The following is a 267,891-nucleotide window of genomic DNA, read 5'->3' as shown; positions in this document are numbered from 1 at the left end:
CCCTCTGGGGGTGATGTAGAGATCCCATTTACGGTTGAGCTATCCAATCATCGCTTCCTCTCAGCATTTGGCCAGTTGTGAGTCTCTAAGTCGACTGCCGCACACTATAAATAGAAGCTTCTCTGGCTAACCATGAACGGCAATGATCTATGGGGATAAACCTAAATATTTAGAAGGCCGTTTGAGGCCATGCCCATTTAGCAGAGTAGCAGTGCTAAGATCCCTGTTAAGGTTTATGTCCTCTCCAGCTCTGGGTTTGTGAGGGGTTTACAATACCAGAAATAGATTCCTCTTTTGGAGCAGGCCTCAAATTGAACCAGAGAGTGACAGTCACACCTCTCTTGTACCAGTGGACACATCTTACCTGGCAGTTGGTATTGTAGTTCATAGGGCTCACAGGTATGTAAGACCCTCGACTTCCCTTCTGGCCCTCACCAATGGCACCATCCTAGCTCCTTTGCCTCTACGGGCACTCCAAGTTAAACACAGACCTAAAAACTCGAAGTTAGGCTCCTCATAGAAAAGAGAACATATAGTCTCTGTCTTTCCAGGCCTGGGTGAGCTCACACCCAGCACAGTATTTTCCAGTTCCATCCATTTTCCTGTGAATTTCATTTTCCCTTACAGCTGAGTAAAATTCATTGCGTATGTAGCACAATTTCATTATCATCCATGGGTTGATAGACAGGTTGGCTGATTCCAATTCCTAGCTATCATGAGTAGAGCAGCAACGAACACTGTATTCAAGAGTCTCTGTCCTAGGATACGAGTCCTTAGGTAAATGCCAAGGAGTGGCAAAGCTGGACTATACGGCAGTTCTGTTTACTTTCTGAGCAAGCTCCGCGATGATTTCCGTAGTGGCTGCACCAGCTGACATGTCTACCAACAGCAAATAAGGGTTGCCTTTTCCTGCCTCTTCACCAGCGTTCGTTGTCCTTGTTTTCTTTTCTTTTTTTTTTTTTTTTTTTTTTTTTTTTGGTTTTTCGAGACAGGGTTTCTCTGTGTAGCTTTGCGCCTTTCCTGGATCTCGCTCTGTAGCCCAGGCTGGTCTCGAACTCACAAAGATCCGCCTGCCTCTGCCTCCTGAGTGCTGGGATTAAAGGTGTGCGCCACCACCACCAGGCATTGTCCTTGTTTTCTTGACAATAGCCTTTCTGGCTGAGGTGAGACAGAACCTCAAAGTACTTTTAATTTTCATCCCCTTGACTATTGGGCCCTTTAACCTACTTGCTGGAGACCCAGCATAGGTCCTCATGCTTGTGTGGCAAGGGCTTCACCAACTTAGCTATGTCCCAGTCCTCTCAAAATATATTTAACTGTTTTCCATTCTCCTACAAGGCACTCTCTGCAGGCCAACTTGTGACCATTGCCCTGTGTCAGTTGGAGCCTCTGATGCCCCAGAGCAACCAGGGCTGAACCGTGTCAAGGGGACAGGTGACTGTTGAGTTGGTATAATTGTTTTTCAATCCATTTCCTCCTTTGGAAAAGCCACTCCCCTCATTCATAGTCTCATTCAGTTAGCACTCAGCCATTCACTTACTCATTTTCTTGTCTAAGGTTTTTATTTGTTTGTTTGTTTATTTGGAGACAGGGTCTCCTCTGTAGCCTAAGCTGGCCTGGTTCATGCTATGCAGACCACAATGGCCTCTAGTCAGGGCAATCCTCCCACCCTTTGTGAGTGCTGGAATTGCAGGTGCATGCCACTGTGCTTGCTTGCCTTCATCTAAGTTCTAAGTAAGATTTTAAACAAAATTGCATGTGTGGTGTGTATTTGCTGTGTGTGTGTGTGTGTGTGTGTGTGTGTGTGTGTGTGTGTGTGTGTGTGTAGGTCAGAGGATAACCTTGGGTGTTGTTCCCCACCCTCCATCTTGTTTGAGACAGAGTCTCTCTCTTGTCCACTTACGACAGGCTCTCTGGCTCATGAGCTTCCAGCAAGTCTCCTGTCTCTGCCTTTGATCTCCCAGTGGAGGTGCATTGTGCACTGTTGCACCTGCCTTTGCGTAAGTTTGGGAGACTCATACTGAAATCATCAGGCATGCACAGCAAGTATTTTACCCAAAGAGCCCTTAAATAGAATGTTTTCACCACTGCTCCTGTGTCATGTTTATTTATCTGGCTTGTTATTTATTGTTTGCATTGCTTCAGAATCTACTGTTTGAACATCCTGCAGTGCATACATTTATTGTGTTTATTTTATTCTATTTTTGCAGTGCTGGGAATTGAATCTAAGGTCTTGTTCCTGTTGTTCCTGTAGACAAATGCTCTTCTACTGAGCTACACCCCCAGCAACAGAGGATGTGTTTAGGCTTGGCTACCAGTGAGAGTTCCCGTGAAGAAAAACACCAACATGATTACAGTCTGTGATGAATGGCAAACAGATGAAAAGAAAACCAGAAAGAATAAATATACTTCACCTCAGAGTCTGGGAGAGCTACATGCTCAGGAGAAAAGGCTTAAAAATTACAAGAAAGGGCTGGAATGATGGTTTAGCAGGTAAGGGTTCTAGCTGTGCACGCATCGCACACACACATACACACCACGCACACACGCGAGCGCCCCCCCACACACGTGTTCTCTATGGTACAGAGAATGATCTGTGATACCCATGCTTTCAGTTTTGAGTGAGTGAGTTTATTAGGTAGATAGCAAGGAGCAGATAGAAAGAGAAAGAAACACTGTCGAGTCAGGAGTTACAGCATCCACATGGACAACAGGAGTAGACCAATTGAGAGAGCAAACAAAAGGTAACACCATCAAATGGGGCTCCAGCATCTACTGGGGAAGCCTGCTGAGGCAGCAGCTGAGTTTTGGGTTGAGTTTGGGCAGAGCAGAGTTCTCTTTCCATGGTAGAGTTCCCCATAGCTGGACTTCTGAGTTCTCTTTTCTACTGCAGTATTTTCATATGATGGGGTAAATAAATACAGTTTCAAAAATATTACAAGCTAAGCCAATCATGATGGCACAGGCCTTTAAACCTAGCAATTGGGGGCAAACCCAGGAGGATCTCTGTGAGTTCAAGGCCAGCCTAGTCTACACAGAGAGTTCTAGGATAGCCTGGTCTACACAGAGAAGTCTAGGCTAGCAAGGTCTATACAGTTAAGAGCCTGTCTCAGAAAAAAAAAATTAGAAAGAAGGTCTTGCTAGACAGAAAAGACAAGGAAGGGTCCTCCAAGCAGAGGCATGACCTGTGCAAAAGCCTTGAGGTTCAGGAGGTTCGAAGGACCTGCTTGAAGAAAGACAATGGGCAATGATAGCCTCCACATATTTAGACTTGTTATGTGTCAAGCATTATATTGGCATGTGTACGGACTTTGGGTGGCTTCTTGAACACACAAAACCATCCACGTGGCTTGAGATCACTGCTCATCTTCCCACTGTGGAGTCCTGAAGTCCAAGACTATGTTAGATAAGGCTGAAGCCAAGGTGCTGGCAGACTGGAGCCTGTCTGAGCCTCTAGGACACATCTGTCACCATGTCCTTGGTTCACAACCACTTCTTCCATGTGAAAACCAGATACATGGCTACTTGGACTTTTCTATTGCCTGTATCAGACCACTCTACCCTACACAACCTTCCTTGCCTTGACCCTCCTTTGTCCCTCCTCTCTCTCTCTCCCTCTCTCTCTCTCTCTCTCTCTCTCTCTCTCTCTCTCTCTCTCTCTCTCTCTCTCTCTTTCTCTCTCTCTCTGTGTGGCTGTGTATTGGAAGTCAGAGATTGATACTGGGTATCTTCCTAATTGCTCTCCATATTGTTTTTTGAGACAGGGTCTTTCATTGAACCTAGAGCTCACCAACTCTAGTAGAAATGGGCTGGCCAGCAAGCTCTAAAGATCCCCTATCTTTGTCTCCATAGTGCTGGATTACAGGTGTGTGCTACAGGATTGTGACGTTCAGGACAGGAATGACATACTGCAGAGTCAGCTACAGTTCACCTGGTCCATGCACATGGCCTTCCCTTGGCCACTAAGTGTCCCATAATTGCCTTCAGCGTCTGTTCTGCAGCCTAGGGCATGAAAAACCTGCCCGGTGCTGACATTAGCTTCTTGGTACCTGCCCCTCAGATGAATGTGTGTGATACACATGCATGTTCATGTGTGTCCACAGTGCACATACACACAGGATACATGTTTGGGCATGTGTGTGTAGGCTAAAGGACAACCTTGAATTTTGTTCTTCAGGCATCACAGCCCCATATTTGAAGACAGGCTTTCTCAGTGCCTGGTACTTGCTATAGTACACAAGGTTAGCTGGTCTGGGAGACCCAGGGAGATATGTGTTTTTACTTTCCTAGTGCTCATAACACAAGTATGCCACTGCATTCTGTCTTCCCCTACCCCCACCCCATGCATTCCAACGCCTTCTGAATGTGTGTTCTAGACACTCAATTCAGGTCTTCAGGCTTACAAGGCATGCTTTACTCAGTCACCTCCCAGCCCTGACATCACCTTGTAAGAAAGTACTCACCTGGATAATCATGATTCATCTCCCCATACCTCAAGACACTGAAAGGTACCACATCTCCCACACAAGGTACTGTAGTCATGGGTGTGGGGGTCGGAGTGGACTTTTCTGTGGAGCCTCAGTTATCAGTGCTAGGAACCATCACAAGCTTTACAGCCACACACGCTTCCTTTTTACAGAGGCAGAAACCAGGGTGGGGGAAGCAGAATGTGGTAGTTCAAATGTAATTGCCCCCATAAGCTCATGGGGAGTGGCACTATTAGGTGGTGTGGCTTTGTTGGAGTAGGCATGGCCTTCTTGGAGGAAGCGTGTCACTGTAGGGGCAGGCTTTGAGGTCTCCTATGCTCAAGATATTCCCAGTGCCTTAGTCCACTTCCTGTTGCCTTTGGATCAAGATGTAGACTTCTTAGCTCCTTCTCCAGCACCATGCCTGCCTGCATGCCACCACGTCTTGCCATGATGACAATGGACTAAACTTCTGAACTGTAAGCCATTCCAATTAAATGTTTCCCTTTTTAAGAGTTGTTGTGGTCATGGTGTCTCTTTACAGCCATAGAAATCCTAGCTAAGACAAATATTGGTACCAGGGACTGGGATATTGCTGTGATAGGCCTGACCATACTTTTATGTGAAGGAATATAGACCTTGGGACTGTGGATTAGAAAAGCAGTTGAATGCTTTAAGTGCTGCTTAATGGGACAAATTAGTAGGAGCATGGAAAACAGTTGTGTTAAGGGTGATTTGAACTGTGGGGACTCGGCCCAAGAGGTTTCAGAGAAGAAAAGTATCAATATGTGGCCTAGAGATTATTCTTGTGATATTTTGGTGAGCTGTTTTTTGCCCTTGTCCAAAGAGTCTGCCAGGGGCTAAAGTGAAGAGTTTTGAGTTAATTCCATTGACAGAGGAAATCTCAAAACAGCCTAGGATAGACTCTGTGATTATTAGTGTTAATACTAATAAAGATTTATAGTGAAAAGGAGCAAGCTGAGCAAGAAAAAACACAAAATGTACAATTTGAGGAGAAAAGGAGCACTAGAAAATGGAATGGAGTCCTGTGTTCAAGGAGATAAACAGAATAAGAAGTGGAATAAAGGGAGTGGTGACCTCAGGGTGAGATCCCACCCAGCTAAGTTTCCAACCTGTGAAAAGGAATTAAAGAAAAGCTTAGAGTTGGATGTGGTGGTATACACCTTTAACCTCAGCAATTGGAAGGCAGAGGCTGGCAGATCTATGAGTTTGAGGACAGCCTGGTCTACAGAGTGAGTTCCAGAACAGCCAAGCTTAGGCAGTGAAGGGAACCATCAAAAACAGAAGGATGGTGAAGATTGAACAAGGGGGGCATGCTCCAGCCTCAGCAAGCAACAAAATTTGGCAGCATCAGCCACATAGTTCTGGCTTTAGAGTCTAGGATAGAATAAAAGCATTATGGAACCTTCTGCCATGACTAAGGAAAGCCACTGAGGTCATGCATGTGTGTGTCAGGGGTGTCCTTGAATGGAGGCCTAGAGAGACCATTTCATGAAGCTATGAAGAAAAAGTCTGGATTGCCTTGGAAACCCCAAGATGTTGGAGATGCCAGAGTCATAGATACCTGCTGAGGAAAGCTGCTAACAGGGAGTGGAACCAGCCCAAGAAAAAGAAGTATGTTGCAGTCAACAACTTTTGAAAGGAGTTGGAGATCTGAAGAGTGCTTTGACATCAGACATGAAGATGCAGCGTCTAGAGTTTGCCCTGCTAGTCTTTCTTTGGTCCAGTATTTCCTCACTCTGCCCCCTTCCCTGTGTTTTGGAATGGTAATGTATATGTTGTGCCATTATATGTTGGAAGTATGTGATCTGTTTTTTTATTTAGATTTTATAGGGGATTACAATTAAGAGATTATATGAATCTCAGAAGAGACTTTGAACTTTGGACTTTTAAACATTGTTGAGACTGTGATAGACTATGGGGACTTTTGAAGTTGGACTAAAGGCATTTTGCATTATGATATTGTTACAAGTTTATGGTGGCCAGGGAGTGAAATGTGGTAGTTTGAAAGTAATTGGCCCCATAAGTTCACGGGGAGTGGCACTATTAAGAGATGTGGCTTTATTGGAGTAGGTGTAGCCTTGTTAGAGGAAGTGTGTCACTGTAGGGGCAGGCTTTGAGGTGTGCTATGCTCAAGATATTCCCAGTGTCTCAGTCCACTTCCTGTTGCCTTCAAATCAAGATGTAGACTTCTTAGCTCCTTCTCCAGCACCATGACTGCCTGCATGCCACTGTGTCCCACCATGATGATAATGAACTAAACTTCTGAACTGTAAGCCTGCCTAAATTCAATGTTTTCCTTTATAAGAGTTGCTGTGGTCATGGTATCTCTTCGCAACAATAGAAACCCTCACTCCCAGAGTGGGAGTGACTTGAGTGTTGAGGAAGCTAAGGATGTATGTGTGGAGTGTCCTTTGGGTGAGATGGAACACAAAGAGTTTTGTGCTCCCATTCTACTCTTGCAGTACAGCAGATGAGGAGGCCCAGATGCTAAGAAGGGCAGCCCAATAGGTCTGGGAATGAAGGCTCCTGTTACACCACAGGGTACAGTGTATTTTAATCTTGAAGATTTGACCTTCCCTCCCCCTCACCCCTTTTCTCTTTCCTGTTCTTTCCTTTTCCTCTCTCTTTTGATGTGTGATTATGATGATGATCAAACCCAGGGCCTCTTGGATGCTGAACATAATCCCACCATTGAGCTACAGTCCAGGCCTACCCAGTATTTGTGTGCTGATAAGCAACAGATTGATGGATAAACAGACAGACATATGTGTCTGGGGAGGTGGCTCAGCCAAGGAAGTGCTTCCTATGCAAACGAGAGGAGCTAAGTTTGTTCCCCAAACCCATGTAAAGAAGCCTGGCATGATGATGTATGCTTGTAATCTCAGAGCTGGGGGATAGAGACAGGGGGATCCCTGGCCAGACAGTCTAGCCTAAGAGATGAGGTGCCAGTAAAATGCCCTGTCTAAACATCAAGGTAGGTGGACCCCGAGGTTGTTCTCTGGCCTCCACACCCACATGTACCATGTGCACACATACCAACACATCTGCATACAGATACCTTTTTCAAGTAATAACCTGTCCCCACCCTGCTTAGCTTCCAAGGTCAGTTGAGAATGGGTACCTGTGAGGTGATGGGGCCACAAAGTCATCCCTGGGTTTTCTATTCTCTTATACACCTTGCCCTGAATGTACAGCATAGGCTCCTTCCTCCTGTTTCTCAGTTTGCTTCTCTGGGCAGAGGGTGAAGCGTCACTTGACCCCAGGTACCTTCCTTTCTCTTTGGCTGTCTTCTCTTTCTGATCAGTTTCCTGTAATGGGTTCAGACGGCTTTCTGTATTCCTGGCATGTTCTATGTGCTAATGGGCATATGAGTTTTCTTGGCAAGAATCTAGTTGTTAACTTGCTAGTTTACAGTCATGTGGACTCTGAGGCTGGGCAACATAGCAGAAGCTCCCAGTTTTGACCCTGTGTGATGGTTTTTCTGTTGTTTATTTTAGCCCCCCATCTGCAGCATAGATAGAGGTTTGTACCCCAACAAACAGTGGGTGGATGGAGGAGTGAGGGCAGAAATGAAGGAATGGGACTAGCCAGTGAGAGCATTTAGAACACAAACAAGAGGACTTGAGTTCAGATCTTGATGCCCACACAAAAGGCTGAGCATGACCTACAGTGCTCAGTTGTAAACCTCACTGGGGCTTGCTGGCTGCTGGCCCAGCTCCAGGTTCAGTGAGAGGCCCTATCTCAAGGGAATGAGGAAGAGGCAATGAGTGACAGAGCAAGCCACCCAATATCATCCTCTGACATCTGTAAGCACATGTGTGAGCACATATATAACACACACACACACACACACACACACACACACACACACACACACACACACTGGAGGAATGAAGGAGAGATAAAGATTTACAGTCCCTGTGTCTGTGCCCTTCCCCCATCACACATACAACAATAATAAATAAAACTTAAGAAGATTCTGGGCCCTGGGGTTGAAGTCTGAGGACAAACTTGTGCACAGTATTTGCTAGAACCTCAAAGACCTAGAATTGTGGAACAAGCCTAGATGGGCTTTGGGGTGATCACAGCCAGATGCTTCATAAACTCTCAAAAAAGGGGTGCAGCCACATGAACCACTCTTTCTACAGGAGAGGAGGCCCCTTCAGACCTGGGCAGGAGGGCCTTGAAAGGGCTTCTCCTCAGTGGAGGGTGTTGATGGCCTAGGTGACCTAGGCAGCTGTCCAGAAGTTTGGGGCTCTCTGTCTCTGGAAGGAAGCTTTTCCCTTGGTCCAGGTTTCTTGGACCCTTACTGCTGGCCGAGAGAGAAAGCAGAGTCAGAGTTCTGGGCTGCACCTCCATGCTTTGCACATAAAAGGTGTTCAATAAATGTTTGATGAATGAACGAAATAATGTAATTAAGAATCAGAGAGGGTGGGGTGGAGGGAGGGAGTCTTTCAATCCTTAGAATTTGTCCCAAGTACCCAGAAGGCCACATTTGCATACAAATAATTGATATTCTAATTACAAATCATTCCTATTGATTTATTAAGCAGATCCCCAAAGACTCTCCAGATGATAATTAGATTCTCTCTCCTTAGGGGTGAGGGTGGTATGTTTACCTCTGCGGTTCTCCCCACCCCCGAGCAGTACCGCAGAACTGCATGATAAATGCTCTGAGCAGCCAGCAGCAAGCGTGGGCATCATTGTGGAGAGAGGTCTCAGGACCCCAGAGATTGCTATTGTGTTGGGGAACAGAGGATTCGCCCACTCGTGCATCTGTGTGGGGTAAACCCTGGTGACCTTACACACAGTGTTGGTGCTCTCACAGGATAGAAAGGCACCTGAGTGGTCCCTCCCAGTGGCTGGGAGCAGAACCTAGACCTGTCCCTATTGTCTGTGTGTCCTCCCTGTGCCACACTAAAGGCAAGACACTAATGCATAAGGGCTTTACAACAGGATTATGTAACCAGCGAGGGAATGAACGCTGAGGAAAGCCTCCTAGACACGTAGGTCAGGGAACTGAGGTACAAGCAGGTCCAGGAACTTGCCCAAGGAGAATGAGAGTCATTGATCCCACTGAAGACTGTCATTCATGTCCTACTTACATATGTTTTACACCCCTCACCTTCTCTGTTCTGACTAGATGACCACCCCCATGACCTCTGATAACTGCTGTAGTGGACTCTGACCTTCAGCCTTTGAAGGGTAGCTAGAGTCTTGGAACCCTAGACAAACACACAGATGTAGACACAGGAGGAAGAGTGACTATGGTAGACACAAGCCCTGTGATGTGGTGAGTCACAGAACTTTAAAATTTGCTTTCTCCATGCCAGTCTTTATGTTCCTAGGAATGCTTAGATCGTTGCTCAGTGGCTGCTACCACTCTACTTTCTATCTAGGGGACATCCAAGAGCCCAGAGATGGCATAATTAATACCAATGCCAGACTTCGGCAGCAGGAGACCCTGTCACATATGTCCTGGAAGAGCAAGAGTGGGTGCTAGCTGCCTTCAGCCCCATCGTTCCCTGGGACTAATACCAGTTACCCCTAGACGGGCTGCTTAGGCTACTGTACTGTCTCGCAGACGGGGGGCCCACTGACATACCTGCAGATGTGTGGGCTGGTGTGTAACGCTGGGCATCCCTTGGGGAGATGGCAATGAGGGGACACTAGAAATGGAGAGCAGTGATTAGAGGTAACTAACTGCAGAAAGGCTAGGGATGCAGAACTCTGTTCAGGTGTAGACCCTGTGGGGATGTGGACCAACACTCTGCGTGGACCACTGAGGGCAGGTAAGAACTCTGTTCAGGTGTAGACCCTGTGGGGATGTGGACCAACACTCTGCGTGGACCACTGAGGGCAGGTAAGAGTGAGCTGGTAGAGAAAGGTGGATCTCTATGAACTCAAGGCCATCCTGTGAGACCTTGTCTAAGAAAGAAAACTAGAGTGAGCTGATGGCTAGCGTTAAGACGGTGGCATCACTCTGTTGAGCTGTGTGGTTGTGCTGGTGTTTAGACCGTGCTTTTTCTGAACTTAGGGGTGATTATTGAGGGGTTTTGTGTTTATCTTGGCTGTCTGTCAAGCAGAGTGTCCTTCTGTGATGTGTGTTCTGTGTATGTTCTGTGGGTCAGAGCATACCACTGGCAGCTGGGGGCATCAGGGGAAGTTTGTCTCTTAGTTTTACCACTTGTGTGGAGGGGAACACAGGAATTCTTGTGTGAGAGACCCAGGGCCACTCAAGGACCAGAGGCCATGGTTGGCTGATAAAACAGAGACAGTACATATAGGAGATTGCACATCTCCTGTCCACATGGGGTGGGGGGTGGAGCAGGCGGAGCTTCAAGGTGTAAGCCTGGGGTGTGTTGTACTCCTGGGGACAGGCGTTGCTGCATGGTGAGTGAGTTAGTCATTTGTCACTACATGAAGGTCGTAAGTTCACCCCTGCTGGTGGGTACCTCCCTGGGTCCCAAATACACCATCTGTATCCAGGCACCAAGGCATTAAGGCGTCACCTTTGCTCTGAAGACAGTCCTCCCTCCTCAACCTTTAAACGCCATTAAACAGAAGCAGATGATTCTTAACTGGTAGCAGCAGGAACCACAAAGTAGTAAATATCTTGTTATTTTCTTCTAGGGGAAAGGGCCCACAAAAGAGCTGTCTTTCTTTTCTTTATTTCTCAGAAGCTTAATTCCCTAGGGGGCCCTGATTTGTTTGTGCTCTGATAATGCATGGTGTCTGTCTGGACTCATGAAGCCCTGTCCTGATTTCTCATTTATTTATTCCTCTGAGCCCAAGATGTAGGACTTTGCAGCGGCAGGGATGTTCTAACGTTTGACAAACCAAATAATAAACGATGATGGATCAGCGCAGCAGAGATGGTACCAGGGAGGGGAGGGAGGCGACCTTCGGCTCTCAGCAGCTCTCAGCCGCTGTGCCATCTGCACCGCTCACAGGGCTCCCGCCTCTTCAGCTGTTCTGTCCCCGCTCTGAGCCCCAGGTCCCCAATGACACCCTTCCCCTGATCCGGTTACTCTCTTACAAAAAAGTCTTTTGTCTTTTCTGTCATTTTTCTCTGCAATTTAAACATTTATCTTTTCTTCATTTTGTGTTTGTGTGTATACACAGGCCTATGTGAGTGTATCTCTCAAAAAAAAAAAAGAGAGACAGCATTATGAAAAATGAGGACAAGCTTTCATATTGTTTAGGCTCATATAGAACCAATAAAAAAGTCCCCCACGGATCCACGATGGAAGAGGCAGGTGCCCACTGTCCACAGCTCAGTTACAAGCAATTGCATGCTAGGGCTGAGAACAGAATTTGTGTGTGTGTGTGTGTGTGTATGTGTGTGTGTGTGTGTGTGTGTGTGTGTGTATACACGTGTGTACATGTGTATGTGTGTGTATATGTGTGTACGTGTGTATGTGTGTACGTACGTACGTATTGGTGCAGGGGATGGTGCTGATTGGCAGAAGCTTGGCTTCTTGTCATAAAGTTTGCATCCTTCTCATTTAGCAAATAAAACCATCCACCAAAATTAGATGTAGTGGCTCATACCTATAACCTCTAGCTCTTAGGCGGCTCAGACAAAAGGATTGCCACAGTTCAAAGTGAGCCTGGGTGACAGAGTGAGTTCCAGAATAGCTTGAACTAGAGTGTGATGTACTGTCCCAAAAATCCAAAAGGGAAGGAAAAAACAAAACAAAACCCCACATACCAAGTCCCAGAAGAGGAATACAAAAGGCCAGGTGTGGTGGTATGATCCCAGTTCCAATACTCAGGGAGCAGGGGCAGAAGGAGCAGGACTTTGAGGCTATCATGAACCATGCCTCAAAAACAGAAGAGGGACCTGTCTGTATTAACTGCTCCAAAATGATGCACATGCTTTAGGTGATTCCCAGCCTGGAAGCCAACGGGAAAAGTCACTTGTCCTTGGGGTAGTCTCTGAGATGAGTGACTTGGGTCATTTTCCCATGGGGACTTTGCAGCCAGCTAGCTGAAGGACATCGCTTGGTGTTGGGTTGAGTCCATAGGTATACTTGGTTTCCGAGACAGGGCTTCATTACGGTGTCCAGGCTGGCCTGGAATTCACTCTGGAGCTTAGATTGCTGGCCTTTAACCCTTGGTCATCCTCCTGCCTCAGCCTCCCAATGCTGGGATTACAGACATACACCCCATGCCTGCTTACCTCTCAGGAGGATCCTTTTGTTGGCTCTGGTTGGTTCTTCCTTGTCTCCAGGTGGCTGTCTTTTGGGGGAGAAGCAGATGGACTTCATGGCATCCTCATAGAGACATCCAGCCACCAGTTCACTCCCAGCTCTCAGCCACCCACACCTCCATTGCCTGTTACTTTCAGAAAGAACTCAAGAACAGGAAGGGAAGTCCATTTGGATCCTGATTCCCTTAGTTGGGGTTCATTAGAGTGGCAATAAGATGTATGAAAATCAATTCAGGTGAAACAATCTGGTGGGCTATTTCATGACTGGGCAGTCTTGCTATTGAGCTGTTCCAACAGCAACCCACCCGGTTGCTAGCATTCTGGTTGTTCCTACCACCAGGCTACTTACTATACAGGCTAAAAACAAATAAAAAACAAAACAACTCTGAAGTTGAGATGTGTTCTCATTTATATGCAAACAAGCCGTGGCCTGACCCCCTCATCTGGGCGTGGTGGGGTCTCCAATGTGGATGATAGTATACCATAGGGCCACACTGTCACGGCAAGGTACATTAACCTCGAATTAACATTCTCAACTCCTCAATTTTCTCCTTAAAAAAAAAAAGTCCCTTTCCAATGTAGTGGAGCCTTGGTAGCTTTTCCATTTTCTTTTTCCTGTATTTGATTTCACGGAGGCCTGAAGCTCTGTTCTACACTAACCATTAATAAAGAGAAAAGTGACCCCCTGCTCCTCTTCCTACCCCATTAGCAGTGGTGTTAGGGATTGCTGCACCTCCGTGCATACTTCTCGAAAGGTGGTCTCCGAGTTCCTACCTTGTTTCCTAGGAGACGCTGAAAATAAATCTAAAGTGACTGGAGGTCTGATTAAAATCATAATTAACCAAGTGATTCATCTTGACAGGATGTTGGCTGTAAAGCCTCCCCCCCCCCCCCCCTTCTTCTAGGTTCGACCAGCACTATACAGAAAAATGGTAACTTAATACTCCTGGAGAGTAAATTCTAGAAGCCTGAAGATGCCTGGTTTCCCAGTCAACAGCAGTTATTTTCAGTGGGGAATCATGACGTTGACCATTATTATTAAAAGAGCACACCCCCGCCCCCCAAACTTAAAAGATGTGTGTTTTGTAATTTATCATTTCAAAGGAGATACATTTAAGTTCCAATGTAAGAAAAGATCTATCCAGAAGCAACTCTGCGGTTGCTGAGAAACCAGGACTGGTAACCTAGCTGCTGTGTGCTTTGGGGCCAGCTGCTTGTGAAGACACCGAGCCATTGTTTTGTGCATTTAAAACATCCGGCTTGTTTGGCATGGTGGTAATCTGTTCCTTCCTTTTTGGCTTGGGCTCCCTCTATTTCTCTTGGCATCTATAAAGGATGCTGGCTCTTGCATAGTGCAGCTTTGATGGACCAGAGGCTAATTTGCCCTCTTAGTATGTATTTACACTTCCCTACCCCTTCCTTCCATGAGGATTTAAGGTAGCTTAAAAAGATCTATGGTAAATACAGAATTGAAAATAAATGTGCGCTGTAGAGTTTCACACACTTGTTCCAAAGCCAGCTCTAAGCTTTATAGTGGAACAACAAAACACTTTCAGTGTGTGTGTGTGTGTGTGTGTGTGTGTGTGTGTGTGTGTGTGTGTGTACACGTATGTGTGCATGCGTGAGTGCATGCGTGGAGGTCCAAGAATGACCTTGGGTGTCTGGGGTGTTTTTTTTTTGGACAGGTTTTCTCACTGGCCTAGACTGTAGGCTACACTGGCAGGGATCCACCTGTCTTTGCCTCCCTAGTGCTGGGATTACAAACATAAAACACCACACCAGACTTTTTAAAGTGAGTTCTGGGGATTAAACTCAGGTCCTTGTATTTACCTGAGCTGTCTTCCCAGCTCCATGCCTTTTGTCTGTTTGCACTTTGAGACTGCAATTCTTTAGGAAGACCAGGCTGGCCCGGAACTCAGAGGTCTGCCTGTTTCTGCCTTCCAGGTGCTGGGATTAAAGGAACATGTCACCAGCCAAGTAGCTGTGGAAAACCCTGAACTCCCCATCTTCCTGATTCCAACTCCTAAGTGATGAGGTTCCAGGTGTGTGGCACCAGGTCTAGTGCACGCCGTGCTGTGTGTGAAACCCAGGGCTTCATGCATGCAAGGGGAAGCCAGGCAACCACACTTGTGTATCTATTGATTTTCGTTAAACTTCTGAAGGCAGGAGAGAGGTGCATGGGTTTTTTAAAATTCTGTTTTCTCTGTGTTTTTAGAGGCTGCGTAAGCTCTTTGAAGCCTGCAAAGTGTGGTGAGGATTTGGCCAGCCAGTGAAAGCATTTGCCCCTTAGACCAGGGCAGAAAGAAAACGAGTTTGTTGAGTACACTGCGCAGAGAGCAGTGAGCAGTGACACAAATGACAGCCCTTACAACGTTGTTACGTGTGTAAGATGTGAGTGTGGGCACATCTGCAGAGTCAGAGACCAACTTTTAGGAATGGGTTCTCTCCTTCCACTGGTTTTGTTTGGAAATAAGGAAGATTATGCATACAGTAGGAGCTTGAACAAGTATAGAATTATCTACAAAGTAGCAGGTGTCTATCACCAACCTCTCTCCTCGGAAATGATTACTGCTGGCAGCTGGGTATGGGCTTTGAGACTGTAACCAGGGAGACCAAGCAGTGGAAAATCATGTGATGCTAGTGAGTTCTATGAAGGGGCCACCTTAGAAACATGCATCTCATAAAATAAAGGGCAAAAACTGTGTACAAATGCCACATGCCTCCTGGGAGACAGGAATGCTACTCTCAGGATTTGCCCAAGAGAAATGTTATGTGTATACCACAGAATGCTTATCACAGCTGGGTTGGGGCTCACACCCATCATCCCAGCATGCAGAGGTAGGTGGCTCTCTGTGAGCTCCAAGTCAGCCAGAGTGAGTTCCAAGATACCCAGGGCTAGAGTGACAGCCTGTCTTAAATCAAAAACAAAACAAGCACCAACAAACCAACCAGACAGCCAGGAATGTTTGTCAAGGTATATTTCTAATAGCAAAAATCTGGGAGCAACCCAATGCCTGTGGATACAGAGTGGACACATGACAGGAATCTGTGGGCAGGTAGAGTACTCTACAGGGATATAGGCAGGAGTGAACGAAAGTACTTTGTGTTGTTATGACTCAAGGCCAGATCCAATAGTACACCCACATGGCTGCACGGAGTTCACATTAAAAATGTAAAAGCAGACAAAAAAATTCCATGGCCAGAAAACAAGGGCTGGGAGATGCCCAGCCAGTGAGGTGCTTGCTCTGCAGGCATGAGCACGAAAGGTTTGTCCCTGGCACCCATGGAAAGGACAGGGGTGGCAGAACATGCCTGTAATCTCAATGCTGGAGAGGTGGAAACAATAGGAACTGTGTGATTTGCTGGCCAACCACTTGGACCAATTGGTGAGCTGCAGGTTTGGTAAGAGACCCAGTCTCAAAAACTAAACTAGAGAGCAATCTAGGAAAACATTGAATGCAGATCTCTGGCCACCATGTGTACCTGTGCAAGCAAACACAGACAGGCAGACACACACAGAGAAACAGATAAAAGCACACACACACACACACACACACACACACACACACACACACACAAACATGGCAGAAATGTTTCTGAGATGTACACAGCACAGTTTGGGCTGGATACATTTTATGTCGTCTTCTGAAGATGTTTATATTTTACAAATGAAAACAAAGCCAGTCACCCAATCTGAAGTCACATGGGGCTCTCAACACAATGATTTGTAAGGATAGATATATTTCCTGTGTGTTTACTCCTGGTTAATACATCAACCTTCCACCAGACACCACACAGATATGCCAGCATACTACCAGATACTAAAGATACAGCAATGTTCCACAAGACAGCACAGACAACCAACTATCCACCAGATACCACATGGATACACCAACATACTACCAGACAAAACAGACACACCACCCTTACACCAGAAGCCACAGAAACACCAACCCTCCACCTGACAAACACAGATACACCAACCGTATACCAGAAACCACAGATACACCAAACTTCCACCAGATACCACAGATACACCACCCTTCCACCAGATACCACACAGACATACCAATCTTCCACAACACACCACAGATACACCAGCTTTTCACCTGACACAACAGAGATAAATCAATAGATTACCAGACAGCACAAATACACCAATCTTCCACAACATACCCCAGATATACCAACTTTCCACCAGACACTACACAGACATACCAACACACTACCACACGCCACAGATACACCAACATTCTACCAGATACCATCACAGATACATCAACTTTGACCAGACACTATACAGATACACCAACCTTCCACCAGGCACTACCACAGAAACACCAACCTTCCATTAGACATCACAGATACACCAACATACTACCATAAAGCAGAAATATGTCAAAATACTACCAGACACATAGATACATCAATTATATACCACAAACCACAGATACACCAACTTTCCACCAGACACCATAGATATACCAAAGATCCAGCAGACATCACACAGATACACCAACACACTACCAGATACCACAGATACAACAGTCTTCCACAACACACCACAAATATATCAACTTTCCACCAACACCACAAGATGCACCAAAAAATTACCAGACACCACACAGATAAACCAATACACTACCAGACACTACCACAGACACACCAACCTTCCACCAGACACCACAGATAGACAAAAAAATCCATTAATACCACAGATACACAATCCTTCCACTACACAGATATACCAACTTCCACCAACTACTACCACAGACACACCAACCTTCCACCAGAAACCACAGATACATCAACCTTCAACAAGACATCAGAGATACACCAACCTTCCACCAGATAGAAGATACACCAACATACTACCAGACACCACAAAGATACACCAACCTTACATTAGACACCACACATACACCAATTCTGCACCAGACACTACACAGATACACCACACCAACCTTCCCCTAGAAATCACAGGCACACCAACTTTCTACCCAATACCACAGATACACTAACCTTCCACCAGACACCACAAATACACCAAACTTTTACCAGAAAGCACAGATACAATAACATACTACCATAAACCAGATGCATCAACATACTATAAGATACCACAGCTACACCAGCCTTATGCCAGACACCAGACAGGTACACCAACAAACTACCAGACACCACTGATACACCAACCATACACCAGAAACCACAGATACATCAAACTTCCACCAGATTACACAGATACACCATCCTTCCACCAGATACCACAACTGACACACCAACATGCTACCAGTCACCAGAGATACACCAACCTTCTACCACACACCACAGATACACCAACATTCTACTGGATACCACCACAGATACACCAACACATTTCCACATACCATAGATGCACCAACATTCTACAGTTTTCTGTAATTAGGATAGAAAGTAAATTAGTTACAAAACTTTTGACTCAACAAGATAGGATAGATAATGGAATATTTTCTCAGAATTTGCCAAATACAGATAGACTAGACATTTTGAATGAAATCCTTACTTGACAATTGTTCTTATTGTATATAGTTTTACTATATTAGAGTTAAAACCTTTCATTTTTATTTAGACAAAAAGGGGGAAAATATTGTGGGATATTTGTATACTGTGTGAAAATGTATTGCTGTGATTGGTGTAATAAAAAGCTGAATGACCAATAGGTAGGCAGGAGGTATAAGTGGTTTCTGGGGAGAGAAAGGAATAGGAGTTGGAATCTAGATGTGTGGGCAATGTGAGGAGACACAGAGAACAAACAGGAGGTACAAGATACAAGAGGGGTAACCCCACATGATAGAACATAGATTAATGTAAACAGATTAATTAAGCTATAAGAGCCAGTTAGGAATAAGCCTAAGCTAAGGCAGAGCTTTCATAATTAATAATAAGTCTCCATGTCATTATTTGGGAGCTGGTGGGACAGAGAAAGACTCGCTACATCTCCTCATCTAAAGAAAGCCATTGAGGCCAGGCATGTGTCAGGGGTGTCCCTGAATGGAGGCCTAGTAGGGAGTTCATTGAGTAAAGCTGTGAAGTTGAAACCTGGATTGCCTTGGAGAACCCAAGATGTTAGAGATGCCAGAGTCATGGGATACCTGCTGAGGAAAGCTGCTAACAGGAAGTGGAACCAGCCCAAGAGAAAGAAGTGTGTGGCAGTCCACAAAGCTGAGCAGAGTTGGAGATCTGAAGAGCGTTTTGACATCAGCCATGGAGATGCACAGTTTGGAGTTTTCCCAGCTGGTTTTTGGTCTTGCTTTTTGTCCAGTGTTTGCTCACTTTGCTTCCTTCCCTGTGTTTTGGAATGATTATGTATATCCTGTGCCATTATATGCTGGAAGCATGTGGTCTGCTTTTTGATTTTGATTTTATAGGGAATTACAATTAAGAGATTGCCATGCATCTCAGAAGAGATTTTGGACTTTGAAACAAGTTTAAGATTGTTATAGACTATGGGGACTTTGGAAGTTGGACAGAATGCATTGTTTTGCATTATAATATGGCTATAAGCCTTTGGGGGCCAGGAAATGGAATGTGGTGGTTTGAAAGAAAGTGATCCCTCAAAGGGAGTGGCACTATTAGGAGGTGTGGCCTTGTTGGAGGAAGTGTGTCACTGTGGTGTTGGGCTTTGAGATCTGTTTTGCTCAAGCTTCCCTCAGTGTGACGTTCAGTTGGCTTCCTGTTGCCTGCCTATCAAGATGTAAGGACTCTCAGGCCCAGCCCCACATCTGCCTGCATGCCACCATGGTCTCTGTCATAAGGACTGAACCTCTGAAAATGTAAGTGAGCCACCCTTCAATGAAATGTTTTCCTTATAAGGGTTTCTGTGGTCACCATGGCAATAGAAATCCTAACTAAGACAGACTTACTACCAGATACCACAGAAACACCAACCTTACACCAGACACCACACAGAAACACCAACCTTCAACCAGACACCATACAGGTACACCAGCCTTCCACCAGACACAACACAGGTACACCAACCTTCTACCAGACAGCACACAGATACACCAACATACTACCAAAACACACAGATACACCAACAAACTACCAAAACACACAGACACACCAACAAACTACCAAAACACACAGACACACCAACAAACTACCAAAACACACAGACACACCAACATACTACCAAAACACACAGACACACCAACAAACTACCAAAACACACAGACACACCAACATACTACCAAAACACACAGATACACCAACATACTACCAAAACACATAGATACACCAACAAACTACCAAAACACACAGACACACCAACAAACTACCAAAACACACAGACATACCAACATACTACCAAAACACACAGATACACCAACAAACTACCAAAACACACAGACACACCAACATACTACCAAAACACACAGATACACAAACATACTATCAGACACCACACAGATACACCAACATACTACCAAAACACACAGATACACCAACCTTTCACCAGATACCACACAGATACACCAATATACTATCAGACATCACAGATAAACTAACCTTCCACCAGACACCACAGATACACCAACCTTCCACCTGAAACCAAAGATACACCAACCTTCCACCAGACATCACAGATTCACCAACCCTCCACCAGACACAACCAGTTAAACCAGGCTTCTATGAGACACAACAGATACATCAACCTTCCACCAGAGACCACAAATACACCAATCATTCCACCAGACACCACGAAGATATATCAACCTTCTACTAGACACCACCATACTACCATATACATCAAATATACCCACATGCTACCAGATACAACAGATATATCACACAATTATATCAACCTTCTACCAGACACCACCAGAGATACACCAACATACTATCATACAGAACAGATACATCAACCTTTCATCAGAAACCAGATAAACTCACCTTCCATTAGACACCAAAGATATACCAACATTCTACCAGAAACCATAGAGATATACCATCGTACTATCAGACACCACACAAATACACCAATATACCACCAGATACCACAGCTACATCAACCTTCCACCAGAAACCACAAATACACCAACTTTCTACCCAATACCACAGATACACCAACCTTCCACCAGATAGCACACAGATAAACCAACATACTACCATAAAACCACAGATACATCAGTATACTACCAGATACCACAGCTATAACACCAACCTTCCACCAGAAACCACAAATACACCAACTTTCTACCCAACACCACAGATACACTAATCTTCCACCAGAAACTAGAGATACACCATTATACTACCAGAAACCACACAGAAACATCATTCTTCTACCAGACACCACCAGAGATACACCAACATACTAACATGACTACAGATATACCAACACATTACCAGATACCACTGATACACCAACCTTCAACCAGACATGACAGATACTCCAGTCTTCCACCAGAAACCACAGACACAAGAACCTTCTATTAGATACTACAGATAGACCAATGATCCACAAAACAACACACAGATACAACAAATTTCTACCAGATACCACCACAGATACACCAACATACCACCGGACACCACAGATACACCAACCATCCACCAAATATAACAGATACACCGAAGTTCCAATAGACATTGCACAGATACATCAATATAGTACCAAATGTAACACAGAGTCAACAAACTTCTACTAGACACCACTACAGGTACACCAGCATGCTACTAGACACCAATCATACACCAACATACTACCAGATACCACAGACACACCAACCTTCCACCAGACACCACAGATAGAAAAAAAAATCCATTAATACCACAGATACACAATCCTTCCACTACACACTACACAGATATACCAACCTCCACCAACTACTACAACAGATACAACCTTCCACCAGAAACCAGATACATCAACCTTCAACAAGACATCAGAGATACACCAACCTTCCACCAGACACCACACATATACCATTACACTAGAAACCACTGATATAACAACCTTCAACCAACACCACATAGATACACCAAACTTCCACCAGATACTCCCACAGATACACAAAGCTTCCAGCAGACACCACCGTTCCACCAGACACCACAGAAATACCACATGTGCATCAGAAACCAGAAATATATCATTATATTACCAGATACCACATAGATCATCTACCTTCTACAAGACACCACCAGAGATACACCAACACACTTCCACACACCACAAATATACTATCCTTCAACCAGACTTCACAGATACTCCAACCTTCCACCAGAAACCACAGAAACACCAACCTCCCATTAGACACCACACATAGACCAACGTTCCAAAATATACCATATGGACATACTAAACTTCTACCAGATACCACCACAGATAACACCAACATACAACCAGACACAACAGATACACCAACCTTCCACCTGACGTCACAGATACACCAACACACTACCAGACATCACAGATAAACCAGTCTTCCACTACACACCACAGATACACCAACCTTCTACCAGAAACCACAGATACACATTCATACTACCAGATACCGCACAGATACACCAACCTCCAATGAGATACCACATACACAGTTCCACCAGACACTACACAGATACATCAGCCTTCTACCAGACACTAGCAGAGATACACCAACATATGACCAGATACAACAGATACACCAACCTTACACCAGACAGATACATTAACATACTTACCAGATACCACAAATACTTTCCACCAGAAAACTACAGATATGTCAATCTTCCATTAGACACCACAGACAAACCAACCTTTCATCAGACACCACTACAGATATACAAACCTTCAAGACACCACACCAACCTTCTATCAGACACCAAAGATACACCAATATTCCACCCACCACCACATATATACACCAACATTCCACCAGATACCAACTTTCCCCTAAACATCACTCAGATACACCAACCTTCCATTAGATACTAGAGATAGACCAATCTTCCACCAGATACCACACAGGTACAACAACACACTACCAGACAGACACCACAGATACACCAACCTTCCATCAGAAACCACATAGATCCCAGTGGGAAGAGAAGCCCTCCCCTGACCATCAACGTATGAGGCAGGTTCCTCACCTGGGCAGCACAGTAGAGCTGACCCTGTTGGTGGAGGTGTGGGTGAGCCAGCCCCAATGTTGTGAGCATGAGAGAGCTGTCCTCACTACTCATTTGTCTTATGGCGGCATGGGCAGGAGAGAGATCCCCCCTCCCTGGCCATCAACAACCATGGCAGGTGGGAGAGCAGTCTCCTCCCCTCATCAACTGCAGTACTCGGAAGAGTGAACCCTACATCTCTCCTGGACAATATAGTAGAGCTGACCTTGAAGGTGTAGGTGTGGGAGAACTGGAGAACGGGCCCCGGCCCCTGCTTATTACTACAAGGGGTAAACTAGCCAGGACAATGCTGGAGAGCTTACCCTGGTGGCAAAACAGGGGAGAGCTGGTGGGCCAACCAACTGTGTAACTACCCAGTTCCAGAACTAGGGTTATATATTGGCCCACCCCAACATCTACCCCATCTGTGATCTGCTGGAGCATGGGGCAGGGTAGGCGAGGTCATCAGTCCTTGGACGCAGGACTGCAGGATCTCCACAACATAGGGCACCAACCAGATATCCAGGAAGTCTCAGTGAGGGCCCAGTGTCAATGGTGCTGCAGAGACCAGGGGTCTTGAACCAAATCAATGATTCTTTTCTATAAATGCCTGCACGTAAAAATATATGGATAAAGGGATTTACTGTGGCTCACTGTGTCACGCTGCAGCTTCCATGATGAGATTTTCCCTTCCTCCTCCCCCGCCCTTTCTCTTAAATTTTATTTTGTTTTATTCTGGGGTGGGAAGGGAGAGGGTTGGGATTGGAGGCATAATGTGAAAAGACACAAAGAATAAAAAACTTAAAAAAAGAAACACACACACAGATACACCGATACACTACCAGACAACACACTGACACACCCATACCACCAGACACCACAGATACACCTATCTCCCATAATACACCAGTCTTCCAACAGACAGTACACAGATACACTAACCTCCCACCACACACCACAGATACACCTATCTCCCATAATACACCAGTCTTCCAACAGACAGTACACGGATACACTAACCTCCCACCAGACACCACAGATACACCAAACTTGCACCTGACAACACACAGGTAAAACAAAACACCACCAGACACCACAGATACATCAGACTCACCAACTTTGCACAAGAAACCACACAGATACACCAATATACTATCAGACACAACAGATACATCAACCTTCCACCAGAAACCAGATACACCAACTTCCTACCAGATGCCACAGATATACCAGCCTTCCATCATACACTATGGATATACCAATCTTCTACCAAACACCACCACAGACACACCACCAGACACCACACAGATATACCAACATACTAGCAGACACCAGTTACAGCAACCTTCCACTAGAAACCACAGATACACCAGCCTTCAACAAATACCACACTGATACATCAACCTTCCATGAGACAGCACAGAGACACCAACCTTGTACCTGACAACAGATACACCAACATACTACCAGAAACCAGATACACCAATCTTCCACAACACACCAGCCTTCCACCAGACACCACACAGATACACTAGCTTTCGACCAGACACTACAGATATACCGACCACCACCACAGACCCTTCAATAGACCAACCTTCAACAACAATCCACAGACACACCAACCTTTTACCAGACACTACACAGTTACAAAACACTACCACACACCACAGATACACCAGCATTCCACCAGACACCTCACAGATAAACCAACATACTACCAGACATCACACAGATACATCAAAAACCTTCTACCAGACACCACAGATACATCAACTGTACACTTGAAACCACACAGATACCTAAACCTTCCACTTGACACCAGATGCACCAACACACTACCAGACACCACAGATATACCAATCTTCCACAACATATCACAGACATACTAGCCTTCTACCAGTCACTACACAGATACACCAACCTTACACCCGACACCACACAATTAAACCAACACACTACCAGACATTAAAAATGTACCAATCTTTCACAATACACCATAGGTACAGCAACCTTGCACTAGACACTACACATACACCAATATGCTACATATACCAGACAACACAGATATACCAACCGTCCACCAGACACCACACAGATACACCAACATTCCACTAGAGACCACAGATATACTAACCTCCAACCAACACTACACAGATACACCAACCTTCCACCAGACACCAAACTTCTAGAAACCATACAGACATACCACCCTTCCTTCCATCAGATACCACATAGACATACCAACCTTCCACATGACACCACAGATACACCAAAGTTCCACCAGACACCACACAGATACATCAACTATCTACCAAACTGCCAGCAGTTACATCAACATAATATCATACACCACAGATAAACCAAACATACTTCCAATCTTCCACAACACACCACAGATACACCAACCTTTCATCTAAACCACAGATACACCAGATACTCCAATCAGATACTCTGATATTCCATCAGATACCACATGATATATCAACATACCACCAGACACCACATAGATACACCAAACTTCTACTAGACACCACCACGGATACACCGACATACTACCAGACACCACAGATACACTAACCTTTCACTAGACACTGCAGATACACCAGTGTTCCTCCAGACAGCACAAAGACAAATCAACACACTACCAAACACCACACAGATACACTAATCTTCTACCAGACCACACAGATGTACCAACCTTCCACCAGATACCACAGATACCTCAGCCTTCTGCCAGCCAATACAGATACACTAATCTTCTACCAGACCACACAGATGTACCAACCTTCCACCAGATACCACAGATACCTCAGCCTTCTGCCAGACACTACAGATATACCAGCGTTCAGCAGACACCACACACACAGATATACCAACCTTTCACTAGACACGACCTAGTTACCCCAATCTTTTGGAACTCTATACTCCCAACCTGTTTGAAATGTCTTTGGAATATGTGGCTAGAATGGTGTGAAGGGCGATGGGTGTGGTATGTATAACTGGAAATCACAGTACTTGGCAGAGCTGAATTCATGATGTTTGGGTTAAACTTGAAGAATACATCTCAACCAAAATAAAAGAATTGTGATGAATACTTAAAAATACTTAGAAAGAACTGGAGTCTGAATCATGCATCTGTAAACATAGCATTTTATTAACAAAATGTTTACACCTCTCTTGACACAAATTTTATAGTGATGGAGCATGCCATACTCTAGAAAAGCATACATAGAAGTCAAGCTGAAGAAACACTGTTTCAAAGTATTCCAGATTTACCATCTGCAAACCGAAGTACACAAAAGAAAAATCTTACAACAAAAAGCAAAAGGCGGAGTGTCCTTTTTTCAGTGTTTACAAACAAAACAGACATCATACAGTTTACATAGACTTAGGTCCAGCCCAAGGTCAGACTGCAAAAATGGTCATCAAACACCCATACAGGCTTGGCAAACCCTCATTCCAGTATTGTGTTCCAGGTAACCAGGCAGTCCATCATCGGCTTTCAGTTCAGGTTGTTTAGAGTGCTACCAGGCTTGGGAAACCAGGAACAACTCAATTTTCATACAGATGCTATTTAAAAAAAGGCACAAGGCGCTTACTCCTTGCACTGGATCTTGATAAAGTGATGGCACTCTCAGGAGTAAAAAGGATTGCTGGTACTAGGGCTTAGGTTTTCTTTCCTGTTTAGACGTTTTGTTTGGACTTTGAAACTCAACAAGTGCTCTCCTCCCCACTTCGTGGGGTTCTGATACATCAGCCCACTGTCCTATCCCCTGGGACAGAACACTTTCTGTCACTCAGTTGTGTCTGCCTTGTGGGCTCATGCTGCCTGCTGCCCTTCTGGAAGTCCTGGGGGGGGGGTCTTTATCCCCCAGGGAAGGGCAGGTCATGTGTGCTGAGATGGCTGGGGCAGGGTGCCTGAGGGAGAGCCCACAGAAAATCAAGAGTAAGGCAAGAATTCAGTGTCAACCATATAAAAGGCAGGCCATAATTTCTGAAGGTCAGAGCAGTGATTGATGATGGTGTGAGTGACTCATGATGTAAAATGATGGAAAGACTGAGTGGGGCGTTTAAAAAAAAAAATAAAAAAGATCCTCCTCGGGGTAATAAAGCTCTGTCTACAGAACACAACAAATGGTTTAAAAATAGAGCCCAGATCAACTGCCATTCATCCTCCCCCACCAATCTGACTGGTCCCTCTGACATCATGACCCAAGTTGAGAAAGTGTCATGCACCACATAGTAACTTCAAACAGGGATGGGAAGAAAAAAGTTCCAGCCTTGCTTCCAAGCTTTTCCAAGGGGTGAATGGATAATTTAAATAGAAATGCCAAGTGATAAAGATGGTCAAACAATGTGAGGACTAGTCCTCAAAGCAAACAGTACTGTGGGCAGGGTCTCCCAATGGTCTGGAGCAGGTGAGCATGGGGTGGTCTCCAGCCTGGCTGAGCAAGTGACTCAAGACCTGCTTTGTGGAGTGGCAGATGAAACACACAACTTGGTTTTAGATGCTCTGGAGCCTCCTTGACAATGTCAGTTCTGTGTAAAGATGATTCACTCCAATGGACTGTCTACACAACCTGCCTTTAAACACTGCCAAGTTCCTGAATCAAGAAGTGGCCTGAGGAAAGCAGCAGGCTGTCTCTACAGTGCCATTAAGGAGGACATGAAGACCCATGTTTGAAGACTGTCAATTAAAGGAGGCTCTTTAAAAAAAAATCATGACTGTCTTAGGACTCCCCATTAATTGGCAGACAGAGCTTAGCACTTAAGTCCTGTCTGTGGAGAGCTACCCGGGTTTTTGCTTGTAATTATGCAGCATTTTGATGAGGCACTGGACACTGTAAAATGAACTCACAGCAAATTAAAACATTTTTTTCCTGCAAGTTTTTTAGACATTATGGTTTTAATCTCACCATCTACTATTTATATATTCTAATCTTGCTATCTGAAATGTTCAACATAATGAAAGGAATCGATGGAAGGTCTGAGTTTTTTTTTTATTAAATTTCTGAATCCTTTTGTTTTGAAGCCAGAAATATTCTAGCACATCTCTAATTGATTACCCTCTGAGAGGAAAGAACACAGATATTAGTTATTTCTGATGGTACAGAGCATCAAATTAAACTTGATCTATGCTGGTAGAAGTCCTAGCTCCAGAGAGTAAATCACTCCTCCAGGCTCAGAGCATCCTGAAGGACGAGCTGAGAAATACGACGATTCCAAGCTCTATTCATCTGCCCTTCTCAGCACATCTGATGAAGTTCATCAGGGTAGGTCCCTCACTCATCACCCTCTGAGATGTGTAAGGAAGGCTCCTGAGAAGGGCAATACCCTTCTAATATTTTTTAGAGTTTCATTTGCACATAAAACAGGACAAATGCCCTGGCATTCCATTAACATTTCTCACAGATCAGATAATCAAACTGCCTGGTTTTCTATTACTGAAGTCGAGACAAGCCTCTCTGCTGTCACAGGAAATCCACCGAGGCCATTCTTCTAAGTCTCAGGCTAAACTCTACCTGATCCTCCTCTTCTAAAACTGCACTGTGTTCTGGTTGTCTTCTAAATAATTGGCTGCTCAGAATATTTTTTTTTTTAAATTATGACATTTATGGTGTATCTGTGTGTGCGGTGTGGGAGGACACGTGGAGATCAGAAAACAACTTGTGAAACTCTTCTCCTTCCACTATGTGGGTTCTAGGGATTGACCTTGTGTCATCAGTCTAGGCAGCAAGCGCCTTTACCTGCTGAGCCATCTCACCAACCCCATTAAAAAAAAAAATCATTCATGGGCTATCTTAAACCATCACCTTTTATCATCAAAGCCCCCCCACCCCCGCCGTAAGGAAGGCATAGTTAACAGCTTGAATCTTGAAAGTACATCCGATTTCTTCCTTAAAAACTGATGAAACCAAACAATCAAAAATTGTTTTGCTTGTCTCTTCAAAACAAATTTAAAAAAGGACTTCCAAGGAATTCCATGACCTAGCTTCCACTGTCATTCTGTGCTCACCAAAATCAGGCTAAAGAGCCTGCTAAGTTCTGTGATACAAGCCACCTGTCCGGCTGCCATGCTCTGAAGCAGGGTTGGAGGTTAGGGGAGAACTAAGGGTTCCCAGCTACCTTTGCCCAGGAGGGTTCTCTCCTGACCCCTGCAGGGTCTTGCAGACACATGGGTGTCCAAGGGCCAGTTACAGAGATCACATAGTGTAAGGGCCCACATGTCACAGTCTCTGTGGGTTCTGAAAGAATGAGTGAGGAATGCTGAGCTGAACCCCATCAGCCTCTTCTGCAATAGAAAAGACAGAAGGCAGTGAACTATTGCCTTTTGGGATGCAGAGGCCCACATGCTGGCATGCAGTGTACCCCAAACTGAACCCACCCATTCAAACACGGTACCCTTGAAAATACCGCAGCAGACCCTCTGGTTTGGTAGCCCTTTGGGTGCCAGGTGACAGCCACCTACAGGACACTTGGAGCTGTGTCTCTTAAGAGCTTTAGAAAGCCCCCATACCCACTTTCCTCCTGGAGACAAGGAACAAATGTTAAGACTTACAGAGAAGTTCTAAAATTAAATGTGGGCCACCCCCACTCCCCTGTCATATTTAAAAATCCAGAGGACAGCTAATCTCAACAAGAACACTGGCCTCTTCAAGTAGCAATGACTCTCATAAGAAAATTTCGGTCCTTTGACCTGGGTAGGCGTCCAAGGAATGGGAGCACAATGAGAGGAGGCGGGTACTTCAAACATCATCATAAACGGGAACAAGGACCCAGGTTAATTTACAATAAATCTTTCGGTTGCCGTGCACAGTGCTTGTCTTGGGTGCAGCTGACAAGCAGGCGATGGCGCTTCACTGGGAACCAGAAGGGCTTGCAGTAGGTATTTCTCTCCAATCACTTCTCACAGCGTTTACACTGAAGGACACTTAATCAGACTCTCACTTTATGTTCTTTTAATCATCAAATGATAGCTAATTAGTTATCACAGAATCAGAAAAACACTTATGTAAAAGAAGAGAAGGAGAGACCAGTGGTTGCTAGGACTGGACACCTGCAAGGAGCTGATGTCAATTTCTCTGAAAGAAATCAATACACACTGGCAGTTAATTCAAGATCTTTCCCTTTCTGGCCAGTCTTCAAAATTTTTAAAACTGGCCCTGCATCATAGGGAACTAGATTTTTATGGAGGGGCTATGTCTTAATGCCCTTGGAGTCTGGCTATTTCTCTTAAGAAAAAAGCCCAGGAAAATAAGAAATATGTATTAGATTCCTATTTAATCTAAAATGTGGTCAAAATAAAGCACTAAGTCTGACTACATTTTACTGCGCACTTCCTAAGACAGTCAATGGAGACCTCCCTGTGTTCACCGAGCTTGAACCTGCTGTCTGTCATTAAGCAGTACAGGACACCACAAGCAGGGCAGCCCCCTTCTTGGACAGACTGGTGACAGAGGGCAAGAAAGACACGAACAGAGGGTTCATGCTGCTCATCCTGTTGGTAAGACATGCAGCCGTGGCCAGAGTCACTCCCTACATGTGGCACGAGAGGGAATTAGTGAGAGAAGCTACCACGTGCCACAGAGGAGAGCAGCCACTGGATGTGCCACGACTTCCAGAATTTACTAGGCTGTTCAGATCATAAATTTATACCATCTTTAGGTGAAACAAGTCAGAAAGGGTCTCACATGGGCAGCCCTGTCCACATGAGCCAAGCAGCTTTGTTTTGTGTCCTGGAGATGGAGGTTTGGCATGGGACTGTTGGAGACATACCTTCCTGCAGGTGTACGTCAAGTCCTATCAAGCCACCACAGGTGGAAGGAGCCAGTCTCGGGAAATCACAGGGTTTTCTCTACATGCGTGTGAACTGGACACTGTGCAGGAGGCTCAGTACACAAGGTGCTGGAAGCCTGACCTCAGTGAGGGTGAACAACTGATGCTTACATGGCCTCGCTCAGTCTGGGTCACCTGGGTCACCCTCTGTTAACACCTCTCCATTTTAAGCATATAGGGGAGTGGCACAAAGTAGTAACAATTGTTTTGAAAAGTTTTGACTGTTCAGTTAAGGACAGCTCTGAAAACACATTTGGTTTGAAATTCAAGCTGTTTCATTTCCTATTTAATCTTGTAAATTTCCTTCCCTTACAATACTCGGGCTGGAAGGGCGCCAAATCAGGCCAGGAACAAATTTCCAGCAGTTTCACTTGGGGGCTTTATTTTTAGATTATATTAAGAACCTCATTAGGTTCCTGAGGGAAAAGAGTGCAAAGCACTAACAGAGGCAAGAGAAAATAAAGGAGGATGAGGTGAGCCGGCTGTTAACAAGCAAAGCACTCTGAACACAGTTGGTCTGAGCTTACTACTGTCAAAGCCAGGTGAGTGACCGGTGCTGGGCTCTCACTCGCCCCAGGCTACGAAGGACTGGTCAGGCTTGTCAAGGAGGCATATGTCTTTATTACCATTTCCAGATGGGATGCAGAGGGGCGCGGGAGGAGGAAGGAAGCTGTGAGCTAAGTGCTCTATGCTTCTGCACAAGGTGAATGTGCTTCAAAATTTTCTGTGGACCGGCTGAAAAATGGGGGGTGGCGGGGGGGGGCACACGTGAGACGGGGTACAGGACTAAATGGAGTACTGAACAGAATTCAGAAGTTATTAATGTATTTACATAATTTATAATTTTAAAGCAACGGTCTCATAAATATAGACTACAAATATACATTTGCTAGGCAGCACACATTTTTTTTTCCCCATCAAAATACCTGGGCCAAAAACCAAAAAACCATTTCCTTTGTTCTTTCTCTCTTCCTTTTAAACCACTGTTCACCAGTGTAGACACATGTAACTCAACTGGCTCCAAGGAGTGTCTCTACACCATCCCCTGGGCCACGGGAACTTATTTAGAAAGGTAATGATAAAACTAATACGTGGTGACATAAACAGGGTCAGAAGTAAACCCAAGGTGAGTCAGGCTGCTGCTGCCACAGTTGCGTGTTAATTTACTGTGTAGGAAAGTGCATTAGAGATGGTGGAGACTGTCCCAGGAACAACTGTCCCTCCACTGTGATCACTTTCTATATCTTAAATGACACAACTCTGACACTAGAGACAAGGATCAAGGAGATGACCATCTCTGCAGCCTTTTCCCTTAAGATCCATGAAAGTGCTCACTTCCCTTTACAAATGATACATGACATCCTGATTACAAAAGCACCAGCAATTCAATCCTACCATCCATATATCAGATGTTCCTTTCAGCTAGGTCAATAGCCAAGGATATGGTCCCTTTGTAAGCCAGAGTCCGCACCAGAAGTCTGCAGATGGAAACACCTGCTGCAGTTTTCCAAGAGAACCCAACAGCCAGTTCCTCTGAGTCCTTTTTGCATGAAGAAGACTCCAGGGCACGAGGCGGCTGCCAATGGCAGGGACTGGTCCTCCTGCACCGTCCAGGACCACCTGCTTCTTCATCAGTGTGGGGCCTGGGTCATCAGCAGCAGCTTCGCTTTGGCTCTGACGGCTGTCTTCGGAGTTTGAAGCCCTTGCCGCCAGACGGCGGGTTGGCATCCGTGGATGGAATTCTTCGGCCTGCACCAAAGGGAGAGGACAGGAGAGGAGGCATAAGCTTTGATTTCCTAATCTGTTCCTTCTCAGACACAATTTTGGCAATGCAACGTGGCAGTTTCACTGAGGTTAGGACAAGTAAGATGATCAAGAAGACAGGGACAGTGTGCCTGTTCACTCTGACCTAGCATCACCTAATGCCCGACCTACAGGACACCTGCTACAGTGAAGACCATAACATTGCCATGGCACCAGTCTTTCAGATGTCACTAGTTCTTCAACTAACATACTTCTTCTATTAGAGGATCCAAATAAGGATACCAAACAGCATTTAGTAAACTTTATAAACACAAAAATTAGACTAAAAACACTTTCTCTTGAGCCAGTAAACACAAACACATTTAGGGGAAAAAACAAAAACAAAACAACCACCAACATGCTTGGTTCCATGTCTCATGGCAGAGACCATCACAGGTATGTGGCTACTCCCAGATGTGCCCAGCTCCTCTGCCCCTTAGGATGGTCCCTCACAGTACACAGGGGGCTGCTGCTTCTCTCAATAGTTGAGCATGTGCATTGCGCCTCTTAGACTCATCATTCCTCTACTGATGGGCACCAAAATCCCCAGTACTTCAGTGTTTTGAGCAACTGTGTGTGTGGGGGGGATTAAAGAACTGGAAGAGAGGAGCCAGGGCACTGTTCTATTCCTGGGCGTTTACCTGACATGGGCACCAAATTCCCAGTGACTACCCACTGCAATTTAACTTTTGACAGATGCCACCACGTTGCTCTCTGACAAACAACGTAGGAGAGAGGGACAGGCTTCACTTTACTGCTCTGAGAGGCTAATGTCAATTTCAAGAAGAACCTTCAATCACTGTCCACCCACCTGGCTGACATGGCTCAAGGCTGCTTCTTGTACAAAGGCTTTCATGCCCTCCCCCTTCTGTGCTATTCTAACCCTCACACACCATAAAGCACCAGGACATCAGCAACATGCTGGACTTGTTTTCTGTGTGACTGGCATCCTCAACTAGACCGGGCCCTCCAGTCTTTCCTGTTTTCCACTGTGGCACTCCCAGATCTCTGTGGCACAGCACCAGGCAGAGAGAGGCTTTCTGTCTGTCTGTTTAAAGAGAGAATGAACAGACAGGAATATCTGACATCAGCAAGGCTGAGAGGAAATCCCTGACAAGCCTCTGGGTGTGGCTGCAAAGCCTTGAGGGATCCCCACTGTGGGCGGTAACCTGTGTAGACAGCACACAGCATGACTTCTACAAGGAGAGAAGGTGCTCTACAACTCTCCAAATGTGTCACGGCACTGCTGTGAATAAATCACAGGTGTAGTTAAGTCTCTCGAAGGTTCTTGTCATTATGATCCTCTCAATAAACAGAAACTGAAATACAGCTGGTACCACAGAGGCAGCTGTGAAATGTGACAAAGTGCTTTAGAAGAAAGCAGAAGACAGCCTGATGGCGGGGCACAGCCAGTGGTTCCTTAAGCGGGAACTACACTGACCATAAAGGAGAGCGAGGACAAAGTGAACTCAGATAAGGTTAAGAAGCTCAGTTCCTTGAAGAATTGATTCGGAAATCCAAGTCAAACCAAAGGGGAAGGTGTTTCCAACACACACAGTCAACCAGGGACTGACAGCCAAGTAAGGCACAAGTCGTTAGGAGGGGATGGGGACCCGGCAGAAGGCAGGCAAGAGGGAAAGAATTCTGGAGAAGAGGACACCAGCTACCATCCAGGTGGAGATCTGGATGCGGACAGGCGCTCAGTTTCAAGGCAGAAACGGAGATGTAGGTCCTGCCTCTCCCACAGACTGACAGGGAAGACATCGTATACACCACTGCTGTGGGCAGCAGCTGGTACAACTACCACTTTGCAAACTGTTTGGCAGTAAAGTCACAGAAAACACATGCAAACCTAATGACCCAGCAATTTTTCTCTTGGGCACAGAGATACTGAGCAAAAATGCATCCAGATGTTCCCCAGAGGACACAGGATGTTCAACAGAGCAGCCTGCAATTGCCCTGAGTTAGAAACAACTGCCCAATGTCTGTCAACAACAGAAGGGACAATTATACTGTAAACAGTCCCCATTTCTTCCTTTTCAACTCTTGAGTTCTGACATTAACGTACACTAGCCACGTGAATGCATCTTCTGCAGCTGTATGGGATATACAGACAATTTAAACATGTAACATAGAATAAAAGCTGGACACAGAAGGGTAAATATGGCTGGTAATGTAGTTCAGTTTCCAGCACCAAACAGGCATGGTGTTGTCAGTCTAGTCTAGGAGTCAGGAGACAGAGAAAGGAGGCTATCAAAGTTTTCCTCATCCTCAGTCACAGAGTGAGTGTGAGGCCAGGCCGGGCTATAGAAGAAGGAGACAACAGAGGACAATGGAGGAAATATAGCAATAAAGTGCTGGCACAGTATTTAATCCCAGCATTTGGGATGCAGAAACAGGCAGATCTCTGAGTTCAAGGCCAGCCTGGTCTACAAATGGAGTTCCAGGCCAGCCTGGGCTACGTAGTGAGATCTTATCTCAAAAAAAATAAAACAAAAACTAAAATAAAACCAACTGGAGTTGGCTATCAGGATGGTGTAGTGGGTAGCCATTCCAGCTTTGATCTGGAAGTTCCAACCCCCATTGAGGCTTTGGTAACTATCACGCCTACAAGGCAGGGCCAAGAGAGCGCCCTGAAGACCCGAGATCCAGATGTGCTGCCCTCTCTTGGTTTCCGGACCCTGGATGCTGGAGGTTGACTGAACAGAGTTCTCCAGAGAACACCGCTAGACTGTGCTACGTCTTTCCCAGACCCTGCAACCTACCTATCCCTCCATTTGTAAGTTACGCCACTAAATAAACCTCCCTTTTTGGCCGGGCGGTGGTGGCGCACGCCTTTAATCCCAGCACTCGGGAGGCAGAGCCAGGCAGATCGCTGTGAGTTCGAGGCCAGCCTGGGCTACCAAGTGAGTTCCAGGAAAGGCGCAAAGCTACACAGAGAAACCCTGTCTCGAAAAATCAAAAAAAAAAAAAAAACAACAACAAAAAAAAAACACCTCCCTTTTAACTCCGTGGAGTGGCCTTAATAATTTCACCAATATCTGGCGTCCAAGATGTAGTGGGTAGCCATTCCAGCTTTGATGTGGAGGTTCCAACCCCCATTGAGGCTTCGGTAACTATCACGCCTACAAGGCGGGGGCCAAGAGAGGGCCCTAAAGACCCGAGATCCAGATGTGCCGCCCTCTCTTGGTTTCCGGACCCTGGATGCTGGAGGTAGACGGAGCAGAGTTCTCCAGAGAACACCGCCGGACTGCGCTGCATCTTTCCCAGAACCTGCAACCTACTTATCCCTTCATTTGTAAGTTATGCCACTAAATAAACCTCCCTTTTAACTATGTGGAGTGGCCTTAATAATTTCACCAATAGGATGGGTTACCCTTGAGGTGGGAGCAGCTGTGCCTCCCTGAGTGTCAAGCACAGGCTTTGTTCTTTCTGAGACAACCCGCTACCCCTTTGTACTTCTAAAACTGCCCTTTCCTGTATGTACATTATGCTTCAACCCAAAATTTGTGTGCCAGGCACAAGCTCTCCGACAACACTAAGGAACACTCAAGACGACTTCTCTCTCTGAATGGCTTCCGTCTCTGTGGCCATGCTCAAGTCTTCTCAGTGATGAGTGTGCACCATGTCTCTTAATCTCTGCAGTGCTGGCAACTGAAGCCAAGGCCTTGAACATGCCAGGGAAGTCACTACCACAGGGCTACACCCTGCCTGGCTAGGTGCTGGTGTAAGGGGTTTGCTGCTTGTTTACTTTTGAAACTGCTATACTATACAGAAAGGACCCACAACCTACCAAGAATAGCTCAGCACATGTCACACTATATACAGACATGTAAAGACTGGTAAGGTCCTGACAAACCTTATGTTGCCTTTCAAGAATGAACCTGGCTACTGCTAGCTATGAGCACCATGCCTTACCCCTGAAATGAAGAGAAATGCTTGAGTGTGCCAGTGGCAGACCACTGGCTGTGATGTTTAAATTAGTGGTTAAACTAAAACAATGGAACACATACATAAAAATCCAGATCTCTGAGCCATCTAAACCATCGCAGAACTAGATGTTTGGACTCATAAATTCTAGCATTTTGGAGGCTGAGGCAGGGGGACTGCTGTGAGTTCAAGCCTGAGCTCACTGCCTCAGAGTCCTTCATCAGGCCCCAGTTCCCATCCCACTGCCTCAGAGTCCTTCATCAGGGCTCAGTTCTCATCCCACTGCCTCAGAGTCCTTCCTCAGGCCTCAGCCTCCACCTCCCTGCCTCAGAGTCCTTCATCAGGCCTCAGTTCCCATCCCACTGCCTCAGAGACCTTCCTCAGGCCTTAGCCTCCATCTCCCTGCCTCAGAGTCCTTCATCAGGCCTCAGTCTCCATCTCACTGCCTCAGAGTCCTTCCTCAGGCCTCAGCCCTCATCTCCCTGCCTCAGAGTCCTTCCTCAGGCCTCAGCCTCTATCTCTCTACCTCAGAGTCCTTCATCAGGCCTCAGTCTCCATCTCCCTGCCTCAGAGACCTTCCGCCTCAGCCTCCATCTCCCTGCCTCAGAGTCCTTCATCAGGCCTCATCCCCACACCCCACTGCCTCAGAGACCTTCATCAGGCCTCAGCCCCCATCCCACTGCCTCAGAGATTTTCATTAGGCCTCAGCCCCCACCCCACTGCCTCAGAGATCTTCATTAGGCCTCAGCCCCCATCCCCCTGCCTCAGAGAGACCTTCATCAGGCCTCAGCTTCCAACTCTTTTCCCCAGAGGGGCTTTCTTGGATGTTCTGCACACCCGCTTACATCTGTTTCATTGCTTTCTTCATAACTCTTATTATTATGTGGAATGAACCTATTTATCTGGAGTTCACTGCTTGACTCGCTCAACAGAACACGTACTCCAGGAGAGCAAGGGCTGTGTCTGTCTTCTTTAGGCTGGTTCCCTTGAGTCTGCAACAGTTCCCAATAAATATTTTGATGAATTTGAATGAAATGAATAAACACAGAAGCAATCTGCAGAGAATCCCAAAGGCATGAACCAGCTTCTCTCACCTACCATCAACACACTAACACTGAAGGAAGAGAAGGGGGAAGAGATCTGACCCTTCCCTTGCCGAGGACTAAGTTTTGAGGTTTTCTTACAGACAGACCATACCCACATTTCATTTCCCTTGAGTTATTTTGTTCTTTTTTTCTTCTAGAATCTTTAGTCATTTTTAACCCTGTGCATGTCTGTGTATAGGTATGAGCACAGGAGCACAGCTGCATTCAAAGGCTGGAAGTGCTGGATCCCCTGGAGCTGGAGTGACAGGTGGTGGTGAGCACGATGTAGCTGCTGGGAATGAACTGAGGTCCTCTGCAAGAGCAGTGCATGCTCTTAGCCACTAAGCCATCCTTCCAGACTATTCTGTTCATTTCTGATGGCCTTGGATGAGCAACTCAAACACGTTTAGAAGAGGAGAGCAGAGGGCAGCTTCGACACTGAGAGACATCCTTTCTTTCTGGAAAGGAACTCACTACCAAGCAATACCTCTCCAGAAACCCCACCTTGACAGAGACACTGACCATCCTCATCTGCTAAATTCTCCTTTCATAGACACAGTCTCAGAGACTACTTCAAACAAGTTGGGTTCTAACCAGAAAGAAAATTCTGTTCGTGTTTGCCCTGAACAGAGGAAACCCCAAAAATGCAGGGATACTTACTAATTTCTATAAAGAGTTCATTTATGTTTATTGCATTCTTTGCGCTGGTCTCTACAAAGATGGCATGAATGGAGTCGGCATAGTCCTTCGCATCTCTCTCCATGACTTCTCTGGAAGGCAACAATTGCTAATCAGAGGTTCTGCCCTGAAGACCTTCCCTTCATTCCACCCCGTACAGAAGGACACCGGATCAGCTGCAGCATGAGCCCAGACAGTCTTCCCAGTTACACAATTTTTGTGACAAGATTTTCTCCAACCCCTATATTAAACAAATAACCCCCCACCCCAAGCAAAGCAAAACAAAACAAAACAAGGTCCTTGCTCTGGGAATCAGATGTGGTACACTGAAATTGTCAATAAAATGTACTTTTTGGATTCAGTTACTTCTGTGTCATAGCAGCCTGAGAGGCAACGATCTCAGATAATGTCATGTGGGATACCACCAATGTTTGAGTAAATTACACGCCTGTCTACATGTAATATAATTAACTCCAAATGCCTTTAGTCTTCATTTTAGCTTGAAACTTCAGGGCCAACCACATAACACAAGAAATTTTTCAATGTCAGAGATAAAATAAAAGCTAGACTCTTACCAGGGATGAGGCTCATTAGAAAAAGCACATGTAATCGGCATGGGAATCTCTTGTCTAATAACTCACCTGACATCGCTAAGATCGCATTTGTTCCCTGCAATGGCAACAACAATGCTAGGGGGACCATGCTGGCGGAGCTCTCTCACCCAGTTCTTCAAGGTTGAAAACGTCTCCTGCAACAGCAAGGGAGAGTAGCTAGAGGCCTGAACAACAGATGATAGCGTCTAAGAAGAAATGAATACAGTCTTACTTCTTTTGTGATATCATAGACGATGATGGCTGCCGCTGAGCCTCGATAGTACATCGGTGCCAAGGCACGGAACTGCAGAGGGAGAAGAAGCAATGAAACTGGGACGGCCAGTTAAGGATATCCTCTTACAGACTCAAGTCCATTATCCCTGCACAAAAGGTAATCTTTCTCTGAAGCCACAGAAGATGACATAATGTTTCACAGCAAATGAACCTGTAATTACTAAAGGCCGAGACTGATGGTAGTGCTGGCATGTCCCAGAAGATGGTCTAGAAAACAGCTTTAGAGGAACTGAATATGGGACTATAAACAATTCTTTCAGCTAAGAAAGCTTTTTAATTGAACTCAATGTTGTAATTCCCAAATTCATTTGTTCAATAGTCCTTTAAACTTTGGCTTCCCAAACTAAGGAGGTAAAAACACTGCTGTAGCCAGAGAGATCAAGGACACTATGGGAAGGCTCACACAATCAACTCACCTGGGATCATAGGGGCTCGCAGAGCCTGAACTGACAGCCAGGGAGCCAGCATCAGACTGATCTGAGCACTCTGAATATATGTTACAATTTTATGTAGCTTGGTCCTCTTGTGGGACTCCTAACAGTAGGAACAGAGGCTGTTTCTGACTCTTTTACTGACTTTTGAGATCCTACTCCTCACACTGGGTCGCCTTGCCAGCCTTAATACATGGGAAGGGGCTTAGTTTTACTGCAACTTGATATGTCATGTTTTATTGATATTCATGGGCAACCTGCCCTTTCCTGGATGGAGACAGAAGAGGCCGGCACTGGGAGTTGGGAGGGGGTGGGGGAGGAGGGTATAGGAGGGGAGGAAGTGGGGGAGCCTACCACCCAGCTGTAAAATAAATAGATGAATTAAAAAACAAAACGAAACAAACCAAAAACCACTGCTGTAAACAGTTCTCCTAGACATGAATGCATATTTAAATTCACTACTTGCACGACTTTGCAACTTGCTTTTCTGACATCTGCATACATAGGTCTCATTTCACTTCCACAATGCCACACTATCAGTAGTTTCTGCCTCTTCCCACCACATACTAGAGGGACTTGGAGAAAGGACTATCCTCAAAGTGAGGGTAATTCAGCAGGCCATTTCCTTTGAGGAGTGTGGGACAGAAAATGTGAATCTCTTTCCTCAAATTTGGGTGGCGGGCAAATGTTCCAGTGTGGCTTTCCCCCACCAAAGTGTCATGCCTTCATCTTATACCCTAACTTTGAAGCCTGGTCCCCAAGAGTGATGCAACATCCCTAAACTGTATACTGTTCCCTTTGTGGTGGTTGGTTGGCAGGCACTATCCTGAGAGAACATTGGGTGTATACATAGAACATACACATGTGGCTCTTGTATGTCTTTTGAGTTCATGGTCATCCTTCTACCCCCATGAGGAAGATGCCATGACTGCTAGGGTCTGGCATGGATCTCATGCACTATAGGGTATCCAAGAGCTACAAGCCAGCCAGTTTCAGTCCTTTCTGCCCGACAAACATTTAAAATATTGGACTGACTTGCACAGTGTAAGAGAATGAGACAGCAGCATGCAACGCGGAACTAGGATCATAGTCCTAGCTGCCTTTACTCTGGATGTACTTGTGATGGCAACATCCTTTACAGGGTCATTTCTTTCTCTAGTTTTATAAGGGCAATTCTCACCAAGAGAAGCTGATTGCAAATCTACAATGTGTAAGCGGACAAATGTAAATCCCCATGTAAATACTCATCACAAAGTCAAAGCATTTCTGTCAACAGAGACAATCCCCAAGATCCCTAACCTTGATAACACTTGCCCTCAAGTCCATCTGCAGATGGAACACAACCACAGTGTTTTTCTCCTTTTTGCTTATAATCTGCATAGAAAATCCTTTTCCATCCTCTCATCTTCTCTTCTCTGAGCACAGGTGTGCACATTTCTTTAAGCAGCACAACTGAGGTCTGTCATATGGCAGTTCTGCCACCTCTGCCTGCTTTGAGGAGTGCTCGGTCCTTTTACATCTAAGAACATATGCTGTGTCTGGACACTGGTCTTGGGCTTTGTTGCAAATCTGTTCAAATTTTAAAAACTTCCCATTCATTCTTTCTTCCTCTCTCCACAGTGACTAAGTTTTTGTACCCATGGTTGGTCTCGAATTCATGATGTAGCCAAGGGTGACACTAAACTGCTGATACTCCTACCTCATCTCCTGAGTGAAGGGATTATAGGCATGAGCCATCGCTCCTGGCTTTGTGGTGCTGGAGATCAGCTCTAGGCTTAGTGTGCCCAGCCCAGGCCCCTTCTCTTAGCTTTTTTAGCTATACTTTCCTGCATTAGTTATTAGGTGGTTGTTCTTGCAACTACAATATAAGTTTTTTCTAATCCACTTCTAATTTAAATGTATGCTTCCTATAAAACATCAGAATCTCACATGAATCTAACCTTGCCTATTAGAACCTTGCATGAATTTAACCTCATTTACTTCACCATTCTTTGGCTGCTGTTGCTAAATGCTTCAAATGCACACACTATTATTGAAGGAAATCACAAGGTGTCCAGAAGTTGAGAGAAGAAAAAAATGATGCTCTTTGCCCTCCATCACCTGCACTGCTCACTCTTTCTTCTTCTTTTCTTTCTTTCTTTCTTTCTTTCTTTCTTTCTTTCTTTCTTTCTCTCTCTCTCTCTCTCTCTCTCTCTCTCTCTCTCTCTCTCTTTCTTTCTTTCTTTCTTTCTTTCTTTGTTCAAGACGGGGTTTCTCTGTGTAGCTTTTGAATCTGTCCTGGAAGTCACTCTGTAGACCAGGCTGGCCTCCAACTTACAAGAGATCCACCTACCCCTGCCTCCTGAGTACTGAGATTAAAGGTGTGCACCACCTGGCTCATTCTTTCTTTCTGTAGGATGTGAGCAGCCACTCTGTGGCTGCTACTACTGAAACTCTCTGCTCTCACTCTTTCTAAGACTACTTTGATTTCCTATCTGGAAAACGATCTTGGCAGACTGGCTTGTTTGCACGCCCACAGCATGCTAGAGATTCTGTCTATTGGCCTGCCCCCACTGCTTCTGTGAGAAGTCAACCTCTACTCCTACTGTTCTCTGGTATACAATTTATCTCTGGCTAGTTGAGGGTTTTCTCTTTATCTTCACTATTTGGCAGTTTGACTAGGGTCCTTGTTGTACTTAAAGGTTTACCAAAGCCCTGAGATTTGAGAGTTGATGTTTCACTAAACACTGGAGGAGTCTGGCCATCAATTACAGAAGCGCTGTCTTTAAGCTGCATCCCATCCCTTCTTCGTTCCTTCTGGATGCCAGCTCTACTTTACTCAGCTGACTGTGTCTCTAGGTTGTTGAGACACTCAGACTTTTCTGGCTTTTCCTCCCCTGGTCCCCAAGTGAACCGTTCTACTGTCCACCCCGCCAACTTTGCTTCTTGACACTGTGGCTTTCAATCCTGGCATTTCCATCATAGTCTTTATGAACTTCCACTCTGCCTAAGCTTCCCATCTGTAGTCAGCCTGCCATTCTTTGAACCTTTGGACAGACATACTTAAAGACATACTTTCAACTCTGTGGCTGTAGATTCCCATCACAGGATCATCTCTGTTCTCGTTTCTCCGTACAAGTAACAATTACAATGGCACACTGGCCATGTCTCCCACACTGCCATTTTGAAGAGCGGTAAGTAACTCTCATCATCTTCAGACTGATTTTGTGCACTGTTAGGATGGCTCTGCGTGGGTTGGATCTGAAATCCAGGACACTCTCTCTCCTCTGAATGAGATGCTTCTTCAGAATGCTCAAGGAGTTAATCAATGCCCTCTAATGTGGCAGACCAGTGAGTCTGCTCAGTCTTGTCATCCTGTTGATTTCTGTTGGGCTTTGCAATGTCCCCTCTGCATATTCACCCAGGCTTGAGGGTCCTCCTTTCTGGGATGTGTCTTTTCAGGGCTTGCTGCTCTTGTCTAGCGACCTAGCACTCTCAGACAATATCTTTCCAATACCATAATCTTTTTTTTTTTTTTTTTTTTTTGGTTTTTCGAGACAGGGTTTCTCTGTGTAGCTTTGCGCCTTTCCTGGAACTCACTTGGTAGCCCAGGCTGACCTCGAACTCACAGAGATCCGCCTGGCTCTGCCTCCCGAGTGCTGGGATTAAAGGCGTGCGCCACCACTGCCCGGCCAATACCATAATCTTAAAAAGACATTTTCTGCTTGATTCCTTGCTACTCGGTGCCACACCCTCGGGAGCTAACCAGGCATGCCTGTGAGGCCCGGACCATGCCCGTGCCACGTTGCTTCCACCTTGGTCACTGGTTATTTGGCAGCACTTTCAAAAAGCTACTTTGTAAAGTCTTATCCAATATTTGTTTATAAGCCAGGGTGGCCATTCTGGGTGACACCCCTGTTGCTGACTTGGAAAGTCTCCCATATTGCTCTGGTGAAGAAAGATGATGGACACAGATAAGGAGAGTCCAAAGATGTCATCACACCTGTACCCCAAATCTAGCTCTGGATTAGGGGACAGCAAACTTCCCCTGTTGAGGATCAGACAATAAATAACTTTAGCTCTGTGGCCCTCTGATTTGTGTCATAGTATTTTTGGATCAGGATTACTATAGAGTAAAAGCACAGACAAAATGAACAGATAAGCATGCCTGTGTTCCAATAAAACTTTATTTACAAGAGGGTGGTTGGTTCAACATGGCCCATGGTCTGCCCATCCCAGCTCTGGATGCTCCTAAGCTATCCTTGTCCCAATTTAAGCACTGACAACATCTGCTTATGTGAATACTGTAAGAACTGATGCAACTTCAAGCTGTTCTGACCTCTGTGGAACAATAAGCCAGAACAAGCACAGGAAATACAGGGTTGCAAATACGGCTGCTGGAGTGTGGCTGAGAAGACTTCTAGACTATCACATAGTTAGGCAGCACTGGGGATGCTGCCCTTCACTTATGATATGCATTCATGGTGGCCATCTGAGTACGTGCTGGGCTGTCTTGGCACACCCCAGGAGTCTTAGTGAAGGGTAAGTTGGGGAAACAGTGACAAAATAAACTCACTCAAATTGCAAACAGTGGACAAAGGACTCACAAATGCTCAGTCTTAAGAAATTTAATCAGGAAAACAAGTTTCATTTCGTCTGGCATTTGAGAAAGTTCAGGCTTATTTTTATAGCCAGGCGCTGATTTTTCGAGAAGTCTGAGTCAGTGAACAGACAGCCTGGCAAGTTGCTTCTGCTAGAATGTAGAGAGCACAACATGGGACCTTTCATTTCACAGTGGACTCTCATGGGCCTCACAGAAACAGCCACTTTGAAAAAACATCTAAGGGCTCCAGTCTGTTTTCCTAGGCGCTTCTTAGCCCTTTGATATACAAACCATTGTCTTCTCAGTACTTCTTCCTTTTTTCCTGTAACAAGCTCCCCCAGTCAAGGACTCACATACCATTCAATTCTTACTTGCTTTCATCAACTTAGTGAAATCACTTGATGATCACAGGAAACTTGTCAGAACTACATGTGGCAACAGATGTGAGGGTCAAGTGGGGAGGGCACGTGTTCAGTTCATCAAAAGGCTTTCATTCTGCAACGGTTTTGGGTCCCCACCATGAATCTCCCCCTACAGAGAGCTAAGCAATAAACACATGAACCTCAGAAACTTATCATTGGAGTCATGCACTACTACAGTAGGCAGAGAGGATCTGTCCATATCTGTCAGGAGGCGGGCTACCAACCAGCCGACAGAAGAACTAACATCAATGCCATGTGCCAAGGGCTAGAGCACACACCAAGGCAGTTCTTGCCTCTCAAAGAGGTCACAGTCTAAACGGAAGACAGAAAAGTAAGAAAATAGGTGACAATCCCATGGCTGAGAGCAAGCAAAGACTGTTCAGGACACAGAGTTCATTTGCTGCCACCCAACTAAGCCCTGGGCATTAGTTTGCTTTTGGATACTGTGCCAGCACTGGACAACAGCTGTAAGCAAGACATTGCAGGCCCAGCTCCTGACATTTACATCTTGGTGGGAGAAGCTGTCAGTAAAGGTAGACAGACATTACGACTTGTAATGAGTGTCTTGAAAATGAATACTGATAATGATAGAGAATGAACCAGAGGTCCTGCTCAGGTACAGGGAGGTAGGGAAAACCCCAAGGAATGACATTTGGCTGGAGGCCAAAAGCTGGTAAGAAGCCTATAAGTGACAGAGGAGGTACCAGTGAGAAGAACCAGTATACTCCAAGGCCTGATGGTAGATATGCATGGAGGCCAGCATGCATGGAGAAGAGTGGAGGAGGACAAATGGGCTGCATGGGTCCCTTATTAGAACACAGACAGAAGTGAGTAAGGGTGAGCAAGAAGACAGCAGAGTCTGATCAATGTTCCCCACAGTGTCTGGGTTCTCTGAGTAGTGACATGGGTCAGGACTGGGTGGAGGAAAACAGCGAGAGCAGTCCAAAGGCTGCAGAACACTTGAGTGACAGTGAAGGCAGCCGAAGTCAGTAGAGTGGAGAGCTGAAGAACTGAATGGCCAACAGAGCTGTCAGGAAGAACGCAAGACGACTTCCAGATCTGAGTGTAAGCAGCACAGCTTTATGGCAAGAGGGGTGGTTAGGACAGCTACTCTTGGGTAACAGAGGTAGGCTTCAGTTATTGGACCAAAGACACGAAGACAGACAAGAAAATCTAGAGTTGTGTGGTACACTGGAGAAGCACACAAGTTTAATGCTCCAGAGCAGACTGGCAGGAAGAGGTGGAGTGGAGTCCAGCTACAGGTACCGTACAGGGCCTAGAAGATCTAGCCCTGGATGAATGGGCAAATCTTTGAATGAACTCTGAAATCTGGTGCCTTGGGCATGTCCTTCTGTACAAGGACAACTGGCCACACCCAGTATTCCTCTCCTGATTCTCTTCCTGCTGCAGGGTTTCCTGGTCAAGGGCCCTGTCCCTGGCCTGGCCTTTCAGCATCTCCTGCCCAGTTCTGGGCTGCAAGATGGTACTTCAGGCAAGGAAGGCCAGATTGCACAATAGAGCAGCACTCTCTGCCAAAGAACCAATTGGAAGTGGGTAAGTAAGAGGCAGGCAAAGCAGGCAGTCATAGTCCTCAGGCTCCTGTGACCACTTGAGTAGAGGGGAGGTTCATGCCTAGGCATTTATTACACTTTGATGGTACAAAAAAGTCACCATGATAATGGAGCTTATTATCACAGCATGGGAGCATCAAAACATATCTGAGGGGGTAACTGAAACCTGGGATCCAACAGAAGGCATGTCTATCACTACTACGTAGTGGTATTTGCTCCGCCCATGACCTTGGACTATGTGGCTCGAAGGGGGCGGTGCTTCTTGTCTGTGGAGGTGACCTCTTAACTGGAAAGTCAGAGAGGTCACGTTCTCTTCTTGGCATGATGGGACAGCAGAAGGCCAGGTGCATTCGCTTTTGGGCAGAACAGAGGACAACTTCAGCAGTTTACTCAGTTCTGTATTTCATGAGTGGATTTCCCCAACTTATGTCTTAATAAATTCCCTGATACCCCTTCCTTAAGCAAGCAGACTCCCGTGGATTTCTAGACTTATTACTAGGGAAAGTCCATGTTTTGGCTAACAGCACAGTCCCAGGGCAGTGTGTAGATACATCAGTAGGACTTGGGGAAGCAGTGCTTCTGCTGGATGGAAGAGTGATGGCTGCAAAGGGTACCCCCCTCCTAACTCCCCACTCTAGGTGCACACAGGCCACCAACACAGAGGGTAAATGATACACAGCATTAACAACGAGAGGCAGCAAAGAGCAGGGCTGAGGCATGACCTCTGCTCCACCTGGGTCCCTAGTGCAGTGTTCTTCCGTTTGTCTGGGACAACTCTTGTCAGACTCTATGCAGCACACAGTATCCATGTGGCTTTAGATAATAGTGTGATGACAAATTATTCTCCTGATTACTTCTGCTGTACTTTGAAGAGCTTAGGACAGTATCGTGTATCTGTCAGGTGCTCTGTTTGGACAGAATCATTTGAAAACAAAATTAAATTGCAGTTGAATAATGGGGTGACTGGTGCAGGCACCTCACCGGGGAAATTGGACTTAGTGCCCAGAATGGAATGAGGCTGAGGGTGTGCTTCTGTTTCCTCTCCCGCTTCCTCATCTGTTCTTGCCCCCCGCCCACCCCCACTCAGTTCCCACCCTACTGTGTTGCAGACAGGCTCCCTGTCAGACTTTTAAGAGCCTGTCACACGGCACTGCATTAGCTAATCTGTCCACTTAAACCTAAAGTTTATATGCTGTAAAGTTCCCTCTTTGGCTTTTAAAAGGCAGCTATAAATGAGCTGTGCTTAATTCTCCCTTTCTACCACTAATTCTTTTACATCTTTACTAGAGGACAGAGCCCCAAATCACACACTCTGCTCAAAGAACTTTATCAGGCCTGTTAGTCAGCATTCACTTGAAGACACTAAAACGTATAAAAACGCCCTCAGTGCCCATTATCACCGTCTCCATCAGTGGACTTGGTGGCCCTAACTGAAAAGAAAAAGGCTGGCCCACGCAAATGGAAGGAAATGTGTCTCTGGCGCAAAGAAGTGAGGAACGCCGGACGACAGGGACGCTGACAGCTGGGTTGGAGCTGTAATTTGGTTTGGGCCTCAGAAAACATAGTAAATTAAAGAGTGACTTACTCGTTCTTGTCCTGCTGTATCCCAGATTAGGAATTTATGTAGCTCATTTTGGTACTGGACAGTCTTGGTCATAAAGGATGCCCTATAAAGAGAGACCTGAACGATCAGAACACAGTTATTTAACACCGCTGTCCAGCCCCAGTCGGAATCATCACTGAGATTTGCACTCAGGCTCCCAGCTCCCCACTACATCCTCACCACGACCCTCTGGAGAATTCGGGGATGGTCAGACACTGGCTGCAGCCTCTGTTAAAATAAAGCATTAGGCACATATGCCTGACAGAGGAGGAAGCCTGAGTTCTCTCATCAAAGAACCAAGAAATAGTAAGCCTCCCTTGTAAAACTCAAGGTGCTGTCACTCAAACAGGTGGGTGTTACAAACAAGCTTTCTTTAAAATAAGGCTTATTTTATTATTGTGAGGCTGTTTGGTGTGTGTGCACGTGCACCCATGCACTTACAAGGCAAGCACTTTTACCTGCTGAACTATTTCACTGGCCCCATGAGAAAGCTGTCTAAAGATGAACATGCTCAGGGACCTGTGCACTAGTCAAAACACCTCACACCATTTTGGATTTCTCTTCCAGTTCTTGAACCATAGGCCACATAATCAGTCAGGTAAGAACCAGGGCAACAATGGAGCTCAAAGAATTATGATGCCAAACAAAAGAGGATAAGGACGGCTTCTGGGACAGCTGAACCAAGGCAACAGTGACCTCTGGACTGGATGATCACTGCTTCAGGAACACAACATGCTTCTCAGCTGAGGCTCAGCATCAGCCATGGGATACTTCCCAGCCCATGGTCACAGTCAAGGTTCTGTTATTTGGAGGCCCTAGGCATTTTGCAGGACTGTGAAACTACCAAGTGCCTGTGCATTTCTGAGGAGCCCCAAGGCCACAGCACAAGCTTGCCACTCTCAAGTCCTGGGGAGTAGGCCTGGCTCCAGGGCTGCTCTCTATCCTCTATGAAGGGTTTTTGTCTTCCCACTCCGGTTCAAAGAACCTAGAAATGGCCCTTTGGGTAGGAGGTAAACAGCCACATTGTGTATTTTTAAAAGATGTGTTTCCCTTTGTAGCCCAGGCTAGCCTTGAATTCACAATCCTGCCTTAGCTTCTGAATGTTGAAATTTAGGTCTGAGTCAGCATGCCAGGCCTGAGATGTACTCTTAAACTACACCCCAATCACTGCAATCTAGACAATGAACTCAATGGTTAGACATTCTCAGACATGCAAGAGCCTTAATTAGAGGTAATCTTCAAGAGAGTGCATTAGGAGGACTTCTGGAAGAATACTGAGCTCCTCAAGTATCAGAATTCTTAGAAACACTTATGTAAATTCATGGCCCAGTAGGCAGCCTCCCAAATGGCTGTTAAGGATGGAAAATTAGGGAGATGCAAGACCCTGCTGCTGTAGGTGCTGTCTGTCCCATGGAGCCCCAGGGAAAGCGAACTTTAGGGTAAAGGTTCTCCATACAGTTCAAGTATTAGGAACTTTTGGTGAGTCACTCTGACTAAATCAGGGTGTGCAACAGGATTCCTCACTTCAGAAAGATCTGGCAGTCAGAGGTCACAGCATTGGAGAAGGTGAAGAGAGAAGACATGTCTCCATGGATGTTACTGTTCAAAGGCAGCCCAGGAAGGTTCAGTGGAAACTCTCCAACAAGTCCACAAAGATTACCACTCGGCTCTGATAACTGCACTGTGGTGCTACAAGAACAGAAGAGCAAGTGGCACACACGTGTGACTGTAGGATGGACAGGCAAGATGTGCTCCTGGTGGACAGAAAGCTGAGGAAGGAAGATGTAAGGATCAAGAGTTGTTTCCTTAAGCTCAGAACTCACGCCCAGTCCAACCTGCCTTCAGCCAGTTCCTTTAATGAGTCAGAGGACACAAACACAGCCCTGAGGTCTGCAATGTCTGAGAATGAGCCCAGCACCCCACACAGCTCTCACTGCACATCCTCCCAAGCCACCCACACAGTTCTTCCTCTGTAGCAGGGCAGTGTCTGCAGCTTCTCTTTGCTGTCCTGGAGCTTAGTCAACAATTACTGGGGTTGCCCACAGGCTACTTGGCAGTCCATCTCACACACACACACACACACACACACCTGCCACAGCATAAAGAACAAAGTGTTACTCAAACGTAGAGGTCAGAGAAGGCTCTGCCCTACCTTGGCCAGAATGTAGCAGAAGGAAGTGGTGCAGTAGGGCAGGACTGCCTTGCTAGGGTCCTACCTACCTTCTGTTCAGTCACCAGCCTCAAGCCCTGTACTAGCCACAGGGGTCAACCAAAACCTGGGATTGCTGCAGACACTCACTCTGCTCCCCTACCACAGGGGCCTTTGCAGTGGTTGGGGTGTCTCTGCTGCTCACTCATGGGTTGGGCTTCTTCCAACCTCCCAGTCCCAGTCTGTCACTTTCACCTTTCCTCTTTTGAGCCCTATTATGTCTTGTCTTCACAGCACCAAGCATCCCTGATCACTGTAAGAGAGTGAGATCCTACCTTTCCTCCAGTCACTTTACCTGACATACAGATGTGGTTTCTCTCTGTAGTAGTAGCACTCCAGACTAGAGGCAGACTTGGGAGGGACACTGCCTGCTGCCTCTCTCAGTGGTCCCTGCTGGGTTCTGGGCTAACACCAGGACAGAGGCTGCTTACCAGACTCAATCATGATTTTTTTGCCAAAGCTACAGCGCTGTCTACTAAGGACAGCACTTTTCAAAATTGAACTAACTAGACAACTGAGACGCTTTATCACATAACACAGTGTCTAACCCTACATTGGTCCTAACTTCTAAGTTGTCAGTCATAGACACCAAGCCTGCCTTTAACATCATGTGATTACATCTGTCTTTCATTAACTTGCATCCAATTTTGCAGTAGAGTTGTCTGGCTCTTCATTTTACATTCAATCTATACCCAAACCTTGGCCTCTGAAATAAATCTATAAATTGGACCCTAATCTTTGGGTGGCTTTACTCCAATTTCCTGCCATCATCGCTTCAACTCTAGGATCACTCCTCTAATGTTCAAGTGAAATGATGCAGAGGGTACGATAACTTCAGAGTCTTGCATTTTGAAAAACAGGCATTGGCTCCCTGCCATTCAAAGGATACATTTCTATTTCCCAGCCTGCCATTTACTTGTCTGAGAACCTTATTTTTCACTACTAAACTGTCTCTCTTCAGTCTGCCTAGGCAGATCTTATTACCTCTTTCATCTAAAATCCCTACTAGCATTATTTCCTAAAGTTAGAATGCCTTTCATATGCTTCTCCATTTTTCATGACGTTCTAAAAATATGACTTTCACGCACATCAAGTAGTCACGATCTTTGGTCAGAGTACGTGTTCCCAATGAAAATACTTGCTACAAGGTGTTTTAAAAATTTCTTTTCTTTAACTTCAGCAACTTGTTTAGGTCTCCTGGAATATTGATGTGCAACGGCATCACTGCAGACTCCCTACTTTGAGCCCCTTCTGGGCTCAAGAGGTGCAGTTACTCTCACTGTGTACTCTGAAGACAAACAACTCAGCACATCTTCAAATGAACAAAAGGCCACAATTTAAACACCCTGGATCTCAAGTTGTATGTGTTGACGACACACTGCCAGACACACAGCAAAATAGACATGAAGAGACAAACACAGATGACCCATATAGTCTAACAGAGACATCAAAGGTCTTGGAAGGTATAGGACAATTCAAAAACCATTTGGGGCTCATTGAGAATTTGCTGAACAGAGGGGACATCTATCTAGGGTAGAGTCTTTAAGCCTCTCTGTTGTCTGTGCATGGTGGTACATGTTTATAATCTCAGCATTTGGGAGACTAAGGTGGGAAGATCTTCAGTTTTAACAGAAGTCTTAGGAGTACCCACCAATTCTGTGGTGTCCATATAGCCTACAGTGATAAGATTGCTCACCATTTCCCTACACTCATCTGATGGATGATGGCACACTGTAGCTGCCCCCCACTCACGCCAGCAGGTGCACAAAAGGGTCATTTTCGGCCCATACAAATTCTTTATTTTCTCTACCTTGGTCATATATTCAAAATGATTTTTGGAAAATATTGAAAATCTAGGAAAATGTTTATTTAAACAGGAAAATATCTAAAGAGTTTCATCTCTCCTTTCCTATATTTTTAAGAACATAATCCTTTCACATCATAAACAATAAAATCAACAATAACAACAACAAAACAAAACTGGCTGCTTCAGCTGAGTGTTGGCTGCTCTCCTGTCCGCTTCCTGTTTGCTCATGTGCGAACCTATTTAGCTGGACTGTAAGCATCTGGTCTGTGAGCATCTGGACTGTGAGGGTCTAGATGGTGAGCCTTCATCATCACTGCTCAGGGGACAGAGCCATGAATAGGACTGCTGAGATCCAAGGCCAGCCAACAGAATCCCAGATGTCTTGTCTTATTCAACATTTGAGCTTCCAAAGTCTTGTACCAACACAGGCAAGAGGAGTTAAGACCCCATCAATGTCTCTGAGAAACTCAACTGGGAGAGACGGTCACGGGGACAGAGATGTATAAGGCAGCTTTTCTGGAGATACTTACAAGGCTCTTCACAAGAGCTACCGTGAGAAGCCAGGACCAGAGACGGTGATTTGAAGACGAAAGGAGAGAGTACAATGATGGGCCTTGAAGATGGTAGAAGAGGCCACAAGTCAAGGCAGTCACTAGGAACTGCACTAGGCAAGGCAACAGGTTCTCCCCTCACAACTCCTAGGAGGAAGCAGCTTGGCCAACACCCTGAGTTTAGAGTTAGGGAAAGCTGATTTTGAACCACTGATTTCCAGGACTAGAGGTGAAAACATCTGTGTTCTTCAAAGTGATGCAGTGATTGGTCATGGCAGCTGGAGGAGACAAACACATGACAGACTTTCTGAGGAGCAAGGGGAGTTGTTCCTGGAAGTTAGCAGGGGATGGTGCAGATACCATAAAGAGCAAGATAGCACCAAAGCAGAACATAGCAGCCCTGCCTGAGCTGGGTTAGACAGGGCAGGGTAGGTATAGTGTTAGGAGGCCACAGAGAAGGCTTTGGGCAGTGAAGAGACCGCTGGGGATGAAAGCATTCTGTGAGCCAGTGCCTCTCCACAGAGGGATCTTTCTGCCCTGGCCGCAGAGTACTACTGCTGAATGAACACACTAACAAACCACTCCCTCTTTTGAAACCGAGCCATGTCTAAGCATGATGCTGGTAAAATCAACTACTTGGAGGTTTCATGGACAGACTTCACTTATGGCTTATCTGTGTACCATCTGAACTCAACCACATGCACTGCTTTAGAAAATGAGAGCTGGGCTGGGCGGTGGTGGCGCACACCTTTAATCCCAGCACTTGGGAGGCAGAGCCAGGCGGATCTCTGTGAGTTCGAGGCCAGCCTGGACTACCAAGTGAGTTCCAGGAAAGGCGCAAAGCTACACAGAGAAACCCTGTCTCAAAAAAAAAACCCGAAAAAAAAAAAAAAAAAAAAAAAGAAAATGAGAGCTGGGACTGGCCACACTGACTGAAGAAGCAATGCTAGCTATGTCCTTAGTGGACAATGGTGTGGGCGATGGACCTCTCAGGGCGGAGACACAAAGTGAGCAGACACCGGGGAGTACTAAGCTAGGGCTGGGGAGATGGCTCAGCAGATAGGAGCACTGGCTGCTCTTCCAAAGGACCAGGGTTCAGCTCCCAGCAATCTCTAAGTCTAGTTCCAGGGGATCTTCTGAACTCTACTAGGTTTGCACACATGATACACATAAACTCAGGTAAGCACAAACATGCACATAGTTTATTTTTTAAAGAACACATAGGATGGAGGGAACAGGACAGAAGAGGAACAAGGGAAGGAAGGTTAAGAGGACCCTGAAATGATCCTGCACAAAGATGGGCAGGCTTGATGGGAAGAGGTGGACAGAAGTTGGAGACTGATATCCAAGAGCCACAGGGCTTTGACTGGGATGAGGAAGGGTGTGGTGGTATTGTGTTCCCCAAAATATTGTGTACCCTAATAAACTTATCTGGGGACAAAGAATAGAAAAGCCACTAGATACTTAGGATAGGCAGTGGTAGCACACGCCTTTAATCCTAGCATTCCAGAGGCAGAAATCCATGTGTTCAAGGATACAGCCAAGCATAGTGACTCACACCTTTAATCCCAGAAAGCGAGCCTTTAATCCCCGGGAGTGGTGTAGAAGTCAGAAAGGTATATAGGCGCGAGGACCAGAAACTAGAAGCTTTTTGGCTGGTTAAGCATTTAGGCTTTTGAGAAGCAGTTCAGTTGAGATTCATTCTGAATGAGGACACAGAGGCATCTAGTCTGAGGAAACAAGATCAGCTGAGAAGTTGGCCAGGTGAGGTTAGCTGTGGCTTGTTCTGTCTCTCTGATCTTCCAGTGTTCACTCCAATACTCGGCTCCGGGTTTGTTTTTATTAATAAGACTCTTTAAGATTCATGCTACAGAAGGGAGCAGTCTCATCAAGTCTGAGGCAGTTTTCAGGGGCTTAGGCAGATGTGTGAACTAGTTCAGCCATTTCCAAATTGTAACTGTGGTCCTCAGGTTTCTGAACAGGTAATAAGATCCTGATATGCTCAGTGCCTCACCTGTACAATAAGGATGTACTGCCATCCTCCAGCCAGCTGCATCCTCTCCCGGAACCCCAATCTTACCAGTTTCTTCAGAAGTACCACAGGTTTCTATGAGCACAAGTAGACAGTCTCTCTCAAACCCTCCCTATTTTTCAAACACTGATGGGAATACTCCACACCGATTTTTTTTCCTTCTACACTGCACCTACCTCACCCAGTAGATTATGAATATGCATTTTCAAGTTGCTTCACTGTACTTTATATAATCAGAACAGACCTAATGAACAATGTCACAGGTGTTTTTTTTTTTGGTTTTTTGAGACAGGGTTTCTCTGTGTAGCTTTGCGCCTTTTCCTGGATCTTGCTCTGTAGACCAGGCTGGCCTCGAACTCACAGAGATCCGCCTGCCTCTGCCTCCCGAGTGCTGGGATTAAAGGCGTGCGCCACCACCGCCCGGCAGCACAGGTGTTAACTGTAGTTTGGAATTTACAGGTGCTATCTGTTGGCTAGAGTCCTAGAAGTGGAGCTGTTGGGCAAGACTGAAGGAGACAACTAATAAAACTGGGTGAGAAGCAGACCTTTAAGGTAGTCTTCCAGCTTGGTTGACTAGTTTTGGTAGTATGTGCCACAAGATGAGTCAACTTCCTTTTCTTCACCTCAACTATCTCATGTGAAAATGAGGAATGACTTCCCAGCTGTTTGCCCAAGGATCATTTATTTAAGGCTTTGGTACCGAGCATGGTCTCACTGAAATGTGCAATAGACCTCAGACAGGTGAGACCTAATTAGGTCCTTAGGTCTTGGGGGCATTCTCTCAAAAGAGACAGAATCCCAGATTCCTCTTGCTCTGCTTCTCAGCCATGAGGTCATGAAGCCTACTCTGCTACAGTCTCCTACCTTGCTGTGTTGCCTCCGCTCCGTACTGAGCCAACACACAACAGGGTCAACTGACCATCCAGAGCAGCCTCCAAAACTGTAAGCCAAAACAAGTGTTCTTTCTTTTTATAATTACCTCAGCTATTCTGTTATAGTGACAGAAAATTGACTAACACAATAGGGCTTTAAATAAAGTTTGCCTAGAGATCAGAGGAAATAGCAAGCCATTTTAACTAAACAAAGAAGTTAGGCAGCGGTAGCACATGCCCTTAATCCTATCACTTAGTAGGCAGGATCTCTGTGTGTTCAAGGCCACACTAGGGAACAGAGCCAAGCATGGTGACACCCGCCTTTAATCTCAGTACCAACCATAGAGGCCTGGAGGTCTGTACAGACAGGACAGAAAGTGACAGAGCTGTGTAGGAAGAGGAAGTGAGGTAGCTGGGCTAAGAGAGCCAATGAGAAGGCAGAACAGCAAGGCAATAAAGGCGTGGGTAGACAGGAAGTAACTCGCATTTGGAAGCTGCAGAGTTGGTGAGGTAAGGTTGGCTGGTGGCTTTCCCTATTTCCCTGATCTAAGGCTTTCACCCCTATATGTGGCTCCGTGTTTTTTATTTAATAAGACCATTTAGAAATTCATCTACAGTTCTGGTTAGCCTTGATTATAAACTTGACAAAGCCCAGAATAATTTAAGAGGATAATAAGTCTGTGAGAGACTGTCTTGACTGACGATTGATGTGGGAGGGCCCATCCCACTGTGGGTAACATCATTCCTAGGCAGTTGGGAGCTGGAGAAATGCTTAGCTGTTAAGAACATTTCTTGCTCTTCCAGAACACCCCCAGTTAAGTTCTCAACATCCCCCGAAAGTGATTCACAGCCACCCAGTCCTTTACCTTCATGGGATCGGGCATCTTTTCCTGGCCTCCACAGACATCCCCCACAAATGTGGCATATATTTATTCAGGAAGATGGAAAGATTGGAAAGAAAAGAGTCCTAGTGGCATAACACTACTGCTGGCAATGGAGAAAAGGCTCAGTTGGTAAAGTGCTTGCCAAGCAGGCATGAGAAACTGAATGTGAATGCACAGCACCCATGTAAAAAGCTATGTGTGGTAGGGTGGGTCTCTAATCCCAGCACTAAGGAGAGGGAATCTGTAGTGGGTAGCTGTTCCAGCTTTGACCTGGAAGTACTACCCCCAGTGAGGCTTCTGGTAACTGTCACTCCTACCTATAGTCTGACCCTGAGGCGGGGCTGAGATAGGAGCCCTTAAAACCCGAGATCTGGATGTGCCAGCTTTCTTGGTTCCTGGTAATCCTGGATGTTGAATGGTAGACTGAGCAGAGTTCTCCGGAGAATACCGCTGGACTGCACTTCACCTCTCCCGGATCCTGTAACCTATCCTTTTACTTGTTGTAAGTTACCGCCCAAAATAAACTTCCCTTTTAACTACATGGAGTTGCCTTAATATTTCCCCCAATAGGAGTCAGGTGATTCCTAGGGCTCACTGGCTAGCCAGTCTAACTAAATTGGTGAGCTTCAGGTTCCAAGAGAGATTCTGTCTCAAAAGATAAGGTAGGAAGAAACTGAAGAAGCCTTTCTGTGTTAACCTCTGGATTCTACATGCAGAAGCACACAGTACATGTTTCTGGTGCTACTCTTATGATCAGGCCTAGTAATACTTATGTGTGTGGTTTGATATCCTGACTAATGACAGCCTTTCTTTTAAATGCCAGTCAAATGATGACCCTCCAGTCTCCAAGCTTGGACACTCTTCATCCCCATTAGATCAGACAGGTTGAATTTCCATACCTGGAGAACAGGGTCTCCAATAGGAAGAAGCTTCAAAAAAAATGCAACTTCAGCCAATATCAACCCTTAAGATTAAGGTATTGCAAAGTGGGTGTGGTGGCTCACAACTATTACCCTGGTTCCTAGGCAGCAGAGGCAGAAGGAACATTGAAGTTTGAGGCCAGCCTGGGCTACATGGTGAGTTGCAAGCCAATCTGTGCTATAGAGGGAGACCCTGTTTCAAAAACTAGGAACAAATCTTCAAAGAGATAATCTAAGTCTCAAAAGGAGAAATTAAGGCTGAAGAGAAAGAGGAAGAAGTTAAGGTGACGTGGGGAGGACAGGGAGCCCCTTATCACTGTTGCTGAGAAGGACTTTTCAGCAAGATTATGAGCCATGTTTACAGTCAAAATATGTTTTGGCTTGTGACTTAAGCTTAACAAGGCTTTCTTTGACCCATGTTTTTATCTCCTGGCCTGTGAACCTGTACCATGCATTTTGTAAACCACTTTATAAAGTCTTATAGCCAACAACAGGAATAAGCAAACTTTTCTACCTATTTTTTTTTAGATCTTTGAATAATGCAAGTGAATGTAACTTCAAAAGCTATCAAATTCATATCAAGAACAGCCAAGACGTGGCAACGTGGCTCTGTAGAGAAGTGAGTGTCTGTTCTCGAGTGTGCACTACTGCTCTTGCACACATCTAACATTCACTCTTAATGCTCTGTGCCTCCATCTGTATCAAAGCCTTTCTTTAGTAAACTCCAAATCTGCTTCAGAAGAAAAACAGACAAGGGCTAGTGAGATGGTTCAGTGTGTAAAGGCGCTTGCTGCAAAGCCTAAAAACCTTGGTCCCATCTCCAGGACCCACATGGGAACTGTAAATCGTCCCCTGACCTCCACATATGTGCTATGTCATAGGCACTCCTGACACAAAAGTAAGTGTGGTAGTTTGAATAGGAATAGTCCCCATAGACTAATGTATTTGGATGCTTGGTCCACAGGGAATGGCACTATTAGGAGGTGTGGCCTTTGAGGCAGGAAATGTGTCACGAGGGGCTGTGCTTTGAGGTCTCAGAAGCTCAAGCCATTTCACTTCCTGCTGCCTATGGATTCAGATGTAGAATTCTCAGCTACCTCTTCAGCACCATGCCTGCCCGCGTGGTGCTATAATGATAATGGACTAAACATCTGAACTGTAAGCCAGCCCCAATTAAATGTTTTCCTTTATAAGAGCTGCTATGGTCATGGTATCTCTCCACAGCAATGAAACCCTAAGACAATAAGTAAAGCATTACAAAATTTTAAGATACTAGAATCTTAGAGACAGCAGACTAAAGGATCAATTATATTTAAACATAAATAAATAGAAATATGAGTCTGAGAAAGTAAAGGAATAGGAAAACAACAAATCCAGAGCCTCCATGGCCCAACAAACACTTTAGCACATACATGAAGCAAGAAAATGGGGCAGAAAACAAAAACAAAACACAAACCAAAAACTTCTATCACTGTTATAAATGTTCCAAATTTTGTAAAAGTCATATTTCACATCCAAGAAACTTGGTGAACCCAGGGGATATTAATACACTTTGCTTATCAGGATAAACTAGCCAGACAAGAGATAAATAGTGGGCCCCCAAAGCAGCTAGAAACTAAAGCCATACATTCCATGTATAGAAGTCATAGGTAGGGATGGTAAAGGTGGGATAGTCAGCAGAAACACAGGTACCAGGGTCCAACAGAACAGTGCATTATAAAGTGCTAGAAGAAGCAAATAAGGCACTGCCTAAGTTGTAGTACACGTCTGGAACAAATGCTCCTCCAAAGTGAGGAGGGGAACTGCTGCAGTCCATGAGGACCAAGTCCACAGGAACTAAAACACTACGTACAAGGTGGACGGTAAGACTGTCACAGCATAAAGGCAAACTCTGAAGGGAAGGCAGAGCCTGAAAGTGGAATGTGCACTCGGAGATCTGTAAGGAAGAACCAGCATTCTAACCAATCTTTCCCAGGATGGAGGGAAATAACTCCAGGGTGGTGGGAGCTCATCAGTGCTGGCAAAACTCACCCAGGATTCTACACTGTGCTTGAGGAACTAATGGAGCCAAATAAAACATGGGGCTTCAAGGACAAACCAACAATTAATCTTAGCTGATCTCAAACTTGTCTTACATCAACACCCTCCTACTCATTAATGTCTTGATTAAAATAGCACAATGCAATTAAATGAAACAATTGTAGCTGGCAACATGACCTGGCCATGAACATATTTAATATCTCCTTAATATCCTTTCTCTTGCTAACGCACTGCCATTTAAACACAAGCCCAGAAGCATGGTGGCGCATGTCTGTGATCACAGCACTCAAGGCTGAGGCAGGAAAAATCTGAATTTAAAGTCAGCCTGGGCTACATAAACAGTTTCAGATCAGTATGGGCTACATGGCAGGACTCACTGTCAAAAACAGAAACACACAAACAAACAAAAAACAAAAAGAAAAAGAACAAAACAAAACAAAAAACAAAGAAACCAAAGAAACCAACATAAAAGCACCCCTAAACATCAAAACATCATAATCTGAAGTACCTAGAACAGAATTTAGGCTTAAAAGGTGAAAGATGGCAAGAGGTTATCACAGGGCAGAGGAAGTGGGTGTTCTGAAAAGTCAAACCCTCTAGAAAGAAAAACATATGTGGCATGCTTTCTCAACCTGTCTAGTGAAGACGCTGCAGCTCAAACTATTTAAAGTAGCAGATACAGGGAGTATCTTCACAAACAATGTTAACTTAGAAAGTAGTATGTCTTCGGATTGTGTAAGTGTCAAAATTTCTCAGGACTGGGGCCAGCAAGATGGCTCAGTGAGTAAAGATGATTGCCATGTGAGCTTGCAATCCATGTTCAATCCCCAGGATGCAAGTAAAGGTGGAAAAGGTGGAAGGAAAGAACCAGTTCCACAAAGCTGTGGTCGGAGAGTCCGTTAACAACAGCAACAACGTCAGACAGCTATTCAGGCAGGAAGGTTTTTGCCATACAAGTACAAAACGTGCCCTGCCAAACCCCACACCCATATAAAAAGCCTGGTGTGGTGGTATGACCTTACAATCGCAGTTCTGGGGGGATCTCTGGGGCACATGGGAGCCTGCCTAGTCTATAACCAGTGAGCCCTACACATCAATGAGAGATCTGGTCTCAAAAGCAAAAACAAAGATGTTCGGATTGTTTGACAGCTGTATTTACAATAAAACATTGTAGAAGGGTGATGAATTTTGGTTAAAGAGTATTCCTGCGTGTTACACAGGATGTGTTATGTACTAGTTTTTGGTTAATAAATTATGTATTTAAGGTGTTTAAGTTTAATTGAAGTCAACAAAAAAGGGTGACAGATGTTTGAATATGTGATTCACAGGTGTGTGTGTGTGTGTGTGTGTGTGTGTGTGTATACAGACTCAGGCCTTAGGTGTTCTAGGAAAGTATTCTGCTACTGAGCTGTAACCCCAACCCTAAAGGTAGTCTTATATGTAAATAAAGGATGGGAGTGGTGGCTCATGCCTGCAGTCACAGTACTTGAGGATGAAGCTAGACAGAGGCTGATTATGAATTTGACACTAGTATGGACTATATATAGTTCTAGGCTACCCTTGGCTACAGTATGAGAAACTGCCTTTCAAAAAAAATCTAGGCCTGTATAGTAGTTTGAATGAGAATGGCCCAAAAGGCTCATATGTTTGAATGCTTGGTCCACAGTTAGAACTGTCTGGGAAGGTTGGGTTAGGAGGTGTGACCTTGTCAGAGGAGATGTGGTCACTGGGGGTAGTCTAGGAGGTTTCAAAAGCCTACACCAGGCCCAGCTACTGTTCCAGCACCATTCCTGTCTGCTTCCCACCATGACGATCATGAAACGGTAAGCAAGGCCCCAGTCAAATGCTTTCTTTTTATAGAGTTGCCTTGGTCATGGTATCTCTTCAGAGCAATGGAATCCAGTGAGTAAGACTGCATATAACTCTTGGGAGTTACTTGGGAGAATCACAAGTTAAAAGCCAACCTAGCTACAGAGTCAGTTTAAGGTCAGCCTGGGCAACATGTGAAACTCTGTCTCAAAATAAAAAATATAAGACTCTGGGGATAGGGGATATAGCCTAATGTGTAATATTTACTTAGAATAGATGAGGCCCTGGGTTCAACACCCAGTCTCAGGGCTAAAAGGTAAAGGAAACAGGTCCTGGGGGAGGGCTGAAGGTAGTGAGGATGCAATACAGACTATAGCAGATAATCACTGAGGAAGCCTGTGCACAATAGCCCTACATCAAATGCTAGCTGGTCTATAGAATAAAGGTCAACGATCAAAGGAAAACTCTATTTTATAAGAAGGAATATAAAAGTTATTTCTTTTCTTCCTGATCTGCATAAATTTCCATGAGATAGTTTAAGTAGGTAACTATTCACAGAGCAGGTAGGTAAAGCCACAGTGGCCAGAGCAAGTGTCACTGAGCAGAGGCTAATGAACTACTACAGATGGAGTGGGGTGCTGGTCTGTGCTGAGCATGTGATAACAGGCTAACAACCCACCTGGCTTTTCCTGTAGTTAGGGCCAGTCTGTCACTCTGCAGCAAGCCCTCCCCCCCCATCACTAACCCTGACCACTGTGTTCCACCACAATCCCCCCTGTGCTCCACACTGCACTACACCCACTGCTCTCATTTTCTACATCAAGCAGTTGGTTATCTTTTAAGGACACTGGGACAGGGTGTGGGATCATTTTACAGTGAAACAGCCATTTTAAACAACAAAACAAAACAAATTGGATCTACAGAAATAAATGTTAAGTACAATTAAAAACAATGTACTTTCCAGTTGAAGAAGTTGCACATATTTATCCCAACCCTTCAAGTTGCTAGTGCAACTCCTACAAACAAGAGCACTTTCCTGTAGAAGCAGAGTGAGAGTACCTCTGCAGACCCCATTAGAATTCTGACAATGGTCCTGATGCTGTCCTTCTGGGAAAATCCCAGTTCAAAACCATGCACTTCAGTGTGTTGTCAAGACTCCTCTCCTCAGCCTAGTGAACTTTTCAGCCTGTGAGATTACCAACTAACTGTCGTGTCAATGTTTCTCAATCTTGGCTTGTCTGATGTCATTGTGTAGGTTGTAACAAAGATAGACAGGGGTTATACTATAAGAAATTCAGTTCATGGAGATTCTAAGACACATCTCTTGTCTGCACTTGTTGTGAGATGGTCCTAAAGTGTGTGGAACTGTGTTCTCAACAGAAGCCATTGAAGATGACTCTCAAGAGGCTGGACAAGACACTACAGATCCCACCCTGTCCTGCTCCTTCCTCCATGTTGTGAGGGCACTCTAGAAGCTCCAAGGATAGGGTTACCTGACCGAGAACAAAGAAGATGCACAGAGGCCTCAAGCCACAGCCATGTCACTGAGCATCCTTTAGCCCTGACTGATGTGTTACTGCACCAGAACAGACTCTGAGCCCAGCTACAGGAGCTAGGCTACTTGATTCCTAATCCACAGAAAACATGATCTACCAAAAGCTTGTTGTTTGATGCTGCTAAGTACCGGGATAACTGTTACATACAATATAGAAATACAGTAATGCACCATAGAAAGGAGAAACAAATATTATCATCTAAGAGCATAAAGTATTAAGACAAAACTCAAGAGCCATTCTTGACAAAAATGCTTGCTCAACTAGAAATACAACGACTTCCTCTTCTTCGTAACTGTCAACTTCAGTGGCCAAAAATCACACTAGATACTGCAGAAAACATTCAACAGACAGTATCAAGGCTGAGGAAAGGCAAAGATGTTGGCTCTTACCACTGTTTCAAGCTAAAAGTCCTGGTGAACAAGGCATGGCGAAACAACAATTAAAAAACATCAAACCAAATCATCAAACTAAACCACCGCCAAAAGCAACCAAAGAGCAAAACAACCCCCACTTTGTGATGTCATGACTGTGTGCTCCAGGGATCCCAAAAAACCCACAGCACACCTTTGAGAATAAATGGGGCTACCAGGACAACACACTTACAGGGTCAATCCATAAAAACCAACAATGTTCTACACAAAAATGAAAAAACAAACCAACCATTTTCACTCACAACAGCAAAAAGACCCATCAAATATTTAGAAAATAATTAAAAAGATTTTCAACATTTCTCACATTAAAAACTAACAGGGCTGGAGGAGATATGGCTAGGAGGTGAAGTACCCATATTGCTTTTGCAGAAGACCCAAGTTCAGTTCTCAGCACCTATATCAGGCAGCTCATAACTACATGTAACTCCAGTTCCAGGGCCTCTAACCTCAGTGGGTATCAATACTCATTTGCACGTGTGGGTATGTTGTACAACATACCCAACAATAAACACACACACACACACACACACACACACACACACACACACACACACTTAAAAATAATTCTAAAAAAAAAAAGCCCAAAAACCAAAAACCAAAAAACCAAACAAGCCCTATAAAACAGTGCAGAGAAAATGCAAAAGGTATGGAGGGCGGGGAGAGGTGCATGCTTAGGGACAAAAGACTCAATATAAACAACATTGACTCGAGTGCTATTAAATGGGAAATGATAAAAACTCACAGAATGAGAAAAAATTGACAAATTCACAGTAACAGAAGGTTTTAACTCATTTCTCTCAGTCAAAATGTCAACAAAGATAACAGAGAGGATGAAAGTGAAAGAAAAAGCAAGCAAACAAACTGATTCTAATCCCAGGCCACACACACCCCAGCAGCTAAGAGCACAGAAGCTTAGCAAATAACTCCAGGATGCTTGCTGAGATGGACCACATGCTGGAAGTCAGCAGGTCACACTGGGTCCATAGGATGAATCACAGAAAATACATTCTCCCGTTTTACAATTTTGTCAGTAATCCAATAAAAAAAATTAAGTTATTCCTATGTCTGAGATTGAGAATCACATATTTAAATGACACTTGGATCAAAGATAAAGATAATAATAAATCAAAAAATACTTAGAACTGAATGACAATAAGATAACAAAATACAAAAATTTGCTGAGCTGGAGAGAGGGCATAGTACTCTTGCAGAGGATGTGAGTTCAGTTCCCATCACCCATGGCAGGCAGCTCACAGCCACTTTAACTTCAGCTCCAGGGATCTGACACTTCTGGCTTCTGCAGAATCTGCAGTCATATATTCATACCCACATATACACAGTAATAAAAACCTTGCTAGTTAAGGTTTAACTTATAAGGTGTGTGTCTTAGGGTTGCTATTGTTGTGAAGAAACACTTGACCAAAAGCAAGGTGGAGAGGAAAGGGTTTATTTGGCTTTACTTCCACATCTCAGCTCACAACAGAGTCAGGACAGAAACTCTAAACAGGGCAGGAACCAGGAGGCAGGAACTAATGCAGAGGCCATGGAGGGGTGCTGCTTACTTCCTTGCTTCCCATGGCTTGCTCAGCCTGCTTTCTTATAGAATCCAGGACCACTAGCCCAGGGATGACCCCACCCACCATGGGCTGGGCCCTCCCCCATCAATCATGAATTAAGAAAATGCTCTACAGGCCTGCCTACAGCCCAATCTTATGGAGGCATTTTCTCAACTGGGGTCCTCTCCTCTCAGATGACTCTTACCTGGGTCAGGCTGACATAAAATTAGCCAGCACAGTGTACAACAAAAGACTAAATGTCAGGGACAAAACCACTGATATCAAGAGCAGGAGCTTCTGTATATTGATCAAGATAGAGACAAAGACAACAGATACACTACAGCTGAACAAAGGCAAGACCCATTCAAAGTAAAGTGGGAGTCAGAGGAAGCCTGGCAACCTTATGCTGATAAACTAACAAGATGGAAAAGGTCCATCAAAGAGTTAAAGCCATTAAAGAATGCAATCTATCAAAACCAGAGCCAGAAGTAACAGATAATTTGCATATGAACAATCTCACAACTATGAACGGAATTCACTCCTTAATTAACTCTATTACACAAGGAGTGTTTGAAGCCCAGATGGAAAACACTGACAAATTTTGCTAATAATTTAAGGAATAAAAAGGAGTGCTTCATACAAGCAGGGTTACTGAATAATCACAACTTTAATACAAATCTGACATGTGTTCAAGAAGGAGATGACATCATAGTCTTACTTGTATACACACAAATCCTAGCAAGTGACAGGCAACTAAAACCAACTTAATACCATCAGCTTGAAGGGGTCTGGAACCACCTAGGAGACAAGCCTCTGGGCAAGTCTGGGAGGAGTTTCCAGACAGGGTTAACTGAGGTGTGTGACCTTGCCCATGGCTGGGTCCTGGACAAACACAAAGGAGAAGTGCCCTAGCAGCAGCAGCACTCTAGCTCTGCCCCCTGCGACTTTCAGCTCGTTGTTTCTTGTCAGGGATTTTGTAGCATCAACAAAGAAAGTAATAAAAAAAAATGGTAATGAGAAATGGGTTTTTGTTGTGTTAAATTTTAGTATGGGATTTGTAGGCTCTGGAGACTATCTGCAGGAGGAAAGTGGAGGAGCCTGCAGCTGTGCACTACAGAAGCTGTAGGCAGAGCCCACTAGGTGTCTAGAAGATCCAAATACAGGGAGACATGCAAACAGTGAAGGGCTAGCTCAGGAAGTTACAAAGGGAAATTGGGAACGGGGCTAGAGGCCATTAAAGTTATATTCTGGCTATACTCTGGGTTCTGAGAATATGACTGAGGCTGAATTTGAAAATAATGGACTAATTTCAAGACAAGAGAACATTCAGGATGTGGCATGACTACTTCTTGGTGCTCTTATTCAGATATTCGGGGGTAGAGAGAGGGGGGATTGTGAACAGAGCAATCCTTTCAGCAAGGAAAGGAGTGTGGGCAACTTTAAAGGTGCTGACAAGGAGGTACTGAGCCATCTGAGGATGAGGCTAGCCTTGGCCACACACAGATATAGACAGACACAGATACACAGATGAGCCCAAAGTAAGAATGTCTGAAGAGGTTTCTTGCTAGAAAACAAAGAAGAGTCCCCCAGGGTCAGTACACAAGAGACTGAAGCAACTGTAGTTCATGGAAGCAAGACTATACCTATCTGGTGTCCATGTTTTATAGGCATAAAAGACTAAGGGAGATCATGGAGTCCTGTACTAAGGTTCCAGAAAGCCACCGAGGCCAGATGTGTGGCAGGGTCAGTTGTGAAGGTGAGGCCTAAGTTGCAATGAACCACAAGATATTAATTAATGACCATGGACCATCCATGGAAGAAAGGTAAAGGTTACAGTGTGGGGCTGGCCAAATAGAGAGGCTATGTGTACTACAGACAGCAGACTGGTAGGAGTGGTGCTAACCAAGTCCTTTGGAGTCGAGATGCTGTGGGATGTCCTTATGTTGTGAGTATATGTTGCTATGATTGATTGATAAATAAAACTGCTAATTGGCCAGTAGCCAGGCAAGAAGTATAGGTGGGACAAGCAGAGACGAGAATTCTGGGAAGTGGGAGGGGGAGGCAGGGAGACACTGCCAGCTGCCGCCATGAAAAGCAAGATGTAAGGTACTGGTATGCCATGAGCCACGTGGCAACTTATAGATTAATAGAAATGGGTTAATTTAAGATATAAGAATAGTTAGCAAGACACCTGCCATGGCCATACAGTTTATAAGAAATATAAGTCTCTGTGTGTTTACTTGGTTGGGTCTGAGCAGCTGTGGGAATGGCGGGTGAGAGAGATTTGTCCTGACCATGGGCCAGGCAGGACCAGGAAAACTCTAGCTACATCGAGATGATTCCATTATGGGCTTCAGAAGCCAGGCACTGAGCTGCAGGATTTGGTGTTTGTAAAGCTGGGTCTGGTCTTACTTTGACCTGGTCCTTCCTTGCTATGATCCCATTCCCTGCTTTTAGAATTATAACTATTTACTTTATGCCACTGGATATTGGAACTATGTAACTTAGTTTTATTTTTTAGGAGTTCACAATTAAGAGATTGCCTTGAGTTTAAGAAAAGTGGACTTTTAACAGTGTTGGGACTGTTAATGATTACAAGAACTTCAGAAGTTGGACTGGATACATTTTGCGCTTGAGATGGCCATGAGTCTATGGGATCTATGGGAAGAAGGGTGGAATGTTATAGCTTAAAAGTAATATGCTTGGGTATCAAGTTGTCAAGGGGTGGATTTGTGATGGTTAATATTGTCAATTTGACAGGATCTAGATTCACCCAGGAGACAAGCCTATGGGCATGGCTATGAGGAGTTTTAATATTGGATTAACTGAGGATGGAAGACCATGAAGGGGTCTTAGACTGAAGAAAAGCTCTCTTCTTCCTGACTGCAGATGCAATGTGGCCAGCTGTTCTCTCAGCTGCTGCCATGACTTCTCTATCATCATGGACTATATCACCTTGAACTGTTAGCTGAACTCAACTCTTCCTCCCTTAAGATGTATCTTGTCAAGTATTCTGTTAGAGTGGTGGTTCTCAGATTCCTAATACAGAGACCCCCATGCTGTAGTGACCCCAATCATAAAATTAATTTTGTTGCTAGTACTGTTATGAAATGTAAATATTTTTGGAGATAACATTTGTCAAAGGGGTTTCGACCTACAGGTTGAAAACAACTGTGTTAGAGCAAGGGACGCAACTAAGACATCAGTTACATATAAAAACTGCGTGGATGGATCCCATAAAAATCCAACAAAGCTGGGCAGTGGTGGTGCATGCCTTTAATCTCAGCACTCGGGAGGCAGAGGCAGATGTAGCATGAATTTTAAATGGTCTTATTAATAAGAACAAACCTGGAGCCAGGTATTGGGGTGAATGCTGAAAGATCAGAGAAGCAGAACAAGCCACAGCCACCTCACCTTGCCAATTCCTCAGCTGATCGTTTCCCCAGACTGGAAGCCTCTAAGTCCTCATCCAGAATGAATCTCAGCTGAACTGCTGCTCAAAAGCCTAAAAGCTTAACCAGCACTAGTTCCTGGTTTTCACACCTTAAATACCTTTCTGCTTTCTGTCATCACTTCCTGGGATTAAAGGCTCTTGTTACCATGCCTGGCTGTTTCCAGTGTAGCTTTGAACTCACAGAGATCCAGATGGATCTTTGCCTCTAGAATGCTAGGATTAAAGGCGTGTGTACCACCATTCTCTGGCCTCTGTATCTAGTGGCTGTTCTGTTCTCTGACTCCAGATAAGTTTATTAGGGTGCACAATATTTTGAGGGAACACAATATCACCACAGGCAGAGGCAGGTGGATCTCTGTAAGTTCAAGGCCAGTCTGGTCTATAAAATGAGTTCTAGGACAGCCTGTTACACAGAGAAACCCTGTTTCCAAAAACAAACAACAATAACAAAATCCTACAAAGATATTACACATCATGTGGTCAGCCTAGTGCAGATAGAAAAACATGTTCATAAAGTCAATACTATCAAATTAATAAGATCCTAGCAAATAAAAGGACATCATTTTTGTACCATGTGGTAAGGGATGTGAATGTATTCCACGGCACCACAGTGAAAGCTCTCCCAGCACGGTTACAGCACTGTGAGAGTACTCAATTACTCATTCTCATTAACAGTGTTAGGGAAATCCTCAGGAACCAACAAAAATAGAAACAAAAAGTCAATGGCTTAGGAGTTACCAAAGCGAAGCCCCATTCCCAGATGACAGAAAACACAAAAAATTGCCCATATGGAAGTGAATTCATAAGCGAATTCAGGAAGGTCATTGGAGAAATGCTCACAACCCAAGATGTAGCTATGTGTGGTAGCACATGCCTTTCTCACAGCACTTTGAAGGATAAGGTAAGAAGTTTCCAAGTTCAAGTTTACACACCAACCCCCACACCATACCAAACAAGACGACAACAACAACAACAAATCATAAACTTTGAATCAGTTATCATTTTCACAGCAAAATAGTGCATTAAAAACATCAATACCCTTGAAATAACTCTAATGACAGATGTGCAAATCCACTACAGAGAAAACAGAGAGAGAATACAGAAGGCCAGGGAACGGAAGGATCATCCATATTCATAAACTAGAGCATTTAGTATTATCATGTCATTTCTCTCTAAATGAATCTGTAAATTCAATGGAAGGCCAGTCAAAACTACAGGAAGGGTCAGCATGGTGGTGTGTGCGAAAACAGACAATATGATTGCTAACATTTATATGGAAATGTAACAGACCCAAAGCAGCCAAGACATTCTTAAATAACAGAATATTCAACCAACACTGGACATTGCAACTTATTACAAAGAATAAAAAAAAAAAAAGAGGGACTGTACTATTGGCACAAGGATGGAGATTAGAAAAGACTACTGGCATCTATATGAGACCACGACTGCACAACAAGCTCACTGCAGCCCCCTTGAAAACAAAGCAAAAAGCTACAGAAGGTGCTTATAGGTGTCTACAAAGCACACAAAGCCATGCTATTGTCTGAACACAGTGATTCAGAGACTGTAACGCTAGGCAACAACCATTTTCATCTTCAGCATCATAGAGGAGGTAGTCAGACAAGATGGTAGATTTAAACCAAACCACGCTGACAGCTACTCTACACAGAAAAGGTCTAAACTAATGTTATAGCATTCTGGATAAGGATTGAAATGTAGTCAGCATGACTGAAGACCCTAATTTTACACGTGGCTAGTAGCAACTCTATTAGGTAGCATATGTTTAAACACTCCAAGTAAAAGGGGGTACTCTATGAAGCCATAAAGGCAAAGCTGGCAAAGTGCATATAAAAGCAAAACTACTTGAATGAAATTTTTAAGAAACTTGCTTGAAATAGATACCTATCAACAGGTTAAGTTTAAGATACGAACAGAATGCAGGGAGCCTAAATTATACCAAAGCAGATCCAGAACAAGCACTCTTGACTGAGGTGGGGGTGGTATTAAGAAAACATGGTACATACAGACACTGAGTAACAAAGACTTCACAACATTCTAAGCAAAAATAAAGGTTAACATCAGAGTTCAAATACTCCTCTCAGTGCAGGCAACAGAAGAAAGGGCCATACAAACACCCTTATTAATAAGCATGTCTTTGCTAAAATTCATCCATCGATGTACCTCATACTGTAGTAAACATACAACCTTCTCAGGGATGGATCATGTTCTAGGCCAAAAAGAGGATATACATATGTATATCCTAATAAAATCTAAACCAATTTCTTATTAACTCTGGGTAGAGATGGCATCCTTAGCCTGCAGTAGGAGCAGCCACTGAGTTTAACTATAAAAAGGCCAGATGAGTCCCTTTTGCCACAATGTCAGGAGGACAAAGGTGCTGGCTGTCCACACCTCAATAGTGGACCCTAACCTTAACACCCATCTCCTTGGTGTAATAAGGAAGTAGAAGAAATCAAATGTGTGTAAACCAGAAAGTACCTGACCACAGTGACTGACTGTGTACCCAAGAAAAGTCCAAGGAATTCTCAGAAAAGTTGCCTTAGCTAACTCAGTTTAGCAAAGTCACAGCAATTTGTATCTACATATTATTAGCATGCAATTAAAATGAAAAAAGACTATGTATAGTGGCAGACTGAAGCTGGAGGATTATGAGTTTTAGGACAGCTTAGGCTACACATCAAGACCCTATTTCCAACCATCCTGCTCCAAAACAGAAAGCCCCAAACCAACAAAGAATCCCAAAGCAAAGCAAACAAAAGCCATGAAGGATTTTGAGAAAAACTTAATAAAATATATACAAGGCTTGTACAGTGACAATTAAAAATGCTGATAGGAAGAAAAGACTTTAGTGAGAGAGAATCGAACTAGAAAGTCAAAATCAGCTTTGACTAAAAGGTAAATCTAAGGTGGGGTGTGTGTGTGTGTGTGTGTGTGTGTGTGTGTGTGTGTGTGAGAGAGAGAGAGAGAGAGAGAGAGAGCGCGAGTGCAAGCGCGCGCACAGGAGAACGCTCCTAAAAACAGGAGTCGATCATGTTCATGGTGAGAGCAGATCAATTTCCCCAAGCTAACCAGAAGGTTCCCAGTCAGATCTTTAGTAGATATTCAAGAATTAGGCACTGTGCCCCTAAAAATCTATACACAGATCCAAAGAGCCTACAAGAACAAAACAAATTTGAAAAGTAACACAATTCGGTGACTACCAGATTTCCAAAGCCAAAACCAAACTTCCCCACTATCACCCCATTCCTGACAAAGGCAAGAATAGATGCTGAGCTCCACACTAGCCAATGCCCAGAGTGACCATGGGAAAAGCATCACCTCACACAGCAAGCACACTAGGATAAACAGACCATAGGCCAATCTTTGAACAAAGTTATGGAAATTCTAGATCAAGGGCTGGGCCTATTGGCACACATTTTAATCCCAGTACTTGGGAGGCAGAGGCGTGGATCTCTGTGAGTTCTACGTCAGCCTGGGATACCTAGCGAGACTGTCTTAAAACACAGAAACAAGACTAAAACCAAAAAACCAAAATCTAGAGCATAGAAGAAAATCTTCTGATCTTGGATATATGGGATACAACAAGCTGATGCCATGAATAGAACAGAAATTGTTCTTCAAAAGACACTGGTAAGAACATAAAAAGCTACTGATTGGTAGAAGTGAAACAACACACTTGGAACAAGATGGATATAAGTGCAGGAAAAGATGACCACACCCTTGGGCAGTTGGGAGATGCAAACCAGAACCAATGATCACACACCCAACAAGGTGGCTGGCACTTCAAAGAGGACTGACAGATTTGGACAGATGTGGAATATCCCAACTTACACACTGTCCTGGATGGAACATAAAATGAGCCCTGTTTTATTTTGAGATAGAGCCTCACTATGTAGCCCTGGCTAGTCTCGAATTCACTGATCCTTTTGCCTCCACCCCCCACCCCTCCATGCTAGGATTAAAGGTATATATCACTATGCCTAGCTGATATGAATATTTTGGAAAAGTCTGAAGGTTTCTTAATGAAAATTAAATATTTAGTACATGACCCAGAAATGGTACTTCTAGATAATATAGTCTGAAAGAAAATTTATGTCCAAATAGGTATGTTTTATTTATAACAGCAAAAAATTGTAAACTCTAATGTTTATCAATTAGGCAATGAATACATTTTAGTATATTCCATGCAATGGAATACTATTTAATAATATAAAGGTACATGCTAATAATACATTCAGTAATATGGGTAAATCTCAAAAAAACAAACCCCTCCAATACAAAACATTATTAGAAGCATATAACTAGCAGTTGAATTTATCTGGAGATTAAGAAGACTGGTAGAAGCTTCTCAGTAGCTGCCTGGGGTAGGGGCAAGGGTAGAGCTACAGGAGTCAAGCAATGGAGGGTGGACAGAATCACTACAAGACTATTCAGAGACTGCAAAGGCCTGTCACACAACGGGACACATAACTGCAAGACACAGAGCCAAAGAATGTCTAGTACAGAGATGACAGAGTGACACACGTAAGGTAGTGAGAATGACAGAAAACAGCCCGTGGTTTGAACACAACGCTTTCAAATGCTGAGAAACTGGAGGGAGTCCAGTCTCTTCAGTCATCAGAGAAACCGAAACTAAAACAAGACAGCCCCCTCCGCCTGAGAAGGGCCACTAGGCGACTAGTAAGAGCCACATCACACATGCTGCGGCGGGTCAAGGGCATCCAAGCACCCAAGAGGTGTTGGTGGATGAGGATGTAGACTGCTACAGTGCTTCAAGATATCCACTAGACTGAAGATACACAGCCTTGTAACACAGTGATGTCAAGGCAAGGGTTGTGTGTGTCTGTGCACATGCCCCTGGAAATTCACAAAGGCACATGAGGCACATCAAAGAATGCTCACAGCAGAATTCTAAATAACAGTCCTCAGTGAGAACACAGCATCCGGTACAGATCTCAACTGTGCTATCTCATCCAACGGAAACCTCAATGTACAAACACTGTTAGACTAGTCTCACAATACTCAAAAGCAGTAGGCTAGAGTCTACCTCCACTCACCTAACGTCTAACTAAGCTTTCCAGGCTTATTATAAAACAACGACTGCTAAGACGGTTACTGTACACCATGTGCCATTCTACGCCATGTTTACATGCTTTAACCCAGTTTTCACAACCACCTCCATAAGACGTCACAGTGTACTCCCAATATGCAAATACAGACACAAAGAACTTAAATCACTGATGTGAGCCCACAACAACTAAATTGATGGGAGCTGGGAAATCGGCAGCTAGCCTAGTGTGAGGGTGTGTGTTTAAATGTTCACCATGTTGTGCTTCGACAACAGAACTGTAATAGCAAAACGGAGGGAAGACAAATGGACAGGAGGTGGGAGGACAGCTAGCTTCCACATTTTAAAGAGAAAATCAGTAGATAATGCCTCAAATTGGTGGTAGTAGTGGGAGGAGGGGGCACAGTGTATGTGAGCCTATGAGGAGAACTGGAGGGAAGATCAGAAAATAGCTGCACACCATGGCAACAGTGGTTGCCTCGAAGAAATGGGTCAGAGTAGACAGGGCTGTTAGATTAACTTAAAAGCCCCATGACACCATTCTTTTCTGTAAAACTCCTGTTCTGCGCACACACACACACACACAAGCACACACACACACACGCACACACACACACACCCCATCCAAGAGGATCTTGTTATGTAGTCCAGGCTGGCCTGCAACTTCCCATCCTCCTGCCTTTACTTTCCTAGAGACCAAGCATACTGGGGACACAACTCACAGGACGCCTGCCTAGAACCTGAGTCCTTCCGCTGAACCCTCAGTTCCACACACACAGACATAAAGAATTAAAATACCAAGGTATCAGAATAGCTATCACTAACTGATCTCCAACGTCTCCAGCCCTTTGCTAAACACTTTACGAGTATTATCTTGAATCTTCCCAACAATGAGGAGGTGGTCCCATCAACCCTTACTTTGTTGAAGGAACAGATTATGGATTTAACTGTTAATAGACTATAACTGGCTAGCCAAGTGGCAGAGACACAGTCCAGAGGTATTCCAGTGTCTGTGTTCTACTTTGAAGGCCTCCAAGTCAGGTAATCAATTTGGGGGTTTGGATGAGAATTGTGGTGACTCACTGCTGGCTGGGAGGAGGCTTGACTTTAGTATCTAAGACATGCTAGTCCTGCTTCCTACCCAGGAAAAGAGGAGGAGAGGCCCAAGCCTTTCAAGGGTTGTTTACAAGTATAGTCACAAGCATGTATAGCTTCCAGGTATCTATGGGCCACCTATGGGCACAGGCTACCTGGTATGTAGAATCTATTCCAGGTTGGCTCTTAGGAGAGAATTTGGTGTTAACAGTGTGGGACCCACCCACATGCCCACAGTGACTACAATCTCTCTATTCCAGAACAACCAAGGGACACAATGAGCCCCCAAGGATCACTACAGCTCATCACAAGGGTGATTCTAATGGGGTCCTCATCCTTCTCTACATGTGTTCCCTGAGGGATGGAATCATAGCATGTTGTTGATGTCTCACTGGCTATTGCCAACGTTTACTGAATACTTCCTATGCTAAATCAGTGAATCTTCAGTGAATTCTCATCAAGCCACACAAAGTAGGTATGAACCAGACAAATCCAACAGAAGCCTGGCCACTGGAGTGGAAATTCTTCCGGCTGGTGCTCACTGAGGCCCCTCCCTGAGGTCTCAAGTCAAGTCCACAAACAAGAAGGTTCTCTGTGGCCAAGGCTCCTCCTCCCTACTCCATCACCCACTTGGGCCATCAGGGAAGAAGACATTTAGGAGCAGAGGAGAGACAGACGCCCACTTCTTTAGGGAGCTAAGTCTAAGCCATAGATATGGGTCAGTGGCAAAGGAAAAGGCTTGGAGAAGCTGACTTTGGTTCACATGACCTAGGTGAGAAAGTGTTTGGGAGCATTTGAAAAAGCCCAACACTTACTTCAACAGAAGGAGAGGTCATGCAGTACCAGTGAAAAGAGGCAGCCACAGGTGGAGGGAGGGAACCAAAGACAAAGGGCCTCACTCCATCACACCTGGTTTGTAGCTGTCATGTTAGCTCCCTCCCCATCTTTAAGGCTCCTTGCCTGGTCCTTGTTGTCTCAACAGTCTCGCTGGTCACTCTTCCTGGTCTTACTCTCTGTCTTAGCTCCATTTGGACCCCTCCTTTACCTGGCTGGTCCTTCAATCTCCCTGTTCAGGTTACTTCTTAACACCTCTCATTACTACCAACTGACATACTTCTTTTCAAATATATACTTTCTTAACTTCCTACAAAGTATAATCCACTCATTCTTCAGTATTTCAATGTCAGCATTTCTAAGTGCTTCACATTTTCCATGGGACCTGCAGGCATCAAGCATCCCCAGGAAGGTCAGGGCCTGCTGTGTGCTGACATCACAGAGACATGCTGAAGAGTCATTTTCTGCACAATAGTTATAGAACATATCTCTCTCTTAATCCACAGGGAAGCTACATAATGATATAAACAGAGTGTGTCCAAATCAGGGTTCAGTAAACGTATTCTGAAAAGTGCCAGGTAGACATATGATGGCTCATCCTAGCACTCAGGAGACTGAGTTAGCCTAGGCTACATACTTTTAGTCCTGCCTGGGCCTAAATATTTTTGCCTGTTGCAAACATAAAGTGCCAGAGTCCCAGGTAGCAAATCCTGGCTTTGTGTGCTACAGGACTCCTGCCTTTGGTCAGGACAGCCTGGAAACAGCAGAGACAAGTGTGACTGCTTCACTAATGCTTTATTTACAAAGAAAGAAGGCAGAGCACAAGGCTACAGAGTGCTGATGCCAGATTTAAATCACCAGCAACCAGAATACCTGATACACCTGAACACCTGATGGTTGGTACCCAACAAATAAGTAAAACTTTTTGAAAAATACCCATTGGGTTTGCAGTGGCTCCCACAGTGACTAGTACCCAGAGGTGGATTTAGTGACATGGTGAGTAGAACTGTGTTGACAGTAGGCTATACAGAGTAACAGCTTAACAGCTGACAAAGTGGTAAGTTCTCTTCCAGCTTAAAGCAGCAAGATGGGTGGTGGTGGTGGTGGTGGTGGTGGTGGTGGTGGTGGTGGTGGTGGTGGTACTGCTGAAGTCAGCAGGATAGACAGGCAGCAGAGTTGCAGGATAGGGGAGAAAGTGATGAAAAGCTGGGAACCCAGAACTCCAGTAGGTACATGCATCATTGGAGTATTAGTCACGAGGGATAGGAAGTTAGAGGCAGAAACAAGGTACCAAGGATAAAGGAGGAGGGGGCTTTGTAGTCTTTCCTGTAAAATATGAGCCAAGACAAGAACCTGTGACACAGTGGGAGCCTGACTGAGTCAAGGCATGGCACTCACTTCTTTCCACCCATCTGAGAGTAAAGGAGATGGTGTTTAATATTAGTGGGTTTTGGGTTCTCAGCTCTGACTCAGTGTGAAGGAAGTATGTCACCCACTGACTCATCAGCACTTCTTGTCACTGTCCCTCACTTCACTTGGCAATGCAGGTACCAACAAGCCCCAAGGAGCGGGAAGTGACACTTTAAACGTGGATACACCCAATTCTTCTGAAAGGATACTATCTCAACTGCAGACATAGTGGTGGATTTCATCTGCATGCCCTCAAATGTGCAAGAAACGGAGAGATTTTAACAAATTCTCAAGTGGCAGTCTTATGGAAGTTTCCCTCACAGCTGTAAAGTATTTCCCTATGAGGCAGAGAATGGTCTCTACAGGAGCACAAAGCCATATTACATTCTGATGATGGACCACACACAACTATCTTTAAAGACAGGAAACCAGTTGACTGGCAGGAGTTTCAGAATAAATAGTGTATAATCATTATTCAGTTGTACAAGCTTAACATAGTAGTAGAGTCTACATAGCTCAAGTTCTCACATAGAAAAATTAGTGTTAATCCCACAATCACCCCCATGACATTTAAATAGAAAAGATTTTTGTTAACTTTGTATGAAGTTGGGGGAGATGGCTCAGTAGTAAAAATGAAGTGCTTTCCCAGAGGACCTGAGTCTGGTTCCCAGTACCCACAGCAGGCAGTTCACAACCACCTCCAGGGGGAACAGATTCTTCTGGCCTTCAAGGTGGGCACTGCATTCACGTTTACATATCTACACTCACACACACCTAACGAAAAATAATAAAACCTTCGAAATCTCTTTAGACAATCAACTTCAATGATCAAAAAATACCAGAGACCTGAAAAAAAGCAAAAGCAAACAAACCCTAACATTTTGAAGTTAATTGATTTTCTTCCTTACTGTCACCAGTGTTACAACATTTGAGAGGATTTGGACCCGATTCTATCTCTTTTCAAGGACTATCACTATCTATGTTTTAATTGATATACCCCAAAGAACTGTATCAGGCTGTGTTTTCCTTTACCCTCTTTCAAGGTGTAATTGGGCCTGTGAACTCCTATGTCCACTCTGATTCCTTTTTCTATTTCGAAGTTCTTATTTCCCAAGTCTGAAGATAATTCTCTTAAGACACAGCAAACATCATTGTATTCTCCCAAGTCATTTTGGAAATGTGGAGAACCAGCAACTCAAAATTTCACTGAGCTCAAGACAACAGGAGTTATACCAGTAACACATTTTTGCTTGAAATGACTTTCCATGCACTCTGAGATGTATATTAAATAAACTTGTTCTCTTACCCTATGGTTGGATTGATATTCGGATCAAAACTGTCCTCCACGAACCGCCATACTATGCTCGATTTACCCACACCCGTATCCTGAAAGAGAGTAAGATGGGTGATGGAGGAAAATTTAAGCTGTCTGCAGACCCCCAAAACCACTTTGTGGCATAAAGTGGGGGAATTTTAGAAAAAGCCCCCTCATCTGTTGATTTTATAAGTTGAGGGACACAAAGCAGGCTTTTGTAATAAGTCAGTGAAGTAATTTATTTCAAAATGTATTATTGGGGCCAGGCCCAGGAGTGTATGCTTTTAATCTCAGCACTTGGGAGGCAGAGCCAGGCAGATCTCTGTGATACGAAGGCGTACCTCTTAGCCTACAAAGTGAATTCCAGGCCAGTCATAGCTACACAGTGAGAAACTGTCATAAAAATAAAAAGTACTGGGGAAAGATTTTGTAGTTTTTAAGATTAAGAAACACTAGACCCTCTTGAAAGACCCAAGCTCGCCTGCCTAGTGGAACAGGCCTGCAATCCTAGCAAATCTGGGAGGTTGAGGCAGGCGGGTTCCAAGTTTAAGGCTTGCGACTTGAAGGATAGTCTTGAGATCTTGCTACAAAATAGAAGCAAGCAAGCTGGGGACACACATGGCTCAGTGGTACAGTGCTCGACTAGCATGTACAAAGTTTCAGGTTCAGTCACTAGGATGGCCCTCCTCCCTGCACAAAGAAAAAGACCCCAAGTTTCTGCTTCGTGTGGGAAGCTAGGAACTCACTGGCCTTTTAACATATACCAGGAAACCATGTGTTTCCAAGTTAGGCCTGAGTAATCCCGTATGAATCCTAGCCCCACCCTAGTGGAGGGGCAAAACCCGTCTACTTATTGGAATTCTTTTCAGTCAGTCATTAAAACAGAAACTCAGGAAGGAGACCATCAGAAGGCTTTGAAATGGCCAAACTACCAAGAGAGGACCGGAAGCTGAAGCTTCGAAGTTCTGGAGGCTTCCTGGTATGAACTCCTCCCTTCTGTACTAGAAGAGTAAACTTTGGAAAGTAACTCTTGCAGAAGTGTCAGAGACGTCCCAAAAGTTCAAAATTATCCCACACTGCTGAAAGGAGGCTAAGGGCGTTCACAAAATCCTAAAGACCCGCTAGGAGTTAACTTTGAGAGACGTGGCCAACTTCAAAGGTGTCCCTCGCAAAGTTGGAAGGAAACTATCTGCGGGCTGCTTCACTGTGGGGTGGAAAGAGAACACTTTTCTGGGGCCCGGGGACCATCCCGATACCTCGGGGCCTTGGGTGGGGCACAGCCTGATGGTCCGGACGCCCCAGGGGTCTGCGGGGGGGGGGGGGGGGCGGCGTCCCGCACAGGGCGGGAAGGGGTGGAAGGGGCCCTGGGATGCCGGGACCCGCCCACCTGGCCTCCGCCACCCTCGGGGCCCGGCCCGCTGCCACTCACCCCCAACAGGCACACTTTGAGTTCCCTCAGCGCCATGGCCCGGGAACCAGGGGTGCGGGCCCGCCGCCGCCCTAAGTTGAGGAGTTAGAGGCCGGGCCCAGCACCAGCATCCCCCGGTGCCGCTGCGGCACCGCCCAGCCCCGGCTGCGCACGCGAGGCGGCCGTGCGTCCGCCGCCGCCCTTCAGTCCGGGCGACCCGTAGCTTGCCCCGCGGAGTCACCTCAACAGCCCGGGCGCTGCCTTGGCCTCCTGGGCGCCACCGCCGTCGCCATCTTGGGACGCCGGCAGGGTCACCTGACCTCCCCGCCCACTTCGGCAGCCACCTTCGCCGCGAGGGCGGGGCAGGCGGCTCGCGGCTCGCAGGCGGGTAGGCGGAGCACGGAGGGGCGGAGCCTCAGCGTCGCCCCACCCTCCAGCTCGGCTCCATCTCCGCCGAGTGGGCGGAACGGGGTGGGGCGTAATCTTGGCATTACCACGCCCCTAGCTCCACCTCCACCCATCCCAAGATGGCGGGTGAGTCGGTCCAAGGGGGTGGGCGGAGCGCGGAAGATGGGCGTGACCTTTGGTCTCGCTCCGCCTCCAGCCCCGCCCTCTAGCCCATCCCAAGATGGCGGGTGAGTGGGTCCAGGCTCCGGGGTCTCCGAGCGGCTCCCCTCCCCCACTCCCGCGAGCCCAGGACTCGCCGCCCGCGCAGCCCCGCGTAACTCCTTGTGTGTCTTTTGATTTTTCAGAGATCCCTCTGTACTTTGTGGACTTGCAGGATGACTTACATGACTGTAAGTAACAGTTGGGGCGCCCCGCCCCTCCTTGGGTCTCTCTCGGAGGACTGTAGGGTGCACTTAGACGGGGCGGGAGCCTCAAGTCGTGCCTTCCACCTCGAGCCCATTTCCTCAGGTGGCCCTCCTTCCCGGGCCAGGACTTCGGTCTGTTGGAAACTTTGACTTCCTGTCAGTTTCTCCTTTAGCTGCTCTGGGAGCGATGAGAAGTAAAGCAAGTCCCAATCTGGGACGGACCTCCCGAGTAGTTAGGCAGTGGGAGCCCCACTGTATTTGTGGGCCCAGCTCCATCTCCCCTTGGAGCCCCCTGCTTCCCTCGTAGTGGGTCTCTTCCACTTAACCCTTCTAGCCTGCTCTTTTTCTCTGGAATTGTTTTAAGGGACAGTAAGTATCTGAGATACCTCCTTCGAAGTGCAAGTTCGAATTTGTGGTTAGTGAATGAATGAAGCTTTGACTTTTCTAGTCAACACATTTTTTCAGTGCCTACCTCTTCCTGCCCAGGCCATTTGGTGGGTTTCTGAATTAACAAAGTTGAACTAGAAACAGCCACTGTTTACCGGATCTCCCTCACAGACCAGAGGGGAGCACAGAGATATATTGGAAAAATACCAAACCCAGGGAGACTTGCTGGTGTATGCCAGCACAAATCCCCAAAGTAGCCAAAGTCAACTGGGGCTTCCTGGTTACTTGTCCTGGTCTCTTCCCTTCCTGCTTTCACATCCCTAGTGATAACAGTCGATGTTGACTGAAAATTTTGGGTAGACCATGCAGTGTTGAGCACACTTTATCTCTTCCCCAGGAGGTGTCAACTTTATTAATGTAGCATGACACTTGAAGAAAAAATAAAAATCAGTGGTGAGGAAGCCTAGCTCTTGTGTCAGACAGCCCTCAGGTGAAGTCCTGGGTCATTTTAGTTGTAGTATGATCTGGGGCAGGTCACCATACCACTAGAGCATCATTGGTCATTTCATCTGCAAAATGAAAATAGTAGCAGCCTACCTCATAAGTCTTTTATGGTATGGATTCAAGGCCAGCCTACTCTACATAGTGAGTTCCAGGCTGGCCAGGGCTGCATAGTGAGGGATTTTGTGAAGATTGAACCACTAAAGAAGGTGACACGAATCCTTGGGCACGATAAGCACTCAATAAATATTGGCTGCTACTCTGGGAAGTAAGTGGGATTAGCCTGTCTTACAAATAAGACTGGGCTTCAGAGTGTGGCACAGATGGTGAAGAAGGCAGATTCTGTTCACTCTGCCTCCTGTGTCACTGTGTGGAGTGACCTTGCAAATACTGTTCACCCAGGAGTTGGGGCATGGCAGTCAGTTTGGGTGCTCCTTTATCTGTTGTCTCCTTGGGCAGTTTATCTTAACCAGCGGTTCTCAACCTTCCTAATGCTGCAACCCTTTAGTACAGTTCCTCATGCTGTGGTGATCCCAACTATACAACTAATTTGGTTGCTACTTCATAACTGTTCATAACTGTAATTTCGCTACTGTTGGGAATCAGAATGTAAATATCTGACATGCACGATATCTGTTATGTGACCCCCAAACCAACCCGCAGGTTGAGAACCACTGAAAATGATTTGCTGCTTCTTGGTTTAGGTCAGGTTCCTGTGAGCAGGGACTCTGGTCATTCTTTTTATAACCTCATGCCCTGAATGGTCTAGGTGCAAATTCACATTGTTACTGATAACAGTAATGGATTCTGAGGCATGTCTGATCTACTTTGTAATCCTTGATTAAGTTTGGCTAATCTCAAAAGGAAGGCATGATGAGTGGGTGCCTTGCTTTTAAATCATTCAGCGTCTCCAGGCCAGAGCAGCACAGAAAAGATGTGATTTTTCTGGGATTGGCTTGTTGAAGCAATCTGAATTCTCCTGAGAGCATGAGTGAGGGAGGTAGTCTTCACTCTGGATTTCAGGTGGGGTTGCAGATAGGAGGTAGGGCATTTAAGAGTCTGCCTAAGGGATTCAAAGGCCTGTGAATGTCGAGGTTTGCGTACAGTGTGCAGAGGCTGAAGAGGTGTCACTGTTGATAAGATCTGTTCGTCCAGTTAGCATTTAAATATATACCAGGGATGGATGAATGAGAAATGAGAGGGCTCTATGCACATATAAAGAGAACTAAGAGACGAATCAAGAACACACAGTATGTGGTCATATTTGGATCCTTGCTTGAACAGAACCATTATGAAAAGAAAAGGCATCGAAGTGAGATTGAATATTAGATAACATTTAGAGTTGTTATTTATTATTTTGGTGGTGATAATGGTATCATGTTTTTCTTCAAAGGAAGAGCCCTAACAGAAATAAGCATTCATGAGTGAAATGACTTGGTGTGTGAAATCAGCTTTCAAACGCTCTAACAAATAGCAAACAGAATGCTGGGAGGGGAGGGATCCACTGGAAAACAGCAGAATGCTGATACTTGTAGAAGCCAGTGGCTGGGGACTGGCCTTTCATTTTTGCATATTTGAAATTTTCCATAGTAAAAGCTTTTAAAAAATGAGATGAAAGTGTCACAAATGATCAGACATTTGCAGGAGGCGTTGGAAGGCTGGATTTCAATTCTGAATATGCTGTAAGTTATTGTAGTATGCATTTAGTTTCAAAATACCCTTGTGTAAAATACATCAGTGTTCAGGAGACCATATTTCTTTTCAGATGTTTAGTTTTCAAGAGGTATCAGTGAAGGAACTTGAGAGAGGGCATGCTTCTATTTATGAGAAAAGCAAGGTGCCAATAAATGATGTCTGGATCTTTGGTGAAAATAGGATTAGCTCGGCTGGTGGAATATAGATAGACTCTTCAAATACGAATGCTGGAGGGAGTGGTGCCTGCTCAACCTTGAATGAAAGACTTCTTCCAGAGCGAAACACATTGCATTTCACCTACACACTTTGTTCTGTGTTTGTGACAATGCTCTTTCCAAGGACTGCAACTGTTCTATACCCACACTGCACCCATTGCAAACAGGGTTCTAACTTGAACCACAAATACAGCCATTGAGTTTTTTCTTTGTAGAACACTGGCAACCATTTTTACCAAAATCTCCTTGTCAAGTGAAATAATTCAAACAGAATCAGGAGCTAGTTGAGGATTCTAATACTTGAAGAATAGAGCAAAACTCAGACAGTAGACCATTCTTTAAATTAGAAGTTGACCAATATATATTTATTTCCGTGAAGGATCAGATAGTAATAATTTGGGACTTTTCAGGCCAGAAGGTATGTGACACACCTGTAAGCTCTGAAGTTGCATACTAGACTAGCCATAAACTACAAACACCGCCCCCCCCACCTTGGAAGCAACCATAAACCACACAGACACACACACACATATACATACACACACACACACACACACACACACACACACACACACACACACACCTTGGGAGCAACCATAAATCACACAAACACACACACCACCCATATCCCCACACCTTATAAATTACACAAATATAAATATATACATTCTGAAAGCAATCATACCCCCTCTCAACATACACCTAAGAAGGAACTGTAAACCACAAAAACACACAATATACATACACTCCAAACCATATACTGTAAACCATATGAATATGCATACACAAGTAAACCATACAAGCACATCCATAAACCTCGTGTGTGTGTGTGTGTGTGTGTGTGTGTGTGTGTGTGTATACACACACACACATACCATAAACTATACACACCACTAATTATATAAAACACACCCATAAATTTCACACACCCATATATGTACACACTCATACATACACACCATAAATCATATAAACACAACCATAAGCCACACACACCACCAACTACACACACACCATAAGCCACAAATGTGCCTATGTGCATGTATGTGGGCCTGGATGTGTGCTATTGAAGCTTTATTGATGCAAGAGAGGGCTAAACTTGGCTCAGGGCAAGTGGTTTGCTGATCATCCCCATGAAATGAAACTGTCACATTGGAGCAGTGAATTCTGTGGTCTGTAGATGAGCTGGGACCACCTGTTGGGGTGTCTTTCCTGCTGGGTTTAGTGAGCAGAATATTGTTTGATGACCACTGCTTGGTTGAGTAACCTTGGACAACTTACTCACACTTGATGTCTGGTCTCCTGTGGTTGCTGGGATGAAGACATCCACTCTTTCCTCTTGGTGGATGAGCAGGGCAGGGAGTCCAGAGTGGCTCCCCTCAAGGCCTGTGCATTGTCATTCCACCCATGTTCCTATGAGGCAAACAGATGCAGGTCAGCATGTCCTGGAGAGAGTGTTTGGGTCTGTGGCATCTTTCATCAGAAAGTAAAAGTAAAGTCATATCACAAAGAAACTTTAGTACAGTTTTTAAACAGAATTTTGCAACAAAATCTAATTACAAAGAAAGCCTTTCAGGACTGGAGGGTTGGCTCAGCAGTTAAGAGTACTTGTTCTTGCAGAAGACCCAGGTTCAATTCTTAGCACCTGCATGGTGACCCACAACAGTCTGTAATTGCAGCTCCTGGGGATCCAGCACTCTCTTTTGACTCTACAGGCACCAGATGTGGGTGTGATGCACGAATGTACACACAGGCAAAACACTCATATACACATAAAATAATAAGATAAATCTAAAAAAGTATTGCTAGTAATGAAACCAGTTGCTTCCCTTCTGGTGCTAAGTGTGGAACCTAGGGCCCTCTGCATGCTAGGCATATGCTCTGCCACTGAGTCACACCCCCACTGTCTTGTTTACTTTTAAGTTTTGCAACAGGGTCTCCCTGAGTTACCTAAGAAAGTCTTGATGTGGTCTGTAGCATAGGTGTGCCTTGAACTTGTGATCTCCCTTTCTCGGCCTTTGGAATAGTTGTGGTTGTAGGCCTGTACTACAAGGCTTTACTTACAAAAGTGGTCTTAACCTTGGTGGGGAAGATATAAAAGGTGTATGCCATTGACTTCCTCATCTGGATACTCATACTTCCATGTAACAGATGTTTCACTAGCTCTTCTACCATGCCCAGTCTAGGCTTCTGGAGGTACTGGGGAGGGAAGCATAAGAGACTTGCTCCCAAGATGCTGGAAGCCTAGTGGGTAGCAGACAGTGAAGACAGTGTAGACTCAGTGTGTCTCAGCCCAGGCAAGAGAATGAGCCAAGAGCTAGGCATCCTGAACACAGAGTGATTCAGTCTGCCACGGAGAAAAGGGAGGTGACACTGGAGTTGAGTAAGGCTGAGGGAGGCCATAGGCATTCTGGAAAGTGTGTATAAAGGTTGAGTTTCCAGATGGCCTGCTTTGTCTTGTTGTGATGGTAATGTGGGAGACTTGGGAAGGTTGTGGAGGGGAAGGGTGGGGTGACACTAGGAAATAGGGCTGGAGGCTGCCAGAGAAGAATCGACATCCTGACCATTCAGTCATATTCAGGTCTAAGGAGAAGGCTGGAGAAGGCTCTGAATGCTTTGCTTCAGCTTCTGTTGTGGGAGGCTGAGGCAGGAGAATCACTTACCCAGGCAGTGGTACAAAACCACCGTTTACTTTTTATTTGTTTAATTTTAATTTATGTTTGTATGTGTGTGTAGGTATGTGCATATGAGTATGGTACCCATGGAGGCCAGAGTCATCAGATCCCCTCAAGCTGGAGTTACAAACAGCTGTGAGCTGCTCAGAATACGTGCTGGGGATTGAACTCCGTTCTTCTGCAAGAGCAGTATGTGCTCTTAACTGCTAAGTCTTCTCTCTAACCCCAAGCTACCATTTTTTTTTTTTTTTTCAAGACAGAGTTTTTCTGTGTAGCTTTGGAGCCTGTCTTGGAACTCACTCTGTAGAACCAGGCTGGCCTCGAACTCACAGAGATCCGCCTGCTTCTGCCTCCCAAGTGCTGGGATTAAAGGCGTGAGCCACCACCGCCCAGCTAAGCTACAATTTCTTTAGGACTAATGATGTGAAGCTCTTTTCTGAGTATCTCTAGCATTTGAATTAATTATGGGGCTGGTAAGATGGCTTGGATAAAAGTGCTTGCCACCAAGCCTGCTGACTTCAGTTTGGTTCCCAGGACTTCCACATAGTAGAAGGAGAGAACATCTCCTACAAGTTATCCTCTGACCTCCACATGTGCACCATGGTACATATGCATGCCCTCATAAACTCACAATAAATAAAAATAAGTAAGATAGAACTCTTCTAGGGCTGGCAGAAATTTTATTATATGAAACTCTGTATGAGCACTATAAGAGGTAAGCACTTTTAACCCAATGTTGTTCCTGAGCAAGGCTGACAAGGGATGAAGAAAGGTTAAATAAGTTGTCCAAAATAATGCACACAATCTAGTGAGTGATACCAGGGAGCTGGCTGCAGAATTTGTTCCAACCACTAGCCTTTGGAGACATTGTCCATCCATCCATTCGTTGGACCTTTACTAAAGGTCCACTAGGTCTCAGGTGCTACTGTAAGCATTGTAAACCCAGAAGTGAGTGAGTCCAGTGACAGAGCTCAATGTTCAGCAGGTTAATATAAACCAGTGTTATAGTTTCAGGTTGTGGTAGATGCCGTGAGGACAGACAGTCATGAATGTGGTCCAGAGTGCCAGCACAGCCAGGTGCGGTGGTTTGTGTGTATAGTCTCAGCACATATGAGACTGAGACAGGAGAATCCCAAGTTCCAGTCCAGCTGGGACTTAAGAGTGAGACTCTCAGGGGATGGGGCAGCTAAAAAGAACGTGCCAGCACAGTGCTGGAGGATTACAGGGGCTGATTGTGTCAAGTAGCCAGAGAATCCTCCTCTGGAGCTTTGTGAGGGGCTCTTGAGTTGAGATTGAAGTGAAGGTGGAGGTTTTCATGTGAAGAGCCCAAGAAAGAGTTCACAAATGGCCCCTCAATGTCAAGGACCAGCAGAGTGTCTGTATGTCTGGCACACAGTGAGTGACAAGCATGAAAAACATAAGAGGTCAGAGAAGCGGGTATAACCACACCCCACAGGGCCCTTCAGCCCTCCTTCAAGGTGAAGTATTTGCTTTGTACTTAGGAACTCCTGGGGAGCCACTGGAGAGCTTGAACCAGGGCATGACTAGAGCTGAGCCTTCAGGAAAGAATGTAGGGGTAGAGCTGCAAACCAGTTAAGGGGTGGGTACCTTGGGCTCTCAGGTTCCCAGTAAAGGACTTGGGTGTGACACAAGGGGATGAGGTTGATGGTGATTTATAATGGTCAGGGAAGAGTGACCTCAGAGGTAGATCTTGTGGGAAGCTTGTTTGCTCTCTACACAGATAGGGCTAGATGCCCATTCTCCTTGTTCCGGAGAAGGAACCCTTTTGCCACCCTGTGGCAGTATTTGACATGGGCGTGACCAGATGGCCCCCTTGCTCATCAGAATGAGTTATGTTGATCTTGGATTGCCATGGTCTAGCACAGCAGGTGGCACCAGGCAGTTTGGAGAATGCTTTGGGCACTGGAATAAAATGAGTGGACATCACTTGCTTCAGAGGAGTTAGCTGAGAACTGGAATGCTTTGGGGTGTTTGGCAGTTGAGAGACTCAGTGATCCAGTGAGTGAGTGGTCAGCGCAGCTCAGAAGCAGACAAGAGTAGGGAAGGCGTGGGCGGTTAAAGAGGGCAGCCAAAGCCAGTTGCTCAATGGCCGCCCACTGAGCACTTACCAGGCAGTGGCTGGGCATTGGACACATTGGGACCCGTTTGTGCTTTCAAGACTCATAGCCTAGCAGGAGAAAACACACCAACTCAAGGAGAAGCTGGGTGAGAGAGCTTTACTTTGTGAATGGAAGATTCCAGAACACATTGGTACTCTTTGTATTTACTGAAAATTTCATGAAAAGACAAAACCATAAACAACTCCCTCCCCAAAGATTTGAATGACATAACATTCCACTCTTGCTTGTGTGCCAGGTAGAGAGCGCTTCTCGGGGGGTGGTCTCTTCATAGCAGCTCCTTGGCAGAGTTAGACTTGAGCCTGCTCAGATATCCACCAAGAGCAGAATAGCTACAAACTGGGGTGTAGTCACAGTTGGAAACTTTGGCTTTATAAGCAGTCTGGATGACTGTCTGGAATGTAAAAGAAGCCAGGCTGTAAGGGCTCACAGAGTGGATTCTGCCTGCACAGCACACACTGGCACAGCTGTCCAGGTGTGTGGAGGAGGGAGGGGCAAGGCAGCCAGGTGAGCTGCTGCTGAAGGTCTCTTTCTACCTGGAGTGCTCACTGGATAGGCATGCTCTATGTGTGAAACCCTTTGGGTGTATTTGTATTTGAGCACTGTTCTGTCTGTATGTTACTTTCAATTTGTTTTAAGAAGGAATGGTTTAAAAATCAGTGTAGCTGGGCATAGTGACACATGCCTTTAAGCCCAGCACCCAAGAGGCAGAGGCTGACAGATTGCTGTGAGTTCAAGGCCAGCTAGAGATACATAGTGAGACCCTGTCTTAAAAAAAAAAAGCATCCAGGGCAAAGAGGAGTGCCCAGGTGTGCTCGGAGGGTCAGGAGTTGGGAGGGGAAAGAGAAGAAAGCGGGAGGCGTTGGGCTAGGATTGGGTTTTGCCTTAGGTACTTCTCTATTGCTGTGACATTAAGACATCATGATCAAGGCAACTTACAGACTAAAGAATTTGTCGAAGGCTTGCAGTTTCGGAGACTTAGAATCCATGACCTGAATCATAGATGGTTGCATGGCTGCAGGTAAACATGTCACTCGAGAAATAGTTGAGAACTCACATCTTAATCCATAAGCTCGAAACAGAGAGCACAAACTGGGAATGGCTTTGGCTTTTGAAATCTCCAAGCCCATGCCCAGTGACACACCTTTTCTAACAAGGCCACATCTCCTAATCCTTCCCAAACAGTTCCAAATGTGGACTAAGCATTCAAATAAATGAGCCTATGGGGCCACCCTTATTCAGACAGCCGCAGGTGTCATGAGCCATGAAGACTCCAGTCTGTCTATGGAAGAGTTTGTTCCTGTCTGGGAGAAGTTTGACCCACTAGCAGATTGGCCAAAGAGAAGCAACTCTATTGGGTCAAAGCTGCGTGGTGCTTTGGTAGAAGGTCACATACCAAGGCAAGAAGTACCACCTCCTTCCTTTTTTTGGGTGGGGAGCATGATCGGACACTGTAAAGCCAGGTGCATTTGTTTGGATGCTGGGAATTGAACCTGGGTCCTCTGGAACACCAGTCAGTGCTCTTAACCGATGGCCATATAGCCCAAGGTCATGGGCACAGCAAATACCAGTACACTTTGAAATAGTTTTAATAGGAGGAAGATAGAAACCTCCCTACCACAGAGGTGGGTAGCTTCCTTCTAGGTCCTTTCCTTCTTTTTGAATGTGTCCCAAGTCTGACTAGTGAATTAATTGCATCTTTAAATAATTGTGTTCTATTTATCAGTACTGTGTCAGTGAGGAATCACCTTCTCCAGACCTGCCCCCAGCCAGTGGGTCTGCAGACAAGTTGAAATGTGTCACACCAAAGAGAGGCTTAGGAATTGCTTAGATGCAGTAGTCTCGACAGTCAGGTAACCTGAGTAAATGTTTCCCATTGACCGTCATTGTAAAAGTCACAGTCATAAATCATGACAGGTTTTGGAAGCTGTGATTAAAGCCACAAATCAAAGAAGAATCTCCATGTATGCATGGTGTGAAAGGATGGCTGCTTGTGAATTAAGCTGGGCTTTCCAGCCAGCCCAGTGCACAGTGCTAGATATAACCATCAGTGGTCCTCAGAGATTTGCCATATGAAGCATTGTGTCGATGGATCTGCTCTCTGAGAGCTCATGAATCTATGGGGTCTTGTTAGAGGATGATGTTGATACAGACACTTTTTTTTCCCCCTCACAACTTGCCTTTGAAATTGAGTTAAGTCAACAGGGACCTGCTGTGGAGGGCCAGTTCCCCAAACAAGTGACCAATCACAGCGTTCTTTGAGATTCAATGGGTCTAGTCTAGCTAGTAGAAGCAGTCATCATTTAAGGACTTGTATTCATCCCTGGAACCTGTTTGGGAGAAAGAGACCCTCCGATTAGCAGAATGGGGAAAGTCTCCCCAAATCACACAGGACTCTTACAAACTTAGTTATTGTTCAGAGAGAGACTGGTGAAACCTTCTTACATTTAATGATTGTTTCCCTGAGTTCCAAATGGTACCCTTCTTTTCTCTTTTTTAAGTACAAATTTTGAGAATACGGTTAACCACTTTAGCCTCAGTCAGCTAATCTACTATTTTGAGCCAGACCTAGACATAGTGGACCATGTCCATCATGTTCTCCATCCAGTGTCCCCTAGTGCTATGTCAGAAACAGAATATTGGATCGTGTGGATAATTGGTCTGGCCCTGGGTATCATATCTCACACAGAGTTATAGTGACAGGATGACATGTTGAATGGAGAGTCGTAAATATTGGGACTGCCCCGAGAACGGATTCTTAATGAAAATGCTTGCTGGGATGGACGTGCTGGAACATTCTGCCTGCAGCTTCAGCTCTGTTCATGTCTGAACCAATAAAGGTATCTCATTGGCTGTGTTTTACTGTGTTTATTTTCCCTCATCTTTCCACTTCAAACCAATTATACTATGGCTACTTAGTCAGGGCCTGGTGGCTTCCTGTGAGAACTTTTGAGTCCCTGCATCAGAGAAGATGACAGACTGTCCTGCCTCTGCTGTGCTCTTGCTATATCCAGAAAGTTCTTTTCTCTTCCTCTGATTTTTTACTTTCTTCCCAATGACACATTCTCACTTGCTGTCCAGGGCCCAGCTCATGGATCATTTTGCTTCAGGAATGCATCTCTGCTCCTCCTCACCTAACGGGCTTACCTCTTGTTTGTGTGTGCCATTTCCCATGGCCCTTCCCCTCCTGGACTGAATGCTGGTTCCCCGATGATGACCTTAGTCCCCAGGAGCCTATGCATCTGGGGACTCCAGGGCTTTGCTGAGCTCTGGGTGACTATGGATGGAGCTGTTTTTACAGTGGGTTTGCTGTTCATAGACCTGCTTTCACACTGATCTTTCGATTCTTTTCTTGCTCTAAAATAATCGGATGGGCTCCTTTTCTTTCTGTTAGATTGTATCTACTGTTCTTTGGCCCTGTGAAGCACAGTTATCTAACCACAGGCTGAATTGCTCCTCTACAGTCTGCTGTCAGAAGAGGCAGTGACTTTCACACAGGCACTCGGACATGTGTGGGTCACTGGAGCTTCCGGTCCCATTTGCCCTTCATTCCACCTATTGGATGGTAAAGAGGGTGAGGACAGTAGTCATTTGTTTTTTTTAGACAACCGTAGAGTAACTAGTTTAGCATTATGAAGGATAATTCCCTTTTTCTGAGTTGTAGGCTCTTAATTTTTAAAACTTTTTAATCATCAGTGGTTTTTTGTTTTGTAATTGTCTGGCTTTAGGATCAAAGGAAAATAAATCTTGTTGTTCTTTGCAAAATGGGTACAGCTTTACTGAAAACATCTTGGTTTTGGTTATATGAGCTCAGAACCACGTTGGCTTGGCTGGATGGTAGAAATGAGCTATCTATCTGAGCTATTGAAGTCTCAATTTGGAATTCTTCCTTGTAAGGCAAATAACATCCACAGCTGCTGACAACAGGGACCTTGGGCACAATTCAGTAGAAACAGGCTGTGTGTATGTGTGTGTGGTATGTGCAAATGTCCCTAGCACCATGCAGTGGACAGAAGCTAGGTGCTGAGCATGTGGGATTCTGGGAAGAAAAACCTACTTGCAGATCACACTAGCATTTCTAAGCCCTTCCCCAACTGCTCTTTGATGGTTCTAATTATTTATCCTTTGTTGCAGAGTTAGCGGTGTCTGTGAACCTGGCATTGGCAGTTCATCCTAACCTTGATGGCAAATGAACTAAACATGATCATTATTGGTTTATTTATAATCTTAATTGGACCAGTTGATGTGAAGTTCCTACTAGAGATTATTTTCTCCAGGAAGCCTTGCTTTTCTGCATTGTATTAAGCTTTCATGAATGGAACTGCTAACTTCTATTCCCCAAATTCAAAACATACAGTGAAAACAATTGAACAAGGAATTATTCATATACTACTTCATATTTCATGCCTGACTTAAGTACTTAAGATTCTTGGTGTTTATGTTCAGCCTGGGCTTGTTGGCTCCCAGAATAGTTGACTGCCCCTGATACTATCACGTAGACCTCACTTGTCCCTGTCAACAGTTGCCAGACAGCATGCCATCTTAGCAGTGGCTGGAAATGTAAATCCTAGAAAATCCTTTTAAGAGCAGACATCGCTTTCCGTGCTGCTTCCATCGCCAGGGGACACAGGCAACCAGCTCGGCAGGGTTTTACCATTCGCTCATTCATTCCACACCTTTCATTGAGTGTCTGTGTGTGCCAGGCATATCAATGAGCTCATCAGAGCTTCTTACTCTGGGGGTGAGGGGCGGGAGGGGACACAGCTGATGAACAGCAAACATGCATTTTCCTTCTGAAGGTGAGATGTTTGCTGGAAAAATAAAAAAGGAGATGGGACAGTGGAATGAAGATTTTTTTTGTATTGTTCTTGTTTTTAAAGAAAGTTATCTGAGAGGACATCTAGGGAAGAGTGTTCTAGGCAGTGGTAACATCCAGGGCCAAGTCACATTGATGGGAACATGCGGGGGACAGCTCAAGTGGTGACAGAAGGCATGAGTGGAGGTGGCTTTCCCACTGACCAGAAGCCTCTCAGTCATGCTGAGACCCCTAGCTCCTTAGCTGTGGCTCAACCACAGAAGATCTTGTCATGCTCTTCTTCCACCCTAAAAGGGAAACGATGCTCCTGGCATGTGGGGTATGAGGCCAAGAGCGCTATTGAAGCAGTAGGGCCCACAGCAGAGAGCGTTCAGATTTCAAAAGTGTGTAGGTGGAGACAGCCAGCTCTGTTATTACTGAGCTCATCAGTTGTTGATTGATTTCGTTTGTCTTTGAAGACATAATAAGAAGAAGCAGGAAAATGTCACGGGTGAGGTTATTTATCTGAGCACCTGGTCAGCACACCTTGGCCATCTACCCCGAAGCCAGTTCTGGCTTTCTCACCATGAGGAAGGAAGGACAGTCTCAATCTCATCTGCTCCCAATTTAAAAAGATGTGGTGCTCCATTTGCAAGCAAACAGTGGCAGCTGCCCTGAGGATGGTGTTAACTCAGCCCTGGGAGTGTTTTCTGATTCTCAGAAGGCCCAGGCACTGATCCACACAAGGCAAAGCACTTTTGTAAAAGAAAATGGATTTTCAGTACTTGAAATAAGAGGTGCTATTCTTTTAGGTATGAATGTGACATTATTAGTAAAATTATTTTCCTTGGATTGCATCAATTCAAAAATCAGTCACTTGTATGCCTTTTTTTGTCATTTTTATTTTATCAGTGTATAATGTGCAGTTTTCTTTATATCAAATACATTTGAAACCATTTTGAAGAACTCATATTGGTGGCTATAAGTGAAATTTAACAATATGATGGAAATAAAATAATATCATTAAATCCTAGATAGATACTGTTGCCTGTAAATTTTTTTTTTTTTTTTTTTTTTTTTTTTTTTTTTTTTGAGTCAGAGTCTTATTCTCTAGCCCTGGCTGTTCTGGAAACTATGTAGACCAGGCTGGCCTTGAACTCACAGAGATCTGCTTGCCTCTGCCTCCTGAGTGCTAGGATAAAAACCACAACACCCACCTTGCCTGCAAGAAATTCTTGACAGACGCTTAGTTTGTAGTAACAAGAAGATTTAGCATGCTGGGAGTGGGGCACTCACCTCTATTCCCAGAACTCAGGAGGATCTGGAGCTCAAGGCAAACCTTGGCTATGTAGTGAGTCCAAGGCCTGCTTCAGCTACATGAGACCCTGTCTCAAAACAAAATAAAGTAAAAGATAACTAGTCTTAGGGGAATATTTGAGAAACATTAGCACCAAAAGAGTACTTTCTTTAATTTCATTAGGGAATTAAGAAGGAAATAACTTCCCCCTCGTGTGATTTAATAACATTTAATGTGTTTTCCACATGTTGTGAATGGGGAGATGCTGTCCCAAGCTGTGCATGCTCTAAGGCACTGACAGGCTGCGTTGGCACCAGGGCTGCCCATCTGCACTGCACTGAGAGTGCCGAGCCCACTTGTGGCACACCAGATGCTGCTTCCTCTGGCTCCATTTGCCGACCAGCAGTGAATTTGGCAGCAGGGCTGTCCCAGGGATGTGGCTGTGAGCCTGACTCTGCTGGGTGTAGGACTAAGATTATAAATCCTGTTCTGAACATTTACAAAACTCCCTATAATTCAGATTTGCTGCTATTTCAGATCAATTTTCTTAACCTCTAAAACATCAGCCTTCCCTTCTTTACATATCTAATATGAATTATCAAAATCTCATTCTGCTATGCCCATTGTTAGAGTGACACTTGACAAATTAATTCACATTATATTGGATGTTAGCATTCATTTTGCTTTGCAGCAGTATGGTAGTTTTGACCTGTTTTCTGTCTCTGGCCAAAAAAAAAGCACATTAATTAGAGTCTGTGCTTGCTGTATACCTGCTTTCCCCAGTGTAGCTCTGGGTGGTGCAGGCTGCAGGCTGCATGCTGCACCTCAGGGCGGTTTTCTGAAGGCGAGATTCTTGCCTTCTTGGAGGCTACCTGGCTGTCTGAATGCTGCTAATCAAAGCCTCAGGGGACTGATTTCTATAGAGACAGTTGAAGTGTTCCAGGCACTGCATGATGGCCCAGTGTTTAAAGGCCTCGCTGTGGAGGCAGAGCAGGCCTTGGCAGGGTGTATGTGTGGGGTGAGGTGCTAAGGCCGAACTGAAGAAGCTCCTTTGAGCCTCTGTGTGGTTGAGTCACTACTGCTCACATACCTGGGGTGCACATCCCACAGCACAGGGGCTCCTTTTCACTCAAACCCTCATGTGCATTTGAAAGCAGTAAAGGCAATAGTGTGGAGAGTGCTTTGTCTTCTCCATTTCCATGGGCTTTGTTCCTTTGAAGACAGGCCTCTAAACGGTGTCACTGGATCAGCCCACTGATACTCCCAGCATTTATCCTTAGCTGTGTGTTAAAGAATGAGTGGTAGGAACACTTTTTTTTTTTTTTTTTTAATTCTGACAGTGTCAGAATTTCATCTTGTTCCTGAAGGCGGTCTCACTGGCCACTAAGCTCTGGATTGATGGCTTTCTCTTTTAGACCTTGGAGGATGCAGCCTTTCTCTATCCACTGTCCTGTGAGGAGAGGGCAGCCAGGCCTCACTCCATGCTGCTTCCGAAATGACCATTTTGGTTTTGGTGACCAGTGGTGACTATGTGTCAGGTGAAATTTTTGTGTTTGCCCTCTTGGGGTTCACTGAGAGCTTCAGGATCTCGTGGCTCTAAGGAGATTTGGAGAATTTTGACCTCTTCAGTGAATTTTAGAATTTCAGATGTTGTTTTCAACTCTATAATTACTATTTGATGACTTTTAAGTTGAAAAAGTTACTCTTGTGTATGTATGTGTGTACAGTGTGTATGTGTGCTTGTACATGTGTTTACAATGTAAGGGTCAGAGGGCACCCTCACCTTCCACTTGGTTTGAGGTAGGGTCTCTCCTTTGCCACTGCACTGCATACTCTAGGCTAACTGGCCTGCACACTTCTGGGGGACTCCTATCTGTTTCCCATCTTGCCCCAGGAGTGAAGGAATTACAGACAAGCCACCCTGTCCACCTACATGGCTTTGTGGTGGCATGGGCCATCAGGCTTGTGGTGCTACCAATTTTACCCGCTGAACCATTTTTTTTCCAAAGGACACTTCTTCATTAAGATTCCTTTCCTTTTCACAAATTATTGCCTTCTTCATGATGTAAGTTTAAGAGTTTCCTTAAAATCCTTTGTAATTCCAACTTTTGGGTCCTCTTACTCTGTTTAGAGTTTTGCTGTGTTTTCCCATTTTCTCTATGCATTGAGGATGCTGTGTATTGTAGAACTTCTGGACTCTAGAGTGCTGTTTCTGTTTGTCTTACAGAGCAGACATGTAAATCAGCAGGGCCGAGATGTGGGACCATCTCCTTGTCTTTCCACATGGATTCATTGTAGCAGGAATCTTAAAAGTTCTTATTAATAAAATCAAACCCGAGGCCAGTTATTGGGGTAAATGCTGGAAGGTGAGAGTACCAGAACAAGCCACAGCTATCTCACCTTGCCAATTCCTCAGCTGGTCCTCTTTCCTCAGACTGGAAGCTTCTGTGTCCTCATCCCAATGGCTCTCAGCTGAACTGCTAGAAAGCCTGAAAGCTTAACCAGCCAAATGCTTAACCAGCCAAATGCTTAACCAGCCAAATGCTGCTAGTTTCTGGTCCTCACGCCTTATAAACCTTTCTGCTTTCTACCATCACTCCCTGGGATTAAAGGCTGCTTTCTGGGATTAAAGGCGTGAGTCACCATGCCTGGCTGTTTCCAATTCGGCCTTGAACTCGCAGAGATCCAGAGGGATTTCTGTCTCTGGAATGCTAGGATTAAAGGCGTGTGCTAACATTTTCTAGCCTAAGTATCTTGTGGCTTTTCTGTTCTCTGACCCCAGATAAGTTTATTAAGGTACACAATATTTTGGGGAACACAATACCACCACAATTCATGACTCAGCCACCAAGCCCAGACACTAGAAGAGCTTCATGCCTCTCTAAATTTCTCCTTCTAGAAATCCTCTCCTCCCCTCCTCACACTTCCAATTCTGTGGTTAGCCTTGAATTCAGGCCAGAGAAGCATTAATAGCACCCGCAGTATATTGTTGTCAATGATTTAATAATAATAACAGCAGCTAATATTTTTCAAGGTAATTGTTGTGTTAGGAATGACAAACTGAAGGCCCAGGAGTGACAATATTTACAGACCAGACAGAGAAGGGTTTAGTAAATAAAATAGCTGCAATCTCTACTTAAGGGACAGATTCTGAGTCAGAGCAACTCCTCATGAGGAAAGGACCTCTTTTCCAGCAGTCAGAGGAACTTTCTTGGCCTTGTCTGGATAGATCAGTGGTTTTTTCACGGTCTTGTTAGGTAATTAACTACCTACCATTTGTCTTTTCCTGAGATTGGCCATTTGGGATGAGGGTCTTCAGGTCATCAAGAGTGAGGTTCAGCTAAAGGAGGAGGGGGATGGATACATTAGGAGGTCTGTCCTGTGACTGTACAAAGCAGACTGCAGGAAAATCCACCCTGATAAAGCACCCAGGAAACAACCAACTACCACAATCACTCATGAGAGTGCATCCTCTGTGTGTGTCTGTGTGTATGTGTGTGTAGAAACCACATAATTACTGGCCTGATACTGTGGCACTCTGTAATAAGATGCCATCAAAAACCTACTGAACTTCTGTTTGCAAACTCCACTCCCAGCATCTGGTGGGGGATGCTCGGGACTTGGAGTTAGATCTGTACTTCCATAGCACAGCTTCCCGTGCCCTGTAGGAGGCATGTGAGGCAAATATGGCTGCCTTTTTGAAGATTCTGGTCTGTAACACATTGACACAATCTAAATTTGAGCACTTCAGCTTCATTGTTACAAATCCTAAACAAATCTAGGAGATGTTTCTGAATGTTGCCAGTGTTTTGGATGTTTTTAAAAGAAGTAGCTTTCCTACAGACTGTGATGGAGTCGGGCACTGTCTTTGTCACACAGTAGGTCCTGACGCCAGTACACTTTGTGAACTGAGTTGTCCTGCATGTAAGCAGATGACTTTAATGCTATCTGTCTTGTGTTCTGTAAAATACTATAAACTAATATGTATAGAGAAGGTAGGTTCTAATTGATGCTGCAGGCCAGGCACCCAGTTGTTGGGGCCCTACTGCAGTATAAGGATTTCTGCATCCACTAGCCATTTTCATCCCCACATTTGTGTGTACCATCATCTGTCTTTGTCATTTAGTCATCACCGCAATAGTCCTGGGAGTGGGCACTGCTCAGCTTGTTTATGCAGAGGAAAGGGAAGCTTAAAGACAAGGTCACCCCTAATGAGGCTGTCAGCATCCATATCCCTCCTGTTGATTGGCTATTATTCTTCTAATCAGTCTTTTTTGGGGAGCGATCTGCGCCTGGATCGTCACTTTTCCTTCTTTTCTTTGCTTATGGTACTCTGTAATGCCAAGGATGGCTTTGTTATTAATCATGCAGTTGTACTTCCGCAGATTGACTGTTCATCTTTTTTCCAGCCAGTGTCTCTTTCCTCTTTCTCTGATCTCTTCTGGAGTCCTGTTGGACTTACCTGAGGCCTAAGCTCTCCATCTCCAGTGTCCTAATTGTCCTGTCGCCCGCCCTCTCCCTTTCTCTATGCAGTGTTGTGGGTGATTTGTCAGGTCAGTCTTCCAGCTCACTAACGCTCTCTCGAGCTGTGTCTAAACCGCCACTTAAGCTGCTTATGGAAGTTTTAATTACAGTCCCCATGTTTCATGTCGAAGGTCCTTTTCCAGTGCCTGCCCCGCTTGCCTGTTTTTGCTCTCTTCTTTGATTGTGATGTCTATTTTTGAAGATGTTGCTCATTCTGAGCAGACTCCTCAATCTTTTTCTCGGGTCTTGTGATGTTTTGGTGCCGAACTGAGGATGTTCATTTGCCTTGTGTACCAATTTTTTCTGGCAGTGGTTTGCAGTCATATGTACTTTGAGAGATGTATTACCTGGTTCTCTTTGGGATAGTTTGGTATGTTTCTACTCTTGAGTTAAAAGTGTTTCTTGGGATAATTCTTCCTTTGCTTCTTCTGGAGTGCCTGGGATTTTGATGGATTAGGACAGCCATCCTCCCAGTAGCCCAGCTCAGCCTGTGGCAACTGTGCTCCCAGGCTGTCTGTGTATACGCTTTTGATCTCGATCGATGGATGACGCCTCCTCCCTGTCCCACAGCTGATTCCTATTGCTGTCTTGATTTCCTAGTTCCTGACCATGTGCTAATTTATCACTGTATGTTGTACAGATTTTTCTCTTATCTCTATGTTTCATTCCATCTCTGACAAACTCTCACTCCATAGCTGGCCTGGAACTCACTATGTAGCCCAGGTTGGCAATCTTCCTGTCTCAGCCTCTCAAGTGCTGGGATTACAGGTGTGACCTACTGTGCCTCTGGGTGTCCAGGTCTTAAATGGTGGTTTGGGTATCAGTTTCGCTGACTGTGCTGTTGATTTCTAGCTTTCTTCCTGGCCTTGGGAGAGTTTCTTCTCTCTCATCCTCTTGCTCCTCTGTGACTTAGAATATTTTATTGAAATTGCTATGGTGTGGGTGGGAGGGTGGAGGGATTCCATTTTCTTCAGCTCTGTGTCCTGTTGTTAGAAATTTTAGTAACCAGGTTGAATCTTGTGGTCCAAAGCCCTGGGGGATAGAAGGACATGACTGATGCAGAATAGAGAGACCAGCCCCTGGGATATTCATTCTGGAAGCTTTTCCCACATGATAGACTGTGTGGTATGAACTCCCTGGCTTTTCCAGTACCACTGGGCAAGTAGGACTTACTGGCCAAGAACATAAATGACGTGGCACCCTCTATCTGTGGTCTTAAACATCTTTACAATGAAATGAAGGGTTCCCTGGAGGCCTCACACCTCCCTGTGGTTTCCTAACTATTGTGCTTTCTTTGGATGCCTACTGGGTTTTGAAGGAGATGGTTGGGCTTACAAAGTCACTTCCTAAACACGGAATCAGAGCCCAGGGAGTCTCATGGGCTGAGTTGTTTCAGCTGAGGTAGTGGCACACGACTTGATAATTCTAGCCCTTGGGAGGAGGCAAGGGGATCTCAAGTTCAAGGCTGGCCTAGGTACCATATGGAATTCAAGTTACATATAGCAAGACCCTGTCTCAAGAAAACAAAGTTGTTCCCCTCACAGTATCTCAGCAACGAACCTGGTGAACCTTGTAGCCTGGTAAAGCTTGGCTTGGCCACAGCAACAGAAAAAAAAGGTGGGATGTCTTCTCTTTAGTGTTTTGGTTTTTCGTTTGTTTGTTTGTTTGTTTTGTTTTGTTTTTGAAACAAGGTCTCATTTCTTCATTTCTCTTACTTGCCTGGAGATCCTACCTGCCTCTGCCTCCTAAGTGCTGGGATTAAAGGCTCATATTAATTTTTTAAAGTTACTTTTATTAATGACATACAGTTTACATTCGGTGAAATTCACCAGTGTTTAATTTGTTAAGTGAGTCTTAACCACTGACAGGATAGATCATTTTCAATGCTTGAGAATTCCCTGGTGCCTGGTGCCCAGTGAGCTGGGGCTGCCTGCTTCTTCAGCCCTCAGGACCGTTTACACAGCCACAGCCTCTTGCTCGGACTCATTCACCCCCTGTTTTGGATCAGTCACTGCTGCCTTTTTATTAAGGGATCAGGCTCAGTCCCAGCCTTACCCCTGAATACCAGGCACAGCCTTGCCTTCTGTACCAGCCATCACTGTCTCTGTGCTCGGCTACCAAGTGGAAATGGCTGCAGGTTCCTCTGGACTTCATTGCACCTTGCAATGGCAAACTGTCAGGTGCTGTTTTACCTACCCTGGCTGAGGCTGCCTTTAGGACCAGGGCAGCCAGCTGCAACTTTTATGTACTTGTCTTGGCATCTGTGGGGCGTTCATGGTGACTGACAATGGTGTAAGGGTAGCCTGCCTTTGCTCTCAGCAGCCAGGCAGAGTCTAGCAGCTGCTAGTTAGGGAGACTGCCTCATTCCAACAGCTTTACTTATTTACAGGGAAGTGAGTGTTAGGAGTACTCACAACCTACACTTACAGAGCTTATCGTGAGTGCTGGTAGTGACTGTGATGGACTTATCAAGGCTCTAGCAGTGCCAGTGGCCCAGGGAGATGTGGCTCTCCTTTATTTGTAACTGAACATACAGGTCTTTGTGTAAACAAACGTGTTTTCATTTCTCTTGGGTAAATACCTAGGAGTAGGGTTCAGAGGATCCCATGGTAAATGCCTGTTAACTTTGTAAGGAAACTGTCAGGCTGTTTTAGGAGCAGTACCATTTTGCCTGTCTGTCACCTTTGCTAGTGTGTTGATATAGTCAGTTAAAAACGTTGTCTTCCTAGTGGGTGTGTAGCATGATCTCATTGTGGTTTTAATTGACATTGACATAATTACTAAGGATGTTGTCCAACATTTCCTGTACTGAACTGTCAGTTTTTGTTTTTGTTTTTAATGTATAACCTTTATGCAAATCTTTCATAAATACCTTCTTTGAAATTTTTTTTTTTTTGAGGTCTGTGGCATGATGTTCCGCTTTCATCTTAATTGTTTCTGGGTGGGGTGGTGGTGAGGGGAAAATAAGGGGCTAGCCTGGAACTTGTAGCCCAAGTTGTCCTCAGACTCAAGGCAGTTCCCCTGCCATGACCTCTTGGGTGCTGGGATACAGGCGTGGGGTACCCCATCTGGCTGCTTCTTTCTTCTTCTGAGAGCATATTGTTCATTGTGATGGGGCTGAATTTATTGTTTGGTTATGGCACATGCTTTTTCTCCTGCAGTCTAGAATTTCTAATGTTCCTTGCTTTGAGTTTGCCTGACAGATTGTAAGTTAATTACCTTGACAGTACATAAGGACCAAGGTTCATCTTCTCCACATTTATTTACTTGTTTTGTTTTGTTTGCTGAAAAGTTTGTCCTTTGCCACTGAGTTACCTTGGAACCTTTGAAAAAACTGAACTGGCTTCGAGGTTTTGCAGACAACTGTGTTTCTTCTTACTGTCTGCAAAGCAGCATGTTTATTCTTAAGCCCATCTTGTAGTACCTGAATAGTAAGGCTTTTCTCTTTAAAACTGCCTTAGCTGTTCTAGATCCTTTGAATTTCCATGTAAACTTAGAAGCAATGGATTGATTTCTCTACACTTAATTTCTGGGTTTTGATTATGATAGCACTAGGCTTATTGTTTAATTTAGAAAAGATGATGTTGTAACAATGTTGGGGCTTCCGCTCTCAGGAGCAGTTGACCTCTGCTTTGCTCTATAGCACTTTATCTTCATTGCTGTGTTCCTGCAGCTGATCCCTGGAAATTTTCCAGTGTTCATATTGCCCCAAGTGGTGGTTTAAAAATTTGGGTGTTAGCAATTGGAACTCAGGTCATGTAGCTTGCGTGCCCTTTATTGACCGAGTCATCTCGCCAGTCCCTATAATTGTTCTTTGTGTATTGAGTTGTGTCCTATATATTGAAATACTCACCTGCTTTAGTTGTTGCTTTGTGATTTCATTGAGGTCTTTGGTAATTGTTTATGAATGGGGGCAGTTTTGCTTTTTCCTTGCCAGCCTGTCTGCTTCCATCTGTTTTTCTGGTCTTGGTGCCATGTGGTACTTCTACAAGCATGCATGGACACCATGATGTGCCATCAGTAGTTTGCTTTAGACATTAGTTATGTTTTGTTCACCTTCAGGTGTGGGTGCAGCTCTGCTGTGGTATACATGTGTAGGTCAGAGGACAGTTTTGGGGAGTCCATCCTCTTCTTCCATTGTGGGTTCCAGGGATCGCATTCAAGTTGTCAGGCTTGCATGACAAATGCTTTTGCCCTTTGAGGCCTCTCACAGGCCCTGCAGTTTTCTGTGTTTTAGAGAAATTTTGTTGAATGAGAAAAAGCAACTGTTTCCTGTTTCCATTCTTCTCCCTGGAGTGGTTTCTGAGCTCCATCAATGTCATGACCTTTCTGAGGAAAGCCCTCCAGTTCTTTTTTTTTTTTAATTTTTTTTTTTTATTTGTTTCATTTCGTTTTGTTTTTTCGAGGCAGGGTTTCTCTGTATAGCTTTGGAGCCTTTCCTGGAACTCACTCTGTAGCCCAGGCTGGCCTCTAACTCAACACCTGCCTCTGCCTCTCGAGTGCTGGGATTAAAGGTGTGCACCACCACCGCCTGGCTTAGCCCTCCCACTTCTTGCATATAGTCTCTTGGCAGTGGATTGCTTTCTGTTGTTTGTTTGAAACGTCTATGTAGTTTGCTGCTGGAGACATGCCTCAGTGGTTAAGAGCATTCACTGGTCTTCCAGAGGACCTATGTTTGCTTCTTAGTACCACATCATGCTGCTCACAACCACTTGTAACTCTAGTGCCCACTTATGGATTTTTAAAAACATCTAAAATTCTTTAGATGTTTATACTACTTTACATTTTGAAAGCCATGTCTCTAGGTACAGACTTTGTCTCAATTCTGTAATGGTTTCTTTCCATTTTCTTTCTTTCTTTTATTTAATAGTTTTCGGTGAGAAGTTCACTCTTCTCTTGGTTTTAGAATTTTAGTGTAACCCCCCCACCCCCCTCTACACCCTCCAGCGCATTCAAGATTTTCCCTATGAATGCAGTTATTATTTGTCAGTTTAAAAAGAAGGAACTTTTAAAATAGTTCCTTCTTATAAAGGGTGTTTTGGGTCCCTGGTTTTTAGCAGTTGAATGTGGCATGCCCTGCTATCCCATACCTTGGTGCTATTCTTCAGAGACCGGGAGTGTTTGAGTTTCTAGAGTCTGAAGCCTTGCAGTTTTCCTCAGATCAGCCATTGTTGTTCTGGTCTTGGTGCATGCCTCACCTCATCTCCGCTTGCACATGCGCTGCACCACCTTGCATCTTTTTATTTCTTGCCATTTGGCTTCTTTGCTTTATTTTGGAGTTTCCTGTGTTGTTTTTTAAATTGTATTATTTTATGTGTATGGATGTTTTGCCTGTATATGTGTCTGTGCACCATGTGTCTGGTGTTTACGAAGGCAAGAAGAGGGTGTTAGATACCTTGGAACTGGAGTTACAGGCAGTTGTAAGCTATCATAAGGGTATTAGGAATAGAACACTGGTCCTCTGGAAGAGTAACCAGTGCAGCCCCTCTTGCTGTATCTTTTGAGTCATCCATTTTCCCAGTTGTCCGACCTGTTAACTTATTTCCATTTATCTTTTGGTTTGTTTTGTGTGTTTTTCTCACTCAGATATGCACTTGGATCTCACTTGTATTTCTGACTCTTTTTTCCAGGAATATATATATTTTAAACATTCTTTTAACTGATGCTTAAAGAGAATTTTCTATTAATCCCGTCGGCTCTGGGCAACTTCTGCGTATTCATTTTTCCTGGTTATTATCAGCTTGGTTTCTTTTCAAGCTTGGTAATATTCTTTTGCATTCTGGACCTTAAGAATTTTGTGTGGTCTAAAGGCCTTTTGAAAAAGCCATATAGAAACCTACTACTATAGAAGGTTCCTAAAATAAATTCATATATGAAAAGAGTTTAAATTGAGTTACTCTATGATGAGTGTGGTAGCTTGAACAAAATTGTTCCCCATAAGCTCATGGAGAATGGCACTATTAGGAGGTGTGGCATTGTTGGAGGAAGTGTGTCACTGTGGGGGTGGGCTTTGAGGTCTCAGATATGCTCATGCCATGCCCAATGAGTCAGTTCACTTCCTGTTGCCTGTGGGGTCAAGATATAAGACTCTCAGCTCTTCTCCAGCACCATGTCTGCCTACATGCCATTATGTCCCACCATGATGATAAAGGACTAGACTTCTGAAAATGTAAGCCACCCCAATTAAATGTTTTTTCTTTATAAGAGTTGCTATGGTCATGGTTTCTCTTCACAGCCATAGAAACCCTAACTAAGACAGGGACTGGGGTATTGCTGTAATAGGCCTGACCATGCTTTTGTTTGAAAGAATATGGACCTTGGGACCTTGGGACCTTGGGTCTGTGGATTAGAAAAGCAGTTGAAAGCTTTAAGCACTGCTTAATAGGCCATCCTAATAGGAACATGGAAGACAGTGGTGCTGAGTGTGATTTGATGAACTTTAGAGGGGGCTGGCTCAAGAGGTTTCAAAGGGGAAGAATTTTAGTATGCTGCCTAGAGATCATTCTTGTGCTATTTTGATGAAGAATGTGGCTGCTTTTTGCCCTTGTTCAAAGAGTCTGCCTGAGGCTAAGGTGAAGAGTTGGCAGAGGAAATCTCCAAACAGCCTAGTATAGACTCTGTCATGTGGTTGTTAGTGGTAACTCTAATAAAGACTTACAGTGGAAAGGAGCAAATTGAGAAAGGAAAAATATAAAATGTACAATTTGACGAGAAAAGGAACACCAGGAAGTGAAATCTCTGTTCAAGGAGATAAAAAGATTAAGAAATGGAATAAAGGGAGTAGTGACTTCAGGGCAAGATCCCACCCATCCAAGTTTCCAACTTGTGAAAAGGAGTTAAAGAAAAGTTTAGAGTCAGGTGTGCTGGTACACACCTTTAATCCTAGCACTCTGGAGGCAGAGGCTGGCAGATCTCTGAGTTTGAGGCCAGCCTGCTCTACAAAGCAAGTTCCAGAACAGCCAAGCATAGACAGTGAAGGAACCATGGAAAACATAGCGCTGGTGAAGATAAAATTGAACAAGGGGGCCATGTTCCAGCCCCAGCAGAACTTGGCAGCCCCATGTGATTCTGGCTTTAGAGTCAAGTAGTGACTAAGGAAGGCCACTGAGGCCAGGCATATGTCAAGATGGCCTGCACAGAGGCCTAGAGGGGCCATTGTGTGAATCTTGGATTGCCTTGGAAACCCCAAGATGTTAGAGATGCCAGAGCTGAAGAGAGCTGCTAACAGGGAGTGAAACCAGCCCAAGAGAAAGAAGTATGCTGCAGTCAACAAAGCTGAAAGGAGTTGGAGATCTGAAGAGCATTTTGACATCAAACATGGAGATGCAGAGTTTGGCATTTGCCCAGCTGGGTTTTTTATTTTACTTTGGTCCAGTATTTCCTCACTCTGCCCCCATCCCTGTATTTTGGAATGGTAATATATATCCTGTGCCATTATATGTTGGAAGTATGTGATCTGCTTTTTAATTTTGATTTTATAGGGGATTATAGTTAAGAGATTACATGAATCTCAGAAGAGACCTTGAACTTTGGACTTTTAAACATTTTTGAGACTGTGATAGACTATGGGACTTTTAAAGTTGGACTCAATGCATTTTGCATTGTAATAATTGTTACAAGCTTATGGGGGCCTGAGAGTGGAATGTGGTAGTTTGAATGTAACTGGCCCCCATAAACTCATTGGGAGTGGCACTATTAGGCAGTATGGCTTTGTTGAAGTAGGTGTGGCCTTGTTGGAGGATGTATGTCACTGTGGAGTTGGGCTTTGAAAACTCTTATATATGCTCAAGCCACGTCCAGTGTCTCAGACTACTTCCTGTTGCCTGCGGGTTAAGATGTGAGACTCTCAGCTCCTTCTCCAGCATCATGTCTGCCTGAACACCACCATGTCACACCATGATGATAATGGACTAAACTTCTGAAAATGTAAGCCACCCTCAATTAAATGTTTTCTTTTTAAGAGTTGCCATGGTTATGGTTTCTCTCCACAGCAACAGAAACCCTACAACAATGGGGGAGCAGGAAACAGTACCCCACCTAGACACCATGCATCACTAAATAAAACCTTAGGTACCAGGAATGAATGACTTACCTGTTTTTGAGTTGTTGGGTGATGGGGCTCCACAAACCCCTTCCCAAACTCTATAGACTATTGCCAATTCTTTTGGTTACCTGCTTCCAACTTGACAGTAAGACCCTGTTGCTGAAGACAGCACATGCTTGAATCAAAGGATGTGGAGAAATTGAGATGGTGATCTAGAGCTTCATCCCTATTAACTAATGTTCATTGTCCTGGAGAGTACTGTGCACAGTACTGGAGGAGAAAAGTACTCATCTGTCTCAGCCAGCTGTGAGCACTGTGAGATACAATAATGTCTCGCCTGGCAAGACGTGCATGCTGATGCAAACTGTTCGGGAGTAAGCAACCATGCTTTGACTGGATTTAAGGCCTACTCCAGGAGATGCAGCCTATACTTGACCCCGTCAATGGGGCCAAGAACCTGAGACGAGATATGTCATGGGCCTCAGGAAAACCTATTACGATCATTCTGCTAAAGTAACATAGCAGTAAAATGACTGCTCATCACATGTTGCTGTAGATCAGTACCCGTAGATCAGTGCCTCACTCAACCCTCATCAGAGATGCTGCTTCTTTCAGTAATTAACACAGAGACCCATAAATGGTCTAAGTGCAAAGAGTAAGAGACTTTGGAATGCCCAGTCCTAAATGGGACATCTCTGGGATGATAGAGGGAGAGATAGAGGATGGCTCCAGACACAGCACAGCAGCTGCACATATGAACTCAACAAGACCAGCTCAAGCTCAAGCTAGACACAATACCAGCATGGAGGACAGGAAGGGAGTGTGGTGTCACACCTCCAGCTGAGGAACTGTTGATACGGTAGTAGAGGAAAAGGCTGGTTTTTTCGCTGGTATATATAACCGACCTCATTCCCAGGAGTGGTCAGCCAATACAAACTGGACTCTGAGTTTAAAAGACAGTCAGACAGAGAAAACATGAAGTTGATAAGTAGTGGGGAGGAGCTGGAGAAGGGGGATAAATATGATCCAAGTACAGTGTATGAAATTTTCAAAAAATTAATATAAACATCACAACATTTTAAACTATACAACAAAAGTTTGTGTGGCTAGTTGCTAGATTGTTGGAGGTAACCAGTACGGGTTAATTATTCAATACCATATGACCTATAGCTTTTATTCCCTTGTTTTATGTGTCTCTGTAGTAGGGTCATTAGTATTCTGCAGGAACAGCTCTTCTTCTGTGGACTAATTGCCAAGGTCTTTAGTTCTCTGATGAAAGTGTTTCTTGCAGAGCTTTAAAACAACAAGTTCTGCCCATGAAGCATAGAGTGGATCCCAAGGGCCCATGGAAGCCCTCGCTCTTGCGTGTGAGGTTCTCCTTGGGTCTGCAGGTCGGTCTCTGAATTGCAAGGCCAAGAGTAAGCCCGAGAGCTCAGCAGTGAGCTCTTTGTACTTTGCTAGGATCCACAGAAGCTCCTCACTCATGTGGGCTGAGGGCTGCAGTTTCTGGGCCCTGGGAGGGTCTTGAGTATACACATCAAGTACTGTGGTCATGATCTTAGTAATGACCCCTTTGATCTTGCTGAGAAATGGCACTTTAATTCTCATTCTCTCTCTCTCTCTCTCTCTCTCTCTCTCTCTCTCTCTCTCTCTCTCTCTCTCACACACACACACACACACACACACACACACACACACACACACACACACTTAAGCTGATGTACACTACTTAGGCCTTGGGTGATGGACCAAGCTTGTCCATCGAGCAGGAGAATTTGAATCTGATCCCCCTCACCCACATAAAAGCTAGCTATGGCCACACGTGCCTGTCATCCCAGAGCCGTGTAGGCAGAAACAGGAGGATCCCTGAGCACCACTGTCCAGCTGTTCCAGGGGAATTAGTGAACTCATGGTTAAGCAAGAGACCACAAATACAGTGGAGAGCAATTGAGGAAGACACCCAAAATGTCCACATGCACATGCACACAGGATACTTTGTTAAGATTCTGTGAGGCAGTTTGAATTTTTAATAAGCTCTTATTTATAACTAAAAGAGTTGAGAAAAATTGTGGCCAGTATTTCAGAGAATAGTGAGCACCTAGGTAACAGCTTGCCATCTCTACTTTAAACTCTGATCAATTACTCCTAAATTGGCCATGGCTTCCTGTCTGCCAGGTGGGACTCTTCTGCCTCTTCACACCTGTAGTGTAACTGGCACAGACATCTAATTTTCAATGCAAAGTACGGCAGGGGGTGTCGGCACCTCTAGAGCAGGTGCCATTGATCTTTCCAGAACTAGCCAGGGAAGCAGGTCTCTTGCCAAAACTAGCCTGCGGGAGGCCTGGGCTGCTTGTTTCTCCATCTTTATTCTTTTTGGTCAAAGTAGAAAGGTTCAGCAGGGGATCAGGGCCAGGAGGGCTTTGCTGTGTCTTTTTCTCTTTGTTGTACACAAACCTACCAGGCTGTCTTTGAAACAGTGAGAGTCCTCTTGATAATTGGGTTTCAAATCCAGGGCCTTCCCTTCCTTCCTGCCTTACCCTTTTAGTAGATTTTCCTCTTCTCCAGCAGGAATGAAACAAGATGACTGCATAATAGGAAAAGTCAGCCGTAGCAGGGATTTAAAAAAAAAAAAAAGTTTATTTATTTTTATTTTTTAAAGTGTTTGTGTGTGTGTGTGTGTGTGTGTGTGTGTGTGTGTGTGTGTGTGTGTGTGTTGGAGGCAGGGGTGTATACATTTGAGTGCAGATGCCTGCAGAGGCCAGAGGTGTTTGATCACTATGGAGCTAGGGTTACAGGTGGTTGTAATCTACCCGATCTGGATGCTGGGAATCAAACTCTTGTCCTCAGCAAGAGCGGTACTTGCTTTTAGTTGCTTAGCTGCCTCTCCAGCCCAGTAGCTGAATTTTAACAATCAGTGCTTGTTATACATAAAATGTGTGTTTGTAGGCTGATGTCTTAGTTTGAGCCAATGCCTTTTCTAGGCACAGAGTCTTAGATCACACTCACCCATGAGGCCTCACCGGCTTTTCTAGTCTGAGTTCTCCTGAGGATCAAGATTTGTGCCTAAAAACCTGGGTGCAGAGATGGCTTCACAGTAAAAGCACTTGTTGCACAAGTTTAAAGATCTGAGTTGGATGTTAGGAGAGAACCAACCCTTGCTGGTTGTCCTTGGACTTCCACATGCACACAGTCACATGCCTACCCTTCCCACACACTAATAATAATACATTTTATTAAAACACCAAGCTATGGATGCAAATCCTCATGTTTGTAATATCTTCACTTGTTTTTGCATACCTAGTTTGGCCCCCAACACTCTAGTAATCTATCTTCATCGACCCTCTGAAGAATGTAAGTCATGTTCAGGTACACAGCTTTCTTCTGACAGTTAGTGCTTCACTAAGGTATTTAGTCCAAGTAAGGAGGACAGCTGGCTGGCCAGGCTTGGGAACACAGTGAGCAGAGATGACTGAGAACAACAGTGTGAGCCCACTTCTAGGGGGGATAAGCCAGGTGCATGACTGGTGAAGTCCTACCTGTAGAACAGCAGCAAGAAAGACTGCTAAATGGTGGGTCCTGAGCACCCCTACTAAGGCTCAGAGAATGCCGAAGAGGAAGAGGCAGAAAGGATGCCAAGCTGGTGGGTGAGCAGAGTGCCGTGAGTGCTGTCTTCTGGGTGGAGGGTGAGCAGAGTGCCGTGAGTGCCGTCTTCTGGGTGGAGGGTGGGCAGAGTGCCGTGAGTGCCGTCTTCTGGGTGGAGGGTGGGCAGAGTGCCGTGAGTGCCGTCTTCTGGATGGAGGGTGGGCAGAGTGCCGTGAGTGCCGTCTTCTGGGTGGAGGGTGGGCAGAGTGCCGTGAGTGCCGTCTTCTGGACATGACATAGCCATCGCACTCGTAGACTCAGAGAATCTGTGGTCATGTCCACAAGAGACCTGTAGAAGATCACGCCAGCCAAAATCCCAGAGTACTTGAGGTAGATGATCCCTGGCCCTACCCCCTTTTGAGAAGTTATTGGCAGTGAATAGTCCTGGGGAAGAGGAATCATTCTTTTTGACATGTGGCATTGGTAGGTGTCCCATGCTCCAGTGGTTGGTTATCCATTCACATGTTGATAGTTACCAGCTGGACTTTGTGGACTATCAAAAAAAAAAAATTACAAAGACAAGAAGTTAGGAAGGCATTTTGGAGGGATATAAGAGAAGTTGAAGGAGGAAAAATGGATAGATATCATTATGAAATTCTCAAAAATAAAGAAAAAATTTTAAAGATGAAGAAGGGTTGAGGCGGTGGCTCGATCAGTATAGTACACAAGCACGAAGACCTGAGTTTGGATCCCCAGCACCCTAAAAGGCCAGTCATGTCATGTGTATCTATAGCCCTTGCGGGGAGGGAGATGCAGGCAGCACCCCAGAGCTCACTGGCTACTGGTCCAGTAACATACCCTATCTCAAAAGACAAAGAATTGTGTCATGCTTACTAGGTACTTCTGTACCATTGGTTCATCACAGGTGCTTCAAAGATAACAGCTATCACTCTGGTGTGTGTGTGTGTGTGTGTGTGTGTGTGTGTGTGTGTGTGTGTGTGTGTGTGTGTGTTTGCACAGCCTGTGGAGCCCAGAGGTCTGCCTTGGATGTCATTCCTCAGTAGCTGTCCACCTTTTGTCCATTTGACACATGGTCCCTCACTGGCCTACTACTCACCAAGTAGCATAGACTGGTTTGTAGCAGGCTTTTATTTGGGCCACCAACCAGCTCCCAAATCATGACACAGAGACTTATTTTTAATTATGAATGCTCAACCTTAGCTTAGGCTTGTCCCACTAGCTCTTATAACTTAATTTACTGTTTCTCTTCATCTACATTTGCCTCAGAGCTTTTTACCTTTCATTCTGTATGCCCTACTTTTCCTGCTTCCTCCATGTCTGGTTGGATGGTGGCTACCTGGTTGCCCCTGGGTGTTTCCTTCTCTTTCTCCCTCGTTCTCCCCTCTATTTCCTGGTTCTCTTCTCTCTTTTTTTTTTTTGAGCCTAGATTCCACCTTCTGCTTATTCTCTCTACCAGCCAGCCCTACCTATCCTTTTACTGCCTAGCTATTGACCATTCAGCTTTTTATTAGACCAATCGAGTACCTTAGGCAGGCAAAGCAACACATCTTTACACCATTAAACAACAAATGCAGTGTGAATAAATGTAACACATCTTTGCCTGGTTAAACAAGTGCAACATAAACAAACGTAACATGTAACACATCTTTACATAGTTAAAGTAATATTTCACAACATAGTTAGCCATTGAGCCCCAGGGATTTGCCTGTCTCTGTCTCCTTATCATTGAGATTACCATGTACTCCATCATGCCTGGCTTTTTATGGGTCCTGGGTATTGAACTCAGGTCCTCATGCTTGGGCAGCAAGCGCTTTGCTGACTAACCCATCTCCCTAACCCATAAATTAAATTACTTTAATTTTTATGACTACCTAAGAGCTCTTCTTACTATTACCATTCTAGAGTAGTCTCTTAGTGATAAGTCTTTAGTGTGTGTTTTATGGAAAGATTATGTTAATTTGGTAGTTTCCTTAGAGAGATACATAGCTGTAGAGTGAATTTGCTTATCACGTGGTTAAGGACCACCCCCTGCACCCCAGGGGCTTGGAGAACTCAGTTGGGCTGGGCTTGGAGAACTCAGTAGTGAGTGCGTAGAGGCCTGCTAAAGAGAGTGGCTATTGTTGAAGGCCTCCTGTATTGTGCAGAGAGCTGTATTGTAGCAGGTCAGCCAGGTTGGCACCATTGGAGCCTTTGACATGAGAGGTGGTGGGCAGGGAAGGCCTTCTAGAGATGCAGCACGCTAGCCACAACCTAAAAGCCCAGGACAGAGGAGATGAGGGACAGTATCTGCCAGTCATGGTCACCATAGATGAAAGCATGGGACCAGGGGTCAGGGTTGGCCAGCTCACAAGGCTAGGGGACAGATTTCACAGGCCTCTATGTGCAAGAACTCCTATGTGCTACCATCCTGATGGCACAGGTAGGTTTACTTCACGATGAAAGTGCAGAGAGGCTCAGTGATGCCCTCTGATCACATAGGTAATCAGAAGGAGTCATGGGATTACTTCTGTTCCAGGTGCATTGGCTCCAGGGCTCCTAACTCAGCTACCTAAGGGTACTTCTTAGCCTGGATGGACTAAGGGACCTGTAGGGAGGGGCCTTCTTGAGTGTTGCTAGGCCAGGGTGTGGATGGGTGGGACTACTTACCAGGTAAGTAGTCCTTAGGCAGACAAGATGTGAGGCGAACCTGCTGTTAGATTCTTGTCTGCAGGTAGAAATAAGTTTCTTGGCTGACCATTTTCAAGTGATGGAGGAGAGGTACATATTCCCTGCAGAGATGAGTGATTATCTTAGTTGTTGATGGGAACCAGTTTCCTTGGTGACACTGGTCCCTGCCACTCTTCTTTTATAGTTCCATAGCTGTTGGCTCCATTGTGGATGGCTTCTAGGAGCTTGCACTGGACAGCCCAGTCATAGGACATGTCTACCACAGTGTGACTGACCCATCACTGTTAGTAGCACCTACAGATACAGTTTTAGAGTATTTCCTCTTCCTGTCTAGATGGATTTGAAGATTGTGGTCCAGACTGTGACAACGGGAGGGTCACGGCTTTCTTGGACATCCCTGGCCACGATAACCTGCCTCTGCTCACTCGCTTGGAAAAGCACGCATTCAGCAAGAATGTCTTCAGCCGGTAAGCCCCATCCTCACACTGCCAGCCTTCTGCTGCTGTGACAGGCTCCAGGGGATTCATGGGGCAGGTGGGCAACAGCTGTCTCCAGGACACCTTGATTCTGTTTCTGCAGAATCCCATCTTACTGGCCTTTCCCACTTGTTTGTTGTTGTTTTGGTGGAGCTGGGGATCTAATCTAGGGCCTATGTATGCTGCACAGACTCTTCGCTGAGTTGCAGCTCCAGCCTTGCTCGTTGCTTTTGTTACCAACTGCCGGCTAACAAGAGTGGAAATGGTGTGGAAGGCATTCTGTCCCATGTCTACAGTAGGGTGTAGCACACTACTGCCTGGACTGTGGACTTCCAAGTTGCCTGTCACCTTGCCCTACCTTTATCCACTGTCACTCCATAGCAACACTGATCTGGTCCAGTCTTTGTTGCTTTCAGTGATGACCTTGGTTTGGTTTCTTGAAGAAAGCAGGAACTAAAGCTATCCAAACTCTTCTGAACCTTCATCCCTGTCCGGTTGGCTCTGCCCGTGACCTTATCACTTCCTATCCTCTGTCCCCATCTGTTCAGGAATGCCTTTGTCCCCAAATCTTCATCTGGCATACTGGTCCTTTCCTTCCCTCATTTCTTATCCTCTGCATCTTCCCTAACTGTACCACTCTCAAGAGAGCCAAGGGCTTCCTTGCCATCTACTTGGTTGTTTTTAGAGGTGATGTTCTAGGTTAAAGTACGGGCCCGCCCCTTACACTCCCCCCGCCCCTTACACTCCAGGTCATAGAACTGAGAGAGCCCAGTATCCTCCCATTTTAGAAGCAGGGAGATACAGTCCTCATTCTTCATCTACATGTGATTCACAGCTTTCTTACTTCATCTTTCCTGGTTAGTGCGTTTGTGTCATGTAAACACGGTGTTTGCGCTGCATGTCCGGCTCACATTTCCTCTCAGTACTTGAGGCTGAGGCAGGACAGTGTCAAGTCTAAGGATAGTTTGGGTACTTAAAAGAACCTGTCTCAAGAAAGAACATAAAGAAATGTTTGCCTGTTGCGGGGCCATAGCTATTCTCTGCTGGTGTTTTCTGAAGTTTATATTTCACATTTGGGTTTCCAGTCCACCTGGAGTCATGGCTGTGGTCTGGACAGTGTGTGAGGTGAGGCACTGTCTTCTCTGTGTCCTGTGCTGCCACTTTCTTCAGTCACATGTCCTCATGAACTCTGGTTTGCCCGTCACTGTGCTGCAGTACCGTGACATTATACAGTGAGACTCGCAGCGCTGCTCTTCAAGACTGCCTTGGCCTTTCTCACTGGCTCATTCCCCCACACACTTTGCAGGGGCTTAGCAGTCCCTAGAAGCAAGAAAACCAACCAGCCTGTGGAATGCCTGTTGGCAGCTTCCATCCAGCAGTCGGTCCCTGGAGAATGTGGTTCTTCCAGACCTTCTGTTTGTCTTTTGGGTTTTTCTTTACTTTCTCTGTATGTGTGCTTCACACACATGTCTGTGCGCACACACACTAATACAACTATGACTCTGTAGAGCATGTTTTCCTGTTGCAGAGTCCTGACTCTTATCCAGTTTCATTCCAGGGGCTTGGGTTTGGTCTTGTTGTCTTTTATTAACTTTTTTTGAAACAGACTCGCTGTGTAGCCCGGAAGGTCTTGAACTCAGAGTTTTCCTGCCTCTCTCCAGGGATGGCATTACATGAGGTATACACCTCACGGCAGCCCCATTCTTAAGCTTTCTAGCTGCTGGTGGTAGAGGAGAGTGAATTAAACTTGAAGCTGTGTCTCCTTCTAACTGCACTGCTTTTCTGTGGAGTCTCTTGGTTTTCTGTATATTGCACTGAGGTTTATGAGGATGAAGTTTTGCTTTCTTTTGTTTTCCTTACTTTACATTTTAAGTAGAAAGTTTGTGTTTATAGTTCACTAAAATATGTTTTTTAAATTAAACACACACGAGGGCCAAGGAGGAGAGGGGAGAGAGAGAGAATGTTTCAAGAGTAGCAGTAAGAATTCTCATGTGCCCCTCCTTCAGTCCCTCCACTGTCCACGTTTTGCCCTATCCCCTTCAGGATCTCTGTCTCTTCAAGCTTGCATGTTTCTCTCTGACCCTGCAAGTAGCTTGATGACCTCATGCAGCATTGCCCTTGATTGCTTCAGTTGCAATTTCCTAAGAACAAGGACCCTCCTCTTTGTCACCCCTGTGATCACAGTGCAATTGTGACACGTGGGAAATGAACTGGTACAATGTTGTTTGTTATCTATTTATTTTAGTTTTGGTTTTTTGAGATAGGGTTTCACTGTGTAGCCCTGGTAAGTTTGAAAGTCACTATGTAGAATAGGCTGGCCTCTAATGCTTAGAGATCCATCTGATTCTGCCTCCCAAGTGCTGAGATTAGAGTGAGCCACCGTGCCCAGGTAACACTCCCATCTGTACACAGACTGTTCTGATAATACCATGGTATTGCTTTTCTGGTCCAGGATCTAGCTCAGTGCAGTGTGCTCCATTTAAACTCTGAACTCCTGTCGTGCCCATTCGTCTCCGTGTGTCTCACCCTTTCTTTACCTCTTATGAAGCTAACTTTCTCTTGTCTTCTTTTGAAACCCTCCAACTCATTACGATTGTCCTGCTCCAACCTCACAGATTCAAAAATGCTGTGCCTTCTGGTTTTAACATTTGTTTTGTAAAATAATCTTGATTGACAGGCTGTCAGATCATAATGAGCTATGAATTTTTTTGAAATTGCCAGTGGGTGTTTGTTTGTTTGGTTTTTTGTTTTGTTTTCTACTAAAAATCTCTTTAAAAACCTTCTTTAAAACTTATTGCACTGTCAGACTAGATATGTGGTTCAGCAATGAAGGAGCACTTTCGGCTCTGGGGGATCTGATATCTCTGCTGGCCTCTGCAGGTACCAGGCACACACATAGTGCACATGCATTCATGCAAGCACAACATTTATACACATGAAATAAGAAGTCTTTAAAACTTTCTTGCATTGTGAAGTATGATACATAGAAAGTGGGCTAAAACATACCGAGTCTGAGCATTTCTATGAGGCCAGTACGCCTTCAGTCATGTCATCAGGTCAGGCATGTGGCTGGCACCCCAGAGCCCTTCCTACCCATCTCCATTGTTTCTACCTCACCAAGCACTAATTACTAATTTTGATTTTCATGTGAAACACATTCCTAATTTTCTGTGAAGTTTTAGCCCCAAGTATCTACCTTAAAATTTTTAATTTTTTCTAAATTTAAAATAAGTGAAATTATGTAGGAGCTGGTGGCTTTGGGGCTTGGTGCTCAGCGTGGGCGTGGGCCTTTTGAAACTCTTCCTGGAGTACACTGGCCTTTGCCTGGTGACAAGTTAGGGAGGGTCAGGTGTTTGGGCTCTTGGGCACAGTTTCCCTGGGACCACTGTGTGTTAAGGGGCTGAGGAGAGGTGTGTGTCTCCCCTTGAGTGTGTGTTGCTGTCTTTGCAGACTGCTTACCTCACTGCATAGCCTGCCTATGCCTCACACTTTACCTGAAGTTGGTGGTGTCAGGCTTTCTGTTGGAGCCAGCCTGCTGCTGTGGCCATGCAACACAAACCCTGTACCCTAACAATGCAAAGCCCTATTCATCTGATCTTCTCTGTCCTTTAGAATCCTTTATAGATTTGAAATCCAACACATCAGATCCTAACAAAATAAAGCAAAACATAGCACCAGTTGGTCCATTTGGAGGACTTGCCTCTCTATAATGTTGAGAATCCAATCTATAAATGTGGTCTGCCTTTCTAGTTATGTAGGTTTTCTTTTATATCCCAGTAAAAATCTGTTTGAGAAAGAGAAAGCTATACTGGATCTTTTTTTTTCTTCCTTTGGTAAGTAGCATCTGCATTTTTATATTGTACAGTTTGTTTCTTAATTATGTTTTCTCATTGTGACAAAATACTTGAGAAGAATCAGTGTGAAGATAAAATGTATTTGTGCTTTTAGCAGTTTCCCCAGTCAGTGGGCTCCACTGCTTTTGGGTCTGATGTAAGACAGAAAACGATGGAGAACGTGTCGGGACAAAGCTGCATACTGTAGCAGGAATCTTAGAAGGTCTTATTAATAAAAGCAAACCTGGAGCCAGGTATTGGGGTGAATGCTGGAAGATCAGAGAAGCAAAACAAGCCACAGCTATCTCACTTCGCCAGTTCCTCAGCTGATCCTGTTTCCTCAGACTGGATGCCTCTGAGTCCTCATCCAGAATGAATCTCAGCTGAACTGCTGCTCGAAAGCCTAAAAGCTTAACCAGCCAAATGCTGCTAGTTTCTGGTCCTCACGCCTATATACCTTTCTGCTTCCTGCCATCACTCCCTGGGATTAAAGGCACGAGTCACCATGCTTGGCTGTATCCTTGAACACACAGAGATCCAGATGGATTTCTGCCTCTGGAATGCTAGGATTAAAGGCGTGTGCTACCACTCCCTAACCTCTATGTTTAATATTGTGGCTGTTCTGTCTCTGACCCCAGATAAGTTTATTAGGGTGCACAATATTTTGGGGAACACAGTACCACCACAGCATACCTCATGGTAGTTGGGCAGGAAAGGAAGGAGACTGGCATCTCATTCCAGTCTCATTCCAGGCTGCATCCCCAAAGACTTAACCACCTTCCACTAGGCCTTGCCTCCTAATGGCTCTACTACTAAGAGCACCCCAGGCTGATGACCACACACCAGACACTTGGACTCTTGGGGATACTTGACACACAAACCCTTGTACCATCTAACTAGTGTGTAAGTAGGTGTCTCTTCAAACTGTGTGTGTTTGTTTTTACAGAGCCTTTGTGTGGTTTACCCACACATGATCATAAGCATATTTGCAGTCTCCTTTGACTTCATTTTTATTTTGAGGTGTGGTGTCATGTGTCCTAGGCCAGCCTTGAAGTCACTTTGCAGCTTGCCAAACAAGCACTGTGCTGGCTGAGCTGCACTCGGCTCATTGTCACCAGGGTTCCTAATGTCCATGATGAGTTTTCCGTTAACCAGTGAGGTATTCACAGACACAATCTGCCATTTTCCAATACTTAAAACAACTTTCAAATGTCTTTCTGTTTTCCCTGCTTTCATGTATTTTGTGCTCAGAGAATATCTTTTTTTTGTTTTTTAAAGTTTGCCGACTTATTTATGTTTCAAAGTATGTTTTGTCTTGAAAGAATGCTGTATGCCAGCATTTTGGGGGAGAGTATCTTAAACATCTATATCAATTGAGTTAAGTTGGTTGGAGGCATTTTCCAGGTCTTCTGAGTTCTTTATTTACTTACTGTAATAAATTGATTTGTTGGTGTGCATCTGTGGGTGGGTGCTTGAATGCCACAGTGCCCTTATTGAAATCAGAGGACAACTTGCAGGAGAGGGCTCTGTTTTTCTACTAGGACTCTGGTGACAAGTACCTTCACTCTGAGCCGTCCGCCGCCCTTACCTTCACCTCTGAGCCGTCCGCCGCCCCTTACCTTCACCTCTGAGCCGTCCGCCGCCCCTTACCTTCACTCTGAGCCGTCCGCCGCCCCTTACCTTCACTCTGAGCCGTCCGCCGCCCTTACCTTCACCTCTGAGCCGTCCGCTGCCCTTTACCTTCACCTCTGAGCCGTCCGCGCCCCTTACCTTCACCTCTGAGCCGTCCGCCGCCCCTTACCTTCACCTCTGAGCCGTCCGCCGCCCCTTACCTTCACCTCTGAGCCGTCCGCCGCCCCTTACCTTCACCTCTGAGCCGTCCGCCGCCCCTTACCTTCACCTCTGAGCCGTCCGCCGCCCCTTACCTTCACCTCTGAGCCGTCCGCCGCCCCTTACCTTCACCTCTGAGCCGTCCGCTGCCCTTTACCTTCACCTCTGAGCCGTCCGCCGCCCCTCACCTTCACCTCTGAGCCGTCCGCCGCCCTTACCTTCACTCTGAGCTGTTCACAGCCCTCTTCACCTCTTAGCTGTCTGCAGCCCTCTTCACCTCTGAGTCATCCACTGCCCTTACCTTTTTTTTAATGCACCTTTATGGGTAGTTACTGTGGGAACAGTGTTCACATCCTCAGCTATGATTGTTACTGATTTTCCTATCCTTTTGGAAGTTTTGATGTTGGGAGTGTGCCCTGCTAGCATTGTTCTTTATTATTATTATTATTATTATTATTATTATTATTATTATTATTAAGTTGGCAATTTTCTTTGTTGCATAGTATCTTCATCCCTTTTTCTGAAGCTCACATTGTCTGATAGTAGTGCATGCAGTCCAGCTTTCTTTTGATTTTATGCTGTATTCATTTGTATATACATGAACCTGTAACTTTCAAAATTCCAACTGTGTTTACTATGGAAGGTGTATGAACACATCTTGCTTTTTTGATACAGTTCACCCATCTCTACATCTTAATTTGAGCATGCGAGTCCAACCAGTGGTCCTTGGGCCCCATGTGTACCAGAATAGCTTTGAATGCAGCCTATCATGTTCATAGACGACATCCTCTCCCAGCCTCAAAAGGCTGGCCCTCTGATAGATCACTGACATTGATGCTTCTGTCAATGTGGCTTGTTAAAACGATTTGTCTGCTGTTTGCTTTCTGCTTATCTTAACTGTTCCTATTCTACTTGGGTGCTAACACCTGCAGCTCCATCTCACTGAGTATTTGGTGGGCTGGCAGGTATAGTCTTTGCAGAAGGCCATGTCTTTTCTCATCTTGTTAACCTTGTTAACTGAGAAGTCTTGAGGCCTGTGCTTTTGGCTCGGTTCATCCCCAGTGTTCTCCCAGGGCATACCCATGGAAAGCAGCAGATTTTCCACAGCACTAACACAGAACCGGTTATCTGCCTGTAGTCCTTTCCATCTGTATTCACACCAGTAGACTGTCCTGCTCTGGAGTCTCTCTTAGCCCTTTCTTCTCTGTCCTTGGGAGGGCAGGTCCCTTGTGCCCACTTGAGGCTAGATGCAGATTTGTTTATCTATTCTATGGCTGGAGCAGCAGATTGGGGATCTTAGTTCCTTGATTTCCCCAGAGAGGCTAGTGTGAATGAGGTCCAGAGAAAAGAAATAAGTCTCTTTCTCCATAGTGTCTGTTTCGACTTTCCCAAGCTTCCTGGCTGCCAGATCTCAGCTTTTTATCCCCAGGGTGGCACCTGTCTCTTCAGCAGGCTTGTGTTGACATATTTCTTCTGTGTTGTGCTAGGCCAGAGGACTTCACTATGAATCCTCAATCTGTAGTCTTCTTTTCTTGAAAATCAGAGCAGGTGAGTCCACTTTGGTTGGTTCTCCTGTGCACAGTGAGGCCCTTGGCATAGGGCATCTGTTGGTTCCTCTGACATTGTTGTCTGACTGCCTTTGTCTAAAACAGTTCCCTGTGCCAATTTGTACACAGCATGCAAGTTGCTCACCTTGAGCATACAGTGTGTCCTGTTATGCAAACATCACTACAGTAGTTTGAGCATCTCTGTCACCCAACAAGTTCCTGTGTTTGCCCCTCATGGTCAGGTCTTCCCTCCTCTGACCCCTGGGTCCCCACAGCCATTGGCCTGGTTCCCAGGGTTTTCTCATTTTATTTTACTAGAACTAGGGAAACAGATTAGGAATCACGTTGTTTTTGTCAGTACTTTGACACCTTCTCTGCACAGTCTGTGTTTTGCACATGTGTTTACCAACAAATGGACTAGATTTTTTTTCATGAATGATGCTTGTGTACATGTTTTGCAGCCTCTGTATGTAGATGTGTCTTCGTTTCCTTTGGCTAGACACCTAGAAGTGAAATTGAATGGTGAGTGTTTATTTGACTTTCTGAGACACCAACAGTGTCTGCAGGTCCTCATGCTCGAGTCATTATTGGTACTTGCTTTGTCATCATAGTTTAAGTGCTAGCTGTTATCGTGTTCCCTTACCGTAGCTCTTTTGTCTTGTCTTGTTTTGGTCATTGTGTTTTATCTTTTGATTTTGATTGAGATAACTTTAGGTTTCTAGAAGAGTTGCAGATGTATTTCAGTGTAAGGGTTAATTTTGATGGTCAACTTGACAGTCTCTGGAGTCACCTAGGAGACAAACCTCTGGGCATATCTGTGAGGGACTTTCTAGACTGGGTTTATTAGCTGAGGTGGGAAGACCCATCCTAAATGGGCTGAGGTCCCAGACTGCATAAAAAGGAGGAAATAAACTGAGCACCAGCGTTCATCTCTCTCTGCTTCCTGACTGTGGATGCCGTGTGACCAGCTGCCTCAGGCTCCTGCAGCCAAGACTTTCTGGCCATATGCCTCTTTCTTCAAACTATGGGCCCAAATTAACTTTGCTTTCTTCAGTTGCCTCTGTCACATGTTTGATGACAGCGATGGGCAAAGTAGCTAATGTCTATAAAGAGTTCTCTTGTAACTTTTGTCCAGCTCCTTCTAGTGCAGTGGCCCTCAGCTGGACGAGAGTCTGCTCCCAGGGCACCTTCCAAGATGTCTCAGAGACATTTCTGGGTGTCAAATCTTGGGGGTTAGGGAATGCTACTGACACCTAGTGGATATAATCCAGGGCTGCTACTAAGTACCCTGTAATGCACAGTCCCACAGCAAAGAATTGTCAGCTCCCAAATGTAGTTGTGCTGAAAGCAGGAAACCCTGCTCTGATGATTATGTCAGACATGAACTTGTGTGCTTGTGTGTAGCAAAGAAAGAAAGCTGAGCCACTAACTGCAGCCGTGGTCCAGGGTGGCTTATTGACCACAGATACCACGGATTTCCATGGTAATCTCTTTCTTGTGCTGAGCTTCTATCCAGGGCACCTTGTCAGTGAGTTGTTACATCTCTTTAGTCTCCTCAAATCCTTGACAGTTTCTTGGTCTAGCCTTGTCTTTCATGACCTTGATGATTTTTGAAGAATAGTGGTGAGGTATTCATAGAATATCTCCCCAAATAGGTTAGTTAGTTGGAGTCATGGAATTTTGGGGAGTGTAATCCAGAGTCAAACCCTTCTCTTTGCACTGTAGGAAGACTTCATGATGTTAGCGCACCTCCTTGTCCATGCTGTTTAGGTGGTGTCTGTCAGGATCTTCCCAGTGAACGTTCCTGAAGACTTGTGAAGTGGAGGCTTTCCTTATGATTGAATCCAATAAGTCAATACACGATATGTTATAGTCTTACAGTTTTAAAGTCTAACAATCTTATTCATATTTAGTTTTCATATCTGTGTGGTCAAGAGAGTGAGGTTGATAGCTGAGTTCTGTTTCAGTGAGTGAGTTTATTAAGCCTGTGGCAGACAGAAGCACAGGAACAAATAGCAAGGAGCAGATAAGAGAAAGACAGCAGAAAATCAGGAGTTACAGCATCCACATGGACAACAGGAGTAGACCAATTGAGAGAGCAAACAAAAGGTAACACCATCAAATGGGGCTCCAGCATCTACTGGGGAAGCCTGCTGTGGCAGCAGCTGATACTCCTGGTAGGGGCTTCTGAGTAAGAGAACAAATAGCCGCACATAGAGGGGGCATTATTAAATCAGAGGCTTACAACATCCAGTAGAAACCAGCTGGGGAAGCTGAGGCTGTCAACTGGATTTACTGATGGAGAGTCCTAGAAGGAGGGTTTTCCTTCTTCGATGGCTCAACTTTCAGCATCTCTTTTCCATGGCAGACTCTTTCATATCTTGAGATGAACACTCATAGCCTCTGCTACTGGTCCTTAGGGGTACTGTGTTTTACTCTTGGGCTGTTCTGGTGTTCTCTGCTCTCTGCAACAGTTGCAGGTGGGAGTCACCCCATTCCTGGACATGAGGTGTTAGAGGACACATTGAAACAAACATGAGTAGTCTGAAGTAAGTGTGTGTGTGTGTGTGTGTGTGTGTGTATCCAGTGATAGTATGGTGCCTATTACATATCTGTGGTGATTTAAATGAGAATGGCCCCCATCGGCTCATATACTTGAATGCTTGGTCTCCAGGGAGTGGAAATGTTTGAAAGGATTACAAGGATTAGGAGGTGCGGCCTTGTTGGAGTAGGTGTGTCACTGGGGGTGGGCTTTGAGGTTTCAAAAGCCCATGCAAGGCCTAGTCTCTCTCTTGACCTGTGGATCAGGATATAGCTCTCAGCTACTGCTCTAGTGCTATGCATGCTGCCGTGTTCCCCACCATGATGATAATTGACTAAACCTCTGAAACTATAAGCAAGTCCCCAGTTAAATGCTTTCTTTATAAGAGTTGTCTTGATCATGGTATCTCTTCATAGCACTAGAACACTGATCAAGACAGTATACCATACAGTTCAGTATAATGTCCTCTACATTATACCATGCATTATACAGTTTACCAGTATGTTATCATAACACAGACAGTAGAGTTTACAACTTTCAAATTTCATATTGCTAGTTTTTAACGTATTCACAGAATTTTGTAACATTCTGCAAGGAATTTTGAAATTTTCTTACCACTGTTGCCATGAACAGTAGTTTCTGCTCAAGTAACCTCAGTCCTCTACACTAAGTAGCCATTAACCTATTTTCTTCTCCACTGTATGTAGAGGTATAATCATGTGGTTTGTGGGCTTTTGTGGCTTCTTCACTCAGCCTGTTTCCAAGGTTCATTCATGTTGTATGAATGAAGACACATCAGTTCTTCATTCCATTGACCTCCTTGGCAACTAATAATTATTCAGGTTATTTTCAGCTTTTCTGCTTGACTAACAATGCTGCAGTTGTTTGTGAACACAGTTTCAAAGCTAGGTCTGCATGTCTCTTTTGTCAGAGACTGTCTTCCAGTCTGTGGTTTGTCTCCCCCATCCTCCTTAATAGTGTGATTTTAGGAAGGAGTTTTTCATTTTAATTACATTTAAAAATTATTTATTTTCTTTTATAGTTTTGAGGCTTCAGAAATATTGCTCACCAAAGCTCACACAGGCTGTTTTCCCTGGATTCTTTTTCTTTTCAGGACTTTTTATGGTAAAGCTCTCAATATTAGCCTTCTAATGCATTTTGTATTAATCTCTGTGCATGGTATGAGGTGAGAGTCAGGTTCATCTTTTTCCCAGTGTCTGTTCATTCCGGCATCACTTTTTGAAAAGGCTGTTTTTTCCCTGTTGACCTTTGTGAAAATTCATTGGTGATGCATGTGTGGTCCTATTTCTAGACTCCTACTGTGACTTTTATCTATTTCTCCTTGTAGTTTTATTGATTTTTACTCTGTAGCTTGAAGCTGTGTTATTTAGTACATAGACATTTAGGATTATTATATCTTCTTTACAAGTTCATCCCTTTATCACTGTGAAATGACTTTATCCCTGCTGATGTTCTCTGTCTGAAATGTATTTTGTCTGATATTGAGGTGGCTACCTTAACTCTCTTTAACTATTGTTAGTTTTTCACTTCAAATGTATTTACATATGTATATTAGAGTGTGTTTCTTGTTAGCAGTATATAGTTGGATCTTATTTATACTCTACCAGTGTTGGTGTTTTAGCTGGAATGTTGGGAGCATTTATATTATTTGTACTCACCAGTGCTAAAGCTGACATCCTCCTGCATGAGTTCATCTGTCATAACTCTTTACTCCTTTGGGTCTTTATATGCCCTTTCTTGGTTTAATGGAATTTTTTATGAATTCAGTTTGTCTTAATAGTTTGTTATAATGTGTTCTTTTATTTTGTCTTAATAGTTTGTTGGTTATAATTTGTTGTTTTGTTACTTTAGTGGCTGTCTCAGGGTTTGTTTAACTTATTAGTGATATTTTTTCTACCTCACAATGTAATAAAATTACATTAGTATGCTCTCATTTTTGTTTCTTGGTCTTTGTGCTATTTTGTCTTACATTTTACATGTATGTATATACATATACATATATATGTGTGTGTGCTATAAATCCACAATTCATTATCGGTTTTGCTTAACAAATGTTTCTAAAGACATTTAAATAATGAGATAAATCTTTATATGTGGCCATCATTTCTGGAGCTTTTTATTCATTTATGTAAATTTGAATTTCTATCTAGTGTCATTTTCTTCCTACTTGGAGGATTTCTTTGGTCATTTCTTACAATTCAAGTCTTCTTTTAATGTTTAATAAAGCATTTATTTATGACTCCTTGTCTTGAGCAATTCACATTGGCTTCCTGGGTTTGTAGGCTTGCTTCTTGGAAGGTGTATACCCTGCTCTTGGGTTAACGTTAAGGCCATCTTGTTTCTCCCTGGTGGCTGAGATGCCTACAGAATGTATCTTCCACAGCCTGTCCTAAGAGCCTGTTGTGTCTGGCATGTGGCTTAGTGCTGCCTGCTGCCTGTGGAAGGCTTCCCTAGTCATTGTGTTGTTCCTTGACTGCAGGCTGGCTCCCTGTTCTCCTGCTCTCCTGTGCCCAGTGACAGCCCTCCTGTCCTTATATAGTTGCTTCCACTGACCCTCTCTTCAACTTCTGTTATCTTGACCCAAGCCTATTTATAGCGTCTGTGCTCCCTCAAAACAGGTGTTGTGGGTCCATCCTGTTTAAGATTAATCACATAGGAAGATAGGAGAATAAACTAGTAGATTCAGGGAGGTGCCTTAGTTAAAACAGTTCCCACTAAATGTCGGTTTGTATGTAGTTCCTCATTCTCCAGACCTTGAAGGAGCAGCAGATGTTCTCTGGGTCTCTTACTTGTGTTCATTGGTCACTTGCTCCCCTCACCACCACCGATCCAAGGGTTTCTTTCCAAGTCAGTGTGAGGAATCAGTAAGCAAAGGAGGATAAGGGCTTTGCTGTGTCAAGTTTATTCTGACTTCCAGGCTGTGAGATAAAGTCCCAATTCCTAAGGGACTTTGATTGACATTAGAGCAGCCATCTCTGATGGCTCTTGGTAGTCTCTGTCCTCCTGGATGGACACTGGCTTTCCTTTGCCCCATGACCCTCCTATAACATAGCATCCTTTAGCCAGCACCTGCCACCTGACAACTGTGTGCTCCTTCTGTCTCTATAGCCAGATTGTTGCCAGAGGACTACTGGATGTCTTCCGGGACGTCAGCCACAGTGACAAGGACGTATTGGCAGTCATGGAGGTGATGGTCCGTCTGTCAGAAGATTCAGGTTTGTTCAGTTCTGTAACTTTTTTGACTTGTACATTTCTTAAAAATTATATACTACAAGTACTAGCTAAATTTAAAGGCCTTCATATTAATCAGTGAGCTTTGGGCAGTGTCTGACTATGGATGGATTTTGTCATGAAGAACAGACGTCTTACTTGAGAATGACTCAAATTGTCCTTATTTTTGGAACATCAGAGTGACTAATGTGATGAAGGCCATTTGCCCTGGCAGTTAGGCCTTTTGTATTTCTTGAGTTTTGCCAGAGTGCTGGTTGCTAAGAAATACCCCATCAGAAGTGGTCCTTTGGGTTCGAACAGTCTAGTCATTAGTTTGTCTCACCTGTGACCTCTCTGGACTGATCTTGATTTCTCCTGTTCTTTCTGCCTTCCTGTGATTGCTATTCTGGAAGAAAGCACGCTGCAGCACAGCAGACACTCTGGCGTTGCTGTCTCCCCACCCCTGCCACACAGTGCAGATGAGGAAGATGAATGAGTGGTGGGCTTGCCAGGCCTGACAGCTGCCCTGCAGCCCCCTTCTCTGCACTCATAATGAATGGCGAGATGCTTTAGAAAGTTCCAGAAATCTGAGGCCTTAGAATTTGATCATTTTAGCTGAAGATAGAAAAAGAAGCCTTCCATATAGCTCTCATATTAGTTTAAAATATTCATATGGATGTGACACGGCGCTTTTAAAAAGGCCCAAGTGGATGTTTTGAGGCTTTGAATGGATTCTCTTCGTAAATGAATCACCATTTACAGTGCTGCGGCAATTATATATTTGTGTTAAATTTAATGTGGTGTACTGGAGCTTGAGCGCTCTTTTGTTTAATGCTTTGCCTTAGAAATAATTGGGATGCGTGGATTGTGGGGGAGTGCATTTGTGAAAGAATTATTTATAATGTATACATCCCGGCTGGAATTTAAATAAGCACAACCCATAGGTCTGACAGAGAAGCCATTAGCTGTAATGGCTTTTGGACGCTGGCCCAGCATGCAGACTTCTTGGTCCTTTCTCCATTTGTATATGGCTTGTTATAATAGAGTTGTCATCCTCTCTTCCTTTTATGTTTTTATATTGCTGTGTGGCTTACTAGCTTTTTAAGCCTGTCTGTAGCATAAATACTCTAAATGGGAAATGATTTTTAAACTGCATTTGTCTAATTTTCTTGATGAAGTATTTTAGTAAGAAAAGCTAGAAACCATTAGTATATACCATGTCAGATGCTTGGCTTCTTGTATAACTCTCTGCCCCATTGCTGCAGAGCCCACGGTGCGGACTGAGCTGATGGAGCAGATCCTCCCATTGTCGCTTTCTTACAAGAAAGCGGGTTGGATTTTCCTGTGGTAGTCTCTCAGTACCTCGTACCTGTTATCGTGCGGTGCCTTGCAGATCCAGACAAGCAGGTGTGAACATGCCCACCTTAAAGTCTCATCAGCAGATTCTCTCTGGTTCATCCCTAGCTCAGGAAAAGCCTTGGTAGAGTTAACTGCATGAAGCAGGTCCTCGCATCTCATGGGAGAGACAGGCTGTATTCTTTTGTACAGAGAGGGTTCTTCTCTCAACTTTTCATTATGGATGTGTTCAAACATGCCAGTGGACAGAATATAAAAGTAGGGTTCATGAACCTTCCACTGCTACAACCATCATTAACACTTGACCAGTTGTTTCCCATTTATCTTACCCAGACAGACTCTGTCACAAAGGAAAGCAGTTCCCAACACCACATCACTTCAACCATCAATACTTTAGCATGGCTCTCTAAGAAAGAGCTGAGGATGTAGCTCAGTGGTAGACACTTGCCTAGTGTACACAATGTCCTGCATTTAGTCCTTAGGATGGCAAAATACATAGATTGAAAGATACACCATTGTGTTAAAACTTACCATTACTTATTTGACCCCATCTGTTCTGCTGGGTAGATTGTCCCAGTTTCTCATCAGTGTGTGTTTTGTTTGGGTCTCTGTTTTTGAGGCACACCAGCCTTCTACTTGCTATGTTGTCCATGCTGACCTTGAGCTCTGGGTCCTCCTGCCTCAGCATCTTGACTGCTGAAGTATGGTCTAGCACCACCATACCTAACCAGAAATGCGACTTTTCCAGATGATCTGTTTGGGTGTAAATGCAAACAAAATTGGCACATGGATTTGCTTAAGTGTCTGAAACTTGTGAGAGCTGTGCCTCTCCCCTTCTCTCCTTGCTGTGTATTAACTGAAGAGCCCAGGACAGTTGTCCTGTTGACTCTCCCACATGGGTGGGCAGCTGCATCTTTAGCATTGAGATTCCCTTCATTCCAGGTATTTTCTATAAACTGGGCATTGAGTCTAGAGGTTTGGCCAGAAATAGGTTTTCTGTTTCCCCGAGGGTACTTCTGAGCTGGGACCTTCCTTCTGTGTCGAGTCAGGGAGCATAGGTGCTCTGGGAGATTCTTTGTCTGATGCTGAGCTTGGCTCCTGGGTCGGATATTATCTGAACTTTTATGTCATGGTGCCCATTGCTTGGAGCAGCCATGGGTAGTCCTCATGGAGAAAAAAACACTGTTTCCTTGGAGGCTGTATGGCTTGACACTTGAACTCTCATTCATTGCTCTTTGGTGTAATGCCTAGACGTCTTCAGTGAAGAGTTTTCCTACTAGCTGTTTGAGAACGCTGACTACATAGGCAGGCAAGGTCAAGTCTTTATTTTCTTCCTTTATTTACTTGTTTCCAGGATAATTAGTTGGTGTCCTCTGTCATCTACAGATGACCACTAAGACTCTTTCATTGGTTGTCAGAATCACAGGACCATCTAGGCTTTAATGTGATGCCTGCGTTCCCAGTCATCGTGGCCTTTGCTTTTTTTTGATAATTGAGTTGTGGTCTGCTCTGGCTTGTGGGAGCTGTTATTCTAGAATCTTCCTGACACATCTAGTAGACTTTGATAGTTTACCTCCAGCTGGAGCTGATTGCTTCTTCACAGGGTCCATACTCCTTTACGGGGGGAAATGGTGAGAAACCAGAACATGGGTACCAGGGTGCTCCTGGCTGTGTACTCAGTCATTGCTTCTAGTGACAACAGTTTTTAAAAATCAGATCCCTCATTGGTTTATTGGTATATCCAACTCATGTCAAGGATGGCAGGGCTTTTACTTTCTTTTCCTACTTATCTTCTTTTTTCACCTTGCACAGCCTGAGTCTCATGTGGCAGTTGACATGAATGCTTAACCCACATCACTACATTTAGTTTTACACATACACACACAGTGTGTGTCTGTGTGTGTGTGTGTGTGTGTGTGATGCTGGGGTGGGACCCAGGGCCTCTTGCCTCATGTAGCTGAGAACATAGGCACACCTGTTACTAGCCTGACCGGCTTTCATCTACTGGGTTCTTGTTTGTTTACTTTTGAGATTGTGTTTTAATGATATCATTTCTCCCTTCCCTTTCTTCCCTCCAGATCTTCTTATTTACCTTTCCCCACTCTCCTTCAAATTCACAGCCTCTTTTTTAAATTGTTATTTATTGCATGTATTCTTTGTAGATACACATATATATTCCCAGATATAATCTGTTGAGCCCATATTCTTCTGCTTTTTTGAGACAAGGTCTCACCATGTTGCTCAGGCTGGCCTTGAACTTCTCCTGGCCAGGCTCTAGTGATCCTTCTGCCTCAGTATTCTGAACAGCTGTGCTCTGTGTAGCTGAACACGTGTTCATCTTCAAGAGTAGCGATAAGTCTTACATTTTGACTCTGACACATTGAAAATGTTCACCTAATTCCCAAACTAAAACTTAGTATATTTGGAGAAGTCAAGTCTGATTTTGCTTCCTTCTTTCGATTCTGGCTCCCTCTCTTCTGGGGCTGCTTCCTCAAGCGTTATCAGTTTTACTGCTCTCCAGACAGTGCCCTGTGTCATGCACCCTGGCCTTTCTCAGGTGGCTATGCCCCTTCCTGCTCTCTTCATGTTGTGTGCCCTGTGCTCAGGCAATGACTCAATGTGGGTCTTGTTCAATTTCCTGTAGTGTCAGCCTCTGAGGTTAAGGATGGCACATATGCTATTGGACACTGGGGACGTCTAGTCTTTTGCACTTAGGACATTGTTGAAGGGGTCGGGGAGACTGTTCCAGGGCTATCACGCAGTGTGCTTACACACAAACCTGATGACCCAAGTTTAGTCTCTGGAACCCATGTAAAAAGATTTGATGCAGTGGAGCACATCTCTAATTCCAGCATTCCTGCTGCATGATGGGAGCAGAGACAGGAGAGTTACCCAGAGGTTCAAGGACTAGCTAGCCTAGGGTGTGCAGCCCAGTGCAGAAACAGGAGGGTTGCCTCAAAACCAGGATTGGAAGACAGAGCCAACTCCTGAAAGTTCTCTGACTTTCGTACAGCTTGCCATGGAATGCATGCATCCATGTGTGTACACACACACACACACACACACACACGCACACACACACACACACACACACAGTGAAGGGACACACTCTGTCCTTTTATTTGTGTCAGTGTATTCCAATCTGTAAAGGGTGAAAGTGTTTTAATTTTTAACGACATACCATGCTTAGATTACCACTATTTTCATGAAGTTCTAAACATTTAGTGTGTGTTTTCTCTTGAGCTGATGTTCTTAAAGAGGACAGACAGTCATTTTTAACTGTTACACAGTATGACAGGACGCAATGGAGTTTTCAGATAAGGAAAAAACCATCCTATTTCCACTTTGCTACCATGGGTATTTTGATTATCTTTGCATTTTCTCCCACACGAGTCTGATCATAACGCGGGGTGGCTTCCTCCATTCGTTCATTTGTTCTGACAGTTTCTGAGTGCCCATTATGAGCCAAGCCTGGTGTGCTGTGCCTGGGGATAAAGAGATGAACAGAACAGATTTCTGCCCTCAGCAAGCTCAGCTGAGGGCCTCAGACATCCTCCTGTTTCTTCATCATCTCCACTGGCTTTAATTTTGTTGTGCACCCCATCTTCAGCGCGGCATGTGTCTGAGTGTACTGTGAGCCATGCGAGCATCCACAGTGTGAGCACCCACTTTTGTCCCTCTGCTGACTTTTCTTTCTCTTTTGATGCATTCTTGAAAATGAGAGACTGTCCACGACTTTTTCCTGACCCCTGTCACCTGTCTTTGCCTTTGGATCCACAGCCACATCATGTCTGACTGCATAGATTTCTGTTCTGCAGTTGTGCGCTCGCTCTCTCTCTCTCTCTCTCTCTCTCTCTCTCTCTCTCTCTCTCTCTCTCTCTCTCTCTCTCCTCTCTCAGATCCATCTCCATGCTCCTGCCCTTTGCTAGGGCCTCTGCCACCTTGGCTCTGCCTAGCTAGGACCAGCCCACTCTTGGCTGCTGAGCTCAGCCTGCAGGAGGGTGTCCTGTCATGCATTGATTGGTGCCGTTGGAAATTTATGGGCTCCAGTCGAGCCTGGATGTGCAGTACTGCCTGGTAATCCTTCCCCGTCCCTCATCAGCTGCTTCTCCCATTATCCTTGGCAGTTCCCTTAGACCTTTGCCATTCTCATCAGGCCCCCCCTCCCCCACCTTGTCCTGCCTTTTTTCCAAGGCAGTGACCTTGCCTTTTACATCCCGGAGAAAATAGAGGCCTTCAATCTTCATCCCCTATCGCAGTGAACAGAGGCTCTGAGCTACTCAATTCCCCTGAGCCATGCCCCGGGAACTCTGGAATCCCTTCCCTCTCACCTCCACATCCAGCCAAACCCATGGCATATCTCCATTGTTTCCATCATAAATGCATAACCCCAAAGATACCTCCTCTCCTCCTGCCCTTCCATCTTCAAAACCAGGGCTATAAGAAAGTTGACTGCACTGAGTAGAGTCTGGGGGCTGCCTCCTCCACCCCCCAGCCCCACCATAAATCTCCTGAGGGCCTGCTCACTGGAGCTAGCTTACTCCTCCCAATGACTTTCTCACCTCTCCTACAGTGTCTGCCTCTCATAATCAGGCGCTGACTCTTTGGAAGTGTGCAGTGGGCTGCTGGCAGTGCCCAGAAGTCCTAGTCGGTCCGGGTTCTAGCAGAGACATGGGTGGTTTTGCCTCAGCCCGGGGTAGGTGCCTTATTCTGCCAGATTGATGAGCCTGCTCATTGGCAGGAACTTCTCACCCAGTCACGAGGTGAGGAGTGCCGCCTGCAATCCTGGAGTAATCCCTAAATCCTGCAGTTGTGCTCTAGATCTGCTGTGGGTCTCTCCTGTGCTGTCCCACCAGCCTGGGGAGCATGACACGTTCATCCCTTCATTCCTGTGTCAGATGGGAGGAGGCTGAGGTGTGGGAAATGAGGCTGGATCTGGGTACCAGACCTGGTTCCTGAGCCTCACTTCTCTCTGGGGATTGTCCAGGCTCTTCTGGACATTGTGTCTGTGAGCTTCTTGCTGTCAGCAAATCTTGAGTCCTTGACTGTAGGAACCTTTGGGACCTAGCTCAAGGTCTGGCACCTGGTTGCAGTCTTCTGAAGTTCTGTGGAGCTAGGAAGCTGGGAAACCTCTGTCCTCAGCAGGCCTCACCCATGCCTTCTGCCCCAGCTGAACATCTTCTAGAGTAGTGTTTTCGTCCTGCCTACTCTCAGTTTGTGTTGTTCTGTGCCTCAGTTTCCCTCCTCTTTGCTTCCTGGCTTTGGCCCCATTTCCTACAGCTGGTCTCCTTGAAGAAGGACCTACTGCAGCCCCCACCCACTCCCACTCAGTTTGGGCAATTCGGCTCCCTCTGCCTGAGCCTCTGCTCTTGGTAGCTGGTAGACATGGAGCTGTTTGGCCTTGATCTCAGCTAATCAGCTCATTTAGAAGATTCAGTGCTCTTGTTTTAAAAACACTTTCAGTTTTAAAATTATCTTGACAATTTAGTCACTTGAGAGAAGGACCATAAAATAAACACCGCCTCATCCCTCCTGATTTCTGTAACAAGTGTTTGCGGTTTTGCCTGACAGCTCTTTGCTTATGCTTTTGAGGTTACAGTAGTGGTTCCAAGTGCTCTGTACCCCTCTCCTGCTCCAAAGTACCACCATCCTATGCATGCAGGTTGTCCCGGTCACCCCACTTGTGAGAGTGGTTCTGAGTGGAGTGTTAGCGCATCACATAAATTGTGTGGCTGGGCTTTCTGGGCCATGGTTGCTTGTTCCTCCATGGTGTAAGCCAGTGAGCTAGTTGGTGCAGTGCTCATCTGTTCACATAAGTGTGCTCACCATTGCATTTGTCCCCAACCCCCTCCTCAGATCCAGTTCAGTTATTGTCAGCCTTTTGGGGTCTCCATGATCCATGCTCCATCAGTTCCAATTTTGAGATTGGAACTGGATACCTGTCAGTCATTTACTGTTGCCCCACCCAGAGAGTGGGAAGGAAAAAGGACTAGATGTGTCCCTTGATCCTCTTGGGGCCCAGGGCTGGGGTTCTGTACATATGCCTTCCTATGCTCTGGCCAGAGTGACTTGGGAACAAATAGCCACCATGCACGTGGGCACCATGTGTCCTGACTACTGTTCTCAGCTCTTTACATCCTGAGAATCCTTTCACGCTTTTGTCAGTCCTCTATGATGGCTTATAGGTCTGATTCTTTATGGTGGTGCCAAAGTGTACACAGATGACGATTTTGGCTTTTACTCTCATTGCATTCAACCAATTACCTGAGTTATGCAGCACTTTACTATTAGATTGGGTTATTGTAGGCGATCTTGTCCAGCTGTCACTAATGTAATCATTCAGCACATTTGAGGTTGGCTAGTCTGTTAGTAGGTTAAATGTAGTAAATGCATGGTTGTTTGTTTGCATGAGTTGAGATGGGGGTCTCAACTGTAGCCCAAGCTGTCCTGGAACTCACAGTGATCATGTTGCTTCAGCATCCCAGGTGCTGGGATAATGGATATGAACCACCCTCATCTTTTGTTTTTGTATTTTTGAGGTAGGATTTGTCTGTGTAATAGCCCTGGCTGTCCTGGAACTCGCTTTGTAGACTACAGAGACCAGACTCCTGCAGCTGGTCCTCTCTCTACCCTGCCTCCTCCTTTTTCTCTTTCTTTTGTTCTGGCTGTCAGTAGCCAGGGCAGTGTCAGCGGTCACCCTTGCTTCAGTGACCTTCTAGGTAATGGCTTTCCTAAGCCGTTTTCCCCACCTCCCACTCTCTTTTCTGTCTGTAGGGCCAGGAGCTCCTTACCCATGCTTATCCTTTGTACCCGCCACAGGTTGCTACTCTGTCACCATCACTCATACCGAAGTGTGATCTTGTCACATCTGTGCTCTTCAGCCCTTGGTGGCACTCACTGTAGTTGCATTGGTCCCCAGAGGTCTTAGTGGCACAGTGACAGTCTTTCCTGGGCTTACCTCCCCTCACTCTCAGTTCCTGTTCCATGCAGGTTTCCCTTGCTCTGTCACCTGGAACTTGTCACGTCCCCAGATTTCATCTCCCTGTTCTTTTGAGCACGCTGTTCTGTGAACCTGAAGTTCCATTCCCCTTGCTCGTGTGTTGGTTTCCTGGGGCAACTGTAACAAAGTGCCAGGAACTTGGCAGCTCAAAGCCCTGGGCCTTTACTCCCACAGTTTGGGAATAAAGTATTGTCAGGGTCGGGCCACAGAGCTCTGAGGAGAACCTGCCCTCTCCTGTCCAGCTTCTGATGGTTACGTCACTTGATGCCTCCTCCACCTCTAAGCATTTCTTCACATTTTCTCCTCTCCTCTCTCTTGTCATAATCCACACTTGTGATGACACTTAGGACCACTGGGCTAATCCAGGCTGGCATCAGGGTCCTTAATCACATCTTCAAAGATCCATTCATTTTCCATCACTATGTCACGATACCAGATAACCCAATTTCCAAGAGGAAGGTTAAGCTGGGCGTTGGTGGCACACGCCTTTAATTCCAGCACTCAGGAGGCAGAGGCAGGTGGGTCTCCGTGAGTTCGAGGCCAGCCTGGTCTATAGAATGAATTCTAGGACAGCCAGGGCAACATAGAAACCCTGTCTTGAAAAACAAAAAAACAGACAAACGAAGAGAGGAAAGGTATGTTTGGGCTCCTGGGTTCAGAAGTTTTGTGCTGTGGCCAGTTGGCTCTGTTGCTTTTGGACCTGTGTGGAGCAGAACATTGTATCACAGAGCATGCATGGAGCAGAGCAGCTCAGCTCATGATGGACAGGAAGCAAAGAGAGCACCCAGAACAGCCCAGTGACCTGGTTTTCTTCTGCGGGGCTTTTACCCCTTGACCCAAAGGTCCCCCCATCTCCCAGCATTGCCACAGGCCAAGGACTGGACCCTTCAGCTCATGGACAAGATCCAAACTCAAACCTTCAGAGCTGCATCTTCCAGAAATTGACATAGAAATGTCTATGGAGAGCACCAACTAATTACTGTTCTTGGCAGCTCCTGTCTTTGGATACCTGTCTCCATGTCTTCTCTCTCCACCGTGACTGTCCAGTTCCTGCTGCCCTCTCAGTGTCCTCAGTGGCCACTTATTTGGGCCATATCCTCACTGTGCTCTGTGTATCCTTAGTGGTCACCTGTGAGTGTTCTGACTCCCTCCTGGTACACTCCATGTGGTACACTCCAAGCGAGTATTTTCTGTCCAGGCTGCCCCAGAATTGTTTCTTTGTCTCATGGCCTTCCGATATCCTTAGTTCCTGGCACATGCCTGCTCCTCAGTCAGTTTGACACCTGAATCTTTGTAGCAGGACCCAGTCTTGTCACCATGCCGGGTAATATTGCTAGGGCATCACCTTTCTTGACACAGCTAGCTAGCGGGGCCTCATCCCTCCCAGATGGGCTCTGCCTTCGATGCCTTGCTGGCCTTCTGTGCTCTTCTCTCATTGCCTGCAATTCACCTGGAGCACTGCTATCAGAGCGATCTTTTTGAAGCACTGTTTTCCTGCACAGGGGTCAGAAGCCCTGGTGTCATGTAGCCTTTGTGGCTGCAGCCTTGGGGCTTGCCCTCTTGTACCCTGCTATGGACTGATTGTTGGTGACAAGTCTGTTCACTTCTGGGGCCTGTTATGACTCTGTTGTCTTCCTCTCCTGACAATGAACTGCATATTTCACTGCTCTCTCTATAAATGGGAATTTCAGATGCTGCTTTCATTTCCCAAAAAAATGCCTCTTTAGCTTCTTTTGGTCCCTTTACACCTTGGCGTTAGCTCACTCCACAAGGACCAGGGATGAGAAGCATCTTATTTTTGTAATGTCCTCCACCATATTGGGGCTCTTCCAGACACCGCCCAGGTCTTGTGTGTGGTGGGCCAGGTTTGCATAGGAACAGGAGTAGGTGCTGGCTTTCATTCTAATAGTTGTGCCAGTGGGGCAGATGTGTGTCCATTCAACTAGCCCTAACAAAACGAGATGTTCTGTGTCACCTGCTGCTTGTGCTAAGGGTGTGCTGAGAACAACAGGCAGTTCAGACATGGTACTGCCCTCCAGTCTGGAAGACACATGACAGTTATTAATCATACACAAAGATGTGCATGTGGGAGGAATGGTTACACCAGGATACCGGGGCTCCCTCAGGAAGTGGAGAGAAAGGTAGACCCAAAAGATGAAGGACCACCTGGGGAGAGCTGTCTCCTTCCTGGAGAAAGCATCTACCCATCTCCTATTTCACCTTCTACCATTTTCCCTCCAGGTCAGAAAATCCAGCCAGGAAGTGCTGCTGGCTCTTCTGGAGCAAGATCTAATTTCCCAGGGTGATGTCGAAGGCAAGGTGTGTCCCGTTCTGCTGGAGCGCTCTGCCCCTGCCTGTGATGACGAGTGCAGAGCAGAGGCCATGAGCGTAAGTCCTCTGGGAGTGGCTTGCGCACTTGGTGGCTACTGTAGGACTTGCATTTTCACAAGAGTTGGATTTTGGCCAGCACCATTCCCTGAGTTAGGTGGCCAGGGCTCCTTCAGGGAAGTTCCATGGGTAACCTTGAGACTGTTTTTTAGACATGCTCATTCTTGGAGCACCAAGGCTGGAGATGTCCCAGCCAGGTAAGTGTCAACCAACCACTAACTCAAACTAATGCTGGGCAGGATACCCATTCTCATAGCAAAGCTCCTCAGCCTGCTGGGCTGGGGCCTTGTTTCTCAAAGTCCAGGCCCGGGAATATTGTGTGAGGTAATGTTAGGCAGTACTTAGATAGTCAAAAACCTCATTACACCTAATGTCTTTTATAAATGACCAATCCCTGACAAGTGGGTGTGGCAGCACACTTGCAAAGCAGAGGGATAGATTCAGCATCTGGCCTGCCTTGTTGGTTTTCCATGTGGTATCCTGTGGTATCAGGCTGCATAAACTCTTATTAAGGGACTGTGTAGTAGCCATGGCTTCCTCCTTCCTCCTTATTTGATTGTGAGTAGTGCTGGGTTTGCCCAGTGCTACAGCCTAGCCTTGCTCCTTCTCTGTGTTCAGGGACCATCATGGGCCATCTCATTTACTCCAGCTACTGCCCCTCCGTTGACCCGTGCAGATGAGGCTGTGTGCGTGACCCTTTCTGTGAATTACAGTTTAGAGCTGCAGGATTGGTCCAGCCTTTTAGGAAATATTTTTGCATAAAGGGTTTTAAAATCCTAAGCCTGGGTGATGAATGCTGGGTGAGCAGATAGTTGTTTTCTTGTTCGGAAAGGAGTGATATTAGAGGAAGGAATTATTTTTTTCCCAAAGTGCAAAAGCATTATACGCCATGTAGCTAAAAAATTGTATTGCAGCGTCAGAACATTTGGTGATTACTCTTCATTTATGTAAAAGTTTTTTTCAGCTATGCGTTAAAGGTCTGGGTTTTTAAACTAATTTAATTTTTTGCATATTCCATATGTTTATAAGATGAATCAGTCTGAGGAATAATTGATTATTAAAATTCAAATTCTCCAGGGTTCTTTTATAAATTTCAAGTTTCTCTACAAGAAATTTAATTTACTTCGCAAAATGAACCTGGATAATAGCATTTAGCCGGGGTGTTTGGCAGTCGAGCAGTGAACTTTGCCAAGTAGATCTTCTTTTTCATTTGGAAGTTGGTCCGGCGAGTTTCCAAGGTTACAGCTGGCAGCCAAGTATCTTATCCCTAAAGACTGATAATGCCACGGAGAATAATGCTGAAGGCATTTCTAGAGGATTTTTATTTTGTTTTGTTTCCAAACACTTACTCCATTCTTGTCAGTGATGTACACCTACCTCTACCCTTACCGCCCCCCCCCTTTTTTTGGTAGAGCCATTTGGAAAATATAACAAGCCTTCCATAAACAATCCCCACAGGCCATTTGCAGAAGAAATTGGTTTCTAGTTTGTGACTTGAAGCCCTACTGTGTGCTCCCAGACCAGTCACCCAGCTCTGTCCTCTCATGTGCATTTGGAGGGCATGCTCATCTTTCCATGGATCCCACAGGAGCAGGAGATGCTGTTCTTTGACCCAGCTGTGCTCTGGTGCAGATCTTTCCCTGGACCCTGGAAGTTAGGGAATCCTGGAAACCAAGAGTTGTGGGGCTACCTTCTTTTCAGCTGGGAAATGACAATGTATGTGGTATATAGGTGCTTTTATTTAAGGAAGAAAAGGTCACATGTGTGTTGTGAAGCTCCTCAAGGAAAATGTTGTCTGGTTCAGTGGGCACTACCCTAAACTCTATGGTACTAGCATGGGTCCATTGAGAAACTCTTTAGGAAGCCATTGGCTGGCAGAGTGATGGAAGAGGTGGAAGAGGATTGGGCTGGACAATCTGCATTCTGAACTCTCTTCGCAGCCTTGTGTGTGGATGTTGTGACATCTGTATATATATAAGCACATGCCAACTCAGAAGGAGGCTGCTCTGCAGGAAATGGCCTGTCACATGGATAACACACACATCTGTCTCTTCCTCAGCTTCTGTTCTCATTGGGAGTCCCAGTCAGTTGGTTATGATTCTCACGACTTAGGTGCCTGCATGACTGGGACCATGAGCTAGCCTACTGTACACTGCAGTTAGACAGTGCAGCTTTCCTGTGGGGACAAGGCTCAGTTCTTGGTTTGTCACATGGATAGGCACATTCCTTTGTTGATGTCTTTCCAGACACTTTGGTCACTGCTAGTGACACCCTCCTCTCTGTGATCACAGGGTGTTGCATGTCCCATCTCCTTTCACTTAGCAGTTGAGTTATGAAGTCCCATTTACCTGTCCCTTGAAATGGTGAGCTCTGACCTGGGGTCACTGTGGCCTCATGCCATCAGCATCCAACACAAGGCCAAGCTCAGAGTCAGTGCTGAATAAATGTTAGTTGTCGGATGAATGGATTGGTAAAAACTGTGAGCGCTGTATCTTGTAATTATATCTCGACAGGATAAACAGGCCACTGGAGACCAATTATAATTCCTCTTGCTTGCAGGGAGGCCATTAGCATTCTGCGATGATAACTAATTGTCAGAAGCCTGTTTTTCTCTCAACACGTTTTCACAGTAAGGCTTCCTCGTTTTTTGTCGTCATCCCTATTTTGAGCTCTTTTTTATTTGTGCATTTATTTAAGAAGAATGCTATGGTGGGCTGTAAAGAATAGTTGGCTCCAGGCAACTCAGTGAAGATCGTCATTCCACACAAGTGCTTCCCAGGGCTTCTGGAATGTCATTTCTTGTCACTGTGTGCTGCCTTTTAATGATTCTGGATTTGTCTTATATGGTGTAGTAATAAGGTCATGTGGGTGTGGTGGACGGGGAGGAGTGGAAGGAGATACAGGGAGCTCTTTAGTTGCCCGTTGCCCTGGATACAGAGGTCTCACATCCTCATTTATTGTGGCTGTCACTGTACACTCTGCTAAGCATTACATCAGAAGCAGGTGTCCTCAGAGTTTGAAGACACAGGCCTTTTCCTGATTTGTGTTCTGGGCTGGGATTACCCTTCCCTCACCCCAATTAGGTTTCTTTGTGTTTCTTTCTCTCCCTCCCCTCTTCTCTTGTCTGTGTACAAATTCTCAACAGAATGATGGCTCTATTACCCACCCAGAATTCTTTACTATGCCATGGCAGTGCTGTGTCCCTGAGAGACAGAGCTTGGAGACAGAGTGTCCCTCCGTCCCCCAATCCGTCCTTCCTCCTTTCCGCTTTTTCTCCTGTTTACTTATATTTTGGGATATTCTTTCTAAAGGAGGTAGCTTTTTATTCTGTTTTAATTTCAAACTTGCAGAAGAGTTAGAAAAATACAAACATGAGCTCCTGTGTGCCCTTGTTCCTGCTTCTCTAGTAGCTTGTCATGTTTATTTGTGTCAGTCTTCTTTTTCTGTTTATGCACACATATGCATATGTATGTTAAGCATGTAAGTGTATATATATATTGTGTAAAGCTCTCTCTCTCTCTCTCTCTCTCTTGATCTATCTATGTATGTCTGTCTACACACATACACGTACACTAGCCATTTGAGAATGAGTTGGAAACATGGTCATTTTACACTGGAAAACTTCAGTTTCCTAACACACGGAAAGTTTTGGAAAACCATAGTAGAAGGGTGGAAGTCAGAACATTTAAATGAGTACTGATGTCACCCACCTTCACATCACATGTCTTTGTCAGTCTTTCCTGACCCTGAGTCGTCCTATCTCTGGTCTCCTGATCTTAAGTGGTTCCTAAGTCTTTGAATTTTGTAACTTGGGAAGTCTTGATCCAGTCTAGACCAGTTCTTTTATAGAATGTCTTCTGTCATGGAATTGCCTAGTGTTTCCTCCGTTTTGGTGTTAGCCTCTGTTTCTCTGACGGGAATGTCATAGACATAGCATGTTCTTGGTATGTCATGGCATGTCATGGCAGAAAGCTCAGGACCCAAACACCGTGATGCCAGTTTTGGTGTAGTCAGCGATGGTGTCTGCTAAGTTCTCGGCTGCTGTGTCCTCTCGGAAGTAAGGAGAGTGTGCAGTAGGCCTCATTCTCAGACTTACACCTTGGCCTTTGTGCCTAGCTGGCCCCCTGCTGTGAAGTGGCTCTTCTGAGAAGTTTTATTTAAGATCAGGATCCTTTTCTCCTCTTAAATTCTTGTTAGAATGCACCAGTCAACCTGGGGCTCTAGAGTTTTCTTTGTGACATGACGTGGTTTTGATAAGAACTTCAGTTCAGATGAGGAGTTCATTTTTGTTAGTTCTTTTATGTTTAAGAGAACTTACTTTCTTCATCTGAACTACGAGATTTAGTAGGATAGAGTTGTTGGCAGTATTCCCTTATCCTTTCACTGTCTGACAGGTCTGTAGTGTTTCCTTTCATTCATGGTTATCAGCTCTTAGCATTTCAACCCAGCTTTTAACCTTACTTTCTCCCCTGCTTGGTTTCCTGTGGCTTTCTACTTCGTTGTTCTGCCTTCTGCTTCCTAGAGTTCAGCTGACTTGCTTTGTAAAAGGAAACAGTGGTTTTAAGCCTGTCTTTTCTGCTGTATTTAAAGAAGCAGGTTTAATGTTTATGCCCTTCTGATTTACTATCTTTTATCAAGCAGAATTACTTATGTTTAAACGTTTCTCTTTTCATGGGCACAGATTGGGTCTCTTGTGTCCAGTCCCATAGTTTATGCCTTTTAATCGGCATACTTAATCCATTTTGCTTGATATTGTTGTTGACATGTTTGGATTTATTGCCACCCTTTTGCTGTTTGTTTTCTCTTTTTCTTATCAGTTTTCACTCCTCTGTTAATTCTTCTTTGTGTAGTGGGGTAAATACTTTGTAGGATTCCATTCTGATTTCTTTATCATCACCGTCTCTGTCACTCGCTCTCACCTTCTGTGCTGTTGCTTTCATATGTTACATTATGAACCAGAAAGTGGAGTTTTATTAAAAAGTTCTATCTTTTGAAGAAATTGCTAAGAGAAAGATAATAGCATTTTATATGCTCAATTTTGCCATTTTTGGTGACTGCTCTTCCTGTCATTTGTCTTCCATGTGAAGAACTTGCTTCAAGGCTCTGAGTGGTTCTGGTCTTAAAAGAGTCTTTACATTTCTCAATTTTATGCTAGTTTTGCTGGGTATAGAATCCTGGATCTCCAGCTTTGTATTTTCCTTGTAGAGTGTTAAAGCTGTTTTGTTGCCATCGGGTCTCCTGTTTCTCTCTGAAGTCAGATTTCATGCTTTAGCTTTTATAGACACAGTATCTTCCCCAAGCTTTTATAGATACAGTATATATCTTCAGCTTTTATAGACACGGCATCTCCCCCAAGCTTTTATAGATACATTATCTTCCCCAAGCATTTATAGATACAGTATCTTTCCCCCAAGCATTTATAGATAATCTTCTCCAAGCTTTTATAGATACAGTATCTCCCCCAAGCATTTATAGATACAGTATCTCCCCCCCCCAAGCTTTTTTAGATATAGTATCTTTCCCCCAAGCTTTTTTAGATACAGTATCTCCCCCAAGCTTTTATAGATACAATATCTTTCCCCAAGCTTTTATAGATACAGTATCTCCCCCCTCCAAGCTTTTTAGATGTACAGTATCTCCCCCCCAAGCTTTTATAGATACAGTATCTCCCCCAAGCTTTTTAGATACAGTATCTCCCCCAAGCTTTTATAGATACAGTATCTTCCCCCAAGCTTTTATAGATACAGTATCTCCCCAAGCATTTATAGATACAGTATCTTCCCCCACCAAGCTTTTTTAGATACAGTATCTTTCCCCCAAGCTTTTTTAGATACAGTATCTCCCCCCAAGCTTTTTAGATATACAGTATCTTCCCCCCCCAAGCTTTTATAGAGTATCTCCCCCAAGCTTTTATAGATACAGTATCTCCCCCAAACATTTATAGATACAGTATCTTTCCCCCAAGCTTTTTTAGATACAGTATCTCCCCCAAGCTTTTATAGATACAGTATCTCCCCCCAAGCTTTTTAGATATACAGTATCTCCCCCCCAAGCTTTTTAGATACAGTGTCTCCCCCAAACTTTTGTAGATACCGTGTCTTCCCCAAGCTTTTTAGATATAGTATCTTCCCCCAAGCTTTTATAGATACAGTATCTTCCCCAAGCTTTTACAGATACAGTATCTTTCCCAAGCTTTTTAGATACAGTATCTCCCCCCCAAGCTTTTTAGATACAGTATCTCCCCCCCAAGCTTTTTAGATACAGTATCTCCCCCCCAAGCTTTTTAGATACAGTATCTCCCCCAAGCTTTTATAGATATAGTATCTTCCCCAAGTTTTTTTTTTTCTTTTCCTCTTTTCTCTTTGGGTCCTAACAATGTTTATTCTATACTGTATTTGTTGAACAACCTACATTTTACAGGGTTTAGGAAGTTTAGGGTTTTGTTCCTTCATATACTCCTTCCTTTGCAGTGCAGCCTCTTTGTAATTTTTTGAGGTAATCTTACTGTGTAGGCCTGGCTGACCTTGAACTCACTGTACCTCATAATCCTGTGTCAGACTCTTGAGTGCAAAATTGAAGGCCTGTGCCAATATTCCTGGCAGGCCTTCATCTTTTAAGGCAGTTAGACATGCAGTCTCTGCCTTTTGGTTGTCGCTCACTGCCTTCAGATGAGTGGTTCTTCAGTTCCATAGCTGTTACCTTCAGGGTAGTTCATCCAACAAAGCTCATGGAAGGTTGCAGGCTCACTGTTGTGACAATGCCTGATAGATGTGACTCCCAAGGAGGAAATATTTGTTTTATTCTTTTTGCAATCTTAGAGGTTGTCATCTGTCATGATGGGGAAGATGAGGCATAATGGATGACATCAAGGAGGACAGGGAGCAGAATGGAGCAGGAATGGGAGAGACCAGGGCCGATCCAGTTCCCAAATTCCCCCATGGCCTTCTTCATCCCCAACAGGCCCCACCACCCCCATTAGTGGATTAAAGCACTCTTGGGCCAGGGGCTGCTTCCTGGAGATGCCCTCACAGGCACATCCAGAGTTGATACCTTCCCTAACTTGCTGTTTCTCAGTCGCATTCAAGGGCACCTGTTGCAAAGCTACTCTGTTACTATGTGGTTATATTCTGTAGTTTCTATTTCTTTGATGAGAGTCTTGATCTGCTCATTCATTGTAACTGTCTTTTCTTTGTAGTTCTCAAGCATATTTATAATGGCTGCCTTAAATTCTTTTTTAAGTCTGTAAATTCTAACTTCTGGATACTAACTGATTGTGTTTTTTAACTATGGATCACACTTTCTAGTCTCATGCTTATTTATTTTTTCTAATGGTGCTAGGTTCATGCCTGTGCAGGTTTTGTTGTTGTTTTGTGTTGTATCTTGTTGAAAAATAGAAACTAGATTCTCTTATTTTCCTCTGAAGAGTGTTGCCTTGGCTGTGTTATTTCAGATCCTGCTTTCTACTAGGTCATATGACCCTCACCATCTCCCCTGTATGTACCCAGTTCAGAGATTGTCCAGTGAGGCGGATAGGATAGAATCATGATGGTGGCCTCTCCTTTCTTTGGCTTCCTCCTTGCCTCCTCCCTAAGCACTCTGTACTCTTTTCAGCTTTCCTGGAAGGCTCAAATCTGAGTTCTCAAGCCAGTAACCCTGTAATGTTTGCTTGGGGTCTCACTTTTCTGCTCAGGGATGGAGAACATGAAGCATGCCCACCCACAGCTGTGTGGAGCAATGTTGCCTGTGTGTCCTGTGGCTCTGTCTTACCTCAAGGCAGTTCATTTGTATTTACACCACTTGACACGTTTCTGTGCTGGTTACCTTATCTGAAAACTGGGACAGTAACCCTCCTGAAGGTAAAACAAGCTAGTGAAGACCAGCAGTGGGTGCATGGTAGGGGTTGGGCAGTTGCTCATGGGGCTGCAGGAGAGCTCATATCTGGGTAAAGTTAGAGACATATTTGGCCTCTGTTGATCATCTGACTTGATAGAACTCCAAAGGTGTCCTGTATTTTCCTTCCTGGCTATTTGAGAACTATTTTGGTTTTTCGAGACAGGGTTTCCCTTTATTCTTGGCTGTCCTGGAACTTACTCTGTAGACCAGGCTGGCCTGGAACTCACAGAGATCTGCCTGCCTCTGCCTCCTGAGTGCTGGGATTAAAGGCTTGCGCCACTACCACCCAGCTGAGAACTATTTTGAATGCATGACTTTTTGTCACGTGATGGAGATGTTTGGGTATGTCATTCCATCCTGCTTTTCTTGTTGCTTACAGATAATCTGCAGAATGGCGTCCATGCTGACTAAGAGCACAGTTAAGCACCTGCTGCTGCCTCGATTCTGTGAACTGTGTAGTGACGGGAAATTCTTCCAAGTTCGGAAGGTGGGAACATAAGAGACCAGAATCTCTGTTTCAGTTGAAAACTCCAAGTCTGACCCTCTAGTGTTTCTGTCTACTTGTTTAGTAAGCACTCTGGGAGGGGATCCCACTGCAGGCGAGATAGCAATGTACAGACTCACGGGTCGTTGATCCCCGAGATGATTTGTTCCAGAGCCCTGTTGTCTTCACTGTGCCTTCCACCCCATTCCAGGTTTTCCCTTTGGGCTGCTCAGGGTTTGGCTGTCACAGCCCCGTTTAGAGACAGTGATGCCCCAGCCTCTTCCTTGCTCTTCAGGCCCTCGTGCCACATGTGGTCAGAACTGGGGAGCTCATTCACTCTGCAGGGAAGCAAACAGGCTCTGCTCTACCACGACCAAATGCATTATGCATCAAGATCAATTAGGCACCAGGAAGCCAAAGAAGTGGGCACCCTCCTGTAAATCCCTGTTTTCAATGCCGCAGGCACCTTGCATGGTACTGTGTGGGCGATGGGGTCTGCTACAGGCTTGTTAGCTGTCTGACTAGGGATAATTGCTCTCAGAGTTCCTGCTTGTTAGATTGTACAATTTGTTAAGACAGAAAGGCAAAGAAATGATGGGTATGCCTTTGTCTTTCACAGGTTTGTGCCACGCATTTTGGTGATATTTGTCATGCTGTTGGACAAGAAGCCACTGAGAAATTTTTGGTATGTGAAGTTTTGCCAATCGTAATTGCTACCATACTTCTTGGTGTACTTTGCAAGTCTGGTTGGCGAGCGGGTGGGCACAGAGAGCCCAGACTCTGTGCCCTGTGTCCTTCATGCTGTCCCCACTCCTGGTCACATTGTCCTGTGTCTCCTCTGTCCGCACTCTCTACTGCCTCTCCACCGCCCCTTCTGGAGCTGTTCCGGGCCCTTGAGCCTGCAAACACTAGGCATCTTTTTCTTGGTTGATAGGTTAAAATCCAGAGCCTTGTCACCATTCAGGTCCCTTCACAAGTATCTCTTCTACCATACCTACAGTTACCCCACATCTGTGCCACTGTGCTGGTTTGGGTGGATTCAGCTCTGGCCATGTACCTCAGCTGGGAAGCCTGTATTTTTGTGCATTGAGACCTCCCATGCTGCCGGTTCAGCTGGAGTACATTACAACCTTCTTTCCTTGCTCAGACTCACCTGCCCACGTGCTGTAGAGTGTTTCTTTTTTCACCCCCTGTAGCCTTTTGTTTAGAAGACCTTGTGAGGGTTTCACGGATGGGGACCTTGAGGGCAGAGACTCTACTGTTCATCTATGCTCGGGCAGCTGGTGGGCACTGAGACCGTACTTTCTCTTTATTTAATGCGCTAGCTCTGTGGTTGGAATTTAACCTCAAAGAGGATCATCTCTAAATTGATTTTTTTTTTTTTTTTTGAGACAGGGTTTCTCTGTGTAGCTTTTAGAGCCTATCCTGGAACTGGCTCTGTAGACCACGCTGGCCTCCAACTCGCCGAGGTCCACCTGCCTCTGCCTCCCGAGTGCTGGGATTAAAGGCATGCTCCCCCACCACCCGACTCTCTAAATAGATTTTTAAATTTCAGTTCAGAAACACATTTTGTTTCATTTAAAGTGTAAGCCACATCAGAGCCATTGTAACTAACCCAAGACAATTTATCCTGGGCTTCTGCTCTGAAGGCATTAAGAACATCAGCATCATGTTGATGTCTCTGGTGAGGGTGGCAGTGGCCAGCACAGCCCCCTTTCTGTTCCATAGGTCGCTCTTCCCTGCTTATCGTGCTCCCATTTGTGAAACATTTTAAGCTAAGTGTTTTACATTAGGATATTAAAATCAAAGCCCTTTAAAAGATAAAATTTAAAAGATATAATGGCCACCTTCATATAGACATAAATGAACATATGTAAAAAATTATATTTAAGTCATTTGCTAATAAACCAGAAAAATATAGCAGCCAAGCTATATTTCAGTGGAGAGCCCTACAGCACACATTCCCAGTCTGAGCACAGAACTCAAATGACTTCCAAAGGAGTGCACATGGATCATCTGCCTTCCTCTAGACGTAGTTTGCATGTCTGTGGACAGACATGATAACAGTCTAACGTTCTGTGTAGCCCAGGCTAGCTCAGACTTGCAGTCCTTCCGTCTCAGCCTTCTGAGTGCTGGGGTCCCAGGTGTGACCCCATGTCTACTCTCAACCACACAGACTGACAAGACCCTGGTCAGAGACAGTGCTGGGGGCTGGGTAAGCCTGCTCTCCTGAGCCTCTGACTTTTGAGCTGTCTTTGTTGTTTTTTCCATTATCTTCTTAAATTTAACCACATCAGTTGTTAAAGTTAGGTGGTGAAAGAGCTATGCTTTCTTTTCCTATGTACTATTTCTTCTATATGATACCTTTAAGGAATGTGTTTTGCTATTATGATTTTTTTATTATTGTTTTGTATGCCCCTGTGGCTTTGCCTTTATAGGCTACTGGGACAGGTGCTGAACATCCACAGGGCACTCAGATTTGAGTGGCTCCATAGTTTTGTTCCTTTGTTTTGGTAGATACCAACGTTTTATGAGCTATGCTCCGATAACATGTGGGGGATGCGGAAAGCATGCGCTGAATGCTTTATGGCCGTGTCCTACAACACCTCCCCTGAGGTCCGCAGGTCCCAGCTCTCACCTCTCTTCATCAAACTCATCAGTGATCCCTGTCAATGGGTGAGTGCTTACACAACCAGCAGCTACACTGGCCTCCGTGGTATCAATCTCTCCAGCTATCCAGCTGTCTCCAGCTTCCATCTTGGTTTCTAGCTTGTATATAACTTTTTTCCCTTTCAGTCACTGATGGGTGTAGTCAGAGCTACATGTTAGGGTAACTGAAATCTCAACACCTTTGGAGTCAATGCTAAGAAAAGTGCACATTGTAGAAGCCAGAATTGAGAAGAAAAACTTGTGAGTGCTTTACCTTCTCTCCTACACTGTCATAGGCAGGTTGGACACTGTCAGTGAGGTCTTCCTACAGACTCCATGGAGTCTGCTGTCATGTGGAGTTCACAGTCCAGAAACATGAAGACTGCATTGTGGTGTTAAATGTACCTATTTTCTGTTGACAGTGGGTTACTTGGCTTTTAGGGGATGGTTGGAAAGTAGCAAACCTGAGATCAGCCTTCTCTGCCCCTGCCTGGTATCAGATCTGGTCCCTGCTGCAGGCCAACACTGTGTGCTCTGGTTCTAGGTGCGCCAAGCCGCCTTCCAGTCATTCGGGCCCTTTATCTCCACGTTTGCGCGTCCGTCCTGGGCTGGCCTATGTGTTCAGGAGGACGGTGCCCTGAGCATCAGGCCATCGAGCCAAGAGATGGAGTCTGCCTTTGCCTCGGGGAGGCCCAGCATTTGCAGTACCACCTCCTCAGCAGGGTAAGCTCCAGCCAGGATGCTTGGCACAGCCCACCCCCCTTTCACCTCAAGCATCCACCTAGAATTCTAGCAATTATCTCATCTCCAGTTTTAGTAATAGTGACCTTCTGGGCAAGATGGAATATTAGAGCTTTAATTATGTAAAGAAGCAAAAAGTAATTGCAATAACGATTTCGAAACATGACTGCCGGGTTATAAATAATGAAGCTACCATGTCTCCTCAGTTTAGATAAAATATTCATTGAGGGTGGTGATTAAATAACCTGTAAAGAAAATTGTCTCTTTCTCCTTGATTAATGAAGTTCTTTGGAGAATTTACACAGAGAAAAAGGTGAAGTCTCCCAGATGTACGTTGTGACATGGGACAGTCTGTGTGTACAGAGGCCCCATCCCTGCGTGCTGTGTTGACCCTCAGTGTCTTTCTAGTGTGGTGGCCGGCCTTGGGCTTGTCATTCTTGCTCTGAGGAGGGTGGGTATGTACTGACCAAAGTGAGGTAATTTCTGAGCATCCCTCTGCAGTGAGTGCTCCATCTGAGTGTGAGGTAGGACTCTGGGGGCGGTTGACACCTTTAATACAGATCCTCCTCAGCCTCATCCGTCCTCCATCAGCACTCACTGTGCTTCTACAGTGCCCTGCCCTGGGACCAGGTCTTCCTCATCAAGGCTTTCAGAGAGGCTGGCACATAGTCAGCTCTTTCTAGTTTCTGAGTCTTTTGTTCCAAAGCCTGCCCCCTGTTGGGGTACTGATAAACATGTGGTGGAGGCTGGCTGAACTTCTTGGGGTTATTTCCAGTGCACACCATTCTCCCAGAGGGCAAAGCAGTGCTAAGTGAGGCTGTGAGGTTGCAGTCTTCAGACACAACGTGGCAGGTATGCAGTCAGAAAAGAGTAGGACTAAGGAGGGTGGAGGCGTCTGCTTCCAATTCCTTCTGTCCGCTCCATGGTGGTGAGAGCTTGCTTCCCTCCCTTCCCTTCAGTTCTAAAACACCTGTGCACATGGAGCCAGATCTCCTTCCAGAAGGGACCTCAGCAGAGACCAGTCATCTGCATGACAGCACTTCTTCTGCAGACACAAGAGAAAACCAGCCAGGGAGCCCGTCCTCCACCAGAGCTGAAATGACTGCAGTTTCCCCAGAGTTCCCAGGTGTCAGAGGCTGCCTCAGCAACAGTTGCCCTGAAGCAGGTCCAGGGACTTCCGAGGATATGTTCAGCACTTTCCTGTATTGGCGAACTCCTCTGCCTGACATAAGCAAAGATGTGGAGGTACTTCTGAGTGGGGCTGGGCCACTGGAAGACAGCCACAGTGGTCCTGAGGCTGTGTGTGACAGCTGTGTGGCCAGGAGCGAGATCCAGAAAGTCCTGCAGTGTCTGCAGGGGCGTCTGCTGCAGGACCCAGACATTCAAGGTGAAGGCAGGATGTCTGTGTATTGTGAATGGCACAGGCCTGCTTCCTCCCCTGCACCCACCCCAGGCTCCTGGGGTTGTGTCTAGTCCAGTCTGGTATCTCCAGGTGGGATGTGTGTGTGAAGAGGGTTTCCAGACAGCATGTGCACAGCTTGGAGGAGCCCTGACAGAACGGGACAGTGCTTGGGCACATGCGTGGTGATGGAAGGTCCAGGGACAGTGACATCATTGCCCACATTATGTGCCCTCTCTGGCCACAGACAGCTCAGGGTGGCCCTCCTTTTGGAACACATTAACTCAGGCCTTCACTAAATCCTCAGGTTTCTGTCTTATGCAGCAGCTAGGGAAAGTACAACTTTTTTGAGGTGTTTTTTCATGCCATGACTAATGCTCCCACCAAGTGTGGGATCTGGGAGCCAGTCTCCTAATAAATACCCAGTTAGTCCTCAGCCAGTCAACAGTGCTAGACTTGGGTTTGTCCTGAGTCAGAGAAACTGGAAAAGCAACCCTTGCTGCTGTTGTTGGGCAAAGATTTATGGTGCTTTGGGGAGGAAATGTGAGGGTTCAGTTGGCCCCATGAGTCTTTGTCCCTGAGTCTGTGAGTAAAGGAACCCAGTGGTTGCTCAAGGGACAAACGAGCTTCCCCCTCCTGACAGTTGCAGGCAAAGGGCTGGCATGGAGAAGCACAGTTACTGCAACTGCCCTGATCCCTAGTAACAAGAGCTGATGGGGCTGGCCAGCCGTGACCCTTGAAGTCTGATAGAGGGGGTTGTATAGGCAGCTCTGCCTAGGGTATGGTGAGGACTGACATAGAGAGCTGTCCAGAAGAAGCACAGAGCAGGAAGCTGGTCATTCCCCGGGGCAGAGAATATGTAGGGGCCCCTACCCTAGAGGTCAAGGAATGGGCTGCAAGGGGGTTTTTCCTGCGCGTGGAAAGCCGTTGTGTGCAGTATTCTGCACATATTTACATAGTTAATTTCTCAGTAAGAAAGGACTCTTGGCTTTCCTCAGATCTCAGAAGAGTCAATAACCCCCAGAGATTCAGAAACAAATGACACATTTCCCATTCTGGCTGTTTGCAGAGGGCCTGGTGTGCTGTACTTGGGAGGTAAAACTTATCCCAGCACAGTGGGGAGCCAGCTACAAGCTCTGAACATTGGAGTGAATCTTTCCATTGGTAGGAACAGCATTCGGGGGTGGGGGTAGTGCATGTGTCTTGTACAGTTTTAATTTGTGTAGAAAAATATGTAAAGTAGGTCCTTCGAGCAGCCACACTAGTGTGAAAATAAACTTAGATGTATGCATGTGCATATGCATGAGTGGGAGCGGGGGCGCCATCCTGCTTTATAAATGGGTAGTCGGACAACCCCTTGTCAAGGAGGATGGCCTCCCAGACTTCTCTGCTGTGTAACCTCATTTTGTCCTTTTGTGAAAGACAGTAGAGTCAAACTGATTCTTCCTAGTAGATGGGGTTTGAAATGTACTGCTCTGTGTGGCTGATGTGGCCAGCATCACACCTGGCTGGGAGCTCATGTTGAGACTCCATAACCTGGTACTAGGCAGTCTCCAGTTCTGGAGGAGGTGCACATGCCTTTAGTGCTGTGGGGTGTCTTTCTGTAAGCTCTGAATATGTGTTGCTCTGATTGGTTGATAAATAAAGCTGCACTGGCCTATGGCAGGGCAGGATGGAGCCAGGGGCGGGGGGAGGGAATCTAAGAGAGAGAGTAGGAGGAGAAAGGAGAGTGGGGAGAGATGCCAAACCGCTGTCCAAGGAGCAACACATAATGGCACACAGGTAAAGCCACGGAACACATGGAGATACATAGATTAATAGTTAGGGGTTGAGTTAAGTTGTAAGAGCTAGCTAGCAAGAAGCCTGAGCTAATAGGCCATAGAATTTGCAATTCATATTCAGCCTCTGAGTGATTATTTTATAAGTGGCTGCAGGACCTCGAGGCTGGGTGGGACAGGAAAAACTTCCAGCTACACTCTAGGAAGAATCCCATTCCTAGGCCAAAGCTTGGTGCATACCCATCTGAAGTGAGCCTAGGATCCACATTAAATTATTAAAATCTTTTTACAAAATTTTTTGAGACAGAGTCTTTTATAGCCCAAGCTAGTCTGGTCCTTGCTTTGTAATAGAGTGCGACTTTGAACTTCTGATCTTCTTGCTGCCATCCCCCAGGTGCTGGGATTATAAGTATGCACTGTCACATCCAGCTTATGGGGTGCAGGATGTGGAAAATAGGGTTTTGTGAATGGTAGGCAAACAGTCTACCAACTGAACCACATCCAGCCCCATAAAGTTATTAAAATTCTTGGTACTTCTCTTCCTATAGCTCAAGTTCAGGTATTATCTGCTGCACTGAGAGCAACACAGCTCGACTCCACTAGTGACCCTGAGAGCAAGCAGACAGAAGGTCTAAACGAAGGGTCCGTCTCAGATCCCAGCCCTGTCTCTGACAATCACCTCCTCCTGTCGGCTTCATCATCTCAGAATGAGCTCTCCGCAGCCAGGATATTACAGAGCACAGTAAGTACTTGCCCTGTCCCTCAGCCACCAAGGATGTGACAGAAATCACAAAGCCGTGCTTGCTTTTATTAATACATCCCTACAGAGAAGATAAATGGCAAATTTCATTTCATTCTTAAGGTCATGTTTTGGATAACTAGACAACCAATCAATCAGGTGATTGATCACCCTGAATCCCTTCCTTGGGAACAGGGTGGGCACCAGAAACAACCACCCCCCCACCCCCCCCCCAGGGAGGAGATGACAGGCAGTGCTCTTGGGGGATTAACGGTGTAAATGTCCTGGGTCATTGCTGGCAGTCACTTACATCTTTAATAACAGAAGACGGTGAATTCTAACTTGGGGAAGGCCACAGAGAGTGATGAGTGTGGCTGGCCCCTTGGTTCACAGACATCCTTTAATACCCAGCTGCTGGTGATGGTCCTTACTTTCTATCCTGTAGTCTGGGGTCTGCTCCTTGTGACACTGGGGCCCCAGCTGAAACCAAAGGGCCTGGACTTCTTCCTTGCCTGACTCTCTAGAAGCTTCCTAACCCTCTTGATATTGTGCATCTGTGTGTCTTCCCAGTTCCTCCCCAGCTTGCACTTGGACCAATTTAAGCTGGGGGGTCTCTTATTGCCCAGGTCTTGGGTAAGTTGGTGCCTACTCTGCAAGTTCATGGTCTTTAGGACCCAAGTGCACACTCCTCTATTGACATGGCTGAAATTTTGGCTGTAGTTATTAATTTATCACCCCCACCCTAAGCCTGTTCAAATGAAGCAGCTAGCACAATCTGATTATAAAGTGTTTCAAAAGTTGGTAAAGGTGCTGTTAGGTTGGTCAGAAATGATGGGATACCTGTGTTGTTTCTAGAAAATGCTGAGAACACTGGCCTGTTACCTTTGTTACCTGCCTGTAGAAAGCCTGAATATAGAGGGGAAAGGTCTAGTCCATTGTTCCTGGTGGGTGTGGTAGTACTGGGGCTTTTTTATCAGAGGCAGAATTGGAAAAAAACAGCAAGCCCCTCCAGCCAGGTCTTCTGAGGTGTGTATGAAAAGCTAAGCTTGACCCTGGGGCTCAGAGGAGGTCAGCCAGGAACCTCAGTTGCAAATCAGAGGGGAGAGCACCCAGTGTTCAGGAGAGGCAGAATGGCCCATACCTCTGTGCTGCCTGCTCCGCCTCCGCATAGGGTGCGCAACAGGAGGAGGGCCTGTTGGAGGAAACCCTATCCCAGAAGTCCTCCTGACTGCTCTCCCCATCCATGTCTCTCCTTGGCCACAGCTGTAGGTGAAGTACAAACGGCAGAGTGGTTGGACTCTCCTGAAGAGCTAGGGTTCTCTAGACAGGCTCTCTCATCAGTGAGTTGTGGTGCCTCGCACCTCCACCATGCCACCGTGCTTGGGGGCTCTTTTGGAGAAATGAGCTCACAGTGTTTGTGGTGTTGAGTTAGGATGGATAGCTCCTGAAGTCAGTGCTATGCAGTGACTTCACTCCAGACTTGGACAGGATTCCTTCCTCAAGTGCTGAATTTGATTCCAGCCATGTCATGTTAGTGCATGTTGATTCATGTGGAGAATCGGAGGCACCATGCCCCAAAGAGACCTTGAGTGTCCTACCAAAATGTCACCGTCATCATGTTTCCTGTTCAGATAGACAGCATGCTTCTCTGTAAACATTGGGCACTAAGGTCCTGGTAGCATGCTCAGAGCAAACACAGCATCTATTGGGGTATTAATTGACTCCTGGATCATATATTGAGCTGATTTGTCAGAATCCATTAACACAGTAGACAGTATGACATTTCAAGTGCAAGTTGGAAATCCGTGTTATGGTTGAAGGAGAAGGTCAGGTCCATCTCAGTTAATGTTAATCAATGATCAGAGACTGATATGTCGCCATTTGAATGTTCTTGCTCATTTTAATTGTTAACCTAATGTAAAGGTTCATCAGCAAACATTAGGAGTGTTTGCACATGTGAAAACTCAGAAGAGTTTACTGAGTAAATAGTCCCCAGCTGGCAGAATCTGCTCTCTTCAAGTCGCTGCTCCCTCACTGCCATGCCTACCACCTGCCCTGCTGCCTGGTTCCAAGCAAAGGCTGCGGGTGCCTGCTTTGTCCTTTCTGAAAACCCACCATTATCCCTCCTTCTGTAGCTGTATTGAAGGTGGCTGGTTGGCTACACGAAGGAGACCTAGGCCTTAAAAGAGTGGAAAGTGCCAGCCCATGCTGTTGGGCCTTACCAGCTTTAACAGTAAGCATGGCCTTCTGTAAGGCAGTCTTGAAGTCAGTGTATGAGGTCTCTTCTACAGAGCCCCTGTGGTGACTAGACCAAGTGCGGGCCCTGCAATTAGGCAAAAGTGCGTTCTGATGTCAGGAGAGATGCCACGCACCTGAGGAAATGCATCTGTTGTTTCTGACATGAAGGAAGGTTCCTTGGATGGGGTGGATGAAGACACTGTCCTCCCTTGATCTCAGTTGGTGACATGTCCTGTCAACTCTACAGGATCAAATGGAGCCTCAGAATAGAACCAGTGTGCATCTGGAGGCGGAGCAGGGGCAAGAACCTACCGCACTTGAGGAGAAGAAAGCTAAAGTGCAGGTTTGTTTGTTCCTTGAAACAAAAGGGAAGAACCAGAAACAAAACAACTCAGCCTCTCGTCTTCCTTTAAGCTCAGTTTTGGAGCAGCCACTGAAGTGAAGTGTTTTCCTTATGTCAGAATTAACTGTTTATCTAGTTCTTTACATTGGTAGTGTTTCTTCTCTAAAAATAATTATGAAGTAGTGTTCAAAGTCTATTAATAAAGCTCAACAAGAAGGAAACGACCTCACACTAATGTTTTAGGGCAGTGACTTTTGTTTGTTTGGTTGGTTTGTTTTTGGGTATAAAAATTTTGTAAGCTTCTTTTGTTGGGCCGTGCTTACATGCATCTGTCTTATGGATTGGCCCCTTGTGCCATACAAAGCCCCTTAAATATTTTAAGTCATGGCACACATTGCTCTTCCAGAGGCAGGAATACATAGGTGATGTTTGTACCAAAGGGAGGCCTCTCTTCAGTTGGAAAGATGAGGTAATGATCCCAAGGGTAGCCTTGGGCCTAGCTTCCCAGGCTGTTGTGGAGGATGGTCTCCATACTGGGTAGCTGCACCATGCACTCTGCTCTCCAGATGCTTCTCTGTGGCCTAGGTGCCCGCTTTGGGCCAGCTGACTATAGACACCGAGTTCCCCTCTTGTTATTCTTACCTGGCTTCTGCTTCACTGTTCTCAGCAGACTGTAAAAGCCTGCACTGCTGTCCCTGGCCCTCCTTGCCAGTGTAATGATTTCCTTTCTCTTCCTTCCCAGGATATAATCCCTCAGCCTCTGCTTGACCAGTTCATGTCCATGACTGACCCAGCTAGAGCCCAGACTGTGGACACTGACATCGCCAAACACTGTGCCTACAGCCTCCCTGGGGTGGCCCTGACCCTCGGCTGGCAGAACTGGCACTGCTTGAAGGACACCTATGAAACTCAGTCTTCCGATGGTCAGGTAAAGGGTCTTGTTCAGAGGTGCAGACAGAAAGAGGGTAGCATCTGAGCAGGAGGCCCCGGGGGCTGCAGCACAGCTTGCCCATGTGCCCATCTGACTTCCATGTGCCTGTGAGCCGGCTTGTTTACTGTTCTCTGGGGAAATGCTAGGAACATTGAATTACACTTGCTTGTGGTGATTCGTGTGTCTGCTATCACCCCTAGTGGAAGGTCCGGCGGACCCTCGCCTTTTCCATTCATGAGCTGGCAGTGGTTCTCGGGGATCAGTTGACAGCAGCTGACCTGGTGCCTGTCTTCAATGGCTTTTTAAAGGATATGGATGAAGTGCATGTGGGAGTCCTCAAACATCTGTATGATTTCCTAAAGGTTGGAGAGCGGAGATCACACAGGCCTTCCCACAGTCTGCCACTGAGCCTGGACTGGTCTGTGGCAGCGAAAGGCAACCACACTCTTCCGGTCCTGCAGTTGAAGTGCAGCCAGAATCTAAAAAATGGACACTCATACCTCTGCTGCTGCTTGGACCCCATAGGGATATGTTTCTTATGAAAGGTGGTGGATGGCAAAGTAAAGGTCCCCAGGTATGTGTGTGTGTGAGACCTGGCTTACCCAGAAGTCACCTGCAGAAAGAGATTGGGCCCAGATGAAACCCCAGCTCTGTACACAGAAAGACCTTTTCTGCAAGATGCTGTAACCACTTCTGTTCCTGCCTTTCCTTTCCCCTTGAAGGAGTGATGAGTATAAAAATAAGAGCTTAGAAGTTACTTAGAGAAACTCATTTGTCACACGGCTGTGGCCCAGGGCTGCCCCTAGGGACTTTGGTGGTCACTGACCCCATTCAGACCCAGCCTTTCATTGCTAATGAGGGGTTTCAGCCCCAGGGGCAGCAGAGCCATTATCTACTGAACACAAAGACACACCTTGGATGGGGAAGCACAAGGGTTTCAGAGACATGGGGTGGTGGGGGCAGGTGGGTGGTGTACCCACCCCAGAGGAGAGGCAGGAGCTGTCCAGGGAATGCTGGACTTGGCGTCAGCAGCCACGGCGACGGAAAGCCACTTGGAGTCCCAGGTGGTGGGTATGAGGGGGACACACAGGCTTGTGGCTGGTGACGAACTTCAGCCTGCAGAGACGTAAAGGGAGTGCTGGGGTCACCTTGAGGTGGCCTGTCGTTTATGGGGCTGTGTTTTCAACAGCTGCTCCATGAGGACAGGAGGAGAGAGCACCTCCGGCAGCTGCAGGGTTCATGGTGACTAACAGCAGCAGGGATGGGAGGTTTCCATATGAACTAGCAGAGTGAGTAAAAATCTGACGGGGCCTCAGAGGCCCGTGGGGAAGCTGCTTCCTTCCCTCCTTGGAGCTGACATCAGAAGCAACAGCAGCACAGTGCTCTTTTGGATAAAGAGAATATGTTTTTGATAAGGTATAAACGAAATTCCAAAGCTCTGAGTTATATATGTCCCCTGTCTCTGGGGAGACATCCATTTTCCCATGAAGACAGGGCTAAAGTCACTCTGGAATTGGAGTGTTCTGCTGTTCCATAAGGCAATTTATTCGAACCAAATAAAAGATGAATCACCCACTCTTCAATGTTTTCCTCTGAATCGGAGTGGCTTTGCAAAGCCTTCTTGAACGTTCTGTGTGCTGCCCTTCTCTGTAGGACACATGGTGCCTCATGGACTTGAATAGCCAAAGAATATTGGGCAGCATTGAGGTCTGAAAAGGTCTCCTCCAGATGAGACAGCTATTAAATAAAAATACCTGCCCATGAGGCTTGCTTGCATGTACCATGCCTATGTGAAGTACTCTTCAGTTCCTATCTGTTGTCAGCACAGGGAACGTCCTAGGCTTTATCTACAATGAATGAGAGTGTAGTTCAGTGCCCCTTCCCTAGGTGGACAATGTACTTTAGTGATGTGAGGGTTTGTTTGTAGGGTGCTTGTTTGGACTTTTGTTGAGGTCCATTTCTGTATCTTTAGTTTTTATTATCCACAACTAGTCATCTCTCAAATAATTGTCTTCCTGAGGAAATCCGTCAGGCTTTTGCAGCTATTCAGGATATGATTTGGTCGGTGCCAGGGGCAAACTGGAAGATTTTCTCTTTGCTGTGAGCTTTAATCATTATACTTAATTTGAGAGATTGAGAGTTAGTCATTATGTCATGTTCTCAGCACACTCGGGCAAAAGAATTGGGAAAAACAAGTCTGGGCCCGGCTCGGCGGCTGTGCTCCCCCTGGCGGCTGGAGCCGGCTTGGCCCCCGGCGGCCCGGCCTATCTCCCATCGCTGCGCTTATTGCAGTGGCTGCCGATAAGGACTGACCGTGCAGGGAGCGATATTGGCCTCATTTTCCCCGCAGACGGCGGCGGGAGCGATATGAAGCCTCTAGCCGCGGCCGGCTTCCTCCCCACCCTTTTTCATTTCCTTTGCCCGTGCAAATCACACCACTCTCTCCCGCCCGAGCCGAGCGGGCCCGCAGTGAGTGAGACAGAGCCAGGGAAAATGACCTATGGAAAGAACGAGGAAGTAAAAGAGCGAGGGGGAAAAAACTAGCAAGAAAGATTGAGTGAGAAAGACCTAGCGAGAAGTAGTGCAGAACAAGACAAAGGGAGAAAAGAGCGAGGGAGAAATAAATAATACTTTGTGAGAAAGGGCGAGGTGGGGAAAGACCTATCTAGAAAAGAAAGCGAAAAAAAAATACCCAGTGAGAAAGAGCGCAGGTTTAAAAATACCTAGCAAGAGCGAGTGAGGGTTTAAGACTTAGTTAAAAAAGAGTGCGGGGCAGGGGAAATACCTAGCAAGAAGAAGAAGAAGAAAAAAAAAAAACTTAGCAAGAAAGCGCAGGCAAAATACCTAGCCAGAGGAGCGAGGGGGGAAAATAACTTAGCAAGAAAGTTCGGGCAAAATACCTAGCCAGAGGAGCGAGGGAGAAAAAAAACTTAGCAAGAAAGCGCGGGCAAAATACCTAGCCAGAGGAGCGAGGGAGAAAAAAAACTTAGCAAGAAAGCGCGGGCAAAATACCTAGCCAGAGGAGCGAGGGAGAAAAAAAACTTAGCAAGAAAGCGCGGGCAAAATACCTAGCCAGAGGAGCGAGGGAGAAAAAAAACTTAGCAAGAAAGCGCGGGCAAAATACCTAGCCAGAGGAGCGAGGCGGAAAAATAACTTAGCAAGAAAGCGCGGGCAAAATACCTAGCCAGAGGAGCGAGGGAGAAAAAAAACTTAGCAAGAAAGCGCGGGCAAAATACCTAGCCAGAGGAGCGAGGGAGAAAAATAAGCGAGAGGGAAAAATAAGCGAGAAAGCGCGGGCAAAATATCTAGCCAGAGGAGCGAGGGGGAAAAATAGCAAGAAAGCGCGAGCATAATATCCAGCCAGAGGAGCGAGGGGGAAAATAAGCGAGAGGGAAAAAGAAGCGAGAAAGCGCGAGCAAAATATCTAGCCAGAGGAGCGAGGGGGAAAATAGCAAGAAAGCGCAAGCAAAATACCTAGCCAGAGGAGCGAGGGAGAAAGCGCGGGCAAAAAACCTAGCCAGAGGAGCGAGGGAGAAAAATAAGCGAGAAAGTGCGGGCAAAATATCTAGCCAGAGGAGCGAGGGAGAAAAATAAGTGAGAAAGCGCAGGCAAAATATCTAGCCAGAGGAGCGAGGGGGGAAAACCCTGGTGAGAAGGAGCGAGAGAAAAGGACCTCACGAAAAGCGAAGGGAAAGACCGAGCGAGTGAAAGGGCTAGCCAGAAGACTCGGGGAAAAAAACCTGCGAGGAAGCGAAGTGCGGGAAAGCAAACGGATTGAAAAGAGCGGGCGAAAACGAGCTAGGGGAAAGCGGATGAGAGAGAACGAGGTGGTAAAGAGCGAGCAAAAAAAAAGAAGGCGGCGAAATGAACACGGGGAAAAGAGCGAGGGCGCCGCCATCCGCTGCTAGGCTTCTCGCTCCCGCTCGCCTTCGGCGTGGCCTGGAAAGTGCAGGCCCGCCGCAGCGGCTTTTACATTGTCTAATCTGGTAGGGCATTGTTTTGTGTGCTTTTCAACCATAACTGGATGCTGGAACCTCAAAACCTGCACCCTGACCGCTCAAACCCCTGTTTTACAAAGTGCTAGGTGCCTGCAGCTTCGGCACAGCACGGTACCACGGCATAGCACGGCAGCTGCTCCCGTTGCCGCCGCGCCTGCGTGCAGCTGCTGAGGGAAGGAGCGGGAATCGCCTAGTAACTGATGTGGTAGGGGTCCCTCTGCTTGTCATTGCAGGCAACTGATCCTGATCTTGGATCTCTATGGTCCCAGCGACATTCATGGTTACCTGAGGCACGTTGCCCTGAAGTTGTGTGCAAAGTTTCTCAAGTGCGCTGGATTTCCTTCAAGCTAGTAAGGAGCCAGCCTTCCTGTAGGCCATTCTTGTAAATAGCACACTCACTGTTTCCCATTTTAACACTATTACTATTTTTTTTCTGGGCTCTATTTGTCATCTCTATAAGCCCAGCTTTTACTTTGCAGTTAGAAGCTGTATTGTTTTATCAGTTTTCCGGATACCCTTCTGTTGTTAATTTTATGCTTCCATGGTGGTAACTGTGCAGAAATCATTTTGTATTTGAAACTCTTTAAATAATAGCTTAGGGTTTTGTTGTTCTTTGTGTGTGTATATGTTTGTTGTTGTTGTTTAATTCTCCACAGCTTTGTAGAACAATTAATAACCATCAAAGCATTAGCAAAAAAGATGACTCTGTTTTATACAGTGCTTTCTAGACCCACTGAGGAAGACAGTCTTACTTGAAAATAGTGATTTTAAAATTACTTGATGGTATGAAAATTGCATATAAAAAGCATATTCTCAAAGGTTAACAGTTTACACATTCCACAAGATGTGTTTAAAAACTGAGTCCTTCTCCTTGATTTGCCTGATAGTCCCCTTGTTTTTGCATTGTCCTTGAAGAGTTTTATGTACATGTGTGCATTATGGCCCATTGAAACATCTTCTCCCCTTTATGTACCAGTGAGAAGTGAGCGACTTTCTTTTGCTTGTAAATTGATGGGGAAGGTGGACAGGAACATGAAAATGCCCCTGTGCCGTGCAGAGTGCTGCTCACGGACTCCGCTGGCAGCACCTCAGGTGGCCTCATTGCTCGCAGGTGGGGGCCGTGCTACACAAGGTCTACTCCATGGTGCATCTGCTCTGGGGCTCGGCTTCATCCAGGAGCTCATCTCAAGGTTCCGGCACTGCCCTAAGTGGGTTGGAAGACAGGCTTTTGCTTGCATCTGTCAGGTTAGCACAGCCTGGGGACAATTTGCCTGTAGATTACTTTCCCTGGCAGAGGATGGAATCACTTTCCTGAGCCTCCTCACCTTGTGGGAGACTGACCAGCTGAGAGGTACAGTGTCTTGTCCAGAGTCACCCTGGGCACTCATTCACACCCCAGACATGGATAGTACCTACTGTGTATCGGAGATGAAATCAGTGAAGAGCCAGCCAGCAATCCTACCAAACCCAGCACACTCCTCTCACACTTCATTCAGGATTAGGGTGCAGAAACCCCTTTTCATGCCCCAGGCATAAAATTGATGTCACCTTGTCTCCTCAACAACCCTGTCTATGTAGCACCTTTGAAGTAGGGATGTGTGTGTGATGAGGTGGTAGTAGAGACTGGACTTCACCTTGAGTGTCAGCCATCTTGACACATCTGATCGTCCAGTAAGAGCACCTGGGTATGGAACATGGTGGAACGTGATGACATGTTTACCTTTAAGGATAATTGTTTTAGGTGAAGCATAACCTCAGAGAGTAAGGTGACCTGGGCAAGATCCCACTACAAGTGGAAAGCCATGGTTTTAATCATTTTGATGTTTCATCGTGCTGTCTTCTGGCACCACAAAGGCAAAGGGATGGTGCGCCATCTCCAGGAGCTGCTTGCCCAGCTGTGTTCACAACCAGCTTTGATGGATCCCTGTCAATCCCAATCCTGCACTCCCTTTCCTCTGCCTCATAACCAACTGCAGTGAGAGGACTCACCAGCGCCCCCTGTTGGTCTAAAGGAACATAGCCGGTATTTTTCCACAGCACAGCCATCTGTGAAGAAAAACATCAGTATTCACATCACTGTGTAGCAAAAGCAGAAATGAATTTTTTTATGTTTTTAATTACTTATCTGGAATGTAGAAAAACTGTGAGAAATAAGAAATGATAACAATCCATTTTGTTCAAGAAAAACCAACAATATTTTTTTTTGGTTTTTCGAGACAGGGTTTCTCTGTGTAGCTTTGCGCCTTTCCTGGAACTCACTTGGTAGCCCAGGCTGGCCTCGAACTCACAGAGATCCGCCTGGCTCTGCCTCCCGAGTGCTGGGATTAAAGGCGTGCGCCACCACCGCCCGGCAACAATATCTTTTTTAAGAAAAAAAATCTTATTATTAAAGATGTAGAAAATCCAGAAAAACAAAACAAACCAAAAAAAAAGGAAAGAAAGAAAGAAAATCCAGAAAAGCCCAAAGCAAGATAAGGAGGCTCAGGAGATAGCATATCTCAGAGACTTGTTAATTTTGATCTGAACACAGCTCTGGGAAGAAGGTACTAGGGCGACAAGGCAGATCTGGAATAGACCTGACTGGCCTAGAGCCTGTCTCTGAGCTCCCTGCCTCGGCCAGCAAGTCTCTCTGAACAGTAAAGTGTACCCCTCCTGTGCTGTCCGGGCTCTCTAGCCTGATGCAGTCCAGCTTCCTAGAGCAAGCTTGGCAGCCAGAGCTGCTTGATGGCCCTTTGACGTTGTTGCCGTGGAATCTACCATGAATACCCATAGGACCCAGAACCCATACACCTGGCTGAAGTTCCTACTCACTTGCTGGTCCTAAGACTATCAGTGGCACCACCACATTGGAACAGAATTTTCACACCGTAAAACAAGGCTAGTTTTGCTCTCCAGGGCCAGTTGTGAGAAGAAAGGGAGGGATGTGCTGCCCACACTCTGTAAGTGGAAGAGGGATGCACACATCTGCCGCTGTGCTCAAGTAGACATGACTAGCTCTCATAGAAGCCTAAGCCTGGGCCATCATCTGGGTTTGCGTGGCAGCCAGTCCCTATCTGAGAGGTGGGGTTCCTGGCCAGGTATGTGCAGTGTGGTGACACTGTGCAAGGTGATTGGAACAAAGGTTCAGTTGAGGAAACCCAGATTCAGAAAAGCTAAACAGTTTAGCTGAGGCCACAGGTTAAGTTTTGGACCTACAGCTGCCTGGCTCCAAAACCCTTGTTTCCTCTAGATTCCGCCCTCCTTGTCAGGCATTCCTTGGAAGTGAGTTATAAACATTAGCCACTGGGTATAACTGAACTCAGTTCCTGAAATGTAAAAGTTCACATGTACGTGCCTCTCAAACCTCCAGATTCTAAAGTGATGTCTTTAGACTTACAGAAGTATGTGTGCTTTGAAATCTTGAGGAAGTCACTGCTGGGCTGTGGCTCTCATTCTACAGGCTGTGGTGAGTGAAGAGTCTGTCCCTGTGGACCAGTTAGTGGATCACCTCCTTCCCAGCCTCCTGAGCCTGGCGTCTGATCCTGTGCCAAATGTGAGGGTTCTGCTGGCCAAGGCCCTGCGGCAGACACTGATGGAGAAGGGTGTGTAGGCCTTGCTGGCTTCTCAGTTAACCCTACCTGTGGCAGGTGGCAGCCAGGTCCCTAAGGAGTTATAACAGGCTGAATAGCAACACACTGGAAACACAAGATAGCTAAAGAGATGAACACAATTCCATTTGTTTAACAAGGATACACCAGATACAAACTATCACACAGCTTTCTAGACCGGGGGAACACATTTATCAGTTCCAGTTATAATATGAAATGCAGCCAAAGTCTGTCTCAATTCTACTGCAGTGTGACACCACTGGGCTATTTAAGCTTGAGTGATAGTGAATGCAAGCTGTGTCTATGCTGGTTTACTTCTCCACCACAGTGTGGGCCTGTTTGTCCGTTCCTTTCTAGCCTTCTCCCTGCCCTGCTGCCCACACATGCCAGTTCTCATGTGCTGCAGAACACGATGCATTTAAAGGTTTGATTACTCTTAACTTTTAAAGCAGGTGTCACTACTGGCAGTCTACCATTCAAATCTCAGAAATCTTTTGGAATAAGGCATTTTATCACTTGAAAATACTTAGGTATGTGGCTATTCATGGAAAATTTATCCAGTGTCATGACATGTGGCTTAAAAGACAACAAAACTAGAATATGTTCTAGAACACAGTTCATGGCACATATAACTCCAACTTTTCTCTCCTTAGCATATTTTAGAAATGCCGGGAACCATCATCTTGAAATTGTTGAAGAGACCCTCCTGGCTTTGCAGTCTGATCCGGACCAAGATGTTTCATTTTTTGCTTCCTTCGAACCAAAGATGCAGAATGCTATAGACAATACTATACTGGAAAACTAGAACTCGCATCCTGTGACGGGTACACAGAGATGGCTTCAGTGCACACATGCCTGTAACATGTTGTATCCAGTTGTATCATAGCTTCTGGAAGAGGCTTATTTCAGGTGACGGGGCAGCCCTATGCTTCTCACCCCTGTAGACCTGATCCTTGGCAGTTTAGAAAGGTTGTAGATCCAGGCACCGATAACTTTCTGGCTCTTCCTCACCATCAGCTGTGGCCAGCAGTTGGTTTTTTAGGAGAGACTGTGTTACTTAAAATCTCCTGAGAGCCTGGTATAATTGTTCACATCTGTAACCCCAGCACCTGGGAGGCTGGGGCAGGGAGATCAAGAGTTCAAGGTCAATCTAGAGAATTCCAAGTCTGTCTGAGCTACATAACAAAACCCTGTCCAAGGAAACGAAACATAATACAGCTCCCCTCGCCAATAAAGCCATTTAGTAGATGCTTGTACGTCTTCTCTGGGCTTGCTGCCCTAATCCTTTCTGAGAAAATGGAGTTTATGGCACTGTATTTTATCTCCAACTGAAATACTTACTGTACATATGTAAATAACTTGACAGGAAGAAAATATATGACTGTAACACTAGCCTCCCCAGTGAACAAACATGTCAAGTGAAGTCATGTCCTGTTCTGGAGCTGCTGCACGGGCAGCTGTTTGGATGACCTTTGAACTGTGTCCTAGTAAAGAATGGTTCTGCCTCTACTGTGGGGCTCCTCTCAGGCGTTGTACTTTTGTTATAAACTGCTGTACTCAGAGTCTTTCCTTCAGCCTTTACCCTTTCCCTCTTCAAGAGACTGTGAAAATGTGTGTTGGTCTTTGAGAGCAGAGAGTCAGTCACAGGTTGTTTTTAAAAAGGACTCAAGTCAAGTTGCTGAGATGCATGGATGTTGACTTACACTTCAGACTCAAAAAACAAAAGAAAGAGAAAGAAAGAAAGAAAGAAAGAAAGAAAGAAAGAAAGAAAAGAAAAGTCATAATTTTGACCAGAACTTTCTACAGGCACCATTGGTTTGGGGAGTTAAGTTATATACTCTTTACATTGGCTTAAGTACATAGAGCTTAGATTTCCTACTTTGGAATCTCAGATGAATGGAAAGATGCTATATAGTTTAAGTAGGTTTCCATTCATTACTAATTTTGTATTCTGTAGATATTAGGTTATGGTTCTGTGTCTGTGTCTATCCCAGCTTTGTGGTTCTTATCTTAACAAAGGTGGGGAGCAGCCCATGGGGCTGGAGCAAGTGTGAAGTCATATGTTGAATTTCCTGGTATACAGGATACCCCTGAAGGGACCCAAATACTATTGATCTTGTTATTTAAAAAGAAAGGAAGGGTCTGCACTGTCTGTGCCAAAGAGAATGGGAAACGTGTAAAGAACTCCAGGAGCAAGCACAGGCCACGTTTGGGCTGCTTTAGCACAGAGTTAATTTCTTCAAATTAGAGGCAAAAGATTAAAAAAAGAAACAAAAACAGTCTACCTTGTGTTTACTATGTGCCTACAGTAAGTATAACGTTCTTCAGGGCTTCTGTAACAAGTTTTTATTCCCTATGAAGTGGAGATTGTATTTAAAATCCATTGTTCTAAAAATAAGCAAAATTATTCAGCTAGAATCTTGGATTCTCTACAGAGCATAATTTTCTATAAAGGAAAACAAACAAAAACCCAGGCCTGGGGGTGGCACACACCTTTAATCCCAGCACTCCGGAAGCGAATGAAGGTGGATCTCTGAGTTTGAGCTCAGCCTGGTCTACAGAGCGAGTTCCAGGACTGCCAGGGCTACACAGAAACAGTGTCTCGAAAAAGCAAAAATAAAGAACAAAGATTCGGTCGGTGTTCTGAGGTAGAATCTGGGCACTGAGATCCAGTGAACACTTACTTCTGATGACAAAGCCAGCTTCCTCTGTAGACTGTGTCTCAGTGATAGGTAGAGAGCTTCCCTTGCCTGAGTGGAGCCTTGGGGTCAATACCCAGCACTGCAGAAAACAGATTGTAAGACTGGTAAAAGGTCCAGCCTGTGCACTGTACAAGTTACAGTTATCTCTTGTTTAGAATGAGTTCCTCTTTGATATAAAAGAATTAAACCCGCCTCCCTTTGTGTCACTGGCTCACTGTACAGTTAGGGATGTCACCTTGAACACCTGCCTCTGCCCCTGGGTGCGTGGATGGCCAGGGCCACCATGCCTCGGCCCAGTTTCTGTAACTAACTGCTATACAGAGCGTATATTTCAAGCTTTATTTTTGGTAACAACGGAGTTGTCGAAGGGTGTTCAGGCTCCCTGCCCCTTCCCTGGTGCTTCCTTCCACCCCTGAAGACCTTGCTTGGGGTCTGGCATTTGAGGCCCCCATCCCCACCCCCGGTGTGAGCTCTCCTGAAAAGGTTCTAGCCTAGCCTGTTCCAACAAATGTGTTCCATACTTTTCTCCCTCAGGGATGCTGTAGTGTCAGGGGGCATGGTTTTTATGCCATTTCCACGCAGGCCTGTGCCACTTTCATTGTGACCCAGGTCTGCTTGGGTTGCTGTGTTCTGGAAGCGCACGGGGGTGGGGGTGGGGGGCAAGCCAAGAGACCACCTTAGAAACGGTGGGCCTAGCGGTTCCGGGTGGTTCTCCCTGATCAAGCATACTGCTTTGAACAAACAGGTTGATTCCCCACAGCGCTAGGAGGCTGGTGAGGACCACGGAGGGAGGGGAAGGGAGCTGTCTCCGGAAGTGCGGGCGCCCCTCTCCAGTCCCGGGGGCCCAGGCGGGGGCGGTGATGACGTGCGAGATGACGCGGGCTGCGGGCCATGCGGAGGTCGGCGGACGTGGCGGGGGCGGGCGCGCAGCCGCGAAGGCCGCAGGGGGGGGCCCCGACGCAGGACCCCAAGGCGGGCGCGCGCACTGCTCAGCCTGCCAGCCGTGCCCGCGCTCGGCCTAAGGGGCAGTCAGGAGACCCGCGCATTTCCATCCCGTCGCCAGACTTGGCTCCTGACGTCTTCTTCCTGCGGGTGAAACTGGAGGAGACTGGGGAGCTGTTCCGCGTGGCCAACTGCCGCAACGACATGACAGTGCGGGAGCTCAAAGAGGAGCTGGACCTGGTGGTCGGCATCCCCTTCAACCTACAGCGGCTGCATTTCCTGGACCAAGGTGGCCCCTGCCTGACCCCTTCCCGCCCCCCACGAGCTCCTTCCACGCAAGGGCCCCGGCCCACTCCTGCCCTGGGTCCCCAAGACACACCTAACTACCAGAGGACCCAAGGTGACCAAGTCAACTCCAACCATCTTGAACCCAATCCAGAAGGGTCCCTTGGAGCGCAGGCCACTCAAGGGCTCCCAACTCCCAAGCACACGGGTATCTCATTAGACCCCAAATATAAAGGTGGACCTGATTTGTAAACACTCTGTCAGTTGGCTGCAGTCTGCCAACCTTGAGCAAGGCCGGGCTACTCAGAACCTCAAATCTCAAACCACAGTAAGACCCTCCTGGCAGCCCAGAGCCTCTGTTTTCATAAGGGACCAAACCCCTAAAACAACCGTGTCCACCTAGAACTGTGCACTTGAAACAAAACTAGTCCTCAATAGACCCCCTCCCCCCATATCAAGGACAGGCCTTTCCCCGGTGAGAACCTGAGTTCAAAACCAACCCTAAGTTGAACCCCAAGTTCTGTAGCCAGCCTGTCTCTGCAAGCATTCCAGAAGCTGAAACAAACCTTGCTGGACTTAGAACCCCAAACTCAGAGCACATCTGCCCAAGTTTGAACCCCAAATCTCCAAGCCAGCAATAACTACATCAAAACCCTAAAACCCCATCAACTCTGCCCACAGGACTGCACAAGCTCAAAAGAAGCCAGCCAGTCCCAGAACCCTCAATGCCCAGAGCTAAGTTGGCCAAGACTGAATTCAGGTGTCCATGTTGATTATCACAGCCTCAGAAACCCAAGTCCTCCACCCTCAATGGCCATTAAAGGAAACTAAACATTAAATCTTACCCACTTCAGAGACCCCCAAATCCAGAGCAAACATGGCCAAATCTTCAATCTAACTGTGACTCTGTTAGATGCCGCCAGGCTTCCATCTGCTGTGTCTACATAGGGATGCTAAACCCAGAACAAAGCTGAATGTTCAGATCCCCCCCACACACACATTAACCACTAACACAAACAACCCCCCCAGTTGATACCAACTATATATTCATTCGAGGGTGCTAAAATTAAAAATAAAATCTGCCCATTCTCTAACCCCAAGCCCAGAACATAACTACCCAAGCTGAACCCCCCAACTCCCCCAGGCTAACGACTACTATAGCCTCCCAAATTCTTACTGTGTTTATACAGAAATACTAAAACTCAAAACAAATCTTGCCTGTCCTGGGACCCCGAACCCAGAACAAATCTGAACCCCAAATTTGAGCCTCAAATATCTAGGCTAGCCATCACTCTCTTAGAACCTCAAGTACTCCAACAACTTATTCATACGAGGATGTCAAAATTAAACCAAATGCTTCCTTCCCACTCTGGTACCCCCAAATCCAGAATATACCTACCCAGATCTCCATACTACCTATTACTACTTCAGAACCCCAAATCCTTCAGCAGCTGCATTTACATGAGGATACTGAAACTCAAACCAACCCTACCTACCTTAGGATTCCCAAATCAAAACAAGCCTGGCCAAATATGAGCCCCCAAGACCCCAGGCTAACCATATGACCATCAGGACCTGGAATCCTCCATGGCTGTGTCCACACAAGGATACCGAAGGCTGAGACAAACCCTGCCCACCTCAGGGTCCTAAAGTCTATCCACACACAGCTATGTTTGAACCTCAAATCCTCTAGTTGCCCCCTGGCCACTCCAGCACCCTAAATCCCAGAGCAGACTCTGCCCACATCACAAGTATCAACACCGAGCCTATTGTACCCAATTCTGAGACACCCCTCCCCCGAGCTCCTACCATCCATCTGTACAGCCAAACCCCAGTCTACATAAGGATGCTAGATCCTAAAATGGACCTTGCCCACATCTGGACCCCCAAATCCAAAGCCAGCTCTGTCCACCTCTGAAAGGCAGCCCTCAAGCTCCCCCATGACCACAGCAGGACCCCACTTCAAGCCAAGTGTTTCATAAGGGTTCCAAGGATTAAATGAATCATGCCTTCAATAGGACCCCTCCAAAAGTGAAGCCAAGACTGCCTCTCTTTGATTTACCCCCCCCCCCCAACAACATGTGTTTATGAGCATTTCAAAGCTGATGCCCGCTGTGTTCCGGTGAGGAAACAAAGGTTCAAAGCAACCCTGACTCATGAGGACCCCAAACCTACTCATATCAGAACCCCAAATTTAGAGCAAAACTCGGTCACTAGCAGGACCCTAAATCTCAGGGGAGAGCTGTTTGATTCCTCTCAGTTGCTACCAGCCAGAGCTGCCAACCAGTCCATGCAAGGACCCCCAAATCCTGCCACAGATTCCTCTTAAAACAGGACCCCTAACCAGCCAGCAAACCTTGCTGTCATGGGAACCCCAAAACCAGAGTAAATCCTGCTCTCATCAGGACCCCAGAACTCAAAGCAAACCTTGCCCCTGATGAGACCCCCAATCCTGACACTGACCTAGTTTATATCCAAACCCCAAGGTCCAAGCTATGTCCTTTCCCACATTGGGGGCTCAAAGGGAGCCTAGCAGGATTAGAACCCAACACCTGCAGCTCTCTTGAATCAGGACCCCCATGAACCCCTATCTTAAATCAGGACCCCCCGTGAGCCTCTATCTTAAATCAGGACCCCCATGGACCCTAATCTAGACAAGTTCCATGGGGAGGCACCCAGTGGAGGTCAGAGGCTCAACAGCCTATCCATCCATCTATATCCTTCCCTCATCTGAGGACGTGGCTGCCCCTGTCCCCAGTCCCTACAATGTTTAGGATATGAGAACAGGATCAAAGCCCCTTGGGCTCCATCATCTCCCCACCTGATGGAAATCAACGCAAAACACTTCAAGAAAATGAAGATTTAAAAAAAGAAAAAAAAAAAATCTCTGGGGTTGCCGGGGGGAATGTGAGCAGCCAGTATCCCGGAGACGCTGCAGAGTACTGCAGGGCCTGGGGAGGATGGAGACAGCTCTGAAAGCAGCCTGTCCCCACGCTCAGTGTTCTCACGCTGCCCTTCCTGGGCTCAGTTTCCTAATCTGGAAAGCAGAGCCCCATTAGCTCTAGAATTCTCTGTGCTGTTCCCCGGTGGACAGGAATGACTCTGCAAACCACCAGTGTGTAGGCAAGGCCAAAACACTTTCCCTTGCTACTTTAAAAAATAGGTTAAGTGTTTTCCATGGCACATGTATTTTCTTACAGTAGTTGACAGAGACTTTCTGATATTCTTGAAGCTTTATGTAGTACGAAGCTGTGTTTTGAGCTTCAGTCTGTAGCTAACAAGTTATGAATGAGTTGAGGCATTGTAGGGGGACTAAGTAAATGGCCCCCAACAGGGAACTGGAAAATTATGTATCCTCCCAACTCTGGACCACCTTGACTCATTTGTTTTCACCAATGAGCAATAAATTCAAGCAAGCTCAAGCGGGAATGCAAAGTGGGATGACTTCACTCTGATGTCACAGTGCTAAGACTCAGCAGTCACTTAGCAACGGTTGGAGGCCTGACCCTTGTGCTGTGTTGGGCTGTTCTGTTCTGACTGTGGCTGGCCCGGTAGAGATGGTGCTGATCTGTCGCTAAGAGAAATTTGGATCCCTGCCTGTAAATAACTGGCTGACACATCTGCCCACCTCCAAGGTTGCAGAGGGGAAGAGCAAGTGAGATCATGGTGGCAAAGTATCTCGATGGCCGTGTCTCAACGAGTCGAGCAAATTCATGGGCAAGTGCTGCCCCTGCCAATCATTTATTTATCTCTTGATAATTAGTAGCATTTCTCTGAGCCCAAGGTAGTGGCTGCCCATCTGCAAAGGGGATATGCTAGGGATTGCATAGGAACCGCTGTGAGTGAGGAAACTCATCTCTCCTAGACATTTACAAAGTGGTTAAAAAGTCAGGTTGTCTCACGCTAGTGACGGGCTGGCTACCACATTCAATCCACAAATGAGACCCAATTTACAGATTTGCTAAGCAGCATTCTCTGTCTCCATTCTCCTGAGAGTCTGGTCACCAGACGGTGCCCACAAGCTTGACTCGAGTCCGCTCTGCCGCGTTCTAGATGGGCCTAGCCTCAGTTTGTCCCCTGTAGAGGAAGAGCCATAGAGGCTGGAGGGTCATCCTAAGGCTTCCCCTCAGGTCAGGCACAGAGACCCAACATAATTACCAAGAAATCAGAACATGCATGGATTCTGCTCACCTGGAAAGCTGCTGGGGTAGCTTGGGCAGATCATTATTGCTTATGAACAGACCCAGTCTTCTGTAGTTCCGAAGATGGTAGGTGGACCAAGAAAGAAACATGTGTGCGTTTTCAAAGAGCAACCAAATACCACCTTTCAAAAACCACTTCCTACATAATGTCCCTTCGACTATCTTTTCCAAATCCTGGGCTAATTTGTTATTATTTATATATGTAGACAGGATCTCATATATCTCAGGATAGTCTTGAACTGCTGATTCTCCTGTCTCCAACTCCCAAATTCTGGGATGACCGGTGTGTGCCACCAAGCCTGGCTGGTGTATGAATACGGGACTAGACCCACTGTTGATCACATACTCATCTTATTCAAGATGCCAAGCTCAGTCAGGCAAGAGCTCTGACGCTCAGGTCCAAATACAGTGAGCATTGATATTTGCTTCTAATGTTACCATAGGCTTTATGGGGACAACGTGTCCCCACCAGGGGCAATGTCTGGGGGATATCCTTGACTGTAAGAGCTTGCTGTAGGTGCAGCTAATGTGCCATTGTGGAGGCCGTAGAGGCTGTGGTGCCTGGGGTAGAGAGGGTTAGTTACCTAGTTGAGAATGTCAGTTAAGCACCTACGTGGAAAAACCCTGACGTGGGCTGTCTGTCATTTGCAAGATCTTGCATGTCACTGTCATTTGCAAGATCTTGCATGTCACTGTCATCTCTTTAGCCAGCTAATGGCGACATTCCCTGGAGTCGGTATTCAGTTGAAGGTATATAACTTGCTAAGTACACTGTCACTGTCGGGCCTGTGATGTATAGCTCAAATTTAAGTAGTTCTATTTGTGGAGTTTGCCTCATAAAATGGTTTCACTGACTCATGTATTTTTCCCCAACAGGACAAGCTGTAATTACAAAATTTTATAAATCATTGCCATTGTGTATGTTTTTTTTTTCTTTTTGGGTCCAGCTTCGATCTGAGCTGAGCCAAATTAATTTTCTAAAAAGCATTAGCAGCAGCAAACGGGCTCCTGTGCAACCATCAAGTGGGAGATTTTCTTCCCCCTTTGCTCAAGATTTTAAAAGTATCTTTGTGTGATTCAAGGTCAGACACTGTCTCAACTGATACAGTGATTTCTCTTTAAGTCCTAATTTTGTTAAAAGGAAAAATTGTTCCCCATAGGAATTTTGATGGATGATGCTACCCTGAAGTTCTACGATGTTATCCCTGGAGCAGTTATTTCATTATGTATCTGGCATTATGATGGTTGGACGGAACTGGTTTTGGCAGCCGTGGAAGGGGACCCCAGTAAGGTGGTTTCATGCTTCTTTCAATATTAGGGATTGAGGGACCCCCAGTCTTTAGCATGAGCATTTGAATAAAGGCCTCAGAGTAGGGAAGAAAGATGAGACTCCTGGATGGAGTGTTTCCAGACACTCTGGCCTCGTGAGTCCCCCAGGTTTACTTATTGACAGTTTATAAACCTGCTTACTCCACCCCAGTGGAGCCCAGGTGATACATTTTCTATCTATGTGTTGGTCAGGTAGAAAATCAAATTTAATCCTAAGAGTGGGGCTGTACAGCTCTGTGCTCAGGGACTTGTTTGCCATTTGCAGCTGGGCAGAAACACCCAGGAGGTCATGTCTGATTTGGGGGGACAGCAGCCTGTGCACCAGACCCCCTGCTGGGCCACCCACTAGCTCTGGGGGAGGATGGGAAGGAAGAAGAAGACAGAAATGCTTACCCATCCGTGAAAGTGAATGGGTGGCACCGGGGCAAGTGTCTGCTCCTTCTTCAGAAGACTTTGAGGGCAGAGCTCCGAGATCCCGTGGAGGAAGAGGCAGTTTCCTGGTGGGACAGGGTTCAAGGGAGGGTTGAGTGGAGGGAGAGGTGCTGGGATGCATCGGGGAAGCAAGGGTAGCGGTGAGCTCTGTATTACAGAGACCAGCTAAGGAACAGGAACAAGGTCTATCTAGCCCCAGCTGTAACATGTCTTCTAGCTACTTTTCTACATCCCCAAGTTCTACTTTCTCAGTTTCCCCTCTTTGCTGGCAATTTAGTCAGTGCCTGGGCTTACCTCCTCCTGCCTGAGGAGGAGACTGTTGCCCTCTATTCCCTGTGCAGCTGCCTTCACTGCTGCTGCTCATACCACCCGACCCCGGACATCTGAAGCACAGCCCTCCCTGTGGCATCCCTGGCCCTCCTCCCATCCCTGAAGACTTGTGTCTTCCCAAATGGTTCTATGGTGGGCTATCTACCTGCCAGCAGAGTTCAGAAAGTTCCAGAAGTTGACAGAGACAATGGGAACAAAAATAGATTGGAAATGCAGAATCCATCATGACTCCAAAAGGACCTCCCTCTTCTTCTGGGGTACCATGTTGTGTTGTTTTTCCAAAGGTCCACAGACATCTTCCTCTGGACACTAGCAAAGTTATTTTCTCCCTTTAAAACATTGACAGGAAGGCCTTCCTGTGTCCCCTGCCTGACGGGGTGGGGGTGTGGCTACACTTCCTGTCAGCACCCCTCTGCTTCCACTGTGCACCTTAGTTTGGATCAAGTCAACCTCACAGGTGCTAGGGTGTGGGTCACACTCTAGAGACAACCTTAACCTCTTTCTTTCACCTAGCTGTCATGCCTTGGCATCAGCGAGGATACCTTCTACCGAACGGCCAACTCACAGCACTTTAAGGGTGAGCAATGGAGGCAGTGGACCGCCCAGAGGGCGTTTGTGGCCTTGTACATCTCTGCTCACAGAGGTCATGCGGATGCTGTGCGGTATCTTCTAGAACTTGGTAATTCTACAGAAAGCATGGCCTTGTCTGGTTGGGAGGACAGAGTCATCTACCTGTCTTACTGTTTCTTCAGCAGTGGCTTCCTGAACCCCAGTCTTCTCACCCACCAAACATGTCTCCCACTGGGCTCGTTGGTCACACACTCCTCAGGACATGCCCACCAGAGGCTTGCACATCTTTGGGCCAGGTCTCTAGAACATTCTATTGTGGTAGGACCAAAATTATAGGACAGTGAGACAGACATAGTGGGTGTCCAGGACTTCCTAGCTTGTCTTTTCCAAGCAGCCCATGGTCTATCTTCATCCTTGTCCCACCTGAAGTAGATTCTGCAACGGTCCCAAAGGACTTCATTCTGGGTATCACAAGGACTGGCCAGCAGGCTGGCTGGAGGTCCTCTCGAGTAGATCTTCAGAAAGATGCTCACTGCCCCCCTCCTTTTCATCATGTCTCCACTTAAGGGACTGACTGACTCTCTCTCTCTCTCTCTCTCTCTCTCTCTCTCTCTCTCTCTCTCTCTCTCTCTCCAAAGTTGTAGTAAGCACTGTGTCTGGACAGATGTCACGGGATCTTTTGTTCCCCCTGGTTGGGAGAATGGTATCCCTGATTGAGAGACAAACGACTAAAACAGTACCACAGGTTCAGACAGCCCAAAGCCATGACTTCCTTGGGAAAAGGAAGGAATAGCAAAAGCCTCTGGTTTTTTAATCTGCTGCACCCATGGAGGACCCTTTCTTTCCATCTGCAGTCTTGCTCAGTCCTGGCTCTATTCCCCCCTTATACCAGGCAGGGTGGGAGATAACCCCAAATTTCCAGGGCAGAATGCTGGCATGTCACATCTCTGATACAGAGCTCGGGGATGGCTGGGTGATAACACCATGTTCTCTGCCATCCCACACTGCCTTTCTGCACTTCTCTTATACAATGAAAGATGGGCTTTCACAGCCCAGCAGTCCTTTAAGCTCATAAAAAGTCATCTTCGCTCTGATGGAGCTGTGATGTATTTGAAGGCACCCGTTAAAAAATGACGGCCGGCTTTGCAAAGTTTTCCATCCTCTGCAGCCACCACAGGGGGAGGTGCAGGGTCGTGCCTGCATTCTGGAAGCCTACTTAAGCTTCGCCTCGCCAGCCAGCCATAGCTCAATCAGACTGTGGAGGCAGCCGCAATGCCAGCTGGGTTGAATTGAATTGCCTTGTTTTCTGTGTCATGATTTTTGTTACCCAAAATTTGATTCAACTCTGCAAGTTCATGCTGGACCCCTGTCATTAGCCCATCTGTCTGCAGAAGGCAGTGAGAATCCAGATCCATGATCCATCTGTCTGCAGGAGGCTATGAGAATCTAGACCCAGAGAATCCATGCTTAGGCTGCCATCCCCTGCCACCTCCCCAGTACCTCTCTAGCTGTGTTGAGGATAAAAACAGCAGTGCTCAAACAATGTGTGTTTCTGTCCTCATGGATCTTAAGTGGGAAAGCCAGCCAATGATTACAAATGATTAATTCCACAGCCAGTCACACATGGGATGCATTAAACACAGTGCCTATTGAACTTGTATAGGGTGGGGTAGAGGTTGTAAGGAGGAAGAACTAAGAAAGTTACCGAAACCTTATGAAGGAAAAAAAAAAGCAAAAGTGTAGTCTATAACAGGAATGGTATGTGCAAAGGCCCTGGGGCAGGGTGCAGAATGATGTATTTCAGAGTAAAGACAGGAGATACATGGAGCTGGAACTTTGGAAGCAAAGGGAATCAGTAGGAAGCACAAAGGAGGGGTGAAGATAGCCTTGGAGTGTAGTGAGATAGGCAGATAAAGACCTCAAAGAGTGCACCACAGGCAGCAAGACTCAGTGATAGGCTTGGGACAGGAGATTGGAATAGGTGCCCCATGGGACCAGGCTGGATGGGAGGGGTGATGAGCTAAGGGAGGTCACCATGTCAACTCTCCCTTGGTTCCTGCCATAGCCCTGGCGCTCTTCTTCTTGTACCTCAGGGTCAGATGGTGGGGCTTCTGCCTGGAGAGCAGTCTACTCCAACAGGTATTTTTATCTCACAGGAGCCAACTGCCTGGGCAAATCACCCCTGGGCAGGACGCCCCTGCATGTGATTGCAGCCATGGGCAGGATGGACTGCATCAGGCCCTTACTGGAACATGGTGCCTACATCCATGAGAGAGACTCGAAAGGGGAAACACCCATCACCATCGCAAGGCGCCTGAAGCGCGAACATTTCGAGCGCAAGATGTTCCTCCTCTACTGGATGGTCAAATCTGGGAGCAAGGACCCCAATGACTTGGTAGTGAGGGGGGCTCCAGAGAAATCCAGCTCTGGGAATGTGTCAAAAAGCCCCATGTAGCTCCCCTGAGCACGTTTGCCCATCATCTTGCTCTGGGGCAACCTCGCAGCTCCCACAGTGGCCCCCATGGCACTCATTAGGTAACAAAAGAAGAGCCAGATCTAAATCAGATGCCAAATTGGTTGTCCTCTTACAGTGTCTCTGGGAGGGTGTCATGGAGCAGGCGAGCGCGTCTCTTTTGTAAACCATTCTGTCCTCACCAGGCCCACAATGCCAGCCTTTAATTTTAAGCTCTTTGTACGTGGTACCCAATCACACTGGTTGGGGTGATGGTAGTCAATTATCTCTCCCTTTTGAGGCCATCTAATGCACCAGCATAATAGGAGTAATAGCAGGAATGATAATAGCACCCCTGTTATCGCGCAGAGAGAGCACCGGCCTACGTCAGGAGGTCATGTGCAGCGTAGGTTGTGAATTTGTTTCTCAGACCTATGCAGCTAACCATTTCCGTGGCCAGGAATGACACGTTTTTGGCTGAGCCAGCTCTGAGGGGTCTACTGATTGAGTATGGGGCAGAAGAGAAACTGGAAGCAGGGGCCTGCAAACCTCCAAACATAGTCCACCAAGAGGCTGCTTTCTTATCCTTGTGGCAAGGACACACGTGGCCTTAGGGATAGAGGAAACAACATAGGAGGCAAAAAGGAGAGAGTGAGGCTGGCAGCCTCTTCCTGTGGTCCCAATCCAGTGGCCCCCATCAGCTTTCATGCTCCTTTTCACTTTCCCAAGCACCACCTTTCCCTGGGAGCTGACTAGCTCAGAGTGCCTGCTCTTGGCTCCAGGCAATACTCTGCCTTAGTCTATACCTTAGACCCTGCAGTGGGGATGAGTAAACCAAGTGCAGACTACAAGCAAAGAAGTCAAAGATGAGGCCCAATGCCCGAGAAAGGGCATGGGGACCCAGCTCCAACAGAAAGGCAAGGCAGAAGTTGCTATTTTGTTCTAGAGTGTTCCAGAGCTAAAACCTGACTTTCATGATAGTTTAGCTCCAGGTTTTAAAATAGTGATTTGAAATTCTGAATAAGTAGGAAGGTATGAAAGCATGCTGAGGGACAGTTGCTTGCTGCTCAACTGTTTGGTCCACTGGGAAAGTGCTAGAAAGAACCTGAATCTCATTAGGATGATCCCCAGTTCTATAGCTGCAGTCTAGGGACAGCCACAGGCCTTGTAGTGAAACATAATGTCCACTTTGTTACTCCTGGTGGGCCATATGTTCCCCTGAAGCCCTGAACTACAACATAAGTTCTGGAATCCACGTATATGTCAAAGGTCTCTTGGCCACTCACCAAGTTGCTTGGAGTGGGAGCAGGTGAGAGCGGCGTTGCACCTTGGCTGACCTTCTTTGCAACGTCCCAACAACTAGACCTAACTTTAAAATTAATGGCCTGTGTTTCCTGGTGTCACAGCAAGTAAAACCTTTGTTGACAATGGTCTTACACCAGCTGACGTGCCTGTGCCCGGGCTTGGCCATCTGTTTGACAAATAAGAGTCAGAAAAACACGTATCAGCATCAAGGATGTCAAACTGAGTTCTTATTTTTGGCAGGCATGCTCCAAAGTCAATAGGCAGATATTAAACAACCCCCATCCATTGGTTGGGTCACTTAGCTAATGAGGTGTGTGTGTGGGGGGGTGACTTATGGGTACCCTTTTAACTTAACAAGTGGAGTCCCTCCAAGTATTGTGTTTGCCAGGAGCTTGCTAAGCAGTCTCTCTTATTGGAGGAGCCAACAGCCTGGCATGAGGACCCACACTTTTGGGGACAAGAACTCCATTTCCCCCAATTCAATTAGACTTTTGGCTAGATATCCAGTAGCATCGAGTTCTCTGTGGTGACATTTTCTTCAGTCTGGGCCAGGGTCACTTGGACACTTTCCTGGGTTCTGAGGACACTTCGTTAGAGACAATCTCAATACCTTGCATTGGGTCTTGGGGTACAACTTAGGTGCCTAGCAAGCACAAGACCCCGGATTCTTCAGCACTGTGAACACACACACACACACACACACACACACACACACACACACACACACACACTCGCCCCTGCATATCACATAGAAACAACCCCATATCATAGGCTGTATGAAGTATTTCAACAGCTGTGCCAACAGATCTTCCATTGGTCAATAGAATAATACATTTGGAACTGTTTCTTTCCATGCTTATTTTGAAGAGTGTTTTGTTGTTCACAATCAGGAACTAACAAAGGGAAATCAAGGGAAGGTTCATCTTCAGTATTCCTGTAGAAGCTAAAAAAACATGCTTGCCCATGTCCTGGAGCAGGTCTAGAATGCTGAGGGAACCATGTCTGCCACATCCTGGGGACACTTTCTGTATGGAGAGGACATTGGTTCCCCTACATCTGTGCCCTTACGTAGGACTGGTCTTCCAGTCACCAAGGACCTCACTTGTGTGGCATTGAGGGCACAGAGTAGGGACAGTGCAGCCCTCTGGGATCATGTTTCTGGGTGGGTCTTTGCTTCTCTGAGCCAAGGGTTTCCTATAGAGGAGGGAGAACCATTCCTGCACCCAGTCCCCAGGGTTGCTGAAACCGTTGAGAAGCACCCAACAAGCTGTTGGAGACCTTGGGTGGGAGCCTTGCTGAAGCACTAGACATGATGATTGGACCATGGAGGGAAGGAGAAAGAAGAATGCCCACTCAGTGTCTTTTCTGGGCTCTCTTCAGTTCTGATCACCACACTCTGATGACCAACCAGCCTTTGAACCCCAGTGCCCTGGAGAAGTGCTAGAGTGTGTCCTTGATGACATTTGAGGGAACATCAAAACAATCTTCCTTAGCTCTTCATCTTGCTCACCAGTGAGCCTCATGGCAGCCTGGGAAACAGTTCTGGGCAGCCAGTCCCACAGGATGACTCAGCAAAGATGACATTTGCATTGGTCACCATGTTTCTATTTGCCCTGGCTATGAGGGTCCTCAAAGTCAGTGTCCAGTGACCAGTGTTCCCTCTCCTCTCTTCTCCCTGAGTGAGTCTCCAGACTCCCCTCCTGATCGACCCCACAGAGGTCATTGCTCCTGTCATGGAAGCCAACCAGTGAAGCGTTTAAAGACAGCAATACAAGCAGGCTCACTCTCTCTAACCTATAGCTTGTATTGCTGTCTTTAAACGTTTCACTGGTTGGCTTCCAGGGCAGGAGGGGTCTAGTCGCCTGGCTCTTCAGCCTCTGGTATCCCCATCCCAAGTGTCATCAGCAGAGAGCAGAGTTCTTCCTGTGTCCTTGAGTCCCTTGACCTCCCAGCGCCCTGTGTCATGCGCCTGGATGCTCCCTTTATGCTTACTAGCCCAGGGTCTCTAGAGTGTGGAGAAAATGTCCCTCTTGGCCCTGCTTGGGGGCATACTGAGCACTGGATGAGCAGGTTGACCCCATGCTAGCTTCTCTGAGGCGTACAGTGTAGGCTAGAGAGCCTTATTCTGTGTTAGCCTACATGGAGGCCTCTAAGCCTGTCTGGTCTCCACATGAGACCCATAGGCAACAGTGTTCCATTGACTATAATATTGCCTTGCCTTCTGCATGCCATGGGCTAGAATTGTGGTCCCTCCTACCCCCCACTCTGTGTGTGTGTGTGTGTGTGTGTGTGTGTGTGTACACATGCAGGTGTGGGTGTTTGGGGCCACACTCAGAGCTCAGCCTCTATGTGTGGTTCCTTGGGTACCATACACCTTTCAATTTTTTAAAAAACTTTTACTTTTATTTATTTTGTATTTATTTTTTGAGATAAGGTCTTTAACTGGCCTGGAACTCACCAAATAGGATTAGGCTGGCTGCAAGCCCTCAGGGTCTTCTTGACTCTGCCTCCTCAGCAAGTGCTTTGCCCCCATCATGATGGGGTTTTTTTTTTCCAAAAAAATTTTTTTTAATCTATGTGGTGTTTTGCTTTCACGTAGTGTCTGTGTGCCACATGTGTGCCTGGTGCCTGCAGAGGCCAGATGAGTGTGTTGGATCCCCTGGAACTGGAGTTACAGATGGTTGTGAGCCACCATATAGGTGCTGGGAACTGAACTTGGGTCCTCTGCAGAACACTTAACCACTGAGCTATGTCTCCAAGCCCCATACTGGATTCCTTCATGTGACTTCTGGGGCTCAAACCCAGGTCCTCATGCTTGTACAGTAAGCATGACTGATGGAGACGTTTTCCCAGCTTCCCTCCTCTTCAGTTGTTGACTGCAGGACCAGTGGCCACCTCCTGATACTCTTAGCTCCTTCCACCCAGACTATACATAGGTCTTGTCTTCCTACACAACCAGCCATGTTGGTGGAAGAAACGGCCCGTGGGAATTGCCTGCTATACCGACCCTTTGATGAGCAGGACAGCTGGCTTTGTGGTCTGGTAAATGTGCTTTACAGACTTCCTCTGCCCTAAATGTGTGGCATTAGGCCTACCAGAGGCAGTTCTTGGGCCCTCAGTTGCCTCATGTGGAGTGTTTGGGGTAATAAAACCTGCCCCTGCTGCCACCAGAGAGATGAGACTCCTGGCACGAAGCAGACACTTGAAAAATGGCAGGCATTATTTGTATTATTATACCACCAACACTTAATTTGCTTAAAATGTTTGCTCGCTGAGAATCGATCCCCTCCCAGATTCCAGAGAGACTCATAAATTCTCAGCAGACCTTATACAATAAGAGTCTCCATCCAGAACTAATAATTCCCAAAGTGGAAGATTAATAATTTCCCATAAACTTGCTGGTCTGGACATTAAGTGGAAGGCTTTCTCAGCAACTCTAGAGCGCCCCCAGGCCAGAGCTGCTGCCGCGGAACAGCAGGCTCAGGCAGAGGAAAATTCCAGTCTCCAGGCTCGCCTCCGCATTGCACGTTGAGTACCCTCAACACAGAGGCAATCAGGAGAGGGAGCAAAAGCCCATTAACATTTAGCAAAACACCCGCGTTTGTGTTCTGCAGAAATGTCAGAAATGTGTTGTGCATCACTTGAAAATTCAAAAGTGGGGCTCAACTTGGGGGCTCCAGGGTGACATTTCTGCCTGAGCTCTGAAACTGTCTGCAGAATAGGCCTGGGGAACACGTGCCTAGCTTTCATGACATCCTGAAAGGGGTCTGTTCCCCTCCATCACTCCATTTTATTTTCCATAAACTTGCTGGTTTGGACATTAAGTGGAAGGCTTTCTCAGCAACTCTAGAGCGCCCCCAGGCCAGAGCTGCTGCAGCGGAACAGCAGGCTCTCAGGCAAAGGAAAATTCCAGTCTCCAGGCTCGCCTCCGTCTCCAGGCTCGCCTCCGCATTGCGCTTTGAATACCTCCAACACATAGGCAACCAGCAGAGGGCGCAAACATTTAGCAAATGTTAAGTGGTCACATCTGGTCATGGAACAAGAGGGCCCAATGTCCCAGTTGCCCCCAGAAAACATGGCACTGTACCCCCGTAGTGTCATCCTTGACCTGTTTGGTGGCTGTATGTTCTCAATTTAATAAATTGAGAAAAATAAATTGGGAAAAATAAATACCAATAACATCTGGGGCTCGCGTGTGTGTGTGTGTGTGTGTGTGTGTGTGTGTGTGTGTGTGTGTGAAGTGTCATAGGGGCGTTTAGAGAATCCTCTATCCTTGCAGGGTTATAATTCCTGTCCAAATGCCCAATCTGGACCCAGCCACCCCACTTTTGTAGCAGTCCCAGGGTACAAGACATGTTTACATATGTTGAAGCAGCTGGCTAGGATGGCAAGGCCTTGGGAGTATTCCCAGTGCCACTAGGGGGGATATTGGGGGCACTTCCACATGGGTTGGAAGGATGTGATTAAGAGTACTTGCTGCCCTTACAGAGAGCCAGAATTTATTTCGAGTCACAGGCTCGAAAACCACCTGTGACTCCAGCTCTAGAGGATCTGCTGCCCTCTACTGGACGCTGTGGTCATTGCATATATGTTGCCTAGATTTATACAGACGGTTCACACACACATACACACACCCTACACACACACCAGAAACACCCCCTCACACCCCCACAGCCTCACAACACAACCCCCACAACACACACACACACACACACACACACACACACACACACACACACACACACACACACACCCCTTTTATTTAAAAATCATTTGAGGGACTTGAGATACAGCTCAGTTGATTGAGACATTGCTGAGCATGCATGATGCCCTAGGTTCGATGCCAAGCACTCTAAAAACTGGGTGTAGATGTTCACACATGTAATTTCAGCACTTGGGAAGTGGAGGCAGGAGGATTTGAAGTTCAAAGATATTCTCAGTTACATGGTGAGTTCCAGGCTATCCTGGGATATATGAGACCCTGGTTTGTTTGGTTTTTGTTTGTTTGTTTGCTTGTTTGTTTGTTTTGTCTCATTGTGTGTGTGTGTGTGTGTGTGTGTGTGTGTGTGTGTGTGTGTGTGTGTGTGTGTGTTTTAAAAGACAATCTTGTCCTGTATGCTGTAAGTACAGACCAAGGGGTAGTCACAAGATTTTCTAGAATGTGGCCCTAAGGGTTGGAAATACATACATGATCTCTGAGTTATAGTTGTAAAGAGACACCCTGTCCATGCCTGTCCATGTTGATCTGAACACAAAGAATAATGCCAAAGAGGCTGAGGGCTGGAGAGTCGGGTCCTTTGATATTGCATTGAGGGTCATATTTGATTCCCAGAAACCAAATAAAAAGCCAGATATTGTAGCATGTGTGATTCCAGTGCTGGGGCAGTGGAGACCAGACCCCTAGGGTCTGTTGGCCAACCAGTCTGGACTACTTGTTTGAGTTGCAGGCCAGTGGGAAAAAACTGTTTCAGAAAGTATTGTGGATGGCATTTGAGGAGAAACACTACTGTGGACATTTACCCTCCACAGGTGTGTGTGCACACATGAGCCCATACACACTCATATGCACACACACACAGAAGGGAAGAAAGGAACAAGACCCCTCCCACCATAGCTCTCCAAAGCAGGAAAATTTTGACAGTGGTTCACTGAGCCCTTCCAAGGTATTCTGAGTACACTATTGTGTGAGCGTTCTCAAAACATTGAAGTAGGGGGGCATAAGCTCTGAAAGCATTAAGGAGAACTGGTCAACCAGGGTGCCCTGACCATGACTGTGGAGCTGAGCATTGTCATGCAATGCTGACTGAAGGATGGATGGAGACAGGTGCACAGACTCCCCAGATGCCCTTTGGGTACCTAAGACAGACAGTTACAGCGTCAGGAACCAGCCCACGAAGGTCCCAGAACTTTTTAAAGCCCTAGTTCCTGAATTCTGAAAGGAAACTCCCCCAGACCAGCTTGGAATTGGATTCTACCAGGTGGCACCGTTGGGAACTGTTACTGCAGGCCCATGATGAAGCTACCACCAGGTGTCGCCTGGAGACCACGAATGGATCCCAGGCAGCTCCTGGAGGACAGCCAAATCCTGTTCTCCTGAAGTTAGGCCCTCGTGTCCCAGGTTTTCCCACTCGATTCTTACCTACTGTTTTCATCTTTGCATGGCTGAAAAATATCTTTAAAAACATGTAACTTTGTATTTTCTAATTATTTTTGGAGATGGTGTTTCATGTAGTCCAGGCTACCTGACTCCTACTGGACTCATTCCTTCCAGGGGCTTAGGAATCATGGTCTCAGGGTCAAGAGTAAGAGAGAGGGAGCTTTAAGGGTCTCGCTATTATGTAGCTCTGGCTACCCTGGAATTCAATATGTAGATGAGGCTGAATTCACAGAATTCATCTGCCTCTGCCTCCCAAGTGCTGGGATTAAAGGTGTGCACCACCATGCTGGGCTCATAAATTCAAACTTTGACCTCCAAACGGAGGGATGTATAAGATTTTTCAACTATAATGAACATTTTAGTGGAACAAGAAAGGCACCTCGAAGACACTGCAGAGTATAAACCATGTGTGCAGGAAAGGACTGGGATTTAAGATATGCACCAGACAGAACCACAGCTTTTACCATTGTGTAAAGATTTAGGGATAGCATCCAGCTGGAATTCTGAAATGGGCCCATAGAGTGTATTCCAACCTGCAGATAGAACCCCGCTTTGAAAAGAAATGCATCTCACCTGGAGACCAAGGGGGTCAGTCACCAGACAGGTGGGAATGCGCCTGGACTTTGGGCAAGGAGGTGTTTGACTCACCGATTTCTCTTCAACAGATGAGATATGTACTGACCTCAGTGCTGGCATGCTGGGGCCTCTCTGGGGCTCTGTCACCTTCCTTAGTTGATGGCCATTTCTTACAGGGACAAAGCATCCACATGGCTTCTTTGAGTGTCTCTGGCCCTCTCAGACCCCTGCTCACCTCCTACACAGCCTTTCTGCATTGCCCTTTGTGTGTTCTTACCTTTGAAGGCTAGTATGTGAAGGTGTGTGTGGAAGCACAGGTTGGACATCAGTTATCTTTTTCTCACCCTTGAACTGGTAAGACAGTTCAGCAGGTAAAGGAGCTTGCTGCCAAGCCTGATGGCCTGAGTTTGATCCCTGGGACCCATGTGATAATTGGAGAGAACTGACTTCCACAAATTGTCCTCTGACCATCTCCATATATGTGTTTTCTCTCTCTCTCTCTCTCTCTCTCTCTCTCTCTCTCTCTCTCTCTCACACACACACACACACACACACACACACACACACACACACACACAATGTAACACAAAAATTTAGAAAGAATCTCACCGAACCCTAAACTTACTGGCTCAGCTCCACTTGTTGATAAGCAAGAGACTCCTCCTGTCTCCATCTCCCCAGAGCTGGGTTTATGGGCATGTGCTATCACATGCAGCTTACATGGGTATACGGATCCCAACTCAGAGCCTCATGCTCACACAGCCGAGACAGGGAGCCACCACTATATAACCCCACCCCAGTAGGCTCAGAGAACAGATGTTAGCCGGAGGAGAGATAAGGCAAGGCAAGGCACCAAAGCATGGTGTGGAGGAGGGCTCAGGTCATAGGCCAGAGAGCAGCAAGTGCTGTTGGGAAAAGTAGGGATGTCTGGCCAGGCTCTGCTGGAATGAGCAGCAAGACACCAAGAAAGAGCCTGGAAGATCTCCGAATGTCACACACAAAGTTACTAGGAAGTCCTGCAAGTCCACTCCATGGCACATACCAAAGAGAACTGAAGCTAGAATCCCACACAAAAAAGCATGGACAGACATGTTCATGGCAGCTTTGCTGTGGGATGTTCTGTATGTTAAATGTGTTGCTCTGATTGGTTAATAAATAAAACACTGACTGGCCAGTAGCCAGGCAGACAGTATAGGCGGGACAAGGAGAGAGGAGAATTCTGGGAAGTGAAAGGCTGAGGCAGAGAGACGCTGCCAGCTGCCACCATGAGTACCAACATGTAAGATACTGGTAAGCCATGAGCCACGTGGCAACTTATAGACTAATAGAAATGGGTTAATTTAAGATATAAGAAATAGATAACAAGAAGCCTGCCATGGCCATACAGTTATAAATAATATAAGTCTCTGTGTGTTTACTCGGTCGGGTCTGAGTGGCTGTGGGACTGGCGGGTGAGGAAGATTTGTCCTGCCCGTGGGCCAGGCAGAACTGGAAAAAACTCCAGCTACGCAGCTTTGTTTACATAACCAGAATAATTTAGCTACCCAATTTGAGGTGCTCACGCAGAGAAATATTACTCATCCGCAAAAAAGCAAAAAATTTTAACCAAACTCAAACAAATGGATCAAATCTAGTTATCAGGTACAGATAAACCCACAGCAACAGGACTTTAATACTGGTAGCCAGTGTGGAGGGGCTGCCAGAGGAGACAGGACAGGAAGTGAGTTCGAGTAGTCTGTGGAGAGGGTACAGATGTCGGGGCCTTTGATGGAAGTGATTGGTTTAGATTGTGCACTTTAAATGAGCAACTCTTTGCCACATGGATTTTGTCAATGGAGCCAGAGTTCTGTTCAGTTATGTGTATTCCTGTGTGCTCAAGTACGTGTGTGTGTGTGTGTGTGTGTGTGTGTGTGTGTGTGTGTGTGTGTGTGTGATGGCCAGTGGTTGACGTTGTCTAACATCCATGCTGACTTGCCTCACATGGACACAGGGCAGCAGAGGAAATCCAGACTCTAGTGGGTTTGTGCCCAGGGCCAGGACAACTGGGCATCTTTCCAGTCTTAGGTACTCTGTCTCTAGGAGGTAGGGTCTCAGCACACCTGGCTCTTGCATGGCCCTTGGACATGTGTGCCATTCTTGGGGTCCCAACAGTACTCCAGTGTCTGAGTTTCCCTTCAGAGTCTGAGTTAGCTCCTGAACACACTTCCTGAACTCACTTTGCTTCTGGCGACCTTCCAGGCCACCTCACCTCCCAGACTCTCCTCTGAAGGCATTAAGTACTGAAGATGTGTTAAGGGCAAAGGCTTCCAGGCTTCTCTTCCAGACATTTCCAAGTCCATGAGGGGAGGAAGTGAGGGACACAGAGACGCCAGATAATTTAATGTCTTCCTAACCCCTGCTATCAGAGTGGGGGTGATTTATTTTGAGAAAGGCTCTGGATGATGCACCGGATGGGGTCGGGGGGCTCCATCCCTCCTCCAGGAAGCGTAGAATTAGAACTGGAGATGACTGTTGAACATCTGCCAAAATCATCTCCAGAGGGAACTCCTTGACCTCCTGGGGTCCCTTCAGACCCTGTGACCATCCCTTTGAGGAGAAAAACATCTTGCCTGGCATCGTTTGCTGTATATATTATAGATCTATGTATATATTTAGCAAAGAATTGCAAATTCCCTGGGAACAAGAATCCCAGTGTCCTGTTTTCACAGACCCAGACATAGCTAAGGATCAAATTTAGCCAGTGACCATGATGCCATGAGACATGCAGAGCCAGCACCAGTGTGCCTTCCTTTTTCCCAGAGCTGCGCCCAGACGGACGTGCAAGCTTTGGAGTTTGCAGAGTGTTCCTTCCTCCTGAGCTCTCAAAGGTCAAGACTAGCCCGTGGCAGATGGGAGCAGGGGTAGGGGCCCTGGGCTGTCTAGAGAGAGGCTCTGTGGCCTAGTTTTGTAGAGAGGTGAACCCATGAATTTTGGGGGACCGTACAGGGAAACATTGAGTTCTCAAGTCACCTAGGTGTCTCTGCCACATAACTTAGCCAACTCCTCGCTGCACCTCAACCAGGGCTGAGTGACTTGAGGCCTGGTAGTCAGTCAGTCAGTCAGGCTGATAAATCAGTTGGGAATTAAATCAAGCCCAGGGCACACAGGTTCTAGAAAACATTGAAGTGGATTGCATTGGTTGGAATGAAAGCTTCACTCTGATAGAGTGTGTTGCAGAAGGGGTATGTCGTGGCACAGTCTCTGCTCTCAGTCACAATCACCGTGGCAGGCTGGTGACTAGAGAGTGCCTGGCTTATGGCTAACTGCTCTGGGACGAATGGGCCACTCTGGCCCCAGGTCACATGGCCCAGTGACCTGCCAGAGTCTAGCCCTGGTACCTCAGGTTACCCACCCTCCTACCTGCCTCATCTCAGTGCCCCTTCCGGAGCCTTTCCTGCCTCCTATGTCTAAGTTGCTTCAGAGGACTGAAGTAAGCCTCCCTGCTGCTTCTGCCCCACATCTCTCAAGCGGCCCTCAGGGGACCCTATTGTTAGCATCTTTCGCCATCAAAATGATTGTTCTGTAAAAATGGGAGACTGTGTTTCTCTTCTGCCTAGAACCTTCCATGACTCCCAGCTGCCCTTTGGATAAAGTCAGACTCAGCACTGAAGTTTTTCACCTCTCTGTACCCCAGGGATCTCTGCAGATCTCGCTCTGGGTCACACTGTTCTCTTCTGGGTCTCAGGAATGTACTCTCTCTAATTCTTCCTTTGTTAGGCTCTCCACAGACAGTTCTGACTACCTTGGGTTCTCTTGCCTCTCTGTCTAACTGGTCCCAACGTCACCATCTCCGTTGCCTTCCCAGCTTGCTCCCTGTCACACTCAGTTCAGATGTGATGGCCGAAGCAAAGCGTCTGTCTTGTCATCTTTAGGACAGAAATTTGCAGATATCTCAGCTCTTTTATTTATTTAGGGAACTGTGAACCAGCAATAGCAGCCTTACCATCCTTTCCTAAAGTCACCTGAGGAGGGTCTCCTGATATTGTCAGCCGGATCCTAATGGACCTAGTCGTTCTTTCTAGATATTCCTTCTACATAAATATCTACATATCTATGTTCAAGAGTTCAACTGCTCTGTGCAGTTCAGTGCTCCCTAGTCTGTGGTGGACAGTGCCCCATCTCATCAAGGCTCCTGAGAGAGGTCTGAGCTAGAGACAGAGCTGAAGAAAACGAGGAGATGGCCGGTGTCAAGCCCTTCGGTATCCCAAATTCATATGTCTTACCCTTGACTTTGCAGGTTCCCGGGAGGGTGGTGCCTATTTTCTCGTCTGCAGACTTAGGGTATGGCTATGTATCATGCTGTGGCTCCAGCTCAAGGCAAACAAAGATAACGCGCCTGTCCCAAGCCTGAACTCTGCAAGACTCATTTCCTCTCCTACTTCTGCAAGTGTTGTCATTGCTGTGAGGAGGACACACTACTACCCAGGAGGGAAGGGAGAGAGACATAGGAGCAGGTCCCCTCAGACTGTCCCCTAACAGCTGCAGCTAGTAGAATCCTCAATGACCTACGGATGTGGGGGGGGTACTTGCAGTTATCATGGACTTACCTGCTGAAGCTGCTGCCTTGTCTCCGGGCATCTTATCTGAGCTCAAAGCATGACGGGGAGTCGGCTGGGAAGTCAAGGGTCTGAAGATGGGGAGGGCAAGTTGGAACTTAGACAAGAAGAGGCAGGACCCTGGCAGCAGCAGCTGAAGGCTGCTGAAGTCTGGAGGGAGGAAGATAGCCTGGCTTGGACTCAGGTGTGCTTACTGTTAAGGGACTATGGGCAGAGAACACCAAGAGCAGCTGGAAATGAGGTATTTTGAATTCAGTTCAAGAAGCCTCCTGGAGGAAACAGCCATTCAGGGTTGACCAGAGCCTTGCCATGCAGTGGAGTGACGGTGGCGATTCAGGCAAATGTCCGGTGTGTGACCAGTGTGGTGTTCAGCTCTTCCTCCTCCCAGACACATTTCCGTGTGTGCGGCCAGAGGGGCAGGGTCTTCACAGGCTCCCGCAGCTGCTCTGGGGCACAGGCACCATGTTTCCAGCTTTTCACACCTGTCAGCCGCCTCATGGTGGTCGGTGCTGACTCTGAAGTGGGAGAGCCTGGCTGGGACCCTGGCCACTCCTCTGCAGGGCAGGTGTGGCCTGGGACAGTGTTCAGGCACAGACCGGGCATTCTTCTTCCCTTCCTTCCTCCCACCCTGAGGACACCTGGGGTGGATCCCAAGATCTCTTGCAATATAGAGATGATGTCACAAACGTTTGCTGCGTCTACACCAGAGCTTTCAGGAGATGCTAGCCTGGGTGTTTCTCTCCCCTCGTCTCCACTATGCTAAACTCTGGTGTCAAGGCCTGGTGGGGGAAGACAGGAATGCCAGGGCCTGTCACCTGGCTAGTATAGTTCTCCTGGATGGAGACAGATCTTCCCTGGAGCCTCTGACACTATTCCTGCACAGGACATACTTGTGTGTGGGGTGGTGAAGTCCCCACTCTCATGACAAAGCCTCTCTAGGTCCTCCTACCTCTTCTGTCTATTGGAATAAGTAGTATTGCCAATAACACCTGTGCCGCTTGCTGCTCACCAGCCAGTGGCCACGAGTGGGGGCCACACTCAGCCTAGGTGCCACCAAGTCCTGCTCTGTTTACTGGTCCTTCTGGGGCCCGAGAAAAACCCGCAGACCGTTTCCACCTCAGACGTTTCTAGGACTTCCTGACTGCCACACACATGCTTCTGAGAGGGTGGATATATTGGCTGCCACTGCCCTCTGCTGGTGTCCCTAGGTCCTGCCATGGTCCAAGGTCACTGGGCTGCAGCATAGCTAACATGGAGGGTGCTATTTCCATGTGATGGTTGTCCGCTCTTCCTCCACCCTCTTCTTTCTCCTTCTCCTGAATAAGTGAGGGGAGAGGGACGGTAAGGGTAGGGCAGGGCTGGGAAGGTGTCTGGCAAGGGCCTGGTGTTGAGTGGCAGCTCTCTGTTCAGATGTCCCCACAAAGGCTCAAGGTAGTAGCTGTGGTAGGCAGGACCCAGGCTCTTCTCTAGTCTGCTATAGCTGCTGCCTCTGATGTTCCCACGGACTGCTTCCTGTGGGCTTTTCACAGTGACTGCAGCTGGTGTGCGCTTGTGAGGCCGGTACCCACACCAGGAAGAATGAGAACTCTCTCCAGCCTCTTTCTTCACTGGGAGGTGCTGGGGGAGGGAGTGGGCCAGGTGAGCCAGAGGCTGAGGGGTCCTTTTTGGATGGAGGCTAGGCAGTGTTTGTCGTCTGCTCTCTGGAAAGGAGAACGACAGGTCAGTCACCCACCTAGGAATGTGAGGGACAAAGCAAAGCCCCAGGACCCAAGCTGGGGTGGGAGCATCTCTGACCAGTTACCATGCACTGTCCAGGGGAGTCTCAGTGTGCTCCCCAATTGTCCCCATTGCCCGTGACTGTTTCTTAGTGTGCTTGTCTAATGGCTGTTGTCTTTACTCAGCTGAGCTTTCTGTGAGCCCAGGACCAGCTGTCCTCGAACTCACTGAGATCCACCTGGCTCTCTGCCTCCCGAGTGCTGGGATTAAAGGCATGTGCCACCACCCGGCAGGACGTGTCTTTTTTGACCCACTGTTGGGGCTCCCTGTTGCCCCAGGACTACCTGGATGTTCCTGTCATCCACTGGCTCATGGGATCCTGGAAACATTCAAACATGTTTGGATTTAATTTAACAGGCGAGTCTTGGGGTGCCCGAGTGCTCTGTACCCCTACATCGAGTCCAGGTAATGGGTCTACTCTGAGTCACCAGCAACTAACAGCATGTGTGGGGATCCTAGAAGACTCTATTGCTGGCCTAATAAGATCTAAAAACGAAGAGACGTAGACGAAGCAGCCAAGGCACACTTACAACATTTACCTAACTATGCCATGCACAGGCACACCTAAAAAACTCTTGGCATCCAGCCTGAAGGGTGAGTCTGGAAGCCCATGTCAACCCTCCCCCATCAGCAGCTCTTCAGGAGTCTGGGCTATGGCAGCTTGGGTACCTCTGCTCCCAGGAGAGTGTAGGAGGCAGAGCCTTGGCTGATCCCCCCCTCCTCAGGCTGTTTGCTCTTGTGAGGTTTGTTCCCCATTTGTCCTTAGGTATGAGCTGGTGATTGTCACTGGGAATCACATTCCTTATGGCATTTTAAAGAGATTTTAATAGGCTCATTATATCAGTTAGTGGGTTAAAACCACACCCATCTGTCATCTGTAACTTCTTAAATCAGCTCATCTGGGCTGGTTTAGCTTCTGGGTCTCAGAAGCTGGGTCAGTGTCAGAAGGGCAATGTCCTTTCCTGAAGGGCAGGGAGGGTTTGTCCTGCACTTGCTTGGGTGGTGACATAATTCATTGTCCTGACAGCTTGCTTCCACCTAGCAGGGAAACAGGGGTGTGTGGGACAGCCCTCTCTCTGTTTTGTCAAGGGTTCTGACTATGTTATGCCCACATTTGTCCCCAGTTACCAGAGAATAGGTTAATGGGGCATCTCAACTGGACTTCCAACCTGCCGAAATGTCAGCCAAAAAACCTTTCCTGTGTGTATTCTAGCTGCCTATTCCACTGTAGGACGGAAGATGACTGAGTTGAAATGTTTTCAATACTATCACTCTGTAAATCCATTGGGGCATGTAATAAGCACATAGATTCTGCTTTATTGACCAACTGTGTTTCCCCTGGGGTTCAGAGCTACCGTTTTCTTATTTGTTTAAATACTTAAAAATTAATATATTTCTCACTAATTCAGTGTCAACTTTGCAAAAGTCACTCAAATTGATAGTCTTAAGAAGCGTCAAGTCAATATATTTTTGTCTTCGTGAAGAACTTCTGGAACATTCTGAGTTGGTGCCTTAAAACTAGCCTCTGCCTGAGGCTACTGCCTCACCCAGGATTCGAGTATCTGGGGACCCAGAGACCCCTCAGACACCTCCAGCGCAGTCTCACCCCATAGGCCAGCTGCTGATCCTGCCCCCTCCTCTGCTGCAAGTGCTTGGACCCAACCACCTAACTGCTGCATCATGGGACTTTTACACACCGGGGCGACCAGGAGCCCAGTCACGTGGCCGCCTCCGCCAGGGCAGAGAACCAGCCCCCTCCCCAGTGCTCTCACAGAAGCTAGGCTCCTCTCTGGCTCACCCTGATAAGTGCAGTGCTCCTTGGAGCCACTGCCAATTTTGAAGGGGGTGAAGGTTAGCAGTACCTACCTCTCTTGCAGCACCCTTTCTGGGCCTCAGTTTCCCTACCAAGAGAGGGAACTAAAGGATCCAGCAGGCCTCCCCTCAAGCTTGCGCCTTTGGGGTCCATTTGGGATTGTTTTGGACCTAGAAAGACATTTTGGTTCCAAGGACCCAACAGGTCACTAAGGGTGTTTGTGCCAGCTCTGGAATCATTAGCACCCTGCCTGGTTTGCTGAGGGATGACACTTGAGGGTCCTTGTCCTCGGTCAAGCCCAGCCAGACAAACAAAGCGGGAGGAAGTCTTTCTCAAGGGGTTTACTGGCTAGGTATGGTCTGTCTGGACAGGTATGAAACCCACAGAGCAGACCCTAAGCGCAAGCCGGCCTCTTGGTACAGCTGCAGTGGGACCCACAGGCGGGAGTTCTGTTCCTTCAGGGAGCTCCAGGCATGTGAGGCCTCTCACCTGGGTGGGCCTGGCTCACCCAGGGCATCCGGAACAATCTCCATAAAGTCAGCTGATGGTGGACTCAAATCACAGCTCAGCACCGCCACTTCTAAATTATTGTTTGATTGACTAATGGGGACCATAGCTACGCCTATTTGACATTCAAAGAGCTTCACTGTCTTCCTTTGAAAACATACCCCAAGAATGTGCTCCAGAGAGATGCAATGTACACATATATGCCTATGTCTATGTAGACACTGGCACATAAGGGTTTAATGTATGGGCCCACGTGTAATTGTAATTAATAGGTGAGCTGGATGTATTCCTCTGTGTAATTCACATGACTATAACCCCTCGTCCTGGAGCCAGATGGGTCTGTTGACTCTTTCCTTTGGAAATCAGCTCTGCACAAATGATTTAGACATAATTTATATGCTTCCTTGGTGACAAGGCTTGGCCCATATAATTAGCTGTAATGATAAATACAAATAAAATATGAGATAATATGTGGCCAATTACCCATGCTAAAGCTATAATTCCATCTGTGGGGATGATAAACCATCGAGAGTGGCGCAGTCCTGTGGGGTTGGCTCCCGACAGCAGAAATCGCCTGACAGCTGACCATGTGAAATAAGGTACAATGATGTGGTGGCATCTGCAGCTGCAGGGAGCGGGGGAGGGGGGGGGAGATCAACATCCAGGAGAGAAAGGCTGGGGTGGAGTCTGCCTCCACCCGTGAGCCTCTGGGACAGGCCTGCCTCCGAACAGCAATCACATTTCTGTGGCCGTTCAATGAGCGTGTCAAGGGCACAGGCCAGGCAGCAGAGCAGTGGGAGCCTAATCGTGAGCAGCCGAGCTCCAGGCCCCGAGGAGTGGTGTCACTCAGGATGATATCAGGGAAGGCAGGCCTCTGTAAGTTCTTGCTGTGAGCACCTTATGGGATATGACCAGTGCTCTCAGGGTGAAGGAGAAAATAGGCTGAGGATCACTGGCACTACTATAAGGGCTTGGCAGAGGTAAGGAGTGGGTGTGAAACCAGGTTGTTCTCAGCTCTGCTTGGACCGCAACACTGGGTTAAGTGGCTATCCCTTGGTCATTCCAGAGATCAGCTACTGTGTCATAGGATCTGTGGAAGGCAGGGCAGTGGCCCCGAAGACCTCAGGTCCCAGTTCCAATCCTTAGGAAAAAGTTGGACATGGGTAAGTCAAGATCCAGAGATGGGGTGAGTGTCCTGGGTCGACACCAATACCATTGAAAGAATCCTTGAAAGTGGGGGAGAGAAAGGTCTTGTATAGACAGGAGGATAGAGTGTCAGGATCCTAGGGGACAGGGACAGTGAATCCAGGAGGCCAGCAAGGTATGTCTGGCACCACTAGAGGTGAACGTGGCAGAATCCACCCCACAGCTGCAGGAAGGGCAGAGCCCTGTCATGCCTGGGCTGCAGGCTTCTGCTCCCAGATTATGAGAGTCAAGTTCTGTTGTCCTAAGCCTCCAGTTACAATGTTTATAATACAACTGTGGGAAACTCACCCCAGCAAAGGATGAGGCTGCTGCTTAGAGCCACCTGGGGCTCCCAACACTCCTTGGGGACATTGGAAGTCACTCTGTTGGGCTTCTGTGATGCTGTAACTCTGCCACCAACTCAGAGTCTTAGACAAGATCCATGACCTCATAGCCCTAGAGGGTGGGGTGCCATCTGGGAACTCCTCTAGAATTGGGTCTTGGAAAGACTGTGTTTTTTTTGTTTTTTTTTTAGTTTTTCGAGACAGGGTTTCTCTGTGTAGCTTTGCGCCTTTCCTGGAACTCACTTGGTAGCCCAGGCTGGCCTCGAACTCACAGAGATCCGCTTGGCTCTGCCTCCCGAGTGCTGGGATTAAAGGCGTGTGCCACCACCTCCCGGCAAGCCTGTGTTCTTTTCTGAAGGCTCCAGTGGACAGCCCCTGTCATATATGACTGTCCCCAGAGCCAAACAACCACCATCTTGGGAAGTTCAGCTGTGTCTGCTTGCAAAAAGACCATCCTAGCTGGGCTTGTTGGATGACTGTTTACATCGTCCCCTCAGAGGGACAGGGAGGATTGTAAGGCCACCAGAGTGCCCAGCGACTCACTCTACATCACCTATCATGTGCAGCTCAGCCCAACTGCACCTGGCCTTGGGGAGGGCCTAGAGAATATAGACCAAAGAGAACAGGATGGAGGGCTCCACACATGCAGCTATGGGACAGCTGTAATCTGCTGGGTAAAGATTTTCCAGTGCAACCTTTTTGGGGGACCACTCACACCCCTGTAAGTAATGCTCTATAAGAAAGTCCAATAAACTCATTGGTTCCCTGGAGTGGAGATTCCATGGAGTGAATTTTGGTGGAATGGTGCCCAGGTTTGTCACTGGGACCTTAGGAAGGAGGACTGCTTATGTCTTCTCTTGGGAAGGAATTTTAGCAACTGCCTATTCCCTGTCTGTTCCATTTTCTAGAGGCCATTGAGGGTGGGAAGAAAGATCTACTTCCTTGTCAGGAGCATGAGGGGTTAAGATGTCTGTGGTGATGTATTGTGTACCCTAACAAACTTGCCTGAGGATCAGAGGACAGAGCCAGCCACTAGATTAGACATAGAGGCCAGGCAGTGGTGGCACACACCTTTAAGCCCAGCACTTGAGATCCCATGCCTTTGTTGGGAAATAATATGACAGGGCACAGAAAGGTATATGAGGTATGAGGAGACAGGAACTCACTCTCTTTAGACTGAGGATCTCATAGAGGTAAGAACTAGTGGCTGGCTGTTCTGCTTCTCTGATCTTTCAGCTTTCATCTTGATATCTGGCTCTGGGTTTTTTATTAAGAGACCATCTAAGATTCGAACAACAGATGTCTGGAGCCTATGGGAGTCCGTGGGGTAGCAGGGAGAACAGGGAAAAGTGAGGCGGGCCAGGGCAGAGCCAAGGCTAGAATGAAGAGGAGGACACTATGCTTTAGGCTCAAAATACAAGGAAAGACTGAAATGAAATAAAAGAACAACTAACAACCCAAACAGAAAGTCATACCTGTAATCAAGATAAATGACATTTTAATGCAATTTTTAAATATCAAAATTAGTGCCAAAAATCCATGCAAACAAAATATCAGGGCTTTAAATAAAGAGAGACGAATTGCAGTGTTGTGCTCAGCTATACTGGAGCTGAAGGCAACAGAAAAAAATCCGTGATAGGATCTCATCTTTACTGAAAACGTCAATATTTTATAGAACATGGAGATGTTTACCCTGATTCTAGGTTTTAAGAAATGTTATTTATCTGAGTGCTGATTTTTACTGTATCTACTTTAATTTTTCCTCCCATTTCACCCCATGCTTGGTGGTAGACAGCAGACTGAGGGGCCCAGAGGTGTGACACTGGTGTTCTGGGGGTCTGTGCCCTCTTTGCTAGTGTTCACTACCTGCTGAACAGCCCAGGATCGGCCCCCTCACCTCAAGACTCAGGCTCATGCAGTGCCACAAGTGTCCAACAGGGGGCAGCATGGCACCTCAAGTCCGGCCCGGGCCAGGGGCTTTCCCTGCCCACAAAAGTCCCCAGACAAGAGAGGGAGGCAGAAACTGCTGAAAATCCCTGCTCCCGTGCTGAATTGTGTGGTTTTACTGCATTTGAATTGAAAACAAAAGAATGAGCACTATAGTAAGATTGAATGTTAAGGCCACATCAGGCTCTTCACTCTGGACTGGACACTTGTGAATAGAGGCTGGGGTGGGCTGGTTTCTGCCAGGCCCTGCAAGGTGGCACTGTGCCCTGCCTTAGAGCTGCCTTGTCTATGGCAGTGGAGATCAAGAATGAGAGGCCCTGGAAGGCCTGGTGAAGCAGGAATCTTAAAAGTTCTTATTAATAAAATCAAACCTGAGGCCAGGTATTGGGGTGAAATGCTGGATGGTCAGAGAGACAGAACAAGCCACAGCTAACCTCACCTGGCCAACTTCTCAGCTGGTCTTGTTTCCTCAGACTGGAAGCCTCTGTGTCCTCATATCCGAATGGCTCTCAGCTGAACTGCTGCTCAAAACCTGAAGCTTAACCAGCTAAGAGCTTCTAGTTTCTGGTCCTCACACCTTATATACCTTTCTGCTATCTGCCACCACTCCCTGGGTTTAAAGGCTCACTTTCTGGGATTAAAGACATGAGTCACCATGCCTGGCTGTATCCTTGAACACATGGATATCTGCCTCTGGAATGCTAGGATTAAAGGTGTGAGTGCCACCATTTTCTAGCCTTTGTATCTAGTGTCTGTTCTGTCTCTGACCCCAGATAAGTTTATTAGGGTGCACAATATTTTGGGGAACACAATACCACCACAGCCTGGGGTGTGAGCACCATATTCCCACCAAGTCCTCAATATAGCCCTCCAGCCCTCCAGCAAGCAGGTGGCAGGTGACATCACCCTGGGATGCCTGCTGCCTCTTCTGGGGTCATGATGGAGCTTAAGCATAGTGCCGTGGCCTTGGCCAGACTAAGGCTCCTGGGTCTTTCCTGTTAGTACACTTCCCTACTGAATGACATTTTTGCCTCACAGAGGACATGGACGCAGGGCACCCAGCTGCTACAGTGTTCATGGGGTGCCGACTGTGTGCCAGGAGCTGTGGAAAGAACTCTGTGGGGCTCACCTTTCCAGAGCCCTGTCTGACTGCAAGCCAGTGGGGACCAGGGCTGGTGGGCTGTGAGCCCAGGTCGGAGGGTGCAGGGCTGCAGTATGTCTCACGAAGGTGAGAGAATCAATGACTGTCTGAGTGTTAGAGGAACAGTGGAGTGAATTCCCACAGGGCTGAATTCCTGCCGCGGTGATTGCTTAAGATGGACCAGTTGTGGCATGGGTGACAGGGGTGTTTAGGGAGCCACAATGCCCAGAAAGAGTGGCTCTCACTTCGGCATTATGACTCTGGGGAAGGAAGGACCTTATTTTCTTCGTGCAGTTCACATTTTACTCATTCTCTGCAGTAGGCAAGAGCACATTCTTTGATAATTTGAAAGGAAAGTCATGAAAAGGTAAGATGTTTGGACAAAAACCCATTCAGACATAAATGAACCAAAAAACCAGTGAGTTCTCAGCAGAAGACTGCAAAAAGTTTCTGTGATGATGACCTGCAGGTGACTGGGCTTGGCATCTAGTGTCTGCCCTGTCTACCACAGGGACACAGCGAGTCCTAATGCTTTTGTTGCAGTGACCCCGGGCAGAGTTCTGCTTACTTGAACACATCTGACCCCCACAGTCAGTCTGTGAAGGAAGTCTCCGTTTTCGTGTTTTCTCAGATAGGAAAATTGACACCCAGAGATAAACAGTCCCAGGTCACACAACACAAAAGACTCGAGACTCAGGGTTTGTCCTAGAGCTGGCTCTTGACTCCCTTCAGGAAGCGTCCCTCAGGGTTCCTTGGTATTTTCCTTGGCTTGTCTTCACTGCTGACAAGCCAGAACCTTCGAGTTACAGAACACAGTGTCCTTCAAGGGATTAGGGATGAGACCCAGCTTCTAGCTCTGCCTCTCCCTCCTGTTCCATCTCTGATAGAGAAATGGAGGCTCAGAGAGGCTAAGCCACCTGTCTGTCTCTCTCTCTTGCAGTTCGTGTGGTGCTGACCCCTGGCTGTGGTCCACATGGAGAGGTGTGCGTGACACAGGCTTTGAAGTGTTGGCATGCTGTGTAACCCTTCTCTTCTGAGGGATTCTGTACCCTCCAACCCTCCAAACTCCTCTCTGTCATTGTCTCTGTCCCTTGATACACTCTCAGCTCAACAGTGACCTGAGCAGGGGTCCTCAGAGGTCCCTTCCCAGAGCAGGGCCCCCTCTCTTCCTGCAGCTTCTGCCTTAGGGAGTGGTACAGCTTGTGGCCCTCTTGGTGTCCATGGCTGTTGGTGTCCTGTTTTCAAAGGAGCATCAGTTCTCTGGCTAGCCTTCATCTTGTTCTGGAAGAGTGGGGAGACTACCCAGAGGAACGAATGGATGAGTGGACACAGGCCTGGCCTCCCGCCCCACTTACACAGGTGTCCCTCCTGGAGGTGGGATGGCCTGAGCTCTCAGCTGGTGGACTGAGCTTTCTATCTGCTGAAGGACGATGCTTGAACTCATGGATGGAGCCCTGCCTCTCACAGCACAGGGAGACAGCCTGGGGTCTTTGAGCTGACTGTCCTGTCTGTGTCCAGGACCTTTCCTTTCCTGATGGGTTGGAGGTCTAGTCCTCCTCCTTCATAAACAGGTGGAGATGTCCCTGCCTAGGCCCAGACCCCAGGTGCTGCTCTACATCACAGCAGAGGCTGTGTCCAGGCCAAGAGGTCACTCGAGTTTGGGAGCATGGCCCTGAGGTCTCTGTTGCAGGCTGAGGATGGGTGAGGGACATTAGAGTTGGAGCATGGAGAGACTGGGTGTGCTGTTTTCTTCAGGGGCTTCCCTCTGCGGGGCATGGGCCACCATGTGGCTGTGGGGCTTCTGCTGCAGGTTCTGGGCAGACCTGGGTCTCACAGCTTTGAGGCGAGCCTATATATGTGACCCAGGCCCTGCATGTGTGATGGGACTCCCTCTCACGTGATGAGTGGGAGAGAGGATGCTGGGAGTCAGGCAGGTGACAGGCTTTGGCAGGTGGGGTTCCTAGCTGGTTGGCACCTTTCTCCCTGTGTGCAGCTCTAGAAGGAAGCCGACTGAGGAAGAAAATGATCTGGAGAGACATGGGGTGGGGAGCGCCGGGCAGGGGTGGGGAGCGCCGGGCAGGTGACAATGATGGCTGGGTTTTCTGTGGGTGACTGGCTGGTGACCTTTTGTAGGAGTGGATTCAGAAGTGACTGCTATTTGTCGAGGTACAGTTCAGAGACATCAGATGGAGTTGCTGCCTCTGTGCGAAATGTCAGGCCCCTGCTGTCCCTGGATGTGGAAAGTGCATCCAGCAGGCTGCAAGCTGAGATCTGACAGGTTCCTGAGGAAGTGTCCTCAGAAAAGTCTTGTGTGTCTGCTTATTTGTTGAGATGGTAACCAGCGACCTGTGTGTGTGTGTGTGTGTGTGTGTGCATGTATGTACCAGTAACTATGTGTGTATGTATGTACCAGTGTGCCTGTGCATATACATTTGTGAATGTGTACATATTTGTGTGCCTGTGCATGTGCATGTGTGGGCCTATGTATGCACGCTGCCTTTTTCCCTCCCTGGACTCCATCAGGCCTTTGTGGCATAGATAGAGTAGAAAACAGAGTTTCAACTATTTTCTCCCAAGAAACATCTATTTTTTTTTTTTTTTTTCAGGGAAGCTCTGGCTGAGTCAGTTAAGAGAAAAAAGCACCAACTTGGGCTAGGGTCCCCAGGGTCAGTTGGCTCTGATGCCTGCTCTCATCTCCTCTCTGGAGCAGAATAAGCTTTTGCTCAGTGGTGGGATCACCTGAGGGCCTGGGCCCTGGGTTCCAAGGCCCCACCGCTCAAAAGACCCATCCATATCACCTTTTAGCTTCTGCCTCCAAGGCCCTTTGAATCTGCAGATCAAAGCCTGGGGGCCAGAGCTTTGCCACACCTAGGTCTGCCCCAGGCTCAACCTGCTGGAGCTTCAGTGTGGTCCCTTCTGCCTTGCTGTGCCCTGCTGTCCTGATGTGTAAACTCAGACTGCAGAGTCCCCGGCCGCCATCTGAAGGGAGGGCTAAACTCAGAGTACCTTGACCAGTAGCTTATATACAGTGAGTGTGCAGTCAGCACTGACCATTGCCATCTGTGTTCAACAGCTACCGGCCAGGGAGCATTGTAGGTTTGGGCCTCCCTGAAAGCTGGGCTCTTGTGGAAACCCTGAGACTTTGGGGAGAAGCCAGTTAGAGGAGTCCTGTCTCCCAGCTGTGAGGAGGGGGCCAGATCCCTGGGCCCTTGGGGGAATGGGCAGAAGGTACTGATGGGACATCTGAGAGCTGGGTGAGACCTGGGCTGTGTTTCATCTTGCAGGTTACTGGGCTGGTGCTCTGGTCTCCAAGGATGTCATGGGGACTCTTGTCACCGGATGAGAGTCCACTCTGCCAGTCATCTCAGGAGTTAATCCTGGCATCTTCTGCAATGAGTTATAGAACCTCACTTTTTAGAAAACTGAGGCCCAGGGCCACTAGCAGGGACTGTAGCCTTTATGGTTGATGAGGGGTGTGGGCAGGGACTCTCCTTGTGACACTCAGATGTCCTTCTAGGGAAACTGACTCTCCAAGAGCACCAGCCTGGGGTCTCTATATGCAGAGCCTAGTGCCAGGTCCCAGGCCCCAGCCCAGCCTGGCCCCTCAATACTGAGTCTCATTTGAGTAAATGGTAGAGGGGACACATGAACCCAGGCCAGCTCCTGGCTGGTGACCGCCGCTCTCAACTGTCCCATTGCCTAGGATTGGAATCAATTACCAACTGGGGCACTTTTGCCTTGGATGGATGCTAAATACAACAGGCGCTGTTGGTGTAGGGAGCAGGGTCTTGGTGCCACTGTCTCTGCTGGGTGTGGTGCTCCACAGGAGGAGCTGAGAGGACTTCTGCACACCATGGCTGCTCATCCACCCGGGAGAGCTGGAGCGTGTGGCTCACGAGAACCCACAGAGTCCGGCTCTCTGGCCATTCCCCTGTACACAGGATAGCTGCCAGTCAGACTTCCCCATCCTCATTCTCCTCTGGACTGGAGGCCCAGTCAGAGTATCAACTGGGTCCTCCCCCTTCCCCTTACCTCCTCCCCCATCTCTGTCCAGCACTTGTGTCTGTGGGTTTTTTTTTTTTTTTTAGTATCTCCATCCTTGCCTGCTCCTCCCCCTCTTTGTCTCTCCCTCTCCCCTCTCTCCTCACTCCCCATCTTCTCTTCCACACCCTGGAAGTGGGGAGGCGGGGCTGTGCTGCTTGTGTTGACAACCCTGCCCCAGAGCTGCCGTTGAGGGTGTTGTAGGTGGACGTGCAGGACTGACTGTGCTCAGGGAGAAGTAGACCCCCAGAAGGGCCACAGCAGAGGACAGGAGGGTGGGCAGGTGGGGACAGCAGTGTCTCTAAGGACACAGGACCACCTTGGAGGTGACTGGGAATTCTTTCCACAGCACTAGAGAAGAGTCAGTCTTCTTCAAGTGCATTGCTGCTTAAGTGGGTAAGCAATCTCGATCTGGGCTGCTTGTACCCACATCCCCATGAACGGGGTGAACGCCATATCCGCAGCGTGCCGGTTAGTTTTGTTGATGTGGCACAAACTGGGGTCACCTGAGATGAAGGAGCCTCAGTTGAGGAACGCCTCTGTGAGATTTGCCTGTGGGCAAGCCTGTGGGTGTTTTCTGCATTGGTTAATTAATAATTGATGTGGAAGGGTCCAGCTCCCTGTGGGAGGTGTCTTCCCTGGGTTGGTAATCCTAGGTTGTATAAGGAAGCAGGCTAAGCAAGGTATGAGGAGCCGACCAGTAAGCATCACTCCCCCATGGCCTCTGCTTCGGTGTCTCTCCTCCGGTTCCTGCCCCAAATTCCTCCCTTGCTTTACCTGATGGACAGTAACCTGTAAGCCAAATAACCTCAAAGTTGCTTTTGGTTGTGGTGTTTCATCGCAGCAACAGAAATCAAACCAATACACCCAGGAAGGGGAGGTGTGCCTCTGGGCCCTCCATCCCCTGTCTGGAGTGACAGTCACATCACATTCTTCCCTGGGCACGTACTCCCCAGAAGGAGCTTTCCCAGGTTCACTTCAGGCCACGTGCTGGAGAAACATTCCGTACAGTGGGGGTTTGGATCCCAGACTCACCTTGCAGGCATCTTACAACCCGAGGCTGGACCTGAGCTCCCAACTCAAAAGTCTGGCAAGAAATCAAACAAAGCCAACAGACGAACACGTTTATCATTTCTCTGAAAACTCCTAAACCCGAGAAAACAGTACAATACACTGTCCCAAATGTGCAGCCTGGCGAATTTTCACAAGCTCTGCACAGCTGGGTCCCCAGGGTCTAGATTAAGAATGGAATGTGACCCGAAGTGCCCTCTCCCTGAACCCCTCCCGGCTGCCACCCCGCAGAGACCCCAGCCTGACTCTCAGATCGATGCTGTCTCCACACTTGATATAAATGGAAGCAGACAGTGCGTTCTTTTCAGTGTCTGGCGTCTTTGGCCCCATGTTCTGTGGGTTTATTTTTATCTTCAGTCCCACCAAAGCAGGTTTCCTAAGGCTGGGAAGGTTCCTACAAGCAGAACCTTCGGGTGCTAATGGCTGACAGAGGGAATGAATGACCAGTAAACCAACCGGCCTCAGGGATGAACAACCAAGGGATGGGAGGCTGGTGCTGGGGAGGCAGCTGAGCCATGCAGTAAAATGCTTGTCATGCAAATGCAAGGATCTGAGCTTGGGACCCAGCACCCATGGGAAAAGCTGGGCTTTGCAATCCCAGTGTCAGGAAGGAGACAGGTGGATCCCTGGAGTTGGCTGCTCAACTCACCTGGTGAGTTCTAGGTCACTGATAGACCTTGTGTCAAAAAACCCAGAAGCATGACACCCAAGGAACACCGAGATTGTCCTCTGGTCTCCATACTTACACACACAGAGGCACACATGTACAGGCACACACAAGAATAAGCACAAGAACAAGTGTGCACATATGAACAAAGCATACATAGGAACAAGCACAGGAGTACACACACACACACACACACATACACACACACACACACACACACACACACACACACACACACACACACACACACACACACAGCCTGGAGGATGGATCAGGGGTTCTAGGGCCCACCATGGCCTCTATTATGTTTAACTGACACATGATGGAAGTGACATGTATCTCATAAATCGGGAGGCTATACGAGGGAAAAATTGCATGCACACAACACAGAATTGACAATTTATAAACTCTGGCCATTTTTAGGAGAAGTTTGCACAACACAAAGTGGCCGTTGACAGGGTGGGACTTGTCATTGAGTGTTTACAATACAGCCCTCACCACCTCAGTTTCAAACTGGTTTGTCACCCTGAAAGGAGGCCTCTGTCAGAAGTCCCCATGCCCAGGTGGCCCTGATGCTCCCTCCCCAGTGTTCTGTTCCTATGAATTCACTTAGTCTGAGCATTTCCCACCACTGAGGTCATACACAGGAAGCCTTGGTGTTCTGACTTCTTGTCTCAGGCGCTCACCCACCTGGATGCATGTGTCACATCTGCTTCCTCTTTTGGCTTCTGGTCTTCAAGGCAGTTTTTGAAATAAAGACATGAACATTGGTGATGGTGGCCAAGAGTCCTCTTTTCCACCGGAGCACTCTGTTCTCTTCCCAAACCACCCCAGCCCCTTTCCACGGGGAAACAATCGGAGAACTAGTCTTTCATGGTGTTTTGCTTTTGAATTGGGAATTGTTTGACAACAGGAGACTCTGCAGTTCCAGGTGACTTGCTCTGTAGTATGACTTGAGAGCAGAGTGATGTGCGTCACCCTCAGGGTATAGCTTTGTCAGGCTGTCACCACAGCAGTCCTCACAGAACCTGTAGGTCAGGAGGTTTAGATGCTTGCTGTTGTCATCAGGAGGGACGTTTTCTCGAGAAAACTCATCTAACTCACTTTCAGAGAGGGGTGTCTAAGGCTGATGGCCTTGTCTGTGCAGACTTTGGAGAGGGCACCCTTGTTGGGTCAACATAGTGATGGCACAATGGTGCCAGTGGCCATGAGAGGAAGGGCACCCAAGACAAGATACAGACCAGAGGCATCCAGTGCCCATGAGAGGAAGGGCACCCAAGACAAGACACAGACCAGAGGCATCCAGTGCCCATGAGAGGAAGGGCACCCAAGACAAGACACAGACCAGAGGCATCCAGTGCCCATGAGAGGAAGGGCACCCAAGACAAGACACAGACCAGAGGCATCCAGTGGCCAGGCTCACTCTTCCTAGGCCAAGCTGTTCTTGAAGGAGCTCTCAGGACTCCATGAGAACCACAAAGATCACTTCCCAGGACTGTTGCTCAAATTGCTAAATGGTCTTTTAATTGAAAAAACAAACAAACCTGGAGCCAGATATCTGGGTAAATACTGAAAGATCAGAGAGACAAAGGAACAGACCCCTGCCATGTCTCACCTTGCCAACATGAATCCTCTCACTGAATGTCTCTGAGTCCTCAGCCGAAAGGGGTCCATCCAAAAAGTGCTCCTCAGCCAAAAAAAGCTTCAGTTCCTGTCTCCTCACGCCTTATATACCTTTCTCTGCCCTGCCATATCACTTCCTTCTTAGTGCTGGGATTAAAGACATGTGTGCTTCCCAAGCAAAGGCATGAGATCTCAAGTGCTGGGATTAAAGGTGTGTGCCACCACTGCCTGGCTCTGTTTCTCTCCTAGACTGAGTCAATCTCATGTAGTCCAGGGTGGCTTTGAACTCAGAGATCCAGACGGATCTCTGCCTCCCGAGAGCTAGGATAAAAGGTGTGTGCCACCACTACCTGGCCTCTAAGTTTAATCTAGTGGCTTGTTCTGTTCTCTGATCTTAAGGCAAATTTTATTAGGGTACACAATATATCACTACACAGGACTGTACCTCTGATAGCCCCCTTCCTTCCCGTAGGCCCCAGCGCCTTTCAACACCACCTCCCTGGGGACCAGGTTGCCAACACAAGAACTCTTGGGGGTGTGCTGAAGTCATATCCAAACCATAATACCCAGAGAAGATGGTGATGACAGAGGGTGATGGTGGCCTGTGGGGACAGCTTTGCTGAAGGACTATTGGGGTGAGGAAGGGGAAAGCCAAGACTTCTGCCTTGGCTGTGGGGAGGCTGGGAAGGGACAAAGGGACACTGTTAGTGAAGGGAGGTGGCTGCCAGAATAAAGTGAATTTTGATGTGTTCAGTTTGAGATGCCTTTTAGATACCCAAATGTAGACATCAGGAAAGCACTCAGAAATGTGTTTATTTGAGAAAGTATAAGCTGCTGTTTCTGGTGTATTTAATTTGTACCACACTTAATAATAATTGAAACATTTAAAAATGCAAAAACATTTAACAATTGGGTGATTTTTAATTTTTGAAAACCAAGTTGTTCAGCTTCCTTTGAGGAGAAAAAAGGAGCGAGGTAGCATCTGGCCTTGAATTCACTCTAGAACCCAGGAAGGCATTGAACTTACAACCTTCCTACCTCAGCCGCCCAAGTAGCTAGGGATGTAGGTGTGTACCACGAGGCCTGGTCCTGCTTTGTTGTCTCTTGGTTTGAGATATCTTAGTCCATTTTTTGTTGCTGAGACACAATAACCCAGGTGGGGTATGTTATAGACAAAAGAGGTTTACTGAGTCCACCTTTCCAGGGCACAAGGCAGAAGGTCTGTGTCTGAGGACAGCCTTCTTGAGAATAGTGTCCCAGGGCGGTTCAGGGCACCACACTGGAGACAGCATGCACAGGGATGTGTGGTGTCTGTCCAGTCTCTCTCCCTCCCCTGACAAAGCCCCCAAAGTCGGTCATGGGGCCTGATGACTCTGCCTGGCCCTCACTACTTCCAGATGTCACGGTGGGATGATGTTTCCCTCCCTGACTGCCTCACAGTGAGACCTAAGTCCCAGCATGAGTGTCCGGGGACAAGCTGTTGTCACAGCACAGCAGGGGTGATTCTGCTGCACCAGCCAGAGGTCACGCTGGGCCTCAGCACCATCTTGGTGGCTTGCCTAGCTTTGTTGGTTCAAGTTTCGAATATGCTCCTCTGATTTACCTTTACTTTTTATTTTGTGTGTGTGTGTGTGTGTGTGTGTGTGTGTGTGTGTGTGTGTTCAAGCGCGCACACACATGTGAGCACATGAGTACCACAGCAGGCACGTAGAGGTCTGAAGTCAAATTGGGGAGTTGGTTCTCTTCTTCCATGTGAGTCCTGGCTACTGACTCAGTTCGTCAGTCTTGGTGGCAGCAAGCACCTTTACTTGCTGAACCATCCTTCCAGGCCATATGCTCCTATACTTCATTCTAATTATTTTATAGAGTAAGGAGGCGACCCTTCTAACCAGTCTTTACTGCCAACTTGACACAGCCTAGAGTCATCTGAGAGGATAGACCTCAGCTGAGGGATTGCCCAAGTCAGATTGTCCTGTTTGTGGGAGATTGTCATTATCACTAAATTGGTGCAGGAGGGCCCGGCCCACTGTGGGCAGCAACACTCCCCAGGCAGGTGGTCCTGGGCTGTACAAGTTTGTTAAGGCAAACCAGCAAGCAGCGTTTCTCCACAGTCCCTGCTTCTGGTCCCATCTGAAGTTCCTGCCTTGTTCCTGCACTGACTTCCCTCAGTGATGGCATGTGTGACTTGGAAGTAAAATTCAAATAAGCCTCTTTCTGCCCTAGGTTGCTTTGGTCAGGGTGCTTTGTCATAGCAACAGAAAACTAACTAGGAGACAGAACTTGGTACCAGGGAGTGGAGAGTGCTGGGATGGAGTTGAGCATACATACAGCTTCCTATGCCTTTAGAATGCTTCATTCGAGGATTCTGGAACTTTGAGATGGGAAGGTCATCGAGTGCTCAGAGCTTAATAGGCCGTTATTGTGGAAGCTTGAAAGACAGTACTGATGAGAGAAATGTGAGGTAGGGCAAGACTGACTTAAGAGCTGGGACAGGGCTGTTTGTGTGATACTTTGACTAATAATCTGAAGAATCAGCTGTGATTAACAAGGGACCAGCCCCACTGAGGGGATCTCTGCAAAGTGTTTCTTTGGGAGTCAGCACACCGAAACTGTGGTCCAGGGGCCACAGCTACATCCCAAGCAGGTATGAAACAGAACTAGAATGAGCTCATGAGACAAGCTGTGTGCACTGTGGTTGGCAGAACTTGAGAAGTGAGGATGCCCAAGCCCTTGGTGACAGGTCATGAGTGAGTCCAAGACACCACCCACAGCGACAGGACCCAGATTTAGCCTTTCACCTGATTGCTCCTGTGCTCTAGTTCTTCCCTTTTGGAATAAGAAACTTTGTAACTTGTAGTTTTTTTATGTAGGAAAACACAATAGAGATGTTGGACTTGTAAAGAGACACTGAACTTATAAAATGTTGGAATTTTTGAAAGATTGTGGGACTTTTAAAGTTGTACTCTGTCTTATAGAACAATATTAACATGACATCTTGGTGACAAGACAGGATTCTGGATAAACAGATGTGTTTGTGTGTCAAGTTGACGAGGGCTGGGGTGTTCTGGTTAGCCTGATCAACTTGACACAGCCTAGAGTCATCTGAGAGGATGTCTCAATCGAGGAATTGTCTGGGTCAGATTGGTGTATGGACATGTTTACAGGGGACTGTGTTGTTAACTGAGGCAGCAGGGCCCAGCCCAGTGTGTGCAGCAGCATTCTATGGACAGGTGGTCCCAGGCTGCATAAGAAAGCTAGCTCATCGTGAGCCTGTGGGCTAGCCAGGGAGCAAGCCAGCAAACAGCATTTCTCCATGGTTTCTGATTCAAGGTCCTTGACTTCCCTCAGTGATGGACTGTGATGTGGAAATTTAAGCCAAACAGTTTCCTCCCCAACTTAATAGAAAGTGGACTAAGACAGACACAGGAAATGGCTGTCATGGGGACAGGAGGAGGGCTGTTAGCTGGCATCTGGCTTCTGGGGAGGGGTTGGTGTGACGGCAGCTCCCAGGCACTGTGAGGGTCAGAATTCCATCTGACAGGAACCTTACCCACCTGTGTGGAGTAAGCAATGCCTGATTTTGGCAACAACACCCATCATATGGTCTCCCCAGAATGTAGAAGACAGTGGGGGGGACTCCAGCAGGTTGGGGGCTCAAGTTATGCCATTTGTCTATGTGGCCCCAGAAATATATAGAAACATGATTTCTTTTCTCATGGGAGTGGCGGGGGGGCTGCACTCAGAATTGTGTCTGTGGGTGTGCACTGGTACAGGGAGAGGGCTCTGCGGCCTGGCTCCTTCACCAGGCTGTTGGAAGCACTCAGTTCCCAGCAGGCAGTTGGGCCATGGCCACAGTTCCTCCTTGGCTGTTAGATGGTGGTTTCTTTTCGTTCTCATTCTGTGGAGATACCCTTGAGCATGCACACATGACAGCAGATGGTTTCCTTGAGAGGATGAGGATGAGAGCAAGAGATGGAAGGAGGGGGTGAAGGCATCTATTGTGTTAGGGGTAGAGACAAGTGAGACCTAACATTGATGAGCATTTTGTGGGCCACACTGACTGGCTCAGGAATGGACGTGCTCCCAAGTTGGAGTGAATGAGACAGTAGCTGGGAATCCTGGGAAACAGTCTTTGAGCACTGAGACTAAGGAAAGCCAGGAGCAGCTGCAGCCTTCTTGTGACCATGAGGAATGTGAGCCTGTCTGAGACTGACACCATGGCGAGTATCATGCTGATCCTTCTGCTTTCTTTCTTCTCCCCTACTAATAGGTGCAGTGCCTCATGGGAAGGGGTTGTCGGCCCAAAGGAGATAATGTAGTGGTTGAGTCCTTAACAGGGGTGAGAGCCACCCCAGTCATTGAGACCCCCAGGGAGGATTATCAGAGATACAAGGAAGCAACTTTCTTTTTTTACTGCCACCGGTTAGCAGAGAGTGTGTGACTCTCTCCACTGGGGCCATCAACATTATATCCTCAGGGGAGGCTGCTATCAGGACAGGTGAGAGAGAAAAAAATCCAGACCTTTGAAGATGAGCTGCTAGACTAGCTAGCCACTCCACGTGCCCCTGGACTTCCTTTTGGGATCCAAGAAACTTCCTCAAGGTTTAATCATGCAGAGATGTGTCTCCTATAGCTGGAATCAGACCAAGCTGAAGGGAACTGGGCGGAAAGATCCTGGTTCTAGAGACAGCCTCGGATAGCCTGGTCAAACTGCATGTGAAGCCTAGCTGCCCCCAGGGCTTCCCACCTAGGAATTAATATGTTCCTCTGTGTCTCGACTGGCTTGGGGCGGGTTACTTCCTTTTACAACCAATAGAGTCCCTGCATAGTTTCATAAAGGCAGGCAGATATGAAAGATTCACTCCCACAATGTCCTCTGGGACAGTAGCTTTTTATTTCTAAAACTTTTCATCGATTTCAAACTCCAAACCCCAGGAATGTTCATTTAGTATGACACCAGTGACCCTTTGGGGACAAAGCTCCACCAAACCGACATTTGGCCTCTTAGAGCCTTCATTTGAGTTGGTGTATTTAAGTTTCAACAAAACAACGTGAAGGTGGGTGGAGAGATGGCTCAGCTGTGTGAGCATTTCTGCTCTTCCACTGGACCTGGGTTCAATTCCCAGCCCCCCCCCATGGCTGGTTACAACCATCTGAAATGCCAGTTCCAGAAAATCTGATGTTCTTTTCTGGCCTCTAGGGGCACTGTATGCGTGTGGCACACAGACTTACACACAGTCAAAACACCCATACACATTAAAAATAAAGTAAAAAAAATTATTGAATTTAATTTTGTGGAGATGCCTAGACCTTGCCAGTGGGATTATATCATGCACATACAGTATGTGTAATCTCTGAAATATGATCATTATAATCTCTCAAGCAATCTATTCTGGGGCTTTGGGAACCTGAGATGCTGAGGCCTTGTGGACATCTGTCCTTGTTACAATGCTTATGAGTCGGTTCCTCTGGCTTTCAGCTTGTGTTCATTATACTTTTTGGTTAACTCAACACAAGTGTTTCTAATTTCTGTTAGACTCAAACATGCTTGCAGTGGGTCTGTTCTGGGTCCCTGATTCAGTCCTGTTTGGCAGCATTTTGAGCCTGTTCCTTTGGACTGAGTCCAGATGATGTCAATATCATGCACATGGGTTCACCAGCTGCGTCTTGACCTTGGAAATGCTACGGTATTTTACAGGGTGTGGTGACATTTATGGGCCTTCTTAGACACCCACAAAGAGGTGAATTTCCATAGATTAAATGTCAAGTTTGCAACGGTCCTGGGTAATTGAATCCTGGAGTACTGTCCACTTCAATTCTCAACTGGGCTGTTGACTTGGAGCTTGGGTCTCACTGGGTGCTGTGAGCACAGGGCAGATGGTTTTGTGCTGGAGGTCAGCCTGGAGCCAGGAGAAGCGGGTGGGGCAGATGGTGGAGCAGGGAAACAAGACACCCAGAGGGACAGCTCGTGTTCATTTCTTTAAATCAGAGCACAGATGTGGCTGGTTGATGAATAAGTTATTGCAGACAGACAGTATGCTGCCTGGTTTTACGTCATCTTGACACAAGCTAGAGTCATCTGAGAGGAGACCTCAACTGAGAAATGTCTCCATGAACTCCAGCTGTAGGCAAGCCTTTAGGGCATTTTCTTATTGATTGATGCAGGAGGGCGCAGCCCACTGTGGGTGGTACCACCCCTGGGCTGATGGTTCTAGGTGTTATAAGAGGCTGAGCAAGCCATGAGGAGCAAGCCAGTAAGCAGCACTCCTCCGTGGTCTCTGCATCAGCTCCCCTCCAGGTTCCTGACCTGTTTGAGTTTCTGCTTTGGCTTTCCTCAGTGGACTGTGACCCAGGATATGTGAGCAAATAGACCCTTTCTGTGGTGACATATTGTGTACCCTAATAAAGCTTGCCTGAGGATCAGAGGACAGAGCCAGCCACTAGATTAGACATTGAGGTTAGGCAGTGGTGGCACACACTTGTAATCCTAGCACTCTTTGAGAGGCAGAGATCCATCTGGATCTCTGTGAGTTCAAGGCCACCCTGGACTACATGAGGTTGACTCAGTCTAGGAGAGAAATAGAGCCAGACAGTGGTGGCACACACCTTTAATCCTAGCACTTGAGATCTCATGCCTTTGTTTTGGAAGCACACATGCCTTTAATCCCAGGAAATAATATGGCAGGGCAAAGAAAGGTATATAAGGTGTGAGGAGACAGGAACTAAAGGCTCTTTTTGGCTGAGGCCTTTCGGGTGAGGACTCAGAAACTTTCAGTCTGAGGATTCGTGGAAACAGGATTGGCTGAGGAGTTGGTGAGGTGAGGTTGGCTGTGGCTTACTCTGGTTCTCTGATCTTTCAGCTTTCACCCCAATATCTAGTACCGGGGTTTTTTCAATTATAAGACCATTTAAGATTTGAACAACATCTTTCCTCTCCAAGCTGCTTTTGGTCATGGTGTTTAACACGGCAATAGAAACCCTAAGGCAGACAGCCCCCACCACTGCAAGGGTTTCCCAGGTGTTAGCTAAGGATACCTAAGCAGAGGCTGGGAAGATGCCAAGCAAACATGAGGATCTGAGTTCAAATCTAGCACCATGTAAATTCTGGGCACTGTGGGGCACATCTATAAACCCAGAACTGGGAGGCGATGGCACTAACAGAGACAAGAGGATTCCTAGAGCCTTCTAGACACCTTGCCTAGCCAAATTCATGAGCTCTAGGCTTAGTGAGGCACCTTGTCTCAAAAAGTAAAATGAATAGCGATGGAGAAGAAATCTAAATGTCTAGCTCTGCTCTCTACATGCACACACACATGTGCCCAGAGACAAATACAACGCACATACTCTACACAATGAAACACATGAAGCCATCTAGATGTTGACAGGAGCAAATGGGGCAGGAGAGTATGTGCCTGGTCTCCTTCAGGCACTGGGGACGGAGCTAAGACCTCGAACATGCTAGGCAAGTGATTCACCACTGAGCTAGCTCTTTTCAATTTTATTTTAAGACAAAGTCTCCTCAATTGCCCAGTCTGGCTTTGAACTTGTTACCTTCCTGCTTCAGCCTCCTAAGCAGCTGGGATGACTAAGCCTGACGTAAGGCTCAGCTGTGGCCTGAGTCTCTTTCTCCTCACAAGGACCTGGGTCCATCTTCCTCCTCATGGGTGCAAACTGGATGTAAGTACCAGGTGAGCCCAGTGATGGCCACCATGGAGCCTGACATTTCCTGAAAGTCTCACGTGCTGTGATCCATTCATCTTTACCATCCCCATCTGCTGACCTGGCTACTGTCTAGTGGGTGCTGTCTTCAAGAGTCTGAAGTGGATGCTCTGTCTCCTGGTAGCTGGAAACTGAGACAGATCCAAGAGCCCTCCCCTTTTAAGAGGGGGTTTCATGTAGCTCAGGCTGACCTCAAACTCACTACATAGCCAAGGATGACCTTGAAATCCTGTTCCTCCTGCCTCCCAAGTGCTGGGATTCAGATGTGAGGCACCACACAGTGGTAGGGACAGAATCTGGGACTTGGTGCACACTGGGCAAGTGCCCTGCTAATGGGACCCTAGCCCCGGCTACAATTCCATCTAGTTTTGCTGGGGTTTTTTGGTTGCCTAACTGCTGTAGGCACACAGACAAGAAGGCCACTCCCAGATGCATCTTTTGATTAAGAATTAGAGCAAATGCCACCTGTCCGGAGAGGGTCATCCTCAGCCAAGGTGTGCACTGCCTCCTGTATGGAAATCCATGGAAACACAATCCTCAGTTTGCTGAAGGGGAGATGGGACAAACCAGTGCTTTTCTGGCCACTCTCCTTCACTTCAGGGACATCTGATCACAAGAAGCACGTGTTCTTCTTGAAGGGCAGATGCCTCACCTGCAGAACTGATTGAGATGCCAAAACATCGGATCGGATAGAGGCAGGCTTGGCCAAGCATCTGATTGTTCAGTCTACCTCAGGCTGAATGTCTGGGTGGTTGGGAACATCTCCAGAGCCAAACGGACCATGTGCCTACTTTCCTGAGAGACAGCTGGGTCAGGAGACAGAAAACTGTGAACCAGGAGGGCAGAGGAAGGAAGCTGTGTGCCAGCTGCCTTCCCGTCCCATTGGCTATACCACAGATGCACAGGATAGCAGCCCGACTTTGGAGTTGTATTATTGTGGAGGGGACAGATGTGGAGTCAAGGTTGAAGTGGCATGTTCCTTCTGGAGCTGAGGGGGTATTAGCCTTACTAACCACCTCTGGTGAGCTGCTGGAGAGTTCTGGCCATCCTTGGCTTGTAGATGTTATCCAGTTTCTGAGGTTACCAGGCTATAATGCAGTATGTGTGTGTGTGTGTGTGTGTGTGTGTGTGTGTGTGTGTGTGTGTGTGTGTGTGTGTGCTCTTCTCTTTGGGAGACTCAGAAGCCCAGGATGAGCTTATTTTAGTTTAACTAGCTACATTTGTAGTGACCTTATTTCTAGTTAAGTGTGTGTTTGAAGGGACAGGAGGTTGGGGCTTTGACAAATCTTTGGGAGTGGATCACAGTTCGACCCCAAGTGTCTTTTCTCAGGCCTAAAAGCCATGACATTCCCAGCTGTGGCTCTGACATCACACATAGTGGATGATGACCATGGCCACCATACTCAGAGGTAGGGTTGTCACCCCAAAGGGCTGTGCTCTTGAGAAGTCTCCCTTCCAGGCTGGGGAACTCAGGGAATACCATACCTTGGGGCTGGAGGAAGGATGCTGAAAGGCAGAGCACTCATCCCCCAGGAGCTGGAATGAGGTTTCGGTTAGGAGGCCTGGCCCTAGCTTCAAGAGGCTAGCTCTGGGGAGTCAGCACCATGGAAGTCAGACAGATGCTGGCTCAAATCTCCCCCTGGAGGCTCTCAGAAAGAGGAAGTCCCCACGTGGCAGGAGCTTGTCTGCTGGGGCTCCCCGCCCTTGGTATGGGGATGTCCGGATACTCAGAGAATTCTGTCCCCTGGTGTTGGGTGCCTGTCAGCCATGAAATCCCTTTTGGGGAGCGATAGAGGGATGAAGGGGTGGAAGCCCAGGTTCAGGACTGTGAGAGGGTCCTTGAATTTCCCTAAGACAAGGGACTCTTGGGCTTCAGCAATGGTTCCACCAAGTGACGCCTCTCCCAGCCTGTCAGCCAGTCATGAAGACTCCTTCCTGCCCACGGTTTAGACAGGAGGAAAACACATTTCATTGAGGAGCATGTGACTGACCACATGTGGCTACCCTGCTGGCTCAGCCCAGATCTGAAGAAGCTGCATATTGAACACCAGGACTGGAGCTGTGGCTAAGTGCTTGTCTAGCATGCAGGAGGCCCTGGACTTTAGTCCCAGCACTGCAGAGACCTGCTTTGGTGTTTTACGTCTACAATCCCAGCACTTGGGAGGTAGAGGCAGGAGGAGCAGAAGTCCAAGGTCATCCTCAGATGTCCATTGGCTCCGTGCCAGCCTAGACTACACAAAACCCTATCTTGGGGTCAGCATAGACCAGGAACAGCTCCTACGATGTTCCTAAGCTCTGCCTGTCTGTTTTTGAGGGTGCAGTTCATAATTCTCTGTCACATGATGCTCTTCCTCTCTGGCCACCTGGAAACCGCTCTCCTACCTGCTGCCGGAGGTCCAGGTGAAAAGTTGCAGAACTGAGCAGCGGGAATGCAGAAAGAAAGTGTCAGCTGAGGTACAGATGTCCACAAGTCAGAAGGGCCGGGGATCTGGGTTGGGAGGCCAGGTCACTGAATGGGTCAGGTGTGCTCAGCAAACTCAGGAAGGGACTTCTGGAAATCCACTTGGTGGCTTTGGCCTTGGTTTCTACCTTTAAAGCTGTGGTCTTCCTGAAGACACCTCAACAAAGAGCTTCAAGCTATCTCATTCCTTCTGAAGAGGAGCTGGTGTCTGGGCACAGAAGACCTGGACCAGCAAGTAATCTCACCATCAAGAGGAGGGTGGGAGAGGCCATGGAAGCTGACACGGCTTTTCACAGGTGGTTCCTGGAGACTAAGCCTAGGGTAGTGTGCAGGCGAGGCAAGCGCTCTATCACAGACCTACCTCTAGCTGCCTTTTTTACTTTCTATGTTCAGAACTGGGTTCCCCAGGCTACCCAGCTCGCTCTGCTTTCCAGGTGATCTTTGAATCTGTGTGTGATGACAGCCGTGCACCACTGTGCCTGAAGCTGGACAGTGTGTTAAAGTATCTCCTTTCTTGAGACAAGATCCTATATAACTCAGGCTAGCTTCAAATGTAATATCCCAAGGACGCCCTGGGACTTATTTCTTCTGTCTCCATCTCCCAAGTGTTATGATTGGTGCCATATCCAATTTCTGAGGTGTTAGAGCTTCGTGCATGTACATAAGCCATCTACCAACTGAGCTACATCCCCGGGTAGACAGTGTGCTTAAGAGTTAAATCACTGTTTTCCAAAACCATAGTTAGAGATTCCTACAGTATCAACAAACATACAAACCAGCAAACAAATAAATAAACCAGAGTATCTATTTACCTTACGTTAGCCAAGAATCTTGGGAGCACCGATGAACGACAACACCTAAGGCAAACTGTTGTCCTTCGGAACATCCATAGAGATGTGGGGAGCTGTCCTTGGGGAGGCTCACCCAGGCACAGGGCACATCCCACCTGAAGCCATGGTGACATTCAGTGCACGCCTTGCTCTGGCCAGTGCAGCTCTCGGGCGTAAGCCCCTTTGCAGCTGCGGATCTCTGTGTCATGCTCCAAGCACTTGTTCAGGCCTGGCACCCCAGATCGCCATCCAATGAAGCTCTGGGTGGTCTTTGGGATTGGAGGTGATGGAAGGATCTGAAGTGGAATGCAAGGGGTTAGTCATGGGAAGACTCCTTCCTGCCCACAGTGCTGATAGGAGGAAGACACACATTTCGCTGTGGAGCAAATGACCACATGTGCCACAGGGGTGTCTACAAGGTGCCCAGGATGCCTAGGATGCAGAAGACAGAAAAACCAATATTAAGCAGTGTGTGCTGCAGTGTGCATGCGTGTGTGTGTGTAGGCTAGAGTTTGGCTTTTGGGTGTTCATTAAGGTTCCTTTCTGTTTCTTTGGTAGCATTCTGACCAAAAGCACGCTGGAGAAGAAACGGTTTGTTTGACTTATTCTTCCATGTCACAGCTCATCAACGAAGGCATTCACCGCAGCGTGCCGAGCTGGAAACCATGGAGGAACATTGCTTGTTGGCTCATTCCCCAGCTCACTCACAGGGTCATGTTTATAGGGCTCTGTTATAAAGCCCAGGTCCACTTACTGCCTGGGGATAGTGCCACCAACAGTGGGCTTGGACCTCTAATCAATTCACAATCAAGAACCCCCCCCATACGTATGTCCATAGGCTGATCTGATCTAGGCTTTCCTTTCAGATGATTGCAGACTGTGTCAAGTGGACAAAGCTAACTAAGACACATGTCTTAGGATTTCCATTCCCAAACACCATGATAAAAAGCAAGTTGGGAGGAGGGTGTAAGGGTTTATTTCATCTTACAGTGTACAGTCCGTCATCCAGGGAAGTCAGGGCAGAATAGGGCAGGAACATGGAGGAGCTGAAGCAGAGGCCATGGAGGAGGATGCTTACTGGCTTGCTGCTCATGGCTTGCTCAGCCTGTTTCATTATAGAACCCAGGTCCACAGGTAGCACCACCACCCACGATGGCTGAGCCCTCCTACATCAATCAGTAATTTAGAAAATACATTGTGGACATGCCCACTTGCAAACCGTATGGAGGCATTTTCTTAATTGATAGTCCCCTTTCCCAAATGACCTTAGCATGTGTCAAGATGATATAAAACTAGTCTGACTTACATGTGTCTTCCTCAGTGGCTCCCTAGATTGTCTCACTGGTTCAGACAGACTGGCTGCTCACTGAGTCCCAGAGATTTGAACAGGAGCAGCCTGCCACGGAGAAGCCCTCCCAGTGACTCTGGTGACCCTTTGGAGTAGCGCCTGCCCACCGCATCCCTGATTTTCCGGTTGAGGATCCCTTTCTTGCTTGTTCACCCAGCACCCAGTAATGGCTGAGAATCACCACCCTCTGACAAATGCTGGTTCCTGTTCCCCAGTCCTTCAAGCACACTGTCCCACAGAACCCCAGTCCCCAAGGTGTTTCAGTAACCCTGAGATACAGTGACCAGGGAGGAAATGGACACACACATTCCAGGCCACTTGTCCAAGACAATGCAGGAGCTGAACAATCACGTGGGACTCGGCTCAGATCTCACTGTAGCTCTTGAGCCTCACTTGCTTTCCTGCTTCCATAGTGTGTGTGTGTGTGTGTGTGTGTGTGTGTGTGTGTGTGTGTGTGTGTGTGTGTGTTTGTGCTTATATGTACGTGTGTGTGTTTGTATGTGTTTGTGTGTGCAGGTGTGTGTGCAGGACTCACATGTGCGTGCAGGTGTCTTACCAGTGAGGTTCCCAGCCTGGTTCCAGGGCTCTTGTGGCTCCCAGAGTGGCCATGTCCTCACCTCTGGTGGCTGGATGGACTACAGTTGCAGTAGGACTTACTTTTTTCTTAGAAAATAGTATAAGAGCTGCCGGACGAACCTTGATGTATTTGTCCATGGGGCTCACTGGCCGGACACGGAAGTGGCTGGGCAGCTCGATCTTGGGCTTTGGAGTACGTGGTTCTTCACCTTCCAGCAGCTGAAACAGAACCCCAGGGACAAGGACCTCAGGCCGAGCCCCCAGGCACCGGTGGAGCTCCCAGCAGAGGTGCTGCTGATCCCAGCACAAGCAGAAAATGGTCAAAGTAGAATCTGAGCTGCCAAGTTAGTCCTGAGTGGCGCTTGCTGAGGCCCTTCAACTAGGAATTAATATCCCCATCATGGGACCAGAGAAGACATCCCTGGTCATGAACTCAAAGTAAAAAATGCCTGTGCTGGTTCCAAGACCAAGCTTTCCAATCAGAAACGAATGCCCCACACCCTGAGAGATTTTAAAGCCATTTAAAACTCCCTGGAAACCCAATTTAATTACACGTGAGGAATATTAATATCGAATCACTTTCGAACAGTACATTATTAAGGCCCCTACTTTATGCATTGAATTTCAAACTGTATAACTGTCTAAGAATTTTAAAAACCTCATTACAAATGGCATAATTTCAAAGCTGTGCAGTGGGTGGGCTGTGGGAGGGGCTTCCAATGCTGTAAGTTAGAGTATTTTGAACAATGCAGTTCTGGTCACTGTGTCCCGGCAGAGGAAGAGGACCTGCCTGGAGTCTGTTCTGAGGTAGCTATGTCACGAACAGGTCACCCTCAGAAGCCCCATGGGCATTACGACTGTCTACATAGTGTTGTTTTTTTTTTTTTTAATAAATGGGACCTACTCCCTCTAGAAGCAGGTTTCCCGGGAATGCTGGGAACTCCCCTGAGCTGACGGTGGCTGTCTCTGTGACCAGCACTGTGTCTCTGCCCATGTCACCATAACTCCCTCTTTTTGCGATGTTTGTCCTCTCTCATTCTGTCTAGACCCTTGCAGATGTCTGAATGTTTGACCCACACTTTGGGGGGCTCCTAGGAGGGCAGACACGGTCTCAATTATTCCTTACAGGTCCCCTTGTCTCCAGGCCTGCGGAGGGGGTCCACATACCTTTGTCCCACTCCACTTCACAGAAGGGAGGTGGTCAGGTGGCCTCAGGTGAGGCCGAGGCCTCTGGCCCCCATCTCTGTGCTGCCTTTGCCAGTCTTGTGCCCGACCATCATCCTTTGAACTCACTGGTCTTTTTATTAAAAATGGGCATGCAGTGGCAGCCCCACGCGCCTGGCTGCTGTGCAAACCACAGAGCTGGTTTAGAGGAAGTGCCTGGCCCACATATTGCACCTTGAGAGTACTCTACAACCCCTCAAAGGAAGGAACCTCTGGATTCAGGGGAGCAGAAAAAGCTAAATTGTGTGTGTGTGTGTGTGTGTGTGTGTGTGTGTTGCATGTGTGTGTGTGCGTGTGTGTACCTGTGCCTGCACAAGCGGATGCCAGAAGAAGACATCAGGTGTCCTATTTCATGGCTCTCTCTCCTCAGCCCCCTCTTTCAATTCATTCTTGCTGATTATCAGACGGTAGCCATTTATTTCCTGACGTGACTGGGCACAGCCTGGAGACAGGTGGGGAAGGGGGTTCCTGATAAACTTTTCAATCACCTTCTCCATGGAGGTCATCAAATATCCCCACTTCATCGGCCATTCTTCCTGGGCTTTATATTCAGCCTTCAGACGGTATCTCCTGAGAAAAAGAAACACTAAGTGGGAGGCGACACTCAGAAGGGCCTCGTGAGAACCTCTAATGTGTGGAGAACTGCTTGCCTCTGTGTCCTGCACACTGGCTGGTCTGCAGGGGATAGGAGTGGGGATGGAGCAGGAGAGAACTCAGTACCTAGGCTGAGCCTCCCTTAACTTATGTTGAGACCCTGGCAGGAGAGGAGGAGGAGGAGGAGGTGGTGGGAAGAGGTGGACCTAGGGGCATGGTACGGGGGTCGGGTGGGACTGGGACTGGCTACTGGAGGGCACGTGAGCACTAGCCCTCTTACTCTGGAGGCTCTACCTGTGCTCAGAGGAAGAGCGGCAAGCCGCAGAAACAACCATGGAATGAGACAGTGAGTTTAAAAAGACACTTACCCCTGGGTTCCTGCAAGTATAGACTCAGCAAGCGTGAACTTGACTGCTAGACCTTCCTTAAATGGTGTCCCCAGGTGCTCCAGTCCCACCCACCCCAATCCAGCCCTATTCTTTTTCATTCCACATTAAACAGTTTCTAGATGTCCACCTGTGAGCTGAGCTGAGGGGCAGCTGGTGAGGCGAGGTGTTAGGTTCTGCAAACATGGAGTTCACCTTGATCCTTCAGGTTCCTTCTATTTGGGAACCAGAATCTACACCCCTCCCCCATCCCTGATCTCTGCAGGTTTTGGGGTCTGGCTAAGCTATATACTCTGGGCCCCAAGCTTGGAAGACAAAGTCTATTTCTATTTCTTTTTATTTTTCTTTTCTTATGTGTGTGTTTGGTGTACAGGTGTGTGTAAAGTTCAGAGGTTAACCTTGGGTGTTGTCTTAGTCAGGGTTTCTGTTTCAAGTTGGGAAGGAAAGGGTTTATTTGGCTTACACTTCCTTATCATCAAACAAGGTCAGGAAAGAAACTCAAACAGGGCAGGAACCTGGAGGCAGGAGCTGATGAAAGGCCATGGAAGAGTGTTGCTTACTGGCTTGCTTCTCCTGGCTTGCTTAGTCTGCTTTCTTGTAGAACCCAGGAGCACCAGCCCAGTGATGGGACCACCTGCAGTGAGCTGGGCCCCTCCCCCATCAATCACTAATCAAGAAAACGCCCTACAGGCCTGCCTGCAGCCTGATCTTATGAAGGCATTTTCTTAATTAAGGCTCCCTCCTCACAAATGACTCTAGTTTGTGTCAAATTGACAAAACTATCCAGCACAATTGTCGTTCTTAGGAGCCCTCCACTCTGTCTTGGAGATGGGATTTCTCAGTAGGACCTGGGGCTCAGGCTATACTGGTTGACCAGAAAGTTCCAGGGACCTTCCTGCCTCTTCCTCCTCCACCCTGGAGTTATAAGTGTTCACTATACACCGGGCTTTTTACATGGACTCTGGAGGTCACACTTGGGTCTTCATCCTGTGTGCAAACTTTCCAGGATAAGCCCTCTCCCAAGGCCAGAGTTTGTCTGTTTTCATGTATGCTGCGTACATTTAGTGTTTGAGTGTGTGTACATTTAGTGTTTGAGTGTGTGCGTGTGTGTGTACATTTAGTGTTTGAGTGTGTGCGTGTGTGTGTACATTTAGTGTTTGAGTGTGTGCATGTGTGTGTACATTTAGTGTTTGAGTGTGTGCATGCATGTACATTTAGTGTTTGAGTGTGTGCATGTGTGTGTACATTTAGTGTTTGAGTGTGAGTATTGGAAGTCAGAGGACAGTTCAAGCGTTCTAGGGATCTGAACTCGGATCATTGGGCTTTCACTGTGAACACGCCCACGACTGAGCTGTCACTTTGCGTCCCAGAGTCTATTTCTCTTAAAGATGTAACCAACATGAGCCTCAAACATGTCTGTAAATTTCTCCCAACTCTCATGAATTTTCATGATATTTTCTTGGGGTGAATATTTAAATTTGTTAATTTTCCATTTCTAGTTAACCTCACGCTTGATCATGTCCATTTCCAGTGCTCGGGAGCCATGTTAGATACTGGAAAGCAGAATCTCTGGGCTCAAGAGGGCCAGTTCATAGGGGAGGGACCTTTTGATCTGGGTTTGAAGGATATGTAGGAGTTTGTCTAGTGGAGTGGGGAGAAAGGATGATGTTTCCTCTTGGAGGTTTGTGGGTGCTAATAAACACGTTTAAAACACTGAGATTGTGTGGTTCCTGGGAAATGACACTGTTTTCCACTTGAGAGAATTATACTGTTTCCTACAAAACAAAGTTAACGCGACAATTCCAATATGAGTAGGCTCTTCATCAGTTGTCCCCACGGGTGTTAAAGGACACAAAAGTCACAGAGATGGTCACTAGGGAGTTTATGAGGTGAGCCAGGGGCCTGTCATCCCAGATGCTCAGGTGGCTGCAGCAGGAGGATGCGCATGCCCGCCTGAGCTATGGAGCAGTGAGTTTAGAGCAGCCTGGGCAGCTCACAATTAAAGTAGGAAAAAGAAGCTTGGCGGCAGAGCGCTTGGCCAGCGTTATTGAGGCCCCAGATGCAAACCCAGTGCAGGAGGAGAGAGGAGAGACAGAGACAGAGACACAGACAGACAGAGACAGAGAGACAGAGAAAGGAGGGGGAAGGGAGGAGGGGAGGGTCAAGAGGGACAAATGTTCCTTGCATCTAAGGTCTAAATCAGACTCTTCTTATAGTGGTTAAAATGTCAGGTAGTGGAATACTACTCGGCACTCAAAAATATCCATTACAAATGTCCGATGGACACAAATCTTTTAGAAAATAGATTTTTGTTGCTGTTGGAGACAAGGTCTCACTATGTAGACCAGGATGGCCTTGAACTCACAGAGATCAGCCAGTCTCTGCATCTCTAGTACTGGGATTAAAGGCTTGTGACACCACACCCAGCCCTGGGTCTTTTAAAATTAAAATTTCTTCTCCTTTAAAAGAATCTAGGAAATCCAAGAAAGGCTGAACCTTCGATGTTATCAAGTATTAGCATTTTAATTTTGTTTCTTCTTTTTAAATTCCCTATTGGAATTCTTCCAGTCTTCGCGGGGTGGGGGTGGGGGGCAGGAGGGAGGGGCCGCCAGACTGAGGTGTCCCTGTGTGCCTGACATGGCCTGCTCTCCTCCAAGTTCCTGATTATCCTAAGAGCACTCCAGCTGTGCCCAGCGGTCGACTGTCTTCTCGGTCTTGGTGGGGAAACTGAGGCCGCTATGGTGTGCGCATGGCAGAGGAGAAGGGCCCAGCCCCCGGGTCTTACCAGATCTCGTCCTGGGCCACAAGGTTCATGCGCTCTGCGGCAGTGGTGCTGAGCGGCTTCTGAGCTGCCATGGCTCTGGGGCCTGGGCAAACCCGTGCCCTCTTGCCCTAGACTCTGCGTCCTTTGTCGCTGGGAGACCGGTTGCCAGGTAACACATGACAATTAGGAGGTGGAGGTACTCCTGCAGGGGAGGAGGGTCCCTGGAGCTTGCTGCTGGCTTCGGCCCTCTGAGTGCCTGGTGGTCACACTGTCGTGCCCCTCTGCGACCTAACACCAACATCCCCACTCCTCTTTTGATACTGGAATTGCTCCCAGGGCTGGGCACATGCTCCACCACTGACCTACATTCTCAGTCTCTCTCTCTCTCTCTCTCTCTCTCTCTCTCTCTCTCTCTCTCTCTCTCTCTCTCTCTCTCTCCTCTCCTCTCCCTCCCTCCCTCCCTCCCTCCCTCCCTCCCTCCCTCCCCCCTCCCTCCCTCCCTCCCTCTCTCTCTCTCTCTCTCTCTCTCTCTCTCTCTCTCTCTCTCTCTCTCTCTCTCTCTTCCTGTTTAAAATTTGAGACAGGGTCTCCTAACCCAAGCAGACCTGTGATTTGAGATGCTCCTGTCTCAGCTCCCTGAGTATGCAGTATGGCCTGGCTTGTACTACCTACCAGCCCCTGGCCCTGGCCCTTTTCAAAACTTAAACCTCAAATGTGGAGGTTAGAGCTTCCATCCAGGCGCAGAATCCCAAGAGCACAGAGCGTGATGTCTATTAGAGAGAACACACCCTCCGGCCCAGACCCTGGGCATCATGACCCAGCACTGCCAGCTACCTCCAGTCATTGCAGACACCACACTTCCCTCCTCTTCACCCCCTGCAGAGCTTGGCTAGCTGCCCCAGGATTTTGGGTAGGCTGAGTCATCTAGCCAGGCTTCCCTTGTCTTCCAAAGTTTGTGGGAGATCCATTCACGTTGCTATGAGAGTCCTCACATATACTTTTCTACTCTTGCAAAGTATTCCAGCCCCTGCTTAAGGACAGTTAGTCTGTCAATGGTTTGAGGAGAACAGGCCACCGCCGATGTCCTGGGTGAGTAGGTCCTCAGGTGGTCTGGGGTCTTCTCCCTGACCCTGTCTCCCAGGTCGCTGTTCCTGTGGCTGAGGAAACCTTTACGGGAGGAGTGAAGTGGGTGACTAGGAAGACAGACCTATTGGGCATTCGTGCAACCCTGCTCCTGCTTTGGGAAGCTTCTAGATGTCTCTGTGAAATTAAGAATAAGCAAAGCTGCTGACCGCTGTGCTTGGCCTGATGTGGAGGCCTGCCCACCCCTCCTGCAAGCATTTGCTAAGGGCCTCGCTGAGCGTGATGCTGTGTGAATGCTGAGGGTGAAGAAGGGAGACACATCACGTGGAACAGGCAGGTAAGGATACAGGAGACGACACCCGGAGGTCATGAGGACAGTTATGAATGATGAAGAAGGTCATGGCAGGTATCCTGCCAACAGTGAGAGAGAGGGAGGGAGCCTTCTAGAACGGTAGTCTCAGGAGCAGAGGGACTCCTCAATCAGCAAAGCACCTTGCACACAAGCATGAGGACCTGAGTTCAATTCCCAGAACCCACATAAAGGGCTGGACATGGTGGCATACTCCTGTAATCACAGCATGGCAGGAGGGGGCAGGGGGGAGACATGAAAGTCCATTGACAGCTAAATTGGATATCTCTAGGTCACCTCAGAGACTTTGTCTCAAAAAACAAGGTGGACACTGCCTGAAGAATGACCTGTGAGGTTGACTTCTGACCTCTGCACACACATGCATCCATATAAACGTGAACCTGCATACCCACACCCACTGACAACTACTCCCCTCCCCCATGGAAGGGTGCTCAGGGCAGACCTCTCTGAGAGGAAGACCTTTGGGGGCATCTGCTGAGGGAGGGTCCCGTACATAGGGATCAAAGCATTTTCTGCGGAGGGTAGGGAACAGTGCAAAGGCCTTATGCACACAGCACCCTAAGGAACATCCAGCACTAGAAACAGGCAGAGAACTGTGCCACATGGACAGGCTTGGGAGTCTTTGTGGGCCCAGCTCCTGGCCCCACTTTTCATCACTGAGACCTGCTGTGGGATGTCATTCTGTATGCTGTGAATATGTGTTGCTCTGACTGGTTGATAAATAAAATGCTGATTGGCCAATGGCCAGGCAGGAAGTACAGGTGGGGCAAGCAGACAAGGAGAATTCTGGGAAGAGAAAGGGCTGAGTCAGGAGTCTCCAGCCAGACACAGAGGAAGCAAGATGTCAAGGCAGAGCTGAGAAAAGGTACCAAGCCATGTGGCTAAACATAGATAAGAATTATGGGTTAATTTAAGTGTAAGAGCAAGTCAGTAATAAGCCTGAGCTAATGGCCAAGCAGTTATAATTAATATAAGCTTCTGAGTGATTATTTTATAAGTGGGCCATGGGACTTTGGGGGCCTGGTGGGACCTGAGAAACCTTCCTACTACAGAGACCCGAATCCCCACCTCAAACAGCTGAAAGTAAGAAAGCAGGTTAACTGTTGTCCCCACCACTGTGACAAACACTGGGGAAGGTTGATTTTGATTTACAGGCCATCATAGCAGGGAAGCCAGGGTGACAGGAGTGGGGGGTGGCTGGTCACATCACATCCACAGTCAGAAAGCAGAGAGAGATGAACACTGGTGCTCAGCTCACTTTCTTCTCCCATTCATCCAGACCTCCTGCTGTGGGTGATGCCTGCTTATTTAGGCTTCCCATCTCAGACTAACCCCGGCAGCTGAAGCCCACAAAGATGGATACTCTTCAATGCTGACTGGGGAAGGAACTTCTTAATTACAGGGCTAGGGACTTTTTTGTCCTGGACAGAATCACCCTGGGAACTTGCTGTAGGGTTAGGTATATCTCTCAACCCCCATCAGTGAACCACTCTTCCCAGGACTCCAGTCACTCTCGACCTTGGTTAGGTTTAATGTTTGGAGCCCCTTGAAAGAGAGCCACAACCGAGGAATCACCTAGATCAGAGGTTCTCAACCTGTGGGGGGTTGAATGACCCTTTCATAGGGATGCCTAAGACCATTGGAAAACACATATATTTACATTGCAATTCATAACAGTCACAAAATTATGGTTACGCAGTAGCAACACAAATAATTTTATGGCTGGGGGTCACCACAACATGAGGAACTGTATTAAAGGTTCTTAGCATTAGGAAGGTTGAGAACCACTGCTCTGGATCAAATTATCCCATGGATGTGTCTGTAGGGGATTGTCTTGATTGCTAATTGACGAAGAAGGGCCCAGCCCACCGTGGGCGGCGCCATTCCCTGGACAGATAGTCCTGGACTGTAGAGAGCTAGCTAAATGTAAGCCTGAGCAAGCCAGCTAGCATACCCTGCCATAATCCCTCACTGTGAAAGTGAGCTCCTTGGTATGAGCTAATGCTGTGTGCCTTGAGTTCCTCCCTTGACTTCCCTCCATTGTGAACTGTGACCTGGAAGTGTAAGCTGAAATAAACCCTTTCCCCTACTATGTTGCTTTCGGTCAGAGTATTTGTCACAATGACAGAAAGAAACCTAGGAACCTAGGGCACCCTCCCACCAGCAGGGCGGCAAGACTGAACAAGCCAAACAGTGTACACACAAAGTCCCTGGGCAAACTGTCTTCTGGAGCACCTGTGCTTTATGGCTCCTAAGAAATCCTCAGTTTTGAATGTTTCTGAAATTCCTCTTTTGGATGTACGTCTGGTGGGTGGATACACATCCCAACATACTGTTCCGTTGTGCCTGTGAGTCGATGTCTCCTTTTTCTGTTTCTCAACACCCCCCCCCAGAGCCCCCGCCCAGTTCTAAGGCTTGAATTCCTTTCCCTCTGATATTTGAAACAAAATATTTCCGAGCCTCTGGCAGTTTCCTTATCTAACAAGTTTTTTTGCTTTTTTTTTTTTTTTTTTTGGCAAACTTGTTCTGAGCAGATTTCAAACAGGGAGAGAGACAGGAGAGGGGACTACTACTCTTGCTGGCCACATGTGGGAAACTCAGAAAATATTTACAGCTTTGAGGTTCACCATGTTCCCATGTATGAATATTTTTGGCCTTTTCTCAGTTCTCTGGGACAGTTCATTTTTTATTTTTATTTCTTTCTCATTTTACTTTATACAAGTTGCTTCATTCTGACAACAAGAGCGAGCTGCTTCTTTTTTTAGTTTTTAAGCTTAAACACTTCTTTTTTTTTTTGGGTGATTTTTTTTCTTTATTTCTTTAACCAAAGAGTGCTTTGTTGAGGAGCAGGCTCTGCCTACAGTGTGCCCTGTCTGCCAGCATGACTTTCCCACAACCTGGGTGATTACTTCGGCACAACAAAAGGCTTGTGGGCTTGTTCTGGAAGTTACATTTGCTGGCTAGAGAGAGCTCCAGCTTGGGAGCCAGGAACTCGTCATGGCTGGGTTCATACCACCTGCTCCCCACACCTATAGCAGCAGTTCACATGGTTCCAGGGCCTTACAGAGGAAGGATGGCCACCTGCTCCCATGGTTCCCTAGAAACTCCCTCCTAGGTCCTTCCCAATTGGCCTCAGTCTCAGTCTCTGAACCATCAGCCCCACCGATCCACCATGCAGCAGGTTTAGGGAAAGCAGCCACTTCCTCCCCTTCTGTCTTCCCTCCAACCTACTTTCTTCAGTTCCCCAGATGCGGGAAAAGCTGGAGTCCCTGGAAGAGGACAGGGAGCTGAGCCAGAGAGAGACCAGCTTGGACTCAAAACTGTGAATGGTAGGTACAGCCTTGGCCTTCTAAGGCGATAAGTGCCGGCTGCCTCAGCTTCCTAGGAGACAGCCACTCCGTCAGCCAGGGTCCCCATCCTGGACGAGTGCTCTGAAGGGCCCAGTCCCCAGCACTTGGCTGCTGTGTGCTTTGCTTTTCTCATTGATTTGACAGAAGCAACACAAGTAAGGCTGTAGCAGGAATCTTAGAGAGTCTTATTAATAAAATCAAACCCGGGGCCAGTTATTGGGGTGAATGCTGGAAGGTCAGAGAGACAGAACAAGCCACAGCCAACCTCACCTGACCAACTTCTCAACTGATCTTGTTTCCTCAGACTGGAAGCCTCTGTGTCCTCATATCCAAATGGTTCTCAGCTGAACTGTGCTGCTCAAAACCTGAAAGCTTAACCAGCCAAATGCTTCCAGTTCCTGGTCTTCACGCCTTATATATCTTTCTGCTTTCTGCCATCACTCCCTGGGATTAAAGGCTCGCTTTCTGGGATTAGAGGCATATGTCACCATGCCTGGCCGTTTCCAATGTGGCCTTGAACTCACAGAGATCCAGAGGGATTTCTACATCTGGAGTGCTAGGATTAAAGGTGTGAGTGCCACCATTTTCTAGCCTTTGTATCTAGTGGCTGTTCTGTCTCTGACCCTAGATAAGTTTATTAGGGTGCACAATATTTTGGGGAACACAATACCACCACATTTCCTCTCTTTTTGTCTAAAATTAAAAAAGCTTATAACTAACATAAGAAAAATTATCCAATAAGTATATACAATATATACAGTCAAAAATTACATTACCAATGTCTATCCATTAACATTTGACAGATTCAGACAAAAAACTCCATTATATATATTAACAATGTCCAGTCCAGTAACATTTGATAAACTCAGACAAAAAATTTTCATTACTTATCTTATTTAAAACAAGTAGTTCCTTTTCAAAGTAAACTTAAAAATTGACTTTTTTATCTTATCATATTTATATTGTATCTTTTTTCTTTTCATAATAGATTCAGTAGTCTACCTTTTGTCATTTTTATATCTTCCCCTTTTTCTTTTTAGTGTAGATTCAATGATCTACCCATTTATCCTATTATTCTTTATCTTTTTCTCAGAGTAGAGTCAATGATCTACCTCAAATCTATATTCTTTTTCCTTTTTCTTTTTTTAAACAAAACCTTTGAATCTAATCTCCTTGTTTAGCTTTTTTCCTGACCATTAACAATGAACAGCTTGTAACAACCACCATAAACAATGACAATATCCATAACTCAAACGACCAAAAACCTCCCATCCTACTTCTTGGGAATGTGGGCGTCATTTTCTTAAAATTACTTCTTGCTTTCTGGGGGTGAAGACATCTTTAGGGAATTCTGAAAAGAAAAATTTTGGGTTAATTGTCAAGTCCTGTATCATTTGTTCAGTCTGTGCATATTGGGAAAGTGCAGGGCTTGTCTCAAGTCCTTGTTCAAGTAGTCTGTCAGGCTGGATCATCTCAGCTAGCCATCTCAAAATTTTCCTAAACAGTTTTTAGTCCAAAGTCGATCTTTCCTTGGTGTGAATCAGCTTAATGGCTTTACCATAGTCTATGTGGAATCATCATTGTGGGATCCTGTCATCCTTTTGAAGATTTCAAAGTCACTGTTAGGTGTGGTCCTGGTTCCCTGAAGACTTTTTTTTTTTTTTTTTTGCCTCCTCTGTGGTTTGGAGTAATCACAGTCTGATAAATGTCTGTCTCTTGGAACCATGAGTGTTCTTCCCTAGAAGAGAAAATCTCCACAGCAATTTCTCCCAACCATTTGTCTTGCCAAACTTTTCCAAACTGAACTTTGCTGATGCTTTCTTGTAACATGATGGTCCTGGCAATTCTTCTCTGAACAAGCAGCAGTAAACTCCTCATCCCAGGTAGCAGCATCACCACAGTCACCAACACGATGAGAAGCAGCCAGCAACTAGGAGCAGCAGTCTCTACATCCATGATCCCACTGCCACCGTTTGTGGCTGGGCCCGGGCCAAAGTTTCTCCTTAGCAAGCTTCCTAGGCCGGCCTCAAACTCGGGATCCTCCTGCCTCTGCCTCCTTCAGCAGATGCTACCGGTGTGCACCACCACAACCGGCCAAGTGTAGCTTGGGCCTGAGCTGGGGCCCACAAGGCCAAGGGCAAGCAGCTTTTTCATGAATTCATACCACGAACGTTGGGCGCCAGATGTAGCAAGAATCTTAAAGAGTCTTATTAATAAAATCAAACCCGGGGCCAGTTATTGGGGTGAATGCTGGAAGGTCAGAGAGACAGAACAAGCCACAGCTAACCTCACCTGGCTGACTTCTCAACTGATCTTGTTTCCTTAGACTGGAAGTCTCTGTGTCCTCATATCCAAATGGTTCTCAGCTGAACTGTGCTGCTCAAAACCTAAAAGCTTAACCAGCCAAATGCTTCCAGTTCCTGGTCTTCATGCCTTATATACCTTTCTGCTTTCTGCCATCACTCCCTGGGATTAAAGGCTCACTTCTTGGGATTAAAGGTGTGTGTCACCATGCCTGGCTTTTTCCAATGTGGCCTTGAACTCACAGAGATCCAGAGGGATTTCTACCTCTGGAGTGGTAGGATTAAAGGTGTGAGTGCCACCGTTTTCTAGCCTTTGTATCTAGTGGCTGTTCTGTCTCTGACCCCAGATAAGTTTATTAGGGTGCACAATATTTTGGGGGAACACAATACCACCACATAAGACAGGTTGTGTTTGGCTCATTGGTGGCATAGTGTGCCGTGGTGGAGAGGTTGTGGTACAGCGTGCCGTGGTGGAGAGGTTGTGGTACAGTGTGCCGTGGTGGAGAGGTTGTGGTACAGTATGCCGTGGTGGAGAGGTTGTGGTACAGTGTGCCGTGGTGGAGAGGTTGTGGTACAGTGTGCTGTGGTGGAAAGGTTGTGGTACAGTGTGCCGTGGTGGAGAGGTTGCGGTGACAGGGATGGGAGGCAGCTGATCGTCCCGTGTCCACAGTCAGGAAGCAGAGAGGGGTGAGTACTGGTGCATGGCTCTTTGTCTCCTTTTCCTCTTCTTATAGATTCATTTATTTGTTGTGAGTGTGTGTGTGTGTGTGTGTGTGTGTGTGTGTGTGTGTGTGTGTGTGTGTGTTTGTGTGCGTGTGTGTGTGTGTGTGTGTGTGTGTGCATGTGTATTTGTGTGGGGGTGTTGTAGGTGTGAGTGTGGATGTGCACGGGCATGCAGAAGACAGAAGGCAGTTTGCAGGAGTTGAGTCTCTTCCTTTTACTATATGAGTCCTGGGGATCAGACTCAGGTTGCCAGGTGTGGAGGCCAAGTTGCCCTTCCAGATAAACCTCCTCATTTGGCACTCCTGTTTCCTCTTGTTCATCCCAGAAGCCCTGCCCATGGGACGGTGTCATTCACATCCAACTGGGTCTTCCTTGTAGCTAGAGTTTTCCTGCCTGGCCCACAGTCAGGGCAAATCTCTCTCACCTGCCAGTCCCAAGCCGCTCAAACCCGATCAAGTAAACACAGAGACTTATATTGGTTACAAACTGTATGGCCGTGGCAGGCTTCTTGCTAACTGTTCTTACAGCTTAAATTAATCCATTTCCATTAATCTATACCTTGTCATATGGCTCATGGCTTACTGGCATCTTTACATGTTGTTTTTCATCATGGCGGCTGGCAGTGTCTCTCTGACTCAGCCTTTCACTTCCCAGCTCTATTCTCCTCCTTGTCCCGCCTATACTTCCTGCCTGACCACCGGCCAATCAGTGATTTATTTATTGACCAATCAGCAACACATTTGACATACAGACCATCCCACAGCACTTCCCCTTTTCTTTTCTTAAAAAGGAAGGTTTTAACCTTTACATATCTCCAAAGTCAGTTTGGTATATTTGGGAATTTGGGCATAGCTTCTCTTACTACTTCCTGCTGGAGGGGGGCGCTGTATCTTATGGGGACACAAAGAATATTTTAGGATTATGGAGTAGTCCATGAGGGTGTATCGTTTGAGCCAGTTGCCTTGAAACGGTTCTGGATGTTGGATCATCTGGGCCATGGTGTCATCAGAGACCTTTCAGGGGGTCTTGGCTGGTCAAACCTGATGTATCTTAATCTGGAACAAATCCATAGCCTCTGGCTTTCTGTGGAAACAAAAGCAGAGCCTCCTTTCCAAAGCAACATATCCTTACATCCAAATTTTGAAGTCAAGGTACCTTTAAAATATACATTTTGGCATAACTCAACAGCTTTTGTAATCAAATGTTTTTCTTCAGTTACAAATATCAAAGAGAACATAATCCAGATTCTCTGTGTGGTAGCCATCTTTATGTGGCTTATTTTTTTAATATTAGCTTGAGCCTATTGCTTTGAACTGCAGCCTTTTAAGCCTGAAACGGCGCTGGCGCTGCTGGCTCCGCCCATTTCAGCTTCCCAACATGGTGGTGATACATTTTCCGCCAGCTCTGGGAGCCATCAACTCTCAGAAATAGTGGGTCTATGCTTCTATCAAAGCAGCGTGTAGCCAAGAAACTTTTTTTTTTGTTTGTTTTGCTTTGTTTTGTACTAGCAAAGGCTAAGTCCACCACACAGCTTAATGTGCCACTTGCAGAGGCCTCATTCCCGCCATACTGCAGGTCGAGCGCGCATGCTAGGAACCCACCAGTAGCTCAAACCAGCAGCTGCCGTTCATTTGAAAGAGACAATTAGGAAGCTGTTTTTAGCTCCGTTTTAGAATCTTTTTTCTCAGTTTTTAGGTGGAAACTCTTGCCCCACGTTGGGCGCCATTTGTAGCTAGAGTTTTCCTGCCTGGCCCACAGTCAGGGCAAATCTCTCTCACCTGCCAGTCCCAAGCTGCTCAAACCCGATCAAGTAAACACAGAGACTTATATTGGTTACAAACTGTATGGCCGTGGCAGGCTTCTTGCTAACTGTTCTTACAGCTTAAATTAATCCATTTCCATTAATCTATACCTTGCCACATGGCTCATGGCTAACCGGCATCTTTACATGCTGTTTTTCATCATGGCAGCTGGCAGTGTCTCTCTGACTCAGCCTTCCACTTCCCAGCTCTATTCTCCTCCTTGTCCCGCCTATACTTCCTGCCTGACCACCGGCCAATCAGTGATTTATTTATTGACCAATCAGCAACACATTTGACATACAGACCATCCCACAGCACTTTCTACCTCAGTTAACCCATCCAGGAACGCCCTCACAGACAAGCCCTGTGACTGGTCTCCTAGATGAGTCTAGATTTTTGTCTAACTGATGATATCAGCCATCACGGAGGGGCATGTAATGATGATTCTTCATCATCCCAGGACTAGTCTCAAGGGTGGGCTGTGCAGTCCAGGGAAAGGTGCTGTTCACAGAGGGTTAGATGCGTCTGAAGGGAAACGGGATCACGTGGCACCTCCATTCTATCCCACAGTGTCATTCTTTGTCATGTATTTAGTGACAGAGGGAGCCTTGTGGCCATTCTTCACACCTTTCTCAACAAATGTTACCGAGTCTCATATGTGCAGGGCCTCTGGCACCTCACAGTGTCCAAAATGACCCTGTTCCAGCCTGCTAGAAACTTCCAGCCCAGGAACACAGCACAGTCAAAGAGTTTTATATGGGATTAGTGTTACACAAACTCAAGTGGCAATATGAGTGTTTGGAAGTTCTCCTACTGGTTGCTCAGGGAGGCTATTCCCAAAAACAACAAAAAGGAATATCACTAGATCTAGGCTCAGCAGGCCTTGCAAGTTGGATAGTTTGTTCATTTTTCATTGCTATAACAAAATCCCTGAAGCTGTTAAGAAAAATGGTTCATTTGGCTAATAGTTTCTGAACCTCCAGAGCATGGTGCTGGCTTCCGCTCAGCCCCAGGGAAGCCATCATGGAAATGACATCACAGTGGTGGGCGTGTAACAGGAGTCACCATGAAACTGGACAACAGAGAGAAGAGCCTGTCTTATTTCCATAGCTGGCGTCTCGCGGGAGAACTGACCTGTGCTCCGTAAGAACTACACTAGTCCCCGCCAAGGGGGACACTCGTTAACGGCCCAGCCACCTTCTCTCAGGCACTGAATTAGCTAGTTTTCCCGTGCTGGGACAAAAGCAACTTGAGGAGGAAGGATTTCTTCAGGCTTACAGATTAGGAAACTATTTCATCCTGGTGGGTGTCTTAGTCACTGTTCTATTACTGTTGAGAGGCACCATGACCAAAGTAGCTCTTATAAAACAAAGCATTTAGCTGGAGACTCATTTACACTTTCAGAGGGTTAGTCCATGATCTTCACGGTGGAAAGCATGGCAACATGCATGGTGCTGGAGCAGTAGCTGAGAGATTTACATCCTGATCCACAAGGGGCCGGCAGAGAGACAGAGGGGGTGGGGAGACTGGGCCTGGCATGTGCTTTTGAAGCCTCAACTCCCACCCTAGTGCCTCAGGAAGGCCACCTTCCCAACCCTTCCCTAAACAGCCCACCAACTAGGGACTAAACATTTGATTGTCTGAGCCTATAAGGACTCATCTCATTCAAATCACCACAGTGAGCAACATTGGCTGCAGGAGGGGAAGACGTGGCAGGATCAGGAAGCTGGCTGGTCACATGGCATCCTTGGGAAGTAAAGAAGAGAGACGGCTTTGAAGCCTCAAATCTTACAGTGACGTTCTTTTTCCAGCAAGGCTCTGCTCCTAAAAGTTCCAGAACCTTCCCAAACATCACCACCAGCCAGGGATCAAGTGTTCAACACATGAGCCTTGGGGGACGTTTTTTCATATAAAGCACACACAGATCAGCTAGAATTCGCAGTGTGCAGGACGCTGCACATGGAACATCCTGTCCTGGGGGAGAAGCATCTCAGACACCTCAGAAAGGGATGCAGCTTTTGTGGGGTTTTCCACTGACACATCTGCCCCTGAGTCAGCTATGATTCGTGATTAGTCCACACCATGCCTCCCTTATCCTATTGTGTTCCTAGAAGTCACCCCTCACTCATACTCCTGTAAGTAGCCACAGTATACTCACAGCTTTGCCAAGTTAGACCTTGGTGGAGCATTCCTTTGGTCTGTCCTTGGTGTCCTATCTGGAGTGAGGACACACTTGTTCGTGCCTCCCCAGGAAAAGACACACTATTGTGTAGATGTAACCAACCTTCTTATTAAATAAGAAACACAGAACCAATGCAAAGAAGAAAGCCAAGAGGTCAGAGCTAAGAGCTAAAACCTTTCCCTTCCTCCTGCGGTGGTCCTACCTCTCCGAACCAGAGCTACCCCTGTGTTAAAGTCTTTATATAGAGTTCCTGTTCTGCCTTCTCATTGGTTGTAAACCCAACCACATGACCACCTCATCACGGCCTGTCTGTATAGGCCTCCAGGTTTTCCATGATTGGTATTGATTAAAGGCATGTGTATCCAATAATGGCTGTATCCCTGAACACACAGAGACTTACCCAGCTCTGCCTACCAAGTGCTGGAATTACAAGCGTACGCTACCACTGCCCTGCTTTCCTATGGCTTGCTAATAGCTCTGACCCCCAGGCAACTTTATTTATTAACCTACAAATAACATTTTAATACAAATAAAATATCACCATACTATTGAAGCTTAAATGCTTTAGGAAAAGCTGTGTGTGGAGAAAGAAAGAGTGGGAGACAGAGAGGAGGAGACTTGATGGGTGTCTGCAGCTCCTGATCCCAGGGAGTTTGGGTTCGCAGATGGCAGGTGTCCAACAGAGTCTCTGACATTTCCCAGTGAATGTCTTTCTCTACCTCTGGAAGGCCCTGTGGTTAACTGGGCATCTTAGGTTCCATTTTGCCCACTGGTCACTAGTTTGCCTGGTCCTGGTTCCCAGTGGCCCATCTCACGTGCAGACTACTTGCTGTATTGCTACTTGACACCAAGGCTTGGTTAGATTCCAAGGCAGCCTCACGGAGAAGGCACATTCCCTAGCTCACCTCCTGGCTGGCAGCTATGGAAGCTGCCCTACTCTGGGCATACCCTTATGGCTCCCCCGCCCCCTCCAGGGAACACCTGGAGCCATCCTTGGGCTCTTCCTTTTGACAGCCTCTTTCCCATGCTGTAATGAAGTAGGTCCTTCTGCTCTGGTGCTTCTTTCCCGTGGTGCCCTCCCCCGGGGAGTTTGAACAGTCAATCTTACCCAACGTGGAATCGTTAGTCCTGGCCAAGATGGCTCTTGGTTGGCATTTAATACAGATTTGATAAATGAGCTAGAGCATCAATGAGGGAGAGAAGGGTGCTGGGTGTGCCAGGCCACTGTTTCTGCTACGTGCAAGTGCCAGTGTGCTCCAAAGAATCAGCCTGTGATGGGTATCCTGAGCATGCTGAAACCAGCTACAAAAATCTGAGCGTTGAGCTGTAGCCCAGTGAGTCCAGTGTTTGCCTGGCACGCACAGAACCCTGGTCTAGCCCCAGCACTACATAAGCTGGATGTGGTGGTGCATGCCTGTAATCCCAGCACTCTGGAAGTGGAGTAGGAGGATCAGAAGTTCAAGGCCATCCTTTGCTACATAAGGCCAGCCTGGGGATAGGGATCTCAACAACAGCAACACAAAAATCTCAGAAGTCAACCAAGTTGGTGCAAAGCAAGGCTCTGCGGGATGTCTTTGTCTTTCTCTTTTGAGAGACCTGGATGGGCCCTCACCTCCTTCACCCCCCAACTCAGCTGCAGGCTGGAGACAGGATTACCAATACCCAACTTTAAATCCCTCGGCTCCTGCGGGTTCAAGTCAAGCTCTGAGTGCTACTTCGAAGTCTTTTTCTTCAGAGGTGGGCAGGCTGTACCCAGAACAAGTTTCACATGAAAAAGAGTACCCCCTCCCGCTCCTTCCGCCTGTGACAGGCAGGGGGTCTTAAGACATTTTAACGCCTTTCATATTCCTCGCTCCAAATACATTATTTCAGTACAATAGTTTCTTTGCGGGAGAATTGCTTAAATGATTCAAAATGGATTTAAAAATATATTTTAAGTTTTAATTTTATGCACGGAACATTAATGAGCGGAGCGCCTGGGAGACTGTCTGTCAGTTTAACATATCTGCAGAATCCTTAGTGCAGGTGTTACTCCATCTAAATCCTTTTAGAGGGAAGAAACTAGCAATTACTTTTTTTCTTAGGGGATGTCAGAAAATATATTATTTTGAAATTATATTTTGATCCCAGAGTTCTATGCAAAATATTGTGAGGGACTGGGTATATCGACACTTGGACACTAAACATGTTTTAAAGTCCCAAGAGGAAAAGCAGCCAGAGTCCTTCATTTGCTTCATGTCCCTCTCTCCCCAGAAACCTCTTGAGCTATTAACAGTGAAGGAACAAAATTGGGAACTTAACCTCCACTGTGCGTGACCACAGACCCCAAAAATGCAGTGGAGAGTTAGATACAAACACCAGCAAATGGGAGAAATTAAACACCCATCCCTTGTGTGGACAGATAAAAGTTCTAGAATAATTAAATAGTACAATACAGTAGACATATAGTCTTTCTCCCCAAAAGGAGTCACTGTGTGTGAATGTGTGTGAGAGTGTGAGTGTGAGTGTGTATGAGTGTGTATCTGTGAGTGTGAGTGTGTGTGTGCAAGTCTGTAGGCTCTTGCTCTACATGTGTGCCTACATGTGGAGGTCAGATGAAGATGCCACATTTCTTACTTCCTCAGTCTCTGCCCTGTTCCCTTACTGAACCAGCTCACTGGGTTTCTCTAGACCAGCTGGCCAACAAGTCTAGGAGATCTGGCATGTGACATCACAACTGCCTTTTACATGGACTTGAGGGGATGGGGTCCAAACTTGGGTCCTCAGCAAGTGTACTGAGCTGTCTCCCCAGTCCTGAGAAATGATCTTTTCCCCTGGTTTTATGAGAACCTACCTGAGATATTTTTACTTAGTCTTTAAGGATCTCACAGATGAACACTGTGTTTTGATCATATCTACCCCCAACCCCCCCAGATCCCTCTGGGGAGTTACTTCTGAAGCTGATGAACTTCTTGGGCATTCCTTCTTCTTTCCATGCTAGAGGGGTAATTTTGGTTTTGAGATACAGCACCAGGAAGCAGGAGGGGCCAGCTGACTTCTTTTGTGTCTATTATGTTCTTCTGAAAACCTGTTATTCACACTCTCCCCACCCTGTGGGGCCATTACTGACTCAGACCATTTATTATTATTATTATTATTATTATTATTATTATTATTACTATTATTTTAAACCCTTTAAAACATACTTATTTCAAAGGAAGGGTAAAGCCGTTGCCATGTTGAGGTAACAGAGGCTGCCAGCTGGATGTGACTAGATTCCGGTCCCTGTACCGGCTTCTTGTATTCAGAGAGGGGCTTTTATACTTGCTTTCTTGCCAAAAGGCTGAGAAACCAAGTATAAATCTAGGCTTCCTGAATACCAGGCAGGGGTTCCACCAAGGAACCAAGGAACTGCATCACCAGCTCTGGGGTGAGGCCTTTGATGGACTAAGCCCCATGGAGACCAGTCTCTGCTGGAGATGGTGGAAAGGAACACTCTGCTCACGTACTCCTGGGATTTTCTTTCATTTTGTGGTGAATCCAGGGCTTTGTGCATGCTAGGCAAGCCTGCCACCACTGAGCCACATCCCCAGCCCCTTGTTAGCTTGCTTGTTTTTGAGGTTGTATTTAAGTATGTATGTGGTACAGGCTGACCTCCGAGTGAGCACCACGATTATGGATGTGTGCATCACCCTTTGTATGACTTTTGGTGCACATTTCCTGAACTATCTTATGGCCACCCGCCTGTCATCCAAAAGCTGTCAGCGTGGTGTCACTGTGGTGGAGAAGTCAACCTTCCATCTTCTTCTTGCTCGATGACCACACCCTCAGAGGAGTGCTCAGATCCAAGCAAGGATGCCTGCTCCTGCTGCCGAACTGCACAGATTCCCAGTTCTGATTTAATTATGTGGGCTTGTCAGTGAAGTGTTTGGTGATGGGTTGAAACATTTAGAGAAATTTGGTTTTGGCCAATGACAATTAAATACCCCTTCCTTCCTTCCTTCCTTCCTTCCTTCCTTCCTTCCTTCCTTCCTTTCTCCTTTCATCCTTCCTTCATCCCAAGCTCCTCCATTCTTTTCCACTATCTTTCTTTTTGGGTAAAGGAAGGTATTAATGACCCAGTGAAGTGCAGGTAGGTCCAGATACAGAATGGAGGATCTGGGACCCAAACATCAAAAATGTCTTCTGTACTTGCATCTCAGGACTTTCCTTCCAGACACTGAAAAGTTTGCTCCATTGGTAAGTCACTGCAGAAGGTGGGGTGGGGCAGTTTGGGTAAGGCTGGGAAATTGGCATAAATCAATGTAACCATGACAGATGCACCTGGGTGCTGCTCAGAGGTGACTTCAAGTGAGCCTCGTACATTTCAGACACAGGCACCTGGGAAGATGAGCACTGGGTGAATTGGGGCTGAGAACAGGGGACTCCTGGAACTCCCAGTGACACTGATGTGGAATTGATTGAACTTTGAACAGGAGGGTTTTTATGTCTCTTGCTTTTGGTGTTAATGGTGCATTCCAATGAATTTTCTCTCCAAGAATGCCAGAGGGAAGTGACAGTGTTCAATAATCAAAGTCCTGATTATTTTTTTATTTTTAATTTTTTGTGTGGTGTGTGTGTGTGTGTGTGTGTGTGTGTGTGTGTGTGTGTGTACGTGCAGCCCCCCCCCACACACATGTGGCGGCAAGAAGAGGATGCCAGGTGTCCATCTGCATCATTCTCTGCCTCATTCCCTTGAGACAGTCTCCCACTGAACCTGGAGTGACAGGCATGCCCTCAGCACAGCTTCTCTGAGGGTGCTGGGGGTTTGAGCTCCAGTCCTCGCGCTTGAACAACAAAGCCTTTTGTCCAGATCTCCAGCCCCCAAAGTCCTTATTCTTGGTGGTATTTTCCAGCCTCTGCAGTGGCCTGTCTGGCTGCGTGTGTGTGTGTGTGTGTGTGTGTGTGTGTGTGTGTGTGTGTGTGTGTGTATTCATGAGCATATATGTGTCCCATCATGTACCCGAGGGCCACGTATCCCACACCGGCTTTCCTGTGCCCCTTTCAGACCTCTCCTTCAGATATGCCCCCAGATTCCTGCTACTAACCCACCCATCCCTGCCTAGTACTCCCGCCCCATATCTAGGCAAAGAGCCTAGACTCCTGCTACCAACTCCACACAGCCCAGCCAGCACCATCCATGTGTGGACACAGGTCAGTGTTGAGCATTTTTCCTCAACAGCTTTCCACTTTATTTTTTAAAATAGTATTTGTGTGTGTGTGTGTGTGTGTGTGTGCGCGCGCGCGCCACTTGCAGGCAGGAGCCTGTGGAGGTCAGAAGAGGTGTAGAATTCCCTGGAACTGGAGTTACAGGTGGTTTTGAACCACTCAACGTAGGCACCGGGAACCGAGCCAGGATATCTGCAAGATCAACAAGTGCTTATGACCATTTGTCCAGCCCACATTGCTTGTTGGGTTAGAGCTTTCACCGGACCTGGACTCGATGATTTGGCCAGCCTGGGTTGCCAGCAAGCTTCCAGGGTCTGCCTGTCTCTGCTTCCACAGTGCTGTGGTTACAGGCATGCACTACTGCACAGTGCTGTGGCTACAGGCATGCACTACTGTGCAGCGCTGTGGCTACAGGCATGCACTACTGTGCAGTGCTGTGGCTACAGGCATGCACTACTGAGTCTGACCTCTTATGTGGGTGCAGGGGTTCAAATTCCAGTCCTTTGTACTTCTGTGGTAAACACTTCAGCTACTGAGCTGTGTCCCCAGCCCCTTTGGTGTGTTCTAACCCCCGCTCAGTTACTGTCCAAGGACAGGCACCAGCTTGTCCTTTGTCACTTCACTCACTCTCTGGCAAACGGCAAAACTCAACAAGTTGTCGAGGTTCATCCCCAAGGAATCAATGTACAGAGCAATCTGAGGGTCTCATCTGGTATTTCAGAGATGGTAGCAGTGACAACCCCTCTGAGTTCTCCCAAGGAGAGTTCAGCTTTGAAGATTTCCCCCACATTGTCAGCAGCAAGAGCCTGAATTAAGGTGACTCAGCTCAGGCAAAGGAGGGAAGGAGATACTGTAGTTTGTTGCAAAAGAATTCAGGGGCTGCAAATAGAACTCCCCAAAGGGACAAAATCCATCTGAAAGACCATCCCTTTCTCATGCAAGCCTCCCCAAGAAGCCTGCTTCAAAGCCCTGGGCTAAAAGATCTGTCAGACTCTGAATGTAGAGATGGGCCAGTGGGGAGGAGAAAGGAGGAAAACAGCCGGACAGCTAGGATGTGTCTGTCCATAACCACACTCAGGAAGCCCGGATGGGAAGGGCTGATTCCTACTGCCAAGTCCCTGAGGAATTTGAGAAGCTACTTTGAAAAAGCTTCAGGACTTAAAGCTGTGGTTAAAAAAATAATAATGATATTTATTTGTTTTATAAAGGTAGTACTGAATAGCTCTATTTTCAAACATACTTAGAGTTTAAAAAAAGTCAGAAAGACAGAAAAGAAGAAAGAAAGGGAGGGAGGTATGATATTTTGATTGTTTCTGACAAATAAAGCTTGCTTGGAGTCAGAGGGCAGAGCTAGCCATTAGCTGACCTAAATTGACCATAGAGATTTGGAGGACTGTAGACAGGAGACAGGAAGTGGTAAGGTGAGGTGGAGAGAGGATCTCGGCCCTTTTGGATAGAGAAATGGTAGAGGTAGGAGATGACTGTTCCCTGCTTCTCTGATCTCTCAGGTTCTTACCCTGATATCTGACTCCTGGGTTTTATTGATAAAGATTAATTAGATTAACCCTACATATGGCATTCTGATGTGGGGCCAGAATTTCTGCTAAAACTTGACAAAAGCTTAAAAAGGGATTCTAGACACACAAGTCAAGCATGGCTTCTTGGTATCTGCAATTTCTCAGGTAGGCTCTGTTCGCTGGCAGAGAGCTGAGGCACAGCTCCTTTAAGAGACAGCTTCCTGGCTCAGTGTTAGTGGCTAAAACATGTGGCTCTTTTAAGTGGCCTTGCTACGAAAAACTTATACGATGTATATGAGCAGTGGGCAGCATGCTACTCAGTGGCAGAGTGGTCCCAGAAACTTTCCAGAGTTGGGGTGGTAAACATGGCTCCCAGAACTGGTGGTAAACCTGTCTCTGCCATGAGATAGACTCTCAGGGAACAGAGGGGGAGGAGCCAGCACCAGCAGGCCATGATCTAAGTTACACAGCATTTTTTTTTTTTTGCTCATGCAAACAAAAAAAAGGTTGCAGATGCACAGTAAGGACGGATTCAGACTAAAAGAGCCTCTAAATGGGTCACAGTGTGTTTAAAAAAAAATATGCATAGGCTTGGGAGAGAGAAGAAAAAGAATATACACAGTCTTAGACTAAAAAATATAGTTTTAAAATAATAAAGTCTTTTAAAAAGAAATGGAGTAATAAAAAATAATAAGCACATAAAGATGGAAAATACACAGAGAGTATGGATCCTGTATGTTATTGTGTTGTCTTTGAATTTTTTAGCTAATAAGAGACACTTGGTTATGAGAAGCTAAGAGAAAATGGATTATGAAAACTGCTGGATTAGATCAGCCTATATATTTTAAAAACATTCTGACTTCAAAATTTAAGTGAAAAGATACATTACTTTGGGGGAGAGGTTATGCTTTTGTTTCCACAGGAAATGAGAGGCTATGGTTTCATTCTGGGTTAAGGAAAATCAGGTTTGACCAAGGAAGAATCCCTGAAAATCCTGGCTACAAACATAAAAAATAAACCTAAAAGAACTGCAAGACATGATATATATTTTACCTGCTCAAACACATAACAAAAAGTCATCTTTAATTGACTTGTATACAATGTACAATCTATACCTATACTAATACAGATATGTATGTTACCTTTAAAAGTTTATGTATTTTCAGAGTAAGGGTACCAAACACCAATGAAAACCACCCCAGGTGATCCAGCATCCAGAACAGCTTCCAGGCTGCTGACTGAGATGATCCAGCCTCACTGAATACTACAGCCAAGACTTAACAATTATCCTGATTTTTTTCAAGGTTCCCTCAAAGATTACCAGTGTCCCCAATCATCAGGAATCAGTCTAGAAAACTATGTCCACATTCCCAAAAACTGGGTTATGAATATTTATTAACATTTAAGGAGGGGTTGGTTACAAGTTATGTATTGGTAATGGTCAGGAAAAAATCTGAAAAAGGAGATTAGGTTCAGGGATCTCGTTCTATAAAGAAAAAGGGGATATGGAAATGATAGGATAAATGGGTAGATTATTGAATCTATTTTAATCCATAAAATAACTATTAATCTTAAATATTTTACAGTGATATGAATTTTGGTTTATTGATACAAATTTAAAGTTAATTTTGTTACACTGTATATATATTTCTACTCTTGTTTAAGGTATTGTGTTTATGCAGCTCATTTAAAAGTGTAAAGTATAATTAAGAAATATAGATTAATAGTCATTTATTATAAGTCAAACTTTTGGTCATGTTAGGTATGTTTTCAAGGTCATACACAGATATATTTAGATAGATGGTCTTCAAATACTTCAAAGACCTACAGAATATGGCATTTAATAACCTAAGGCTTTTCATGGCAGTGAGACACATCTGCTCCTGGCAGGACTAATCTACTTCAGGGAAGATGACGGGCATGGAAGAAACTCCATATGGAGCTTGCTTTCTTTATTGCAAAAGCTAGCTATGTGGGCAAAGAAACTGCCCTTGCCTCAATTGCTGATAGTTACTGTCCAAACTGGACAAGCAAAACACAAGAAAGGTGATTGACATACTTTGGCAAGGCAAGGCAAGACAGTCCTTCAAAATTCTCTGCTTCACAGGAAAATCTGTCAGATATTCTAGGCCAGCGGGCCAGAGATGTATGCTCCAACATTACAGAGAAATCTTGAGTGATTGTCCAGGCAGTCAGCTGTTTCTGTCATTTATTTTGGGGAGTTGTTTACTCTGCACTTCCTGTTTACTCAGGTAATAGTATACCCTTCTCGGGTCTCTGATGGAGTTAAAGACTAGATAGTTATAGATATAGTTTTCTTTGTTAACCAAATTCAGAAAAGAAACTCACAAAAGAGGTGTAAAGTGCATAAGGTTGAGAGACATAAAAGATAGTTTTGGGTTGGTAATGCAAATTAAAATACAAAGTGAATCAAGTACAACACTTTGGACTCACTAAGATAGGATAGATAAAGGAGTATTTTCTCTGAATTTGTCAAATGCAATTGGACTGGACATTGTTAATGTAATTCTTGCCTGCATATATTTGTATATAGTTATTGTACTTATTGTATATAGTTTTGGTAGGTTAGTTAAAACCTTCACTTTTTATTTAGACAAAAGGGGGAAATATTGTGTGATAGTTTGATTGTTTCTGACAAACAAAGCTTGCTTGGAGTCAGAGGGCGAAGCTAGCTACTAGCTGACCTAAATTAACCATAGATGTTTGGAGGACTTGGACAGAGAGGAAACAGGAAGTAGTAAGGTGGGGCAGAGAGAGGATCTTGGTTATTTTTGGATGGAGAAACAGGAGAGGTAGGAGGTGACTAGTGGCTGCTCCTTGCTTCTTTGATCTTTCAGGTTCTTACCCTGATATCTGACTTACAATTTTTTTTAATTGATAAAGATTAATTAGATTTGTGATGCAGGGAGGGAGGAGATAATGCAGAGGAAAAAACCTGGATTCTTGAGGATGAGGGTCCCCTCAAAATCCTTTCCTGCTCAAAGGAACACAGCTGTTCAGGGCCAGGGGTGGAAGCTGGAACCTGTGAGCTGGTCCAGGGTTGGTATATCAAAGTCAAGCTCAAACCAAATCTAAGGGCAGCTTTGTTTCTGAGCTACACAATCTATCCTGCTGCCTGAGGCAGACAGGAGGGCTGTGACTTCTCTCTCGTGGTTCCCAGGCTAGGTGTCCACCTCTCTGCAGTGGGGTGGTGGAGGCCAAATGCACAAGACTGTTGCAAAGTGGAGTAAATAGTGATGGTGGAACTCTCACTCGTCCAGGAGCCATCATTCAGTGGCCTGGGTTTTGGTCAGGGGAGCCTGTAACTGTAGCTGGAGAGTTTCTCTCCAGCTCCCGCCAAGCCCTGCAGTCCTGCAGCCCACTTATAAAATAAACACACAGATGATTATATTTTTTAAACTGTTTGGCCTAATGGCTCAGGCTTCTTGCTATCTAGTTCCTGTATCTCAAATTAACCTATATCTATTAGTCTATAAGTTGCCACGTGACTTGTGGCTTACTGGTACCTTACATCTTGCTTGTCATGGCAGCGGCTCACAGCCTCTCTCTGCCTCAGTCTTCCACCTCCCAGAATTCTTCTCCTCCTTGTCCCACCTACCCTATCATTTCTGCCTGGCTACTGGCTAATCAGCATTTTATTTATCAATTAATCATAGCAACATATATTTACAGCATACAGGGCATCCCACAGCACTGTAATTCTCGGTGACTGATGTCAAGGTGACCTTTTGAAGGGATGCCATGACCAGGAAGGAACAGAGAAGATTCTGCAGCACAGAACAGAAACATGAAGACACTTCATGACCTCCTGTTACAGTTAATAGCACTGATAGCTCACAGGCACAGCTTATCTCACCAACTTGGACACTAGTGACACACACACACACACACACACACACACACACACACACACACACACGTGTGCATGGGTATGCCTGCTCATGATCACATTGTCTACCAGGGCACCCGGGCTCAGAGGAGTTACTTGCCTGAAGTTCTACAGCCAGCCATGATATCATCACATGGATCTTGAATCTGGCCTGGCTCTTTACATCTGCTTACTCCCAACTTACCCATCCCAAGGTCTGCTTTCTTGAAGATGGGACCTCAGAAGGAGATTTAGTTTGCTTTTGAAAAGGAGGAGGAGGAGGAGGAGGAGGGCTGGAGAGATGGCTCAGTGGGAAAGTGCTTGTTACACAAACATGAGGCCTGAAAACTGATGCCTAGCAGCCACATTAAAAAGCAAGACAGTGTGCGCCTGTAATCTCAGTCCAGGGGAGGATCTCTGGAGCTCCCTGAACAGCCAGGTTAGCTGAATTAGTGACCTCCAGATTCACTAAGACACCTCAAAAATTGGTGGGGAGCAATTAAGGAAGCCCCCAATCGGTCTCTGGCCTCCACACACATATGCACACATGTGTGCAATTGCGTGTTTGTATCCTTATACAGGTGCACACAGACACATAGGTGCACAAACACAGATGTGAGTTGGCATGCCTGCACACATGAACATACACATGTGAATACACACACATATGCACACAGACTAGCCCAGTAGTTTGGGGACACAAGCTGGTGGCTGCAGAAGGATACCAACTTTATTTTTCAGCACATTGGGTTACCAGATCCCAGAAGCACAGACAATTCTGCAAAGAGAAAGAGAAGGGATCTTAGCTCCTGTCTGCTGGGTTCAGAGAAGACAGAGAAGGGAAAGGTGTCATCCTGGGGGCAGTCAGGGCAGGTGGGGAAATTATGACAGTGTAGACTATAACCACATGGTAAATGCTCATGCACTTGGGGAGGCCAGGCCTCTGCCGCTATGCATAAGCCTGACCAGGGAGGTGAACATAGGAAGCCCTGCAGAGGCTAGGCAGTTCCCAGCAGGAGAGGGGACCTTCTCCTGTTGCCTGTTGGAGTTTCACGGCAACTGTCTTAGTCACTGTTCTATCGCTGTGAAGAGACACCATGACCAAATAAAGCATTTCATTGAGGGATTGCTTACCGTTATTTCAGAGGATTAATCCATTGTAGATGTAACAGTCTTATTAAATAAGAAACACAGAGCCAAATGCAGAGTCAAAAGCCCAAGAGGTCAGAGCAGTAGCTAAGAGCTGAGACTTAAAACTGCCTTCTTACCCTTCCTGCCACTGCTGTCCTTACCCTCAGAAAGAGGCCTACTTCCTGTGTGTCTATCTTTTTATTGACTTCCTGTTCTGCCTTCTTATTGGTTGTAAACCCAACCACATGACCTCCTCATCACTTCCTATCTATACAGACCTCTAGTTCTCTATGGTTGGTATTGAGATTAAAGGCGTGTGTCTCCGCTGGCTGTGTCCTTGAACACACAGAGATCTGCCTGTCATGTGATCGGGATTAAAGGTGTGCGCCACCACCATCTGGCTTCTGCTATGGCTTACTATTAGCTCTGACCCCCAGGCAACTTTATTTATTAACATACAAATAAAATTACATTTCAGTACAAATAAAATATCACCATAGTCCGTTATTATCAAGGTGGGGAGCATGGTGGCTTGCAGGCAGGTGTTGGAGCAGTAGCTGAGACCTACATCCTGATCCTCAAGCAGAGAGAGAGAGAGAGAGAGAGAGAGAGAGAGAGAGAGAGAGAGACTGTGTTGGCATGGACTTTTGAGATCTCAAAGCCCACCCCCAGTGTACTGGCTAGTTTTATGTCAACTTATCACAAGCCAGAGTCATCAGAAAGGAGGAACCCTCAACTGAGAAAATGCCTCCATAAGACCAGGCTACAGGCACGCCAGTAGGACATTTCTTAACTAGTGATTAATCTGAGAGGGCCCAGCCCACTGTGGGTGGGGCCACCCCTGGGCTGGTGGTCCTGGGTTCTATAAGAAAGCAGACTGAGAAAGCCATGGGGAGTAAGCCAGTAAGCAGCATCCCTCCATGGCTTCTGCTTCAGCTCCTGCCTCCAGGTTCCTGCCCTGGTTGAGTTCCTGTCCTGACTTCTTTAATGATGAACTGTGATGTGGAAGCATAAGCTGAGTAAACCCTTTTCTCCTCAATATCATTTTTGGTTGTGGTGTTTTATCACAGCAATAGAAACCCTAAGAAACGCAGTGACACACCTACTCCAACAAGGCCATATCTCTTAATCCTTCTAATCCTTTCAAATAGTGCCACCCACTGGTGGCTATGCATTCAAATATATGAGCCTATGGGGGTCGTTCTCATTCATACCACCATAGCAACCTTCCAGAAGTTTGCACGTGATCCACCAAGATTGCAGCAGACAGCTTTAGGAACTTTGGACCACTGAGAGCTTTATTAAGCGCTCAAAGTCAAAGCCGTGGTATGGAGATGCGTGGAAGATCTGGGTGTTAGGTGGCTTGTCTGTGACCTGAAACTTTCACGCCATAGGCCAAGGAAGCAAATGGATGATTCTGATCAGGTTTGTCAGGGAATGACACAGTACACCACCCAGACCCTTCTATGGCAATAAACTTGGAGCTCAGGAGAGACAAACAGGCTTGTGGGTGGGGCATTTGGGGATAGAATCTGTGATTATTCCCACCAATGATGTGGCATGGTGGTTTAAATGAAAATGGCCCCCGTAGCCTCATAAGGAGTGGAACTATGTGAAGTGTGGCCTTGTTGGAGTAGGTGTGGCATTGTTGGCAGAAGTGTGTCACTGGAGATGGGCTTTGAGGTTTCATAAGCTCAAGTCAAGCCTAGTGGCTCACTGTCTCTTCCTGTTGCTTGCAGATGATGTAGAACTCTTAGCTACCTCTCCAGCACCAAGTCTGCCTGCACTAGACCATGCTTCTGGCCATGATGATAATGGACTAAACCTCTGAACTGTAAGTCAGCCCAAATTAAATGTTTTCCTTCATTAGAGTTGCCATGGCCATGGTGTCTCTTCACAGCAATAGAAACCCTGACTAAGACAGAAGCTAGTACCAGGGACTAGGGGATTGTTATGATAGACCTGACCATGCTCGTGTTTGGAGGAATGTGGATGGAACTTTGGGGTATTGGATTAGAAAAGTGATTGGACATTTTAAGTGGAGCTCAATGGGCCATCCGAGTAGGAGCATGGGAGACAGTGGTGCTGAGGGTGATTTGAACTTTTGGGGGCTGGCTCAAGAGGTTTCAGAGGAGAAGAATTTTAGTATATGAACTAGAGACTGTTCAGTGATATTTTGGTGAAGAATGTAGCTGCTTTCTGTCCTTGTCCAAAAAAATCTGCATGAGGCTAAATTGAAGAGTTTTGAATTAATTGTGTTTGTAAAGGAGATTTCAAAATAGCCCATTGTGCACTGTGTCCTATGGCTATTAGTGGTCATGCTTATGCAAATCTATAATGAAAAGAAGCAAGCTGAACAAGGAAAATTCAAAATGTACAGTTCAAAGAGAAAAGAAGCACCAGGAAGTGTAAACAGATTTTTAAAAATCCTGATGCTAAGTGGACTAGAGGGAGTGGTGACCTCAGAACAAGACCCCACTCAGCTAAGCTTCCAACTTGTGAAAAGGAATTAAAGAAAAGCTTAGGGCCGGGTATGGTGGTGTATACCTTTAATCCCAGCACTCAGAAGGCAGAGACTGGAGGATCTCTAAATTCAAGGCCAGCCTGGTCTACAGAGAGAGTTCCAGAACAACCAAGCTTAGACAATGAAGGAAACCATAGAAAACAGAAAGCTAATGAAGATGTAATTGAATGAGGGAGCCATGTTCCAGCCCCAGCAAGCAGCCGAACTTGGCAGCTTCAACCACATGGTTCTGGCTTTAGAGTCAAGGATACAAGATAAGGGATTATGGAATCTCCCTCTGAGACTAAGGAAAGCTGCTGTGTCAGTCAGGCATGTGTCAGGGTTGTCCCTGCATGGAGGCCTAGAGAGGACAGTGTGTGAAGCCGTGCAGGTGAAGCCTGGATTGCCTTGGAGGACCCCATGATGCTAGAGTCATGAGGACCTGCTGAGGAGAGCTGCTAACAGGGAGTGAAACCAGTCCAAGAGAAAAGTGTGTTGAAGTCAACAAAGCTGAAAGGAGTTGGAGATCTGAAGAACATGTTGACATCAGACATGGAGATGCAGAGTTTGGAGTTTGCCCATCTGGCTTTCAGTCTTGCTTTGGTCCAGTATTTCCTCCCTTTTGGAATGGTAATGTATATCCTGTGTCATTATATGTTGGAAGTATGTGATCTGCTTTTTTTATTTTGATTTTACGGGGGATTACAGTTAAGGGATTACATGAATCACAGAAGAGACTTTGAACTTTGAGACTGTGATAGACTATGGGGACTTTTGAAGTTGGACTGAATGTAGTTTTGCATTATGATATTGTTACAAACTTCTGAGGGCCAGAGAGTGCAATGTGGTGATTCTGAATGAAAATGGACCCCATAGGCTCACAGGGAGTGGTACTATTAGGAGGTGTGGCCTTGTTGGAGAAAATGTGGCCTTGTTGGAGGAAGTGTGTCACTGAGGATGGGCTTTGAGGTTTCAAAAGCTCGAGGCAGGCCTAATGGCTCACTATCTCTTCCTGCTGCCTCCAGATGTAGAACTCTCAGGAACCTCTCCAGCACCACATCTGCCTACATGCTGCCATACTTCCCACCATGATGATAATGGACTACACCACTGAACTGTAGGCCAGACCCAATTAAATGTTTTCCTTTATAAGAGTTGCTGTGGTCATGGTGTCTCTTCACAGCAAGAGAACACTTACTAAGACATGTGGAAAACAAAATGCCTGAACAGGTCCTAAGCAGAATCTCAGTACAGCTGCTTCATGTCTGCTCAGATGTAGAGGGACATTCAAGGGCATTCCCCTGCTTCTGTGCTAGTCTCTACGGGAACAGATTCCATGGTGGTGAGTCAGATCTGCTTTCATGAGATCTTATCGAATTTCCCTGGTGGCCTAGAATCTCCTTCAGGCGGGTCTAAGTGACCACACCTGAAATGCTCCATCTGCAGAGAAGGTGTGTGTGTGGATGGAAGGAGGGGCTCACACAGAAAAAGGGTTGCATTGCTGCACTCAGTAAGGCACATGTGAAGGCTGCACATGCCTACAGCATGTAGCACATGCAGACAAGGTTGATTGTGCAGAGTTGGGTGCTCTGGAATGTGTATTTGCTGTGAGTGTCTTGAGTAGGCACACAGAACCCTGAAGGCCCCGCATGCTAGTGGCACCTTGGTCAAAGCAGCCTATGAAGTTCCCTTTGAGGTGGGCTCAGGGGTCCTGTGGCCACTCCTCAAAGGGGACAATTATTTCCACAGATCTAGGGATGGATATTGCCCTGCCAGCTGGGCAGGATGGAGTTGGGAGGATCCATCTCCCTCCCTAGTTTTCTTCCCTCCTGGCATTTGTGTAACCAGAGAATAGTGTGGCAAGGCATTCTGTTATCAAAGGGTAGACTCTTCAGAGAGGCAAACTTATCTTACTAATCAGCGACATCCTCTGTGAATCTGTCAACCCATCTCTGCAACCAGACATATAGCCAGTTATCTATCCACTACCTATACATTCACACATCCATGCATCCATGCATCCATCCATGCATCCATCCATCATCTCATCTCATCCATCATCTGTTCAGCAATGCATCCACCCATCAGTCCCCCATCCTCAGAGCATGCACCCATTTATCAGTGCATGCCTGCATTCATCTCTCTAACACATTGAGTACCTGTCACATGCTAAGCACTGGGAATCAAGCAACAGAAATAGCTCCTGCTGACCCACACCTGGCACAGAGCAGAGGCGTTCAGTGTCCTTTTTGAATGAGTGTATGATAAAGCCAGTGACACAAACTTAACAAATGTCTCCACCTCATCTCACCCTGGCTAATGAACTGGAAAAAAAGGTTTTTGAGTTTGGGGGTGGCCATTAGTCCTGCTCACAAAAATGCTGTGGAGGCCTCTTCCTTTGGGGACCTCATGGGAAGAACAGAGCTGCACCTCAGGCCAGGCTTTGTGAAACAAAGGGGCCAGCAGGGGTCTTCCCAGAATCTGCACCCACCCGGCTGCCAGTGTGGCTAACTATGCATGTGGGATAATGAATTCCTCTCCAGCTACGCTGGCCACAAAGGTGGAAACTTCAGGAAAGCATGTGTGAGGACTGAGGGTAGAGGTGGGCAGGCTGCCAGGGTGGGTGAGACAAAGGCAAGGTCTGTGCCAGGGGGTGGTACTGGGACAAGTGAATGAAGTCCTTGGCAGCTCATCACAGCAGGGGGAGGAAGAGGGAGGTATGTCTGTGGGTCCCATCTCCAGTTTCCGGTTGTGGTGGGCTCAGCGGCACCGTTTTCTGGGTCAAGAACAAAGCTGGAGTGTTTTTCTGTGGAATGCATTCTTGCTGAATGCATGTGTGGTGTGAGTATCTATGTGCACATGTCCTTGGCTCACTCTGTGTGTGTGTGTGTGTGTGTGTGTGTGTGTGTGTGTGTGTATTTTCAGGCTCACCACAGCAGTTAAACGTGTGTGAGAATGCTGACTTTGCATGTGTGCATAGAGATCTGAGAATCCCTCTGGGGTGACAATGAGTTTTATGAAATGTCCCTAGGGCACTGTGGGACTGGGGCCCCCAGCTTGAATGAACACAAACTGGGTTCAGACTATCTTCACCACTCACAGGCTATGAATCCTGGCCCGTGGGTGCTGTGGGATGGTCTGTATGTCAAATGTGTTGCTGATTGGTCAATGAATAAATCACTGATTGGCAGTGGCCAGGCAGGAAGTATAGGCGGGACTAACAGACAGGAAAATTGAGAGAACAGGAAGCTGGGGGGGGGGGGGGGGACACTGCCAGCCGCCATCAGGACAAGGAAGATGTAAAGTACCAGTAAGCCACGAGCCATGTGGCAAGGTATAGATTTATAGAAATGGATTAATTTAAGCTGTAAGAACAGTTAGCAAGAAGCCTGCCACGGCCATACAGTTTGTAACCAAAATAAGTCTCTGTGTTTACTTGATCGGGTTTGAGCGGCTTGGGACTGGCGGGTGAGAGAGATTTGTCCTGACTGTGGGCCAGGCAGGAAAACTCTAGCAACAAATGACTCACAAAATCCTCACTGTAGCTTCTACCTCAGTAAACGGGGAGTTCTCATGTTGACTTTGAGGAGTCACCTCAAGGAGGATGTGACGCAATGATTCACTCAAGTACCCTACTCAGACAGAGCCTGACACATTGGGGGCTGATGTCCTGGACACCCCACCTCAGAGTTCATGTGCGTGTGTGTGTGTTTAATGCCTGCTTTGTCTATGTGCTCTCTCCCCTGGTAGGGCCACCTGCCTCCCTGTCTATCTCCAGGGCTTGGCACATAGCACACAACAGACATTTATTGAAGAAGTGTGGAGTTTGCCATCATTGCTGGAATTTCCAAACGGGAAGGCCCAGATCACGTAGGTGTCCTGTGGTGGTATTGTGTTCCCCCAAATATTGTGCATCCTAATAAACTTATCTGGGGTCAGAGACAGAACAGTCACTAGATACAAAGGCTAGAAAATGGTGGCACTCACACCTTTAATCCTAGCATTCCAGAGGTAGAAATCCATCTGGATCTCTGTGAGTTCAAGGCCACATTGGGAACAGCCAGGCATGGTGACACACACCTTTAATCCCAGAAAGCAGCCTTTAATCCCAGGGAGTGATGGTAGAAAGCAGAAAGATATATAAGGCATAAGGACCAGAAACTAGAAGCATTTGGCTGGTTAAGCTTTTAGGCTTTTGAGCAGCACAGTTCAGCTGAGACCCATTCCGGATGAGGACTGAGAGGCTTCCAGTCTGAGGAAACAGGATCAGCTGAGGAACTGGCGAGGTGAGGTGGCTGTGGCTTGTTCTGCTTCTCTGATCTTCTAGCATTCACCCCAATAACTGGCCTCGGGTTTGATTTTATTAATAAGAACTTTTAAGATTCATGCTACAGTGTCCCTTAGCCACTGCCCAGCCATGAACATTTTGGTCCCTCAGGCTGAGTTGAGACACAGAAACCTATTTGGGAGGAGTCTTCTTCTGAGGTACTTGCAGGCATCAAGGTGGGAGAGACACCAGCTCAGCTGGCCACTTTGTCCTGAAGCTTTTGAGTCAAGAGTCTCTGATCTGAGGATTTTCAGCGGCCTGAGACCGCTACAGGAAAGGATCAGGTCTGCCCCAAACAGGTGCAGATACCTCCTGCAGATGCCCATGCACCAGATGGCAGCATTTACATTCAGAACCACAAGCCCCAGCTTCCTGGGTTTTCTAATGTCCTAATACAGAACCCTAGCTCCTGTCCCAGGGCCTATAACGCCCTTCTAGCGGCACTTTCCCGTACTGCTTCTGTCTGCTCTCACCCCCTTGAAACCACGTGTGCTGGCTAGTTTTATGTACAACTTGACATAAGCTAGAGTCATCGAGAGGAGGGAGTCTCATGTGAGAAACTGCCTCCTTAAGATCGGGCTGTAGGCAAGCCTGTAGGGCATGTTCTTGATTAGTGATTGATGTGGGAGGGCCCAGCCCACTGTGGGTGGTGTCACCCTTGGCAGGTGGTCCTGGGTTGTATAAGAAAGCAGGCTGAGTAAGCCATGGGGAGCAAGCCAATAAGCAGTTCCCATCCATGACCTCTGCATCAGCTCCTGCCTCCATGTGCCTGCCCTGCTTGAGTTCTTGTCCTGACTTCCTTCAATGATGAATAGTAGTGTGACAGTGTAAGCCAAATAAACACTTTCCTCACCAACTTGTTTTTTTTGGTCATGGTGTTTCATTGCAGGAACAGAACCACTAACTAAGACACCACCCATATGTCCCTTCATCCCTTCTCACTTCTCAGCACATCTCCCAGCCTTAGGTGCCTTACACATTTCCAAATGCAAGCCATGACTCTTCGTCACCATTTTGCTTTACCTATATTTCCTCCACCTGCCTCCAACCCCAGACCAGAAGCCCCATCAAATTATTGACTCATTCAATGTGACTCTGTTAAGTTCCTACAGGGACCAGGCCCACCGAGACTCTGGAATCAACAGTGGGACATGACAGCTGAGACACATTTGTATTTCAGTTGATGCAGCAGAAGATGGATGAAGGAGCTCTCAGATATGCTCTGTGTGTGGCAACTGAAGCTCTAGGTGCCACAGAGATGGACAGAGAGAAAAGCAATCTCACAGGAGGAATGGAGGTGCAGGGGAGGGGCTTTTCCAGAAGCCTCCACCAGAACGGTCTGTAGCAGAAATCTTAAAAGTTCTTATTAATAAAATCAAACCCGAGGCCAGTTATTGGGGTCAACTCTGGTAGATGAGAGAGACAGAACAAGCCACAGCTACCTCACCTCGCCAGATCCTCAGCTGGTCTTGCTTCCTCAGACTGGAGGCCTCTGAGTCCTCATCCAGAATGGGTCTCAGCTGAATTGCTGCTCAAAAGCCTGAATGCTTAACCAGGCCAAATGCTTAACCAGCCAAAATGCTTCTAGTTTCTGGTCCTCACGCCTTATATATCTTTCTGCTTTCTGCCTCACTCCCTAGGATTAAAGGCTCGCTTTCTGGGATTAAAGGCGTGATGAGTCACCATGCTTGGCTGTATCCTTGAACACATGGATTTCTGCCTCTGGAATGCTAGGATTAAAGATGTGTGCTACCACTGCCTATCCTCATGTTTAATATTGTGGCTGCTCTGTCTCTGACCCCAGATAAGTTTATTAGCATGCACAATATTTGGGGGAATACAATACCACAACAGTCCTCACATATTCCTAGTCAGAACCATATCTCATGCCCCACTCAGCCTGACAGAGTGGAGATTACTCACCACATGGACAAAGCGTTTCCAGTGGCCAAGGCCGCAGCTGAGAGCTGGGGAAGGTGCTCAGCCCCATTCAAAAGTAGCCAAGGAGATCATGTTAGGATCATGCCCAGAAAATCCTGAGAAGGTATAGATGAATTTCTAAATAGTCTTATTAAGTAAGAAACACAGAGCCAAATACAGGGGTGAAAGCTGTAGAGATCAGGAAAATAGTGAGATCCACCAGCTAACCTTAGCTCACCACGCTGCTGTAGCTTCCCAAGAGAGAGTTACTTCCTGTCTACCTGCACCTTTATTGCCTTGCTGTTCTGCCCTCTCATTGGCTCTTAGCCTAGCTACCTCACTTCCTTGCCACTGCCTGTCTGTACAGACCTCCAGGTCTCTATGGTTGGTACTGGGATTAAAGGTGAGTGTCATCATGCTTGGCTGTTCCCTCGTATGTCCTTGATCACACAGAGACCCTGCCTGTCACATGATCAGACTAAGGGCATGTGCTACCACTCCCTGACTTCTATGTTTACTTAAAAATGGCTGCCTATGTCCTCTGATCTCCAGGCAAACTTTATTTATTAACATACAAATAAAATATCACCACATTTCCCCTTTCTTGAGTAATAAAAATAAAAAGAATAAAAAAGTTGTAACTAATATGAGAAAAACTATATACAATAAGTACAATAACTATATACAATATATACAAGCAATAAATACATCAACAATGTCTAGTCCATTTGCATTTGACAAATTCAGAGAAAATATTCCATTATCTATTCTATTTTGATGAGCCCAAATTTTACCTAATTCACTTTCTATCCTAACTTGTATTACCAACAGAAAACTATCTTATGATGTCTTTCAAACTTATACACTTAACACTTCTTAATGAGTTTCTTTTCTGAAATTTCTTAACAAGGAAAATTGTAAGTACAACTATCTAATCTTCAACTCCCTCAGAGACCCAAGAAGGAAATAATATTACATAGTAAAACAGAAAGTGCAAACAAGTGACTTCCAAAAAAATGTGAGTTGACAGAAACAAGCCAGCTGCCTGGATAGCCAACCAAGGTTTCTCTGCAACTTTGGAGCATCATCTTCAACCTATAGGCTTAGTGTATCTGACAGACTCATTTGTGAAGTAGGATGTACACAAGGCCTACAGCTCGACCTCACATTCAGTGTGAGTATTCTATGTACCAGATAAACCTGAATTCCCCTAGTATCCTGTCATGATTTAGGATTTTAAGTTCTGGAAATTGTTGGTGTTTTTGGAATTTGGCTGTCCATTCTTCTCATCTTGTGGGTGGCTTCATCTCCTTTATTAAATGCCAGTCTATCATTGAGAGGTTAGACTCCATCAGCCTAGTTATTCTTTCAAGAATAACTGTTTCAGCTGCTGTTCCACTGCACACCAGAAGCCATCGACCCACTACCTGTTCATCTGCCTTCGAAGAAAGGGGCACTGTACCTTTTCCAGATTGCAAAGGCTACTTCAGGGATGGTGCCATATTGTCCTGGCCTCAGAGGATGCCTGTTGCTAAAGCCGCAACCACACTTGTTTTGGCAAGGATCGGTAGTCCTTTGTTTTGTGTCCTGTTTGTCCATTTTGGATAGCATACTGTCAGCAGTCAATATGAGGACACTTTGTTGCCCAGTGGCTAGCTTTTGCCACAATGAAAGTTAACTCCATATGCAGTTTTCTTCAATGCCCATATCTTCTCTGAAGTAGATTGATGCTGCCAGGAGCAGACATGTCTCATAGTCATAAAAAATCTAAGTTATTAAAACATTTTAAATGCCATATTCTGCAGATCTCTGAAGGGTTTGAAGATGACCTGTCTATCTAAAATATATCTCTGCTTAGCCTTAAAAACATACATAATATGACTATAAGTTCGATTGTAATGTCTAACTACTAACTTTCATTTCATTTTATCCTAATAGTTGGTAATAATAACATTCAAGGATTAGCAAATTGCATTACACTGTTAAATGAACTGTATAAGTACAATATCTTGAACAAGATTAGAAATATACATACAGTGTTTTCTAACAATCTCAATCTCAATCTCATTATATATAATTTGTATACAATATATAAAAATCAAATCCAATGTAAAGTATTTAAAGCTAGCAGTTGACTTTTAAAAGTAGATTCAGTGATCTACCTTTTTATTTATATCATATCTATATCTATATCTATATTTTTCATTTCTATGTATCTTTTTTTTATAAACAAGAACCTTAAATCTAATCTCCTTTGTTTAGCCCTTTTCCTAACCATTAACAACAACAACTTGTAACCAATCCTCCTAAACAATGAAAATTATCCCGAACCTGAAACCTACTGAAAGACCAAAAACTATGCTCCCCACCCCACCTCTGTGGGAATGTGGGTGTCGTGTTCTTAAAATTGCTCCCTGCTGTTTGTGGGTGAAGGCATCTTTAGGGGATCCCGAAAAGAAAAATTTTGGGTTAATTGTCAAGTTCTAGGAAAGGTAGCTATATCATTTGTTGTCCAGTCTCTGTATAATGCCAAAGTGCAGGGCGTAACTCAAGTCCTTGTTCGAGTGGTCTGTGAGGTTGGATCATCACAGCTAGCCATCTCAAAATTGTTCTGAGCAGTTTTGTAGTCCAAAGCTGATCTTTGGGTGATGTTTGTCAGCTTAGTGTTATTATTATTGTCCATGTGGAATTGTTGTTGTGGGCCCCATCATCTTTCTGGAGACTTCAAATTTGATGTTAGGGCTGTAGAAAACTGATAGAGACTTGAACACAAAAAACATGTATAGGTAGCTAAATGAAACCCTTCTATTTTTCTCTTGGTTTTTCAAGACAGGGTTTCTCTGTGTAGTTTTGCACCTTTCCTGGAACTCACTTTATAGCCTAGGTTGGCCTCGAACTCACAGAGATCTGCCTGCCTCTACCTCCCAAGCAAATCCTACTGGCATGCATCTACCAAATAAACAGAGTCAAAAATTAAAAACTTATATGGAAAAGATCTCTGACTTGATTTTAAAAGAAAAATTGAGACTTTGTCAATTAGCAGGAATAGACCCAGCAAAAATTTTTGTACCTTTAACTAAGGAGGATATTGAAAAATTATGGGCAGAAAGTGAATCTCGGCAAAGAGCTTACAATAATTTTTTGAGAGAGATTAACAGCAAATATCCCAAAAGTGATAGAATTGAACTTATAAAGAGAGCTGATGGGATTTTGCCTCGCATTGTATGGGAAACACCCATATCTGGAGCTTGTACATTTTATACAGATGCAAACAAATAAGGAAAGGCAGGTTACAAATCAGAAAATTTAAGTAAAGTGGTTCAAAAATCAGAATTGTATGCTATTCTGTTGGTATTACTGGATTTTTCAGAACCTCTCAACATAGTTACTGACTCTCAGTATGTTGAAAGAGTGATATTACATATTGAGACTGCAGAATTTATCCCTGATGAGGCAGAATTAACTTCACTATTTATTCAGTTACAAGATATAATTAGGAGTAGGAAGCATTCCTTATATATAATTCACATCTGATCCCATATGGGTCTGCCAGGCCCTCTAGCACAAGGTAATGATAAGATTGATAAATTATTGATAGGAAATGTGCTGGAGGCCTCAGAATTTCATAAAAACCATCATGTCAATAGTAAAGGTTTAAAAAAAGATTTTTATGTAACCTGGCAACAAGCCAAGGAAATTGTAAGGAAATGTCCTACTTGTTCTTTTTACAATCAGACTCCATTACCAGCAGGATGTAACCCAAAGGATACTCAGAGGAATGAAATCTGGCAGATGGATGTGTTTCACTTTGCAGAATTTGGAATATTGAAATATGTACACCATACCATTGATAGTTATTCGGGATTTCAATGGGCTGAGCTTAAGTGTAAGAGCTAGTCAGTGAAAGGCCTGAGCTAATGGCTGAGCAGTTTTAATTAATATAAGCTTCTGAGTGTTTATTTTATAAGTGGCTGTGGGGTCCATGGGGCTCAGCAGGAACGGAGAAAACATCAGCTAAAGGAGGGTGAGACTAAGACGAGAGTGTGTTGGTCCAGGGCATAGCATGGAGGGACCTATAAGCCCAGAGACAGGTAGGGCATCCTTCAAAGAACACTGGGAAGCCTTTAGAGAACACTGAGAGGACAACTGGGAATTTGAAAGCCAAAGACAAAGCTTGTTCCTAAGGGTTGGACTCAGGAAGACCAGAGCTGGGGCAGTGACTAGAAATTACACACCTAGGGGGTACCATCTTTCAGGCCAGCCTTTAAAGCAGAGTCTTGACTCCCCCACACATCCAGAAGTTTCCAGATTACAATGAGCCTGCTTCCTGTCCTATGACATCATTCAATCTCAATAGGAACCACCTGCTGGGTCCCGAGAGTGTAGGGTGACTTCTGAAGTGAGAGTCGTGGATGACTTACTTGTTCACTTACTTTGTCTGTAAATGTTTGTTCATTTCTCTTATGTGTAACAACCATGGTTAAAGAAGAGGAGGCCATACATTTGGGAGGAGCAGAGGGTGAGCATGGGAGGGGGAGGAAGGGGAAACCATACAATCATCTCTTTTCAATTAAAAAAAATTTGAGATTATAACATAATTATATTATTTACCCCTTCCCCAACTTCTCCCATGTACCCAAACCCTCACTCTCATTCAAGTTTGTGGCCTCCTCCTCCTTAGTTGCACACACACACACACACACACACACACACACACACACCCCCTAAATAAACCTACTCGTTGGTATATGATAGTTATATTTATGCTTTCAGGGCTGACCACCATTTGGTACTGGATAAGCAGTGGTGTGTTCTTCCCTGAGGAGACTCCCCACTCTTAGTGTCCCTTAGTTGCCTGTAGTTCTTGTCTAGGGTTGAGGTCCCCTGAGATTTCCATCATCCATGTCAAAATGTCTATTGATGTCTTCCTTTTTCAGGTCTTGTTTGGCAGCCATGCTGGTGAGATTTCATGGATGTAGTTTCTCTGACATCCCGAAGAGAAATGATCTCAAAGCAAACTTCCTGTTCCTCCAGCTCTTACAATCTTTCTACTCCCCTCTTCTGCAGTGATCCCTGCTCCTTAGGTGCAGGAGTTATGCTGTAGATGTATCAATTGAGAGTTATGGTTTATTAAAAGACATTTTTAACAGCAACTTCAAGTGTTTAGAGAGAGATGCTCAGAGAAAGAGTGAGACTCTGCTCCAGAGTCTCAAATGTCTTACCAGTAGCCATATCTACCACTTAAGAGGCTTCCAAATTACATCTCAAAGGGTGTCTAAGGAACTCAGTCTTTTTCAATGAGTGGCTCTGGGCAATGCCCTGGATGGGGTTAGAACCTGATAAGGTAAAGCCAGGAGCTACTGGGGTTGCAGAAGGGTGTTGCGCATATCTTTCTGCTATAGGAGGGTTCCTGGTGAGAGTCCTGGAAAACTTCAGCCTTAAAACTACAAAATATCTGCTCCTCCATCCATGATGCCTGCTCTGTGTTATGGTGGGGGAGGTCCAATGAGGCAAAGCCAGCTGCTCAGTTGGAAGCCAAACTGAACTCGGACTTAGGTATCCTGACCTCCAAACTGAACTCGGACTTAGGTATCCTGACCTCCAAACTGAACTCGGACTTAGGTATCCTGACCTCCAAACTGAACTCGGACTTAGGTATCCTGACCTCCAAACTGAACTCGGACTTAGGTATCCTGACCTCCAAACTGAACTCGGACTTAGGTATCCTGACCTCCAAACTGAACTCGGACTAGGGTATCCTGACCTCCAAAGTCTTTGTTCTCGTGACTCTGTTCACAAGTTTTGCATGGAGGAAAAGAAAATGGATGGATCTGGATCCTGACTCTGCCACTTGGGTGGACCTGGGAAAAGCGTGTTCTGAGCCTCCATTGCCTTAATTGTAGGACAGTATGACAGTTAATACTGTCAACTTGACAGGATCTGGAATCACCTAGGGTACAAACCTCTGGGCATATCTGTGAAGGAGTTTCTAGACTGGGTAACAGAAGAGGGGAGACCCACTCAGAAGCAGACAGCACCATCCCCTGGACTGGTGTCCCAGACTGAATGAAAAGGAGAAATCAGGTTGAGCACCATCATTCCTCTTTCTCTGCTTCCTGACTAGTTCAATGTGACTAGCCACCTCATTCTCCAGCCACCATGCTGTCTCCACCATGACAAACTGCACCTTTGAACTGTAAGCCAAACAAGCCCTTTCTCCTTAGAGTTGCATTTCTTGGGTATTTTGTCACAGAAATGAAAAAATAATTGATGCAGGCAGAGATCATAGCATCCCTACCCAAGGCAAGCATGTCGCCGAACCAGAGAGGAGACCGAGTAGAGTCCCTGAACTCTTAAGCATGCCTCTGAGATGGCATCACAAGTCCTTCAACAGAGCATGCAGATCACCAGCATCGTGACCCATCATTTTCCTGTGACAAGTGTTAACCTTCTGCCCTGTGACTGGTGTTATGAGCTGCTAGCTGGGGCTTACTAGAGTTCACATGGCTCATAGACAGTGGATGCATGGTTTGAACTCAAGTCTGATTCCATGATCAAGTCATCAGTCACCTCTGTTGGCCACTGTCTTGGTTACTTTTCTCACTGTTGTGACAAAATAGCCAACAACATCAGCTTAAGGCAGGAAGAGTGTCTTGGCTCACAGTTTGAGGGTCCAGTTCATCATGGTGGGAAAAGGCTTAGCAATTGGGGTGTGAGGCAGCTGGTCACATGGCACCCACTAGTCAGGAAGCGGAGAGAGATGAACATGGTGCTCAGCTCATTTTCTCCAGCCAACGACTACAGCTGTGGGATGGTGCTGCCCTGTTTCAGGCTGGGTGTTCCCTCCTCAGTTAAAGCTCTCTGGAAACACACCCTTAGACATACACAGAGGCGTGTCTCCCAGGAACTCCAAATCCTGTCCAGTTGGCCGTCAAGATTAACCATCAGAGCCAGGTGGCTTGTAGAATTAGCAGGGTGAGAGGAACCTTGGTTGAGTTAAGCACACTACTGGGACAAGACAATGGCTGGGTAGGTAGGAGCCCACCCCTGGACGGTGTCTTCTCCTGGGGCATTAGACCTTCTGAGTCTGCACCTGTCACCTAGGTTCCCACTCCACTGTGAAGGTGTCACAGTTATGGGGTTAGATATATCATGGGCTGTGGAGCCTGGAGGAAGAAAATGGAAAATACATAATCAGGTACAGCAAATGTCATAAGAGGCCATCACTGAGAACATGTGGCTCCCTCATGGCTCCCCCTTGTTCACAGTTTTGTAACCCGGAGGAAGTTTGTGTCAAAAATGCCCATTGCTTGAGCAAAAGTGGCCTCTAGCTAGGTCCTAAGCAGACTGTGAGATAAATCATGTATCCTGGAGTACCAGGGCTCTGAAACGTTCAATAACAAGAAGTCAGTGCTCACCAGGGCTCTGAAGGTCCAGTGGCCTGGAGTAGCCAGTGTGCCAGAACCTGACAGAGGACACAGAAATAAAGTGTTCCAGATTGCTCAGGGGAGAGGTAATGGGTTGTGTTGTGTGCGTGCATGTGTGTGTGTGTGTGCATGTGTGTGGTATGCAGACTTGCGCCTGTATCTGGTTTCCTCTGGAATTAACAACATACATTTGCATAGCACACTTGTTAAAATTTAAGAATCGGGATGGGAAGATGACTTAGTGGTAAAATTCTTGCCACACAAGAGTAAGGACCTGAGTTCAAATCCCTAGCACCCATGTAAACAGCCCGGTACTGGGTTATACATTCACAATTCCAGTGCTGGGGAGGGAGAGATTCCATGATACCTGGTGTTTGCCACTGGCCAACCTGATCATATTGGGGAGCCTCAGGTTCAGTGAGAGACCTCAAAAAAAAAAAAAAAAGAAAACCCGAGATGAAGAATGATTTAGGAAGGCATCTAGCAATGACCTTTGCCTCCAAATGCACAGTCACATATATGCATGTACTCGTGTGTGCACACATGCACACAGAGAGAGAGAATTAATGAACCAATATTGGTCCTTTGTCATTTCCTATAACACATTATTTATTCCAGTTTCTATAACTTTTTTTACCCAGTGTCCTTTTCTGTTCCAAATCCCAGCCAGGATGCCACACAGCATGTAGCCATCCCAAGTTGATAATAAAGCAGTGAGTGGCTCATCCATCAGTCTAAGGTCAGGCTGCAGGCAGGGCTCCTGTCTAGTGGCGACACTACCTGGGGCTGCAGCTCACCTCTCAGGTGGCCTTTCCACTGCACACTTGAGGAAAGTGGCCTGTGGGATGGGGCTTCGCTCTTTCTCTTCTTGGAAGGCCACTGATCCCATCCACAGGGCCCTACCCTTATAGACGCATCTACCCAAAGACTTTTTCCAGATGCATGGCCTCAGCAGTCAGAGTTCAGCAGAGGGATTTTGAGGTGACATCCACACCTAGACCCTAATGACTTTATTTTCTTTCTCAAATTATTTTAGCTTTGGCAACAGAAGGCCCTTTCAGGTAGATTCATTCTCACTTTCCCATCCTCCATCTTCACATATTGGAATTATAAAATGTCCCAGGACTGGAGGAGCAGGTCTGCCATTCCAGCTTCCCAGGAGGCTGAGGCAGGGGGATGGCAAGTTCGAGGCTTGCCTGGGTATACAGTGAGTTCAAGACCAGTCTGGACAATTTGGTGAAACTCTCTCTCTCAAATAAAAAAGTAAAAAGAGGGCTTGGAATATAGCTTGGTGGTGGAATTTACCTAGCATGTGTGAGGCACTAGGCTCAATCCTTAATATTAGAAGAAAGGAAGAAAGGAAGGGAGGAAGGGAGGGAGGAAGGAGGGGAGGGAGGAAGAAGGGGAGGAGGGAGGAAGGAGGGAAGAAAGAAGAAAGGAAAGAGAGAGAGAGAGAGAGAGAGAGAGAGAGAGAGAGAGAGAGAGAGAGAGAGAGAGGAGCTAGGCAGCTTTCTGTTACTGGTGTTATTGAGTCTACATATTCTCAGACAGAGAGGAGGTACAAACCGCTCATAACGCTTACATCTGAATACCTCTGCATGCCCCTGTCCATGTCTATACTAACATGTAAGTTCATGCTGATGTCTTCTAACTTAACCCTTGACTGCCTGGACCATCTCCCACTGTAGCAGTGTGAAACCTGGACCTGGTCCCCCACCATTGTTCTCTCGACTGTTCAGTTCATTAGCAAACTCCTTGGCATGAGGAGCTTCATGAAGCAGATCTTGGTGAAGCCCTGCTTGCTTCCTGCTGCAGATTCCACACATCTCCATAGTTACAGAGGTCAGAGTCTTGATTTCTAATCCAGGTAGGTTCCCCTCCTGTAGCTGGAGAGCTTCTCTCTAGCTCCCACCAAGCCCCGGCAGTCCCGCAGCCCACTTATAAAATAAACACAAAGACTCATATTATTTAAACTATTTGACCCAATGGCTCAGGCTTCTAGCTATCTAGTTCTTACATCTTAAATTAACCTATTTCTATAAATCTTGCCACATGGCTCGTGGCTTACCAGTATCTTACATGTTGGTACTCATGGAGGCTGCTGGCAGCGTCTCCTCACTCAGCCTTCCTGTTCCCAGAATTCTCTTCTCTGCTTGTCCCGCCTATACTTCCTGCCATATCCATTTCTATTCAGAAAAGGGCAGGCCTCCCATGGATATCAACAAAACATGGCATATCAAGTTATAGTAAGACTAAGCACCTCCCCTTGTATTAAGGCTGGACAAGGTAACCAGTATTTGGAAAAGGGTCCCCAAAGCAGGCAACAGAATCAGAGACAGCCCTTGCTCCCATTGTTAGGAGTCCCACAAGAAGGCCAACTCACACAACTGTTACAGATATGAAGAAGGCCTAGGTCAGTCCCATGTAGACTCCCTGGTTGTTGGTTTAGGCTCCGTGAGCTCCTATGAGCCCAGGTTAGTTAATTCTGTGGGTTTTCTTATGATGTCCTTGACCTCTCTATCTCCTACAATCCTCCTTCCCTCTCTTCAGCAGGATTCCCCAAGCTTGGCCTAATGTTTGACCGTGGGTCTCTGCATCTGTTTCCACCAGTCACTGGATGAGGCCTCTGAACAACTGGTCTAGGCCTCAATCCATGAGTATAGCAGAATATCATTAGGCATCATTACACTGACATATTTTTCTTCATTTGTGTTTGGTTCTATCCAGTCTCTGCGTCCTAGCATCCCAGGCAGTGTCAGAAGTGGGCTCCTTCTCCTGGCATGTGTCTTTAGATTCAATTCCATCGATCCACCTGTATTTATGCCAATATTATGCTATTTTTATTACTATAGTTCTGTAGTAGAGCTTGAAATCAGGGATAGTGATGCCTCCAGAAGTTCTTTTATTGTACAGGATTGTTTTAGCTATCCTGAGTTGTTTTGTTTTGTTTTTCCATATGAAGTTGAGTATTGTTCTTTCAAGGTCTGTAAAGAATTGTGTTGGGATTTTAATGGGGACTTTATTGAATCTGTAGATTGCTTTTGGTAGGATGGCCATTTTTTTCTATGTTAATCCTACTGATCCATGAGCATGGGAGATCTTTCCATCTTCTGATATCTTCTCCAGTTTCTTCAAAGACTTGAAGTTCTTGTCATACATGTCTTTCACTGGCTTGATTAGAGTTACTCCAAGATACTTTATATTATTTGTGGCTATTGTGAAGGGTGGTGTTTTTCTGATTCCTTTCTCAGCCTGTTTATCATTTGTATATGGGAGGGCTACTGATTTTTTTTAGTTAATAGTGTATCCAGCCACTTACTAAAGGTGTTTATCAGCTGTAGGAGTTCCCTGATAGAATTTTGGGGGTCACTTATGTATGCAATCATATCATCTGCATATTATATCTGTGATTTAAGCTTTAGTAGTGTTTCTTTTACAAATGTGTGTGCCCTTGTGTTTGCGGCATAGATGATGAGAATTGATATATCATCTTGGTGGATTTTTTCCTTTAGTGAGTATGAAGTGTCCTTCTCCATCTCTTTTGATTAATTTTGGTTGGAAGTCTATTTTGTTAGATATTAGAATAGCTACACCAGCTTTATTCTTGGGTTCATTTGCTTGGAAATTCTTTTTTCAACCTTTTACTCTGAGATAATGTATAACTTTGATGTTGAGGTGTGTTTCTTGTATGCAGCAGAAGGATAGATCCTGTTTTCACATCCATTCTGTTAGCCTATGTCTTTTTATTAGAGAATTGAGTCCATTGATATTGAGAGATATTAATGACCAATGATTGTTAATTCCTATTATTTTGTTGTAGTTGTTATTGGTGGTAGTACGTGTGTGTGTGTGTGTGTGTGTGTGTGTGTGTGTGTGTTCCTTCTTTGGGTTATGCTGTTGTGAGATTATTTATTGCCAATGTTTTTGTGGGTGTAGTTAACTTCCTTGGGTTGGAGTTTCCCTTCTGATACTTTCTATAGGGGTAGATTTGTGGATAAATAATGTTTAAATTTGACTTTGTCATGAAATATCTTGTTTTCTTCATCTATGGTGATTGAAAGTTTTGTTGGGTATAGCAGTCTGGGCTGACATCTGTAGTCTCTTAGTGTCTGCAGGACATCTATGCAGGTCCTTCTGGCTTTTAGAGTCTCCATTGAGAAGTCAGGTGTAATTCTGATGGGTCTGTCTTTATATGTTTCTTGGCCTTTTTCCTTTGCAGCTTTTAATATTTTTTCTCTGTTCTGTATGTTTAGTGTTTTGATTATTATGTGGAGAAGGGGCTTTCTTTTCTAGTACAATCTATTTGGTATTCTGTAAGTTTCTTGTACCTTTATAGGTATTTCATTCTTTAAGTTAGGGAAATTTTCTTCTATGATTTTGTTAAAAATATTTTCTGGGCCTTTGAACTGGGTTTCTTCTTCTTCTCTTCCTATTAGTCTCAGGTTTGGTTTTTTCAAGGTGTCCCAGAGTTCCTGGATGTTTTGTGTTAGGAGTTTTTTTTTTAAGATTTAACATTTTTTAAACCAAAGAATCTATTTATTCTACTGTATCTTCAATGCCAAGGTTCTGTCTTCCATCTCTTGTATTCTGATGGTGATGCTGTGTCTGTAGTTCCTGTTTGCTTACCTAGATTTTCCATTTCCAGAATTCCCTTATTTTGTGTTTTCTTTATTGCTTCTATTTCCATTTTTAGGTCTTGAACAGTTTTATTCTTTTCCTTCAACTGTTTGTTTTTCTTGGCTTTCTTGACATTCTTTAAGGGATTTCCTCCAATTTTCTGATTGTCTTTTCCTTGATTTCTTCAAGGGATTTATTCATTTTCTCTTTAAGGACTTTTATCATCTCCATAAAGTTGGTTTTAAAGTTGTTTTCTTGTGCTCCCACTGTGTTGGAATATTCAGGGCTCTCTGTAGTGGGATGTCTGGGCTCTGGTGGTGACATATTGCTCTGCTGTTGTTGATTGTGCTCTCATGTTGATGATTAGGGATCTGAATTTGAAGTGATTATAGGT

The 267,891-nt window shown here is 46.2% G+C and overlaps 4 protein-coding genes across 4 annotated transcripts; 2 read left to right on the top strand and 2 right to left on the bottom strand.

Annotated features, from left to right (window-relative positions):
- Positions 1-25,966: 25,966 nt before the first annotated feature.
- Positions 25,967-79,318, bottom strand: Rab22a (RAB22A, member RAS oncogene family). The gene is made up of 7 exons (XM_052723768.1): positions 78,958-79,318; positions 77,520-77,599; positions 47,647-47,728; positions 38,994-39,065; positions 38,810-38,916; positions 38,151-38,260; positions 25,967-32,421 (listed from the first exon to the last, which is right to left on the bottom strand). Exons 1-7 carry the CDS (start codon positions 78,991-78,993, stop codon positions 32,324-32,326), a joined length of 585 nt encoding a protein of 194 aa, XP_052579728.1. The 5' UTR covers positions 78,994-79,318; the 3' UTR covers positions 25,967-32,323.
- A 179-nt stretch (positions 79,319-79,497) lies between these two features.
- On the top strand, positions 79,498-166,166 carry LOC128101377 (serine/threonine-protein phosphatase 4 regulatory subunit 1-like). The gene is given in 24 exon segments (XM_052724451.1): positions 79,498-79,571; positions 79,689-79,733; positions 112,624-112,756; positions 125,647-125,753; positions 127,014-127,043; positions 127,046-127,155; positions 136,346-136,492; positions 144,765-144,872; positions 145,489-145,554; positions 147,387-147,545; positions 148,063-148,241; positions 149,219-149,646; positions 151,985-152,178; positions 154,661-154,756; positions 155,499-155,684; positions 155,888-156,049; positions 156,877-156,919; positions 156,922-156,976; positions 159,919-159,995; positions 159,998-160,035; positions 160,797-160,824; positions 160,827-160,930; positions 163,125-163,266; positions 163,926-166,166. Coding segments are annotated over 24 exon segments (2,796 nt in total). The 5' UTR covers positions 79,498-79,564; the 3' UTR covers positions 164,078-166,166.
- Positions 166,167-167,044: 878 nt separating this feature from the next.
- Positions 167,045-172,721, top strand: Ankrd60 (ankyrin repeat domain 60). Its single transcript, XM_052724719.1, has 2 exons — positions 167,045-167,205; positions 172,564-172,721. Exons 1-2 carry the CDS (start codon positions 167,121-167,123, stop codon positions 172,719-172,721), a joined length of 243 nt encoding a protein of 80 aa, XP_052580679.1. The 5' UTR covers positions 167,045-167,120.
- A 36,277-nt stretch (positions 172,722-208,998) lies between these two features.
- On the bottom strand, positions 208,999-223,258 carry CUNH20orf85 (chromosome unknown C20orf85 homolog). Its single transcript, XM_052723737.1, has 5 exons — positions 223,188-223,258; positions 222,240-222,328; positions 219,911-220,134; positions 218,319-218,417; positions 208,999-216,570 (listed from the first exon to the last, which is right to left on the bottom strand). The coding sequence occupies exons 1-5, from the start codon at positions 223,256-223,258 to the stop codon at positions 216,409-216,411; spliced, it is 645 nt and encodes a 214-aa protein (XP_052579697.1). The 3' UTR covers positions 208,999-216,408.
- Positions 223,259-267,891: the final 44,633 nt, after the last annotated feature.

The sequence above is a fragment of the Peromyscus californicus genome, unplaced genomic scaffold, assembly GCF_007827085.1.
Source record: "Peromyscus californicus insignis strain IS unplaced genomic scaffold, ASM782708v3 Scaffold_7__1_contigs__length_154581171, whole genome shotgun sequence".
In the NCBI taxonomy this organism is placed as follows: domain Eukaryota; kingdom Metazoa; phylum Chordata; class Mammalia; order Rodentia; family Cricetidae; genus Peromyscus; species Peromyscus californicus.
Note: the sequence above shows the minus strand (reverse complement) of the source record. Positions and strands in the feature narration are given on the sequence as shown.

Coding starts and splice junctions, on each gene's coding strand:
- Ankrd60 (XM_052724719.1), top strand. CDS start 167,121: ATGACAGTGCGGGAGCTCAAAGAGGAGCTGGACCTGGTGGTCGGCATC. Junction 167,206..172,563: donor GCTGCATTTCCTGGACCAAG/GTGGCCCCTGCC, acceptor TGTTCCCCATAG/GAATTTTGATGGATGATGCT.
- CUNH20orf85 (XM_052723737.1), bottom strand. CDS start 223,258: ATGGCAGCTCAGAAGCCGCTCAGCACCACTGCCGCAGAGCGCATGAAC. Junction 220,135..222,239: donor TTTTGTGTCCTTTAACACCC/GTGGGGACAACT, acceptor CTAGGTACTGAG/TTCTCTCCTGCTCCATCCCC. Junction 218,418..219,910: donor TGATGACCTCCATGGAGAAG/GTGATTGAAAAG, acceptor GTTCTGTTTCAG/CTGCTGGAAGGTGAAGAACC.
- Rab22a (XM_052723768.1), bottom strand. CDS start 78,993: ATGGCGCTGAGGGAACTCAAAGTGTGCCTGTTGGGG. Junction 38,917..38,993: donor TCTATGATATCACAAAAGAA/GTAAGACTGTAT, acceptor TTGCTGTTGCAG/GAGACGTTTTCAACCTTGAA. Junction 32,422..38,150: donor TGAACTCTTTATAGAAATTA/GTAAGTATCCCT, acceptor CCTTTGGTGCAG/GCCGAAGAATTCCATCCACG.